The sequence below is a fragment of the Zalophus californianus genome, chromosome 2 (genome assembly GCF_009762305.2).
Source record: "Zalophus californianus isolate mZalCal1 chromosome 2, mZalCal1.pri.v2, whole genome shotgun sequence".
In the NCBI taxonomy this organism is placed as follows: Eukaryota; Metazoa; Chordata; class Mammalia; order Carnivora; family Otariidae; genus Zalophus; species Zalophus californianus.
The window spans coordinates 11654522-11941929 of record NC_045596.1 but is presented as its reverse complement, the minus strand read 5'-3'; the positions used below and the strand labels follow the sequence as shown (position 1 = coordinate 11941929).

Below are 287408 nucleotides of genomic sequence, written 5' to 3'. Positions count from 1 at the left end.
GTCAGATGCTTCTCCCAGAACACTTGGTGAGTTATTTATTTAAGCCATTGTCACTGCTTGGAAGGAAACTCCTGAAATCAGGGAACTAAAGCTGAGGACACTGGGCTGCTTGGCGCCTAGGGGCTCTGGGAGCCCTCCCTGCCCCCACCTTTCCCTGTGGACCACAGCCAGAGGGAGTCAACCAGGGCTGGAGTGCAGCACATGAGCCCAAGTACAGAATGCTTACAGCCATATTCACACTGACTGCTCAGTTTTGAAATAGTCTCTGAACTTCCTCCTGGAATCAAGGATTCAGTTGTGAGGATTCAATGCGCTAATATCTGAAAAGCACTTAGAACTCTGCCTGGCACCTATAAACACGGAGATATAAGCTATGCGTAAATATAAAAACGTCTGAAAAAATATGCACCACATTCAGACCAGTTATTTGTGGGGCATGACATTTGGGAAAGGTAATTTCACATAATACATTTCTTAATTTTTTGAAATTAAAAGAGATGCAATAATTAGACCTTGCTTATAGAAGATGATGGTGATGATGAGGATTCTGGCAAACAGAAACTATGTGGATGGTCCAGCATAGCAGTCAAGGTACAAGTACTAAGGTCATTTCTCCTGGTTTGAGTCCTGGCTTTATAAGGCCCAAGCTATGGTATCTTGAGTTATTTTCCTGCTCTATGACCCTGAGTTTTCTCCCTGGGAGATGGGGATGGGATATTACCTTGCAAATTGCATTGTGAAGCCCAAAAACGTTAATGCGTAGAAAACACTTAGAACTGCTCCAGGAACACAGCAAATACTCTATCCTTACCAGCTAATATGGGCAGGTCATCTGTGATCTTTCAGTTCATTCTCAGTCGTTGAGGAGAATGTGGGCTGGGATTTTTATACCAATATAACTGGGGATCATAGGATCATAGTTAGTATTCAACTGGGGTTTTTTAGTTGCTGTTTTATTTTGCTTTGGTGTTTGTTAGTTTTTTTGTGTGTGGGGGCAAGGGGGAGTTTGTTTGCTTCTTTTTAGCTTTTAGTTAGGTTTTAAAACACACACAGAAGTAGAGAGACCAGCAACAGATTCTCCTGTGCCCTTCATATGGTTTATTTTGTTTTGTTTTTTACAAGATTTTATTTATTTGTCAGAGAGAGAGAGCACAAGCAGGGGGAGAGGGGCAAAGGGAGAGGGAGAAGCAGGCTCCCTATTGAGCAGGGAGCCTGATGCGGGACTCAATCCCAGGAACCTGGGATCATGACCTGAGCCAAAGGCAGACACTAAACCGACTGAGCCACCCAGGCATCCCTTTCATATGGTTTAAACTGTTATCACCATGTCACTAATCCTTAATACTGGACTTGTTCCCTTTAAATTAGGAAACAGACTTGGTGAGATTATATGACTTGCTTTAACTGGTGAATGAAATTTAATTTGTTTTGACAAGTAAATTGGTGAGAGGTGCACAATGTCCAAGTTAATCACTTCCTCTTCAAGAAATCAGAAATAGTTTAACTCCTGAGAGCTAGCATTTGTGGAATTTTGTCTCATGTTGTAGTTCATGGTAGACCACTTGATAATTCTTCTAGATCAGCACATTCCTATAGAAATATCATGTAGGGCGCCTGGGTAGCTCAGTTGGTTAAGCGACCGCCTTCGGCTCAGGTCATGATCCTGGAGTCCCGGGATCGAGTCCCGCATCGGGCTCCCTGCTCAGCAGGGGGTCTGCTTCTCCCTCTGACCCTCCCCCCTCTCATGTGCTCTCTCTCTCTCACTCTCTCTCTCAAATAAATAAATAAAATCTTTAAAAAAAAGCAGAAATATCATGTAAGCCATGGATGTAATTTATATTTTTCTAGTATCCATATTTTTATAAAAAACAAAACAAAAAATGCAATTAATTTTAATGCAACATTTTATGTAACTCAACCTATCCAAAACATTGTCACTTGAACATGTAGTCAATATAAAAATTACGAATGTGATATTTTATGTTCTTCTTTCTTTTGGACTAAGTCTTTGAAATACAGTGTTTATTTTACACTTAAAGCACACTTCATTTGGGGGGCGCCTCGGTGGTTCAGTCGTTAAGCGTCTGCCTTCGTCTCAGGTCAGGATCCCAGTGTCCCGGGATCGAGTGCCATAGCATCGGGTCCCTGCTCAGCGGGAAGCCTGCTTCTCCCTCTCCCACTCCCTGTGCTTGTGTTCCCTCTCTTGCTGTGTCTCTCCCTGTCAAATAAATAAGTAAAATCTTAAAAAAAAAAGCACACTTCACTTGAGCTAGACATATATTGGTTGCTCAGTAGCCACAAATGACTAGTGGTTACCATATTGGACAACACAGCTCTGGGTAGTAGTTCCTTGAGGTTAAGATCTGTATCTTATTTATCCTGTTCTCTTTGACAATTAATTAATGAACATATCTCTAGTACTGAGCAGAGACACATAGTAAAATTCTTCCAGCTGAAGAGGTAGGAATGGATTGTTACATATTCTTTACTGTCATTTGCTAGTGCAGGCCACATCTGCTGCATTTCGGGTTTGTCATAGTGTTAAACAAGGAAGCTCTTTTTTTTCAAAAGATTTTATTTATTTATTTGTCAGAGAGAGCACAAGCAGGGGGAACAGCAAAGGGAGAGGGAGAAGCAGACTCCCTGCTGAGCAAGGAGCCTGACACGGGACTTGATCCCAGGATCCTGGGATCATGACCTGAGCCAAAGGTGGACGCTTAACCAACTGAGACACTCAGGCATCCCAACGAGGAAGTTCTTTAGTTCTAATTAAAGAAAGTATTTCCAAAGGTATTCTTTGCTTTGAAAAAATAAGGAAGTGACCAGGCTAGTGATAGAGTAGGAAGTCTGTCATGAATTTAGGCAGAAGTGTTAACAAGAAGGAATTTTGTGGTAGGGGCAAAATTGAAATGATCCCAGAAAGAAGCCCAGAATAAAGTAAAAGAACTAAATGAAACCCAAACTGTTAACTGGGAAGCATTAAATCAAATGGCAAAAAAATCTGACCATAGCAGAAAATGCTGGTGCCTTGTGTTTATCCTCTTGGCGATAACCATGTCTGGGCATACCTACCCAACTTCCAATGAGAGGCACCTGTAACCCTTCGCCCGAGAGCCTTCTCTGACTTCCAAAACCTGCTCTGCCCCCACACAGGGCAGCCTGAACATGCCCAGGAATTAACACCCTCCCTGGAAGCAGCCCTTAACCGATGACTGACAGGAACAAAGGAGAAAAACCTGAGCCCACATGTACCTCCACTGAGATAACTCAGAAATATTCCACCCTGTCAATCCAAAACTCCCTGTAGGATTGGGTGCTAGTAGCCCTCAGCGACACGTTGCCTAGCAATCCAACAGTCCCCGGCTTCTTTCCTCTCTGGTCTCAATCGCCCCCTCCCCTGGCACACCGTGGCGTTACATCACTAAGACCCTCACTGAGGGGAACTGTGATGTGCTGGGAGAGATGGATGCGTTGACTTACACACCGTCTGAGCAACTGAGAGATGGAAGTAAAAATGGCAACTTTGGGGGATGTGGAGTTCGTTGTTGCTTTCTACTACCATCAACGTACTAAGGGAAGAAAATGACAGAATCAGGTCAGCCAGCTATTGACTCAGGGCATGGTGTGAAGTCAGAAGACCTCTCCAGTGCATTTAAGGAGACCCTTACTTCCTATAGGAGGGCAGTGCAGGACAGACGGTGCTGAACATCATGTGGGTGAGCAGAGCAGAGTGACAAGAAGTCCTAATCTATAGTCTGGTAAATATTCTTCCCTGATAGGGAAGGTGTAGGACCCTGAGACTTGGGATGGGGACATTTGGTACATGGGATTGGAAACCTTGAACCCCCAGATTCCCATGATCAACCCCCCTGATTCCCATGATTTCCCCTTGTTGGAAGATAGCTCCTCCCTTTGCCTAGAGACCAGCATAGGCCCTTACATTGCAAGATGATGCTTGTCCTCTTCAGGACCTACATTCCTTAGTTGCTTCTAGATTGATAACTAGGTTCAAGTATGCACCTGGGGGAAACATTTTCCTTCATTTAGAAAAAAATTATTAACCAGGAAAATTACAGATCTACTTAATATGTATGCCAAAAACTGGGAAAACATGCCTGAGCATGATGCAGGACTGGGGATGGTGGTATGGAACATAGAAGGCTGGATAAGAAAGAATGTATTGTAAGGGGGCACTGTCCCAACACTCAAATTTAATAACCCAGCAAGGACACCTAGATCCAATCTTAATAACACTATTGGAATGGTTCGTTGAAAACTAGGAAAAAATATGCCTTGAAGTAAATAAAATTTATTTACTACTCTACTTTGGCAGAGCAGTAAAAAAAAAAAGTGGGGGTGGGAGATTGGATGGGGTTAAAGGCTCAGAAAGATGGGCATGCTCAAAAGAATATGACTACTATGATTTATTAAAGCAATAAAGAATGTGCTAGTAATGAAGCTACTGGCCTCATGGACAAGCTCAGAAGTGGCTGTATGCTAAAGGCCAGGGATGATGGTGGGGATGTAATTATGAGACAGGGCTTCCTAGTGCCAAGAAGAAGTAGCGGAGCTTGGGAGGCAGCACTTAATTAGCATAGGCAGGGCATACGCGACCGCCATAATGGCAATGAATTCGACGTGGCAGATGGGAGCCTGACAGGCAGGAATCTGAGACAGAGGCTAATAGATCCTCTAGTTCCTTACAGCAAGAGAGACAGGCAGTCAATGAAGATGTGTTTGACTTTTACCATCAAAAACGATCAAGAGCAAATGAGCCAAAGGCTGTCACCTACTGCCGTGGAAGATCACAACCCACCACCCAGTTCCCAGACCTGAACCTGGAATCTCAGACCCACATCCAATCATTTTAGGGGGAGGAAGTGTCTGTGATGCCACAGCAAGCATATAAAACAGTGATTTCCCTGACCATTTCTCAAAGGGACCTGTGGACATTGATCTGAGTTAATGCACATCAGAGAAATGGAAATACTCAAATCTCCTGATGACTGTTGAACACAGAGTCTGAGCTAGCACAACCCCAACACCCAAAACACACTCATGGCTCAACCTCTCTGCAAATGCACTTATGAGGTCATCAAAGTTCATACTTTTAGCAACTTCCTTTTCAGTCCCTGTAATTGAAGCTTGCCAAGTCACTCTTGGCAAATTCAGTATCACAAATAATTTTTGATTTTAAGTTTTGAGAAGGAGCTGTTAGGAGAGTCATGACATGTATTTTATAGGCTTTGACAGCAGCATTGGACTAACTATGATAAATTATTACATAATGTAAATTATAGTACACCTAGAATTGATAACCTGCAGAACAATTTTCTTAAACAATTTAACTCTTTGTACTAGTCAATTCTGTGTAAGTCTGAATTTGGTTTTATTTTTTTTTTAAAGATTTTATTTATTTATTTGAGAGAGAGCACACACAAGCAGGGGGATGGGGCAGAGGGAGAGAGAGAGAAGCAGGCTCCCCACTGAGTAGGGACCCCAACATGGGGTTCAATCCCAGGACCCCGGGTCATTACCTGAGCTGTAGGCAGACGCTTAACTGACTGAGCCAACCAGGCAACCCAGAATTTGGTTTTAAATGTAAAGTTATGCAATGGCCTTTTGATGGTTTGATGATTCCCCTGATCCATCTCTGCTGGGGCAGCCAGTTGCAACAGCAGTGCAGGCCAGATGTCCCTGTGGGAGCAGTTCTCAGCTAATGCCTGATAGGTAGATAAATGTCCCAACCTCCTCCCACCAGGTGCAACAACTCTGAAGTATATTTTATGCTGTCTGCAGCAATAAGCTCCAGTTGCCTTCACTTGGTAACCCTGGATTGGCTTCCTGCCCTTCTGGTCCCACTTCTACTCCCTCACCAGTATTTCCTGGAATCACCTCCCAAAACAACCACCTGGATTTATTCTATCACAGGGTCTACTTTTGAGGAGATTCAACAACTTAAAGTCAGTCAACAGCTTAAATCTGGCTCAAGTCATAAAAGGAATTCCTTGATTTTCAAGTTCTCAATAAAAAACAGCTCAGCAGAAGCCTGGGAGGGGGGAAATCCTCCTCCTCCCTGCTGAGAAGTTGTTTGTCACAGGTGTGACCACAGAGCTGAGGATATTAAAAGAAAATGAAATATTATTTATTTGTATTGTGCGTTGGTGGCGAAAGTAGAGAGTAGAGCCATCATATGCCCCAACAACATTGTCCATGATTCTCCCAGTGCAGCAGCTGGGTTGTGGGCCACTGACCTTCCCAGACTTTCAGACCATTGGTCAGGAAACATTTTCTGGAAAGGGACTAATAATAAATACTCCAAGCTTTGAGGGCCACACAATCTCTGTCGCAACTTCTCCACTCTGACACTGCAGCTTGAAAGCAGCCACAGATAGGAGGGTGGTGAGGTTCCAACAAAGCTTTATTTATGGACATTGAAACTTGAACTTCATGTAATTTCCACATTTTATGAAATAATGTTCTTCTTTTGCTCTTGAGCAACTCTTTAAAAATGCAAAACCCCTTTGTGGCTGTTTTGTACAAAAGAAAGTGATGGGCCAAATTTGGCCCCTGCAATGGGCCACTGACACATACTTTCAGTAATGCCGTTGATTATGACTTCCCTCCAACCCCAACACACACACTACAACGTAAGCCCTTGTGAAACTTGAGAGCTTCCCAGGACCTCTCACTGTCATTTTTCACGAAACCTATCCAGGGTATGGACAGAATTTCCAGCATTTCTCCCTGTTTATCTGCCTAGGCTGTCCTGTTCCCTCCTCCCAACCTCAATCACCCTCTTCCAGGAAGGAAGAACTCCTTTATATGAGTGCTATGAGCAAGGAATTGTTGGGCCACGTTAACTCTTGGGCAAGGTTACCACATCATGAGTGTGCCGTCCTCAGGGACCTGCCCACCTTAGCTTAGACAGGGGTTGCCCCTAGCGGACAGCCTGACAATCTAGTGGTTAATAATGAAAGCTGATTTCCAATCTGTGCTTGTGCTCGACTAAGGCAGACTTGTCAGCAGCTCCTTTGGAGAAGAGGGGACCAGCAGAACCAAACTCCAACCAGTCTTGTGTCCCTGGATATGAGACATCTGTCACTGCCTCTCCCAGACTCCTAATCCAGATAATCAGTAAATACTGGCTGAGTATATAAATTTGTTAAAAAAAAAAAAACCCAAAGTGCAAACATTTAAGACAAACTCGGTAGTTGAGGATATAAATCTTGTACATATTAGTCTCCCTACCTGGAAATATTTCCAACCCTCCTACCTCTTCTCTGGCTAAATAACCCTTATCTTTCCTGTCTCAATTTATAGGTCGCTTCTCTGGGAAGTCTCCCTTCCCTGATGCTAGACCATGCAATCACAAAATACCCTGTGTCTCCATCACACATGTAGAAATAGAGAGAAATTACTAGTTTAATTATCAGTTGGTGAGGGTCAGGAGAGTCTCTCTCTCTTTTCTCATCCCCCAGTCCCCACACTATGCCCCCTAAATTCTTCTAACAGCAGCAGTGGTAAACAAGAACTTCATTCTGATTGTAATTCTGTACAGATCGCTGTGTCACACAGAATCCAAACAAGTTTAATGTGTTCTTTTGAGAACTTTTAACTATGTGCTAGTTATTTCCAAGTAGTACAATTTTACAAGAACCATCTTAGAATTAATTATGTCACATTTCCATAGCAAAATCATGTAGGTGCAGCAAGTACAAGCCGAATGTAAACCCCTTCTACTTCTGCACAAGTTGGAAATACACACTCTTGGATCAGCTTTTCAGCATGTATTTTTCTCAAATAAATAAGTCATTTCAAAGAAGAGTTTTGGTAATCTTGATAGCTACCCTTTAATAGCTACATGACAATATGACTTTCACAGGACAAAAATATCATAGCAATGAATCAACATGCTTTAGAGAACCTGTTGTAATCCATATCTTTTGGGGAAAGAAATAACAATATTCCTAAAATACTAAGTAATTTAACAGATATACATCTCTTATTATTGGAACATATCCTAAGATAGACTCTACCAAGAAAGCACAAAAACATAAGGCTATAAGTAATGAGTAATTGTATTGAAATTAGCAAAGTTCAGATTCTACAACCTGCTTTGTTGGTTATTAACATGAATATTCATGAGCCAGGGCTCAAAAAGGCAGTTTCCCAGTTTCAACAATAGTTGTGCACTGATGGCCAGCACGGGCTTTCAGGTCACCCTTTTCTTTGCTGCCAAATGTCCCTTGTCAAGTGTGAGGCTGGCCTCTGTGTTTCACAAGACTGTCAATTAGGTTCCAGCAACTGCAAAGTTTTTGATGAAGATGCGTTTCCATGAGTTCCCCCGTCTGCACTGGGGAATTACAGAAAGACTAAAGAAATAGAAGAATAAGCACGAGTTGCTGGATCAGCTCTGCTTTGGACTGTCCCATGAGGAGTAAGATCATGAATACTTCTCAAATTGACACTCTATTTGCAAGCAACTACTTGGCACCCTTTGCAAACCTCAATTTTCACTATCTTATGCAAGAAGGAATCAAGGAAGATGGTTTGCACTTTAGCGGGTGTCTGCCTCTACACTTTACTTTTGGCATATTCATTAAGTATTGGTTTGCTGGGGCCACCATAACAAAATGTGAATTTTGGGCAGGAACAAGGCCGTCCATAATAATTGTTCAAGAAGAATTTCAGACATGTAACCTATCAGGCAGCCAAGATGTGATCACTCCTACTTCACATCTTTGAAAACCATCAGAAAAGGGTCATCATACTTTTTTAAAATATATTTTAAATCAACCGATATTCAGGATTTGGGGGGGGAATTTTTTTTTCTCATTATTTTTCTCCTTTTTTATTTATCAGCATCATCACTTGCTTCAAAATCGGATCCTTCAAAATCGGATCCTCCCATCACTTGCTTCAAAATCGGATCCTTCAAAATCGGAACATTCCCACGTTCTCCAGTCTCTGTGAATGTCGCTCCACTACCTTGATGGATGCACCAGGCAGATCAGATATCTTAGCAGGAAAGGCCTCACACACGATTATACTTTTTCTCAAGTGTCTGAAATTCCTTTTCAAATTGGGCTTCTATTTTATCCTGTTACCTCTGAAGCTTTGGGGGACACTGACAGACTGAGTAAGCCATGCGGGCTCCTGACAGAGCCCCTGGGGGTGTTGGCCTCCTCACCGTGGGGGTAAAGTTACTGTGTCTTCAGATTTGCTGAGCTGTCAGTATCTTCACTATCATGGTTTCTACCATTTCCTTTTTGGTTCCAGAAGTCCCCTGTTATCAAGTCTGTTGGTGCAAGAGGAAATGACCAACTTTTAGGATGGCTACCATGGAGACCCAGAACAAAACCAGGAAGGCTAGAACCCAGTTCCCCCACGGGCCTGCCTATGCCTTCTTATGCTCTGGGGGCTTCCATGAGCATTTCCCCTGCGGTCAAATCATTTACCCCTGGCTCAGCAGACATGCGTTAAGGACCCACTGAGTGCTGGCACTGGATGCATCAGTTCATGAGGAGTCAGGGCTGGTGTTGCTGCTTCAGCTCAAGCTGGCTGCCACCCAGACCAGGAGGACCACTCAGAGGCACCGAAGTTGTGGGATCTTGGCCAAGTAAAGAAAGCTCTCTAGGTCCACATTTTCTCCTCCGTGAAACAGGATAACAATTGAACTGATCTCATGGGGTCAGATGAGGATTAATAAAAGCATGTATGAGGGATGCCTGGGTGGCTCAGTAGGTTAAGCATCCAGCTCCTGATTTCAGCTCAGGTCATGATCTTGAGTTGTGAGATCGAGTCCTGCGTCAGCCTCCACGCTGGGTAGAGGAGCCTACTTGGGATTCTCTCTCTCCCTCCCCCTCTGCCCCTCCTATCCACCCTCCCCTTTCCCATCTCTAGCAAAAAAAAAAAAAAAAAAGTATGAAAGTACATACATAGCTCAGTAACTGCTGCAGAGTAATCTCTGGACCTATACTAGAAAGTACTGTCTTCATAGATAGTGTTTATTTAGAGCCTGCCTGGCACCACTCTGCGTTCTTTATGCACAGAAACTCACTTTATTCTGAGCACTTGTAATCCCTATTTACAACAAGATCCCAGAGACAGACATGATCTGGCCAGAGCCATGTGGCTAGCAAGGCTTAAAGACAGGATTTGGGCCAGGCTGTGAGGCCCCAGAATCCAGGCTCTTAGCCACAATGTTGGGCTGTTACCCCACTTGGTTCCCTGCGCTTTTGTGACTTATGGGAAGAAATATTTGGTCTTCCTCCCATTCCTGGCAAAAAGCCCCTAAAACCCTGGGGATTTCCTAAATGCTGAGAAGGGTTAAGGTTGTCTTTTGTTATGTTAATGAGGTGACTTCTGAACATACCTAAGGGTTGGCCAGGGGAGCCAAATAGGTGCTTAGAGGGTTGAAACTTTCAGTCCCATCCCTTGACCCCCAGGGAGGGGAAAGGGGCTAGAGACCGAATCAATCACCAATGGCCAATGATTTAATCAATCATGCCTACCTAATGAAGCCTCCCTAAAAACCCAAAAGGATGAGGTTTGGAGAGCTTCCAGGGTGGTGAACCCATAGCCATATGGAGAAAGCAGCACTTCGGAAGGGCCTGGAAACTCCTCGCCCGTTCCCCATACCTCAACCTATGTGTCTGTTTCATCTGGTTGTTCCTGAGTCATATCCTTTGTCTTCAACCAGTGATCTAGTCACTAAATGGGTTTTCTGAGTTCTGTGTGTAGATGAATTGAACCCAAGGAGAAGATCATGGGAACTTCTGACCTGTAGCTGTTCAGTCAGAGAAGCACAGGTGACAATCTGGACCCATGACTGGGTGTGAAGGGGGTTTGGTGCACAGCCTTGTGGCACTGAGCTCTTGACCTGTGGACTCAGAACATATCTCCAGGTAGATAGCATCAGATTCAGGTGAATTGTAGGTCACCCCACTGGTGTCAGAAAACTGGTCGGTGTGGAAAAAAAAAACCCACATATTTGGTGACCAGAATGTCAGAAGTGAAGGGTTCTGTGTATGCAGGAGAAATGCAGGAGGAGTATGGGATTTTTCTTTCTCTTCCTCAAACCTGATAATCCTGCGCAATTTTAAATGCAGTATTGATTCCTTCACATAGCAACTGCTCACTGGGTCATGGTTGGTCAGGGTGAAGCACTCAGACACAAAGACACAAGGATAAAGACTCTGTCCTCAGGAAAGACATAAAAATAAATGCATTTGAGACTGGAACAAAGTGAGACGTCAAGAAGGAGGTGAGCAAAGCTACCGGATGTGGAGGCTCTGGTCCATGAGAATGGGAAGCTGAGAGAGGGCACCTGGAGAGCACAGGGAGTCTCTGAAGACACAAGGCTAGAAAGGTAGTTTGGGGTCAAATGGAAAGATCTTGAGTATTAGATTTTAAAACATGGGTTTTATTTTGCACTGATGATTTTGAACTAGGGCTGATGCAAATGGGACGGTAGCTTAGGATGATTGCCCTGACATCATTATAGAAAGAAGTTAGGCTGGAGGAGAAAAGCATCAGAAGCAGGGAGACCAGTCAGGAGGCAACTCTATGTTTGGAATCAGCATTTGAATATGTAAAAAGCTTAGAACCTGTGATTTAACGATTTTGCTCTCATTTACATTCCTGATGTCAAAGAAGACCTTGTCGTGTGTTTAAAAATATGAATATGTGTTTGAATATACATAGAGAAAAAGTCTGCTACTTTGCATGTTGAATAGCAGAGGGTATCTATACGCTTTTTCCTAATTTGTAGGTATTGTTCAAAATTTTTCAAGTGAGGGGTGCCTGGGTGTCTCAGTCAGTTAAGTGTCTGGCTTTGTCTCAGGTCAAGTTCCCAGGGCCCTGCAGTGGAGCCCCAGCTCCGGCTCCTTGATCCGCTGGGAGCCTGTTTCTCCTTCTGCCCCTCCCCCCACTTGTGCTCCCTCTCTCTCTCAAATAAATATTTGGAATCTTTAAAGAAAAGAAATAAAAGAAAAAAGAAAAGAAATAAAAAATTTTCGAGTGAGCAGGTATTATCATTTTTATATTCAGAAAAGTTACTTTTTATTTTTATTTTTTTAAGTAAAGCATTTTCTTTTTCCACAGAAACCCATTTACTCACTAGGTTACTGGCAGCATCTAGAGAAGTCACAGGCCAGGGTGCTGTGAGCGGCTGCGCAAGGTGACTGGTAACCATGGCAACCGGAAGGCAGCGAACACTGTGTTCTCAAATCTGGCTCCAGAGATGCCTTGGCTGCAGCTTCCCGGGGATTAGCCTGAGGAGCCACAGGCCCCGAGAAAAACTGTGGACTGGAAGTCAGTCGGGGTCTTTTCTCTTCCTTTTTAGATCTTCCTCCAAGAACTTCCACCACTTGCCACCCTCCCACTTCCGCTCCCCTGACCCAGACTGGTAACATATCATGCATTCCAAGTGTTTTATTGAAGTATAGCATAAATCCAGAAAAGTATGACACACGATTTTTTTTTTACGATGTTTTTAAGCTTGTCTTGTACTATCCCTGACCTCCTCCGACAAAACTTACATTAAAAGAAAATTAAAGGGCGCCTGGTTGGCTCAGTAGGTAGAGTATTCGACTCTTGATCTCAGGGTCTCGAGTTCAAGCCCCACGTTGAGTGTAGAGCTTACTTAAAATAAGAAAGAAAGAAAGAAGAAAGAAAGAAAGAAAGAAAGAAAGAAAGAAAGAAAGAAAGAAAGAAAGAAAGAAAGAAAGAAAGAAAGAAAGAAAGAAAGAAAATTACATCAAAAGAAAATTAAAGAATCACCCACCCTGTGTTTTCCTCACCGAAGCCCAGCTCATCCACCTATCTATTCTCCCATGAAACCCCCATGTGGAATGTTCACTTCATCCAGGCGTGGCTGGGCCAGGTTTGCAAAGATGGGCGGGTCTTCAAAGAAACCACGGTCCCCAAAAATGACAAGACAGTGGAGATGGACCGTGTTAGGGGAATTCGTGGCGGGCTGGGGGTCAAAGAGGCCAAGAGCAATCGAGGCTCCGGGTGGAGAGGGTGCCAGAGGATTCAGCAAGGAGGTGATGCTTCAGGTGGGTCTTAAATATGGTATGCAGGAAGGGCAATCCATGCAGAGACAGCGTGTTCAAGTCCCCTAGGACTGGGAGAGTAGGGCACATCCGGGTTATGACAAGCTATGTGGTTTGATGGTGCCCAGCTGGCTACAACTAAGAAGATGTAAGAGTGGTGTCTTACAAACCATACCAGTGGCCACACTAATGAACATTCCACCACATGCCAGATCTTCTCGGGTTGCGTTCCCCTCCATTCTTTCTCCCACAGTCTGTCTATTCAAACCATTCTGAGCTGGACCTGGTTCCCAACCTGACCCACTCCCTATATAGGCAGGACCCCCAGGGAGCCCCAGAGTGTCCTGGCTTGGAAGAAGGAGTCTACTGTTCCCCCAGGGCCCTCAGTGGCTGCTGGGCATGGAAGCTGGAAGGTGTGAGAAGTAGCTTCAGAAAGCAAAGCTGGCTGGTGTCCATATCCAGGGTAAGGTTGTGCTAGGAAGTCTCAGATGGTCCAACACATTAGATCCAAGAAAGCCTGGGAGCAAAACTGACATTTAAAAAAAAGGGTCGAGACGCCTGTGTGGCTCAGTCGGTTCAGCACCTGCCTTCTGCTCGGGTCATGATTCTGGAGTTGCAGAATGGAGCCCCGCATCAGGCTTCTCCCTCTGCCCCTCACCTCACTCATGCTCTCTCTCTCTCAAAAATAAAAAAATAAATTAAAAATTTTTTAAAAAAGAAAAAAGGATCAACAATAGAGAACAATAACTTACTCACTGGATATTTATTAAGCATCTTTTATGTGCCAAGCGCTGGGCAAGGGGCTGAAGATCCAGCCATGAGCACAGTTAGTCCATCCCTGCTGAGGCTGCTGTTGGTACCCACAACATGGTGGGTCAGTTGTGAAAGCCAGTGGCCTTCCTGCTTAGGCCATGGGGTGTCTGCTCTGGTTGGCCAGTCTGTGCCACAATGGTTATATATTTTTAATGCCACCTTTGGCCCCTGGCCTTGTTTTTAAAAGCGTATAATTACAAAGTGAAAAAAGAAAAACAAAACAAAACAAAAACTCTGAACCTGACCTAAATTGGGAATGTCGGTCTGGGAGAGCTTCACGGAGGGAGAGACCCTTGAGCTGAGATCCAGATGATGGGCCGGAGATACTCGGTGGACACAGAAGGTAGAGCAGAAGGTTAGCGCCTTCTGAGCCTATACTGAGAGCAAGACCATTTTGTCGATAGAGTTTGGTTGAATCGTCTCAGACGAAGTGGTGGAGAATTGAGAGCTGGGAAGGCTTCTAAGCTGATTTGGGCATCAGTGCCTGCTAAAGGTCTCAATGTTTGTGTCGCCCCCAAACTCCCCACGCTGAAATCCTACTGCCTAAAGTAACGACATGGGTAGGTGGGGCCTTTGGGAGGTGCGTAAGCCAGGAGAGCGGAGCCCTAGTGGATGGGATCCGGGCCTCCTGGAAGAGCTCCAGAGAGCTCCTTAGCGCCCCCAGCAGGTGAGGATGCGGAGGAAGGCGTGGGCCTCTGAAACGGGAAAGAGGATCCTCCCCAGACCATGAGGGTGCTGGTGCCTTGGACTTGCCGAGGACTTCCCAGCCTCCAGAACTATGACAAAGAAACTTCTGCTGTTTGTAAGCTCCCCATGTCTGTAGTATTTTGTGGGACTGGTGGGATTCACGTAACAAGAGGGGGCGGCTCAAACCACTAACAGCGAAAGAGCAGTGAGGGATGCTCAGCACTGCTGTGTACACGGAGGTTGGAAAGAATGTGCGCAGCAAGGGGCCTCACAACCAGCAGGACAAGCCCAGACCAAGCAGTCTGGGGGCACACGCGCAAAAACTGTCACCTGCGGCGGCAGCAGCCGTGACACCGCTAGAACCCCACCAGCGCCGCCCTTGCCCCTGGACAGTCTGCGTCCTTCACTGCACCGCCGTTTTACCTCTCCCCTGAAGGGGAGCCTCCTGAACGTGCGCCTGACAGGTGAGCTTTATGTCATGTGTCTGCATACCGGCTTCCAGGGCCACTGGGAAAGCGGGCTGCTGGCTTCTTTCTTGGGGAAGCGAGACTTGGAAGGTGGGAAAGCTCCGAGGCACATGCAATGTGCTCCAGAGGAGCCAGCAGGGCGTTTTCACCCGTTGGGCTGGAGGTCTGTCGTCAAACCTGGAGGCATCCTTTTCTAAGATTGGGCACAGCTAGAGCCTGCGTTGGCCTGTTTATCTATGAAATGCAGCCACTTAAGACAAACTAAAACGCCCTTGTCTCGTAATACTTTCACTCAGCACCAGATATATAATTTGCAGGGCCCAGTGAAAAAAATGCAAATGCTGGGCTCCTTGTTCAAAAATTTAGAGCTTAAAGACAGAGACAGAAGAGCATTAGACCAAGCCGGGCCCTTCTGAGCATGAGTCCCCCTGCACCTGCACAGATCACATGCCTTTGAGGCTGGTTCTGCTTCCTTCTTCCTCTGTAGCCAGTAGGATTGTTTTGTATGAACAATTGTCTAATCTAGTGATGCTAGACACAACAGGAAGAGAAGGGAACTCAAATGATATTCTTTATTCCAGAAAGGTCTGGATCCTTCTAGAAACCTGTTAGAGTTCATTTGGGAGGCATCACACTGGAACCTACACAAGGAAGAAGAAATGATGAAACTCCAAGGCTGAACTGAGAAGAGTTGCTTTGGCAAGCCTGTTCATCCTGCCTGTCCTCATAACAGTGCCCTACTGCTTCTCATGGGATATGGTTTGTCATGGTGGGTGACTGGGGCAGGATTTTAAAACATTACAGAGGTTTCCTTTCTCTTTCTTTCTTTCTTTCTCATATAAACCTTGGTCAAATATATCCTTTGAAGCTAAAGAAAGACATCCATAGGCTGATATTGCATGCCAAAGGCTACAAGTGGTTTAAGATTTATATAAAAAGAGAAAACATCCCAAAATTCATCCATCAATACCAGGCTTCTCCAAAATCCCATAGGACCTTAGCTACTAAAAGAGAAAGCTGGAAATTGGTAATACCCATGCTTATATGCATGGAGGACTCTAGTTGCCATGCAAATGTGTTTTGTTGTTGTTGTTGTTTTGGCTTGGTTTGTGGGGGGAGTAGATTTTATTTATTTATTTATTTGAAAGAGAGAGAGAGCGCACTCGAGAAAGAGTGCGCGAACGGTTGGGAGGGGCAGAGGGAGAGGGAAAAGCAGACTCCCCGCTGAGCAGGAGCCCCAACACATGAGGCTCCATCCCAGGACCCTGAGATCATGACCTAAGCCAAAGGCAGATGCTTAACTGACTGAGCCACCCAGGTGCCCCTAGCTGCCATGTAAATGTAAGTCTAATTTCTGCCTTGCGTGCTCAGGTGGTTTGAGTAGAGGTATGATGATGTCAGCCCTTGGAAGTGAGGTAAAAATTATGTTACCGTGACAGGTGTCCTTAAACAGGCTGAGACAAGGAGGAGAGATGCAATTACAGACAGGAGGGAAGTCCGGTTTGGGGACAAGAAAGACTGTCTTGTGTCAAAGTGCAAGGGAGAAGCAAAAGCAAAGACGGTGTGTGAATAGCAGCGCTGGAAATCTACAAAGATTGGGAACATGGATAGGGGGAGAAAGGAGTCAGTTTAGATGGTTCTGGAACACATGCAGGGCTTCTTAACATTTGTGGGGTCTTCTTTAGTACAGCAGATGGTAAAGCACCCCAACTCTGGTTGTAAAAACTCCCACTTACTAGCTTTGTGACCTTGAGGAAGTGATTTAACCTTGTCAAGCCTCAGTTTCCTTGTCTGCAAAATGAGGATAGTGATAACTCTATGGATATTAAATCATTCACCAGGGGCGCCTGGGTGGCTCAGTCGTTAAGCGTCTGCCTTCAGCTCAGGTCATGATCCCCACGTCGGGCTCCTTGCTCCAGGGGAAGCCTGCTTCTCCCTCTCCCACTCCCCCTGCTTGTGTTCCCTCTCTTGCTGTGTGTCTGTCAAATAAATAAATAAAATCTTTAAAAAATAATAATAATAAATAAATAAATCATTCACCAAACATTTCTAACAGTGCCCACTTGATGATAAGAACTCAGTAAATACTAGCTATGGTCATGATGATGGTGATGATAATGAAGGTAGCAGATGACAGTGGGCAAGGGAGTTAGTTTCTCTCTCCTGCCAGAGCACCAGGTTGGGGCCAGTGGGCCTGTGGATGCCACAAGGGTGGGGTAATGATGAGAGAGGAGGAACCTCTCGTCTCCTGCTCTAAGCAGGCCTGTGCCTTCTAAGAGCAGTGTCTGAGATCCTCTTTAGATATTCATGGGGTTATGTTATGTGTGTATATGTTATACACAGTAATCATCAAGCTGCACAGTTTTCCTACTTTAGGGCAAATATTTGGTCAAGTGCCCACAAAAATTGAGTAGAGGCACTGTCAGGAGGGCCTCACCTAGAGATGAGAGCCATTGGAATAAGGGAGAAAGAGCTCTGGACTCGGCTGCACCTTTGAGGAATGGCTCTTCCACCCTCGGGCAATCTCTTTTCCTCTGTGGAGATTTACAGGCCCTACGGGAAGGGAGACAGCTCCCACTGCCTGTTTCTGGCTGCTGGGGCATCAGAATCAGTGAGTTTTCATGTCTGAACCTCCCTCACTTGCTTTATGTAAGAAAGGGAATAAGGAGAACAGAGAAGTGTCTGTGACAAGCTTTAGGTTTTGTTTTTGTCTTCTGGAAATGTTTTGTGACGGGTCAAATTACCACACATATATGATATGTGCATATGTTTATGTGTGTGCATATTTCTCTTTTTCTGATTCTAAATGTAATGCGTGCTCATTAGAGAACCTCTGGAAAATACAAAAGCCAAAAGTCAAAAACAGGAATCACCGATAAGACCATTACCCAGAGACCATTGCTCTGCCTTTGGGTTTATTACGTTTCCTTTCATTCATTTACAATATGTATGTCATTCAAATACACAAACATAATAGAATTTGTTAAATTTGTATTATATTTTAGAAGTTTTATATCATATTTCTTGTATTTATTGTTGACATTTTCCTATGTGATTAAATGCTCTTTGAAAACATTTTAGTTACATACAGCGGAATTAACTCTTTTTGAGTTCTGAGTGTTGGCAAATGCATACATTGGGTCACCACCACAGTCAGGATACAGAACAGTTTCTCACTCCCCAAAAATTCCCTCACACTGCCCCGTTGTAGTTACCACTCCCCCTAGTCCTAATCCCTGGCAACCACTGATCTGTTCTCCATTCCTACAGTTTTGCCTTTTCCAGAATGTTATAGAAGTTGAATAATACAGTATGTAGCCTATGGGTCTATCTTCTTTTATTAGCAGAGTGCATCTGAGTGTTACTCATGTTGCTGCATATACCAATAGCTGGTTACTTTCTATTGCTAAATATATAGAGAGTGTTGCTGAGTATTGTATAGGTGTACCACAGTTAGTTCATCCATTCACCAGTTGAAGGACATTTGGGTTTAGTAAACATGACTTTTACCTGTTGAATGATATTCTATTCTACAGATATACCAAACCATATGAAGACAGTTCCCTATTATTGGACACGGTGAGTTTCTTCCCCCCTCCCCATTACATATAACCATTAAATGAACAACTTTTTTTTTAAATTAAATTATTTATTTATTTGACAGAGAGAGTGGGGGGAGGGGCAGAGGGAAAGGAAGAGGGAGAAGCAGACTCCCCTCTGAGCAGGTAGCCTGAGGCGGGGCTCAATCCCAGGACCCCAAGATCATGACTGGAGCCAAAGTCAGACATTTAACTGACCGAGCCACCCAGGTGCTCCTAAATGAACATCTTTATATGTAAATCTTTGCATGCCAATATATATGTATACATTTATATAGTGTATATATATCTTAAGCTATCAATAAGCATGCAGTGTGCCCCGCTGAGGATAAAGGAAAATACAGAAAAAATACAGAATTTAGTTCTGTTAGAATTTCCTAAAAATATTTTTTATACATCAATAGTCTGGATCTCAATGCTTTGTACCATTATGAAATAAGAAGCTAATAACTCGCTTTAATTCTAATGCGGCAATTTTAACCTGTTCAACAGGACTAGATGAATTTCTTGTCTCTGAAATCTGGAGCATGTGTATCATTGAAAACTCCTCTCAGGACATTGTTTTCCCAGCAGGAAGCTTCATTAGACAGTGGAATCACCTGGTATGCACAGAACAAGAATGATGAATGTGCAAAGGGCAGGCTGCAGGGCTGGTGGGTGGTTAGGGCTGCACAGAGGAGTTTCCAGTGACATTTGAACAGCTGAAGCCAGAGCCACTGGAATTCCTTCCTAAGAAAGGAATGATATGGCTGGCACCATGTTCTGCCCAGAGAGGTGGGACTTCTCTTTGAGTAGATGCTGCTGCCCTGCAAATCAAAAAGGAAATAAAGAAAATTTCAGTATTGGCGTCTGGCGCCTACTTTCAAAAATATGCATACACGCACACTGCAAAAAAATGAAATAGTACAGAAAGTATAAAGTGAAAAGTAAAAGTGCCTTAGACTCCCCATTCTTTTTTTTCCCTAAGATTTTATTTATTTATAAAGAGAGAGAGCAAGCATGAGTGGGGGGAGGAGGAGAGGGAGAAGCAGACTCCCTGCTGAGCGGGGATCCCAATGTGGGGCTTGATCCCAGGGTCCTGGGATCATGACCCGAGCCAAAGGCAGATGCTTCACCGACTGAGCCACCCAGGCGCTCCATAGACTCCCCATTCTTGCTTTCCACAGAGAATTATTGTTGACGGTTTGAGTTGGCTTTCGAGGAAGGACACCTATGTTTACGTTGTGCACACACCTACACACACCTTCACACACCCTTTTACAAGCACAAATGAAATCTGCAACCTTTTTCAACATCAGATTTTGGACATATATCCTTATTGAACATATTAGTTACTTCATTCTTCCTCATGGATGAATTCTTACTGTATGGATATACCATAAAGCTAGCCAACCTCCGTACTGATGGACATTGTATCACTGGAGTTTAACTAGTAAGGAAAAACCTATCTTGACGTTAAGACACCAAGAGAGGCCTGGCCAAAAAAATGGACTCTGACCATAGCAAATAGAGTCTGACCACTGACTGGACTTTTTAAAATGGAAATTACTGAATTTTCAAAACCAATTAAAAGATACATTTTTTAAAATCATGAAACAATCTAACGTTGGCTTGGAAATTTATCCCATGGTTTTGGACTCCATTTGATTGCTGGTCACCCTTTTTTTGCTAATGATTATTGCAGCATTATTTACAATTGCCAAGTTAGAGAAACAACCTAAATGTCCATTCATAGACAAATGGATAAGGAGGAGGTGGTACACACACACAAACAGACACACACAGGAATATTACACAGCCATAAAAAGGGATGAGATTTTTTTTTTTTTTATCATTTGCAACAACAGAGATGGACCTAGACGGTCTTATCCTAAGTGAAATAAGTCAGACTAAGAAAGACAAATACCATATGATTCACTCATATGTAAAATCTAAAAGAAAAAAACAAATAAAAAGTGGAATCAGACCTGTAAATACAGAGAACAAACTGATGGTTGCCAGATGGGAGGGAGGATGGGCAAAATGGATGCAGGGGGTGGAAGATACAGGCTTCCAGTTAGGGCATGAAAAAGTCACAAGAAAATAAAGGCACAGCATAGGGCATATAGTCAATGATACCATAACAGACTTGGGCGCCTGGGTGGCTCAGTCATTAAGCATCTGCCTTTGGCTCAGGTCATGATCCCAGGGTTCTGGGATCGAGTCCCGCATCAGGCTCCCTGCTCAGCGGGAAGCCTGCTTTTCCCTCTCCCACTCCCCCTGCCTGTGTCCCCTCTCTCACTGTGTCTCTCTCTGTCAAATAAATAAAATCTTAAAAAAAAAAAAAGATACTGTAATAGACTTATTTGTTAACAGATAGTAGCTACACTTGTGAGCACAGCATAATATATAAACCTGTTGAACGACTATGTTGTACACTGGAAACTAATGTAACATTGTGTGTCAACTACACTCAAATAAAAACAAAATAAAGGAGGGGCACCTGGGTGGCTCAGCCCATTAAGAGGCTGCCTTTGGTTCAGGTCATGGTCTCAAGGTCCTGGGATCCAGCCCCATGTTGGGCTCCCTGCTCAGCGGGGAGTCTGCTTCTCCCTCTACTCCTCCCCGCCCCCATGCTCTCTCTCTCTCTCTTTCTCTCTCTCTCTCAAATAAATAAATAAAATCTTAAATAAAATAAGAATCTTAAGCAGCCCACACATTTGTACTAGGGCTCCTCCTGCTGGACATTTTCTACAATTGCACTTCTGATTCAGATAATCTCAAGACTTGGTTTACTCAAAACTGATTTTTTTTTTGCTTTAAGATAATTAACGAATATAAGGTATAGTTATGCTTATTCTTTTTAAAAAAGATTTTTTAAATATTTATTTATTTATTTATTTTAGAGAGAGAGCACGGAGGTGCAGAAGGAGAGGGAGAAGAGAGCACACTCCCTCCTGAGCACGGAGCCCAACACAGGGCTCCATCTTACAACACTGAGATCATGACCTGAGCTGAAATCAAGAGTTGGACACTAACAAACTGAGCCATCCAGGCATACCTATGCTTATTCTTTTCGAAAAATAAAATATTACAGAACAAAATACAGTTATACTGAGTGTCTCCATCCTTTTCCAGTTCTCGCTCCCTTTCCTAAAAGTAATCACTTAGACCAATTTGGAGTTCATGTCCTTAGACCTATTTCATCATTGCTGTCCATTATCATGCACAAATAGAAACATACAGTTTTGTTTTCCTTTGCTTTTCATGACTGGGTTCATGTTCTAGGCCTTTACTTGTCACATTTTAACATAAACTGCTTATATGAGGTTGTGCTTGAGGGCAGCTTTCATGCAAAGAAAAAGACACTATTTGCAATTACTTTGGCTTAAAAAAATTAATTCTAGCTATTAAACTTATAAATTCAAAAACTTTATTTCCCCATACATTTCTCTATTTATGAATCATATTTTTCTATTTAAAAACCTAGGGGGGTGCCTGGCTGGCTCAGTTGGTAGAGCATGGCTAAAAATTTAGTAAAATCTAAGTACTTATGTTATTGAAATATAACTTTCTTTTTTTTTTTTTTTTTAAGATTTTATTTATTTATTTGAAAGAGAGAGAGAATGAGAGATAGAGAGCACGAGAGGGAAGAGGGTCAGAGGGAGAAGCAGACTCCCCGCTGAGCAGGGAGCCCGATGTGGGACTCGATCCCGGGACTCCAGGATCATGACCTGAGCCGAAGGCAGTCGCTTAACCAACTGAGCCACCCAGGCGCCCGAAATATAACTTTCAACAAAAAAATCCCAATCTGATATGTTTGGAATCACAGGGCTATTCCAACAGCTATTTTTATATGTTAAATTCTGTAAAATGTTGCAAATAAATTAAATACCAAAAAATGTAAGTTGTTCCTAAACTTACCACAGAACTATTAATAACATGAGTTGGACTTATATAAACAGCTGTTTGTTCCATTCTAAACCTTTGCAGATTAAAAGTCCTTTACTCCATTATCCCTAAGCAAGTGGAGCTTAGAATTCCCACTTCTGTGTCCTGGGGTGTGTTGGGGGGAGGAGGGACAACTCATTTTGGACAGAGAATTCAGACCAAAATAAGAGATTTGATGTTTCTCCTTGACCCTGACTGACAAAGTGAGTCCTTATTTTAATAACATAAGTACTTCTGTTTTCTCATATCCTCGCCAATCCGGTAGATTATCATGGTACTGAATTTTTGGCCAAAACTAGAGCCTATAAGCCTTTAAGTTTGTTTTCTACATATTTTTCACTTGAATTGTTCATGAGAATTTTTCCATTGCTGTATGATTATTCCTACCCCTGTCCCCCACCCCAATTTTATGGAAATATAATCCATATACAATATCTACATTATATTCCATCCAGTAAATGTAATCCTTCGATGTAACCACTCACTTCTCATTGGATATCTAGGTCCATCTCCCAATGCTTACACTTTGGATTCAGTATTATAAAGAATGCTTTGATAAACATCTTTGAGCATATAGGCTGCACTCGCATTCTGAATCGTTTCTTTAGAAGAGGGTACAAGAAGTACCCTAAGGTCTGACTTAGGCCAAAGATTGTGAATATTTTTGTAATTTCTGATACATATTGTCAAATTGTGCTCCCAAAGCGATTTATAAACTTGCAATAGCATCAAGCATTGAGTAATAATTTTTAAAATATTTTTTCGCTATTTTTGGCTAAGGTATGTCCAAGATGTTGAGGTGAAAATTGCACCTCATTAAATTTGTATCTCATTGTTACTAGAAAGATGAAATCATTCTCCATATTTGCCACTTGGGGATCATCTCCTGCAAATCATCCATCAATATTCTTAGCTAAGTTGTTTAAAAAAGAGATCAGTAAAATTCCTTCCAGGGCAAAGAAAGTGGAAGAAAACCTGGCAAAGAGTGAAAGAGGGTTTTCTTCTTGGGGCACCTGGGTGGCTCAGTCGTTAAGCGTCTGCCTTCGGCTCAGGTCATGATCCCGGGAGTCCTGCGATCGAGCCCCGCATCGGGCTCCCTGCTCAGCGGGAAGCCTGCTTCTCCCTCTCCCACCCCCCCTGCTTGTGTTCTCTCTCTGGCTGTGTCTTTCTCTGTCAAATAAATAAGTAAAATCTTTAAAAAAAAAAAAAAAAAGAAAGAAAGAAAGAGGGTTTTCTTCTTGACATTCAGTGGAATGGGGGAAGAACTGTCATACATAAATCTTTTCAACAATCGCTGGAAGAATGCCCAAAGTAAAGAGCAGATCAGGTACTTTAAATCCCTTCCTTATCCGCTGTGCTGTGAGCCACAGTGACGTTTTGAGGCAGTGTGGTTTGGTGGGGAAAGCAAGGACTTGACACACAAACTTGGGTTCTGTTTCTGGCTCTAGCCAGTCCTGAGTGACTTCAAGAGATCACTTCACCCCTTCGGCATCACTGACGGGGATCGAGTTGCCCACCTTCCTGGCAAGAAACAAGAGGATGACTCCGGGACTGCCGGGCTGGAAGCCTGACACACCGGAAGTCCCCGGAAAGTTTTGGCGACAGGTAGGGAGAGACACCCTCATTCACCTGACACCTCCTGCAGTACAGGAGGTAAACTGAGGCACAGGGGGCCAGGGTGGCACCACCTGCCTGTTTCAGGAATGGCCGTGTAGGGTGCCATGGGTATGATCTCTATCTGTATAAAGTTGACAGATGGCTTAAGGAGACAAGGAGTAAAATCATAAAGACCTAAGTTATGCTGTAACACTATGGATATCTACCTCTCCGGGCTTTTTGAAGTCCTCAGCTCACTGGATTGCCTACCTATTAAATCCTCTCAACAACCTTATTCTGTGCTTTCTCCACCTAAGTGAGCCATTGGTTTCCGTTTCTTGCAATCAAAATCTGGAATATATATATACAATATATATACCACCAGACCCGTCTCCAACTCCTGTAGGACATTTGTCATTCCTTTCGACTGCCTGGCCGAATTGAGACACTCTTTGTCTCAAATCCAAATGCCTCCTCAGAGTAGAAACCAATCATTTGTTCATTCACTCATTCATTTATTCATTCCTTCATTCCTAAGCATCTACCCGGTTGCAGGCTCCATGCTAATCTCCTGGGACACATCCATCACTGAACAAAACAGGTAAAAGTTCTTGTCTTTCTGGGGCTTACGTTCTAACATGTGGGAGACAGGCAGTAAAGAATAAACTTATTGAGCAAAGAAGTTGGAAGACGAGAAACACTATAAAAAGGTAATATAGGACACCATGAGGGGTTTCACAGAGGCATCTACGGTGCAGGCTGTAATTTCAAATACTGAGGTCACCATAACTTCACAGAGGTGAGATAGGAGCTAATACAGTCGGTGGGAGAGTTAGCCACACGAATAGCTAGGGGAAGGACTTCCAGGCAGAATGAACAGTGCAGGCAAAGGCCCAGGGGCAAGAACATGCCTGGCGTGTTCCAGGAGGCCACGGTGGCTGAGGCGCTGAAAGGGGAAAGGAGCAGGAAAGAAGATGGAGAGAAATGGGTCAGGGCAGGCTGTTTGGCTCTGACTCTGAGAGGGAAGCGGGACCGACTGCAGAGTTGTGAGCAGACGAGTCACAGGACTCAGTGGTTTAAGAACTACACTCTATGTGTATGTTTGGAAGTTTCCCTAATAAACAGTTAAAATAAAAGGCTGACTCTAGCATCTGGGTTGCAAAGAAGCCATGAGGGATGGGACAAAGTGGAAGCAAGGAGACTCATTAGGACCCGCTCAGTAATCCAGGGGGGCGATGACCAGGCTGCTTCCAGTAGGTGACTGCATATTCCTTCCTTCTCTCTCTTTCTCTGTCTGTCTGTCTCTAATGGACTAGTTATAAACATGAACAAAATATTCTACGTAATACACACAGCACAGTGTCTGGCATGCAGCCCTGATTAATATTCTTCCCCTTGTAGATGGAAGAATGGATCCTATGGAGCTTAGGGAGCACCCACCATATGCCCACCCACTGCAGCATGACAGGCTCTGCTCTGCCAACTCAGCAGTAGGTCAGCCCACTTGGGCATGTGGTCTCCAAACCTGCACCGACCTAGCAGCTCAGAGAGACTGAGAAGCGCAGAAGCACAAACCTTACTCAGCAGCCAGATTATTTTAGGGCGTGGGTGTTAAATCATACTGCAGTTCATCGGCATTCTGTCAATGGTAAGGCCTTGGTTATCGGGGAGGCAAGGAGGTTGGGTCAGACATTTACTTACGAATTCAAAGCACAGTCAGGATGGGTGCTGTGGTCCACGCACTTGAAGAGCTTCACTGGTCTACGGAATGAAAAGAGAATATTTAAGGGATTATTTAAATGACTCTCACTCATCAAACATTTTATGGTGTGCCTACAAAGTACTGGGGATACAAAGTCTCTGACCTTGAAAAACACACAAACTATTTCTTTTTTTCTTTTAAAGACTTTATTTATTTATTTATTTATTTGAGAGAGCACAAGCAGGGGGAGCGGCAGGCAGAGGGAGAAGCAGGCTTCCCACTGAGCAAGGAGCCCGATGAAGGGCTCGATCCCAGGACCCTGGGATCATGACCCAAGCCGAAGGCAGACATTTAACCAACTGAGCCACCCAGGTGCTCCCACACAAACTATTTCTTTTAAGAAATATTGGCTAGCATTTATTGAGCACTTACTATGTACCAAGAAATCTGATTATGTTTACACAGACCATGTCTTTGAATCTTCTCAACAACCAAATGGAGCGGGTATTACCATCTCCAATTTAGAGCTGAGAAAGCTGATCAGAGTCACTTGTCCAAGTACACACAGTAGCCGTTGTGGAGCTGAACTTGAACCTTGCAGGCTCACACCAGAGCCCAAGCATGGAACCACTTCTGTAAGGATGGACAGGCTTGCTTGGAAAATCCTCCTGATGAGGTCTTTGGCCAGAAAGTTGGACTTGAAGCACATGGGTGATGGCGAGTGCCCAGGCTTCAGCAAAGAAGCTACCCAGTAGAGGGAGGAGATGCAGAGTCCCAGGAGGGCAGGGAAAGCAGAAGAGAGAGAGGAGCCAGGTAGCTGCGGCACACTGAGCACTAAGGAGGAGGCAGGTCAACAGTCGCTTTCTCCTGGCCAGGTGCTGGAAGGGACTTTGGAAAAACAGGAAATGCGTTGTTCGCTTTACTGCTCCCCAGGACTTGCCTACTCTCCGGTAGAGTCTATACTACGCAGATACTCGTTATGAGAATAGTTTGTTGTTGCTGTTTTCTGCCCCCGACCCCCAAAGTCATTGAGTTCATGGAGTCTGGCTCAGTACAGAGCTCACAGAAATCAACCAGGAGGCAAGAAAGGCTCTGAAAAGATAAGAGCTGGCCAAAATGTGCAAGAATCTTGGGGAGAACTGACAGCCACAGGACAGAGGACCATGTCACTTGAATTGTGTGGGGCAAGAGGTTGTTAGGGGAGGAGGTTGGTGTGTTAACCTTGGTCCCTCTCCCATGGTAAACCTTTCCTTATCTCCTCTGCACTCCCAGGAACAATACAAAATCCCAGCTGAACACCGGCGCCCAATGGGCAGTAAAGAAGTGGGAGAAGGAGAGCTGAGCCGGGCTTGCAAGGGAAGAGCCCCGAAGGGCAGTGCAGGTGGGGACAACACTAGAGCAAGTGAAAGCAGGCTGAGTCCCCTAGGACAGCCATGAGTGGGGAAGGACACCTTGAGCTCTGGCTTGGGTCACCACACGTGGCCTGACGACTTACAAAGATAGCCTCCTCAAGGGAGTTCCTGGGCCAAAGTAAAGTGGTCCTAAATGTGGAATTTTTAGGCACAATTTTCTCCATCATTGAGCTGCTTTAGCAAAGACCTGCCTTTTAAGGCAAATTTATGAAAATCTGGTGCTTTCTTGTTGTGATGAGCATCGGGTGTTGTACTGAAATGTGGAATCACTATACTGTTCGCCTCAAACTAATATTGCACTGTATGTTAACTAACTGGAATTTGAATAAAGTCTTAAAAAATAAAATATAACCTGGTGCTTTAAGAAAGGAAGGGTCCTAGAGTAGAAAGAAAAGAGCACCCTTCAAAGTCATACAATGCTGGATTCAAAACTCAGCTCTGTCACTGAGTGGTGACCTTGGAAAACTTATTTAATCTCTCTGACCCTTAATTTACCCATCTACAGAAAAGGGATATTTATATAAAGCTTAATAACAGACACAAGGAATCTAAGACAAGTCTAGAGAGAGGTTAGTGTTGTGGGCAGGCAGGAAGGCTGAAAGGGAGGATGAGGGGAGACTCTGAGCTGCTGGTTATGTTGTTGTGTGTTGAACTTGGGAAAATTCATCCAACTGTGTACTTATGGTTGGTGCATTTTCCTGTACATGGTCTATAGTTTCCAAAAACAGTATTTGGTTTGTCTTTTTTTTTTTTTTTTAAGATTTTTATTTATTTATTTGACAGAGAGAGAGAGAATACAAGCAGGGGGAGTGGGAGAGGGAGAAGCAGGCTTCCTGTGGAGCAGGGAGCCCGATGTGGGACTCGATCCCAGGACCCTGAGATCGTGGCCTGAGCCGAAGGCAGACACTTAACCAACTGAGCCACCCAGGCGCCTGCTTTGTTTTATTTTTAATAGAGGGTGGTAACACCTCACTTTTGAGCTTCCTGGGAGCATTAACAGTAACAGAGCATTACACTGGTACAACATCAAGCTGTGGAAAACAGCTTCGAGGGGCTTTGTCTGGCAAAACGGGGGAGCAACCCATATTTCCAGTGGGCTTTGCTCAGCTGGGAGGATTATCCAGCCCACAGAGCTCATGAGAAGGCATAGTGCGGCAGAGCCAGCTGGATGGTCATGGGGGCTGCACAAGACTGCAGATGGAACTTCCACTCTGCTGTACCCACGAATTTTCACGAAGGTGACCAAGTCCTTGCAATGTTGTACCTCCACCCTGAGGAACCAAGCAGGGCTGCAGACTTAGGCATTGAGGCGGAGAAAAGCAGGAAGCAGCAAGGTAAGGAGTTCCCAGTGCAGGGGAGGGTTTTCAATGGTACTTAGGGATTCAGCCTAACTTATCTAAATTTCCAAGAATCAGGGGCACTGGGGTGGCTGAGGGTGTGACTCTTGGTTTCAGCTCAGGTGGTGATCTCAGGGTCATGAGATGGAGCCCAGCGTGGAGCTCCTCACTCAGCATGGAGTCTGCTTGAGATTCTCCGTCTCCTTCTGCCTCTCGCCCCCACTTGCACACATGCGCGCTCTCTCTCCAAAATAAATAAAATCTTAAATTTCCAAGAATCAGGAAAGCCTGCAGGTAACACCTGATTATAAGTACATAAAGTACTTAGCCCAAAATGTGCTCCATCAATGGTAGCTGGTATTATTTTCCTATTGGTCTACTGTTAAGATGCATTTCTCTGTGAGAATCTCAAACAAACACACCCTAGCACCTATCTTGGGCAAGGATCCGTGGCATCCAAAGATGCAGGGACCACAGTGCCTGTTTCCACGTTACTCATCTGCCAGAAGCAAGGGAGGGGAAGCAGGACATGCACAAATGAAAAAGGGTTTCTATTTGTCTTTGTAGCATCTTTTAAAGAGGACTCTGGACAAAAGTTAGGTGGGACCCAGGCAGAGCCCTGGCCAGAAGGGACTCCCAGCCCTCACACCCAGTGACAGCCCAGAAGGCACAATCCTGTGGCCCTTAGAGCTGATCCTAGCAGAACACATTCAACAGCCCCGTGCCCTCCAAAATCACTGCTCCACCTTTGAAATTGCACACTGATTATGATATACCACCTACAGGTGATCGTTAATATAGCTGTACTGAAAACCCATTTTCTTCAGTCTCTCTTCCAGGATTTTCACAGTGCCTTCTCCACAGGACTCCCTAAAATATAAAAACATAAATATAATTAAAGGAGGAGGAAAAAAGGAAGCTGTTTCGGGGTGAATTAAAATTTCCCACGGCCACGTGCTTCTCGGGTTATTCTCCTCTCTGAGGAAATACCCGAAAGTAACCCCAAAACTGCCGCTTGTGGGGAACCCGCGGTACCCCAGGAGACCGTGCGCTGAGCTCCAAAATTTGCGGGTCCAGCGCACTGGGAGGGCCTGGGCTGGCGCATGCGCAGTGAGCCGCCCCCCGCCCCCCGCAACGCACCTCAGTGATGCGCCCCAGGCCCGCACAGTGCTGCCAACGTGCTCACCCTACAGTGTGTGTCAGGTTAGGCTTTAAATGAAAACAAGAACATACAAGTCAAAAATTAGCAAAAAATGCAAATAAACACAAGGAAAAAGAAATCACCCCAATCGCTTATCACTAGGGCCAAGTGCTGCTAACATTTTGGTGTATATCCTTCTAAACGTTTGAAATACATTCATTCCCACGAGACTTTTAAACTATAATAGGCTTCTGCTGTCCGATGCATTTCGTATTCTGCTTTGGCACAAGTGTACTTCTATATACGTCTCTGCCGTTATTTTTAAATTCCTGCATGGTCTCCCTTACATAATCAGAACATGATTCATAAAACCCGTCCCCTCTTGTTGATGATCAAGTTTGATTCCTATATTTTGATGTCACACTAAAACTAACCTTGTTGGAGCTTCATTTTCAAACACATCCTTTAATTCTTTGTTTCCTTAGCATAAATTCCTGGAAGTAGGTTTTTGGCACTAAGGTTTTGAATGCAATTTAAGGCTCCTTGATAGCGTCAAAGCACAAAAATTCAACTGAGTAAATCTGAAAATCTAACTGGCTTTATTCAACGATTCAGGAATAGACCGGCATCCCTTCTAGTAAACAGGCAAGCGCTCTGAGAAGTCTTTGCAAATGTAAGGCTTTGTATCCTTAGGAGGGTGTGACAAGGAAGTTATTAGCAAAAGAAAAGAAAGGATTATTTCAGGCCAGGTCATCTTCTCTTTGGGGGGAAGGGAGAGGCAAGGATTTAGTGTGCCGATGACCTCACTGTGGCTGATCAGGAAATTTCAGATTGACTGTTGAAAGGTCACATTTCTGGGAGAGGTTGAAACTTGGTTTGCTATTGTGGGGAGAACTGACTCCATTTGGGACCCACTGTTACTTTTTTGTTGTTATGGAAGTAGATTTGATACACAAGGTTACATTATTAACTGGGCCTGTTGTTTCTTTTCCAACAAGAGGCAGTGCCAAATTGCACCCTCGGCTGCCCACCCCATTACCGTGTGAGCGTTCATTTCCCCACACTCTCCTCCACTGGGAGTCCTGCCCTCCTGTGGCCATAATTCAGCAGGGGCAAACAGCACGGATACAATACCGCCAGCTACGGCAAGTAGGCATGGCATTCATATCACCGGCAGCCGTGCCTCGGTTTACCCGGAATGAAAAGAGAAACAGCCTCCCCACTGTAACACTAAGAGAGAGGAAGTACACAGAGTGGAAATGAGTGACTGGAGGAAGTTTCCACAAATGAAATGGAATTCTAGGCATTACAGGACTGATGAGGGCAAGGGGTTAAGTGACATCATGTTTTAGAACCTAGCCAAAATCTGGGATGAAGTCCTTCTCCAGGACAAGCTCACTACTGAGGATTTTTAGAAAGCAGTGATATGGAGGTTTCAGGACATGTGGATATATAGAGGTCAATGGATTATTTTACTATTTTTTTTTTATAATGGCAGCTAAAACAATGCTAACCACAATCAGGTATCAGCCATATTGTTTTTAGCTCTTTGTCTATAAGTTTTTTTTTTTTCCCCCTAAAATCTGAGCAGTTCAAGACCCTCACTTCCTTAGCTCATGATTCGTAACTCCCCTCTGGCACTAACGTACAACCACATGCTCTGGGCCCTTTTATCAACTTGCCTGTAGCAGAAGTGTTGGTCTAAGATAACATTGAATTGCAATTTCCTTATCTCACTAAAGATAGGTTCAAAGGGCAAGCTGCCTCTGGTAGAAACGTTAAAATAACAAGCACGCACAATTTCTAGACAAAGAGCAAATTCCCACAGAAATAAGAAAAATAATATACACTGTTTTTTATGCAACATAAGTATAATTTGTCTTCCGGGAAGAGAAATGCAGATCCTGGTATTACTATGTAGTAAGTCATTTGCAAATTTAATCTCTTGTTTAAGAGACAGGAAAAAATAATCCCTCATTATATGGTGAGTCTTAGAGGACTCTAGGGGCCTGAAATGGGGAAGTTGCAAAGATTCTCCCAGAACACACTCATTGGGGTTGGCAATACTTTTCTTTTTTTTTAATATTTTATTTATTTATTTGACAGAGAGAGAGACAGTGAGAGAGGGAACACAAGCAGGGGGAGTGGGAGAGGGAGAAGCAGGCTTCCCGCCGAGCAGAGAGCCCGATGTGGGGCTCGATCCGAGGAACCTGGGATCATGACCTGAACCGAAGGCAGGCGTTTAATGACTGAGCCACCCAGGTGCCCCTGGCAACACTTTTCAACAATGCTCTGAAGAGCAAGGCCCCAGCTGGCCTCTAAAGCCTGATGTGGCTGTACCTGAACCAGGCTGGGCCTTCTTGGCTTGTCTCTGAATCATCTGGGTTTACGTTTCTTACTTCCGTCTTCAACAGCAATGCTCCACACCGATGAGAAGAATGAAATAAGTCAATCAGAGAAAGACATGTATCATATTACCTCACTGATATGAGGAATTCTTAATCTCAGGAACAAACTGAGTGTTACTGGAGTGGTGGGGGGTGGGAGGGATGGGGTGGCTGGGTGATAGACATTGGGGAGGGTATGTGCTACGGTGAGCGCTGTGAATTGTGCAAGACTGATGAATCACAGATCTGTACTTCTGAAACAAATAACGCAACATATTTTAAGGAAAAAGAAAAAGAAGAAGATAGCAGGAGAGGAAGAATGAAGGGGAGTAAGTCAGAGGGGGAGACGAACCATGAGAGAGGATGGACTCTGAAAAACAAACTGAGGGTTCTAGAGGGGAGGAGGGTAGGGGGATGGGTTAGCCTGGTGATGGGTATTAAAGAGGGCACGTTCTGCGTGGAGCACTGGGTGTTATGCACAAACAATGCATCATGGAACACTACATCAAAAACAAATGATGTAATATATGGTGATTAACATAACAATAAAAAAATTTAAAAAAATTAAAAAAAAAGAATGAGGTCAGACTTGCATTTATACAAACTCAAGTGGTTTTCCAGAAAATATGGATTTTTTTTTTAAAAGATTTTATTTATTTGACAGAGAGACAGCAAGAGAGGGAACACAAGCAGGGGGAGTGGGAGAGGGAGAAGCAGGCCTCCCGTGGAGCAGGGAGCCCGATGCGGGGCTCGATCCCAGGACCCTGGGACCATGACCTGAGCTGAAGGCCAGATGCTTAACGACTGAGCCACCCAGGTGCCCCAGAAAATACGGATCTTAACAGTTTCCTTGGCCCGTTATCTGAGACCCAGTTGTGGAAATGGTTGTTCTCTGAGAATAAAGTCTTCATTACATAGTCCTTGGGTCAATTCTGAGAACTCCTGTTGGGGGCTTTCAAACAACTGGGGGAAAAACTGGCTTTGACCCACACAAATGCAGAAGGAATTCTCCTATTCAGTGCTGCCCAGGTAGCTCAGAAAGGAACACCATTTTCCTTGGCTGAGAATAGTACTGAATAAAGGAGGTCCTCTCTCTGGGCTCAGGACTGCTTAGTGGCATTTCCAAAAAGTCAAGACTTTGTCTTTCTTTACCCATGACATTAGAAACAGAGAACACTGTTGTTTCCCCAAAAATGAAAATGTAAAACGGGCTTGATTATATCATATTCAAGAGAAGTGTGTTTGTACAATTACCATCATCAGTAATACCTTGACTTACACTTCCGGTCTTCTGATTTCATGCATAACCCAGATCTCAATTCGTGTGGTTTTATCCTTCTGGAAATAGGGAATTTCAAAATCTGTAAAAAAACTGAGAAAGAGGAAAGACACTTTTTTAAAAAGATTTTTATTTATTTACTGAGAGAGCACAAGCATGCAAGCAGGGGGAGGGGCAAAAGAAGAGGGAGAGAAAGAATCTCAAGTAGACTCCACGCTGAGTGGGGAGCCAGATGCTGGACTCGATCTCACGACCCTGAGATCATGACCTGAGCCGAAATCAAGAGTTGGACGCTTAGCTGACTGAGCCACCCAGGTGCCCCGACATTTCTTAAAGTCCTAAAGCAATAGGATACTTTTCCCATTTCACTGTTAGTTGATTTACACATTACTTTTGTTGGAAAGCTTTCAGGGTGTTCTGTGGGGGTATTTTTGGCTTTTATTTTTAGGTTATTTATTTCATTCATGCATTCATCAGCTATTATGACAGAGATGTATAGACATGGCTCTGACCTCCAGTCATTCAATTGTCTTTGCTTTACCTGAACTTAAAAAAGGAAGCCTTATGCTGGTGATTAAGACAGTTTTCTTAAGCTTCCATTTGAAAAAACTAAATAAACATCTTGGCGTTCTTTGTTGCATTTGTTTATGCTGGTGTTCTTACCCTTTAACAGGATAGGCTCCTGATGGCTTTGAACTATTCAGCATGACATAGATCACCCCAGAACTGTCCTTTGAATACTGTAAGAAGAAACAAGTATTTTGATTAAGTTAACACATGTCATTTTTCAGCTATGAAATGAGCAATTTTTTTTATAAATTGACATTCCTCAGTGTGAGCAAAGATGTACTAAATTTGATATTTCATACAGCTGGTAGGGATGCAAATGGCATCTCTTGGAAAGCAGATTGCTTTGAAATGTCAAAAACTCATAGACTCTGTGATTCCATAGCTGGGAATCTACTCTAGGAAAACCATGTGAAATGATCAGTTTCCAGCATTGTATCAGCTGGAATACACTAAAGTATGCTGCCAAACAACCTCAAAATCACAGTGGCTTTAAACAACAAAGATTTATTTCATGCTCACTCTACATCTTTATCACAAGTCCACTGGGGTTTTGTCCCCTATGTCCTCGCTCTGGGACATAAGCTGATGAAGAGTCCATATCTGCAAAGTCATTGATTGTCAGGGAAGGGAGAAGGGGACAGTGCAAATCACAGACTAGTTCTGAGACATTTCCACCCAGAAATCATACACACTCCCTCTCACATCTCATTGGCAAGTCACAAGCAAGTAACGTCAACAAGGCAGGGGAATGCAAACCATGTATGCAGAAGATGAACCAGACATTTTGTAAACAGCTCCAAGGACCATCACAAGCATTGTGCACAAAGGTGTGTACTGCAGCATTGTTTGTAAGCCATCTAAAATAGTCAACAACAAAGGAATGGCAAGTAACTGATAGTACGTAAGTGTCTGAAATATTAGCCCGCCATTAATAAAACTGTGCAAAAGATTTGCAAACAGAGAGGAAGTATGTATATGTAAAGCAAAGTGCAATATTAGGAAGATAGAGCAGGTGCTCTACTATGTTAAAAATAATTCCCAGACCTTAGTCACCCCCCAAAATTCCCAAGGAAGAGATAGGTCCAGCGAAGTTCCCAAATCTCCATTTCAGAATACTACTAGAACATACAATTTCCCTGATAAAAGATTTATACTGGAGTGAGGTGGGGGGCTGGGAAGGCAGGTGGCACTGAGAAAGCCATGACTGGACTTAGTGATGCCCAATGCCAGCGGCAGCAAAGCAACAATACACTTGAGACGTGAGTGTCAGGCATGTCTCAGGGTTCCAAATAGTCAGTGCTAACGGTCATGGTCAAATCCACAAATGCCAAGGTCTGGTGACCATAATGCTGAAGGGGTTGCCTTCAGGCAACAGGCATATACATGATTAATTTTCTTATCTGTATTTTCTATTATTTGTCACTTTTTTATCCTGAGCAGCTACCACATTGGTAAGGAAAAAAAAATGAAAAAAAAAATGCAGCAGATACAATGAGGCTATATGATGTAGTGGTTGAAAAATTTGTTGTCTGGCTCCTCCACTTATTTGCTCTGGAATAAGGCTGCTTAATAAGTTGAATAGAAAGAAAATACATAAATAAAAAAAAATAAGTCTGCTTAAGTTTCTTGATCTCTTTATGCCTCATTTTTCCTATCTGTAAAACAGGGGTCATAAGGGTCCCTGACCTCATAGGATTGTTGTAAAGATTAAATCATTTAAAATAATAATTATTGGGGTGCCTGGGTGGCTCAGATGGTTAAGCATCTGCCTTCAGCTCAGGTCATGATCCCAGGGTCCTGGGATCAAGACCTACATCGGGCTCCTGGCTCAGCAGGGAGCCTGTTTCCCCCTCTCCCTCTGCCTCTCCCCCTGCTCATGCTCTCACTCTCTCTCTGTATCTCTGTGTCTCAAATGAATAAATAAAATATTTAAAAAATAAAAAATAAATAAATAAATAAAATAAAATAATAATTATTGGGACACCTGGGTGGCTTAGTCAGTTAAGCATCCGACTCTTGGTTTCAGCTCAGGTCATGATCTCAGGGTCGTGGGATCGAGCCCTGTGCCAGGCTCCCGGTGCTCAGTACAGAGTCTGCTTGAGATTCTCACCCTCTGCCCCTGCCCCCACTTGTGTGCATGCTCTCTCTCTCTCTTTCTCTCTAAAATAAATACATTTTAAAAATCATTAAAAAATAAATAAAAATAAAACAAAATAATAATTATCAACATGTATTGAATATTCTCTGCTACAGTTCCGACCCTCTCCTCACACTCAACTACCTCTCCTTGTGCACAGACTATCCAGCACATTCTAAGGGCTCCTAAAGTGTCCCTGAGTTGCAGCTATGATCCCACATTCAGGTGATGATGCCCCCATAGCCTCCATGAGGGGCTCTGGCAGCCCGGTGCTCACTGAGTGGAATATCCACTGGAAATGGAGCCAACGGGTAGTGAGCGTAAATGCGGTGCTCCCATGGGATCAGCAGGAGAGCTCAGCAATAAACAGTGCCTTCTGCCTGGTGCCGGCCCTCTGTCCTGCTCCAGACTGCAGCGTGGAGGAGGATTTAACCAGTCATCTCACTCTGATCAACAAGGGACCCAGTGGACACCCAGGGATCCAGGATGGGACAAAAAGGGACATGGACAGCCCTGAGAGGGAGCTGCTGGCGGTGGGTGGCAGGACCCTAAAGTCCACTGGCCTCCGAGTCAATACAGCTAACATTTAATAGACTGTCATCATCTCTGGTGGCAGTATTCTCTGAGGAATAGACCTTCGGTAAGGGGCCGTTTCTGTGTCTCCAGTTTATCTTCCCCTCACCTGTCACCATCCACCTCCTATCACCTCCTCTATCATGAATAGCAGGCTTGGGGACATTTCTGACCCCAACAGCTGGATCTCAGGTGTCCCAAGGTCTCACATAAAACAGGTCACCCCATTTTACATAGCAATCAAAATCGCATTGATTCGAAATACTGAGAGCAGCCACAACATGATAGTATAGCGACTATTTAATATCCTCATCTATACCAACATTCACTGAATGTGTTTGCTTGCTGTGCTAAGTATTTAGGCTACCTAAGTCCTCACACCTTTATGGAGCAGACGGAGTGAATCATAATGTGGCAAACGTGGACACAAAGAGAGGCTCAGAGACATTAAGTCATGACCCGATGGCCCCGTCTCTGAACCCCTGCCTTATGTTCATGGGTCCCACATGTGCTAGCCTCCCAGCCGGCCTTCCCAAGCTCACCTGCACAGACGCCCTTTTCCAGAAAGAATCCACGGGTTGTTTTCACAATCTTCTGATGGAGGGCAGGACTGGTAATCAAGTCCTAAGGGGAAAATAGACAGACATTGTTTCATTTCAAACATTTTATCAGAGAAGAATTGATTTAAAACATTTGCTGACTCCACAAAATCTATTTAGCCTGTGTTTACAAGTTTGATGTTCACAGTTCTGCCTACCTGACCCACAAAGAACCCAATCTGTGATAGGAAGACAGGTGTCATTCTGCTTTGCACAAATGTGAGGAAGGCAGAGACCCAAGCAGTTGGCTGCCAACCACCAAGCGTCAGCATGTTAGCTCGGCTTTTTCTTTACTGAGGGTTCAGTGAAGTGATTTAAAAAAAAAAAAGTCGGGCACCTGGGTGGCTCAGTCATTAAGTGTCTGCCTTCGGCTCAGGTCATGATCCCAGGGTCCTGGGATCAAGTCCCGCATCAGGCTACTTGCTCGGCAAGAAGCCTGCTTCTTGAACCTCTCCCACTACCCCTGCTTGTGTTCCTGCTCTCACTGTCTCTCTCTCTGTCAAATAAATAAATAAAATCTTAAAAAAAAAAAGTCTTTGCTCTGTTGAGTGAAGTGCCTTCTCCAGTTAGACCCGGTCTTAGAAGTAAATACAACAAAACACCAAGACAGTGATAGTCTTTAACCAGAAAACAGAAATTTTATGACATTTAAAATATATAAAGTGTTAAAAGGTATTACATTTTATAAAAATTCTAATGACAGGGGTGCCTGGGTGGTTCAGTCGGTTAAGCGTCTGCCTTTGGCTCAGGTCATGATCTCAAGGTCCTAGGATCAAGGCCCACATCAGGCTCGCTGCTCAGTGGGGAGCCTGCTTCTCCCTCTCCCTCTGCTGCTCTCCCTGCTTGTGCTCTCTGTCTCTCTCAAATAAATAAATAAAATCTTTAATAAATAAATAAATATAAAATTAAAATTCTAATGACAGAATTCAGCAGGCATATAATGGGATTGCTCCCCCATTTACTCTATAAAAAAGGAGAAAGTACTCATTGACAAGTCCTTCCAGAGAGAACCAAACAGGGCAAAATGTGTACTTCTGAAGGGAAATATGGGGAGTTTCCATGCCCCCTCAGGGCCCATCATTCTCCCACCTTCCCAGTGTTCACCAACTCAGAGGCCCTCTGAACCCCACCCCGTAGATTTCATTAGGCAGACATGATTGAGTAAATCATGGCCTTGATGATTAACTCAATCTCCAGCCCCTCTTTCCTTCCTGGAGGACAGGGATGGGGCCAAAAGCTCACAGGCTCTAATCCGGTTTTCCTTGGTCTTTCTGGTGACCAGCCCCCATGTGAAGCTATCTAGGAACCTCCAACCACTAGTCATGTCATTATCACACAAAAGACATTCTTATTACTCTTCATATTCCCAGGGTCTTAGGAGCTGTGTGTCAGGACCTGGGGACAACAACCGAATATTTGTGATTATACCATACTCTCCCTTCCTTCACATTCTTTTTCTCACACTCCACACATCCGTGCTGCAGGATAATCAAACAGACTTCCCGGTCACTGTCTATTGGATGAACGGCCACGTCCATTGACCTGGACCCTGAAATTTTCCCATTTCCCTCCCAGTGAAAGCCCCGTGCCGTCTGGCCCTCCTTTATTCCTCTGGCCTCATCGCCTACTACTTTGCTCTTTACTTGCTGCTGTCCTTGCTGTTCCTTAAATATTCCAGACATACTTCCACCTCAGGGCCTTTGCACTGGCTGTTCCCGCTCTCAGGAAATTCTCTTCCTCAACTCCTTCAGATCTTTGCTCAAATAGCCGCTCAGCAAGGCTTTCTCTGGACACTAATGTAAACCTGCAACACTGTCCTCCCTCTTCCTTCCCCTTCCAGCACTTCCTACCCTCTTTCCTGTTTTGTTTCTCTCTGTAGCCCATGTAATCTTAGGGCAGACTGTTTGACTCACCTGTGTCTTGTCTTATCTCCCCATCTATAATGTAAGGATGGGGTATTATTTTCCTGTTTTATTCTCTGCTGTGTTCCCACCGCCTAGAGGCACAGAGTAGGCACTTCTAGTTGGATAAATGAATGAATGGAGGACAATACACAGAAATGACCTTAGGCTAACTTTTAAAGTGATTCCAATACCCAGGCAGGAAGAATCTCCAGTTTTCATGAAGGGAATACCTCCTCCTACCTCCTCTCCTGCTCACCCTTCAAGACTCATTGAAAACCAAGAGCTGCTGGGAAGCTTCCCAGATACCCTGGTCTAGGCTGGTGTCTGTGCTACTGCTTAGGACCTGGGCTTTCCTGCATCAGAGCACAGCATGGAAGGAAATGCCCCTCACAAAGCTATAAGCCCGCTGAGGATGGCAACTGCTCTAGCTCCAGCTCTCAGAAGGATGTGTTTGGATGCATGAGGAGAGTTTTTATTACAACCAGGCCAGCCCTTGTGACTTTCACTGTGATTTTAATCGCAAAATATCTTCTGGTACTTGGAGTGGCATTTAAGAGCACAGGCTTCAGAATTCATCTGAAGAAGATTAACTCCTGGCTCAACTCCGTCAACTGATTTAACCTCCCCAAACTTCAGTTTCCCCTTCTGGAACATGAGAATCGTGAGGCCAGGTCGGGCAGGGCTGGGAGCACGTGCTCTGGAGTCAGACAGTCTGACTCTGCCGCTTCCGAGCTGTTCACTCCTCAGGAAGTTTCTTAACCTTGCTGTGCCTCAGTTTCCTTATTTATCACAACAGAGATTAGGAGAGGACCTATCCCTTGGTGCTGCTGCAGAGATTAAATTAGTTAATATGTATCAATTATGCTTAAAGAGTACCCAGCAAAAGATAAGTGCTTTCTCTCTATTATTGTTATCATTAATTATTATTATTACCACCTACCTCAGAGTCTTTGGGGGGAATCAAATGAGACAAATGCATAGGAAAGCATTTAGCACAAATGGCAAATGCACAGTATTGACTTAACTAGGAGCTCTTACTTTCCTTGTGATTTGTCCGGGAGTCTTACCGGAGGCATTTTCCTGTCGACACCAGCTCAGAAAATCACCAATCGTCCTGTACAGAACATTGCACAGAGGTATCAAGCGATGGGCATTCTCTGAATAGCTAGTGACAAGGAGGTGGTTGTTTTCCCAGAACAGGGACTAAGGAAAAACAAACACAAAATTAACATGAAAATGAAATCAAAGCAGATTTTTTTTTCAGCCAGGCAGTCCATATTTATTCAACTCTGACTTCTCTGACAACAACCGAACTTTCTTTTTCTTTGTCTTTGTTTATCCATTCAGAGAGTGCCATGATCTCTCCTCCCATCGTTCCAAGGGTCATGCACAGGTTAACAAAGTACTTTCTCAGTAGTAAATATATATATTTATCCCAGGATTTAAAAAGAGATCAAAGGACGTGGGTTCGAATCCTCACTCTGTCATACACTAGATGTGTGATCCTGAGCAAGGCATGTCATAGCCCTGTGCCTCAGTTTCCACATCTGGAAAATGGGGAGCTTGAACCCTTTCTCTTCTTCCACAGCTGTGTTCAGGATACATCACCACAAAAAGCACTTTGGAGAGTGTAAAATGCCTCAGAAATATGTTACTTTTGGGGTGCCTGGGTGGCTCAGTCGTTAAGCATCTGCCTTTGGCTCAGGTCATGATCCCAGGGTCCTGGGATCGAGCCCCGCATTGGGCTCCCTGCCCCACGGGAAGCCTGCTTCTCCCTCTCCTACTCCCCCTGCTTGTGTTCCCTCTCTCGCTGTGTCTCTCTCTGTCAAATAAATAAATAAAATCTTTAAAAAAAAATGTTACTTTTATACTGTACTTTACAGTTTCCACTATAATGCTACAGTGTTTTCAGACAACGGTAAATATAAATAACAATATCCCTCCCATGATCTCATCAGACCCTCAGTGGTCCAACTGGGCTATGCCTAGACTGGAAGCTTCTCAAGGGTTGGGGCTGTTTTGTTCCCCATTGCAAGCATCCTCAAGCCTTAGCACAAGGTCCAAAATGTGGAAGTAACTATTTACTGAGTTCATCAACTAGCACCAAAATCTATGAAAGAAGAGAACAACATTTAGGGTTTCTCTTTTTACTGGCAGGAAGCAGCAAGTTGCAAAATGCAACATATCCTTAAAAATCATTATTTTCAATCTATTATATCTCTGAACCTTCCAGCTCCATTTACAAATTTAAAACAACAATGTTAAGATTTTTTCCTTTGTAAACATCAATGTTACCTGAATTCACAATGAAAAATCGGGTTAAGAATTATGTTGTCGAGAAACAAAACAAAGCATCTGACTTTCTTTAAACTCAAGGTATTGTTCTAAGCAAGCATTTTATGTAGATTTTCTCATTTGTTTTCATTTTATTAGAACTCAGAACACAGACATGTAGTTTCCTTAAAGAAACTGGTACTGAATAGACAGAACCTTCAGGTCCCTTAAAAGGAGGGATTGGTCTTCTGGGAGGATACTGAGGTTAAGGGTCTTCTGAGTCACCCAAAAGTTCAGGCCTTTGGGGCCAGTTAGGACACAAATTATTCAGAATTGGCTAGGGGCAGAGGCCCAGGGGAAAGCTGTGGCAAGGTCTTAACATAGTGATTCCCCACACAGACTTGTTGATTTAGGAAAGTTCCTTCTGCCCAGACAGGCAGGAGACCCAGAATTACCACTGAAGACAAAGATGCCTTCCCACCAGAGACCTCAGGTGAGTTTGCTGCTTGATTTTTTGGGGAGACTGCAACAGGTGCCCGCAGGGTCGCAGACACCTGGCCCATGCACCATCTATCTCTATAGAGACGGAGAGGAATGTTTTACCTTGTCTCTGGGAATGGAATGTCTGGAGAGGTTAATGAAAAGGTCGTAGTCGGAGGGAAATACGAACAGGGCTCCTTGTCCAGCACCACTTTAAAGGCTTCCCAGATAGCTGTGCAGTTCTTGTCCCTATGCAGCAGCACACATTAAAAAAAGAAAAACAAACCACATCATGAGATGTTGTGAATTACTGCCATTTCTCTCTAAGTACTCCAACAGCTTTCCACACAATTTTGCCATTTATCAACTCTGCAGAACGAGGCACAAAAAGGACAGCAAATTCTCCTGTCTCGTGCATTAAGCCCCATTTAGAAGAGGAGAAGAAAAAAACCTAGGTGATGGATTTGGAAATCTGACAGTGGAAATGGCTCTCAGATGGTACGACACACATTTTTCAGAGCTAAGGAAGAGAGTCTTGTCCCGGGCTCCCAGAGATGAGCAGGAAAGGCACTTTCCTGGAGGATGACAATTCCAATAAACCAGGCAGGCTCCCGACTCCAGGGGCCTCTCCACTGAGACTTAAGGTCCACTTTCCCTGGGGCCATGTGTGGTCAGGCCAGTGGACGAGACCTTGTAAAACCAGGAATGAGAGCTGGGTGTTGAGAAAAGCTGTTTCGCCTCCTGCGAATGTTAGTTAGGGCTAAGGTTATCAGGGACCACAGTGAGAAGTTAAAAGGTATACACTCTCTTGTTCTCCAGCACGTTCATTTGTCAGCTTCACAGGTTCTGTAGAACTGCCCTGTTCCTGGGAAATGCCCACAGTTACTCAAGAGGGCAGCAGACGTTCTTGGGAAATTATGGAGTTAAGCAAACCCCTTGAATGCCATGCTCAAAAGATTATAAAAGTTCTACTAAGTTCCCGTGGCCAGCTTCTTATTTGTAGGGACCAACTGACCCAAATGTTGCTGGCTGGCAACCTGAAGCCACCTTTTGTGTTAGAGGAGTCAGTGCTTTAAGAACTATCTCCCTGGAGGCGCCTGGGTGGCTCAGTCGGTTAAGCGGCTGCCTTCAGCTAAGGTCATGATCCCAGGGTCCTGGGATCAAGCCCCAATGCTCGGTGGGAGGTCTGCTTCTCCCTCTCCCTCTTTCTCTGCTTCTCCCCCTGCTTGTGAACTTTTTCTCTTTCTCTGTCAAATAAATAAATAAAATCTTAAAAAAAAAAAAGAACTATCTCCCTGTCTCCGTACTTGCTGAAAGTAGTAAAAACCATTTGCTCATGCCAAAAGATTTGGGCTCATCTATTCGCTGACGCAGCTCATGCTGTCACTCTTTGCGTTAGGTGACACTGAGGCAGACAGGATGCCCTCCGGTGACAGCCACAACTCTTCAAGTCCATCCTAGCTTTCCAAAAACATTTCCCAAGGCATTTGTAACTGTTTATTTCTTGTGTGGGGCAGTGGGTAATATGGGTGTTCCTTATATTATTCTCTGCTCTTTTTATTTGTCTGAAATGAATCAGAAAGAAAAAAAACTGGCACAAGAAAAAAACATTATGAAAACAGAAAAAGTAGGTCCAAAGAAGGAACAAAAATTAGTTAAGAAGCACTGTGCTGGTAAGAGAGACTCAAACTCATAAAGTCCTCTAGGTTTCAGAGGATCTGAAATTTGAATTCCGGAAGTCCCTGGATTCACAAATTTCCAGGTCAGCCTTCCCGGGTCTGACCATTCTGGCTAAGCATATACTTGCTGGCTGTCATCCAAACTCACCTCTACGTACTCCTTGCCTCTAGGTTGACGGCCCACAGCCTCCTTCACTTACACACACACACACACACTCACACACACACACACTCTCCTCACCCCTAGACTTCTCACCCTCTGCACTTGGGTCCCGGGACCTTTAGAAGCCCCACCTTCCCCCGCGCACACCTCTCGGGTCGAGATCCTCCACTCCCTCCAACCCCTACCCTTTAGTCTCCATCTGCCCCTCCCGACACCCTCCTCCCTTCTAGACCTCCCCGCTTCCCCCGCCCAGCTCACCGCTGGTCTGGATTCAGGAGGGCGACGTACTCCGCGCATCGGCCCAGGATGATGCTCTGTTGGTGTGGTGTGGTGCCCTCCCCGCGCCACCGGGCGCCCCCAGCGCCGGCAGCGCCCGCGACCAGCTGCAGCAGGAGCAGCGGCGAGGGCGTGAGCCCCTGGGCTGTCATCGCTGGCGACTTTGTCCCTCCAGCTCCGTGCCTTCTGACTCCCTTCTCATCCCGCACTAAGGTGACTCCCTCCAGAGGCGCAGCGCAGTCCTGCACTCCAACAACACCCCCTGGCTTTCTGCCTCTGCGAGCTGCTTCAGTTCCAAGATTGGGACTTCACTGGCGATAAGATTCTGGCTCTTGGCTTTTTGTTGTTGTTGTTAAGATTTTATTTTTAAGTAATCTCTGTAGAGATTACTTGGGTGTACCAAGGTGGGGCTCGAATTTACAACCCGGAGATCAACAGGTCCTGTGAACCAAGGACTGAGACGTTTTTGTTTTTGTTCTGATTGAAGTATAATTAACACACAGTGTTGTACGAGTTTCAGGTGTACAACGTAGTGATTGGACAGTTCTATACGTTACTCAATGCTCACCACACGTCACCATAGGTTATTATATTGACTATGTTCCCTATGCTGTACTTTTCATCTCCGTTGCTTATTTTATAACATTTCTTTTATGTACCTTTTAATCCTCTTCAGTTATCTCACCCATCCCCCACCCACCTACACACGGCAACCACCAGTTTGACAAACTAACAAACAAAAAACCTAGCTCTTGGGCGCCTGGGTGGCTCAGTTGGTTAAGCGACTGCCTTCGGCTCAGGTCATGATCCTGGAGTCCCGGGATCGAGTCCCGCATCGGGCTCCCCGCTCAGCGGGGAGTCTGCTTCTCCCTCTGACCCTCCCCCGTCTCATGCTCTCTCTCTCTATCTCATTCTCTCTCTCAAATAAATAAATAAAATCTTAAAAAAACAAAACTAGCTCTTGGCTAAAATTGGTCAGAGTCCAGGAGGAAGGAGCCCCCACAGAGGTGAAGTTGGGGAATAGGTGAGGAAAGTTTAGTCATCAAAAGAAAGATTTTTCTGGCCCCAAACGGATACCTTTGACAGATGGCCTCTTTTCCACCAAAGATGAGTGGGTTTTGTTTTCAGGAAGTAATAACCACAAAACCTAATATTTATTGAGCTGCTATTATGTGCCGAGCACTCCATAACCAGTAGTCAATTACTTTTCATCACATCCTCCCAGTTGGGTTTATCATCTCCATTTTACGGTGGAGGAATTCAGGGAAGTTAAGTAACTTGTCAGAGGTCATAATCTCCCTTCCAGATAGATGCAAAATCCTAGAGACAGTCAGTTCAGAGAGCCAGGGACGCCAGAATAGCGCTTGGAATTCTGGAGGCCCTAATCCTCAATTCTCACAGTAATGATAGCTGTGAACTCTGAGTGCCGAAGCGCAGGCATTTGGTAAACACAGGAAGCTGGCAAGAGGTGGGGGTTGGTGGGTTCTATAACATTTTATGTGAATCTTTCTCTTTTTATTTTTAAAGTTTATAACCCAGACCCAGTCTCCTGTCCAGCCCTCCCTGACTCAGTCCACTTCCCAGAAGTAAGCATCTTTGTTTCAAAAGTTTTTTGTATTTACTTCCATGTTTGCAAATAACATGCCTATATGCTGTTTTCTTGATGTTTCCTTCTTAGATTCTATTCTTTGACTTCCTAGGATGGAAAAGGAAATTTTATATTTAACCTCACACATCCTCAAAAGGCATCCTTCTGTGCCTTTCATCATCCTGAGTGTTTTGTCTCAAGCTTTAGATCAGTAATCAGTATTTACATTATTATTGATGGGGTTTTGGAATATAGGTGAGGTTCAGTGGGGTGGAGTCCAGAGCCGACGACTAAGAAAGAATTCTTGAGACATCTTTGGTGCAAAATGGTGGTTTATTAAAGCACGGGGTTGGGACCCGTGGGCAGAAAGAGCTGCTGCCCCAGGGTTGTGAGGAGTGGCTGATTATGTACTATGGGGTGGGGGAGGTGAGGAAACAGGGAGGTTTCTGAAAGAACTTTCAGACACTAAAGAAGATTCACAGGAACCAGAGGCCTGGCCATTGTCAAGTTAAGGTTGTTTCTAGTAAGGCATTAACATTAAGATAGTTGGGAACTGGGGCGCCTGGGTGGCTCAGCTATTGGGCTTCTGCCTTCAGCTCCGATCATGATCCCAGGGGCCTGGGATCGAGCCTGGCAACACTGGGCTCCCTCTCAGCGGGAGGCCTGCTTCTCCCTCTCCCACTCCCCCTGCTTGTGTTCCCTCTCTCGCTGTGTCTCTGTCAAATAAATAAATAAAATCTTAAAAAATAAAAAAGAATGAATTTCTTTAAAAAAAAAAAAAAAGATAGGTGGGAACCTCCTGGAGGAACACTACACTCTGCCCGCTTCAAGTATGTCGATGGGCTGCAGGTTATAAAGACATTTAATTTTATTTACATTCCCTTCTGGAAGCTATTGCTAAGGCTTTTCTAAGTAAACTGAGGAAGACTCAGGTCTTGCAGGATTGTGATCTCTGTAAGTGAACTATTTGTTTTTCCTTTAGGGCAGCTGGGAGTGCCTGAGGAATATCACATATATCCCATGGGGGGGTGGGTTGTGGGGTGTCAGCTTCTGCTTTGCCCTCAGCTTGCCTTCTGTTCCCTCATCAGTTATGGCCTGTGACTATTATTCATGACTGAGCTTGTGGTAGTCTATGTTTCCTTTCTTGTAAACTTCTTGCTTACCCTAGAGGTAATAATTAATCTCACTCTCCCACTTCCCCCCTTTCTTTATCACCACCTCCCCAGGCTTATTTGTTTGTGTGCTTGGTATTATAAGTACACTTATGATTATGGTCAAATTCTCTGCAACACACGTGAACTTCCCAAAGCATCAGCCTATATTTTAGGTGGTGTGTTTGATTTCCTACTTTTTTTTCATCTCTTCCTCCCTTTCCTTTCTTCCTTCCTCTCTCCCTCCCTCTTTTTTTCTTTTTTTTTTCTTTCTCTTTCATTTCTTGGAAACACCCTTCCTAGAGCTGTCAGCACAATGAATGGAAACTAATTATTAGAATACCAAGCACACAAATAAGCTTGGGGAGAGAAGGGGGTTGAGGTAGGGGAGACAATTATCACCTCTGGGTAAGCAAGAAGTTTACAGGAAACAATCATGGAATACTGTAAGATCAGCCATGAATAATATTCACAGGTCATAATAATATGAATGCTGATTACTGATTTAAAGCTTGTATCTAAAAAATAGAACTCAACAACTCAAAAATAAGAAGAAAAGCAACACAAATTTTAAAATGGGCAAAATAGTTGAACAGATACCAAAGAAGATATATCCACTACAAGGTATTTACCAGGAAAAAAATGAAAACATGTCTACCGGGGCGCCTGGATGGCTCAGTTGGTTTAGCATCTGGCTTTGGCTCAGGTCATGATCCAGAGTTCCTGGGATGGAGTCCCTGCATACAGCTCTCGGCTCATTAGGGAGCCTGCTTCTCCCTCTGGTCTCTGCCACTTGCCCTGATTGTGTGCTCTCTTTCTCTCTCTCAAATAAATAAATAAAAGCTTAAAAAAAAAAAAAGAAAATGTGTCTACTCGAAGACTTATACATGAAATGTTCATTGAGCTTAATCCATAATAGCCCTAAACAATGTAAATGTCTAACAAGAAAAGAATAAGCAAATTGTGATCTGGTCATACAACGGAAAACCACTCAGCAACACAAAGGCATGAACTAGTGATACACTGAAGCATCTAAAAGTATATATACTGAGTGAAAGAAGCTACGGGTAAAAAAAGACATACTTTATTATTCCCCTTATAGGAAGTTCCAGAAGGCATAGGATGCTGACATATACAGAACTGGGGGAAAGAAATTTCAGATGGTGCCAATTGCTTGAGCAAAGGCAGAATAATGGGAAAGCATGTGGCTTCTCCTGGAAAAGATAAAAAAATTAGTTTGTTTGGTAAACAGAGTGCAGGTTGAGACTTGCCAGGAAAGCTAAGGTCATATCTCAAAAGACCTTGAACTCAGTACTAATCTGGACATTGTTTTCTTGAACATTAAGAGCTTTCAATAATTCTGGACTTCCTTATTAAAAATTTTGTCCTAGGGGCGCCTGGATGGCTCAGTCAGTTAAGTGTCTGCCTTTGGCTCAGGTCAAGATCCCAGGGTCCTAGGATGGAGCCCCACATCGGGCTCCCTGCTCAGTGGGGAACCTGCTTCTTTCTCCTTCTCCCTCCGCTCCTCCCCTGATTGCGCACTCTCTGTCAAATAAATAAATACTTAAAAATTTTTTCTTAAAAAATAATAAAATTAAAAATAAATAAAGTTATCTCTTTTGTTGGTTGGCCTTCTTGGTTGCTAAAGCATGAAGAGAGATGAGGCATTTGAAGGTCTTAGAATAGGGGCACCTGGGTGGCTCAGTGAGTTAAGCGTTCAACTCTTGATCTCAGCTCAGGTCTTGATCTCAGGGTCATGAGTTCAAGATCCACACTGGAGGTAGAGTTTACTTAAAAAAAAAAGTGTGACTCCAAATGTGGAGCCATAGTCCCAGAGAGTAGTCTCAGTCCAGAAGGCAGATGCATGTGCCATATAAATTATCCCAAGGCTTTGAAACCTAGTGGAGTTTACCTAGGTGGACCTCTGAAGGAGACTGGATGGTGACTCATTTTTGTCTCTCCTTTTCTCCCTTTTTGAATGGGAATGGTTGCGACTGTTCCCTAGGTCTGTCTCACCACTGTATTTTTGAAGCACAGAACTGACTTTCTAATTTCACAGGTCCACAGACAGAGGATTTTGCCTCAGGATAGATTATACCCAGATCCTGTACCCACACCTACTTTAGGTGATTTAGATGTCAGATTTGAGCCTTGGGGCTGGTGAGACTAGATGAGATTTTTTTTTTTTAAGATTTTATTTATTTGAGAGAGAGAGGGAAACAGCATGAGAGGGGATAGGGTCAGAGGGAGAAGCAGGCTCCCCGCTGAGCCGGGAGCCCGATGTGGGACTTGATCCCAGGACTCTGGGATCATGACCCAAGCCGAAGGCAGTCGCTTAACCAACTGAGCCACCCAGGCTCCCCTTAGTTGAGATTTTGAACTTGATGTTGTAATGGGCTGAGACTTTTGGTCACTTTGAGGAGAGGTGAGTGTATTTCTCATGCAAGATTGGTATGAGTCTTTGTGAAGAGTGGCCTGTGATAGGTTGAGTCCCCTCTTCACCACCCAGATGTCCAGATCCGAATTCCTGAAACCTTGAATATGTTGCCTTACATAGTAAAAAGGATTTTGCACAAATGACATATACTGACAAAAGACACAAGATCTCTGGGTCAGAAACAATTTATTACTCATAGCAAGAAACCCAGCCAGATCAATACTGTTTGTCAGTTCCCCATACCCCAATTCCCACAGCATGACATGGTAAGGGCCAGGTGTTACCTCTGCATCATGCAGTGGGTTGCACCACAGAAGAGTAGGGTGTTATGGAGTTGCTGGTATTTGAAGAGGGGAAGAAGGCTTTTATCTTTACTTCCCTGGGTGTCTCTAGCTTCATGATCCTAAACTGATTCCCTTTATAAACATCCTTAACTTGGATGCAAATACCTTCATTCATTAGATCCACACTGAGCAGACAAGTTAAATATTCATGGAGAATTGTCTTCCAACACTTTATTTCAAGCACAAAGAAAGCGGGGGGGGGGGGGAGTGATTACCTTTAACAGAATACAAAATATGGAAAATCAAATATCACAATAATGCTAAGTGTGGTGGCTGATAGAAAAGAATTGCTAACCTTTATGATTTTAGAGAAAGCCCTTGACAAAAGAAACATCACTTAAAAAAAAAATCACTCATTGGACTCAGTGAATACATAAAGAAAGGCAGAAGTTGAAATTAGTTTAAGACATATTAAACAATTTAAGTTGTTTAATTATCAGCAACAATGCGAGGAAGCTCTATCAATCAGTGCATGTTTGGATACTTACAGAGGTTATCTAACAAAATCAGACTTTTAAAATGTAAAAAAGGCTTTGCCACACATTTAACAGTTATTCCTGAGAATATGACCTCAAGTTCAGATGTTAAGAGCCCATTATTTGTTAATCAAAATGGACATGAACTCTGCTCCTGTGGAGCACTCATCCTAAGGTGGCAGACTGACAACTAGTATTCAAATAATTAAAATACTACGAATGATATACTACAAAGAAATAAAGGGAATAATGGGGAAAAAAAACCTGCGGTGGTTAGGAAAATCTTCTTTAGGGAAGTAGCATTTACTTCAATTTATTCTCAAAATATTAGTGAGTCTATTTAAGTAATCTTTTCACCCAACGAGGGGTTCAAACTCACGACCCTGAGATCAAGAGTCAGATGCTTCATGGACTGGGCCAGCCAGGCACCCATGGAGTGAGTCTTTTTTTTTTTTTAAGATTTTATTTATTTATTTTGAGAGAGAGAGAGAGTGCACGAGTTGGGGGGGGGAGTGCACACGCAGAGGCAGAGGGAAAGAGACTCTCAAGCAAACTCCATGAGGAGCACAGAGCCCAATGTGGGGTTTGGTCTCACAACTCAAGATTATGACCTGAGCTGAAATCAAGAGTCAAATGCTTAACCGACTGAGCCACCCAGGCACCCCTGGAGTGTCTCTTAAGACCTAATTCAGCTAATGTATTTCCTCTGCATAACCCTTCAATTGCTCTCCATTTCAATGACAAAAACCCAGAGGCCCTATGATGGTCTACTGAGCCCTTCATGATTTGGTCCTCAAATAATTTCCTGACCTTCTTTCTTATTCCTCTTTCTATAGCACTTATCTTTAAAATATTATAAGCCTTATTTATTGTCTATCTCTCCCTGCCAGAACATAAGTTCCACTATAGAATGATCTTTGCTTTCTTCCTTTTTTATCTCAAATGTCTCTAAAACAGTTCCTGGACTCTAAGAGAAGTTCATTGAATTTTTGTTCAATGAATGTAAAGTTACATTATGATTTTATTAATATTTAAATATAACAAAAATAAAAACAAAGTTATCTCATGCAATGCTATATTAACATCTAAATACAACGTAGGAAAATATCACAAAATAAGAAACACAAAAACAAAAATCAGTAAGATTTATTTAATGTGATGGGTGTGCTTGCCTGTTCATAAGTTCATTCCAGTCTGGAACACAGGAGGACAATGCTACCCGCATACCTGCTGCACCATTCAATCCATTTCTTTCCTTTGGTTTTAACTGGGTTAAGACTGAAAACCCTAGCTCACACAAGCTAGTTGTTGTGAATGGTAATAATAGCGGGACACTCTTTCTACTTAGCAGAGGAAAGTCTTCCTTCACCTTAATCCAAAATGCTGATAAACTTAATGTTTCATAATTGCTCTTCAATGTATATGAAGAACTGAGCTGCAATAATTCACTCTCTTCTTCAGGCACCAAGTTTAACTCAATTATTGATTCTGGGTTTCGAAAAGCAAATGGATCTTTTACCCAGCAATTTTCTCTTAATGTTTTAAATTTCTCTTCTGAGAAGAAATGGTTAAAAGTTTGAGACAGAGAAGTGAGATGCAATAATATCTCTAATTTTATTTCTTTCAAAATGTTTTCATTAATAATATTCTCTTCAATATGTTGCAAAAATCTTGGAAACATGTAGTAGCTAGGACGGTTGCTTTTCAGCCTCGCTTGCCATAACAATAATGTCTTTCGGAATCCCTGGATACTTTCAACATGTTGGAATATATCACTATTTTTCCCCCGTAGTTTTAAACTCAGTTCATTAAGAATGCCAAAAATATCAGTTAAATATGCCAATTTCATTACCCAAATATCATCTTCAAAAATACTTGCCAAATGAGATTTTTTTTCAGTAAGAAAAATGTGAATCTCATTCCTGAGTTCATAAACCCTGCTTAGTATTTTCCCGTGAGACAACCAACGGACTTTGGTATGATATAGTAAGTGGGTATGATTAGTTCCAATCTCTGAACAAAATGTTTCAAGAAGCTGGTTATTTAGTGAGCTTCCTTTAATAAAGTTAACGACTTTCACTGCATTTTTCAATACTTCCATGAGATTCTGTGGGATTTCTCTGGATGCTAAAGCTTCACGATGTATAAAACAATGATTCCACACAGTACCATTATTAGTAACTTCTAGCAATTTTTTAATTACTCTGCTATGTTTTCCCGTTATGCTTGCTGCTCCGTCACTTGTAATTCCTTTGCAGTTTTTCCAGTTTAATTTATATTGACCAACAACGCACTTTTCTAATTCTGTAAAAATATCTAATCCACTTAGATGTGAGGTTATATTCAAACAACACAAAAAATCCTCCATAAAATCATCTTGCCACGCATATCTGACATAAACTAAGATTGTTGTGCAGCTCCCCATATCAGTGCTTTCATCAAGCTGGATTGCAAAATCTATACCAGACTGCAACCGAGCAAGAAGCATTGTTTCTAAATGTTCCGCAATAGTACAAATGCGAAGAGATATTGTGTTATCACTAGATATCGTTTTCAATTTATCAGCTGATTTGTCATCAAAAATTGTACGTACCATATCCAAACATGCTGGAAGAATTATTTTTTCAGCAGCTGTGTGAGCCATTTTCTCTTTTGCTACTCGATATGCAACTAAGTATGATGATAATAAGGCTTTCTCACTAATGGCGGTAGAACCACCAAGAAATTGTGTTGACGACTTTACATCTTTTTTCTTTCTTTGAAAATATTCAAGAGGCTTACCAATAAGTTCAGCATGCTGAGTTTCTAAGTGTCTTTTTAATTTTGAAGGTTTTAAGCTTTCATTTGCAAGAATATTATTACAAATAACACACTGAGGTCGGTCATTTTCAAAGGGTTTTTCACATTTGATAAAACCGTATTTTAAATAATCTTCATTATAACGTCTTGCACTTATTTTTTTCTTTTTGAAATGTGGCTCAAACGAAGCTGAAGATTGCAAATCAGAGTCACTATTTTTCTCAGTATTGTCACTATTCACATTTCCAGATACAGGAGATGAACTTGAACATGCTTCTGCATATTTCACTTCATTTTTCCTCTTTCTTTTAAAAAAGATATGATCCATTTTAAAAGTAATTTGGATTAAAATGTTTTAACTGCCATTAACCAAAATATATATATATATGTGTATATATATAAATATAGCCTAGATAACATCTTTCTAAAAATGCAGTTTGCAAATGCATCTCAGTTGAACATCTCAGAATTCACATCTAGTTGCAAGTCATGGTAACATAAAACTAGACTGCTCACCAACTTTATTATGCAAACCGAACAAGACACCAGTGGACAAAGGATTGAAAAACCATTTCTTAGCCAATATACTTTCTATTCATTATATGCCCTCCATTAATTATCTTTTCACATACTGAAATTGACCTTAGTATTCCTTGCAGCAAAATTCTGGCAGAGGAGTCAGGCAAAGCACCTGATACTTTCTATTTTATTTTTTAAAAAATTTTTGTGACTCACAGAACTGATTTCAATACCTGATGGGTCACACACAGAATGTGAAAAATACTGATACAGAGACATTTTCCTCTGTTGTGTTGAGCTTGAGTATGTCTGTTTGATGATCAAAGCAGCAAGCTAATGTGCTAGACTGTTGGCTGGTAGGAACTTTCTTGAAGTGGTAGGTATATACCTTATATGTTCATTCTTGATACTTTTTAATGGGAAGAGTTTTTAAGAATGCCAGTATGGTCTGACCCAGTGAGGATCCAAGGAGGCTTTTCATAGCTAGGTTAACTACCAGGTTGGACCTGATGATATATTTTTAGAACTTTCTTGGACTGCATCCTTGACCTGGGAATAAAAGCAGAGATATGACATTAAAGCTTTACAACACATAGAGTATTATTTCCAGCTATGGCAACCTTCATGACATCCAAGATCATGGCTGCTGAAGCAAAAAGCCTAAAAGCTCTTTTCATCAGTATGCTCTATCAGCTTAGGCCTATTTCTGTAAGGCAAATCAGCTGAACCAAGATTGGCAAATAGAAAAAACGTCAGTAAAGCCTGGAAGTCAGCATCAGGAGTTGCAAAGTACACTTACAAAGCTGAATAAAGCAAGCCATGGAGGAATATAGTTCATTCACCATTATATACTTCCTCTTAGCTCAGTTTGGTTATGTCCATCTTAGAAGTACAGGTATCCCCCCACTTTCTAAAAGTTCGTGTTATACCATTTCACTTTTAGGACAGACCTACATTAATACCTATTTTTGCTAACTGAAAGAAATCCAAAGAGGATTTTCACTTTTACGAAAAAAGCCGTTACCATACTAGTGTAGGTCTTTGGTAAAAGCGAAGTGGCATAACACAAACTTTTCAGAAAGCAGGGGATTTCATAGGAATGCTCTACTTTTTGAAGGGGAAACCTGCACTTAATGCACTGCTCTCTTTGCTCTTGCTATTTGGGTCTTAGCACCGTAACACAGCACTTCCTTACACACCCTTCCATCAGGTTATTTCACCTTTCTGGGGGGGTGGGTAAAGCCTTATATTTACTGTAATGTTTATTAGAAATTCAATGACTTTGGGCACCAGGGTGGCTCAGTTGGTTGGGCATCTCACTCTTGGTTTGGGCCCAGGTCATGATCTCGGGGTCACGAGACTGATCCTTTTTTGGGCTGCCTGCACTCAGTGGTCTGCTTGGAATTCTTTTCCTCTCCCTCTCCCTCAGCCTGCCCCCCCCCCATTCACATGTGCCATGTGCACTCTCTCAAATAAATAAATAATGGGGCACCTGCTTTGCTCAGTTGGTTAATTGGCTGCCTTTGGCTCAGATCATGATCCCAGGGTCCTGGGATTGAGCCCCATGTCTGGCTCCCTGCTCAGTGTGGAGTCTGCTTCTCCCTCTCCCTCTGTTCATGTTCTCTCTTGCTCCCTCATTCAAATAAATAAATGAAATCTTCAAAAACAATCCCATAAATACTTAAATAAAATCTTTTTTTATTTTTTTTAAGTTTTTATTTTTTTTAAGATTTTATTTATTTGAGAGAGAGAATGAGAGCCAGAGAGCACGACAGGGAAGAGGGTCAGAGGGAGAAGCAGACTCCCCGCTGAGCAGGGAGCCCGATGTGGGACTCGATCCTGGGACTCCAGGATCATGACCTGAGCCAAAAGCAGTCGCTCAACCAACTGGGCCACCCAGGCGCCCAATAAAATCTTTTTTTAAAGAAATTCAAAACCTTACAGTGTTAATAACTTTTATCAGAATTGTTTGCATTACCTATATTTTCTTATTATCTATATTCTTGATGCTGTCTGGCATCTGGGTTCTCACCAATCAAGGAACGACTGATCATCCCCCAGAACTATCCTAGGGATGGCTGACAGCAAACAGCTCAACCCAGTTTGCACAACTTTCATATGCAAACTAGCCATACCAGAGCCCACCCTACTTGCACACCTGTACCTCCCCCGCCCAATCGGGCTCTTACACTCTGGCAATATTCCCCTTGGCCCTAATCATCCCAGGGACGATTTTGCTGCAATTAATAAAAGTCCAATTCTAAATCTGATTAGTCTGCTTGCCCTGCATCACTCATGCCTTCCCTGGAAAATGCAGACTTTTTCCACAACGCAGGGTCTTCCAGTTTCCCTTCCACTCCCTCGGCCTCCTGACCAATCCGTTTCCCCATGTGGCCCTCCCCGCGTGGCTTGGCATGCTCTACCTTGTTTCTAGGGACCTGGGAGTATAAAAACTTCCTACTTTGTGACAGCCATTTTTTTTTTTTTTAAGATTTTATTTATTTATTGGGGAGAGAAAAGCAAGAGAGCGCATGAGCAGAAGAGGAGGGGCAGGGCGGGAGCAGGCCCCCCGCGGAGCAGGGATTTTTTTTTTTCCCCATGCGGGGATCCATCCCAGGACCCGGGATCATGACCTGAGCCGGAGGCAGACGCTCAACGACTGAGCTGCCCAGGCGCCCCCCGAACACATTTTACATCATTTTTCTGTTATTGCTCCAGTTACAAAGTTGTACGGTGAGATACTGATCCTACTTTCCCCATAAGGTCTGTTGTGTTTTAGTATAAATTCTATATTCCAAGAGTCCTTCCAGGAAGTCATAGTGTTAAAGCCGAAACACCCATTATCTTAAGATTACTTATTATTGGGGCGCCTGGGTGGCTCAGTTGGTTGGGCAGCTGCCTTCGGCTCAGGTCGTGATCCCAGGGTCCTGGGATCGAGCCCCACATCGGGCTCCCTGCTCGGCGGGGAGCCTGCTTCTCCCTCTCCCACTCCCCCTGCTTGTGTTCCCTCTCTCGCTGTGTCTCTGTCAAATAAATAAATAAAATCTTTAAAAAAAAAAAAAGCTTACTTATTATTACTTGTCTGGTGAATGGATTTTTCCCACTCACTTGAGAGGACCATTGGGATCAGAAACCAAGTTAGAACTGAAGGGTATAGATCTGAAGGTATAGGCAGGAGTACAGGTGGCTGGTGAGATAGGTTACACGACTTAGCGTAATTCAGTGAAAAATCGATGTGGAGAGCTGGTCAAGAGAAATCTCTCCTATTTGGTCAGTTTGGGGTTGGACAAGTGTTAAATCTTGAACTTAAGGGCTGAAACCTTTTGAGATGGAAAGCTTTAATGGGCATTCTGGAACAATGTTGGAACACAGCTGTAGGAAGGTGCTCGACGGTGGCAGCAGAAGCCATCTGAGAAAACAGCTATAGGAGTAAGATTAAAGTGTAATACACAAGAGCGCAAAATGCACACCTCATCTCTGGGCTAGCACTCTCTTGGCATAGTTTTCTGTTTATAGTAATATAAAGGGTTGGTACCATCAGGCCGACCTACAAATAGGGACAGAGGTCAGGGTTCGTTAGAACAGTGGCAATTTTAGGTGTTGGTTGCCTTAGGAGAGACTGGAAGTATCGACTTGGCTAGTTACTATAAATGCTTTAACTACCAGCTAAGTAGCCTAAATAGTTGGAAATCTACTGTTTACAATACCTGCCTACACTTAAAAAGATGTGTATCTGGGAGAGAATTCAGGACTGGTAGATGCGTTGACTTAATCTTGGTTAGATGTTTCCTTGAAAGATGACATGTTCCAAATATTCCACCTTGGTCTGAAAAAGGAAAAGCTTTTCTTTGGAGGTCTTACGTCGTATCTTCCAAGGGAGGTAGTAGGACTAAAGAGTTTATTTCTCTTGGATGTCAGAGCATGGTGCACATCATCAATGTGTTAAACCAGAACTAAATTGTTGGAAAAACAACTCCATCTAGGTTTCTTTTTAATGAATAAAAAGAGCTGGAGGGAAATTCACAGCAGCCCTGAAGCAATCTGACTCAGATATATAGCTGCCCTTAATAGGTAAGAGAAAAATTACTGACTCTCTCCCTCTCATAATTAAAAGTTCCAACAAGGATACTTGTTTTTAATACTTCTTTCCCTCCAAGAAATCTCAAACCACTACAGCTTTTTCTTAAGATTTTATTTTTAAGTAATCTCTATACCCAACACGGGCCTTGAACTTAAAACCACAAGATGAAGAGTCACATGCTCTCAGACTAAGCCAGCCAGATACCCCTGAAACCACTACAATTTTAAGGATAAAATATGCCATGTCTCCCTACTTTTTTTTAAATAGATATTTACCTTATATACCTAAAGAAAAATGGAGCTAAATAAAAGAAAAATGTAGCCAGACATGCTCCGAAGTCTTTTTTTTTTGTCCTCCTTTTTCTTTACTTGTCTCTGAAAGTGCCTTAATGGGAAGTCACAAGACTTTTGGGGAATAGGTTCAAACCTGAGGTTTTTGGTCTAAGTTTTGGAATTTTAATTTGAAGAGACATGTCCTTAATTAGGACTCAATGTAAATCAGAGCATTATACATATCATAAGATGAGCACGTACATCAGTGTAATTCCACAGCCCAGATGGGCTCTGCTGGGGCAAATCCCTTCTGGCCAAAACTTAAAAGATCATAAATGTGTGCAATGATGCTTAAGATATATGCACTGAGGTTGACGGCTCTGGATATATAACCACATTTCTGAGCAATAATGCTCTTTAATCAGCTGTGCATATGGCTTAGCCACCCTTTAGGACAGAATTTCAATTAAGATGACCAACTATTTGGGGCGCCTGGGTGGCTCAGTTGATTGGGCGACTGCCTTCAGCTCAGGTCATGATCCTGGAGTCCCAGATCGGGTCCCGCATCGGGCTCCCTGCTCAGCGGGGAGTCTGCTTCTCCCTCTGACCCTCCCCCCTCTCATGCTCTATCTCATTCACTCTCTCAAATAAATAAAATCTTAAAAAAAAAAAAAAAGATGACCAACTATTTGGGGCGCCTGGGTGGCTCAGTTGGTTAAGCGACTGCCTTCGGTTCAGGTCATGATCCTGGAGTCCCAGGATCGAGTCCCGCATCGGGCTCCCTGCTCAGCAGGGAGTCTGCTTCTCCCTCTGACCCCTTTCCCTCTTGTGCTTTCTATCTCTCATTCTCTCTCTCTCTGAAATAAATAAATAAAAATCTTAAAAAAAAAAAGATGACCAACTATTTGTAGTTGAAGGTTTCATTAATATAGTCATGTGATATGGTTTCAGGTTACTGATTTCACACTAATGAATCTTATCTACTTGTTCCTAGAATGTGTTTGTCATATGGTAGACACTCAATAAATGTATTTGAAAGAATAAGTGAGGGAATGATTGATACTCTTTTTACTATATTTTAGTATTTTTACTATTACTATTATCTTACTTGAAAAACAAGTTACAAACTATACCTGAACAATTTAGTAATATGTAAGACAAAGGCTAGTAAAACATATTCTCTAAAATAGGATAATCAAAGATATCCTATTTCATAATACACCACTTATAATGTTATGTGGTAGAATGGTTCTATAAAAACATAAATGTAAACTGTTTAGACTTAGCTTATAAAGCTTAACACCTAAATCTACCTAAAAATAACCCATAAAAATACTAATCTTATTTATATTATTATTATAGGTATGAATTATTATTCTTTTAGACAAAAGCAACTGTCATTTAATCATTCTGGTCTTTTATATTTTTACTATGCCTACTCAACCCAATGCCTCCTTGGGAGTTTATAATTGGCTATGCTTCAGACTCTTGTATTCAAAAAGTATTCTTAAAGAGCTTACTTCCTCTCCTAAATCAGATAATTCACTTACAGTAATAGGAGAGGTTATGTATTAGGGTATAGATCTGGTAGATGTGGTAATGAAAGCATGGGGAAGTCCTTTTCTTTTTTTTTTTACGTTTATTTATTTATTTATTAAGTAATCTCTACCCCCAACGTGGGGCTCTAACTCATGATCCCAAGATCAAGAGTTGCATGCTCTTCTGACTCAGCCAGCCAGGCACCCTGGGGTTAGTCCTTCTCTAACTGAAAAAGGATGCAAGGTATCAGCTAAATGGATCACGTAAGCAGAAAATGGTGCAAGTTTGATAGAGTATGAAATAGTTGTCTCAGAAAATAGTACCATGAATGGTCTAGGAAATGTTTCAGGATTTTAAGCTGTATGCATGATTATCTTATATGCTTAATGCAATGGTCATTACTGCTATAAGCTTAATAGGTGGTCTTTAGTTCCCTGCCACTAATTCTTACCTCTTAGATGTATCTCCACAGTGTTATGAATATTATCTTCTAAAAATAGTGATTTTATTTATTTATAAATAAATTTATTTATTTATAAGTAAATAAATAAATAAATAAGTAAGTAAGTAAGTAAACTCTACCCCCAATGTGGGGCTAAAACTCACAACCCGGAGATCAAGAGTAGCATGTTCTCAGGGGCGCCTGGGTGGCTCAGTTGTTAAGCGTCTGCCTTTGGCTCAAGTCATGATCTCAGGGTTCGGGGATCGAGCCCCGCATTGGGCTCCCTGCTTGGCAGGAAGCCTGCTTCTCCCTCTCCCACTCCCCCTGCCTGTGTTCCCTCTCTGGCTGTGTCCCTCTCTGTCAAATAAACAAATAAAATTTTTAAAAAATCTTTAAAAAAAAAAAAAAGAGTAGCATGTTCTACCAACTGAGCCAGCCAGGCACTCCTAAATATACAGCTCAGATCAGTTTCCTCATAATTCAAAAACCTCTAATGGTTCTGAGCTAGTGCATTCTCCTCCGGACAATATCCTTTAAATCTAAGCCTCATCTTATCTTTCTAAGTGTCTCCTTCATCTCATACCTTCAAACAATTCTACATTTTAAGCTCTAAGACTATAGTTCTTGAAATACGTCATGCACTTCCACGATTCTGCTTCACACTAGTATTCTGTTCGTATGGAATACTCTTTTTTTTTTTAAAGATTTTTATTTATTTGAGAGAGAGAGAGAATAGTAGAGAGAGCATGAGAGGTTAGAAGGTCAGAGGGAGAAGCAGACTCCCCGCTGAGCAGGGAGCCCGATGCGGGACTTGATCCCAGGACTCCAGGATCATGACCTGAGCCGAAGGCAGTCGCTTAACCAACTGAGCCACCCAGGCGCCCTGTATGGAATACTCTTAAGTCATTTGAAATCCTATTCATTCTTGAAATGATTTAACTCAAATGCTACAGCATTCATCCTTTCAACTAACATTTAAGTACTTCCAATGTACCAGGCACTGGGCATACAAAGCAAAAAAAAAAAAAAAGTGAAAAAATAATGTAAGGGAATACTTGTTCGGCTGTTAACGATGAATGAACCAGAGTTACATCACACTGATAAATCTTAAAAACAACATTAAGTAAACAAGCAAATTGCAAAAGGATATCACATCACTGATTGTTAAAATTATACAAAACAGTACTATATGTGAAATTAAAATGAAAACATAAAGGTGCTTGGGGAAGTGGTTACCTTGGGCAAGAGGGAACAGAATGAGATTGCGGGGAGCAGACAAAGGACTTCAATTTATATTATCAAACAATTTATGTAATTTATTTCTCCAGTTAGACGGCGAGTACACAATGTATGAGTTACACTTTTGTTTCTATCTTTTGTCTAAAATACTCTATTTTAAAGGATCTACAAGGCTTGACTCCCTCCTGCAGGCACTGCAGATCTGTCTCATAACCAGTAACTTAAAATTACCTTCCATCTCTTGTACTCTTTTGTTTCCCTTCATGCACACATTAGTACACTAGACCTTAAGGGTAGGAAGTTCCAGGTATCACCTCTGGGTATATTCGCACGTTAGCCTCTTCAGCAGATTCCTGTTCCCTCCAGTCCTCTCAGGCCCAACTACGCCTTCTAAGAATTTCAGCCTGACCCTTTCAGCCGACCCTAGAATAGCTCCCCTCAAATCCCGGATTGCTGTTCCCCTTCCCCCGGGAGACCTCAATTCGTCCCCTGAGCAAAAACAGAATGTGCCTCCCCCAACGAACCCCTGAGTATCTCCCCTTAGCAGTCTCTGGTCCACTCCTATCACAGACTGCCTTTCTCCTCACCTCCAGCCCAGCGCCACAAGCCTCCCGTTTCGCCCGTTGAGCGGCGATTCGGCGCGTCCCCCCAATTCCCTACGCAACACCACTTCCGGCCTGACCTTAGTACCCACGAACATCTCACTTCCAGCCGGAAAAGGGCTGGCTCGGCCCTCTGCGCACGCGCAAAGCCGGAGGCCGGGTCCGCATCTTCTCGTCCAGGCGCTCGCGCGGCAGTCTCGCGGTATTTCCTCCCCTCGCTGGGGTTATTTGAACGCTCTGGCGGTAATTCGAGCTTGGGTGCTCGGCTACGGGCTGACCGGTTTCTGAGGTGAATTTGTAGACTTCACCTGGGGTCCGTGGGGCCCCTGCAGCCCGGAGCAGACGAGGCTCGTCCCGGCCGGGTGCCGGCGCCATGGGGGCGGAGAAGAAGGTGCTGCCGGTTAAGGAGGCCTTTCAGCTGGCGCAGCAGCCGCACCAGAACCAGGCGAAGCTGGTGGTGGCGCTGAGCCGCACCTACCGCACGGTAAGCGCGGCCCCGGGCCTCGGCCGCCGCCCCTCGCCCTCCCCGGACAAGCGTCCCCCAGGGGCCGCCCGTGGCCTTCCGGACTCCAACCTTCTGAACCTTCCCGACCCAGTTCGGAGAGGTCTGGAGACCTGCCCCAGGTCGCCCGGGCACCCCCCTCCCCAGCGGCCTCCGGCCGCCCTCCCCCGCGGACCCCCCGAGTGACTCGTGAGCGCACGCAGACCCTGACAGTCTTTATAAAAGGATTGTAGGGAATTTTGAATTTTAGTACCATTTTACCTGGTTTACTTATTTAGAGACCCATATTATATTTAATGATCACAGTCTTGTGTCTCTTTAGGTTAACAGTTCACTGATTTTTAACATAAATCTGCATTTCATTAACCAAGTTTAAAAAATCATACATAAATATACATTTATATTTCTACCCTGTAATTTTAACAAAATACATTTCTTTATTATTGACAAAATCAGTCAGTGCTTCTTTGTTACAAACCAGATATTTTTCAGGTTGATATACTTAATTGCCTTTTTTAAAAAAAGATTTTATTTAGTTATTTGACAGAGAGAGGGAACACAAGCAGGGGGAGTGGGAGAGGGAGAAGCAGGCTTCCCGCCGAGCAGGGAACCCGATGCGGGGCTCGATCCCAGGACCCTGGGATCGTGACCTGAGCCGAAGGCAGACGCTTAACGACTGAGCCACCCAGGCGCCCCCATAATTGGCTTTTATTATTATTTTAAGAAATAGAAAGAAATAGAAAAAAATAGAAAAAAGCATTTCTTTTTCTCAAGCTAATTTTTTATCTGGCAGGATTATACAAAGATTAAAAAAACTATTTCACTGGATTTTTAAAACTTTTTTTGATTAGTAAATATTTTACATGCTCGAAGTACATAGAAAGAATTGCACTGAGAAGACTCGCTCCTTTCCTAGTCCCCATCCAGCACTGTCCCTCGTAGTCTTTTACAGATAACCATTTTTAATTAGTTTCTTGTTTATCCTTCAGGTCTTCATGCAAATTCAAGCAAATGTGAATATGCGTTCTTATTTCCCTTCATTCCTCCTTTAATATTTTCTACATTGTTCTGCACTTTGCTTTTTTCATTTAATAGTATATTCTGGATACTCCTTATCACTGTCTAGTTAGATTTCCTCATTTTTCTTTTTTCTTTTTAGCTGTCACATACTCCATTTTGTGGACATACTCTAATTTATAGCCAATGCTTTATAGGTCCACAGTTGTATTGTTTCCATTCTTTGTGTATTAGAAACGATTTTTTTTTTAAATCTCTGTACCCATCGTTGAGGGCTCAAACTCAACCCTGATATCAAAAGTGGCATGCTCAGGGGCGCCTGAGTGGCTCAGTCGTTAAGCATCTGCCTTTGGCTCAGGTCATGACCCCAGGGGCCCGGGATCGAGCCCCGCATCGGGCTCCCTGCTCCGTGGGAAGCCTGCTTCTTCTCTCTCCCACTCCCCTTGTGTTCTGTCTCTCACTGTGTCTCTCTCTGTCAAATAAATAAATAAAATCTTTAAAAGAAAAAAAAGTGGCATGTTCTGACTGAGCCAGCCAGGCGCCCCTAGAAACAATGTTTTAATGAATACATATTTCCTACATATTTGCAGGGGTAACTGTCAGATTGTCTGAAGGGAATTGCTTTGTCAAAGAGGAAATGTATTTGTAAATGTGATACAGTTGCCCTTCGTAGAGTGGTCCATTCTATACTCCCAGGAGCCAAGTATGAGAGGTATTGCCTTTTCTTTTCTTTTGAGGGTGTTTGGGAACCACTGAAATATAATTGGGGGAGTTTTTTTTTTTTTAAGATTTTATTTATTTATTTGACAGCAAAAGCACAGAGAAGCAGGCTCCCCACTGAGCAGAGAGCCCCGACCCTGGGATCATGACCTGAGCCAAAAGCAGACGCCCTACCGCCCTACCGACTGAGCCACCGAGGTGCCCCTAGGGGGATTTTTTTTTTTCCCCTAAAGATTTTATTTATTTATTTGACAGAGAGAGACACAATGAGAGAGGGAACACAAGCCGGGGGAGTGGGAGAGGGAGAAGCAGGCTTCCCCCCGAGCGGGGCTCGATCCCTGGACCCTTGGACCATGACCTGAGCCAAAGGCAGACGCCCAATGACTGAGCCACCCAGGCACCCCTAGGGGGATGTTTTTGATAGATAAGAAAATCTGTAAGTAAAATCCTGAGTAGTGTGGGAATAGTAGTTACAATGATAAATGATTTATCAAAAAGAAATTGCTGTGTTATAGGAAGGCGAAATTATAAAAGGCAGTGTTGAATAGACACCAGTGTTTTTTTTCTTTCTTTCTTTTTTTTTTTTTTTTAACTGCATGGTATTTAGCTTTGGTACATTTTTCTACATAGACTGAAGGGTGTGTAGAAGAATCAGAAGGATCTTTTGTAATCAAAATCTTATGCTGCCTTCCTCCGTAACAGAAGTAACTCAAAAACAGGAGAGACACAAGTGAATGATTACCCAAGTCTATTTGCCTTAATCATTTCTTCTTCTGGATAGGCGATTAAAAGTTATTAAGGAATAAAGATTTTAGTTTGATGACAAATTATTATCTTGGAGTCTTAGGTCAGTGCTAGGGATAAAGATTTATCAATGTAGTTTGTGAAAGATTGGTTTTATATTTCTGGTTATCAGTAAAACATTTTTTCAGGAGGCATTTGTTCATACCTTAAATACATTATGATAGTCTGTAAATATGAAATCTGCAGTGGAGCAAGAAATAGAATTTGCACCAGTTATTACTTCATTTAGCCAAATAGAAGGAAGATGAAGACAGTGACGTTTCAAGTTATTTTAATTATTTTACTTTCTCTTGAAAATACTCTGCAAGTTTTGTCAATTTTTATTAACATTTATAGTGAGTATATGTGTCATCTAAAACTTTACTGCATTGAAAGCCTTAAGAGCTTTTATAATTTAGAGAGAAGACAGGTAGGGGTCTAAATTTATAATGTGATCATAAATAGGGGCACCTGCATGGCTCAGTTGGTTGAGTGTCCGACTCTTGATTTCAGCCCAGGTCATGATCTCAGGGTCATGAGATGGAGGCCCACGTCGGGCTCCTTGCTGCCGAGTCTGCTCATGTCTCTCTCTCTCTCAAATAAATAAAGTCTTTTAAAAAAATAAATAAAATATTATGTGTGATAAGTAAGTTTATGGTATATGTACATATATACACATTTATGTCACATGAAAGTCACTTTATACATTTTTTTCTGCAGGATAAAATATGGTTATAATCAAAAGCTAATTTACTATATAATGCTAGGTTTACTTTATTTTATTTACTTATTATGCTAGCTTTAATTAAAAAAAAATTAAGAACCAGTTTCAGGTAAATATATTTAAATGAGCACTCCACTTAGGAAAGAAGTTAAATTTTGGCCCCAAAATTATTGCATTCTTGTTATTTGGCAAATATTATTTCAGGTAAGGGTTATTTTGAGACTATATTAAATTCATATGTAGTACATCTATGACTATGAATGAAATTAACATAACTTTTTTTCGTTTTTCTATTACTTATTTTTTTTGCATAAATTTTACCTTCCTCATGCGTTATTAAATTCTAGAATTCTGAACTTGGGGAAAATCAGATGGTTGTCATTATAATGCCTCCTGGGAATTATTTGATTTTTTTTTTTTTCTCCCTTTTCAGGACTGAAGCAAATAGCAATGAAGTTCAGTGTTTGTTGTGCCAGATTCTAAATAAGTTCTTGGGAAATATGCTGGAAAAAGGCCAGATTGATAATGTTTTGTGCATAAAATGGATGAAGCTCTTCTTACTAGACTAAAAGATAAAATCCAAATGTGAGATACAGGCAGTCCTGGCTCTTTCCAGACTTAAGACCTATGGGTAATGATTGCCCCATAAAGGTATGTGCTACTTCATAGTTTTTGTTTGATTTAAATGCACAGTATTTAAATTTTTCCTTATTAAATATATAACATATAAGGAGAGAAGAGAGTGTGTGATACATGTACACATCCCATTTAAAGATACGTTGTTTCAATAGCAATCCTTTGATACCAAATGGGTATCCTATAATTTAAGTACCCAGAATTAGAGTAGACCCACAGGTCAAGCAAGGGCTCACTTCCACAAGACTGCCCCCACTTCAGATACCAGCCACAAGTCTCAGGTATCCGCAAACTACTTGCACTTCTTCCTACCTAACTATAAATTTGGGGGATTCCCATGACTTCCACACCCCCTCCTACTGTTTGAAAATTCTCTAGAATGACTGACAGAATCAAGTAAGTGCTGTGCTTACTATTACAGTTTTATTGTAAAGGAAACAACTGAAACAGCCAAATGGAAGAGATATATAGGGCAAAGTATGGGGGACAAGGAGTGCAGAGCTTCCTTGACCTATGAGGGTATCCTACCTTCCCAGCATATTGATGTGTTCACCAACCTGGAAGCTTGAGCCTGGTTGTTCCAGGGTTTTTTATGAGATTTCATTGAGTAGGTATGTTGGATTAAATCATTGACTATTTGAACTCAATCTCTAGTCCCTCTCCCCTCCCTGAAAATAAGGGATGGACAATTTTGTGTTACTCATTACCTTGCTTTTCTTTAGAGTTTACTTTAGTTTTAAGGCTACCTAGATGTATCCCAAAATGTGTACTGTATCTTAGCCTTTTTTCACCTTAATATAAGTGGAGTTATATTACATATACACTTTTGTAACTATTTTTTTCCACTTAGTACTGCCCCAAAGGCAGACGCTTAACCGACTGAGCTATGCATGCACCCCATGAACTAAACTTTTTTTTTTTTTTCAAAGATTTTATTTATTTGACAGAGAGAGCACAAGCAGAGGGAGAGAGAGGGAGAAGCAGGCTCCCTGCTGGCAAGGAGCCCGATGTGGGACTCGATCCCAGGACCCTGGGATCATGATCTGGGCCGAAGGCAGCCGCTTAACCAACTGAGCCACCCAGGCGTCCCGTCATGAACTAAACTTCTATCAGCATTCTTAAACATGTATAAGAATTTCTCTGGCTAATAATGCCTAGAGGCAGTGTTAGGGACTGGATTGTGTGTCCACAAAATTCATATGTTGAAGCCCTAACTCCAAATACCTCAGAATGTGACTTTATGTGAAGATAGGATCTTTAAAGAGGTGATTAAGTTAAAATAAGGCCTTTGAGAAGGGGCCCTCATCCAGTCTGACTGGTGTTTTATAAGAAAAGGAAATTAGAACATGTCCATGTAGAAAGGAAAGGCCATGTGAGGGCACTGCAAGAGGACATCTATGTATAAACCAAGAAAAGAGGCCTCAAGAACCCAAACCTGTCAACACTTTGATCTTTGGACTTCTAGCCTCCAGAACCAAGAAAATAAATTTCTTTTGTTTAAGCCACCTAGTCTGTAGTATTTTTGTTATGGCAACCCTAGTGAACTAATAAAGTTAGAATTGTTAGATGGTAGGATTATGTACATGTTCAGCTTAAGTAATAATACTGATTTTTTTTAAGTAATTGGACTAATTTGCAGTCCTATTAGCAGTGTATGAGAATTCTTGTTTTGCATTCTTGCCCAAAAGTGATATTGTCAGGCTTTACCTTTTCTAGTTTGATAGGGGAGGAATGAAATCTTAACGGTCATTTTAATTACATTTTCCTGACAGCTAAGAGTTGAATATCTTCATATGTTTCTTGTTTCTATATCAATAAAATGCTTTTTATATCTTTGTCTACTTTTTTTTAGTGTGCCATGTTTGTTACTGATAGATAGAAGTTAATTTTAATGAAAGTAAGATCTATCCTTTAATGACCTGTCCTCTTTTTTGTCTTGTTTAGGAAATTCTTCCCACCCCCAGAGTATAAAAAAAGATAATTCTCTCAATTTTTTTCTGAATGTTGTACTTTACATTTGACTCCTTCTACCTGGAATTTCTTTTTTTAATGTTTGGTTTGAGGGAAGTATATAATTTCATTTTTCCCCATATTACAGTTGGCCCAGCCCTATTTATTGAATAGTCTTTTATTTCTCCTCAGCTGATCAACAGTGGCAACTTTGTCATACATCAGAGGTCTGCACTGAATGTGGTCCTCTTTCTGCTCTCTTTCGGTTATAATTTTTATCTACCACTAGACCAGCATCGCATTGCGCCCCCCCCTTTTCTATAAAGAGAAAAAGAGAGTATGCGGGGCTGGGGGGGAGAAAATCTTAAGCAGGCTCCACACTCAGCATTGAGCCCAACATGGGACTTGATCTCCTGATCCTGAGATCATGATCTGAGCCCAAAATCAAGAGTCAGATGCTTAACCGACAGAACCACCCAGGTGCTCCTACATCTTTTTTTTAAGAGTTTGAGAGAGAGAGAGTGAGAGAGAAGGAGATCACGAGTAAGGGGGAAGGGTAGAGGGAGAAGCAGATTCCCCACTGAGCAGAGAGCCTGACTTCGGCTAGATCCAGGACCCTGAAATCATGACACGAGCCGAAGTCAGATGCTTAACCAACTGAGCCTCCCGGGCGCCCCAGTGGTTTATTTTCTAAATAGATACAGAATGCGTCACTTGCTGGATAATTACATTGGGTCCTTACTACTTTGTCTTTTTGTTAAGATTTTGTACTTAGCTCAGAGAATTCCATGTCTTCAACAGGCTAGTGATATCATGTTATGTGTACATAAAGTTAATAGATAAAATCATACTTCTTTTTTACTATTATGAAAAATTTCAAAGCAGAGAATAGTAAAATGAACTATTATCAATATATGGCCAATTTTGTTTCTGTTCCTTGCCCACTGAATACTCCCCTCCCCCATATACACACATATACACACTTCCTGCACCCTACTCTCAGCTAGAATTTTAAATCTTGGCCATGATAGCATTTCATCTAATATCCAGTGTTCAGGATTTTCTAATTTTCTAAAAAGTCTTCACCCTTGTTTCTTTGAATTGGAATTTAAACCATGTCCATACATTTTGTATGGTTAATATTTCTTACCATATCTTTTAATACATAACAGGCTGTCCTCGCCTCCTTGACATTTATTTGTTGTAGAGATTAGGTCATTTGTCTAGTTGAATTTTTCATATCCTGGATTTGACTGATTTCAGCCTCATACTATCACTCAAGCTATTCTATCGTGTATTTCCTATAAACTGATAGTTAAGTTTAATCATGGCTACATTAAAGTTTTGACTTTGGGGAGGTGGAGGGGGTTAAAAATACTTGTGTAGTGGCTTATAAACAAATGGTCTGTTACGTTGATATCAAGAGGTGAAAGACTTTGATAACATTTTTGAAACCGTGTCCTAATATATATGAATAATGAATTACAAAGCAATGATATAATTTCTATAAACCAGGTTCCTCTACATCTTATCTCCTCTAACCTCATTATTTATAGAAAGGCCCAGAGAGCTAAGTATTTGTCAAAGGCCAAACATCTAATTTAATAGTAGAAATAAGGCTCTTGGGGCGCCTGGGTGGCTCAGTTGGTTAAACGTCTGCCTTCGGCTCAGGTCATGAACTCAGGGTCCTGGATCAAGACCTGCATCAGGCTCCATGCTCAGCTGGGAGTCAGCTTGAGATTCTCTCCTCCTGCCCCTCCCCCTGCTAGTGCACTCTTGTGCCCTCTCTGCCCCACCTCAAATAAATAAAATCTTCAAAAGAAAAAAAAAAAGGGTTCTTTTCCACCTTCCATTCCTTTAAAAAATTTTTTTTCTTTTTAAAGATTTTATTTATTTGACAGAGACAACGAGAGAGGGAACACAAGCAGGGGGCGTGGGAGAGGGAGAAGCAGGCTTCCCTCTGAGCAGGAAGCCCGATGTGGGACTTGATCCCAGGAACGACTGAGCCACGCAGGCGCCCTCCTTTTAAAATTTTGCCTCTAAAGGTGTTTGTGTATCAGAAAAGAGGTGGTCAGGTTAGCATTTCTGCTCATCCAGCTAGTTTTTATGACTGAGAAGGTAAGACATAGTACGTTGTAAACTTTCAACTCCCTTGAGTCGTTCTGTTTCTTTGCACTGCCAGTGTAGTAACAAGTAATAGAGAAGGGCCTTAGATACGATCTAGGCCTGAACCCTGGTATATCCAGGATAGGAAGAATGCAATAAAATCTTTTTTTTTTCCCTTGAAGATTTATTTATTTATTAGAGAGAGAGAGCACAAGCCAGGGAGGGGCAGAGGGAGAGAAAGGGGAAAAAACTCACCGAGCACAGAGCCTGTTGTGGGGCTAGATCCTATGACCCTGAGATCATGACCTGAGCTGAAATCAAGAGTCGGATGCTTAACCATGCATCTGCCTTTAGTGCCATCTAGTTGTCTCTGTAATAAAATATAGGCCACAGTAGTGGTAGGTTATTTGGTCCTAAATAATTCCTATTTATGGTACTTGTTCATCTCATTTCTTTTTGTGCTAGTATGCTTTGTTTGCCATTTTGGTTTCTATTTGTCCTATAAATATTACGTGTAAGTTAATACTAATTTGAAGAAAATGAGTTATGTAACAAAATACAGGAAAGCTAGAGGGAAGTTACATTCTTCTACAGCTTATATAACTGAATCGATGCTTTGAAATCAGCGATGTGAAAAAATCTTCTATAAGCCTGGTTACCCTTCACTGGGATTATTTTAGAGTTGCTTCATCTGTTTGATATGTAAAAGTGGCCTGCAGTGCCAGGCTCACTGTTTTCTTTTTTCGTGACTCCCAGCGGACTGATGGGGAATTTGCAAAAACAATGGTTGTAGGTATATGACAAATTAATTCGTCATTAAAAGCCATTACCTTGATTATTTTATTTATTTATTCAGTTATTTATTTATAGATTTTATTTATTTGACAGACACGGCGAGAGAGGGAACACAAGCAGGTGGAGTGGGAGAGGGAGAAGCAGGCTTCCTGCAGAGCAGGGAGCCTGATGCGGGGCTCGATCCCAGGACCCTGGGATCATGACCTGAGCCGAAGGTAGACGCTTAACAACTAAGCCACCCAGGCATCCCTATTTATTTATTTTTTAAAGATTTTATTCATTTGAGAGAGACAGAGCACACAAGCAGGGGGAGAGGCAGAGGGAGAGGGAGAAGCAGACTCCCCACTGAGCCAGCCAGGAGCCCGATGTGGTTCAATCCCAGGACTTGGAAATCATGACCTGAACTGAAGACAGACACTTAACCATCTGAGCCACCCAGGTGCCCCCCCCTTGATTAATTTCTAACACAGTAGAAATATGTTAGCGGATAGGGCTTTGTAAATGTATAATGCAACTCATATATAAATGCAACAGAGAAAGACTCCCAAATAAATACAATGCAAATAAAAATTGGGGAGCATTTTATTTAATGTGATGAGTGTGCTGTCTTTATAAGTTCATTCCAGTCTGGGATACACCAGGGCAATTCTCACATGTCTAATACAGTATTGACACCTGTTTCTTTCTTGTGTTTTTAATTGGATTAAGTATTAAAAGTACTAATAAGTACTACAGTAATTCTGTAATGTAATTTGTAATGTACGGTCTTACTCCTCCAAAAGAATGATAAACTTAATGTCTCATAAGCCTTGTTTAATGTTTATGAAAAATTAATGTTTTATGTTCTTTAATTCTCAAGTATAACTCAGTTTTTGATTCAGGGTTTTAGAAAGCAAGTGACTATCCAGATATTTTTCTTGAATGTATCAAATGTTTTTTTTCTGGGACATAATGGTTAAAAGGTTGAGGCAGGACAGTAATGATAAAAAATAGACAAAATATATGAAATACTGTTTTTCAAGATACTAGGCAATGAAGGACATGAGCCCTCAAGGAGAGGAAACGGAGAGCCTGGTAGAATCTTTGACGAGATAGGTGAGGGTCTGATGAAACCGATGTGGCTAGAGTTTTAAGGCACAGAGGACTAGAGAGAAGAGAACTGCATCTGAAAGAACTCTAAAAACTCGTTGAGTTTTCAGGTGAGTACTAATCAGTGCATGTAGCTGAGGACATTAATTACCTGAGGCCAAGGAAAAGACCACTGGAAGTAATAGAGCATCTCCAAAAGGGCGGGGAATAATGGCTCTCCCCACAAGACAGACTGGAAGACCTCATCATTCTCAGAGCATTGGGTAGAGTACATAGAAGGGTTTCACTTCAGTTGTGGGGAATAATTTGTCCTTGGCTGAGCATTGTTCTGTCTTGGCCTGTGTTTATTTTTTTATTTTTTTTAAGATTTTATTTATTTATTTGACAGAGCACACAAGTAGGGGGAGTGGCAGGCAGAGGCAGAGGGAGATGCAGACTCCCCGCAGAGCAGGGGGAGCCCAATGCAGGACTCGATCCCAGGATCCCAGGATCATGACCTGAGCCGAAGGCGACAGTCGCCCAACCAACTGAGCCACCCAGGCACCCTTGCCCTGTTTTTAAACCAAGACCTGAAAGCATCAAATCGTTTCCAAGTAACTGTACTAGAACAAAGATTTATAGGAATGCAAAAATACCCAGTACCCAGAAAGATAAAATTCCTAATGTCTGGCATCCAATCAAAAACTATCAAAGAGGGGCACCTGGGTGGCTCAGTCGTTAAGCGCCTGCCTTCAGCTCAGGTCATGATCCCAGGGTCCTGGGATTGAGCCCCGCATCAGGCTCCCTGCTCAGCGGGAAGCCTGCTTCTCCCTCTCCCACTCCCCCTGCTTGTGTTCCCTCTCTTGCTGTCTCTCTCTCTGTCAAATAATAAAATCTTAAAACAAACTATCAAAGATGTAAATAGGTAGGAAAATAGGACCCATAATGAGACAGAGCAATTGAAACTGACATAGATGTTAGAATTTGCAGACATTATATTGTAACTATTCCAATTGTTAAAAAGTTAGAGATGTGGAAGATGGAAAGACAAACTTCTAGAGATTAATGTGTGAAATATAAAACACCAGGTGGGAATAATGGCAGACTTGACATTGCAGCAGAAAAGATTCATGAGTTTGAAGACCTATCAATGGAAACTCCAAAATCCCAGAAAACTTTGAAAAGCATCTAATAATACTATAACAGACTAAGGAGTGGAGAAGAATATGAAGAAACTTTTGAAGAAAAGAGATCTAAAAAGTCTAAATATGATGAAAACTCTAAACCCACAGATCCAAGAAGATCAATGAGTCCCAAGTACAAGAAGCATGAAAAAGTACACCAAGGCACATAATTGTTTCATACCAATGAAAGAAAAAGAGACTAGAGGGTAAAGGCACTATCCAAGTAATTTGGAAACAAGGTTAAAATAGAATGACCTCAGATTTCTTTTAGGAAACAAATTGTAGAAGTCGGCATTCATAATGTACTAGAAAGAACCTGTCAACCTAAAGTTCTATGCCCAGAGAAAATACAGTTTAAAAAACAAAGGCAAGGGGTACCTGGGTGTGGCTCAGTAGGTTAAGTGTCTGCCTTCAGCTCAGGTCATGATCTCGGTTTCCTGGGATCGAGCCCCAGGTGGGTTCCCTGCCCAGCGGGGAGTCTGCTTGTCCCTCTCCCTCTGCCCCTGCCCCCTGCTTGTGTGCTCTCTCTCAAATAAAATCTTGAAACAAAAATAAAAACAAAGGCAAAATGCTCTTTCAGACTAAAGGTGAAAGAATTCATCACTAGCAGATCTATTTCACGAGAAATGTTAAAGGAAGTCAAGTCTTTTCAGGCAGATGGAAATACACTAGAGACGGAAAAACTGTGGTCTGCAACCTGTTACTTAACTGCCCTTAAGCTAAGAATGGATAGTATGTTTTTAAAAAAGATTTTATTTGCAGGAGAGAGAGCACCCTCACAAATGGGGGTGAGGGGCAGAGGGAGAGTAAGAGGGAGAAGCAGATTTTTAGTTGAGCAGGGAGCCCTACCCGTGGGCTTGATCCCAGGACCCTGAGATTATGACCTAAGCCGAAGGCAGCTCAACTGACTGAGCCACCCAGGTGCCCTGGATTGTACCTTTTTTAGAGGCCCCAATATTGATGATTTTTGAAGCTGGGTATTAGGTACACGATGGTGTTCATTATACTCTTGTTTTCTATTTTTTTTTCCTATTCTTATATTTGAGATTTTCCATCAAAATATTTTTTTAATTTACCCAACAATATATTATCTACTGTAAATAAATCTAATTCAGTTTCGTTGTGATGCTATATTTAGATGACAGAAATCCTGTACTAACTGATCTTGCAACATATATCCAATAAAGTGTTATGCAGTTCTCATCAAACTGGATTTTGAAATCTCTACAGACTACAGTAATAAGTACTGCTTCTAAATATTCTGTAATATGGGGCGCCTGGATGGCTCAGTTGTTAAGCATCTGCCTTCGGCTCAGGTCATGATCTCAGGGTCCTGGGATCGAGCCCTGCATCGGGCTCTCTGCTCTGCAGGAGGCCTGCTTCTCCCTTTCCCACTCCCCCTGCTTGTGTTCCCTCTCTCTGTGTGTCTCTTTCTGCCAAATAAATAAATAAAATCTTAAAAAAAAAAGTAAAATACATGTTCTGTAATAGTAAAAAAAAAAAAAACTGTGCTGTCATTCTGCATAAGTTTTAATTAATTAGCTGAGACTTAAAAGTATACACACCATATCCAAACATGCTGAAAGAAAATATGTGTGTTGTTTTTCCTTCTGTCTTGCAATCTGCTTTAAAGATGATAATAAGGTTTTATCAGTAACAGTGGTGGACTAAGAAATTAGACTGGGGACTTGAATGCATTTTGCATTTGCTGTTTAAAATAAACATTTTTCTCCATATTGTCATTATTTTACATTCCAGATCCAGCAGTTGAGCTTGAACACTGTTTTCACTTCATACTTTAAAAAATTATTTATTTATTTATTTACTTACTTACTTACTTACTTGAGAGAGAGAGAGAGCACACGTGGGGGAGAGGGAGAAGCAGGCTTCCTGTCGAGCAAGGAGCGCGATACAGGGCTCTATCCCAGGACCCTGGGATCATCATGACCTGAGCCAAAGGCAGCTGCTTAACCGACTGAGCCTCCCAGGTGCCCTCCAAAAAATTTTTTTATAAAAGTAATCTCTGCATCCTACATGGGGCTCAAACTCATGACCTTGAGATCAAGAGTGGCATGCTCTACCAACTGAGCCAGCCAGGTGTTCCTTCACTTCAGACTTTTTAAAGTATGGATTATTTTTTTTTTTAAGATTTTTTATTTATTTATTTGACAGAGAGAGAGACACAGGGAGAGAGGGAACACAAGCAGGGGGAGTGGGAGAGGGAGAAGCAGGCTTCCCGCCGAGCAGGGAGCCCGATGGATGCGGGGCTGGATCCCAGGACCCTGGGATCATGACCAGACACTTAATGACTGAGCCACCCAGGCGCCCCTTATTATTTTTTAAATATGGTTTATGTGCAATTTGTATTAGTTTGATTAAAATGTTACAAGTTACAATTTTGAAAATGTCACACCACACATGGACTGAACATCTGTAGCTGAAGATCTTGATACTTTCTGTCAGCAGCAGATGAAATGCCTTCACGCATTAAGCCACAAGTAATTGGATTATATTAACCAAACATTTAATTGTACAATTATTAGCCTTCCCAATAAAGTGATAGTTAAATTGACCATCTTATACCAGGAAAGCAAATGAGAAGGCAGCAATCAAACTATCCTAGCAATTCATATTTTATTTATTACCTCCTTTCCATTACTTGTTTCTCATAGCAATTGCCAAGGTTGATCCTGGTATTTGTGGCAATAGACATAGTCCTTGCTCAGACTTTAAGCAAGTTGCTCTGGCATTTTCTACAAAATGATTTGCTGGTTTCAATTCGCAATTAGCTTGTGACCCATTGTTTGAGAAAGCACTATACTATGCCATTTAAATTTGCGTTTAGAGACAATATAAGACTTTGCTTAGTCTCATTTGAATGCAATGATGAGTCTTTCCAGATCTACATGTCAAATAGGAGAATACTGCTTAGTATGAAACTCATAAAGACTACAAGTTGTTTGGGACACCTGGGTGGCTCATTCAGTTATGCGTCTGCCTTTGGCTCAGGTCATGCATCGGGCTCCCTGCTCAGCAGGGAGTCTGCTTCTCCCTGTGCCTCCTGCTCTCCCTAATTGTGTTCTCTCTTTCTCTCTGACAAATAAAATCTTTTAAAAAGATGCAAGTTCTTTAACGTGTTAAATAAAACTTTCATTTTAACAAATACTGAATTCCCGTAGAAAATGCCAAGTGTTATTTATGTTAGGCACTTATTTTTTAAATAAAGATCTATTTATTTAGAGAGCTCAAGTTGGGGGGAGGGGCAGAGGGCGAGAGAATCTCTAGCAGACTTCCCGTGGAGTGGAGTGCAGAGCTGGCTGCAGGGCTCAGTCTCATGACCCCGAGATCATGACCTGAGCAGAAATCAAGAGTCAGATGCTTAACCGACTGAGCCACCCAGGCGCCTGCTAGGCACTTTGATGATGTTTTATCATGGATTGCCATAAAGGTTAAAGACCTTGCCCATGACCATGTGGTTGTTTAGTGAAAGAGCCAAAGAACCTAAGTACTGCGACATGTATTCAAGTGTCCTTTACACTTACCATGATTCAATTCATTAAACATAGTATGAATTTTTTTTTTTAAAGATCTTGTTTATTTGACAGAGACACAGCGAGAGAGGGAACACAAGCAGGAGGAGTGGGAGAGGAAGAAGCAGGCTTCCCACTGAGCAGGGAGCCTGAAGCGGGGCACGATCACAGGACCCTGGGATCATGACCTGAGCCAAAGGCAGACGCTTAACGACTGAGCCACCCAGGCGCCCCGGGATGAAATTTCTTGATTAATAGTTTGAATTCATAATAGTACTAATATAATTTATAATTTCCCTTTACACTGAGAAGCATTCTACAACTAGTAATTTCTTTTTAAGTGAGTCTTATTTAATACCAGTGGACTGAAAACAGTGCCAGTGTTTAAAAGCCCGATCTAGTTAGCAATTTGGGTGGGTTTTCTCCATTAATACCACATTGCCTAACAGGCTGCAGTTTCATCAAAATTACAGCAAACAACAAATACCTCCTATATTTAAAATGTGAAAAGTCATGTCTAAAAGATTTGAATTACATGAACGAGATAACAAAATGGTTTTTGTTTGTTTGTTTTATCCAAAATGTGTTTATTGGGATAGTTTCTCATCTTGATTCAGGGGCTTTTAGTGCTGCATCCTTCTGTAAGCCTTGCTTTCCTCTTGTAGGCTTAAAGGACAGTGGAGCAACCGACACACAGAAGTGTTCATGCATGCTTATGGATGGTGGTGATTTTGCAGCATCCTGGGCACTTCCTTCCATGAAATATTAGGTGGGGCTCTGCACTAGGTGCTTCTTCTTGTTCTTCCTCTTCTCTCCTGGGGACTGGTGGAGGAGGTCCTTCTCAAGGGTCATATTCTCAAGAGGAGGTCGTCACCACCACATAAATAGTTTAAAAAGAGTGTGTCAACAGGAGCTTGAGGCAATTCTTTCTGCTGTAGGCCACAAGAAGAGTGAATCAGCTTCCTCTTGCTTCAGCCCAAGGGTTTGGCATGCGGTCATGAACATTTCACTTGTGACCCAGATTCCTTTGGAGGGGTCCTTTGGAGAACATAGATGCACATATACTGTAGTCAGAGTCCTGGCAACACTCAAATGCATCTCAGGTAAGAGCCGTGTTTTTTTTCCCTAAAAGGCCAGAATTTCTGTGTAATTTTGGATCGAGGGCCAGAGAGTCTCATCGTAAATTTCTGTTCCTTTCTTCAGATAAACTTGAGCTCTTCTCAAGTGGCATAAAAATCAGTTTTATTACATTTAAAAATATGATTTTCGAGAGTGTGGCCAGGCGGCTCGGACCGAGCAGGGTTTTCCTTGCCAGTGGATTGTGTAGAGTACACTGCCAGTCTCTTGTCTTCTGTTCACCATGGCTTCTTCTGATATCCAGGTGAAAGAACTGGAGAAACGTGCCTCAGGCCAGGCTTTTGAGCTGATTCTCAGCCCTCGATCAAAAGAATCCGTCCCAGAATTTCCCCTTTCCCCTCCAAAGAAGAAGGATCTTTCCCTGGAGGAAATTCAGAAGAAATTAGAAGCTGCAGAAGAAAGACGCAAGTCCCATGAGGCCGAGGTCTTGAAGCAGCTGGCAGAGAAGCGGGAGCACGAGAAAGAGGTGCTTCAGAAAGCCATAGAGGAGAACAACAACTTCAGTAAGATGGCGGAAGAAAAGCTGACCCACAAAATGGAGGCCAACAAAGAGAACCGAGAGGCCCAGATGGCGGCCAAACTGGAGCGCTTGCGGGAGAAGGACAAGCACATTGAGGAAGTGCGGAAGAACAAAGAATCCAAAGATCCTGCTGATGAAACTGAAGCTGACTAATTTGTTCTGAGCACTGACTTTCTCCCCTTCCCCTGCCCAAATATCCAAAGACTGTACTGGCCAGTGTCATTTTATTTTTGCCCTCCTGACAAATCTTCTAGAAGCTGATGTAGGACTGTATAGGTAGATCCAGATTGTATGATGTTGTTTTCGGGGCTAAAGGGGAGAAACGGAAAGTGTTGTACTCTTTTTCTAAAGTGTTGAAGTCTTTCTAATGTAGCTACTTTTTCTTGTTGCATCTTTTCTACTTCAGTGCACCTGGCGTACTGGGTTAACGGCTAGTACTGTATTGGCTCTGTGAAAACATGTTTGTGAAAAGAGTATGTAGTGGCTTCTTTCAAACTGTTAGATGCTGAATATCTGTTCACTTTTAAATCCCAATTCTGTCCCGATCTTACCAGATGCTACTGTACTTGAATGGTTAATAAAGCTGCACAGTGCTGTTGGTGGCAGTGACTCCTTTCTGTACAGGTAATAAACTGTGAAGTGACAGAGACAAAAAAAAAAAAAAAAATATGATTTTCGTATGAACAAATCTCTGTGCTATTCAGAGGAGTTGGTGAGGGGTAGGAAAGGGGAAGACAGATGTAGCTTACAGCATATACCTTGAGCATTTCCTGTGGGCATTCTGAGACTCAGATAATATTAAATACCCCAGGCAGACTGGTAGGATGGCCCCGTAAAAAGTTTCACCAAATTTGCTGGGTAACTTAAGCAAGGCAGATCATCCTAAGGGAAAAAGAAATGAGTTGGACAAGTACTAAAACCATTGTTGGAGTGAAGGAGGAATTCTGAATATGATGTACCTCAAATTTGTCCTGGCTCAGACCCCTGAGAGTGTGTCTGGTCCCCAGGGAACTAGAGGCAACCCTACTTTCCCTACTTGTATTTCACAAGAAAGAAAGCACCTAAGCTTATGATGACCATTGGAATACAGGGCTCAGAGGAAGAATGGGAGAACCACAGTGGCTCACTTATCATGTAGGGTAGCAGTGTAGCTACAGTGGGAGAGAGTCTGCTACTGAGCATGTGGGAGACATTCCTGGGGAGTCAGGAGTATGTTGCAGTATCGTGGATTTTGCTGAAGCTACAGGTCCTGCACTTGACAGAGGAGCAATGAATCATTAAGATTAATGATATCATGACCTCATCTGTACCTGTGGGCTGTTGGGGCCTGGGAAAATATAGTTATATAAGGATGAACGAAAGTGTCCCTACTTTGGGACGCCTGGGTGGCTCGGTCGGTTAAGCAGCTGCCTTCAGCTCAGGTCATGATCCCAGGGTCCTGGGATCAAGTGCCGCATTGGACTCCTTGCTCAGCAGGAAGCCTGCTTCTCCCTCTGCCTGCAGCTCCCCCTGCTTGTATACTCTCTCTCTCGCCTATGCCCTCTCTCTCTAGCAAATAATAAATAAAATCTTAAAAAAAAAAAAAAAGTGCCCCGAGCGCCTGGGTGGCTCAGTTGGTTAAGCGACTACCTTAGGCTCAGGTCATGGTCCTGGAGTCCTGGGATCGAGTCCCACATCGGGCTCCCAGCTCAGCGGGGAGCCTGCTTCTCCCTCTGACCCTCTCCCCTCTCATGCTCTTTCTCTCTCTCTCTCTCTCTCTCAAATAAATAAATAAATAAAATCTTTAAAAAAAAAAGTGCCCCTACTTTGATAGAGGGCCCACTTTAGTGAGGAAACAGACACATTCATATCAATGAAAATGAAATGCAATGTATTCACCATTTAAATGAGATACTGCACTGGATGCCTTATTGAACAGCACAAAGGAGTATTTGGGTCCTATTCTGTAGAAATTGGGGTGCCATTACACTTTTTAACTAAGGGAGAGTCATTTAGCATATCTATGTTTTAGAAACACTTCTGACTGGTTGGTTTGGTGGAAGGATTGAATGAGAAGAAGCTAAAATCAAGGAGACTGATTGTTCAATCAGAAGGTCAATTGGGCCTAAATTAGGTGTGTATTAGTGTGAATAGAGAAGAGGGGATGGATCAGAGATGTTTAAGAGGACTATGTATCTTATTAGATATTGAAGTGATGGAGAGTGAGAGCTTTTAAAGTAACTCAAAAATCTTTAGAGGCAGTATTTCTTTTTTAAAAAAAGTTTTATCAGTAATTTCTACACCCATTGTGAGGCTTGAACCAACCGCAAGATGAAGAGTCACATGCTCCAGCCACTGAGCCTGTGAGGCACCCCTAGAGGCAGTATTATGTGCACTAAAAGATACAGAGTCTATGGGCGCGTGGGTGGCTCAGTTGTTGGGCGTCTGCCTGTGGCTCAGGTCATGATCCCAGGGTCCTGGGATCGAGTCCCACGTTGGGGGAAGCCTGCTTCTCCCTCTCCCCCTGCTTGTGTTCCTGCCCTTGCTATCTCTCTGTCAAATAAATAAATAAAATCTTTAAAAAAAATAAATAAAAGATACAGAGTCTGGGGCTATACTGCCTAGATTTGAATCTTGACTCTGATGTTCCAGGATTGCCTTGGGCAGATTATGCATCCTGTGCACTTCAGTTCTTTCATCTGTAAATTGGGGATGGTAATAGTACCTACACTTCATACAGTCATTCGGTGTGAATAGATATAATTTAATACCAAAAAAAATTTAATACAAAAAATACACTCTTCCTTAGAAGAGTGCCTGGTACTTAAGTTTGTTTGCAATCATTATTCTAGCTAGGGTAGGTAACTAGATGAGCAGCAATAAAAGTCACTGAAATGAAAATACAGAGGATTGGCAAACTCAGAGGACAGAGAAAATGGTGAGTTCATTCCTGGACATACTGAATCTAGCGTTCCTGACCCATGGTAGTCACATACTGTTTGTTGAATAGTAATAGAAATGAGCAGGTTTTTTCTTTTAAAAGTGATTTGATCAGGGCGCCTGGGTGGCTCAGTTGGTTAAGCGACTGCCTTCAGGTCAGGTCAGGATCCTGGAGTCCCGGGATCGAGTCCCGCATCGGGCTCCCTACTCAGCAGGGAGTCTGCTTCTCCCTCTGACCCTCCCCCCTCTCATGTACTCTCTCTCATTCTCACTCTCTCAAAATAAATAATAAATAAATCTTTAAAAAAAAAGTGCTTTGATCATATGCCAGATACTGTCATATGCTCTATACCTGTATAATCTCAATTCTCACAAGTCCCCGTCAGGTAGTATTATTTCCATTTTTTTAAAAAAAATTTTATTGTTATGTTAATCAGCATACATTACATCATTAGTTTTTGATGTAGTGTTCCATGATTCATTGTTTGTGCATAACACCCAGTGCTCCACGCAGAACGTGCCCTCTTTAATACCCATCACCAGGCTAACCCATCCCTCCACCCCCGGTATTATTTCCATTTTAGTTTATTTAACAGAATAATGAACAGGTTTGTAGCTTAACAATATTAACAAAGGCCTCATTTCCAGAAGGCAAAAGAAGTTCTGATTTACTGTACTGGTGGTGAGAAAGTAGACCAGCTGAGATTTGAACCCAGACACTCTGATTCCAAAGCTGGTATGCTGAACCATTACAATGGCTTGAACCATTTCGAAACCTTTGGCCCCTAATCTCTCTCTCTCTCTTTTTTTTTAAAGATTTTGTTTATTTATGGGGTGCCTGCGTGGCTCAGTTTGTTGAGCATCTGCCCCTTCGGCTCATGATCCCAGGGTCCTGGGATTGAGTCCCACATCGGGCTCCCTGCTCAGGGGAAGTCTGCTTCTCCCTCTCCCTCTGCCATTCCCCCTGCTTGTACTGTCTCTCTCTCTGTCCAATAAATAAAGTCTTTAAAAAAAAAAGATTTTACTTATTTATTTTTTTGAAGTGAGGGGGTAGCAGCAGAGGGAGGAGGGGAGAGGAATCCCAAGCAGACTGCGCTGAGTGTGTAGCCCATCCTGGGACTCGATCTCACGATCCTGAGATCATGACCTGAGCTGAAGTCAGGAGTTGGGCACTCAACTGACAAGCTACCCAGGTGCCCCCCCAAGTATCTCTTTATACTAGAGTCTATTAAGAAATGGCATCCTAGGGCGCCTGGGTGGCTCAGTTGGTTGAGCAACTGCCTTCGGCTCAGGTCATGATCCTGGAGTCCCGGGATCGAGTCCCGCATCGGGGTCCCTGCTCAGCGGGGAGTCTGCTTCTCCCTCGGACCCTCCCCCCTCTCATGGTCTCTCTCTCTCTATCTCATTCTCTCTCTCAAATAAATAAATAAAATCTTTAAAAAAAAAAATGGCATCCTATTTTATACAGTGTTGGATGCTTAATAATAAGAATACCTATAATTTATTCTATGGCTATTATGTGTCAGGCATTACACATATATTGTCTTCAGTCTTCACAATACCCCATCAAAATGTTATAATTGATATTTTAAAGCAGTGGAAACTAAGGCTCAGAGATGTTTAGAAACTTGCCCAGAGTTACATAACTACTAAGCAAGAGAGGAGAGGTCAGGTCTATTTATTCCCAAAGTCTGTACTATTATCTTCCAAATTTAGTTATATTACATTTAATGTATCATGTCATGTTTTGCAAGAGATACCATGAGTTCCATGAATTCTACAGCCACCTCATCAGTTCGAAAAACAGTTTTAATTATGGAAGCATAGTAACTGGAATAGTATTTTCAAAATTTAGTTAAATAAGAATCATATACAGAGCCTGAGACTTTGCCCCATATGTGCTGAATCGAATGTCCAAGGGTGAGTCTTAGCAATCAAATCTTTGGGGCACCTGGGTGGCTCAGTCGTTGGGCATCTGCCTTCAGCTTGGGTCGTGATCCCAGGGTCCTGGGATCGAGCCCCATGTCGGGCTCCCTGCTCGGCCGGGAAGCCTGCTTCTCCTCCTGCTCCCCCTGCTTGTGTTCCCTCTCTAGCTGTATCTCTGTGTGTCAAATAAATGAATAAAATCTTAAAAAAAAAAAAAAAGAAATCAAATCTTTAAAAGGACCTGATATAGTTCTTTTTTTTTTTAAGATTTTATTTATTTATTTGAGAGAGAGAGAGAATGAGAGATAGAAAGCACGAGAGGGAAGAGGGTCAGAGGGAGAAGCAGACTCCCTGCTGAGTTGGGAGCCCCATGTGGGACTCGATCTTGGGATTCCAGGATCCTGACCTGAGCCGAAGGCAGTTGCTCAACCAACTGAGCCACCCAGGCATCCAGAGCCTGACATAGTTCTAATGAAGGTTCTCCAAAGACCATGTTTTGAGGAATGCTACAAGGATGGGGTTGGTTCAGGTGCTCTTGGCATCTGAGCTCCCTGGGTGAAGTCTTTTTTTGAAATTTTTTATAAAAGATTTTATTTATTTGTCAAAGAGAGAAAGAGAGAGAGCACAAGCAGAGGGAGCTGCAGGCAGAGGGAGAAGCAGGCTCCCCGCTGAGGAAGGAGCCCAACGTGTGATTGATCCCAGGACCCTGGGATTGTGACTGGAGCCGAAGACAGACACAACCAGCTGAGCTACCCGGGTGTCCCTGGGTGAAGTCTTAGGGCACTTTTATTGCCAGTACCATAGCTTATTACCTCCTAGTTATTATTTCAGGTCTTCTATTATTAATTTAGCTGATCACAACCACTTAGTAAGAACTTTGAAGCCATGTGCTTCTGCCTCCTGTGTTGTCACTATATTGTTTCCCACTCCTTCCACCCCTTTTCACGGATGAAACTCCCAGCAAAGCTGCATGGAGGCACTTGCACTTCACAGAAAATGAAATATGATAGCTGTGTAAGAGGAAGAGCATTGTGGCGTGGTGAAAACATCAGACCTGGATTCTAGAGTCCTACTTCTGCCTCACTGAGCTTTGGTTCCAGTAAAACTGGTTTGGCAGAACCTACTTCACAATGTCATGAGATAATGTGCCCGGTATTGAATCTTTCAATAATTGGTGGCTATCATCAATGTGTAATACACCCTTGTGTTCAGAGAGGAAGATCACAGAAGTACTATGCTGTATGCAAAAGGAGGGATATCATTTCTCATGAATTGGCTCGCTTAGGGGCTGACAAGATTAAAAGCATGTAAATCTGTAATTGTGAATGGAACTAATCACAGTAAAATGAATCGCACTTAAACTAATTACAGTTAAACTAGTTACACAAAGATTGGGTAAAGGTCAACTGACTCTTGATAGACTTATCTGGGTGGTTGGTAACTGATTTCCCATAATAGGTAAGCAGTTGTCTGGGAGAGTCCTTTTTGCATGTGTTGTAGATTATAAGTATTAATTACTTATCACCTCTTATCACTCTCAAAGGTGTCCCAGAAAGGGCAAGTGATTTGTCCAAGGTCCCATGGGTACGTAGGTAGTGGCAGAGGTAGAATTAGAGCTTTGGTCTATGTTTTATGTATTAACCAGGCTATTAAAAAACAAAAAGCTATTAGTTAATGGGAAGCAGAGGTGTATATGACACTCATGTTTCTTTCTGCCTGCATAGCTGTCAGCATTTAAAAATTTACCAGGAGTTGCCTTATGTAACTCCAGATACTGTGTTTTGGGTTTATGAAGGTTTTTAAAAATGTCAGTGGTAAGGAGGAAGGAAACAGAACCAGTACTTCCCTAAGTACCCGCCCCGCCACCACAGGGATTAAGCAATTGCCTGCCAGAATTCATCAGTACAATAAATGTAAGTCCAACAATTTACAGGAAGCTTATCGGTCCTTTCTGTTCCAGAAACTTGTGATGCTTTTCCTCGCTACATGGCACAAACAGCTGAGTCAAGTTGTCTTTAAGAGTAGCCACCTTTCCCTCAGGCCATATACACTGCACCATCCTGTTCCATGCAAGTTAGCCCATAATAGGGCCTTTGATTCAAAATCAAGGAATTGGTACTGACTTGGCAATATTTACTGAGAACAAGAAAAGTGACACACAGGTATGTTTAAGAAATGAAAGGCTCTTATCTGTTTGGAATTTTTTTTTTTACAGATTTTTTATTTTTTTATTATTTGAGAGAGAGAGAATGAGAGACAGCACAAGAGGAAAGAGCGTCAGAGGGAGAAGCAAACTCCCTGCTGAGCAGGGAGCCCGATATGGGACTCGATCCCAGGACTCCAGGATCATGACCTGAGCCGAAGGCAGTCGCTTAACCAACTGAGCCACCCCGGCATGCCCCTGTTTGGAAGTTTTGCAAAGAAACATTATGAACCATTATACACATTATATGTCCATATTTGTAATGAAGCAAAATCTGGTCTTAGCATTATCTGAACTACTAGCTGCAAAAGGTAACCTAAAGACTGAGACTATTCTGTATTTGGACATACGTAGTTTATGGTGTAGCCCATATTCTTCACAGTTGCCTTTGGCTCCAGGTCAGAGATTAGGAGCACATATTAGTCATTTAGTGGGTTGACATAAACTAATGACAAAATTGTCTTTTGGTGTAAGGTTAAGTGCATGTTCTGGGATGAGTAAGACATAGATTTATATCCCTGATTTTCCACTAACTGGCTCTACGACCTTGGACAAGTCAATAACTGTCTAAACATGATTTCCCTTTTCTGTCAAGCGAGAAAAAAAATAAAACCTTCCACATAGAGTTGTAAGGATTACACATGATAATTCATGTGAAGAATTTATAGTGCCTAGTATATAAAAAGAACTTAATACATTTTAATTACTGCTTTCTTCTCTTTCTACCTATGTATTTTTCTTTCTTTTATTTCTTCCCCCACTCTGTTTTTCCTCATATTTTTATTTCTGTCTAATCTATCCCTTTTTTCTTTTATGCTTCTTCCTCTTCTCAGGTCTTCTGTTATCCTATGCCTTTGTACAAGTCTAAACAATTCTTTTTCTCATATGTGAGACAGTGAGCCACCTCTATGGGAGACAGGGCCACACCTTGAAAAAGGGAACAGTAAGTTGCGTCTGTATTCCAATCTGACACCCTATCCTTTGGTCAAGAATGGGAAGCATGTGTTCCAAAAATGCAAACTCAAAGTTCTGGAAAGGGATACAGAGACTCACTGTGGACACAAAGGGCCACTGAACAGGAAAGTGCCCAATGTGGTAGATATCCCCCAACATCCCCCCCCCCCAGTATTTTTTCTAAGACTTTTAGGAGCTAGCAGCAACCCTGGAACCCTGGCTGGCTTGGGAGGCCTTGCCCAGGTGAAGCAGGTCCTATATGTGTGTCATGCAAGAAGTGCCACAGGGGCTTGATGGTCTAAGGAATAGAACCCAGCTAGAACTCACTGGAATAGCTTCCTAGGGACAAGTGGAGAAGCCCCATGTCAGAAGGATAGGACCATGAGGAGGAGATGTAGGCCAGGTTCTCCAGACACAGTTACAGCAAGCATCCTCGTACCCTATGAGGTGGGATGGATCTCAGACACTGGATTTAGCTCTGGCATTATGGATCTAATGGTGATTAATGTTAATTAAACTGAAATCTTTAAAACAAAACCTAATCTTTTTTTTTTTTTTAAAGATTATTTATTTGACAGAGAGCACAAGCAGGGGGAGCAGCAGAGGGAGAGGGAGAAGCAGGCTCTCTGCTGATCAGGGAGCCCGATGTGGGGCTCGATCCCAGGACCCTGGGATCATGACGAGCCAAAGGCAGACGCTTAACCAACTGAGCCACCCAGGTGCCCCTAATTTTGTTTTTTAAATACAAAGTTAGGGGAAATTTTTTGCTTAAAATTTTACTATTTATTTTTATAATTTATTATTTGAGAGAGAGAGAGCGCATGTCCAGGGGCAAGGGCAGAGGGAGAGGGAGAGAGAGAATCTCCAGCAGACTCCCCACTAAGCAGGGAGCCCAAAGTGGAGTTTGATCCCAGGGTCCTGAGATTATGACCTGAGCTGAAATCAAGAGCCAGCTGCTTAACTGATTGAGCCACCCGGGCACCCCTTTTGTTAAAATTTTAACTCCTCTTTCCCCCAAATCAACTATAGTTCCACCCCCACCAAGATAGCCATTATCAACATTTTGATATATTTCCTTTTAGCCCCCTTATTTTTTAGAGGGGGGAGAGGCAGAGGGAGAGGGAGAGAGAGAATCTTAAGCAGGCTCCACGCCCAGCACGCAGCCCGATCCTCAGTCTCATGATTCTGAGATTGTGACCTCAGTGGAAACCAAGAGTCGGAGGCTTAACCCACTGAGCCACTCAAGTGCCCTCTTTTAGCACCTTTTAAATGTATTTATAAAATACAATTATCATCAGATTGTAATATGCTCATTTCTGTATTTCTGACATTAAAAGTAAAACATGTTCATTTAAAACATTGGAAAGATAGAAAAAATGCAAAAGTGGGAGGGAATCACCTGTAATTCTTATCACTCAGAGGAGACTTATTAAAATTTTGCTTTATTGGGACGCCCAAGTGTATCAGTCATTTAAGCGTCTGCCTTCCACTCAGGTCATGATCCCAGGGTCCTGAGATCGAGCCCCATGTCAGGCTCCCTGCTCAGCGGGGAGCCTGCTTCTCCCTCTCCCTCTGCCTGCCGCTCCCGCTGCTTGTACTCTTTCTTTCTAACAAATAAATAAATAAAATCTTTAAAAAAAAGATTTTGCTTTATTTATTTCCAGTCCTTCATATGCATTCTGTAAACATGGTGTGGACTATACTGTAAGTACAATTTTAATCCTGCTTTTTTCAATTAACATTCTACCAGACCCATTTCTCCAGTGTCATTAAAACACTGTTCCTACCCTCAAAGATGCCTCCAGTCCTATGGGAAAGGTGACTGTGGACCAAAGGGCAGTGTACAGAGAGAAACCAGAGGCAAAGCAGATGTACAAAACCAGGTTAGAATACAATTTTAAGATAAACATAAAATGACTCTATGTGCAATTAGCACTGTTGCTCCTGATTATTTATAATCAAATATTTTTACCTTTAATAGCATTTTTAAAGATTTAAAATTTATTGCCTAAATTCTTTTAAAAAAGCATTCTTATTAACAAATTTTTATAACTGTAAAAGCAATAGGTGAATGTAGTAAAATATTAAAACTGTACCAAAGGGTACATCTTTAAAAGGTATTTAACTGCTTCCCATCCCAGAACCCCTGCTTATAAATTTCTATTTTTATTCTAAAACATACTTTTTCTTTTTTAACACAAAAGAGATCATATTTGACAAAGTATTCTTTACATTGTTTTTTAACTTAGAAAATCTTGGTTTCATTCTATATTAGCAAACATAGATGTATCTTATGCTTTTTTAACAGATGCATATTTGTCATTGAATGAATGTGCTATAATTTATTTATCTGATATCCAGTATCCTACCCAGGGACATCTAGTTGTTTCCAGTTTTGTTTTTTGTGTTTTTTTGTCATGATACAGAAAGTTTTATTATATCTTTGGGACAGACTTTTCTTTCCATATTGTTACAGGCTGCATTGTATTCCCCTAAAATTTTACATGTTGAAGCCCTAACCCTCAGTATCTCAGAATGTGACTATATTTGGAGATCAGGCCTTTACAGAGGTAAATTACAATGAGATGGTTAGGGTGGGCCCTAATCCAATCTGACTGGTGTCCTTATATGAAAAGGAGATTAGGACATAGGCACAGAGGAAAGCCGACCCCCCCCCCACACCCACACACACTGGGAAGGTAGCCAAAAGCAAGCCCACGAGGGAGGCCTCAGAGGAAGTCAAACATATTGACATCCCAATGTTGGACTTTCCGAAGAGTGAGAAAATAAATTTCTTTTGTGTAAACTGCCCAGTCTGTGGTATTTTGTTATGGTGGCCCCAGCAAACTAATACAAACAGTGACTCATCTATAATTATATAGTGAACACCAATGGGGAAATAGCATTCACTATTTAAATTTAAAAAAGAAAGTGAGGGTTTGGGGCAAACTGCAGGCCTATAGCTATTTCATTTTTTTTTTTTTAAAGATTTTATTTATTTATTTGGCAGAGAGAGACAGCGAGAGAGGGAACACAAGCAGGGGGAGTGGGAGAAGGAGAAGCAGGCTTCCTGCCGAGCAGGGAGCCCGATGCGGGGCTCGATCCCAGGACCCTGGGATCATGACCTGAGCCGAAGGCAGACGCTTAACGACTGAGCCACCCAGGCGCCCAGCTATTTCATTTTTTGAAGGCTGTTTGCATATAAAATATCCTATAGGAAAATGAAAAAAAAAAAAAGAAGGAGAAAAAGTAGCATCTGGGATTGCATTTCAAGTCTGGCTATCTTGTCTTTAACAATGCCATCACCCCTACTGAAACCTGTACTCCTAAATCAGCCTAGCCTGCTGCAGCAAAATGTTGATTGGCTATTTTGACTTGACAGCGAGGATGAATTCTGGTACAGAGTTAGGACTGGGAGTCCAACTGTTTTTGCAACAGCAACATTCTTTTCATTGCTTGTTTTCACAACTCACCCCCTATTGGGGAAAGTGCTGTGTCACTCACATAAACAGAGTTAAATGCCTTAGAATTGACTTTCCTTGACCACTAATCCTTTCCAGGGCCCTCAAAACTAAGGTTGGAAAATACTAGCGAGGAGGACTAACGTCATATTTTTAGGTTACCATGGAATGATTTGGCATCTTTTTCCCCCCGCTGTGGCATGCAGTTTTTCAGAGAGAATGAGCAGGAAAGAAGGAACCATCGATACACCAGGCACCAAACAATGTGGATTTTCATTGTCTGTTCACATGCCTATCCAGTCTCCTTGTGGTTGCTGATAGCTAGATGGTCTGTTAGAACTTCTCTGTCATATATGAGAAGAAATCATAGGTGATTAAACCGACAACCTTGGCCTCAGTAACAGTTCCTGATCGACTGTAGTTGCAGCAACCTATAATGACACTCCACTGATCAATGCCTTCTTTCTGGGGCTAAAGTTTAATGTAAATCAATCAATTTCTTCTGGATATAGCAGGTAATTAATTGCTACATTACTCAGCATATGGAGCTAATGTTAACAGCTTCCTTCAAGGGGAAGAATGACCCACAGGACTTATTTTTTATCACTTTATTTCTTTCATTTTGTCATCTTAGACAAATTCCCTGAGGTGGCCAGAGTCCAAAGGGGCTGTTATTACTGTTGAGCTGAGTACAGAGCTTCGAATTCTAGGTTACAGCAAAACTGTGTCTGGATGGATTTTTTTGTTGTTGTGAAACACTTATTTAATGTTCTTGCTTCTGGAGGTACATAGGTGAACAACACAGACACAAATAAGTATTGGGAGATAGAAAATGGTGTATTAAAATTTAGTTAAAATGAGGAAATTACAAAATACCAGGAACTTCCCTCATTCCTTCTTTCTTTGTTTTTTAAAGATTTTTATTTTTAAGTATTCTCTACACCCAAGAGGGGGCTCGAACCTACAACCCCAAGATCAAGAGTTGCATGCTCCACTGACTAAGCCAGCCAGGTACCCCTGTTCCTTTTTTTATTCAATAGATTTTGAGTACTAACTGTATGACAGGCATTGTTCTAAGTGCTGAGCATAAAACAAAGTGCATGTTCTCATGGAACACATTTTTCCATATAACTGGTCCACCTGAGGTCTGATTCTACATTTTGAGACAGCTGAAGTGGAAGATCAGAATGAAGTAAATAAAATGTCTTTTGGGGGATAATAAAAAACACAGAAGCAAAGCCCTAGTGAAAGAGCAGAGTTGAAAGGAGAAAGGGGAAGAGGCTAACAGATATTAAGGACCATATCTGCATTCTATTAAGTGTTATTCCTACTATTTTGTAAAGATTTTATTTATTTATTTGACAGAGAGAGAGAGGGTACAAGTAGGGGGAATGGCAGGCAGAGGGAGAGGGAGAAGCAGGCCTCCCCCACTGAGCAGGGAGCCTGATGCAGGGCTGGACCCCAGGACCCAAGCTGAAGGCAGATGCCCAACCAACTGAGCCACCCAGGCGTCCCTGTTTCTATAGGACAGACTGTGCATAAACCACATCTCTGTATGCCACACAACTAATATAGTGCCTGGGAGGGTGTTACTGGACCTAGATTCATATGGCCAGATTATTTGGTTTCTAATTTGCGGGATGCTAGGCAATTACCAGAATGTCTTCAAGACTTAGTTTCCTATAGGACTACCTCACAAAGTTGTTTTATTTAATAATAACAGCTTACAGGCAGTGCTTACTATGTGCCAGGTGCTAATATAAGCAATTCAAATACATGACCTCTCTTAATTCTCTTAACAGTGCCGTAAGGAGGTATTTATCTTAACTCAGACATATAGCTCAGCTATACTGAGGGTAACACAGACTGGATGAAACAACTGAAATTTATTTCTCATGGTTCTAGAGGTTGGAAGTCCAAGATCAGGGTGCCCGCATGGTGAGTGCCCTCTTCAGTCTTGCAGACTGCCAATTTCCCCTTCTATTACATGGCGAAGGGAAGCATGCTCTAGCGACTCTTAGAAGGGCAGCAATCCATCATGACTTCATCTAATCCTAATTACCTTCCAAAGGCCCACCTCCTTATACCATCACATGGTGAGGCAGGGGGTTCAACAAATGAATTTGAGTACACAAGCATTTAGTCCATAGCGGTTTTGTCCCCATTTTCTATATAAGGAAACTGAGGCACAAAGACCTCATGTAACTTATTCAAAGTCCTACAAACACTATCTGGCAAAACCAGGAGTCTAACTTTATGTCCAGTCTGTGCATTAGAAATAAACAGATGCACTCTACCGCAGGGTTCTTTCTCACCTTCGACTCCATCGATTTCTTGAATATTCATCAAACCCCTATGTTGTCATGGAACTATGATAGATAATAGGGATATAAGGAGTGAACAGAACATATTTGGTTCTTGCCCTCCTGCAGTTTATAGTCACTAAGCAAATAACCAGACACTTTCAGACTCTTAGCCGTTCCTGTTTCCTCCCATTTCTCTATGAGTCCATTAGCCCTCCAGGCAACCGGTCTAGAGTTGGTCATGATTAGTAGAGCCCGTAACAGGGTCTCCCTAGGTCTCTTCGACAGCTGGGGCGGGGGAAGGTGACCTGTGGGAAGAGGCTAACCCTTTTCTTGGCAGTGACCTTGCTTTTCTCCTTTCTCCCTGAGTCTCGGCTTAAAATATTAGTATGTGTACCAAGGTTCTTTCCCGCACTAACCTTCTGCGATAATTCGCCCTTTCCCCCCACCACCTGAGGCCGTTCTGACATCCCTGACCTGGTGTTCCTGTGCTTGAGGTACCTTCCTGCCTCCTGGATCCCCAGGGCACATTTTTCCTTCCTTCCTTGGAGGCTCCAGAATTCCACGCTGCCCTCCCCTCCGGCCCGCTCTGGAGGAGATGATGCCCTGCCCCCAGACCCAGGCTCGGCTCCCACCCAGAACACAAGTGCCGCCAGTGTCCAGTCCGCTCACGCGGCACGGTTTCTCCGTGGGTCCTAAGTTCTTAGAGCCTCAGTCCCGGTCCATCCATTCATTCGCCGGGGCCTTTGACCAGCGGGCAGGGAAGTCGAGCCTGCCACTCGGGAATGGCAGGGGGGCAAAGAGTGGTCTAGGAGAGCCCGGTAGGGCACAGAACAGCCACCTGGCAGATGGGCGTCACAGTCTGCGGCGCCCAGGCGGAGGTCCCGGCCTGAGCGCGGCCATTGTGCTCGGCTGCCTTGCCCTCAAGGCCTGGTGGGCGTAGCGGCAGCGCTGAGAGCGCCCCCAAAGCGACAGCCCATCCCTCCAGATAATGTGTTTGATGTTGTGAAACAAATTGGGTAAAGACTTGGTTTCTTTCCTCGGCAAGCGAAGGGGCCAAGGAACGGAAGGAGCGGAGGAGGTAGGTGAGAGCGCCGCCGCGAGCCCGGTCACGTGGGCCTCGGGGACCGCATGGCGGCGGCCCGCGCGTCCCCGCGTCCGGGCTGGCGGAGTAGGCCGGGCGCGCGCGCCGACGGGGCGGGCGCATGCGCAGGGGGGCGCGCCGCCTCTGCCCCGCGGCGAGGGTGTCTATGGAGAGGCGGCGGCCGCGGCTGCTGAGGCAGAGGCTGAGGCAGTGGCGATGGCGCCCTTCCCCGAAGAAGTGGACGTCTTCACCGCCCCACACTGGCGGATGAAGCAGCTGGTGGGGCTCTACTGCGACAAGGTAACGGTGTGCGGGGCCTCTTGCTTCGGGGAGCGCGGGCCGAAAGGAGGAGCGGGCCGGTCCCCGGGCGGCCTGGCCTGCGCCGCGTCCGCAGCCCCTGGGGCCGCGCCGCGCGGATTGCCGCCTGCGCAGCTGTCAGCGCCGCGCTCGCTCCCCCGCACCTTCTCGGGGGAGCCCGCGCCCCCACCCGGCCGGCGGCCTCGGACGTGCCCTCGGGGCCCGCGGCGCGGCTCCTGCCCGGCTGCGTGCCCCTGGCGGCGGGCCCCGCTCCCTGCCGCCGCGCTGGGCCTCCCGCCCCTGCCCCCGCCCTCTTAGGGAGAGGGGCTCCTTGGCGCCCCACCGACCTTCGGGTACCCCGGGCCGGCTACCTGCGCTGGGCTTCTTATCCGCCTGGGGCGGACCGTTTCTGCAGCTGTCCCCCTCCTCCCCCGGCACCACCGCCCCTCATCCTGCTCCTGGCTGGTTTGGGGGCTTCCGAGTCTCTTTGCAAACACCCATCCATGCCTCCGGACCTCTAGCTTGTTTCCTGGCTCAACGGGCAGCTTCCCCCAACCCAGCTCGTTTTACGCCCCAGCTTTTCACTGGCTTGATTTGGAAGAAAACCCAGGTTTCTTGGTCTAGGGACTGGAGAAGCTTCACTTTCATTTATGGTTATCTTTTTCCTTGCAACTTTGTCTTGGAGCATTTATTTACTCGATGTAAATTTTGTTATAAGACCGCTGTTCTCTGTTGGAATTCTTAACGTGGACTCGAATAAAAGGGACCTCGGAAAAAGTTGGTTTAACTGTGAGAACCTTTTTGGACTGTTAATTGGTGCAGCATTAACTGAAAAAGCACTTTGCTGGAGATGGTGCAGGGCCTTTTTAATGATCGTAAAACAATATTAAGCCGTCCACATTTTTATCAGTTTTACGTTGGGGGAAGTCCACATATATCCTGAAAATTTCAGGCAGTCCTGTTTCGTGTAGAACAGAGCCAAATAAAAAAACATTTAAACAACTGTTGTTCAAGTATAGAAATCAACTTTGATGAATTTTCAGAAATTACATAGCATTAAGCAGAATCACTGTTGAGAGAAAAGAGGGGTTCTTAGAGCCCAGGGAGGTAGTTGGTGGATGCCCAGTGTGTTCAGTGCTAGGCCACATTCAAAACCAACACTTTAAAACGCACTCAGAATCATCCTTTTCCTCCCTCCATTTTGAAAATTAAAAAAGACCTGATTCAGATACAGGTTTAAACAGGACAGTCCAGGACAGTGATTCTCAACCTTGGCTGCTGACTAGAAGCATCCTAAAGGCTGTTAAAAATCCCGATGCCCGAACCACTGAAAATCAGCCTCTCTCAGGGTGGGACCCAGGCATCAAGTACAATTTAAAGTTCCTGAGGTGAGTCCAGTGTGCAGCCAAGGGTGAGAGCCATTAACCCAGGAGAAGTATAAGGAATGGGTAAGCCATACGTTAAGCTGTGTAACCCTGAATTTTTTGAGTTAGATTGCTGTAGTGTTTTTATCTCCTCTGGCTTTTGAACTTAGTTATTCTGACAGCATTTATTAATTGCAGGAAATTAAAAAATGGGAGGGATTTTACTTTCTCAAAATTGAAAAGGGAAAGTTAGTGAGGACTGATGGAATGGGAGGTCGATCCTCTCTGCAGTTTAGCCTGGAGAGCACCTGAAATTGTTATAGAAATTTCTGTGCATGTGTACACTTTCCTAGGGAGTTTGTGACTTTCATCAAATGATTGTGACTCTTCCATAATAGTTAAGTGTCACATTTTATTTAGTTATGTGATAGACTAACCAGCCTCATACAGTGCCATTTTAAAAAACAATACCTGGGGCGTCTGGGTGGCTCAGTCGTTAAGCGTCTGCCTTAGGCTCAGGTCATGATCCCAGCGTCTGGGGATCAAGCCCTCTGTCCGGCTCCCTGCTCCGCGGGAAGCCTGCTTCTCCTTCTCTCACTCCTCCTGCTTGTGTTCCCTCTCTTGCAGTCTCTCTCTGTCAAATAAATAAATAAAAATATTAAAAAAAAATAAAAATACCTGAGTCTTCTTTTTAGTAAATGTTTCCTCTTGCAGTAATTAAGAAACCAATTTCAATTTGACATAGCATAAGTCAAAATTATCACTAATTCTTAATTATATGTAGTTAATAAAGTTGTTGTATATATTCATCAAGGAGATTAAAAGTCCAATTTTCCAAACTCTGGATCAGAGACCAAGGTGATTTAGGGGGAAAAGAAAATGTATAGGAATTTTACATCCAGATTTCTTCTTGATGCTAATAGCTTGTGGAAATCTCTCCCAGGATGTCCTTTGGGAGCTAGGGTGGAGAAATAAGTGTTAAATGCTGGCTGAATAATCTTAAAGGACTATTTTTTTTATTCATTTGTCATCTCAAGTTTTGCCTTCACCATCTTTCGGTTGTAAAGACCATGGATATTCAACCCAAATAGCCTATAGTAGAACTTTATAAAATGAGAGCTAGTTTTTGTATTCAAACTAAAAAGATACAAGCTATGTTTTTTCACTTTATTCTAAGTGTTGACTCTAAATGTCCAGTAATTGTAAAGTGGTCAGTTTTATTTCCAGTATCAAACTTTTCAAGTACAATATATTTTAGAAGCATCCATGTATTTACTAGCATCAGCTCAATCATTTATATGCTTAGATTAGTTTACTTAGAATAATTTATTCTTGTAGGCCATTTTATTTTTTTAATTTAATTTTTTAAAAAGATTTATTTATTTATTTATTTGACAGAGGGAGACACAGTGAGAGAGGGAACACAAACAGGGGGAGTGGGAGAGGGAGAAGCAGGCTTCCTGCTGAGCAGTGAGCCCGATGCGGGGCTCCATCCCAGGACCCTGGGATCATGACCTGAGCCGAAGGCAGATGCTCAATGACTGAGCCACCCAGGCGGCCCTCTTTTAGGCCATTTTAAATATTGCTGTGTAATACCTAATTTAATCCTTTGCTCTCGGATTTCCTCTAATATAAAGTTTTATGGAAAGACTTTTCACTGTTACCCGAACAGTCCTTTGAGGTAGGTAAAGGAAGGGGTATTTCAGTTTATTAGCTGGGGACTTGTAGGCCTAGATTAGCTAGACCCAGTTTACATCAGCAGTTAGTTATAGATCCAGATGGAAACCCAAGTCAGGATCTTGATTTTCTAGTTTAATTTTCTTTGTATGAAACCAGAGTAGTTTCTGAAAAATTTCTTTGGTTAACAGTCTGTTACGAAATCTTTTTCTAATTCACTGACCTTCCAAATTGGGGTGATTTAGTGCACATTTCATTGGATGACATCCTTTTTCCAGTTTACTCCAATTCTTCAGTCTTTCCTCTTGTCCTCAAAATTAATTCTGCCAGTAAGTTTGGAGTCTCTACTGTCCGTTGGCCCTGTGTTGTGTCAGTAGCTTGCATTGGCGATGTGAGAAGTGGAATTTACAATCTTATATTTGTGCTAAGGTGGAAATCCAAATGCAGTATAGTGGGAGTGGAGGGAAGTGTACAGTTAGCTATACATTAAAGTGTCAGGAGTGGTCTTACGGTCTTTTTTTTTTTTTATTTATTAAGAGAGAGAGAGAGAGCACATGAGAGGGGGGAGGGTCAGAGGGAGAAGCAGACTCCCTGCTGCGCAGGGAGCCCAATGCGGGACTCGATCCTGGGACTCCAGGATCATGACCTGAGCCGAAGGAAGTCGCTTAACCAACTGAGCCACCCAGGCGTCCTTGGTCTTACGATCTTGAGCTGAGTTCTGAGAATACAGTAGGTGGTGGTTTTAAGGATGTGTATAATACAGAGATTCCTAGACTTACATATAAGCCAGTTATAAAAGTTTAAAGTGGTGGAGGCTTTTATAGAGTACCCAAGTTTTTCAGGTAAGGATATTAAAAGTGCCATTTGGCTATCATTTTATAAATAAAGGACCTTTTATGACAAGTTTAGGAGAGAAATAAGCTCATAATAATTGGAATAGATTATTTAAAAAAACTGAACGAGTATAGCTTTATGAAGAATTTAGTTTTCCTTTTTTTCCTCTTTCTGCATACTTATAAAAACTCTTGTTCACTGGCATTGGGAAGGTTGGTTTATTAGAGAGAATATTGAATTGAAAACTAGGAGAGGAAGGAAAAGGGAATTTAATGACTTCTTACTACATGCTTACATTATTTCTTTTAATCCTCATAAGAGGCCCATGAGACAAGTATTACCCATCATTTAAAGATGGGGAAACAGACTTACTTGTTAAGTAACTTACCCAACTCAACTAGTAATTAGGAGAGCCTGAATTTTAATTATAGGATTCCCCCCACTTCCGAAGCCCATGTTTTTTTGTATTACCTTACTGGCTCTGCTACTTATTACTTGTTACATGATTTTATTCAGAACATTTCACCTTTGGGCCATAGTTTTTTTCTCTCTGTATAGTTAGTTTGACTAGACGGTTAATTGAGGTTTCTTTATTGAGTATAAACCTTCCTTGATTGAATCAAAGCATTGTTTGGCTGAGTACATAAAAAGTAAAATTTATTTGGGGTAATAGTGTTTCGGTTTTTGTTGTACTATTTTTCATATCTATTTAATCTATTTAGTCTTTAAGTCGCACAATTTTTTGATTCAGTTTGAAGGCAGGCTGTAGGATTTTAGGTTGTAGAGTGTCTGAGACAGAAAGTTAGTTATAAATCTTTTCAAAATACGGGAGATACCGTGTCACTGGTTGTTACTATTTGTTATGTGTGTCCTGCTCTATATAGGTTCATTTTTGAGTTTGCCAGCCATCAGAGTATACAAATTTATAGGTCATTTAGGAACTTTTATATCCTACTGTAGTAGAGTGTTTTTCATAGTGTGTCCTATAATCCTTTAGTGGGTCATGAAATCAATTTTGTGGGTCAGAAACAGGGTTTAAAAAATGAAATGGAAGAGTAAATATTAGAGTACAGCACAGGGTAGAGAGGGAAATATTGTTTCCTGAAATTTGTTTGAAGTAACTGTGATATGTGTGTGTCTGGGTTGCACTGTATTTCAGACTAAAGGTCATGGTTACATGTGTTTGAAAAACACTTCTTTAGAGTAGCATTTCTCAACCACAGCCCTATTGACATTTTGGGCTAGATGATTTTTTTCTGTGGCCGCTGTCCTGTGCAATGTAGGATGTTTAGCTGGATCCCTGGTTTTACCCACTAGATGTCAGTAGCAGTTCTGCAGTGGTAACAATCAAAAATGTCCTTGCCCATTAGTTCCTGGGGGGGAGGCACAGAACTGTCCCTTGGTGAGAACTGTCGCTTGAGAGCAAGCATTCTTTCTGACAGTTTACTCTGTTGAATTGGAAGGATAGCTTTATGATTGGGACTAATATTGTATCTTGTGGAAAGAACATAATAAGTTTTAGAGCCCTGGAGATTTGATCTGTGTTTTGTTGTCTACTGGTTGTATGGTTTTGGGCAAGTTATTTTTTTCTGAGCCTCATTTTTTCATCTATAAGATGGGAATTTTAATACCTACTTAATCTAAAAATACTTAGTATAGTACGTAGTGCATCATAGACTTCAGTATGGTCACAGATATTAGTGTCTAGGTTTTTTTTTTTGTCTCAATCAAGTTTGTATGTTTGAATAACTTCGTAGAAGTAAACAATTTTAAAAATTCATATAAACAAATTTTTAAAAAGTTAAATTGTGCTCTGGTTATCTTTTAGCTGCTAAATTTACTGACTTTTAGTACCAGGTTGAAACAGTTGCTCATTTCAACTGGAGATAAAGTGATTTGGGTTGTATAAGGACTTTTTTTTTTTTTATTTGAGAGAGAGAGAGAGAGCTTGAGGAGGAGGGAAAGGGAGAAGCAGACTCCCCGCTGAGCAGGGAGCATGAGGCAGGACTCTATCCTAGGACCCTGGGATCATGGCCTGAGTTGAAGGCAGATGCGTAATCGACTGAGTCATCCAGGTGTCCCAGTATAAGGACTTTTTTTTTTTTTAAAGATTTTTATTTATTTCTTTGACAGAGAGCATAAGCAGGGGGAGCGGCAGAGGGAGAAGTAGGCTCCCTGCTGAGCAGGGGGCCAGTGCAGGGCTTGATCCCAGGAACCTGGGATCAAGACCTGAGCCGAAGGCAGATGCTTAACCAACTGAGCCACCCAGGCGCCCCAAGGACTTCTAATGATAGTTTTATTTGGGCTAACTATAAAAATAACAGAAAAACCCAAGTAGGGCTTAATGTAGGTTATATTTTGTATTCTTTAGATATATTATTAAATTATTACAAGAACCCTATTAGGTATTTAATATTATTATCCATATATTTTTTTTTTTAAGATTTATTTATTTGAGAGAGAGAGTACATGAGAGGGGGAGGGTCAGAGGGAGAAGCAGGCTCCCTGCTCAGCAAGGAGCCTGGTGTGGGACTCGATCCCAGGACTCCGGGATCATGACCTGAGCCGAAGGCAGTCGCTTAACCAACTGAGCCACCCAGGCGCCCTTATTAGCCATATTTTACAGATGAAGAAACTGAGGTACAGAGCAATTTAGTGACTTGCTGACAGACATGGTTTCATACCTAAGCAATCTGGCTCCAGAGTCAGCACTTTTAGCCACTAAGCTGGATTGACTCTATGAATAATGTAGAGTCCTTTTATACATCTAATTGTGTTCTCAATCTGTAGTATGAGCCTGGTCCTTATCTTAGCTTGTTATTAAATCTGAAGATTTTCTAACAATCCAGTGAGAATGCAGAATTTCCTGCATGTCTTTTTTTTTTTAAGATTTTATTTATTTATTTTGACAGAGAGAGAGAGAGAACACAAGCAGGGGGGAGGGGTAGAGGGAGAAGCAGGCTTCCCACGGAGCAGGGAGCCCGATGTAGGGCTCGATCCCAGGATCCTGGGACCATGACCTGAGCCGAAGGCAGATGCTTAATGACTGAGCCACCGAGGCGCCCCCCTGCATGTCTTTTAAAATGTTATTTTCCTTAAGTCATATGAGGGCGTTATTTATTTTTTTGCCATGCTTTAGTTTTTGTTTTTTAAAAATTGTATAGCTGATATCATGTTTTCTTTAGATTTATCTCTTCTTTCTACTAAGACTTATTTTTAATTAAAAATTTAATTAAATAATAATATAAACAAAATGACCCATAATAATATTTGCTGAGATGAGCCACTAGTAAATTTTATTGTGGTCTTGTGTAGCATTTCTTAGGATAAAATCTACAACATTGGTTTAACCAAATCTGTTCTGCCTGTTGTTTTTGTCTGGCTCAGGAGCTAAGAATGATTTTTACATTTTTAAATAGTTGGAGAAAATCAAAAGAATAATATTTTATGATATGTGAAAATTATATGAAATTCACATTTCTTTGTCCATAAATAAAGTTTTATTGGAACATAGCCATACTCATTCATAGACTGCTTTTATGCTACAGCAGCTAAATTAAATAGTTGCTACGGACAGTATGCCCTGTAGAACTTAAAATACTTGCTGTCAGGCCCTTTACAGAAAAAGTTGCCAACCCCTGTTCTCGACAATTTACTTATTTACTGTGGCTGCTGTTCCTTGTGTTACTTACCCCCTATGTAAGCTCCATAAAGGCATCGACTTTGTTTTGCTCACTGATGTATCTATCCCGAGTACCAGAAGCAGCCCAGCTCATAATAGCTGCTCATTAAATATTTGAATAAACAATGCATGAATTTATAAAAACGAATGATTAATTTTCAAAATGGTGAGAGCTAATATTTATTAAGCACCAGTTCATTTTAATTTCACAGCAACCATGTAAATAAAGCACAGATGTTGTTTTATTCTCATTTAGCACCAAGAAGAAAAACTAAGACATTGAAGGAGAAAAGTAACTTACCCAGGGTTACACAGCTAAGTGAACGATAGAACTGGGATCTGATCCTAGAGACTGTGGTCCGGGTTCCTGTAAATGATTCTTAATACCTAACCTATAGTGCGTTTTCCATAAGATACTTAGTTAATTCTGTTCTGTAGAATGGAATAGTTCTGCTCGAGGAGTCTACCATCTTTTCTGATGCTTTGTCCTAAGCCTGCTCCTCCTGCTGAGAACGGGCGATTGAGACAGCTTAGAATCTACTCCATTTTAAGGAATACTGGATCAGACTTGACAAACCAAGTCTAGAAGTGTGGTGTTAGTAGCTTCTTCCCCTCCATTTATGGTCTGTGTTTTTAATGTCATCAGATTTTCCCTCTTAAAATGAATTTTGAAACTGGAGTTGAGTTGATATAATAGAAAGTAGATTTAATGCGGCAGTGGAGGTAATGGAGGATTTGAATATTATTTTGAGCTTTAATTTGAATCAAGTTTCTTGATAAGATGTATGCATTTAAACATGAGAATTTAATTGCCATTAAATGTAAAAAATTAAAATTACATCTGAATAGTCATTTTCTTTGGTTGAGTAGTAGAATTAAAGAAAGTGACCGTATATATATTTCTTTGTATTCATTGATTTGTAGCTTTCCTTCAAGTCCTTTTACTTTCTCATGTGCTGATGTACTAGGTTTCCATGTTGTAGTACTACAATGCCTCTACCTCAGAAAAGTACATGAGTTCTTAAATGAGCTGCTGTTTATCCCATTTTTCTTAAGGAAAAAACCCCAAAACCAATTCCCCTGAAATCATCTAGTAATATTCTTCTAATAAATATTTTATAATTATTTCTGGAACAGATCAGACTCATCTTGATATTAAAGTTTAAACAAACTATAATATTTTTTAATTTTTACATTGTAAAAGTAGTATAATAGCATAAAGAGCATTTGAACAAAGACAAAAACACTTAAAACGTTATCCTAACACAATTATTTTAAAATTTCATACAACTTTATAGAGTATTTGTATTTTTAGTATGTATATAGAGTAACAGTAGGTTTGGAGGGAGTCGGTCTAATCCCTTTTATTTAAAGAAATTATGTGATGTGTTGATGCATGCATCATTTAACTGTATCAAGCCCTTCAGAATGCAAACCAGTGTCTTCCTGACCTAGTGTACTTTTTATTATACCATTATAATTTGTTAATTTATGAATTTCCCGTATTTGTACTTGAACCAAGTGTAAGGGAGGTATTCTGCTATGTACAACACTAAATAGGAATGCATTTGAATATTTTTTATTGGTGCATATTTACATATATTTATTATGCCTTTCTTTTTAAATTTTTTTCAGCTTTCTAAAACAAACTTTTCCAACAACAATGATTTCCGTGCTCTTCTGCAGTCTCTGTATGCTACTTTTAAGGAGTTCAAAATGCATGAGCAGATCGAAAACGAATACATTATTGGTTTGCTTCAACAACGCAGCCAGACCATTTATAATGTACATTCTGACAATAAACTCTCTGAGATGCTTAGCCTCTTTGAAAAGGGACTGAAGAATGTCAAGGTGAGTTACAAAAATGGGTATTTATCACAATTTGTGTCATTTGCTGGTATGTCAGGACAAAGTGTTAGCATTTTATAGTAAACGATGTTATGTTATAGAAAAAATATTCTGATTCTTGTTAAAGAAGTAAGGAAGACTTTATTCGGGGCATTACTACATTTAGGTTTTGCAGTAGGGATGAGAGATCAGACTCTCAACTCTGAATATATCAAGGATAGCTGAGGATTTATAGCCAAGGAGCAGAGTGGGGGTCAGGAAAATTACTAAGAGGAAACATCAAGGCTAGGGAGAATCTTGCTAGACTGACTCAAGAGGGTTTTTGCTGAAGGCACACCAGGGTGATAAGATATTGAGGGTGGGTAGATACTGAGGATGATCAGATGCCAAGGGTAGAGGGATTTTTGCTAAACTGACTCAGAATGACTTTAGCTAAAACTGGACTAATGGGTCAAGGACAGAGCTCAAGGTTGAGGCCTAGTTGAGAAGAGGGCTCAGAGGAGCCTGTCTCAGGTTGATGAGAATCTTTGTCAGTTACCTCTTCGTTACTGTATATAAAATTTTATAGTGACTACTCCTCCCCAAATCTTAAAGTTGTTTTTGTAAGTTGAAATTTTAATTACCATAAAATTTTTACTTTCTGGTAATATTTATTCAACGCCTGAAAGAAAGCTATAATAAATGCAGTTATTGGTGGCTAAAGTGACTAAAGGTGAGATTGAGTGAATAAATACTTTTATTTTATAAATTTTATTTATTTAAAAATTGAATATTAGCTGTAATGTTTACTGTCTTTCCTTTTTCCATATTTTAGGGTGCAGGGATTGTTAAACAGGACAATTTTTAATTGTATAACATAAAATTAGCCGTCTTTGAGTGTAGTTTAGAATAATGATATAGAAAGATTTTCCTTTTAATTATGTTTACATATTGTTAGAAATTTGAAATTTGATCTTCATTTACAGTCTCCCTTCTGGCTTGGTGAAACATGGACTTAAGTTGCAACTGTGTCAAACCTCCACACACCTTTCACTTACAGATTTGTGTTCTAGAAAGACTGTTCTGCAGCAAGGAGGATGGGTTGAAGGGAAAGAGAAGACTGAAGCCGGAAGACTATTCTCAAAAATATTGAAATAGTGTCTGGAAGATGACACAGTAACTCCTTGGTGGAGAAGTGGGCAATTGGGTGAGGGTAGGGTACTGGGTAGTGATGGAAGGGAGATTTAATTTTTATTGAATACTTCTTTGTACTCTTTCAGTTTTATATCATGTTCATGTATTCCTATTCAATAAAATGATTAAGATCTGAACTAAAGTAGTAGCCAGTGGAGATAGAGGAAAGGGGACAGACTTGAGAATTATATAGGACATAAAATTGATAGCATGTAGGGTGTGCATATAAAGGGAAAAGGAAAGGAGAAAGAGAAAGGAAATAAGAATGAGAATTGAGCCTAAATTTCTAGGGAATATAGAAAAGGCTTGGGGAATAAAAAGATCCATTTTGGACATGTTGGGTTTGAACTGCTTGTGCAGTCCAGGTGGGCATTTATTGTTTATTTGTATATTTTTTTAAAGATTTTATTTATTTTTTAGCAGAGAAAGACAGTGAGAGGGAACACAAGCAGGGAGAGTGGGAGAGGGAGAAGCAGGCTTCCCGCTGAGCAGGGAGCCCGATGTGGGACTTGATCCCAGGACCCTGGGATCATGACCTGAGCCAAAGGCAGACGCTTAACGACTGAGCCACCCAGGCTCCCATAGGTGGGCATTTATTAATTGGAGGAGGTGTAGATGCGTTTCAGGGTCAGAAGAGTAATTGATTTGGAAAAGCAAATTTGATCATTCTTAGCATGTGAAGTGGAAATGGAAGCCACTTGGGATGCTTAGGGAAAATGTGTAAAATCTTCAGAGAATAGGACATTGGATGGAATATTGAGAAGCAGTTGAATAAATTAGTACAAAAAGGAGGAGACTACAGAAGACTCAGCAGGGATAAAATATTCCTATATTTTTAAAGTTTCATTATTTTGTAAAATTCCACGTTTTAAGTTGAGAGGGCTGATGTAGAAGCGATAGCTGTTACAAGGAGGAGATGGGATCTTAGTTCATGTGAGAAAACCTTTTGGCTATTGTCCAGAATTAGACTGATTTACTTCAGGATGTCCGTGAGCCCGTTATCTTTGGAAGTATGTTGATACCTGGCCTTTTGAAGTAGACATGGTCTTCTGTCAGTGTAATGTAACAGATGTTGTGGATTGTGTAGTGGAGGGTACATTGGATGAGTATGAAGGGACTCTGTGGTGATCGAACCCACTAGGCTCTTGCGGACTGCTCAGACATAGATTAAGAAAACTGAAACAGAGATTATATAAATGTATACATGAGAAATCAATAGAAGTTTTGAGCAAATACTTGCTATTTTTAGACTTTTTATGACATTTTGAAGAAGTATGAGATCACATTATTGAAAGAAATCAAGGTTCCTTCGCAAGATATTTTAAGGACATCTTTTATGCTTCAAAAAATACAGAGACCACTTTGCTATTTGTCAGTCTATTTTTTTTCTGAGGTTTTATGTTGTATTTTAAACTTCCTAGGATCAGTATAATATAAATAAGGAAGCAAAACTTATAGGATATAATTTTTTTTACGTTTCTAGAATGAATGTGAACAGTTAAATTATGCAAAACAGCTAAAAGAGAGATTGGAGGCTTTTACAAGAGATTTTCTTCCTCACATGAAAGAGGAAGAGGAGGTAAGCATAATTTTTTCTCCCTTGTGATTTTGATTTATAAAATTTTTAAGATGTTGTTTTGCCTTTCATTCTTCAAAATAACGCATAGGAAGATAAGCCTCTGGTTCATTTTAGGAAAGGAAGAAAACCCCAAGAAAACAAATTTTGTTACCTCAGAGACGTTGTCACTGAATCAGTGATTTAATTCATTTGCTCAACTAATATTTATTTTCTTATTACGTAGATGGCACTGTATTGAATGTTAATAGCTTTTTATGTTACTTTAATGTCGTCTTAGAACCTTTAGAGGATTCTTGAAACTTTATTTATTTTTTAAAATTTTTTATCTTTTTTTTTTTAAGATTTTATTTATTTATTTGAGAGAGAGAAAGCACAAGAGGAGGGAGGGTCAGAAGGAGAAGCAGGGAGCCTGATGTGGGACTCGATCCTAGGACTCCAGGATCATGACCTGAGCCGAAGGCAGTTGCTTAACCATCTGAGCCACCCAGGCACCCCTCTTGAGACTTTTTAACGTTTTGTGTATTTTCATGTTAAGCTTAAAAAATTTTTAGTGTTCTTTTTTTTTTTGTAGGGGATTTTGGTAATCAAATGATAGTGTTAAACTTATCAATTTTATTCCTAGTACACGTATATTAGGATATCACTGAGTGGATGAGCAAAAGATTTTCCCATTCTCTTCTTTCTCTAAAAGTGGGGTGAATATTAGGATTAGGGTAAGGAATAGAAAAATTATTTTATGAGGAACTGGATTCTTGTTTAGTTGTTAATCAGTTACTATGATGATTATCACCTATGGCTTCACCTTATAATCAGATCTCTATTTAAAAAACAAAACCAAACCCCACATTTTCAGCTCTTTCCAGACTGATTAAATCAGATAGAGATACTGCCTAGATATATTTTAAAGGTCCCCAAGTCATTGTAATATGAAACCAGCATTGAAGCCACTGAGTTACTCGAGTAGTGTTTCTTAACCTGTGATACACATCAAAATTATCTGTGGAACCAAAAAAAAAAAAAAAAAAACCAGTGACTTCATTTCCTAAAGATTCTAATTCAATAAATTGGAGATTGGGACTAAGCATCTGTTTCAAAGAAGAAATGTAGATAGTTCAGAGCCTCAGTAGCGATCTGAGTTTTAGGGTTCTTAGTACACTGGGTACCTTTCTGCCTTTCTTACATGATTTAGAGGTCCTACTGTGAGGTGTTCAGTTGCTGGAGTAGCAGAAGGCAGTTAACTGACCTAAATTTCTAATCATATGACACTGCTTAAGAGTGTTTGACAGCTTTGCACAGGAAAATCTTCTGCTTCTGATGCTTTTTAATTACTTGGGATTTATTAGCCAGAGAAGCCATAAAAAGAAGGGTCTTTTTGGTGATATTTTTCTCCGCACTTTTTTGGATAAGCTGACTTGGTGGCAACAACCAAAATTTTTCTCTCTTGGAAATACTGGGTCATAATACTGCAATTGAGCCATTAATTAAAAGGTGTAGAGTAAACAAGACTAGTTAAGCATCTTTCCTTATGGATGTTTCATTTAGGTTTTTCAGCCAATGTTAATGGAATATTTTACCTATGAAGAGCTTAAGGATATTAAGAAGAAAGTGATTGCACAACACTGCTCTCAGAAGGACACCGCAGAACTCCTTAGAGGTCTTAGCCTGTGGAATCAGGCTGAGGAGCGTCAGAAGTTTTTTAAATATTCTGTGGATGAAAAGTCAGAAAAAGGTGAGATTCATATGTTTAGATAGTGAGTAAGTTCTGAGGCCATTTGCATCTTGTTGATAAGAACTTTAGATTTTGTTTGAAGACTAATTTAAGCCATTTATTTTCAAGTGTACATTTAATTGAAGACAGTAATTTTTTTTTTTTTAAAGATTTTATTTATTTGAGAGAGAGAGAGCAAGCGATGGGGAGGGACATGGTTGCGGTGGGGGAGAGAGAGAGAGAAGCAGACTCCCCGCTGAGCAGGAAGCCTGATGTGGGGCTCAATCCCAGGCCCCCGGGATCATGACCTGAGCTGAAGGCTGATGCTTAACCAGCTGAGCCACCCAGGTGCCCCAAAGACAGTAATTTCTAAGAATTTGGTGTAATTTATGATAATTTAACATCCCATATGCAATGTAATGTTGGGCCACGTGCAATATAGTGTTTCTTAAAGGAGCTTATATAGTAATAATTATTATTATTATTTTGGTCAGTCAGAATTATTGAAAGCTGTCATATACAGAGCACTTTTGCAGTATCATCCAGCTTTCCTTTTTTTTCCCCTCCCTATCATCCAGCTTTCTGAGCTCCATTAACCATAGTGACTATTTTATCTTCCTTGTTTTTTCCATCAGTCTTTAAAATCAGTTATGTTTATAGCTTTATTTCCATCTTTTTCCATGTGTCATTCTCTTAGCTTATATCCAGTAATACACGGGAGCAGGTATGAGAGGCATTGTTTTTCTATGCACAGTTACTTTGAGAAAACAAATGAGAAATGCAAATAAAGTATGCTTGTGTTTTTTTTTCATAGACTACTTCCTCATTATTATTGATCTTTGGTAGCTTTGCCTTTTAAAACGTCATTAAAGAAAATTGGCATCCTCAGGCTAGTAAAAATTTCTTTTCTGCTTCTAGATGGGCAATATCAGTGACATTCCTGTTAAAATAGCTTAAAATTCTTTGAAATTGGTCCTTTCCTCTTTATTTAACAAAGTAGGTGAGGTGCATGTTGAAACAAAAGTGTTTTTATAGGTGAACCTATAATTAAACCCATAAAGCTTGTGTGCTCACTCTGAAATGCAGCTTGTGCCTTAGACACCAAGCCAAGACCTGTTGTGTCTAGTTTAATTGTAATTATAACAGGGGATTTAAAAGCATCACACTTACTACATTTAGTTTTCCCACTCCTTCAAAGCAAATTATAGCTGTATTGTGATTAAATATTTGCCATTTGAAAAGGGTTAGGTTAAAGTAATTTGATCATAGCATTTCTGTATTTAAGTTGCTTTGTGAGGGCAAATCAGATATATGGTGTACCTCAAATTCTTTGCAGTCCTTATTGATGAATCTCTTGTAGTTTGTAGTCTGTATTGTAGCATTTCATTTGCATTTTTTTGAAAATTGCTAATGAAGTAATTCATTACAGGAAATGGGACATTCAATGACTGTTTTGTTGTGTTTTTTTTTTTTTAAGATTTTATTTATTTGACAGAGACACAGCGAGAGAGGGAACACGAGCAGGGGGAGTGGGAGAGGGAGAAGCAGGCTTCCTGCGGAGCAAGGAGCCCGATGCGGGGCTCGATCCCAGGACCCTAGGATCATGACCTGAGCCGAAGGCAGATACTTAATGACTGAGCCACCCAGGCGCCCCTCAATGACTGTTTTTTAAAATAGTTGCTGACAAAAGATTGCTGATAAATGTACACCAACATTAGAAATGTTTACAGTGTCTCAACTGGCTCACAAATAGTAGTAGGTTTGGCCACCTGTGGTTACAGAAGTTAGTTTTCACAGACCTCTTATACCAAATGTGAAAATCAAAGAGGGAGCACAAGGAAAATATTGACAGGAGTCCTAATACATGAATGGAACGTGTTGTGAGATTTGTGTGTGTCATTAAAAATGCCTTGGAGATCTCATAATCTGGCCGACTCTACACTTGAAGCTGTATAACCTGCTGGGTTCCTTTTTCAAATGATGCTTCTTATGCTACAAAGTGAGTATTGTTTTTTCTGTGACGCCTTTGTAAGAGGAAGTCAGTTCTGTGTTCATTATTGTAGTTCCCACTGATGAAGTATGATTTGGGCCATGATAGTTTAATCCTACGGGTTCTTAACAAGTTGAACATCCCCATGTTACCACTAATCCATGTTATTTCCTTTTCACATCTTGAAAGCAGGAAGGAGTGGACTTTAGGCACTGGATTTTATTTATAGAAATGCGATTGTAATTTCTTATTGCATTTGTTCTTAACAGCCTTTAATGTTAAAGTTTTTCTTTTTTTTTTATTTCAGAAGCGGAAGTGTCAGAACAATCCACAGGTATAACCCATCTTCCTCCTGAGGTAATGCTGTCAATTTTCAGTTACCTTAATCCTCAAGAATTGTGTCGATGCAGTCAAGTAAGCACTAAATGGTCTCAGCTCGCAAAAACTGGATCACTTTGGAAACATCTTTACCCTGTTCATTGGGCTAGAGGTAGGTAAATGAGACTTTTAGTTTGTTTTAAAAATTACTTCAATCTATTTTTTAAAATGATTACTTGTAGACATTAATAAGCAGGGTCAGGGAGGGAAATTCTGAGAGGTCAACCAAAAAGGAGATTTCACAGTTAGATGATGTGTTTTTTGTAAACACTTTTGAAAAACTAGCAATGCTGAAGTATTCGTGGGTGATTTATGTGATGTGCGCAATTTCTTTTAAGATAATTAAGAAACAAATAGGGGCGCCTGGGTGGCTCAGTTGGTTAAGCGATTGCCTTCGGCTCAGGTCATGATCCTGGAGTCCCGGGATCGAGTCCCACATCGGGCTCCCTGCTCAGCAGGGAGTCTGCTTCTCCCTCTGACTCTCCTCCCTCTCATGTTCTCTGTCTCTCATTCTTTCTCAAATAAATAAATAAAATCTTAAAAAAAAAAAGATAAGAAACAAATAGGGGAGAGAATGCAAAATAATTGGCAAAATGTTGATAATTGTTGAAGATCAATGATGAGGTCGTGGGTATTCATTATGCTAATTTTTATGCTAATTTTTAAATGCTACTTCTACTTTTGCCTGTATTTGGAGTTAAAATGAAATTAACTTGTCAGAAGCTTTAAATAATTAGATTATTTAAAAATATAGAATAAATTCTATAGAATTTAAAGATGGGGCACTTATGGCTGCCTTGGTAGTGGCTTAAAATAACTGAATCTGTTTTGTCTTTAGCATGTTTTTTTGTGATTGGTAATGCCTCATTCTAAATCACAATTTCATATTTATTTCATTGTGGTAAGTTACTTTTACATGTAAACAAAGAAAATTTTCTTTTCATGAGCATATAGTGCAGTCATGGAGTAAAAGCAAGTAATATGGCATACATTTTTCTATATGAAACTGAATTAAAACAGTTTCTTCTAAGTGACTCTTTTAACTTCACATTTAAATTAAATTTTTTTGTTTTCTATAATTTGTCACTTTGACATGGAGATATATATTTCTCACATAATTAAATTATAAATTTAAAAAATTATTTTTTATGTTAATATATAGCACCTTTAAAATAGCTGTTGTTAGATATTTATTTTTTGAGCAAAGCTATTTGAAGTATTGGATAGACTTACTAAATGATTAGAATTATTATTTTGTGTAGAGTAATTTTTCCTATTGGAAAATGAAACATTGAGAAGGCAAATATGGATATATTTAATACTTTTTTGTTTAGCTCTATTTTAAATTATTAGTAACTAAATAGGGATTAATACATAATTAGGTACTATTTGATGTAAAGATCAAATGTAAAAATGCCGTACAAGACTTCTGTGACCTTAACCAGATCTTAACTGTGCTTCTTTTTTTGTTTTTTATATGTTTAAACAAAAAGTTTCAATAAAAATCTTTTTTTTAATTTATTGTGTTTGTTTCTTTTTAAATATATTTTTTATTTTTTTAAATGTTTTATTTATTTATTTATTTATTATTTATTTATTCATGAGAGAGAGAGAGAGAGAGGCAGAGGCAGAGGGAGAAGGAGGCTTCCCGCTGAGCAGGGAGCCCGATGCAGGACTCGATCCCAGCACCCTGGGATCATGACCTGAGCCGAAGGCAGACGCTTAACCGACTGAGCCACCCAGGCACCCCTATGGTGCTTGTTTCTAGTGACTCTCAGTCAGAATTTATTTTACCACCATCCAGGGAACATTTTGAAATGTCTGGAGACGTTTTTGTTTGTCCCATTTTGGGGGATTTTACAAGCCTCCAGTGAGTAGAGGCCAGGGTTGCTGCTAAACACTGTACTGCAGTGCACAGTGCAGCTCCCCACAGCAAAGAACTACCCAGCCCGGAATGTCAGTACTGTTAACGATTGAGAAATTGTAATTTCAATGTAATATTAAGAGTTCAATAAATTCCGCATTGTCTCTCACTTCACAATTGTGTAATTTAATTGCAGTATATTCTCCAGGATCTTTAAATTTATGATTTAGCTTTACCTTAATCTTTTCCCTTTGACTGTGTTCCTGCCTATTGCTGAATTGCCGACTATTCACTACTGAGCAGAAAGTCTTTGCTTACTTTTGTTTATTAGCTATCCTCATTTGGAGGGTATTGCTGGTGCCAGTGTGAAGCCACAGTAGGGGAAAAAGGTTAAGTTCTTTTCAATGATTTCTAAAATTGCATGTAAGACTATTGATAATTACTTTTCATAATTCTTTTTAGTATGTCTGAAATTCCTTTGCATATTAAGTGTAATTTTTAAACCATAATTGAACATTTCTAACAATTGCTGGCCCATTGCTTAGAGCCTATTTTCTGTGTGCAGAGATTTTTATTGTAAAGAGGTAATTTTTTTTTTTTTTGGTAATGGTAGCCAGTCTAATCTTATTTTGTTCCTCTTTATTTATTTGTTGAGTAGGTGACTGGTATAGTGGTCCAGCAACTGAACTTGATACGGAACCTGATGAGGAATGGGTGAGAAACAGAAAAGATGAAAGTCGTGCTTTTCAGGAGTGGGATGAAGATGCTGATATAGATGAATCTGGTAAGCTGTGTTTGGAATTAAAATTAGTACATGGTTCTTTAGTAATTAATATATTTAACAGTTAAGTGCTTATAAATTATTAGGTGTTAAGATTTACAATTCTAAAGAAATTGGAGTTTATAAGCCTGCTACTTTGTAAAACATTTTTTTTTTAAAGATTTATTTGTTTATTTATTTGAGAGAGACACAGCGAGTGAGGGAACACAAGCAGGGGGGAGTGGGAGAGGGAGAAGCAGGCTTCCCGCAGAGCAGGGATCATGACCTAAGCCGAAGGCAGACGCTAATGACTGAGCCACCCAAGTGCCCCAACTTTGTAAAATTTGAAAGAATAATAAACAAATTTAAAATTTATTCTGTTTAAGTGTATATAGGGTTATTTCCCATCTGTTTTTATATTTAAATGCTTAAATAAAAAAATAATGGTGGTTCTCCTTATTGAAGTAATGTGGATTCATTATAGCACTTTGAAGTTTACAGTGTGTTTTTTAGGACCATTTTATTTGATCAGTTCAGCAATATTTATTGAGTCATCGTGGCCCAGAGGAAGGAGCATGAAGCTGTTGAGTCTGTTTATTCATTTGTAAACAGTCATACCACTTGCCTCACAATGTTGTGGAATTAAGAAGTAATGTATATATGAAAATTCTCCATAAATGATGAGGGATTATAACTAGTGTAGCTGTTCTTACAGCACTGTGGGAGAATTGAAGGATGACTAAGACTTTATCCCTACCCTTACAGAACTCATATGGGAGAGAATTTAGAATACGTAATTCTTTTTTTTTTTTTTTAAGATTTTATTTATTTATTTGACAGAGACACAGCGAGAGAGGGAACACAAGCAGGGGGAGTGGGAGAGGGGGAAGCAGGCTTCCCGCTGAGCAGGGAGCCCGATGTGGGGCTCGATCCCAGGACCCTGGGATCCTGACCTGAGCTGAAGGCAGATGCTTAATGACTGAGCCACCCAGGCGCCCCTAGAATAGGTAATTGTTAATTCAAGGTATATAATAAAAAATGCCACAATAGAGGTGCAGAAAGACACTATATGGGAGTGTGGAGGAGGGAGATACAAGTTCTTAGATACTATTCTAGGAAGTAATTACTAAAAGATGGTGAAATCATGAAAAAAAAACCCAACAGATAAGACATTCTAATACCTGGTAAAACTGAAACTGTAGGGAATTTTTATTTATAACTTGCCCACTTAAAAAATATTAAGCTGGGGGCGCCTTGGTGGTGCAGTCAGCTAAGCTTCTGACTCTTGGTTTCTGCTCAGGTGGTGATCTCAGGGTTGTGGGATCCAGCCCCGCATCAGGCTCCATGCTCAGCGGGGAGTCTGCTTGAATTTCTCTCCCTCTCCCCGCACCTCAAAATAAATAAATAAATCTTAAAAAATAGTAAGCTGGCTTGGCAAAAGAACTAAACGTGGAAAAAGAGGAGTATAAATATAAAGATTATTATTTCAGTACAAGTTTACTTATGTGAAATGAAGTCACCACATTGTGTTATAGTTTTGAACATTTAGAGGATGCTACATAAGGAAAAGGTCTGTTCCAGCTAGATTTGGTGATATGCTTACCCTGTGGCAAGAACTTTCTTGGGCATGAGGTTAATAGTGAATGAAATAGGAAAAAAAAAAAATCCTTGGCCTTAAAATTTGGAGAGAGGAGGGGCGCCTGGGTGGCTCATTCAGTTAAGCATCTGCCTTTGGTGCATGATCTCAGGGTCCTGGGATCAAGCCCCACATTGGGCTCCTTGCTCAGCCAGGAATCTGCTTCTTCCTCTCTGTCTCCCTCTGCCCCTCCACCTGCTTTTCAACTCCCTCTCTCTCAAATAAATAAAATCTAAAAAAAAAAAAATTTGGATAGTGGAGATAAACGATAAACCCAGGCAAAATATATATGCTATATTGGATAGTGTCAAGTGCCATGGAGCAAAATGAAGTGCCAGGAAGAGAGGAAAGAAATTAAAATTTTAAGTAGGGTGATTAGTTAAGGTCCTCTGAGAAATTTGAGTAAAACCCATGTGCGTTTTAAAGTCTTTACCAAACTTAGTGTATTTGTCTCAATGCTTGAGGATAGCCAAAGAATGCTTATCAATAAGATTCACATTGAAGGTAAAGGTTAAGGCTGTAATGATTGAGCCTTGTTAAGGTAATATATGTGTTCAGCTGTTTGGTGTATCTAAGACTAAACTTTGGATCTACAAACTGTGTTTTATGTTAGCGCTTTTTTAGTTTAGTTGTATTTACTAGTCTTGCAGGAAGATACTGTTCTTCATAGGATGTTTAATTTCTTTTTTTTTTTTTAAGGATTTCACAGTAAATAATACAGATTTAGATAGAGAGGACCACAGAAACAAAAGAATTATTTGGGAATAAAATTATAGTAGAATAAATAGGGTTTGCTAACAGTCATTTGTATCTCTGCACTTTATACATATGTCTGACTAAACAAGAAATTTATTTATTTATTTTTTTAAAGATTTTATTTATTTATTCATGAGAGACAGAGGGAGAGAGAGAGAGAGAGAGAGAGAGAGAGAAGCAGAGGGAGAAGAAGGCTCTCCACTGAGCAGGGAGCCCGATGCGGGACTCGATCCCAGGACCCCGGGACCATGACCTGAGCCGAAGGCAGACGCCCAACCATCTGAGCCACCCAGGCACCCTGACTAAACAAGAAATTTAAAGATTTTATTTATTCATAAGAGACAGAGAGAGAGAGGCAGAGGGGGAAGCAGGCTCCCTACTGAGCAGGGAGCCCGTTGCGGGACTCGATCCCAGGACCCTGAGATCATGACTCGAGCCGAAGGCAGAAGCTTAACTGTCTGAGCCACCCAGGCACCCTAAACAAGAAATTTAGGTAAATCTGTAAATATGGAACCATTAGTCACAAATTCAGAATTTTTCTTTTCATATTTCATTTGTTAGCCACACTCAGTTTTATTTTAAATGAGACTTTCTTAAAAATGAGACTTTCTTAATTTATTCTGTTAAACTATTTTATGTTTAGAGACATTCAGATTAGGTCTTTAGGTAAGCATAATAATAATAGTGTCCTGAGAAAGGTGATACAATTATTAATTCATTCTTTTTAGTGTAGTTTTTTTCCCTTATATCAAATTGGAGTTTGTAGTGTTTTTGTTGTGTTGGTTGTTAACAGTGTGGCATCTTATTGTAAACATCTAAGCTCTACAGAAGTTATTAAGCAAAAACCAAAAGTCATGCTTCTTAAAAATTCTAAGGTACTTTTGTTTGATTCGTTATGACCAGGGTCACTCAATTGTTTTAAATCCCTTTTAGCTCTGTGTACCTTTTATTTTTCTAAAATAACAAATGATACTTTTTATCATAGTCATTTTTCTTTTAACATCCTGTATTTTCTTGAAGAGCTTCTACTGTTCTTTAAATATTCAGTTTTTTTTCCAAAACTTTTTCAATTTCCTGAAACTGGAGTTATTTTTCTTTCTCTGCTATACTTACCTAATCACCTTCAACCTTGAAGCAAGTGAAAAAAAATCTTCCCTTCATTCTCATTATAAACTTTTTTTTTTCCTTTTGTCTCTTTTTAGTTGATGTCAGACATGTCAAATATTAAGTTCTGGTGAGTGAGACCTTGTCCATTGAAGTTGCTTTGCATACATAAGGGAGTTTAAGAATAGCATAAAGTATTAAAAAAAAAGAGAGAGAGGGAAAAGGGGGCGCCTGACTCTTGATCATAGCTTGGGTCTTGATTTCAGGGTCATGTGTTCAAGCCCTGCGTTGGGCTCCACACTGGACATGGAGCCTACTTTAAAAAAAAAAAGAATAGCAAAAAGTATTTCATATTTAATGACTTGGTGATTCCTTGAGTAGCCTAGTTATAATTAGTGGTGTCAAATTCTTAGATTTTTGAATTCATTTTACAGAAGAGTCTGCAGAGGAATCGATTGCTATCAGCATTGCACAAATGGAAAAACGTTTACTTCATGGCTTAATTCATAACATTCTACCATATGTTGGAACTTCAGTAAAAACTATAGTATTAGCATACAGCTCTGCAGTTTCCAGCAAAATGGTATGTATAAATTAGCACTAGTTTGGGTATTAAGAAAAAGTAGCAGTGATCTAAATTTGGTTTACTTATTCCTGAATTTAATGAAGGAAAAAAAAACAGCTGTTTACCCATGAGAGTGTCTTCCCATGGACAGGCGTGCACTGCTAACTTTTCATGTTATTTAATTTCAGTTTTCATAGTAATTTTGGTATAGAGGTACTGTCTACACGTTATAGAAAAGGAAACAGACTAGGAGATGTTAAACAATTTATTCAGTTTCACAGATACTAAGTTAAGTGATGAAACCCAGTTTTTTATGATTCTTTATATATAAGGCTTGGTAAAACAGGCAAGTGAGATTAAATAACTGTTTTACAAGTCTGTCTTGTATAATGTCCTACATTAGAATCTCCTTGGGTATTCCTTAAAAATGTAAATTTCCTGGGTCTAATCTCATGGTTATTAAAACAGATTCTCCAGAGTTTGAGTCCAGAATATATGTAATGCAGAATTGAAGTGATTTTTACATGCACAAAAGCTTGAGAACCACTGGCTTATGTTATTTACTAAGTTATATCTTTCTTAATCCACCCTCCCTACCTTAGGTTAGGCAGATTTTAGAACTTTGTCCTAACTTGGAGCATCTGGATCTGACCCAGACTGACATTTCAGATTCTGCATTTGACAGGTTAGTTATTTTTGAATATTTCAGTATGATAATTTATTTCTACCTATGAATTAGTAGAATTGTTCTGTAGTTTGTTTCCATAATAACAGTTTAATTGTATTATTATTTTTTACTTTCAGAACTCAGTCATGTGTGACTATAACTTGATAGTACCCTCCAGTTCTTTGCTTCTTTGTCCATAGGCTCCAGCCGATCCAGAAACTCAATTTGCATCATCCTGTCATCTTTATAATCCTGTTACTGTGTCTAGACCTTTGAGCCTTGCTGGGCAGTCAATGTAGATTGGCACTATATGTTTTTAAGAAGTTTCCAATTTCATCTGGGCTCCAAATGCCATTTGGCAAAGCTTTCGCTTACATTCTTCATATTCTGGAACTGTGACATTTTCCTCAAGCTACAATCTTCACAGGTTTTATTTCCTTAGATGCCATCACTTTCCTTCTTCTTCTACTTCACCCTTCTCTTTCACACCCTAGCATTTATATCAGCATCTCTCTACCTGTTTCAGAGGGAGAGGTGTACCTTTCTCTGGCTATGGCTAATTCTCTCCCAGTTCCTAGACTTTGTTTCTTCTGGATCTTCTTCCTTTAATCATTAGTTATTCTTTCTTTGGTGTTGTACAGCCTTTCCTCCTGGTTACTTTTTGGAATGATAAGTGAAGTCTCTCCCTTCCATACCTTTCTCCTCTCCTCCCCTTCTGTTAGGTTAGCAATACTCTTAGACCCTAATTACTCTTACTGTCTTTTCCTATCCCTAGCATCTAAAATGATGCCTCACAGTAGATATTCAGTAAATATTTGATTATATTAGATTTTAAATCTTCTAGTTTCTATCTACTCACATACAGTCAAGTGCTTTTGAAGATTTTAACAATATCCACTGATAGTCTTATTATTTCTTAATTATAGTTGGTCTTGGCTTGGTTGCTGCCAGAGTCTTCGGCATCTTGATCTGTCTGGATGTGAAAAAATTACAGATGCGGCTCTAGAGAAGATTTCTAGAGCCCTTGGAATTCTGACATCTCATCAGAGTGGCCTTTTAAAAACTTCTTCAAGCAAAATTACTTCGACTACATGGAAGAATAAAGACATTACCATGCAGTCCGCCAAGCAGTATGCTTGTTTGCACGATTTAACTAACAAAGGTATTGGAGAAGAAATGGATAATGAACACCCCTGGACTAAGCCCGTTTCTTCTGACAGTTTCACTTCTCCGTATGTGTGGATGTTAGATGCTGAAGATTTGGCTGATATTGAAGATGCTGTAGAATGGAGACATAGAAATGTTGAAAGTCTTTGTGTAATGGAAACAGCATCCAACTTTAGTTGTTCCTCTGCTGGTTGTTACAGTAAAGATATTGTTGGACTAAGGACTAGTGTCTGTTGGCAGCAGCATTGTGCTTCTCCGGCCTTTGCATATTGTGGTCATTCGTTTTGTTGTACAGGAACAGCTCTAAGAACTGTGTCAGCACTCCCAGAGTCTTCTGCATTGTGTAAAAAAGCATCAAGGACTAGATTGCCTAGAGGAAAAGACTTAATTTACTCTGGGAGTGAAAAATCTGATCAAGAGACTGGACGTGTACTTCTCTTTCTCAGTCTGTCTGGATGTTATCAGATCACAGACCATGGTCTCAGGTAAGTAATCAGTTGCAGAATATTAAGAAATGGACATGCTTGGGGCGCCTGGGTGGCTCAGTTGGTTAAGCGACTGCCTTCGGCTCAGGTCATGATCCTGGAGTCCTGAGATCGAGTCCCACATCGGGCTCCCTGCTCAGCAGGGGGTCTGCTTCTCCCTCTGACCCTCTTCCCTCTCGTGCTCTCTGTCTCTCATTCTCTCTCTATATATAAATAAAATCTTTAAAAAAAAAAAAAAGAAATGGACATGCTTACATTCTCAAATGGAATATTAAAATTTCAGTTAAGTCATTCCTTTTAGCTGATTTGTTTAACCGAAAGAGTTAACCAGAATCTGTCCTACTTCAAAGCATTAGAACAATATAACTTGAGCTCGAAGTTTCATTTCAGTCCATTTAAATTCTTTGTGATATATGGAAGAACATTAAGAGTTTATTTTGTTTTTTTTTTCAAAGAATTTTTGTTTATTTTTCAGAGAGAGTGCGTGTACGCGCACAAGATGGGGAAGGGCAGAGGGAGAAGCAGACTCCCCGCTGAGCAGGGAGCTTGATGCGAGAATCCCAGGACCCTGGGATCCTGACCTGAGCCGAAGGCAAACACTTAACCAGTTGAGCCACCCAGGCGCCCAGAACATTGAGTTTAATCAATACTTAGCAAATGCCTCCAAATTTTCTAAGGTGCTTTAGAGGGTGAAAAGATAAATGAGATGATAGTTTTTCCCTCAAGGGCTTGTAACAGAAGAAAATAATGTATACCATATTCTGTTGCTGTGTATTATTTTTGTACACTCTTTAAGGGATGTCGAGTAAAAATTCTGTAGGGATCAAAGGAGAGAGAGAGACAGACCTCTCATTCAATTGTAGTAAATGATCAGGAAATTTAATGAGGAAGGGGGCCTGTCTGGATCAGTCACCAGAGCAGCTGACTCTTGATCTCAGGGTTGTGAGTTCAAGCGCCATGTTGGACATGGAGGGAGCGCCTACTTAAAAAAAAAAGAGGAAAAAAATTAAGAAATGACAACTGAATTGAATCTTGAGGAAAAACGAAGGATTTTGGTAGGTGGCAGTTGGAGCAGACACCATTCTTTCCCAGCAGTGGGGATTACTTGAGCACACAGTACACGCAGTAGTAAAGCGCTGTTGTAGTTGCTTTTGTTATTTTGTTGTTATGGCTGTTCTCAGCATTAATAATGTGCAATAATTATTTCATTTGATAGGAACTTTTGGAAATTGTTTATGTGTTTTCTCTTTTACCCTGTAATAGACTTGAATTTTATTAAGGTTCTTTAATAATGGGGTGCTAGATATGTTAAACAATGAAAATTCATCCAACATAAAGCCTAATACTCTTCTCGGAGGTATGATCTTTAGCAGATTAAGTTGGACTCAACAGGGAATGTCTAGAGACTTGGTATTCCAGTTTGGTTGTAGTGAAGGATATGTACTGGGCGATAGTAGGATACAGATTTATAAAAGTAGGTTGGTGATACATAAGTGGAAGGCAGAAAAGCAGAAAAATAGTATTTTTTTTAGTAGCTTTCTGTATTCTTTCTTTAAGAAGCGAGGTCCTTAAAAATACACGTATTTCAGATGTACCCCACATGGTTTAATAATTTACAAAAATGTTTGCAGTTAAAACTTCTATAAATAAGATCCTGTTTTAAATTTATAGGAAAGTTAGCAGAAAAAGGGATCTTTGTAAAGGTTTTTGGAAAGAAAATAATTCTATACTAATTTATTGGCATTAATACTAGAATTTGGCCTTACTAAAGGGGTGCAGAATTACATATATTTCATCATTTAGGATTTTCTTTAACTTAAATGAGTCATGGTTTTATATTGGGGATTTTTGGAAACTGTAGAATGTCTGTGGAAGTAATTTAGTGCCATTATATAGCCTTAAGTTTTTACAAAAAGCACTGTTGAGTTGTATTGGAATTGAATAGCCAGAGTTTAGAGTTTTTGGTCTTTGAGCATGATCTACTTGTACTGTCTTTTTAAGTTATAAAGAGACTACATGGGAGAAATTCTGTATTTTACTTTCTGGTTTTTTTTGTCATTAAAATCTTTAGTAGATTAAATTGATCTCTTTCTTCCTAGAGCAAGGAAGGGTGGAGGTGAAACATTCATTAGCCCAGAGAGGTAGCTCTTCTCAGCAGCTAGATTCTAGTTCATGTTTTATAGGACCCACTTGGAGCTCTCTTAGGTTATGTGTTCCTATGCACAATGTTGGAGAAAATACCGTGGTTCACTCACTTTCGGGCCAGACAGACTTGGTGTAGGTTGATACTGTTTTCTTTTTCTACATAACTGTCTATCTAAAATACTTAACCTGAGCCTTATATAAAACGAATAGATGACACATAGTAGATTTTCAATAAGTAGTAGCAGCTGTGTAATGATTGTTAGTTACCTTTGACATGAGCCTGTGGAAATTGATTACATATTTATATTGTAAGAAGACAGTATATAATATACATAACATACAAAATATGTGTTAATTGACTGTTTATGTTATGGGTAAGGCTTCCAGTCAGTAGTAGGCTACTAGTAGTTAAGTGTTTGGGAGTCAGAAGTTACACTCAGATTTTCTCTTGCGTGAGGTGGGAATTGTTGATGTGTTTACCTCCGAATTGTTCAAGGGTCAACTGTAGATTTGAGTATTACCAGACTTCTTTAATAATCGGATGTCAGATGTATTATAATGAAGAATTTATCCAGCACAAAACCTAATACTTCCCTGCCATTATAAAAGATATTAATATGAAATTATTACAAAAATCTTTCAGAAGTCGTGTACAAGAATGTTTTCCCCTGAGGTAACTGCTGTTGCTGTGGTTTGGCTGCTGTGCATCATTCCCTTAATTTTCTTTTTGTTCAAACTAAGGTGTATAGATTGTAGTTAAAGCAATAGAAAGTAAAAGACAACCATATTCTCATTCCTTTTTAAACTTTTTAATTATATTTTTATATTATATTCCTGATATGGTTTAAGTTGTTTTTGAATGTAAATTGGTTTTAAAGTAAAAGGAATTTTTGGTTCAGTTTAAAACCTATTCATTTTCCAATACCATTATCTTTTTCATTACCACTATACCTTCTTAAAACTTGTCTGTGGCTCCATTCAGTTGCATTTTTTTTTCTTTTTTTTTTTTTTCAGTTTTATTTTAAGTAATCTCTACACCCAGTGTGAGGTTCAGACTCACAACCCTGAGATCAAGACTTGCATGCTCTTCTGACTGAGTCAGCCAGGCGCCCCTCAGTTGCATTTTCTTTTTTTTTTTAATTTTTTATTTTTTTAAGTTAAAAAATTTTTTTTACTTTTAATGTTGTGGTGGGTTTTTTTTGGGAGGGGGTACAAAAAGGTGATTTTATTAAAGCACGGGGATAGGACCCGTGAGCAGAAAGAGCTGCTGCCACTTTTACTGTTTTTTAAGTAGGCTCCACACCCATCCTGAAGTCCAGCGTGTAGGGCCCAAACTCAGTACCCTGAGATTCAAGACCTGAGCTGAAGTCGAGTCAGGCACTCAACCAACTGAGCCACCCACGTGCCCCCAGTTGCATTTTCAACATGTCCAGTTTTATTGTTCAAAGAATGAAATAACACATACAACCTTTTGTAACATTTCAGAGCTACAGTGATATCTGAGCAACTGGCAGTTTTCCTATGTTTTCTTAGTTTTGTTGGTTTTTTTTTTTAAAGATTTTATTTATTTATTTAACTGACAGAGAGAGACAGCTAGAGAAAGAACACAAGCAGGGGGAGTGGGAGAGGGAGAAGCAGGCTTCCCGCGGAGCAGGGAGCCCGATATGGGGCTCGATCCCAGGACCCTGGGATCATGACCTGAGCTGAAGGCAGCCGCTTAACCAACTGAGCCACCCAGGTGCCCCTTGTTGGGATATTTTTAAATAAGCCAGAATTTATTAAAAATTCTGTATAATTAAAAATCGATTTCAAAGGGAGTCAGAATTTTGATTAATATAATTAAGAGGTATCTTCTATTTGCTTTTAGTGAAAAAGGATTTAGAAACTTCTTAGTAAGGTTTGGAAAATGCTAGGAGGGGGTCATATTTCATCTAAAAGAATTATAGAGGGGACGTGTTGTGGGGTTGGGGAACTGGATGATGGACATTAAGGAGGGCACATGATATAATGAGCACTGGGTATTATATAAGACTGATGAATTACTGAACTCTACATCTGAAACTAATAATACATCATATGTTAATTAATTGAATTTAAATAAAAAATGCAAAAAAAAAGCAGAATTATAGGGCTTTATTTGAATACAAGTTTCCTTCCCCACTTTCCTTTAAGGCAGGAAGTGAATTCCTAAGTGAAATTTGAAAAAAAGCATGAAAGTGATTTTTAGTTGTTATTTCACAGTATGATTTTAGCACTTACTAATTTTGATATTAACCTTAGAAATAAGTAAAAAATTTACTGCTATTGGCAATGGAAATAAGTTACATTTCTGCCTTATGGTTTTGCAACTAGTGGTGAAGAGTTTGTATATGAGATATCCTTGAAATAAACACTTGAGTTTGAATTGTTTTTAAAGATTTATTTATTTTAGAGAGAGAGAGAGCGCGAGCACATGGTGGGGCGGGGCAGAGGGAGAGGGAGAGGGAGAGAGAGTCTTAAGCAGACTGCACTCACTTAGCATGGAGCCCCATGTGGGGCTTGATCTCACGACCTTGAGATCATGACCTGAGCCAAAACCAAGAGTCAAATGCTTAACCACCTGCACCACCTAGGTGCCCCTGACTGAGTTTGAATTTAAGGAAGAATTAATTTTGATGATGGGGAACCACACAGGAACTATCTTATCTGATATCATTTGGACTGCTGGCTGACTGAAAAAGTCTCCAGTCTGAGTGCAAATGACCTTTTTAGTCAGGTTTCCTGAAGGAATCTTTCTAAATCATTTACATACTTATTGAGCACCTACTATATGTTCTAATTGCTAGGGATCTATAAATAAGACAAATTCCCTGTTTTCATAGAGTTTATAATCTAGTGGTAGTAAAAGACAGTAAACATTAATATCAGACTGTTCTGAAAAAAGTAAAGTTAGTTTATGGAGTAGAGAATACATAGAATGCTCCTTCATATTTGATAAGCAGGAAAGGCTTTGAAAAGAAGCATTTTTTGAGTAGAGATTGGAATAAAGTTAGTGCATTTTATGTGCATTTCTTGGGAAAAAGGCTAAGGAAATAAATGCAAATTTAATTTTTTTGGTGCAATTTTTTTTATTAGTCACCATACAGTACATCATTAGTTTTTTTTTTAAGATTTTTTTTATTTATTCATGAGAGACAGAGACAGAGAGGCAGAGGGAAAAGCAGACTCCCTGCTGAGCAGGGAGCCCGTTGCGGGACTTGATCCCAGGACCCTGGGATCATGACCTGAGCCGAAGGCAGACGCTTAACCATCTGAGCCACCCAGGCGCCCCATCATTAGTTTTTGATGTAGTGTTCTACGATTCACTGTTTGCAGATAACACCCAGTGCTCCATGCAGTACGTGCCCTCCTTAATACCCCTTACTGGGCTAACCCATCCCCCCACCCCCCTCCCCTCTAAAACCCTCAGTTTGTTTCTCTGAGTCCATAGTCTCTCATGGTTTGTCTCCCTTTCCGATTTCCGCCCCCCTTCATTTTTCTCTTCCTTCTCCTAATGTCCTCCATGCTATTCTTTATGTTCCACAAATAAGTGAAACCATATGATAATTGACTTCTCTGCTTGACTCACTTCACTTAGAGTAATCTCCTCCAGTCCCATCCATGTTGACATAAAAGTTGGGTATTCACCCTTTCTGATGGCTAAGTAATACTCCATTGTATATATGGACCACATCTTCTTTATCCATTCATTTGTTGAAGGGTATCTCGGCTCTTTCCACAGTTTGGCTATTGTAGACATTGCTGCTATGAACATTGGGGTGCATATGGCCCTTCTTTTCACTACATCTGTGTCTTTGGGGTAAATACCCAGTAGTGCAGTTGCTGGGTCATAGGGTAGCTCTATTTTTAATTTTTTGAGGCATCTCCACACTGTTTTCCAAAGTGGCTGTACCAGCATGCATTCCCACCAACAGTGTAAGAGGGTTCTCCTTTCTCCACAGCCTCTCCAACGTTTGTTATTTCTTGCCTTGTCAGTTTTTGCCATTCTAACTGGTGTAAGGTGGTATCTCAGTGTGGTATCTCAATGTGGTTTTGATTTGAATTTCGATGGCTAAAGATGATGAACATTTTTTCATGTGTCTGTTAGTCATTTGTATGTCTTCTTTTGAGAAGTGTCTGTTCATGTCTTCTGCCCATTTTTTGACTTGATTATTTGCTTTTTGGGTGTTGAGTTTGAGAAGTTCTTTATAGATTTTGGAACCAGCCCTTTATCTGATATGTCATTTGCAAATATCTTCTCCCATTCTGTAGGTTGCCTCTTTGTTTTGTTGACTATTTCCTTTTGCTGTGCAGAAGGTTTTTATCTTGATGAAGTCCCAAAAGTTTATTTTCACTTTTGTTTCCCTTGCCTTTGGAGACGTGTCTTGAAAGAAGTTGTTGTGGCCGATGTCGAAGAGGTTACTGCCTTTTTGTATTTATTATGTTGGTTTAAAAATTATTTCAGTTTTTGGCACCTGCGTGGCTCAGTTGGTTAGGCATCGGACCCTTGATCTCAGCTCAGGTCTAGATTGAGGGTTGTGAGTTCAAGCCCTGCATTGGGCTCCACACTGTGTGTGGAGCCTACTTAAAAAATAATAGTAATAAAAATTATTTCAGTTAATCACAATAGTAACTACAACTGGTGTCATTAGGTGTGAGAACAAATAAAACTCACATATGCGTACAACTTAGTATATGGGAACAGAGGTGCTAATTGGGAGCTTTCAGTCCTGCATTAGTCATTATGTTCTATTTAGGGATGGCGGGGTAGCATGAGTTTTGGCACATTGGTTATATGGGGCTTGTTACAAGAACATTGACTATAAAAACATAGATTGAAAATCAAGATTTTTTTTTTTTTAAGATTTTTATTTGAGAGAGAGAAAGGGTGAGAGAGGGAGCACAAGCAGCGGGGGAGAGGCAGAGGGAGAGGGAGAGATAGACGCTCCACTGAACAGGGAGTGTGATGAGGGACTTGATCCCAGGACCCTGGGATCATGACCTGAACTGAAGGCAAATGCTTAACCCACTGAGCCACGCAGGTGCCCCGAAAATCAATATTTTAAAGTAGATTGAAGCCATAGGGAACAGATAGTGTTATGTGTATAGTCTTAATGCAGCATTTTCAGTTTTTCTAGGAATGAAATAAATCTTGGCTGTTAACTGATTAAAAGTAGCCTCTTAATTAAATTCCCAACCTTCTTTGGCCCCCTCACATTGCCATTATTGTTTTGTTATACACTACTGTTTCTCCTCTTCTTCTTCTTTTTTTTTTTTTTTTAAAGATTTTAATTTATTTATCTGACAGACAAAGACACAGAGAGAGAGGGAACACAAGCAGGGGGAGTGGGGGAGGGAGAAGCAGGCTTACCGCTGAGCAGGGAGCCCGATGTGGGGCTCGATCCCAGGACCCTGGGATCATGACCTGAGCCTAAGGCAGATGCTTAATGACTGAGCCACCCAGGTGCCCCTACTGTTTCTCTTCTTGAGCCCAAGGCAACTGCTCTTTTAATTTTTTGCAGACAACATATATTGTTAGGTCTTACTTTTTAAAATTCAGTCAGATATTTCCTGTCATTTAATTGATCTATTTGGGCTATTTACATTTAACATAATTATTGATACGGTTATTTTTATGCCTATCATCTTGCTGTTTGTTTTCCTTTTGTTTTATCTTTTCTTCATTTTGTCTTTTCCTGCTTGTTTTGGATTTTTTAAGTACTTTTTAGCATCTTGTTTTATTTCTTCTGTTGGCTAGTACCTCATTTTAGTGTTTGCTCCAGGGTTTGTATGCATTTTTTTAAAGTCATTGTTTACTAATCCCATCATTGTCATTTATTGGTCTGTTTCTGTTGATTGATTTTTTCCTGATTCTTTGAATGTCTAGTATTTCATTTGATACCAGATAGTGTGAATTATACATTGTTGAATTCTGGATTTTGTTCTTTTTCTTTAAAGATTACTACTTTTGAATCTGCTCTGTAATATTTCTATAACTTGTATATATTTCTGTAACTTTTTTTTCTTATTGCATGTCAATACTTTGTTTAATGTTTCTTTCCCTAGTTGAGGGCAGAACCTGTATTTTACTAATCTTGCATTTTACTGTTTAGGCTTGTGCCTGACATACTTGGGCATTGGTGATAAAAGGTAGATTAGAGTGATCTTCCTAGAATGCATTTTTTTTACTTGTTATTACTCTTCTATCTAAACCTTTCAGTGAGTTTTGTTGTACTTTGGTTAGGTCCGAATTCTTGGCCCTTGCTTACTTCTGTAGTTTATATATATATATATCTTTATATATCTTGTTATCTTCTTAAATTTCTAAATTTTTACCTGGTCACATTCTCACCCCTGCCAAAAAAAAGGCAATAAACAGATAAATGTCACAAACACACACCCACCCACAGAGCCATCCTTTCTCTAGCCATACTCAACTATTTTCTCTTCCTTCAAGGTGCCATATTTCTCATCTTTAGGCATCTGTATTTGCACTGTCTGTAACATACATTTATTGGCTAACTTCTGTTCGTTTCTGTCACAGTTTAAATGTCCCTTCTTGGGGCCCCTGGGTGTCTCAGTCAGTTAAGCGTCTGCCTTCAGCTCAGGTCATGATCCCAGGGTCCTGGGATTGAGCCCCGCATCGGGCTCCCTGCTCCGTGGGGAGCCTGCTTCTCCCTCTCCCTCTTCCTGTCGCTCCTGCTGCTTGTGCTCTCTCTCGCTCTCTGTGTCAAGTAAGTAAGAAATCTTAAAAAAAAAAAAAAACAACCTCTTCTTAGAGGAAACCTTTTTGGACTCCCCTTCTCTCCCCCATCAATACCCTTCTGTATGTTCCCAGGAGACCATCGTATGGTATTATAATTGCATATTTATTTTTGACTTGTTTGATTTCCCATTAAGCTCATTGAGGTCAGTGACTGCACAAGTGGTTTCTTCAAGTACACTGTGAAAAGAAGTTTTATATTCCATGCAGTCAGTCTGTCCTCAGTGTGCTGAAAATTCTTAAATTTTAGGAAATGGAACAGTCTCTGTATTGAAGTTAGCTTCTGAGATCTTTCAGACCACTTTTTTTTTTTCTTTAAGATTTTATTTATTTAGGGGCGCCGGGTGGCTCAGTCGGTTGAGCGTCCAACTCTTGAATTTTGGCTCAGGTCACAATCTCAGGGTCATGAGATAAGGCTCTGCACTCATCTGGGAGTCTACTTGAGAGTTTCCTTACCTTTGCACCTCCCCCACTCCCACCCTGTTCCCACACTCTCTGTCTCTCAAAGTGAATAGATAAATCTTTAAAAAAAAAGATTTTATTTATTTAGAGAGACAGAGTATGTGCACTTGAGTGGGGAGAGGAGCAGGGAGAGAGAGAGAGAGAGAAGAGAATCTCAAGCAGACACCATACTAAGCATGGAGCCTGGTGCTGGGCTTGATTTCATGATGCTGAGATCATGACCTGAGCTGAAATCAAGAGTCCACTCAACTGACTGAGCCACTCAGGTGCCCAAGACCACTTTTTTTTTTTTTTTTTAAGTAGACTCCATGTCCATGGTGGAGCCCGGTGAGGGTCTTGAACTCATGGCCCTGAGATTAAGACCTGAGCTGAGATCAAGAGTCCGAGGCTTAACCAACTGAGCCACCCAGGTGCCCCAGACCACTTTTTAAAGGCTGTTTTATTTCTTATTATGAGCTATTCAGCTTTATAGGAAAAAAAGAATTAACTTTAAACCTTGTACTGTCTTCTTTAAAGACCACTGTCTCTAACTGCTGGGGCTCAGTCAAGCCACTGGAGGAGGTCCTGAACTGCCACTGTTGTTAATTTGAAATCTGAAGGGATGGACAAGGAAATTTATGATTTAAAAAAAAAAATCAGTTTAAATAATTTTTTTTTCAGCCAAATGTAAGAGAAAGTATGCATTTAAATCTCCCTTGGGACTTGGGGTTTTGATTGTTTTTTTTAAAAATTATTTATTAGAGGGGAGAAAGCAAGCACAAGAAGGGGGGAGGGGCAGAGGGAGAGGGAGAGAGAGAATCCCAAGCAGACTCCCTGCTGAGCCTGGAGCCCAATGTGGGGTATGATCCCACGACCCTGAGATAATGACTTGAGCCAAAATCAGGAGTCAGACATTCAACCGACTGAGCTACCCACATGCCCTGATAAGTTGTTTTTAATAGATCAGTTTCTCTTTTAAACATGTAGTTAGAAAACTTTAAAATGTCCCATCCGAGTCTTTGCTAGTCAGCAGTCCTTTACGGATTATATAAATATTTCCATAGTTTGTATTTATTTATTTATTTATTTATTTACTTACTTACTTTATTTATTTATTTATTTATCTTTAAAGATTTTTTATTTGTTTGACAGAAAGAGACACAGTGAGAGAGGGAACACAGGCAGGGGGAGTGGGAGAGGGAGAAGCAGGCTTCCCACGGAGCAGGGAGCCCGATGCGGGGCTTGATCCCAGGACCCTGGGACCATGACCTGAGCTGAAGGCAGACACTTAACGACTGAGCCACTCAGGTGCCCCATATTTCCATAGTTTTTAGATACCAGTAATTTATATACTTTTACTTAACTTCCTAATTTTCACATACCTGTACAATCATGTTAATTTTTTTAACTAAACTTACTGTATTGTTAGTCTCTTGACGTCCCTTTTAAGATAGACTGTTCCAGTTTTCAGTTTTGCTGTTGTAATACTGCTTTAAATATTGTATAGAAAATTGATGTTCTTAATTTTGTTCTTGATATTTTTCAGCTCTGCCATTGTCATTTTAGCTAACTTCTCATTTTATCTATTTATATTGTTTTTATTCTTCTAGGATATACCATTAGGTTTTCATTTTTTACTTACATGTAATTCACTTACCATTAAGTTCATCCTTTTGAAGTATACAAATCAGTGGTTTCAGTAGATTTACAAGGTTGGCAAGCATCACCACTGATTCAGAAACATTTTCATCATACCATAAGGAAACCCTCCACTCTTTAGCAGTTACTCCTCATTCCTCTTTGCTCCCAGCCCCTGGCAACTACCAGTCTACTTTCTGTCTCTATGCCTATTCTGCCTATTTTGGATATTTCATCTAAATAGAATCATACAATATGTGGCCTTTTGTGTCTGGCTTTTTTCACTTAGCATATGTTTTCAAGGTTAATCCTTGTGGTAGCCTTTGTCAGTACTTTATGGCTGTTTAATGCTTATTTATCCACTCATTTTAATTAATTGAAATTTGGGTTGTTTCCACTTTTGGCTATTATGAATGAAGCTGCAGTGAATATTTGTTTGCAAGTTATCATGTGAACATATGTTTTCTTCTCTTGGGTGTACACCTAGGAGAGGATGTGTTGGATCATATGCTAACTGTAACTCTGAGGAACTGACAAAACTAGTCAGTAGTTTTCTTGATAATTTTCACTTAGACAACCTGTAGGAGAATGATTACAATTCCAAGATTCTAAGGATTGAGTTGCTGTAATTTCTTACAAAGGGAAATTTCATAGACTTGTTTATTGAATGTCCTTAGGAAAATTGTAGAAAGTTTTTCTCAGTTAAATGTATTGCTGCCTAAGGATGAGGTGAGTTATCACGTTTTATAGAAATTCTTGAATTGCCTCATTACCAGATTGAAAAATTTGTTAATAGTGGTCCAGTGGGCCATAGAAATACATAAATTTTCATAGATTAATATATTCTAATTGTTGGATTGCTTCTCTTACAGGGTTTTGACTCTGGGAGGAGGGCTGCCTTATTTGGAGCACCTTAATCTCTCTGGTTGTCTTACTGTAACTGGTGCAGGCCTACAGGATTTGGTTTCAGCATGTCCTTCTCTAAACGATGAATACTTTTACTACTGTGACAACATTAACGGTAATGCCTTTTAATAATGAGATAACTTTGAAGGAATGGATTTAAAATTTTTTTGACAGTCCTCATGATTCTTAGGGTTTCTATTTAATTTTCTAGCTAATTACCAAACTTTTTTACTTTCAGAGGTGATTCTTTACATTTGATAAAATTTAAAAATCATGTATGTTTTCATTAATTAGCTTCTATAAAGGTAAGTTTTTCTTTCAGATAGGTATTTCAAATATATATTCTTCCAGATTTTTGAGATATGTAATAGTTTAATAAATTCTAAAATGACAAGTTTAAAAATACTAAAATTCTTTTTTTTTTTTTTTTAAGATTTTATTTATTTGTTTGAGAGAGAGAGAGAAGGAGCAGCGGGGAGGGTCAGAGGGAGAGAGCAGGGAGCCTGATGTGGGACTTGATCCCAGGACCCTGAGATCATGACCTGAGCCGAAGGCAGCTGCTTAACAACTGAGCCACCCAGGCACCCCTAGAAATACTAAAATTCTTATAAAATTGTGGGAAATTCTTCTAGAGTGATATAGCATTCATTAACAATTTAGCGGTACTGATGTAGATACACCAGTTTCTTAGGGATGATGACTCAGTTTTCTTGTAACACAACTTTAAAAAAAAATGCAGTTGAGAAGGGAGGACTTTGGTAATATGAACTTCTTGGGGATCCTGGGTCTGGTTTCAAATCAGTTTCATGGAAGATTGAGGGGGTTGGGGGTGTTTATTGGGGAAGAGGCTGAGATGCTTTAGACATGACTAAAATTCCTACAGTATTTTGGAGATTGATTCCTGTACTTATAACAATCATTGGATAAATATTTATTGATTGTTTTGTTTCTTAAACCTATCCCTACCCTGCAGTGGGCTTGTTGCATATGTTTTTTTCAAGGTACATTCAGTACCCTTTTGGGCTTTTGATAGTCACTGGTAGAGACTGAAGTTTCTAGAAGCACAAAAAGCTTCTCAGTTATTAGTAAGCAAATCAGTCCCTTGTATTTATAACTGGAGAAACATTTACATGGTTCAGATTCTACTATGCACCTGTCTTTTTATATCATATACTGTTTTCTTTGAGAGCCTAAGTCATCTTAAGATGACAAGAAAATCACCTGAGTTTCTCTCAGGGAGAACAATTGAAAGGAACCAGGAAGACTGGAGGAATGGTCTCTTTAATGACATACCTGTAGGCAGAGAAGTTAGCAAATTGCTATTTCTGGGAGATTAGGTTTTCCTTAAATACATATAAAGAGACAGGAGATCGCAGCTCTTTTATTTCTGGCATCACATTGGTGACGCAGGAGATGACCTCCCTTGTTCTTGAAGTTGCAACACTAAGTAGGAGCATTTCTTTGCTCTCTTGCCTTCAGCGTATAATCCAGGAATGGTGAAATGAGTGTCATTTTAGTTGCAACCTGCTAAGCGTACAAAAACAAAAGTTTGATTGCTTCCATGAACCATTTACTGCTTTTGTAGATGCAGTAAATTTGCGATGGGAGATTTTTTTTTTTTAATGTACAGTTATGTCATTGTAGGTGCAATGTTGTACCTCCTAATTTCTAAGGCTTCTAGGACATATTATGAAAAGTAACTAGTAATCAGTTATTTTTATAAGAAAAACATCTTATTTGTATGTTGCACTTGAATTGTCTACAGTTGATTTCAGCATAGGTTATGCTTGTGGGAATATCACAACTGAATTTGTTAGATTTGTTTTTGGGTATATAGATGTTACAGGGTGGGGGAGATTGGATTTCAGTTCATTTTTATGATCTGCCTACTTGTTTTGCTTGTGTAATTTTGAAAACTTGAAATAATTTAGGTGATGGGATAAAGTTAAATACCTAATCTTTTGCATTTTGTTAGGATTGAAAACTTGAAATAATTTAGGTGATGGGATAAAGTTAAATACCTAATCTTTTGCATTTTGTTAGGATGTAAGAATTCGTTTCATCTTAACTGGTTTTGAATATATAAATATTAAAGTGTTCCAAAGGAGCTGCTACATTCCTTTTGTTGAATGTGATTTTTTTCTTGATAAATGAGTGGTAATTTTCAATGAATGAATTTTAATGAAGATATCTGACTTTGAAAGATTTGAAAGGAAATTGACAGCACTTGTATAATCCATTCTTAAGTCTCCTTTTACAGCTTCTTAAAACATGATTTTGGGGAAATGGAAATCCTTTAAAGTTTATAGGGTGACTTGTCATATTATATTCCAGACTTCCAGCCAATTGCTCTTAAAGCAATGCTCTGATGGCACTTTTTCCTTAAAAGGACATATGGACAACCTAGAAAGTGTTAGAATAAAGTTACATTGTATCCAGTTTTGCAAGATGACGCCACTGATCCAGTATCTTTTACTACAGCTCAATTTGTACAATAAATATTTAATGACTGCTTATGGGGCCCCCTTTTTATTTTTATTTTTTCTGGAAGTAGTTAATATGTTTTATACATGGTCTTAGAATAATAGGGAGCATGGGTGACAAACTATATTTTAAATATTTGGGTAAACTTTAACTAAAAATGTATTTGTCAAAAAAAAGCTTAGTATAGTTAGCTACTAGATTACTAACTAAAAGAAGTAAATACTGATAAACAATATTCATTAACTAAATAATGAATGATAAGTAAAGCATAATGACCTGTTTCCTAAGCACTAGTAGAGAAGATAAGTTTAGTACCAGATATTCAAATAATATCTACTGTGAGCAAGATACTGTACTAAGCACTGATTAAAAAAAATGCCAGTTTTGTTCTTCTGAATGATTCCTCGTCACATTTAAATTTGTGATTTGATTGATAAAGTTAAGATTTAAACATAAAAGAAGGCTTCTTTGCCATGACATTTAAAAAAACTTCTTTGTCATTTAAGAAGTGTTAAATGGAATTGCATAGTTTTGGAGCTCTGAAGAACACTTGAACAATGATAGCAAATAAACTTTTTGTACTGATTTGCATTTCAATGTCTGTATAATTTATGAATTAAGATAGATTAGCTCATAGTTCTGGAGGTGACACAGTCTCAGATGATTTGCTCTCTTATGTTTCTAATTTAAGTTAAAGAGGAATTAAAGGTAAGTGAAGGTAAGTGCAGATATACAGCATAAATAATATACTTAAAATCCAGGAAAAACAAATCAATCAAAAATAGAAATTTGGGAAAATAACTATAGTTAACATTATAGCTCTTTTTATCTAATATTTAAAAAATGCTTTCTTACAAATTTATTTCTTTACCATGCATTTAAAAATTTTATTTAACGATTATGCCCAATTTTGTTTTCCTGTTTTCTTTATTATTCTTTAGCGTAATTTAGCCCTCAGCCCTCATATATTACAACCATTTGAATTTTCTGTTCTGTATTGAGATAGACATTTGCTGGTGATAAGTCAAATATTTAAAGGGAATGGCCTTTTGAGTTGTCCGTGTCTATGGAAGCACAGCTGTCTGCTTCAGATACTTGGCAAAATAACATATGAGATTATCTTAGTCGTGTTTCTGTCTAATGCTGCCTCACTTTTCTGTTGTCCATTTATTCCCTTTTCTGAACAGTCCTTCTTCGATGCTTAAGAGTCTTAACTGTTCACATTGCTTACAATTTTCATGCTTTGGAAATTGTTGTTCTCTCCTGTTTTCTACATTATGAGACTAACCTAAGTTAGAAACAGTGGTTGTCTTCACTTTTGCTCTGCCCCTGGCCTTTAATAGTATAAAATCTGCTTCTTTCATGACTATTAGGTTCAGACACCTGGTCTGTAAATTGACCTTAGGATGGAATTGTAGTTTTAAGATAGTATCATAGTTACTGTTAAAGTCCTCATAGGCTTCTCTAGATAGATCATACTTTCTGATTTGAAATTCCCTCTTTTCACTCTGTGCTTAAAACTCAGACATTCTAGTGCATATTTGAAGGAGGGGGCACATTTTATATCAGTGTGAGTGAGGAATTTGTTTTGTGATGTTAATAAGGAGATGCTGACAGATACGCAGGATTGGGTTACTTTCAACCTAATATGGGACACATAATTTTATTGTTGCATTTTTCTTCCCCTGTAATCCCTATTACCATCCTTTAGACTTTGAGATCAAAGAGTGACCAGAGTGGCCAGGGTGGACCTGAGGTTGCTGAGCCGGTCTTTTGGGGAGGATGGTGACTAGCTGTGTATATTTGGAAAGATAGGAATCTCTAGAGTAGCTTCCTTGATCCTGTTGGCTCCTTTGAGGCTCCCTTATATTTCCTGCCTTAAAACTAGTAGCATACTTCACTTGCATTGCTTTCAGCCATCACTTAGGACTTTTCCCAGGTCATTGTTGACTTCAGTGTAAAGTTTCTTCTTTACCTTTCTGTCCTTTTAAAAAACAGGACTATAGAAATTTTAAAATATTTTAAGGGAGTTTTAGTTGGAAAATTGTCTAAAGTCTCCATGTCTCTTTGCTCTTATTGCTCCCTTTTTAAAAATTGGAGTAGGATTACATGCTGAGAAATAGATTTTTGCAAAATCCACCAGTTCAAGCATTTCATCCCAGGGACTGAGTGTCAACAGGGCAGTGGTGGCGAGGCAGGGGATTGGGTCTTGAAGAGAGGCACTAGGTGATCATCAGGCAGAGCAGGAACCAGCGTTTAAGGGCTGCAGCAAGACAAGTTCAGAAGAGGTGGCATGGAGGGTTAACTAGTGTGTAAGGAAAAAGCTGAAAATATGTTCAGAAGGAAAACCTGGTCAAGGGTTGACAGTGGAAGAGTTTCAAACTACAGGGTTCCTTATCAGGACATTTTTGTTTTGTTTTGTTTTTAAAGATTTTATTTATTTGACAGAGAGAGACACAGCGAGAGAGGGAACACAAGCAGGGGGAGTGGGAGAGGGAGAGGGAGAAGAATAAGAATACTCCCCGCTGCGCAGGGAGCCTGATGCACGGCTCTATCCCAGGACTCTGGGACCATGACCTGAGCCGAAGGCAGATGCGTTATTAACAACTGAGCCACCCAGGTGCCCCTGTCAGGACATTTCTAATAAATATGATATGTAGGACATTTTACTTTGATTTTGGTTAAAATGACTAACCTTGAGTCTTATTTTAAGGGAAATTAATAAGAAATTACTTTGTGAATTTTTAAAATATTTGGCATTCAACTTTTCATTTTTAAAATAGAACAGGTTTTAATTTTGATTAAATAAAAATGGGCTTTTGGTAATCCAATTTTATATTTGAAATATTTTAAACTTTTTGTTATGTAAATTTTAAACATGTAAAGATGGAATAATGTAATGAAGCCTCATGTATTATTTGCTTTGGCAGTTATAAAAGCATGGCCCATCTTCCATGCCTGCTCCCCCTAGCCCAGGCATCATCACATCTATTTTAAAATTAAACATACATTTTTGAAAATAAATGAAGTCCTAACCTATTGCAGTCCCAGATATGCTTGTAAAGTTCATTAGTTTCTTTTCTTACTTAAAGATATATTATCATTTCTTCATTGAAATACATGAACATTATACTTCATTGATTATATATCCTAATCCTGTGATTATATAGGATATATAATCACACACACAAAACACAGTGTTTTGTGTGTGCCATTTCAGGAATACAAGGGAAGATTCTGGGAAATAAGTGTTTTGTGTGTTTTATTGCAAGTAGCCATTTCCTTATGTTGGTATTAGCACAGATGCCTTCTTTTGCAGCTGACTGCTACTTTAAAAAACAAAACAAAGTTTATTTAAAATAGTTTCTGAGTTAAACTAGATATCAGAGTACTATGATTTTTCAGTTATAATCCATTTGACGTAGTCTATAAAATGACACTTCATGTACTTTTTGTATGGGATCCTTACATATCACACATGCAAGGATTTTGGTTCTGTTTGATGAATAGAGAACGAATTAACTGCTCTTTGTTTCTTCATGGTGCAGACACACTGAAAGGCTTTGGTATAGTTAAAACATTCTTTTGCACCTTTGCCTGCCTTTATGAAAACTGTGATTCATTCAGAAAACTTAACGTTTGCTTATGTGCCATGATATCGCTTCTTTGATATTCCTAATTCTCAGTTGTGTTTCCTAATGGATCTTGTATGTAGTGTCTGGGTAGCATAACGTGAATGGGATAAAATGTCAGTTACTCCACAGTGTTGCATTCTTGTTTTGTAAATGAATCATAATTTTTATTATGTCTTAGGTATGTTTATTTAGCTAATCATTCATTATATACTTAATTCTGGAAGATAATTTCACTTAACCCTAGCCGTTTATTTTGGCTGCAGCTGTTAAATAAAGATATGGAAAACATGTTCAGTCTATGTCTATATAGTTTATTTAAGTTTCGACTGTAATGTTTTTGTAATTGCTCAATACTGGGTTCTTTAGGTGATCTACGGAGGGGGCTCTTTTTGTCTTAATTATATTTCTAGGAATGATGTTCTGAGTATAAGAAATCTGTTGTTAAGTTAGCTCGACAGTCTTGCTTCTGTGGGTTATCTTTTTGTCTTAGATTTTTTATTTTGTAAGATTGTTGCCAAAAAATTATTTCTTTCCTTTCTTGTTTCATTTAGCTTTTGGACCAGTTAAAGTAGAGCTGCTGTTGGCTATATTTGTGTCTAATTTTTTATACACTCACTGGGACATTTTACTTTTATGTTATAAATGTATTGCTAGTAAAAAAAAAAAGTCAAATGTCTTAGCTCTTTTCATGTGATCTCTAAGAAATTTCCTCCTTTCACACTTTTCTGTTTTTACACAGGTCCTCATGCTGATACTGCCAGCGGATGCCAGAATTTGCAGTGTGGTTTTCGAGCCTGCTGCCGCTCTGGCGAATGACCCTTGACTCCTGACCTTTGTCTACTTCATTTAGCTGAGCAGGCTTCCTTTCATGCACTTTACTTATAGCACATTTCTTGTGTTAACCATCCCTTTTTGAGTGTGACTTGTTTTGGCCCTATTTCTTACAGCCTCAGAAATCTTAATTTACCAGTCAATTGTACAGTGTTGTTTCTCTTGCAAATCATCTTTTTGTTTTAGAAAGGGATTAGATCTTTTCATAAGGGTGAGAACAGTTTTAGCAGTTTTCTTTTAAATGGAATGCTTTGAAAAGAATGTCACTAATGCCATGCCATTTAAAGTATTTTTTAGATTAATTTGAGTTTTAAAGTCAATGGGGTTATTGGTTCTCTTTATATATAAACACTGTACCAAGCTTTGCAGATCTTTTCAAACATACATTTTTGAAGTTTTATTTTCAAAGATTGCACATTTTGAAAACCAGTCTTTTTTCCATAATGTTTCCTTTGTTTGAACAATTCTCAGAGGGCCAATTCAAACATACCCACATATAAGGTTCTTTAGGATAATAGAATAAATTGGCTTCTTGGTGTTAGCTCAGTGAGCTAGCAAAGTACCAATGTATTTGTATTTGCTTTCTTCAGATATTCCTGGTTCCTACCACTGTCCCTAAATTGTCAAATTTGGGAGGGATTTTTAAAAATTCCACAATCATTTGAACAAATGTATCAATAAAATCTACTTTGAGGACTTTACCAAATAATTTTTTTGGTGTTTTGATTTCATTAGAAATCTCAATTCAGGTTTATGTTAGTGTAAAATAGGACTAAATATTTTCTTTTGAGCTCCCGTGAAATCATGATCCTGGAAATTTAGACAGATATCTAATTTTGTTGAGCTGAATTGTCTGTTTTGAGATTAATTGTGCGGTAGTCAGAATTTGAATGTGTATGCCTATCTTCATTGCTGTGTGAAGAGACAGTGGGAGTGGGGAACCTGTCGTTCAGAAAGGCACATATTGGATCAGTTTTAGGTAATGCTATATATAATTTTATGCCCTGAAGAGAAGAGTTGGCAGCACGCCATCTACTTCTGGAAATGCATGCAAGGCTGTAGAAGAGGAATTAATCTTGCAATCTTGTTACTTGTGGTCCCAGGTATTCTTGTTTGTTTTATTGAGGGATAGGAGGAGTTAGGAAAGGGACAAAGTACAGGTAAGCAGATTTCAGTTCAGGCTAAGAAAACTTTGTTTGAGACAGAGCTGTCTAAAGATGAAGGAAGACTCATTTGATGAGAATATGAACAGGGAGAATCCACCTGTCTTAAGTCTCACTAATATTTGAATTAAACACTGCAGGAGAGACCAAGTCTGGGGTGGGGGCACCTCTCTTAATGGCTCTCTCTGAAGTGTTGCCTCCTGTCAGGGTTCTCTCATCGTGTCATGATTGAACGTGCAAAAATGTTTCTTGCATGTAGGACAAGGCAGGTGTGTGAGCAGAGCATCTTACCTTGGGAACTTGTATCTCTTAGGTGTAAGTAGTTATGGCTTTTGCGGCACTGTGGCTCCGAGCGTCCTTTAAAAGTTTGGCCTAAGCACAAAGTAAGAAATGATTTCTTGATTCCCTTAGAGAACTTGAAATTTAAGCTTAGCACTTAAACGGGGTCTGAAGTTTTATTTTGTAAGGTTGATTTTCTTGTAGTTACTGTGTTTTTATTTCCGTAAGTGTTTAATAAAGTTTATTTGGAAAGTTCACATCAGGGACTATTTTTAAGAAAACATACTAGAAGAATTCTTCCGAAGTGAGTCCATCCAACCCCATACTTTTATCTTATCTGTAGTTATGTGAATCGTAAGTAAAATTACTCCTCTGGACGCCTGGCCCTGATTCATCAAGTTGAGGACTCAAGTTTATCCTCCATGTAGTCACAAAACAGTATAATATTTTTGGGGGAGAAATTTTTGATAATGATTCAATGATGTTTCAGGAATTGACGTAAATGTTTTTCTTTTAGGTTAACTAATTGGAGCAGGGTATCCTCAGGGGTACCAGGTGATTGAGGTGCCTCCCTTTTGCTTTGTCCTGTGCTGCTTGATATTAGCAAACCATTAAATAGGACCTGGCAGTCTTGAACTACATGGACTTGGGTGTGTCAGCACATCGTCCTGTGGAGACTCACTGTTTTTCCACTCTCCAGTTGCATGGGGAGATTGACAACATAATTTACATTTAATTTTTATACATTAACTTTGGGTTATAGTTAGTATTTGATGAAACACTATAAATACTTGGTTTAAATTTATCTTGGGTTTTGTGATTGATTTAATGAATTTTTGGAACTGTTCATTCTTAGAATAAAATACAAGTTTTGTGAACTGCCTTGGGGTGCCTGACATCAGGTGCTCAGCGCTGGGCAGTGTTCTAAGAACCTATACTTACATATACTGACTTGTTTAAACAGTGAGAGGAAGTAAGTAATGTGATCATTCTGATCCTATATATGGGGAAAATAAGTAGCAGGGAGGTTAAGGAACTCGTCCGTGGATACCTTGTAATGACGGGGTATTGCCTGGTAATGACTGTTACATGTCAGTCCTTGAAGTCTCCTTGAAGAAGAGTTCATAGTTGAGGTATCAGAGGCATGCAAACACATAATTGTAATATAATCTGATAGAGGAAGGCATAAGGGAATAAAGTAAAAGGTGAATTTTTTCCTTAATTTGGTCCCTCTGGTTTTACTTTTTTTTTTTTTTTAAGTGAGATCATACTCCAGCTATATCACTGGTTCTCAGCTGGAGTCAATTTATCCCATAGAGGACATTAGACAATGTCTGGAAACATTCTGGTCATCACACTTTGGCAGAGGGAAAGGATGTCACTGACATCTAGTGGGTAGAGGTCAGGGATGCTGCCAAATATCCTCTAATGAACAGGTCAGCCCTCCCCCCCCCAAAAAAAAATTACTTGGCCCAAAAATGTCAGTAGTGCTTCTGTTAAGAAATCCTGCTTCATGTATTTCTGTTTTGTGTACATCTTTCCATGTTAGCGCATGCATTTAATGCCTTTTAAAATGGCTTGTATAGTACTACCAGTGTTTGTCTTAGTCTGTTTAGGCTGCTCTAACAGAATACCATACACTGGGTGACTTAAACAGCAAACATTTATTTCTTCTCTATCTGGAGGCTGGGAAGTCAAGGGATAAGGTGCTGGCAGATGTGGTTTCTGGTGAGGGCTCTCTTTCTGATTGCAGAGGGCCATCTCCTCATCCACACATAGCCTAAAGAAAGGAAGCCAACTCTCTCCTGTCTCTTCTGACAGTGGCATTCATCCCAACACAGGGCCTCCACTCTCACAACCTAATTGCCTCCCGAAGGACCCATCTTCAAATATCATTACAGGGGATTTGGGTCTCAAGATAGGAATTTTGTGGGAGACAGAAACATTTAGTCCATAGCAATGGCTTAATTTTTTAAGCGACTTCCCTTTTGGTGAATGTTTAAACATACTCCCCCTCCCCATACTATATTGTTTCAATAGGAGTATGTGTGTGTATGTATGGGCACATTTGTGTACATGTACGTGTTTGCTCAGTATTTCTATAGGATAAGGTCTTACGAGGTATTTGGTGTTAATCGCAAAGTTGTTCCTGCCCCCAGAGAAGTTGTGTTATTTTGCTGGTTCTTAAAAGTATGATGGGTATTCTGGTGGACAGACAAAGAAGGAGGGCATTCTAAGCAGAAGGTAAGTACAAAGGCATAGAGATAGGGAGCTCTTAGTGTGAAGAGGAACTCTGGGTAGCCTTGACTAAATGTGGGGTCAGAGTGGCAAGAGGTAAGGCAGACTAATAAGTAACACTTATTTTGAAAATAATGATAATTTTATTTCATTATTTACAAATAATTTCTTCTAATATCAATATCACAAAAATATTCTCATACCTTAATTACATTTATTACATGATACAAAAAGTATACAATGAAAAAATTACCTGTTGCGTATAAGGGAGGCAACATAAATCCAAACAGACAAAACATTTTTGGGGTATGGGTGGATATATACAGCTAAAGCGAATTCAACATTGGGAACATCAATATTATGTACTCCGGTGCTATAAACTGCTTCAATTAAAGGTTTCAGTTCAGAATAGGGCATGTGAAGGGGAAATCCAGAGAACTGAAGGGAAAAAAAAACCAAGATTTGTAGTCATTAGTGAAGCTTGAGGATTTCATTGTATTTTTTTCTCCACGTTTAAACATATGCAGTTCTTAATATTCTTGTCTTCTTTCTGCATCTTGAAGTCATTTATTTAGTTCTGCTTTTCTTTTCAGCTGTGTATTAGCAATACAGAAAATGGAGAGGGGCCAAATGTCTTTTCTGTTCAGTTGCTAGCATATTGACTTGGTGTCTAAGACGGCTGTTAGCACCCAGCCGCCCTCCACTATTCCCTTCCCTCTGCCTGATAGTCCCTAGTTTGCATAGTAACCCATGTAATTCTAGGGATCTGGATTAATCCTAATCAATGTATTCTATCCCCATGGCCACAGTGACTGATCTATAGGGATGGGCATGTGATCAAAGTGAATCCCAGGAAACTTGCTAGGAATGACGGCACACAGATATGCTCTCCTGCTTTGGACAGTATGTGTGCAGATGTGAGTCCTTCCTGGAGCTGTTCCAGCCATTTGGTTCCATGAAAAGGTGAGCCTGAGGACAGTGCCATCACACAGTGGGAAGACTACACAGGAGTGGTACAGCTCTGCTAGCTACTCACCTCTGACTTTTCCTCACATAAACCAATAAATTCTTTTTATTGCTCAGGGCTGTTTGAATTAAGTTTTTTGTTACTTGACATCCTAGTTGAAAACCTAGTTTTTTTGTTTTTTTTGTTTTTTAAGATCATTTATTTTAGAGAACAAGTGGGGGAAGCAAAGGGAGAGAATCTTCAGACTCCCTACTGAGCTCGGAGCCCAACGTGGGGGGTCGATCCCAGGATCCTGAGATCAAGACCTGAGCTGAAACTAAGTTAGACTCAACCAACTGAGCCACCCAGGTGCCCTTGAAAACCTAGTTTTAGTCAGTGAATAGTAAATGTCCAACTTGACTTCACCCTGTTTAGCCAACAAGGCTTACTGTCTTAATTTGAGACTGCTTTCTAGGTTTTATTATCCATACAGCACTACTGACAGTGGAGAGGACTTACGAGAATTTTTCTTAGCACTGAAAAACAATTAGTATAAAATCGTCTCCTTAGAACTGATCAGGAGTGGTTGGTTTCACCTTTAGAGTCTAATATGATTTAGCCAGATGTTTTAATTGTATTTAATACTCTTGCAATGCATTTTATTAAAGGTATTTTTCATTGCATAGGCTTATAGCATTTTCAGTTTATAGAGGTATTTTGCTGTTTAATAAGAGCTTAATTACTGAGATTTGAACTTTAATTACATCTTTTACTCTTGCTGCTTCACCTATGTACTGTGGAGAGCAAAGTAGTTACTTTGATTCTTTAAAAATCCAATACCACGGAATTTCCATTTTGAAATGAAATCCACAGACTCAGTGTAGAGCCATTTGTACTTACTCGGTAGTCTCCCAGCTGTTTGAGCAGCTCCGCTCTGTGGTCATCTTCTACGTCTTCTCCTCGATTTCTTTCTAACACAGGCAAGAAGTGCCGTAGAGCGGAGGTACAGTACCTGTTCCATCTCGTCAGATGGCGTGGCCTCCAGTCCATGATTTTTTCTTTTAGTATTTTTTCAATCCTGTTTATAAAAAAGAAGCTCTATTTTTTGCAGGGGTGACTTTTGTAAACAAAGATACAGTTTATATGTAGTGGGGATTCAGGTGGCATAGTTTATGCTTGAAAGCCTTAATATTTGTAGGGCTTTTAATGCTGCATATTGATTCTTTACCCTGTGCTGTGACTGCTGTTAATGAAGATTATTTTTCTGAATTTCCTTAAGACTGTTCTTAGGATATCCATCATCACTAAGCTTTACATTCTGTAGATCCAATACCTATCATATTAACTACAAAGCAGGATATCAAAAATTAAGTTGAAAACACAGAATAAAGGAAAATAGCTAACATGTATTGAGCCTTTATTTACCAGGTACTGTGTAAAATGCTTTCTATTCATTTTTACTTAATCCTAACAGTGACTATGAGGGGGATATTGTCCCAGTTTTACTTATGTGGGGACAGTTTGAGGTAGGATGAGTACTTGACAGTGGCAGGGAAAACGGGGGTTTGCGTTGAAACCCTGTCACTTCTAAAGCCTCTTGGGCATCCCTAACCAAATGCACAGATTTAGGGGACCCGGCCAGCTCCCCACTGCTTAGCTGCAGGATCCCCTTCTTATTTGGCACATTATACATATTTTTGTTTGGGGTTTCAAGATGGTCTGAGCAAGAGTATGGTTGAATTGCCATGCACTTCATCAATATTGGATACATAAATAATGTGGGTCTAATTAATAGTATCCTGAAACTATCAGAAGAAGCAGACTTTTGGGGGAATTAGTTGTTCTAGGTAGGGATCTCCAGTAAGGTTTTATTTAAAATTTGAAATTGAGAATAAATTGGAGTCTTCTAGTAATAATACTAACTTGGAAAGGGTCACATTTATTCTTGAGTATTTGACATACTGCTCTTTACACAGCTTGATACAGTAGAAAGGGCACACAAACTTTGAAATCAGAAAGATCTGACCAGGCTCAGAACCCCCTCTGACACTTAACAAGTATGTTGACCCCTTTGAACCTTGGTTTCCACATTTGCAAAACTGGAAGAGTAAAGTTTTGTTTTACAGGGTTATAATGATTATAGGGACTCTTACCAGGCTTCTCCATGTGTTAGGGTTATAAACTAGCTGAAGCTCAGTAAGCCACTAATGGGACAAAAGAGGCATATTTAATTAAGCTGAGGATTATGATACATCTGAACAAGACCCATAATAACATGATGCTGAGCTCTCATCTGAGGTGACGTTTTGGGAGAACTACCTATCACTGCTGGAGGTCACTTGTGTTTGTTCCATACCATGCTGATGCGAAGGCCTCCCTTTGAGCTATGGGATTTAGAGATCACATCTGTATTTGGTATCTGTCTATAAACATGAATTAAAGTTTAATTGCTCAAATTATTGATCCAGGCTGAGAATTGTTTAGTTTGGTATTACACTCCTAGTGACAGACTGTGTGTGGATTTATGGGTATCATATGACCTGTCTTGTAGCTCAGCTGCGGCCGCTTTGTCTGTCCGCTGGTAAATCAGTTCTTCTGGCTATAAAAGAGAAAATAGTTCAGAAATTCTAGAAATCACTTACACTTAATTTGGATAGCTATCCATTCTCTTCTAAATCTTTTAAAAAAATTATGAAATCTGAGACATTCCTTCAGATACAGAGGATAGTATCATGGATACCAATGTACCCATGACCCACGTTAAGTACAATATCACAAATAAATTATAGCGCTGTGTAGTTCTTAATTTCATCTCCTTTCTGTGTCATCATAGAAGCAGCTATGACCTGAATTTGTTTTTTAGCACTTTGATTCAACATGTATCTACTGTGTGCCAGGCACTTTTATAGGTGATAGGAATATATCCATGAATAAAAATCCCTGCCCTCTTGGTGTTTACACAGGAGGTGGAGATAGACAAGTTAATGAAATGTACTTATGATTTTATTACAGATTTATGTATCCCCAAACAATGTATTGTTTTGGTTTGGGTGTTTTCTAAACTTTTTGTAATAGTTTTTTTTTTTTTTAATTCAAGTATAGTTGACACACAATGTTACATTAATTTCAGGTGTACAAAGTAGTGATTTGACAAGTCTATGTAATAGTTTTTATACAGCTTGCCTTTTCTCCCTTAATACTTATTTAGGGGCGCCTGGGTGGCTCAGTCATTAAGCGTCTGCCTTCGGCTCAGGTCATGATCCCAGGGTCCTGGGATTGAGCCCTGCATTGGGCCCCCTGCTCGGCGGGAAGCCTGCTTCTCCCTCTCCGATTCCCCCTGCTTGTGTTCCCTCTCTCACTGTGTCTCTGTCAAATAAATAAATAAAATCTTTAAAAAAAATTTAGAGAAAATATCCACATTTTTAGAGTGCTAAGATTTATTAATGCTGATTCATTTGTGTAACTACTATAAAATATTCCATTATGTACTCTTCATAATTTGTCCCTTCTGTAATTCCAGTTCTTAGGCTATTATAAACAATGTTTCAATGAAAAGTCTTATATATGTCACCTTGTACACATGGAAGAATTTCTCTAGGGCACTGTTTTTTTAAACTTTTTTTTTTAGAAAGGTCTGGGTCACAGCAAAAAAAAATATATTACACACTCAGTATACACATACACACATACATATATAGCTAACAAATTAAACAGAAGTTTTAGTAAACAATTTTCATGCTTACTACTTATAATCTTGCCACTGGCCAGGACCCTCTAAATTAATTTTATGAGCCCCTACTGGACCATGCCCTGTGATTTGATTTCATGTTTTAATAGCAGTCATGAAATTCACTCATTAATTTAGTGAATTGAGACCAGCATTTAAGAAATTAAATAGAATATATTTTGAGGTACTTTATGTCATGAGGTTCATTATATCAAAACTTCATATATATATATATATATATATATATATATATATATATATATATATATACTGGTTCATGATATGGTGGTAATTTCTTATTGGGAGTTGGGCTCAACTAAGTTTGAAAAACATTATTTTTGACTGAATATCTAGGAGTAGACTTAAAGGTCAAAAAATATCTGGCTACCCAGTATAATGATTTCAGATTCCTTCTTTGTCTACTTTTTTTTTTCTTTCTAAGAGAGGGAGACAGAGTGGGTGGGGAGGGGAGGGCAGAGGGAGAGGGAGAGAGCGAATCTTAAGCAGGCTCCACACCCAGCGTGGTGCCCTACCTGGGGCTCGATCTCACAACCCTGAGATCATGCCCTGAGCTGGAATCAAAAGTCAAGACACTTACTGACTGAGCTACCCAGGCTCCCCCTTTGTCTACATTGTTAATAAAAGAATTATATACCTGAACACTAGAAAGGCCAGGATATGGAAGGCTTCTTGAAAAGAAAGATTTCCATAGCTTGGGCTTGGTGACATCAAAATTTATCCGTAGTGGGGAGTCATATCGTTGAATATTAAACCAAATCTAAAAAAGATAAGACTACATTAGCATATATGGCAGCAGATATATATACATGCGTGTGTGTGCATGTATGTAGAGAGAAAGCAGAGTGACAGCAAGAGGACACACAGGATGCACATTTTTTTTTTGCATATTTTGATTTGTAAAATCAGCATGCCTTTTACAATCAGAGGCATCATAAAATGGTCATTGGTCACTTTTTCATATTTTTTATATCTGAAGTTGAGGTGCACCTTACCACTGATTGTAGGTTGATGAAATAAGATAGTTTCTGATAAGGAAAAACTTTTTAGAAGATAGACAAGGCTATTCCTTTCTCAGTCTGGCTTTTCCTAACTCGGTTCTTTCCTAGCCTCCTAATTGAGTTAGGTGTCTACCTCTTTGCTTCCACAGCACTCTGTAATCTCTGAATGGCACCTGTCTTGTTGAGGCATGCAGCATATTGGTTCTGGAATCAGGCCACTTGTATTTGAATTCTGGCTCCAGCATTTACAATGGTGTGACCTTGGGTGATTTTGTCAGAGAGAGCACAAGCAGGGGGAGCAGCAGAGGGAGAAGCAGGCTCCCTGCTGAGCAAGGAGCCCAGTGTGAGACTAGAACCCAAGACCCTGGGATCATGACCTGAGCTGAAGGCAGATGCTTAACTGACAGCCACCCAAGCATCCCTTGGGTGTAAATCCCTTACATTTAACTTCTTTGTACCTCATTTTCCTGCTCTGTGAAACTGGGATAATAGTACCCACCTCAAGGTTGTTGAGGCAGATTAGTTAATTCACCTCTTAGAACAATGCCTGGCCACATAGTAGGTGCTCAGTAATTGTTAGCTAATTTATTACTATTGGTGTTTATCATTGTTAAATAATTGCCTGTCCATCCACCTGCCTCCTCACTAGATACGGCATTGTCTTGAGGACATTTGCCATGTGCCTTATTCACCACTTATCTTTAGCATGTAGCATAGCTTCTGGCATATAGTAGGCATATTGAACGCCCTTGTGCATCAGTGGTAAATTTGTCCATTCAGCATATTTATCAAGTACTGTGGGCTGAGTTTCAGTCACTAGGGATAAAGTAGTGAATGAAACAGAGTTCCTACCCTTATGCAGTAGCTACTGAGAAGATAGTGTGAACAAATAAGTAAATATATGGGTTTCAGATGATGTTACATGATGGAGTAGATTGTATCACTGACCTCAATTCTTCACCCCTTCCTATATCTGCACTCTGTCATGTTACTTTGCAGTTCCTCTCACTAAAAGGGTTGAAATGTATTTCCCTGCTCCTTGATGTTTGGTCAGTAGAATAGGACGGAAGTGTTAGTGTGTAACTTCTGAGTCTAAGCTTAGGAGGCTTTGTGTGTTCCTGCTTGCCTTTTTTGTGCTTCTGCCATTCACTGAGTCCCAGAATAAACACACATGAAGCAGAGCTGTCCCAGCCGACCCAGAGAGTCATAAGAATAACTATTTGAAGCCATTTAGTTTGGGGATGGGTTTTTACTATCTTTGCTGTGGCAACAGCTAACTGTATGAGGGCTGTGGAGAAAACATGGGATGACATGAAATTTCAGGGTGGGCAGGCAAATTCTTGCTGGAAAGATGACATTTGATCAGAAATGCAAGAAGTGAGGGAGAAATTTATGAAGATATCCAGTAAGGGGAAAGGTCATCTATGCAGAGGAAACAGTAAATGCAAAACCTGTTTGATGTGTTGAGGAACAGTGAGGAAGATGGTAGCTTTAGAGGACTGAGCAAGTTAGAGCAAGTAAGAGATGACATCAGTGGAGGATGGGAAGGGGTGGCAGGATGGCTGTCAGGTCACAAAAAGGCCCTGTGGATTATTTTAAAGAGTTAGACTTTGATTTTAGAGTGAGCTAGGAAGCCATTGGAGTATTTTAAGCAGAGGGGTGACATAGTTTGTCTTCCATTTTCACATGAATATCCTCTGCTGTTTTGAGACTAGACCCAAGAGGGTAAGGGCAAATAGTGAAGTTTCCAGTTAGGAGGCTATTTCAAATAATCCAGGTAAGAGCTCCAGTAGTGTGGGTCAAAATAGTAGCAGTGAAATTGGTGAGCTGTGGTCAGATTCTGGATATACTGTGAAGCCAATAGGATTTGCTGATGAATAGGATGTGGGAGAAAGAGAGAAAGGAATCAAAGGTGACTACAAGGATTTTGGCTAACTGGACTGATGGAATTGCCCTTTATTGAGATCAGAAAGATGGCAAAAGGAAATGAGTTCAAGTTTGGGCATGTTAAGTTTGAGATGTATGTCTGGCATCTATATGAAGATGATGAGTAGGTAGTTGGATATTTGAGTCTGAAGTTCTGGGAACTAGGTGAGCTACAGATATACATTTGGGGATTATCAGTATATGTATGTTCCTAGGGAGGAAGTATAGATAGAAACGATGTTCGATGAACTTGAGGATCTGATTTTCAAATCTGGAGAAATAACGAAAAAGCAGTAAAGGATACAGAGAAGTCAGAGAAGTGGCAGCCAGTGACGTTAGGGAGGCTTTGATACTTGGAATTCAAATCAAAATGTTTTAAGAAGGCAAGGTCTTTAAGAACTACAATTTGGCCATAGGGTAGGGAATGTGCAGAAAAGTAGTGGGAAATACTGCTGGAAAAAGTTGAGGTCAGTTTATATAGGGCTTTGAAATCCAAGGCAAGAAGTTTGTTCTTAAATCTGTATGTAGTGAGGTACCTCTGATACTTTTTGAGCGATAGAATGATGAAGCCGAAGGTTCAGAAACTTAATCAGTCATCAGTGTACCAAATAATTGAGTTGGAAAGATTGTTTAGTTGGTTATTTATAGTAATGCGGGGTGAAACAATAATGGCACGGCCTGGGAAACAACAGGTAGAATCTGTATGATTTGGTATCTGTTAATGGGATTGAAGTAGGAGGAAGTAAGGGAGAGAGGAAATCAAGGACAATTGAGGAGTGAATCTGGGTAACTGACATCTATAGAAACAGGAAGCCAGGAGGAGGAGCTGGTTTTGGAGGCAAGGGGGAAATGATTTGAGTTTTGGATGTGCAAAGTTTGAAATTTATTATATATATATATAGAGAGAGAGAGAGAGAGAGAGCGAGCACTTGTGCATGAGCAGTGGGGGCAGGGAGAGGGAGGGAGAGACTCCTTGAGCAGACTCCCCACTGAGCACGGAGCCAGAGGCAGGGCTCTATCCGAGGACCCTGAGATCATGACCTGAGCTGGAGCTAAGAATTGGCTGCCCAACCAACTGAGCCACCCAGGTGCCCCCAAGTTTGAGATTTTGATAAAGCACTTGGGTGTCTCGCAGACAGTTGAAAATTCAGGATCCAAAGAAAGATTCTGGAGCTAGTGACAGGATTATAACTTCTCTGCCAGCATAGCCTAGATAGAGTTACAGTTAATAATAAAAGGTGTGGTCCTGCAAGAAATCAATATAGAATTGTCAGGAACATTGACTTTTCTTTTTTCATTTAGTTTACTTTTTCTTTTTTTAGTGGTCTCCAAACCTTTTTTTTAAATTAACATATAATGTATTATTTGTTTCAGGGGTACAATTCTGTGATTCATCAGTCTTACACAATTCACAGTGCTAACCACAACACATACCCTCCCCAATGTCCATCCCCCAGCCACCCCATCCCTCCCACCCCCCTCCACTCCAGCAACTCTTGATTTTTAAGGGGTGGGAAGAAGAGCCAGTGAAAGAAACCTAAGAAACTCCTGCAGAGAAAATGAAAAATGAAAACCAAACAGTTCCCTATCTGTAAACCAAGGTGGAGAAAGTGGTTTTTTTTTTTTTTTTATGAGGAGGGTATTAGTCATGTCATGTGACATAGAAGAGGAGAAGAGAATGAAGATGAGAGTAAACCATTGGATTTATTTATCCATTAGCAAGACAATGGTACTTAGAGTTGAATTTCTATAGGATGGTCAGGGAAGAGGAGCTAGATTATTAAAAGGGTTAAAGTCTGAGTTTACTGAGAACACAGAAGCAGGGGATATAATTAGTAGTTGAAGAATTTTGGAAGCAAGGAAAGAGGGGCAATGGTAGTTTAGGGTGTATCTGGGTTGGCAGAAGCATACAAGCACACCTCTGAGTTACTGTGGTTTGGTTCCACACCACTGCAATAAAGTGAGTATTGCAGTAAAGGAAGTCAAGTGAATATTTTGGTTTCCCCAGTGCATATAAAAGTTATGTTTACAATATACTGTAGCCTATTAAGTGCACAATAGCATTATGCCTAAAGAAACAATATACATACCTTAATTAAAAAAATACTGCTAAAAAAATGCTAACCATCATCTGGGCTTTCAGCAAATCATCATCACTGATAACAGATCATCATAACAAATATAATAATAATGAAAAAGTTTGAAATACTGTAAGAATTACCAAAACATGACACAGAGACACGAAGTGAGCAAATGCTGTTGGAAAATGGCGTCAACTGACTCGCCTGGCACAGACTTGCCACAAACGTTCAATTTGTAAAAAACACAGTATCTGTGAATATAACGAAGCATAACAAAATGAGATATGCCTATATTTTGGGACTGTTGGATTTACGAGCATATCATTTGGTAGAAAAATAGAAAAAATATAGGGGCAAGTTGGAATAATGAGTAGAGGTATGTCTTGCAGTAAGAGTGGAAAAAGAAACATAGGTAGAAAGGGGAGACACTTCTTTCCTGGCAAAGGAGTACAGGAGGAGAAAGGCTGACAATCCAGAGAGGTTGTGTGGTGGAGCAGAGGGCAGTGGAGGTTTTAGAGCATAGTATCAGGCCAACTTGGCGAGGGTGAGGTCCTCTACCAAGAGAGGTCAAGGCTTAGAGCAGCTTTGGAACAGCTGCCATGAAGGATGCCCAACATCATGAGCAACTGTTGTGCTTCTTGTTAGTAAGGGGCAGAGGGTCTTTCTTCCTCACAAAACCTGGGCTTTATGTAATTGGCCATATTGTTTTGTGAACAAACAGTAATTGTTTTGAGAACTAATAATAATTTTGACAGAGAATGGAGTTCTTTGAGGGCTTTTTCAATGCCCAGTGACTCTGCTTGATTACAGATGTCTTTGACATGGTTCTTTAAACATAGGAGGAGCTTAGCAGATCATTCATGATTATAATAATGCTTCTAATTAAAAAAGTAATGAACATGAGGGGCGCCTGGGTGGCTCAGTTGGTTAAGCAACTGCCTTCGGCTCAGGTCATGATCCTGGAGTCCCGGGATCGAGTCCCACATTGGGCTCCCTGAGTCTGCTTCTCCCTCTGGCCCTCTTCCCTCTTGTGCTCTCTATCTCTCATTCTCTCTCTCTCAAATAAATAAATAAAATCTTTAAAAAAAAAAAGTAATGAACATGAGAATGGTAGTCCACAGTGCTCTTCACTCTTGCAGTTAATAATAGCTGCCATTTGCTGAAGACCTATGAAAGATACGTACTTTGTTGGGTGCTTGGCATATATTCTCAATTTTAGCAGTAACCCTAAAGGGTAGACTAGTGATTTTATTTATTTATTTATTTATTCATGAGAGTGAGAGCACATGAATGGGGAGGGGCAGAGGGAGGGAGAGAGAGAATCCCAAGAGGGCTCCACACTGGCTGTGGAGCCTGACACGGCACTTGGTCTCACAATTCCTAGATCATGACCTGAGCCGAAATCAAGAGCCTGATGCTAAACAGACTGAGCCACCCAGGTGCCCCTAGACTAGTGATCTTTAAAGTAGGGTGCATACACCAGAGATAGGAGGAGAAAATATTAGATCTTCTAATGCCTTTTTATTTTTAACAGTTTTTTCTGTGTATAATGTAATAATATGTTGATGGGCAAATAAAATACATAATTTATAAATAAAAATGCATATATTGTGGGTGCATGCTCAAGTGATTTTTTTCTGACATCCATGAAGATTGAAAGTGAAGGGATGGAAACATATCATACAAGTGGAAGCAAAAAGAAACTGGGGTAGCAATACTTATATTGGAGAAAATAGACTTTAAAACAAAGACTGTAACAGGAGACAAAGAAGAACACTACATAATGATAGGGGACAATCCAAGAAGAGGATATAACAATTGTAAATATCTATGTACCCAAGATAGGAGTAGCTTAATACATAAAGCAACTACTAACAGACATAAAGGAAAAGAAATTGACAGTAATACAATTATAGTAGGGGACTTTAACACAACACTTACATCAATGGAAAGATCATCCAGACAGAAAATCAATAAGAAAACAGTACTTTGACAGAAAATCAACAAGGAAACAGTGCTTTGAATGATATGTTAGACCAGATGGACCTAACAGATAGATATATACAGAACATTCCATCCAAAAAAAAGCAGGAAGCACATTCCTTTTAGGTGCACGTGGAACTTTCTCCAGGACAGAACATGTATTAGGCCACAAAACAAGTCTTAATAAATTCAAAAAGACTGAGATCATATGATGCATCTTTTCTGACTACAGTGGTTATGAACTAGAAATCAACCACAAGAAAAAATCTGGAAAGAACACAAATAAGTGGAGGCTAAATAACATGTTATTAAATAATGAATGGTTGAACCAAGACATCAAAGAGTAAATTAAAAAAAAAATACACAGAGACAAATGAAAATGAAAAAATCTTTGGGATGCAGTAAGAGCTATTCTAAAGAAGGAAGTTTATAGCAATACAGGCTTACCTCAAGAAACAAGAAAAATCTCAAAACAACATAACCTTACTCCTAAAGGAGCTAGAAAGAGAAGAACAAAAAAAGCCCAAATTCAGTAGAAGGAAGGAAATAAGATTAGAGCAGAAAAAAATGAAATAGAGACCAAAAAAAAAAAAAAAAAAAAAAAAAAACCCCAGAAAAGATCAATGTAACCAGGAACTGGTTCTTTGAAAAGATAAAAAAAAATTATAAACCTTTAGCCAGACCTATAAAGGAAGAAAAAAAAAAAAGAGGACTCAAAATGAGAAATGAAGACAAATAACAACTGACCACAGAAATACACATGATTTTAAGAGATCATGAAAAATTATATATACCAACAAACTGGACAACCTAGAAGAAATGGACAAATTCCTAAAAATATATAACTTAAAAGTGAAATCAGGAAGAAACAGAAAATTTGAACAGACCAATTATTAACAATGAAATTGAATCAGTAATCAAAACCTCCTAACAAACAAAATTTTAGGACCAGATGGCTTCATAGGTGAATTCTACCAAACATTTAAAGAAGAGTTAATACCTATTCTTTTCAAACTATTCCAAATAATAGATTTGGAAGGAAAGCTTCCAAATTCACTCTCTGAGGCCAGCATTATCCTGACACCAAAATCAGACAAAGACACAACAAAAGAAAACTGCAGGCAGGTCAATATCTCAGATGAACATAGATGCAAAAATCCTCCACAAAGTATTAGCAAACCAAATCAACAATATATTTTAAAAAATCATTTATGGTCGAGTGGGATTTACTCCAGGGATGCAAGGGTGGTTCAATATTTGCAAGTTAATCAGTATCATACATCACATTAATAAGAGAAAAGATATAAACCATATGATCATCTCAACAGATGAAGAAAAAGCATTTGGCAAAGTACAACATCCAGTCATAATAAAAACTCTCAACAAAGCAGATTTATAAGGAACATATCTCAACATAATACAAGCCATACATGACAAACCCACAGCTAACATACTCAATGGTGAAAAACAGAGCTTTTCCTCTAAGATCAGTAACAAGACAAGAGGTGTTCACTATCACCACTAGTCACAGCAATGAGACAAGAAGAGAAAAGGCATTCAAATTGGTCAGGAAGAAGTAAAACTTTCACTATTTGCAGATGACATGATACTATATAAAGACAACCCTAAAGACTCCAGCAAAAAACTCCTAGAACTGATAATTGAATTCAAAGAAGTTGTAGAATACAAAATATACAGAAATCTGTTACAGTTCTACACACTAATAATGAAGTAGCAGATAGAGAAATTAAGAAAACAATCTCATTTATAGTTATGCCAAAAATAATAAAATATCTAGGAATAAACTTAACCAAGGAGGTGAAAGACTTGTATTCTGAAAACTATTAAACACTGATGAAAGAAATTGAAGATGACACAAACAAATGGAAAGATATTCCATGCTCAGGGACTGGAAGAACAGATATTGTTAAAATGTCCATACTACCCAAAGCAATCTACAGATTTAATGCAATCCCTATCAAAATACCAATAGCATTTTTTTCCCATAGAACTAGAACAAATAATCCTAAAATTTGTATGGAACCACAAAAGACTCCAAATAGCCAAAACAGTCTTGAAAAAGAAGAACAAAACTGGAAGCATCTCAGTCCCAGATATCAAGATATACTACAAAGCTGCAGTAATCAAAGCAGTATAGTATGGTACTGGCACGAAAATGGACACATAAATCAACAGAACAGAATAGAGAGCCCAGAAATAAACCCATGCTTATATGGTCAATTAATCTTCAAAAAGGAGGCAAGAATATGCAATGGGAAAAAGTCTCCTCAACAAATGGTGTTGGGAAAATATGCAAAAGAATGAAGCTGACCCACTTTCTTACACTGTACACAAAAATAAACTCAAAATGGATTAAAGACCTAAAAATGAGAGCTGAAACCATAAAAATCCTGGATGAGAGCACCGGCAGTAATTACTCTGACATTGGCTGTAGCTACATTCTTCTAGATATGTCTCCTGAGGCAAGGGAAACAAAAGCAAAAATAAACTACTTGGACTACATCAAAATAAGAAGTTTCTGCACAACACAGGACACAACAAAACTAAAGAACAGCCTACGGAATGGGAGGAGATATTTGCAAATGATATACCCGATAAAGGGTTAATATCCCAAATGTATAGAGAACTTACACAACTCAACACCAAAACAACAACAACAAAATCCCCAAGTAATCCGATTTTTAATTTTTAAATTAATTTTTAATTACTTAAATGTTTAATCCATTTTTAAATGGACAGAAGACATGAACAGACATTTCTCCAAAGAAGACATACATATGAAAAGATTTCCAACATCACTAGTCATCAGAGAAGTGCAAATCAAAACTACAATGAGGTATCACCTCACACCTGTCAGAATCGGCTAAAATAAAAAACACAAGAAACAAGTGTTGGTGAAGATGTGGGAAAAAAGGAACCCTTGTGCACTGTTGGTGGGAATGCAAACTGGTGCAACCACTGTGGAAAACAGTTATTTTTTTCTCAAAAAGTTAAAAATAGAATTACCATATGATACAGTGATTCCAACACTGGGTATTTACCCAAAGAAAATGAAAACAATTAATTTGAAGAGATAAATGCACCTCTGTTGTTTACTGCAACACTATTTACAATAGCCAAGATATGGAAAGATCACAGTGTCTACTGATAGATGAATGGATAAAGAAGATATATATAATGGAATATTACTGAGTCATAGAAAAAAATAAGATCTTGCCGTTTGTGACAACATGGATGGACCTATGGGATGTAATGCTAAGTGAAATAAGTCAGAGAAAGACAAATACCACATGACTTCACACATAGGTGGAATTTAAGAAACAAAACAAACAAAAGAGATAAAAAAAACCGACCCTTAAATAGAACACACTGGGGGTTGCTGGAGGGGAGGCGGGTGGGGGGTTAGGTGAATAGATAAAGGGGATCAAGAACACACTTACTGAGATGAGCACTGAGTACAGAATTGTTGAATCATCATATTGTCCACATGAAACTAATATAACACTGTGTGTTAATTGTACTTCGATAAAAAATACACATTGGGGATGCATGCTGAGATGATTTTTCTGACAGATGCATAAAGTTCAGACCACTAAGACAGATGATGATGATAAAAACAATCACAGCAGACAGTATAGAGTTGTCCCTGTGTGTTAGCTGCTTTACACTGGTCATCTCATTCATGGCTCACAACACTCTTCAACCTAATTGCTACCATTACCTCCATTTTACCAGTGAAGAAGCTGAAGCTGTATGACATAAGAAATTTTCCCAAGCTCACACAACTAGTAAATGGTGAAGTTTAAACTCAGGTAGTCTGACCCCGTAACTCACGTTTTTAACCATTGTCTTATATGGTACCCTTCATAATTAAGTTTGCCCCCTATCACCTGGTGGGCACTAGGAGTCTCTCTTTAAAAGGGGAAGGGAAGGGAAAGGAAAAAGGAAGAAAGGAAGGGAGGGAGCAGGGAAGATGGGAGGGAGAAAAGAAGGGGAGGGAGGGAGGGACCCAGTCTTCTCAGGTGATAAATTTGCCTTACTTAGTTCTCAAAACACTATGAGTTAGGTACTTACAAACTCTGTTTTGGAAGAGACAAGTGAGGACAGAACCAGGACGTAAACCCAGGCCTTCTGAATCTGAGTTCTATATTCTTTAACATCATTGTGCTTCTCTGCAGATCAGGTGACTAATTCAACCAAAAGTTACTGTTTAGGACGTCTTGCCACTGTGCTTGACACTACATTTCTTTAACTGTGATGTATTATGTTTATATAAATTTTTTGATACATAAAATTTTATTAAATCAGTAGGTCAATTAAAAAAAAAGAAAGCAACAGTCATTCAAAGGTAATACTTACATTATCGGGACCTATTAAACAGCCCACACTTTTTAAGGGACAGAATGTATCAAATTGTCCATAAAAATGTCCACTGCAGGGATTCCATATTAAATAGTGACTTTGCTCCCGAGTTAGCACATAGGCAGTTGGACCCTGAAGGAAAACAGTCATTAAAACAGTTTCCAATTAATTATGCATTTGAGGTCAAGATTAGTTTGCACACAGAATTAATTATTTTGGTTGGACCCCTAATTTCTAAAATTCATGGCTAATGATGAAAATTAGTTTGAAGTTCTAGGTTGCATTGGATTTAAGAAATAAAATCAAATGTTCATTTTTGCAAAATGCTTGCATCTGCTAGTACAGTAGACCAAATAGGGATAGTTGATTAAGTATTTAGAAGGCTGATTATGTCTGAATACGACTTCTGTTTCTAATACAGTAACTAGTGTTTGAGATACATTTATAATTATGTAAATGCATAGAAGATGTTTTGAAAAGATACGTACCAACCTGTTAGCAGTGAATACACCTGGGGTAGGGAGTTGGTTTGGGGGTTAGAGCCTGACAAAGTACTTTTAACTTTTTACTCAGAATACTTGTCTATTATTGTATTATTATTATTATTATTATTTATTTTTTTTACAGTGAGCATTTATTCATTTACTGCTCGTGTATGGACTTCCTTTGATGTTCACAATAGCCTTCTGGGGAAGGCAGGGCAAGATTTATTATCCTGACTTCCTTATAAAGCTCAGAGTTGTGAATTGACTTGCTTAGAGCCACACAGCTCATGAGGAGTAGGCAGAGCTTTGAACCCAGGCTTCATGACTTCCTAGCCTAGTGTTCTTTTCCTTGTACCAGCCTCCCTGAAAGATAACGATGGAGAGTGAATTAGTTTTTGGATGTGATAATACCTGCCCAGTGGCAACTCGTGCTACCTAATTCCCAAGGATTCCTGGAAACTTGTGGCCTCCTTTGGATACACTCTTTGGATAAGCTGCTTCAATTCATGTGAATTTTCTAAACTCGTACCCCAAATTACCCTAACATTCCCAAAATTTAGGGACATTTGCAGTGGGCTGGGGGAAACATTCTAATAGGTGGTATCTCCAGTCCAATAAAAGTAACAATAATATCAAAATATAGCTGCTAACATTCTTTTCTTTGCTCCTGTGGTTGCTGCATTCCCCTTTGCCTGCTGGTTAGTCGCAGATGCCTGAGGAAGCAGTGGGCGTGACAGAAGAGATCTCTAACCTTGCCACACTTCTTCAGATCCCCTTCACTCCTTAGCATGAGTAGCGTTGGATCACTAAGGGAATCAAAATTCTGAGTACCATGGGCAGCTGGGGGCTCAAACTAAAAGGACAGAGTCAGGTGGGGCCTTTGAGTGATAAAGTGTTCAGATTTGCCAAAAAAAAGCCCCCAATCAGAAGCACTGATCAGAGCACTAGTACCACTAAAAATCATTTCATGTCTTATCACTGGTCCTCTCTCCCCACGGTGCAATCTCTGGGCCACTTTCCTTTCAACTCAAAGGATCGTTACGCAAATTAGTACTGTTCATAATCTGGAACCTAACACAAGTGTCTTAAGACAATTACACTCCTCTGTTGGAGCCAGCCTGCATGGTCTTACCTCAGGAATAGCACTGCCCATCATGAGCCAGGCCTTCTTCCCCAGAAAGAGAAAATAATTACATAGTAATACTGCATGCTCTTCTTCGTCTCCTGCCAGGAGATCCAGAAATTGCTGACGGAGATGGAAAGAAAAGAAAAATGATGTTGTTGACTGACTGCTTCATTCTGTATGGGCCATATAGGATTTTTAAAAAAAGTCACTGTTAAAACTAGTGCCTTAAAGTAGAAGACCTATTTTAAAAATCTTTTTTTCCATATTTTGGTACTATGTTCTAATTCATTGAAACAAACAAACCAATATGGTATTTTCTCTGACATTGATGACATGGATTTCTAGAATCAACACTATGGTGGGGGAGACAAATTTCAGTTTTACTTCTTGTTTTTAATTTATATATGATTTTTTTTTTTTTACTATTTAGACTATTTTTACAGCAGTTTTAGGTTCCCAGTATAATTGGAGGAAGAGATTTCCCATCTACCCTTGCCCCCATATGTTATCAGCATCTACCCACAGAGTAGGATGATTGTTACAACTGATAGACCTACATTGACACATCATAATCTCTCAAAGTCCACAGCTTATGGGAGGGCCCACGCTTGGTGTTGTACATTCTTTGGGTTTTGACAAATGTGTAATGACATGTACGCATCATTAGAATCTCACAGAATATTTTCACGGCCCTAAAAATCATTTGTACTCGTCCTGTTCATAGCTCCCCCTGCCCTGCCCCCAAATTGTTTTAAGCACATTGCATGCATTAACTCATTTCATCCTAGAATAAACTTTTGAGGGAGGTACTTCTCTTCCCATTTTATAGATGAGGACGTGGAAACACAGAGAAGGAATACCTAGGGAGTGGGAAAGCCAATCTGGCTCGAGAGCACATGAATTATTCTGTTCTTTGCATATTTTCTTTAGATGCCTTGAGGTTGTGGAAATGTTACCTCTAATACTGTCAACATTATGTTGCCAAAATATCCTGGGAAACAAAAAATTTAGTGTACTTAAATTTCTTTGGTTTAGAGCTATCTTTCAAAGGGAATTGTAGGATATTGTTTAATATCCTACAATTATCCAAACACAGTACACATGAGATCCAGAAGCAGAATGAATACCTCTGATGATATATGTGTTTGTTTCATAGAAGATCCATTTGGATGTAACATACACAGATTGTAAATTCCATGAGGGCAGACGCCATGTTTATTTCGCTCATAGCCTGAATTTAGTACAATGTCTGAGATGTGGTAGGTGACCAGGAAGTACATACGGAATCAGTAATGACATGGCATGCCTTAGGAAGCCCATAAATTATGGAATATATGAGTTCCATGTGTAATATAGAGTGTAATTTTGATTTTTTTTTAATGAATAAAACTGCGATATTGTTAAGGTAATACTGGGAGGATAAATCAGTATTGACTTCTGAAATGTTTTTTATTCTTTGTGCAAATATTTTTTTCTTAATTTCTGAACTTGGTCAAATGGAACCAGAAAGAAAAAATACTTCAGAATTTAGCTCAGTCTGCTAAACAGATGACCAAGTGGATTTTTATAAGGACCAATGAACGTTGCAATTTAAAATTATACAAGCCTTTGGCCCGTGTTCATCGAAGTCAGCACAAACTAGTAAATCTGTGAGGAAGAACTACTCACATCAGACGTGCTCCACATGTCACAGATGCCAGCAAATGAAACAGTGTCAGGCAAGAAAGGAATCAATGACACATATCGAGCCACCAGTTCCTGTTTGAACAAAAAATAATCGAGCAGTTCCTGTTTAAAAAAATAACTTGCGGTAAAATAGAATGCTGGATACTCTACCTCATTCTTTGCAAGACAGGTTCATGTATCACAAACATTTATGTGTACAAAATGAAGTGAATGCTCACCAAGTGTTTACTGAGTGTTGTATTAACATTATGTCCTTTCAGCCTCTGCACACATCCTACAAAGGAAGTCACTGTTAATATCCAGCTTTCACACATGAAGACACTGGCTGCTAGGTCGCTTTGAAATGTCCTCTTTTTTTTTTTCCTGCACTTCCTTACTTTCTGGTATAAGAGGACTTTCACAGTCATCTTGTATTTCTTCTAGCTCAGTTCAGAAAGCAGCCATTTTTCCAAGGAGCTTTTTAGAGAGCAATAGTATTTAGAAACCAAGATCAGGACATCATTGTAGTTACGACTCATATTCCTGCAGTTTGTAAACATCTTATTTGTGGCTTTTCATTTCCTTTGTGGTGTCTTTGATAAACCCAAGTTCTCACTGTTAATATGGCCAAATGTATCTTTTTTCTTTTCTTACAGCTTGTGTTTTTTTTCTGTTTAAGAAATACTTTGTCTCATGTCATAAAGATGACTTGTAATAAGTCATAAAGATAAAGTTAAAAATCATAAAGATAAAAATGCCTTCATATTTAAGTCCTCAATCTGTCTGCACTTGAGTGATGTGAAGTAGGAATCTATTTTTATTTTTTCCATATGTAAAAATCAGTGATTCCAGTAAAATTTATGTAATAGTCAATCTTTTCCTTACTAATTTCCAATGCTAGCTTTGTAATGTCAGGTTTGAGTGGGTTATATTTGAGTGGACTTTTTATTCTTTTCCATTTTTCTCTCTGTTATCTGTGTGTCGATACCATTTTACTTTAATTACTATGGTCTCATAATAGCCTGGATGTATGGTATGGCAAATATTCCCACTGAGTTCTTCTTATTCCTCAGGATGTCTTGGCTATTTTGGCCCTTTGCACCACCATATAAATATTAGAATCAGCTTGTAAAGGTCCACCATAAACGATTTAAAAATCTAGTTTGACAGTTTGTTTTTTACCTGGAAAGTTTAACCCCTTTGCTTTGATTGCGATTACTAGTAAACATTTAGACTATTTCTACTACCTTATTCTGTGCTTTTTATTTTTCTATGTTTCTTTTTTCTATGTTTCTTTTTTTCTATGTTTCTTTTTTTCTCACCACTCTCTTCTTCATCCCATTTCATTATTTTATCTCCCGCCACTTTGGAAGCTATATGCACTTTCTTTTATTCTTTTAAGTGATTAATTTAGAAATTTCAACATGGGGGCACCTGGGTGGCTCAGTTGGTTGAGCCCCTAACTTTTGATTTCAGCTTGTGTCATGATCTCAGGGTCATGGGATTGAGGCCCCCGTTGGGCTCCGCACTAAGGGCAGAGTCTGCTTGTCCCTTTCTTTCCTACTCTGCCCTCACCCGCTTGTGCCCTCTCTAAAATAAGTAAATAAAATCTTTAAAAAAAAGAAATTTCAACATGAATATTTAACTTAAACTCTAAAAGTTAATAAATATCTTCACTTTCCTCTTGGAAAACACAAGGGAATTAAAATACTCTCATCGATCCTGTCCTGACATATATGCATTTTTTCCAGGATTTTTGTTTTTAATCACTATTTTCCATCCTCATTGCTAGTATTATTGACACGAAGACAATGCCTGTTTAGATTTACTCACAAATTTTCCATTTTCTTTACCATTATGCGTGGTGTCTCGGATTTTCTGAGAGTTTTCTTTCTGTGAAGTATATTTTTTAGAAATTTCTTAAGTGAAAATCTTTTGGTTGTAAATTCTCCAATGTTTGTGTGAAAGATGGTTTCACTGGATATAAATGACTAGTTTGATGGCTATTTTCCTTCAGCCTTTTGAAGATATTAAGCCTTCTCTGACTTTCATTTGTGCAGCTGAAAAGTCCATTGGTTGAATCATTGTTCTTTTATAGAAAATCTGTTTTCTCTCCGGCTGCTTATAAGCTCATCTTTGTAGTCCCCTATGATATGCCTAGATTTTAATTCTATTTTATTTATCTTATGTAGGATATACTGGGCATCCTGCATCAGAGGATTGTTGTCTTTCATCAAGTCTTATAAATTCTCAGCTCTCTTTGAACGTTGCCCTTCTCCTTTCATACAGGGTTTGGCTGTCCTGCCTCTATCATCCATGTCTCTTAACCTTTCCTTTAAATCTTCTAGTTTTTGCTATCTCTGTGCTATATTCCAAGTAATTTCTTTCATGCATATTCCAGTTCATGAAGTCTCTCTGTACTTACCTGTATGTAACTTAACTCTGTATTTAACTGTATTTTATGTCTTGGTTAAGCCAGTTGTTCATTGTCTCATTTTAACTATTCCATTTTGTATTTCTATAAGTACCATGCAATTATTTTTAACACCCGCCTGTCAGTTCTGATAGTCTACTGTTCTTCTGTTACATTTTCAATTCCCTGGATTTCTTAAACTTAGCAAACATATGTATTTTATATTCTGAATCCGATAATTCTAGTATTTGCAGTCTTTGTGGACTACTCTGCAGTGTGTTGTATGTGCTAACTCTTGCCTTCCTCATGGTGACTTATTTCTTTATTGATGATTTTTTTTTTTTAAGATTTTATTTATTTGAGAGAGAGAGAGCACAAGCAGGGGAAAGCATAAGCGGGAGAGAGGGAGAAGCAGACTCCCCATGGAGAAAGGAGCCCAATGTAGGGCTTGATTCCAGGACCCTGGGATCATGACCTGAGCTGAAGGCAGCCGCTTAACTGACTGAGTCACCCAGGTGCCCTATTGATGATCTTTTATGTTTGTGTTGCTTGGAACTTTGGAACTTTTTCTGTTTGTTTGTTTTTAAGGTTGAGTTTAAAGGGTGTTCTTCTAGAAAGATTTCTTTTTCCTTCTGTCAGGGATTTAGGGGCATTAGAACAGGGAACACTTTCAATTAAATTTTCAGCTGAAGTTTTTTTTTGGGTCATCCGGGCAGTGTAAATAACAGTCTCAAGTGTGAATAAATACAACTTAGTGATTAGGAATTCCCTGGAGAAACTTTTCTCGTTTCTCTTCCATCCACAGTCAAGGCTGAGACAGGCAAGATTCCTTCTGCAAAGCTGGGTATTTCCTGGTGTACCCACTGTTGACATTACCTGTCGAGAGTCCTAACTGTGTACCTGAGTCTCTAATTCAGCCCCCCTCCCTGCCCTGGCACCACACATTACCTCCTTCCCCACCAGCTTGTGGGCATGCCTTGTGTAGATGCCCAGCTCTAGGCATCAGGAATTATTGGACGACCTCAGAGCAGACACTATTTCAGACTCTCACCCTGTGGAACCTGCTTCATTGTTTCCTGTCTCTGAGTTTACCCCCTGCCACCTTAGTTCTATGTCAGCCATGATTTTAAAAATGGTTTAAATATTTTATTCATCACTCCTAAGTGCTCTCTCCTGGGAGAAGTTTTCTGCATATTTACTATGCTAGGAAGAACAGAGGGAAGTCCCTATTGTGGTTTTTAATAAAAATTGATTAATAAAAAAAGTATCTGAAATGTGGAGCACAGGTTTTACTTTTTTGCTGTATCTATATCTGCAAATAGATATATCATCACCCTGTTCCTAAATTACTATGTTAATGGCTTATTAACAGCAACTACTCCGTAGACTACCCACTCTCTGAAGATAGTTATGGGTTACAGTAGTCACTTAAAAACAGCCTGTTTAAAATATGGCTTCTGTTCATGTGTGGTTGTGATGGGGAGGGTGCTCTGCAGCCAGAGAATGCGCATGTATATTTAATGGCTCAGTATGGATGCATTCTGTGGTGACGGCTTACATGCTGTACATCCTCAAATCTTGGAAATAATTTTTGCTTCATTTGAAGTCAATGATGCCTATAGTATTAAGTATAATACTGAATAGTTATCTTGCTATAGTAGAAAGTGCATGAGTTCTGAAATCAGAGGCCGTGGTTTGAATCCCAGAAAGTGATGGAGGACGCATAATGAAGGCATGTTTATGTAAGACATTGCCAAAGTGTAAAGCATCTTCCAAATGTTAATTTCCAGAACCCAGTCTAGAGCCAGGGACATGGTAAGTACCCCACAATCGTTAACTGAAAGAATGAACTAAGGATTTCTACCCTCTCTGGTACCTTCAGACTTTTCTAAAGAAAGTGAGCCTCAGAGTAATAAAAAAGTGTTAATCATTTCTTTCACCACTAATGATCTCAATATAGTGACTATATTAAGTCCTAGGAAATATGGTAATTAAGAGGGCGGTATATTAAAACTGTAACACATTTTTAGGAGCAGCCGTGATGGGCTTGTGAAACATACTCACCACTGTTGCCTGGGGGCTGTTGGGGCAGGCATCCAGGAGCTCCTGTGGAGGGTTTAAAGGCTTGAGGTAACGGGTGACAAAAATGGTTTTTCCACTGATGTCAGTCACTGTTGTGAGGCACTGGCGGTGTGGAAACTTTAAGGCACATTCAGTTTGAAACTTCTCTGTTGCTTGAAGCAATTTCTCATCTTCCTGAGAATCAAACTTCAAAAACAAAGACTCCATGGAGTTTACATGTGATTACAGGAGGCACAGGAGAACTCGTTGAGATCCCACAGTCGACACGAACTAAAAATGTGCTTCAGGAACTATGAATAAGTGACCCCTTACGCTATTGCCATGCCCTGGAGTCCTAGGGCTTTATTTAATTATATTTATAATCTAAAGATTAGATGGATACATTAAATACTTAAAATATATTGAACAGGATTGAAAGAAAGTAGTCAACAGGCAAGCAGCCCTATAGAAAACTATAAACACCTATATAGAAAGTAAAGTATAATGTACTAATTCTGATTGATGAGACCAAGCAGTAGTTTTATGTGTATTTTGACATTGGTTTTAGAGGGGGGAGGGTCCCAGAAATCTAACATCTCAAAGGCAAAGCTTGAGCAACTCATGTTAAATGCGTAACAAATTGACAGATATATGTTGATATGTTAAGTTTTAAATCCATGATCAATGTAATACATAATAGTAATGGGTCTCAGGGAAAAAGGAAACAGAACTAGAAAGATCAAATGTATTATATTTATTTTAAGCAGTTCTCTGATCCAAGATGAGCTACCAATTCCCAAACTTCTGATAGTAACTCAAAGCAGATGAAACAGAACAATTTTCATTTGCCTTTAGACACATGTTGTAATTTTTTCCCCTAAAGCTATTGCTAAAAAAATAGTTTGAAAAAAGCAGATATTTAAATGTTTTTATAAGAATTTTATCGCTTAATCAATACCTAGGCATATTAAAATTTCAACTACGTGTAAAAAAAAAAGAATTTTATCGCTTAGTATAAAAATATACATATGGTTGCTTACATTTCAAAGGGTTTCAAGATAAACTCAAATAAAATTTTATTAGAAAAATTAACTGTTAAGTAGAATTTAGATTCTAGGCAGTGCCTGAAAATGTGTCTATTTTGAGAAGGGAAGTGCACCCAACTATCCTTCTTATACTCTGCATTATTTATTTATTTTTTTAGCATTTAAAATCGCTGATAAGTTTACTCTGTCTCCCCCTATAGAGTAAGATTCCTAGAATCAGGGATTTTGTTTTGCTCTTGTTTTTTATCTCCAGTACCAATACCACCTGGCACGTAGTACACATACTAAGTTTTTAACAAATATTGTTGAGTGAATGAACAAGTGCACAGAAAACATCCCCTTACTTTTTTATGACTTCAGATAGAATCTAGACTATCCCAGCTGTTCTTGACTTCTGTTTCATTGGAGCTGGACTGTGGCTCCTGTTTCTAATTTGATTGCTGTACCCTGAGGGATTGGGGTAGCAGTTGTGGGGATTAAGTAGGATGGAGGCACTTCCGGAAGCCTCCCACATACTCTCATGGGATGTCCCTGACATCTGAAACTGAACATCATCATCATCTGCATCATCACTGTAACCACCTACCGCTCGGCATACCGCCGCCCCACGGTAGCTGCCCGACAGATGTTAGGACGGAGATATAAATAAATGGAAACGGTGAGCTCTGAAGACTTTTTTGGTATGGGTGTGTCACAGACTCCTGGGATAGAACTGTCACCCCAGAAATAACTGTAACTTTAGAAAGATGGAGAATCATGCAACAAGAGTGGTTTGAAACAAAGCACCAGTGAATTCATCCCTATGTTCTTTACACTTATTCATTTACTTACTCATCCAGTTATTTGCTGAGAGTCTGAAAGGTTCCAGGCACTGTGGATAAATGAGTATGAAACAGTGTCTGAAGCAACTTCTATTCTAGAGGAGAACACTAACAAGCAGTCAGGCACTTGAACTACTTGACCAGAGATTCTATGGAGATAAACACAGGGTGCTAGGGGAGCACTTAGGAGGTAGCAATGGGCTTTGTCCAGAAAGAGCAACAAAAACCTTGAATCAGTCCTGACTATTGGCCTTCCAGGTTGAAGAAACTGTTTTCTCCCACTTGGACCTGGACGTGCAGTTGTGTATTTTGACTACATACCTAGTACTTTGTGAGAGCAGGGCCCATGCTTGAATCATCTTGTGTTCCTCTCTGCCCCGAGCATACACAAGGTAAGCATTTAAATAAGTATCTATTAATGGTCATTAATACTTGCTTAGGCCACCAGGATGCCATTCCATGGAGCGAAACAGTGATTTATGGAGGAGTATGCCATCTTGGAAATCTAAGAAGTGCCAAGCGAAAGCTAAATACTAGAAGAATTTGGGTTGTTTATTACAAAACAAATTAAGGGCTAACTGACAAATTTGCAGTTTGATTCAACACAAAATGTGGAAGATTCTTAACTGGTTTAATTTTTTTTTTTTTTTTTTAACCTCTAGGTTAGTGTCAGTATTTACAGAAAATCGAATGGGTTTAAAAGCTCTCTTTGGACACGCTGTGACAGCTCTGCTAATCAGAAATCATTGTCACAGCTGCGCTGTGTCTCTAAGAAGCAGCTCATGGATTTTATAGGCTTGGAAACAGTGGAGATGGTGCCCAGCATGCAGGCTACATTCACACCTATGACTTCCTACATTCACAGCTAACTAAGAATCTCTCTGACAAAATGAAATGGGCCGAAAGACAGAGCTGGACATTCTTCATGGAACTTCCAACGTCTGTACCTCATCACCAAGGGATCGCATATACACCAGGACCCATCAGCTTCCATGAAATGGCAGGGGATGGAGAGCAGCTAAGTAAAAGCCTAATAACTACCAATGGATGTAAAACAAAATACCTGGTATACCTTTTTAAGCATGTCACTCATCTATTAGAGGCAAGAAAGAAAAAAGAAATGAGAGGAAGACTTTATTAACAGAAATAATCTATTTTTAAAAACTTAACTTTTCTCAAGACAACGTAAAGCAGTTACAGAAGAGTTTCAGGAGTCACTACTGATTCTTATGAAAATTCCATGAGTAAATCCCTTAAAAAGTCAGGGAATGGTTCCCCATGGGATGATGGTGGAGGGAAAACTCTAATCTGCTAATTCTGGAAGTTGCTGGTAAGTAGAAAACCGATTCCAGGTTGTGGGCTCTGTGCTCTTAGGGTGAGATCTTGTCTCTCCCGAATCATCTGCAGGGGACTCATCCAGCAGTGTTTTCTGCCACTGCGTTTAGGACATCAGGGTGCTTCCTCATCAAATAGCAGCAAAGAACCTGGCCTCCAAAGGGGTTTCTTAAGCCTCCTTTCAAGAGGCCTAAGAGAAATGCTCCGCACAGCCACAGCAGGGCAGTGACCTGCCACTGAAGCAGCAGTGGACAGCCCTGTTACCTGGCTGTAGGCAGGGCAGGTTGTGGGACCTGGGGGCTGGGCTTCAGAGCCCAGGGGGTGAGGGGCAGTGCCAGGTGCTAAGAGGCGGCTCTGGGCTCTGGGTTTCAACCCTTTAGCCGCAGTCGCAGACTGCTTTCACATGCTTTGGAAGCTCACCTCCAGATGGAGTGCTTTTCCTTCGTGAAGAAGACATAAAAATAGTAAAACCATCTTTTGTCTGGGAGCATTTTTCTGTATCAACATGCTTGTTGGCTTTCTCTTGAGTTTATACATGAAGGAAGAACATTCAGAATACATGTTTCACTTCCTAGAAATATTTTGAAGCGCATGTATTCTGCCATGTTTTCTAGAGAACAGATTTGTCACAGCGTTTGTGACAAAGGCTGGCATGTGAGATTACTTTGAATTTCAGTAGATTTATTTTTTCCAATAATCCTTTCAAAGGGGAATAGGGAGTAGGGATTTTTCTCTTGTGAACCAAACTGTAATACTGAAACAGAAACAGAGGAATGTGCTCATTGTTTTTTTCCATCTCCATCTGAGTCGTAATTACAAAGCTAAGATGGATAAACTACAGAGTCAGCAGGAGAATCCACGTCTCGTGTAGTAGGTGACAAGCTGGGTTTACACATGAATGTAAGCTCCGTGGGATTTTTCTCTGCTTTTCTAGGCTGCTGTATCCCCAGTACCTGAGAAATGCCTGTCACATAGAAGATGCTCAGTAAATATTTATTGAATATATAAGGTTTCGAGTCAGACAGACTTGTTAGCTCTGCATTTACTGTCTGGGGGAACTGGAAGGTTGAGCCTCATTTTCCCCCTGTCTCAGTTGCAGACCCACTGTACAATATAGCTGTGAGTATTAAGAGAGAACAGGTGTCAAATGTCTGACGTGGTGCTGAGGACCGAGTAAGAACTCAGTATGTGGTGGTGGCTGTGACTGTATTAGTTTATAGTGTGAAGAGGTCATGATCAATACTTTCCCCCCAAACCAGTGACGGCGGTGCACGTCAAGACTGCATAAGCATGTTACATTAAGGAAGTGTCTCCTGGCTATAGGGGTTGGGAAACAGTTGCTAACAAACCTACGTTCTGGAAACTCTTTGTTGTAGAGCTGTTCAGAATTGGAGCACTTGTGCAGATTCTTGTTTCTGTCTGAAGGCACTGAAATGAGGTGACCCCTGGAGGTCTAGCCTTACGATCCTATAAATTGATTCAATGCACAGTCCAACCAGGGATGTGAGGTCACACGTGGAGATGTGTTTCAGCATGCTTGCCAGTAAACATCAAGATAAAAGCGCAGTCTGCTTTTCTTCTTCCATTAAGAAAATTCTTCTAAACCTGGCGCATGTTTATGTTTGTCTTGCTTGGCCTGAAAGTTTAAGTTTTGGATCAACCTAAGTATCGGCTCAATGGAAGTACCCCAATCGGCAATCTCCCCTTCCTTCTGTCCAGACTCTAAGAGTGCTGAGTGGACAGTGTCAGGAGCCCTCGGCCTGTGCCATGTGGTCTGCGTTTATAAAAGCACAGCCCAGCAAGCATAGTCGTGTCTCATCAGCATCAGACATGCGATGCTCAAGTGGGGGCAGGGTTACCTTTTCTCGAACAGACTCCCCGGGAACCAGCTGAGGCTCGATGGTAATGAACAGGGTGATGTAGGAGCCTTCACTCAAGCTTCGCACCGAGTCAAAACTCCGTTCGATAATCAGGCTTCGCTCCTTACTGTAGCCCAGAAGAACAGGGGGAATGTCTATTTTAAACGTCCCGTCAATCTGTGAACAACATATGACTTGGTGAACATCCTGGTGGTTTTCCAGTGAAAGGTCAAAGGCAAGTGTCAGCCCCTCACTATCTGATGAATCCAATAAAGACTGCTCGGACTGACATTCAAGGCTCCCCCCTCTTTCTGGGCGTGTCTCCCTGAGCTCTCATGGGAAGGGCTCTCTACTTCCCTGCCTCTGTGAAGTTCTGCAGAGCGTCTGCCTGCTCTGCAGGTTGACCGTGACAGCAGGTCACCTGGGTTCAAATCCTGGATTACACTCCAGGTGCCTCAGCTCGTGCATTTATAAAGAGACAATAGTAGGACCTACTTGTAGGGTAGTTCTGGGTGCTGGATGAATAGATGTCAGACACCCAGAAAAATGCCTGGCGTATGCTCAGCACTCAGTATGGATGGGCCAGCAGCCTTTCCCCCTTTTCTGGAATGCTCCAGAGTTTCATCCCCCCTTGCGGAGTATCAATCATTATTTCCAGGTTTGGGTTGGATGTCATCTCTTTCGTGAATTATTTTGTTATCTCCAGCAGCCTCACACAGTGTGTATCTCCTGCTTGTTACCGTGACCCATTCTGCCCCACTTTGCAGTCATGTGCCTGTTTATCACTTTGCTCTGGAGACCTGATTTCTCTCTGTGAATAGATCTATATGTCACCCCCATTTCTACCACCCTTCTCCAATGTAGAGCAGCGTTTTGTTTACACAGCAGGTGCTCAATACCTGCGGGTCTAATGCACTACAAGCCACTTAAATAAAATGACCTGACTTCTGCAGAGGCTCCAAAAGACAGGACTTTCCACTCTTGTGTAGTCAACACAACAATAAGTTTATTAAAGACTGTCTGGTGCCACACAACTTTTCAGGGCCAGAATTTGAAATTCACATGCTTACAGAGAATCTGATTTTCATTTCAGTCTTTAGTGGCATTTATGTCTCAGGAGAAATACAGAAAGAAGTTAAACTTTCAGTGACTGCGCCTTCTAGGGAGGAATTAAGTGAGCTGTTGTTTATTTTCCTCCTTATATCAGTGCTTTGCCCCAGAGCCTGCACTGGGGGGCAGGTAAGGGGTACAGGGAAAAGGATACAGAAACAGGGCGCCTGGGTGGCTCAGTCATTAAGCGTCTGCCTTCAGCTCAGGTCATGATCCCAGGGTCCTGGGATCGAGTCCCGCATCCGGCTCCCTGCTCAGTGGGGAGTCTGCTTCTCCCTCTACCCCTCCCCTCTGCTTGTGCTCTTTCTCTCTCTCACAAATAAATAAATAAAATCTTAAAAAAAAAAAAGTATCCAGAAACAACGCCGTGAAACGTGCAGCTGAAACAACCAGGTGCATCTGATGGGGCAACTAGGCCGATGACCCAGAAAGGAGTGGGTATTCTCTCCAGATAGCTGGAGCATCAGGATTTAAGACAGGGTTTCTCAGCCTGGGCACAGCTGATCTTTGGGGCCTAAGGATTGTGTGTGGTGGGGGCTGTCCTGTGCACCGTGGGGTGTCTGCAGCATCCCTGGCCTCCACCCACAAGATACCACTAGTTCCCGCTCTAGTTGTGACAACCAGCAGCGTCTCCAGATCCTGCCCAATGTCCGCTGCGGGTGCATGGAAGAGCACGAGTTTTGGAGTCAGACAAAACTTTTAAATGACAAATGTAATAAAATCATTCTCAAAAGTAATATTGAAATGTATAAAACCCAACGTTGAATAGTTCTCTCCGTTTACCAATCTCACTCCCCAGGAATACGCAATGTGAGCATTGTGGGAAGTGGGTAAAAGCTGAATCCCGCTCTGCTGTAAGCTTTGGGATTTGAGTAGTGACTTCACATCTCTAGGCTTCTGTTTCTTCGTCTGTAAAATGGGGACAATAAAGCCGACTGGGTTGTTGTGAGGTTTAACTGAGGTGGTGTACAAACTAGCTAGTAATGGCATGTAATATAGTTACTCCTACTGTTATTTGTGGGTCAGGATTCGACTTGTTATGTGTAGCTTCAAACCAGGACCTACAAATAAGGAAGCACACAGATTATGGTACGGTTCAAGGAAGAAATTTATAATACAGCTATGGCAAAGAGATTACATTCCCTGTTTCTAGAGGCACTCAAGCAGAGTATGGACATTACCACAATAAAGGAGATTAATTTATCAAGAAGGGATTGGGAGTAATTACCTCTGAGTACCCTTCCAAATGTGAAATTCAGCAATGCCAAACAACATGGCAGTTGCGTTTACAAACTCGTGTGCTCTTAAACAAAAAAATTTTTTCATTTAAGATCGATTCAAAGAGGGAAATGTAAATTTTTGGCCAGCACATCACGGAAGCTTCACCTGTAGACTGTCCCTTTGTCTAGGGAGAGAATTGCATCTTGGCTCTGCAATTCCAATTATCCTTGAGCTTCCAATCCATCCAAGCCTGGGTCTTGCTGTAGACTGTGGCCCGGGAGACACCTGGTCTGGGTGGTCATCACGTGTGGGATTAAACTGCTCTCTCTGTGGCTGTGGGAGATTAGCTACAGGTTTGTGGCTCAAAGCCTCCCATTGCCATGGATTTAATACCAGGATATTAAAGCCATTGCAGAATCTTTCACTGTCCCAGATTAGAGCTACTAAGTCATTCAAGAGTTGTTAACCTAAATGGGTCTCCTTAAGCAAAACCACTATACTCTGAAGAAGGGTGTCTTAGTCGAACGGGTCTCTGCTAACCGTTTTCTGTGTCTGAAATGGGGAGCACTCTAGAAGCACTAATAGAATGCACGTGATTACATGGGCCATCACTGTGCTGACTATTCCCTTCAAGTTACTTTCAGGCATCCATCCACTCCACTTTGGTCGTTTTGACACGTTTCTGCTCCATCCCACCATCTGCTTCACTTCTACTTAAATGTTAGAAAAATTCTCAGACTGGAACCGTCCTCCATTAACTCCTGACTCTAAGGCAGATGGATGTTTTACAAGCCACGCAAATATGACCCAAGATCAACGGCTTTTTATCTTGCCGACGGCGGCTCCCGCATAGGTTCTCTCAGTGGGGAGGGTACAGGAGCAGTGGATGCAGCTGTTCCCGAGCCCCATGGAATTTGGATGTCGGATGCTTACCTTGGCTTGGAAGTAAATGGTGCTAAATGGGATTTTCACGCTTCCCAACCAGTGTCTCTCAATATGGGTGTGGATTCCCCTTCCTCTTTGACGGTCATCCTGCAGCGGGTGGGAAGCGGTAACTGTTGAGCAACGCAACGTCGGCCACTCATGTAATTAACCGGCCCCAGGAAAATGGCTGGGCTATAGCCGGAAGCCCGTGGGGTAGGTTAGACAGACCTATGGCCCATTCTGGCTCAGACACTTCATCGTTTTGTGGCCCTAGGAAGGTCACTCAATCCCTCTGCACCTCAGTTTCCCCTTCACTAAACTGGAGATTTTACAGTCTCCTTCACAGGGTTGTTCTAGAATTAAGACCACGTAGGTAACCCACCCAGTGCAGTTACTGAAAATCAAAAAGCAAGTTCTGTTCCTCCCTTCTCCCTTTCCTGCTCACACATGTCAGGTCTGAAACATGTCAACCAGCACAAAGACAGAATGTGTTAGGGACTTACAGTAGGTAGAGGACGTGAACATGGGTACAGATGCCTTTCTCCAAACTGTGAGCTTACCTCTAGGACGTCGTTCAGCACTTCATCAAAAATGTTAATGAACACATCATCTCTCACTGACTGCAAACCGGTGGTGCTGTAATCCCCATTGGGGGCCCTGCACATGGGCACATGTGACCAGGGACCATGACAATGGGCAAGATAGAAACAATGAGCACTCAAATACCCAAATCTGAAAAGTACTCAAATAGGAGCATAGACATGAGGATTAAAAGCAGTGCTTTCATTTCAAATATTTACCTTTGTACTGAGACGCTTTAACATAATACCTATACTCAGGTGGAAGGGGCCCTAGACTGGAGGCTCCGTACAGAGAGAAGCCCCCTGTCTGCTGGCTTGTCCTGCCGAGTCTCCTGTCAACCCCTCAACCTGCGTGGTGAGCTTTGCGAGAAGCCAGCTGGCCACGGCTGAGCTGGCTCGTGGACAGGCTACACTCAAGGGCTCTGGCTGACACTGGTGCGGTCAGTATGCAGGTTTTCTAAGCAACTGGGCTCTAGAAGATGCGCCTCCAGCAGACCACGCCCCAGTCTTAAACCTCCTGGTGTTATAAGGCTGCTGGAATGGTCCCTGCTTCCCACTCACTTTCCCATAGCTAACTAAGCAGCGCAGGGATGAGGTTCATCTCCTGTAATATCACCTGTTCCGAGTCCAGCCCATACTGGGCTGTTGCATGTATTTTGTTGAGCATCTGCCTTTATGTTTTCTCATTCTTTATGCTCATTGTGTGCATAATAGTGGTATGTGTCCCTCTCTACTGACTGAACCAGCTCTAATCCTTGCTCCATCTCTACGATACTATGTGGCCTTATGCCAGTCACCTTCCATCTTTGGGTTTTCATTTCTTTTCTATAAAAGTAGAGTGGCACACTAGGTAATTTCTAAGGTTGCTTCAAGATCTGAAATAAGGACTCTTTTAAATACCTAAAATCACTTAAAGTTTTAAATGCCTATGTAGTATTTCTGGTGAGGAAGAAAGCGTAATTATGGAAAGCAGGGAGTTACAGACTGGGGAGTTTACTTGAAGCTTCCAGAGTCAGGGAGATGAGGAACGATGGAAAGCTGTGTAGGGACTGTGGGGTCCAGGGAATGGGAATCTTGGGGCTGCAGGATGCCAGAGCCTGGAGAGGCATGGAGGTGTCTCAGCAGTGAACCCGAGTTTCAAAAGTTGGACATTTTCCCATTTTACTCTCGACTGGAGTTAGTTGTGAGACCAGAGGAGCAGTGTGGGGCTTGGGGTCAGACTCCTGGATCTTGTCCTGGCTCACAAGCTACAGAAACTTTCACCCCCGAGTCTCCCTTTTATTCACATTTCTTCAAAATATCCTACTTCCCTAAAGAGGAAAATACGCTCACCTAAAAGGAAGTTCCAGTTCTTCATTCCAGCTGGGGTTCGGTCCTTCAGCTGTAGTTGTGTGGCAAATCGTTCGTTGAAAAGAAACTTCTACAAAAGGACGTACTAAAACCTTAAAGAGGAGAGCAAGGTGTTAAAGTCCGTAACGGCTCGTTGAGTTATTTTGTTCTTGGCAGAGGTAGAATACGTTGACCAAGTAGTGTGTTTCCAAAGAAAATAAAGCATTAAAGAGACGATATAGTTTCTGGGCAGTTCTGAAGGGGCAAGGATCTAAGCTGACACGCAGCATCCAGGTACTTCACCTGGCCGAGGGGGTAGTCCGCGCTGTGGGTGGGGCTGTGTGTGGTCGGGGAGGCAGCATGCTTCTCACTGAAAGTCCGTGACGGTCTTGATGGCTGCTGGAATTTGCTAGGAGGGAGAAATGCAGGACAGAAATTAGATACTCAGCAAGATGACTTCTCCAAAGAGGTATGGCTCTGGTGACAGTCTGTTGACACTTCAGAAAGCTTTTAGTATGCTCGAGTCATCTCCATGACCTAGTGAGTAATAGAGCCACCCCAGCTCCCACCCCTCGCCCTGCATGTCTGGCTGGAACAGACAAAAGGGTCTTCTCCCCCACTCCTCCTCTCCATGGGGTACCTGAGTGAGGAATCTGTCTTTCCCCCGACAAATGAGAGCCTCAGTCCCTCTCAGGTGGCAGAATCCTGAGCTCCCTGGCCAGCCTGCCCTGTCTCCACCCAGGTCCCCTCCCACTGCATTCATTCTCTGTGACCTTGCATTCTACAACAACTGTGAGCTACATATCCCATGTAAGACCCCTCTCTCCAGGCCCTGGGAAAGAGACCCTCACAGATTCCTAGCTTGAGTTAGGATCTATGGCTCTTGCCTTCTTTCCCTTTTGGGATTCTTCTTCCTTTTTTTTAAGAAAGAGAGCATGCACGTGAACCAGGGTTGGGGGGAGCCAGTGGGTAAGGGTGGAGGTAGAGGAGAGGGGGGCAAAGGGAGAGGGAGAGGGAAAATCTTAAGCAGGCTCCACGTCCAGCATGGAGCCAGACGCTGGGCTCGATCTCACGACCCTGAGATCATGACCCAAGCCGAAATCAAGAGTTGGATGCTTAGCTGACTAAGGCACCCAGGTGCCCCATCCCTTTTAGGATTCTTAAAAAAAGAAATGAAGATCATCTCCAGAGAGTCTCTCCCAGATACCTCTCCCCTCCTCCTAACGACACTCCTGCATATGTGCACTGAACTTTACAATTTACCAAGTATTTCTTATTCATTACCGGCCAAAGTATAAATTGTCTCTTTCTACCAGACTGTCTTTCCTTTTCACAGATAAGGGTATCAGACAAACCATGAGACAATAGAATTGGAATACTTAAGACAACAGCTGCCAGAGAAACCCTCTTTCTCTCTGGAACACCACTGATTACAGTATTACAAAAACATCTGTGAAGCACCTACTATATTTGCGGCCTGTGTTAGACTCTGGGGCTGCAGAGATGCATCAAATGCACTGAAAGGGCCAGCAGACATGTAAACAAATAATCACAATCCAGTGGGAGGCACGTTAGACTACAGGCATGGGCATGGGCCAGAAGAGTCCAGAGAGGGAGATGAAAAACCCAATCTAGTGGATGCAAGGGTAGAGGGTGAAGATTTGGGCAGGCTTAATGCAAGCGTTGATATCTGAGCTGTCTTAATGAGACTACACGGAAATGTATAACACAGAGGATCAACCAAGCTTCCTTGTAATTTGAACATAATGGTTCAACACTTAAAAAAAAATAATGTAGAGACCAAAATAAGAGAAACACCTATATGTTATTTTAAAAAAGAGCTTTTCTCCCCACAGTTGAGCTTTGATGCAATCAAGGTGAAGGGGTTGGGCTATGGCTCGAGGAAGCAATGTTATGCACAGATTCAAGAGCTTAAATGGACATTTACTAGTAACCAAATGCTGGAAATGGTGATGATCAGATGTTCTGGAGTGGGTGGAAGAGTTAGGCAGTAAAAAAAAGAAAGAAAGAAAAAAAAAAGGGTAAAATAATGGATGGGGGATAAATTTAAAAGGAAGATCCTAGATGCCAAAGGCCAGAACGGTGCTCTTCAGTGAATCAGATGACGCTGGGTGACCCTGGACAAGCCACCGACACATTTTCCCTTTTGTAAAATGGAGATATTAACAGTAGTGAGAAGTAAGTGAAATAATTTGTATGAAAGAGCCTTAGCATAGTTCGGGGAAGCTGGTGAATGGACAGGAAAGATCAGCCTTCCTCATTACATGGGCAAGGGTACCAGCGGGTAGAAGTTTTAATTTTTGCTCTCTCTTTCTTTAATTCGTGCTCTAAAGGGGGTAAGAGACTCAGGCTCACCTTACCCTGGTTGGGGGTTCCCCACTGCCCCAGTGTAGTGAAACGTAGTAGGCATCACTCATGTCTCGGAGCAGATAAAAGGGAAGTCACATTTTTATGCTCAAAGCATGTGTGTTTAGAACCTAGGACATACACCTCTCGGGTATCTGCCTAGCTCACACCCACTTCTCTGAGAACCATTCCCCACCTTCAGGCCAGGGCCTGGGGACCCTGCCTCTCTGGCTATAAGTGATTAGACCATGGATCAACACCTGACCCAAGTTAGGACCTTCAGCTTGTCTCCTGAGAAGCTGATGCTTGGTGGATGGTACCGTGGCTGAAAGGACCACTTCCTTCACGTGGAGATGAAGCAGACCCACAGAGGGAAGCAAGCCAAGAGAGCAATGGGCCTCCGAAGAACCATCTCACTCTTTTACCATCCACCGTCCACCATGTAGTTCAGCTGTACCTCTTAACCTTGAGTTCTCTGAGATATTCCCAATGAACCCCCTCTTTAGCCTAAATAGACTGAGTTGGTTCTATTACTTGCAACCAATAGGGTTTTGGCTTCAGTAAGACCGCCCCTCACCCCTAGCCCCCATGATCAACTACTATGTTCAACGTGGGGGTGGACATGCTACAAAGAAGTGAACCACTTGGCTGGGACCCTGTACTCTCCATCCCAGGGCCATCTGGAGGGCTCTCACCTTGCTGTGGGCTTCCTCACGGGAATGTCATAAGCCCGGATGATGTTCACCAGCACCTTTATGTCTCCATCGGACAGGTTTTGGGCTGTCACCTTCTTCCGACCTTTTCTCCTTGGCCTCAGTGGTCGCTTTTGTTCTGCCAGCTTGAAAAGGCTTAGCCCCAGAAAGCTAATGATTACAGAACAGGATTAGGACTCTGAGGAAAGGATAGGTCTGGAGCTGTGAGACAATTTCCCAAACTCTTCCCCAAGGGGCCCTCAAAGGCCCCTGAAAAATTCTTGTCTTTTTAAGGAGGGTGGAAATCGTCAAAGAAATTCTCCCGTGATTGGGGAGATCCTCTGGTGTGGGTCCTTAACACTGATTTTAACTGCTACTGATCAGAGGAAGAAAAGTGTGCTTGGGCCCCTCTTGCTTCCCACCGCCTTGTGCTCTGCCTGCTCATCCCTCAAATGTGCATGTGCTCTGCCTGCTCTCGACCTTTGCTCGGCCAGGCCAGTCCTGTGCATGGGTGCCCTCCCCACTTCCTCCTCGTCTGCCCCTTCAGGGCTGGTGTCTCCCTTCCCCAGGGCTCCAGCCACAGCAGCTGGAAGGGGCGCGCCCTCTCCTGAACCCTGGAGCACGCATTAACCTGCTCCATTCACATGGTGATGTTCACAGCCTTGGGCACTTCCGGGGGTACCTCTGCCTCTGGAGTTAGACAAAGCTGTGGGACTCCTGGCTCCGCTCACTGACCTTGGGCACATTATCTCACCTCTTTGTCTCTGTTTCATCATCTGTAAAATGGGGATGATCATACCTACCTCTTGGGGTAATGAAGAGGATAAAGGGAAAGCACCCCGGCACTGGTCTAGCACTGGGTGGATGCCCTAAAATGGCAGCTGTTGGAAAGACAGGGTGGCATGATGGCAGTGATTCTGCGGGAGGAAGGGGTGGGCCAGGAGGATCCCTCTCCTGTCTCCCTTTCCCTGAGGCGAAATCCTGTAAACACTTCCAGGAGGATGGGAGCACGGGCAGTGAGTCATGGCGAGAGAAAGGGCCGCGAAGCAGATCATTAAAGTCCAGCCCAGAGACTGAACAGAGGCACAGACGTGTCTGGATCTGCAGGTTGACGCTATGGGGCCAGACGGCGCGGGACAGGGCCGAGCAGCCTCCTTCCGAGGGCCAGATGCTGGCTGGGGAGGCCACGGCCCCCGACGGGCTCCCACTTGCTCCCCTGCGGGTCTTCTATGGATCAAGCAGAGTGCTGGGTGCCTTACAGAGACTATTTTTAATCCTGACAAGAGGCACATTTACCCCATTTTTCACATAAAGAAACTGGGAGGCGACAGGATTTGCTGAAGGCTCCTCAGTAAGAGGGAGCTGGGGCTGCAACTCGGCTCACTCTGACTAAACAGCCACCTTCTTCTTCTTTTGAAAATACTGACATATATTTATTTTTAACTCCCTTAAAACAAGAGCAGACCCATTACATATTAATATAATGGAAAGTTATGAAAAATAACTATCTCCCCCCCAAAAAAAAGACTGTGAGGAGAGTGACATTGCAAATCTTTTTTCTGTGTGTGACTCATTATCTGCATTTTACTATTTTTAATTTATTTTTATTGAGATGTAATTGTCATATAACTGTAAATTTAAGACGTACAGTGTGTTGGTCTGATACATTTACATATTGGAATATGGCTGCCAGTGTGTAGGCCAACACCTCTATAACTTCACAGAATTATCTTTTTTTGGGGGGGGAACAATTAAGATCAAGGCGCTTGGTAACTTTGAAGTTTATGATCAGTATTGACTGTATTCACTCTGCTATGCCTGAGATCTCCAGAACTTATTTAATCACTAGTTGCAAGTTTATATCCTTAAACAACATCTCCCTGATTTTCCCACCCCCTGGCCACTGGTAACCACCCTTCTACTCTGTTTTTATGAGTTTGGCTTTTTTAGATTCCACATATGAGTGAGATCATACAGTATTTGTCTTTCTCTGTCTGATTTATCTCACTTAGCATAATGCCCTCAAGGTTCATGTTGTTGTAAATTAAGCCCATCTTATTAATCACTCTGCCAGGATACCCACCTAACCCAGACTTGGGGACCTCTGAGAGACACCTTTGCCAGAGGGTCCTAACATGGCATATCCCTTCTCTTTGTCAAAATTCCTCCCCTCCCCCAGAGGTGGCTCTTCTCAGGAGACTTTGCCACCCTGCTAGCAGTCAGCATGGAAACATCTTGGTGGTTGGGACCATCAGATATAGAAACATCTTAGTTTAATGCTAAGAACAAACCAAAATTAAAAGAAGAAAGAACATACCCTGAGCCTTCAGAACTTAATGCAGAAAGTAAAGCAGAAAAAGAAAAAGAAAGAAAAGAAATGGAAAAACAGCATGAAAAATCACCATCTATTCTAAAGTATAATTTTCATGACTGAAAAAATACATTCAGTGACTGGACTCTGGGCCTGGAATAAAGAGGGAGGGTTTGCATGAGTGTCTGTGGGTATAGCCTCCCTCCTGGATATGGATGGAGGCCAAGCCAAAGAAAGGGGTTGCCATGGATAGACATTTTTTTGTCTCCTTCCCAACTTGATGGTGGAGAGAAAGTACATGCATAGGAAATAAACTTTTTAGGAGACCAAGAGATTTAATCACAGAACAGGTTGGGAAGTCAATGCACTGTATGGGGCCACCAATATGAAAGTTATTTTTCATCTTTTATGCCTCCACTTTGAGTTGAGATAATTACTCGATTATTCTAAATAACAGGGAGACAATCAAGCAAATGCAATTAAATCCCATCTTCTATGTAAATATCCATTTTCCCTGCTGCCCCTGCCCCCTCACCAAACACACAGCAGCTCTCAGCCTCCCCCCACCCCCTGGAACCCCAATGCTTATTCTGAGCCACCCCCTCTGCCCCGCATGTGTGGGGGAGTGAGGGACAGACTGGAAGGGGGAGGTAGAAAGCAGGGGGGAAGTGCTGTCAGACTTAATCTGATTGCAGCGGGGAACCGGCAAAGGCCTGCGGAGCTGACTTGCGCACAGTGAGAGATGAGATGGTGTGTACTGGGCGTGATAGAGAGCATCTCGTGAGACTTGTTCAACAAAACCCCCAACTAATGTAACCATGAGGTGTTAATCAGGTTTTACCAGTTCCCAGCATTACTGGGGGCCCAAATGTGGACCATACAAGGATAAACATCTTTTGTGTACATGAAAATTTTAATATAATACAATAGAAAGAATATTTATAAGAAACAAAAGATTTGTTTGCTTTTACCTGATATTGGGAACTTCTTCTTCTATGATCAAGTCCGAAAGAAGAAAATGGTGTTTTGCAATCAGGAAACGATTTATCACTGATTCTCTAACCTGAGGACAGACAATTGTTTTATTTAAAATCTCCCTGGTACATAGACTTCACAGCTCACTCCCTTGACTCCTTCGAGTTTTCACCTCGCTAGGTGACACCTCAGTGCATCCCCCTAGTGCACCTGCACTTTTCTCCCTGGTGCTGACCTCTTCCTATAGAAATCATCCTACTTTGCTCACTAACGTAAGCTTCCTAAGGCAGAGGGGGTTCTGTTTCATTCACTGGTATATTTGTGGGACCTGGGAAGGTTCCTAGTGGATGATAGTGAAATTTTGCTGAATGAATGAACAATTGGAAAAAATAGGACCAATCTTGAAGCGCACAGATTTCAGATTCTTAACTTCTTCCTCTATTCAGACTGATTTATTTTCTAATTATTCCTTAAATAGAGGACCTCTTAAATGTCATAAATTGTTTTTTCTTTTTTATAAGGAGCCCCCAGGGTAGATCATTTGCGTGGGAAAAATGTACTCTAGTGACTATAGCATTTCCTACAAGTTAAATTTATTAAAAGAAGGAAGGGCAAAAGGATATTTCAAGTTTTTCGTGCATCAGGGCAGTTAGTATGTAGTTTATAAAATATTTTCATTACAAAGGTGATATGATGCAAACATTCAAATATGAGAAAAATCATGACTTAGAAATTGTGTCCCTTGTAATCATGCCCCACTCAAGATAACCACTGATAATATACTGAGATACATCCCAGTGTTCCATATGTTCAAAAGATGAAGATGGCTGTTAATTTCGTATCTGTAATTATGAGCAAGTAAGTCTGGAGAGGTTAAGTGACGTTTAAGTATCCCATAGAGAACTTCGAAGAATAGACACCACCCTCCCCCCAGTGTGAGGGTGCTGGTTATTTTCCCCCTCTGAGGACTCTGTAAAATGATTTTCCTTACCTGTTGGAGGTACTTGGCGACTATGGCCCTATGGGTATCTATGTGGTCCTTGGTTTCAATTACATTTCTGTCTCGTAAACGTTTCTCATAGTCCTAAAATTAAAAAGGAATAATTTTATGACTGTAAATTACTAGTACTCCCCCATGCAAGACTAGAGAATTTATCTTGAGATTAGAGAATTTGTGACTTGTGGTTTAAGTAATAAATTATGGTTCTAAATGTTTCTTCCACCTTCCTCTTCATTTTTGGTTCAAGATTGATCTTTGATGCAGTATACAGGTTTTTGAACCAGTTGGCTGAACTGGCTTATAAGTAGAAGATAATTCTGTAGAACAATTACAACTTAAGCTCTTTATGTAGGAAGAAAGAGGCTACAGAGATAACAGAGAGATTCAATATAGTTCAAGATGCTAAGCTCACCCAAGCAACTCAGCCAAAGCCTCTGCTCACATTTCTGTCTTTTCTATTTTAAGTGGAGCAATTACAAAAATAGTAAATAGCACCTGGCCCCAGCTGATGCGGGTCACCTACTTGGAGGAGAGTAGAGGGTGCGTGAGCTTTGTCTTCTTAGGCTGCTGAATATGCTCTCTCTTTCTATCAGTAAAATCCCCCGTGGGCCCAGGAAGCTGCCATGTTCTGCTTCAGTCCTTTGCTGGTCACAGCTGAATACGCCAGGTGGCTCCTAACCCAGCCTGGGAAACTCAAGCAATCTGTTCCCAAGATTTCTTTCTTTCTTTCTCTCTCTCTTCCTTTTTTTTGTTTTGTTTTTTTTTAGATTTATTTATTTTAGAACGAGAGTATACCCGAGAGTGTGGTGGGGGGTAAGGGGAAGAAGGAGAAGGAGAGAATTCTCAAGCAGACTCCCTGCTCAGCACAACCCAACTCTAGCCGGACCCCAGGACCCTGAGATCATGACCTGAGCCGAAATCAAGACCCAGACGCTCAACCGACTGTGCCACCCAGGTGCCCCTGTAGCTGTTCCCAAGATTTTTAAACTTGGGACAAGATGGAGAAAAGTCCTGGCCATGTTTAGGTTCTGGATCCAGGGGTCACTGAGGCATAGATGAACCCCCGCCATTCATGCCTCTTTAGATATTTAAGTCTATTTTGGCATTTCATCATCCAATAAACGCCCCTTAGTGCCTGAAGTAGCTTAAATTGGCTTTTTATCACTCACCATCACAGATCCAAACTAATACAAAGAAGAACCAAGTAACCAAAAATATTCTCCAATAGTTTCCACACTTTCTGCATAAAAAAATCATACTGGTATCAATTTCTAATGGCTCTTCATTTACCTCATCAAACACTAACTTGCCTGTCTGGCTTTCACTGGCCTGCTGTCCCTGCCTGCCTCCCCCACCCCGCCCCAAACACACCCTTATTGCCTGTAGCTCCTCAAAGGCTCCCCACCTGCAGGCCCCCTCCTCCTGTGTGCCCTGCCCACCCAGGGCGGCTGAGACCCCAGCAGCTCCCCCCAGCGCTTAACCAAGCGTTGTGCTTGGTAAATACTTAATGGGTTAAACTGGCACTGAATTCCCGACAGGAACAGCGTGGCAGGATAATTTCCCATAGTAACACTTAAGATACTTTTCAACCCTAATTTTTCTTAGTTCATATGTCATTATATTGGGCAAAGAGATTATTTAAACATTAAGTTTAAGAAAAATAATGGAAACGTTAAGTGCTATAAACGAGAAACGAGTATGGCTACTGAGAACATGACAGCAAGAAAACACACACATAATAGTATACCAAATGGTACGGCGGTATTTTATTATGGCATTAACTCCTCCATGGCAATTTCTTACCTGGAATACTTTTTCCATAATTTCTCGGTCATATGCTGGAATTTGCTTATAATTTCGGAATTCTGGCACCTCTTGGCTTCTAAGACAAAGAAGCCTGAATCGTTTGGATCTATTCAATTCCTCATCTGAAACAAAGTTAAATTCTTGCTGCAGCTGTTCCAGGCGAAAGAAATCAGGGACATAGGATTCACCGCTGGTAGCAACCTACAGAAAACAAGAGACACAACTTTAGATGGCAGGCGGATTGCATCTGAAGAAACCCAGCATGGAGCTTTTGGGAATGGGAGCTGAATAGTTGTGGACTGAGATGTGAAACGTCCCGCATTTCATTTAAGGACAAAATGCACTACAATATAACAGTAATAAGGCAGATGCTATTCTATTCCTGTGCTAGCTATAAAAAGTACTGCAAATCATTTTCATTTTTTGGCATGCATGCTTCCCTCATAGGTGTTACGCAAATCTACAGCCTGAAAAGTGAGAAATTTGTATCAGTGTATTAGTAGGTGCCTATTGGAAATAGGATTCTTATATACACAGTGTATGTGAAATCTAATATATGTATTTAAAATATATTTAAAATATATTGCATATTAAAAGACTTAAAAATAACTTACTATAACTTGAAAAATATATTTAACAAAATATTTTGAATATTAAAAAAATATATTTATGCACACATGTAGATCAGGTCCCAGAATCAGCTGATCAGCTTCCCTGGCTCCAGGGCCATGCTCTTCTATCTCTGAACAGCACCTCATGGCCTTGGTCAGTAAGCAGAGAGAGCCAGAGATGGTTCTGGGCGCCAACCTCCCTACACTGGCACCAAAAGGATGGTTTCAGGGTACCACTGAGAGGCTGAGCAGGTGGGCTGCACTCTGCCCAGGTGTCTGCTTGCCCCTCTGCTGGGGGCTTTGCCAGTGGCACCCTCCTCCTCGCAGAAGGAAAGCCAGGGAGCAGAGATTTGCTGGGGCTTTGCACTGGGAAAGGTGATCCTGCTGTGAAAATCCGTTAAAAAGAGACTAGTCAGGAAGGCATCCCTGTGTTCTGTCCTTCTATGGGAAGACAAATAGTTTAAAAGAAAAACATGGAGTTGACACTTGTATTATATTACCGCTGACTTAAAGATAGTAATCGAGGGCACCTGGGTGGCTCAGTCAGTCAAGCGTTTGCCTTCAGCTCAGGTCATGATCCCGGGGTCCTGGGACAGAGCCCCACATCAGGCTCCCTGCTCAGCTTCCTGCTTCTCCCTGTGTCTCTCCTCCCCACTCATGCTCGCTCGCTCTCTCTTGCAAAAATAAATGAAATATTAAAAAAAAAAAAGATAGTAATCCAAACGTGATTTGAAAACTCTACACGGAATAGACTATGCTCTAGGTAATATGGCCTATTCTTTCCAATATTTCTTTTAGTCACACTAAGAAGTATCATGTTGGAAGGAGAGCTTATAAAGATAAAAATCAAAATAAACCAAAGCTTGCTTTGAGACTTATCTTAGAAATTTAAGGACAGAGGGCGCCTGGGTGGCTCAGTGGGTAAGCGTCTGCCTTCGGCTCAGGTCATGATCCCAGGGTCCTGGGATCGAGCCCCACATCGGGCTCCCTGCTTAGTGGGAAGCCTGCTTCTCCCTCTCCCGCTCCCCCTGCTTGTGTTCCCTCTCTTGCTGTGTCTGTCAAATAAATAAATAAAAAATCTTAAAAAAAAATGACAATCCATAAATAAGTCCTGGAGATGTAATGTACAGCATGATGATTATAGTTAATAATATGGCATTGTATGTTTGGAAGGTGCTAAGAGTAGATCTTAAAAATTGTCCTTACAAGAAATTTAAGGACAGAAATGAACATGTTATCCTGGTTACAGTTCCCCTGCTGATGAACTCACACAAATGAATTTGATCACAGAATGTGTTGCTGTGGTCACTTTCTGGATCATCTACTTGTTTATTATGTTTTTATGGGAATTATGAACTTGGGCGTAAAAACAATTGTATTTGCCACCAAGAAAAATCATTTACTGACTAATGTTCCATTTTATTTATAAATTCACTGAAGAAAGAATTTTGAATGTTATGATAGACACAAGCAATTTATCTCAGACATACTTAAATGAAACCTAAATGATAATCTAATTAACCATCAAACAGGAAAACATAACCACCATTTCTGAAAACACTCCTATCAGCTGTTCCAGGTATGATGGACTGACCACATGCTCTGAAATCAGATCGACTTGGACCCGAGTCCTCACCAGTCGTGTGAGCTCGAGCAATGACTCTGAGCGGCTGCACTCAGGTTCCTCTCCATAGGAGGGGCCAAAAGACCTAAAGACCTCTCTTTAGGGTTTTGCAGAAGTTAGAGATGAGAGTAACAACAACACCACAGTAACAACTATTATTGATTGCACACCAATTGTGTGCCCAGCTAAGTGTGGAAATGCAGCAGTGCATGTCCTCATGGCCACACTGTGACGGCATCAGAGCGCCTAGAAAGCACGAGCCAGACGGGGCAGAGCCTGACCTTAAACCGGTCATTCAACCCAGCCCTCATGTTCTTAAATGCTATGAAAGAACACCATGTGAAAGAAAATGCGTGTGAAGGGCTGAGCTATTTCTTTTTTTTTTTTTTTTAAGATTTTATTTATTTATTTGACTGAGAGAGACAGCGAGAGCAGGAACAAGCAGGGGGAGTGGGAGAGGGAGAAGCAGGCTTCCCGCTGAGCAGGGAGCCCGATGTGAGACTCGATCCCAGGACCCTGGGATCATGACCTGAGCCGAAGGCAGACGCTTAATGACTGAGCCACCCACATGCCCACAGGCTGAGCCATTTCTATTATGATCACCCCAGCTCGAGAAATGGGGGTGTGCACACAGTTCTCCCACCACATTACCGAGATTAGCTGCATCAAAGGGGCATTGTTGGGGTCGTTCGGGTCGAGCTTGGACTCTGCCGCCCACTTGGCCAACTTTTTCAAGTCTGTCAGTCCAGATGTGCCAATAGATGAGATGGCATCTGCCCTCTTCAAAGCACTGGAAAAAAAGTGAATGCCATGAGATGGATATGTTCCCAGGGCAGTTTGCCTTAGGCCCACAAAATCCCAGGAACAGCCCTGTTTAGAGAGGCTCTTACTGTTTATGTGAGGAAAATCTGATAAGAAAGGAGTTGTGCCATTTTTCTTTACTTGATGACTGCTATTAAGTATGTTATAGGGATAATAGAGAAGGGCGACTGGGGAGAGAAAATAATTGCAAACAAGTCTGATAAGGAGTTAAGGTTTAAAATATACAGGGAATCATAGCTCAATAGTAATAACACAAAATCTAATTAAAAAATGGGCAGAGGACCACAAGAGACATTTTTCCAAAGAAGACATACGGATGGCCAGTGGGGACATGAAAAGGTGCTAAACATCACCCCTCCCAGGGAAACACAAATCAAAACGACAGTGAGATATCACCTCACACCTGTTAGAATGGCCATCATCAAAAAGACACGAGATACCAAGTGTTGGTGAAGATGTGGAGAAAAGGGAACTTTGTGCACTGTCGGTGGGAATGTAAATTGGTGCAAACACTGGAGGTTCCTCAAGAAATTAAAAGTAGAACTGCTGTATGATTCAGTAATTCCACTTCTGGGTATATATCTGAAGGACACAAAATCACTATCCTGAAGAGGTACCTGCACCCCCACGTTTATTACAGCATTATTTATAATAGCCAAGACACATAAACAACTTAACTGTCCATCTGTGGAAGAAGGGATAAAGAAAATGTGGTATGGATACATAATAGAATATTACCCAGCCGTAAAAAAGAAGGCATCCTGCCATTTGCAACAACATGGATGGAGCGTGAGGGCATTATGCTAAGTGAAATCAGTCACACTGAGCAAGGCAGATATTGTAGAATTTCACTTATATATGGAATTCTAAAAAAACAGAACTTGTAGAAACAGAGAACAGACTGGTGGTTGCCAGAGGTGGGGTTAGAGAGGGGGATGGGTGAAGGGGGTCAAAAGGTCAAAAGTTCCAGTCATACGATAAATAAGTTTGGGAGGTCTAATGTACAGCATGGCGATCATAGTTAACAATACTGTATTTTACATTTTAAAGGTCCTGAGAGAATAGATCTGAAAAGTTCTCACGGCAAGGAAAACAAAATTTGTCACTATGCATGGTGATGGATACAAACTAGACTTATTTGGGTGATTATTCCACAATATACACATTAATCAAATCATTATGGTGTACACCTTAAACTTATATGATGTTCTGTGTCAGTTCCATCTCAATAAAACAAACAAACAAAATGAAGTATGATGTGGCCCCCCATCCCTGGAGTCCCGGGATTCAGGCTAGATCTGCCTCGTGCCTCGCTCTCCACATAACTGGGGACTTAAACGCACAACTGATTGAAGCACCAACTTTGGACATGCCGGAGTTGCCACGAGGCCCGGGGTTGTTGCCAACAGTGAGTTGGGGCTTCGTTAGCAGCACTGCATTTCTTGTTACTCACGCTGGGCTTGACCCCCTCTCCTGAGGAGTTGGAGCTTTCATCCCTGGCATGGAACTCAGTGGAATGGATACATCTGTCATGGTTATACCCCAAGGCCTCCACGGGACGTGGCTGCCGGTCTCCTGACTGCAAAAGCACAGAGCAGCATTCCCTGTGCTTGTCCCAGGGACACAGGCATCAGAATCGGGGCGGAGAGGACATAAAGGGAACAAAATGAGCCCCACTCTGTTTTCACTCATGTCATAAATGACATCCTGTGAATTGGAGTGTCTTCTCGATGATCAGGGTAAGTCCTTTGGTTTTAGAGTGGAGGCACCTGAGGCCTAGAAGGGTAAAAGATCAATTCAAGGCACATCTGTTGGGGCAGGATGGAAGCAAGAATCGAGCCCAGGCCACCTGGCTCCCATAGGCCAGGCTGCCTGGGCAGGCACTAGCCACAAGGAGGTGGGACCAGCCTAGGGGAGAAATGGGGGAGGCTCAGAGTGCCTTTTCTTCTGTTCTGGTAGGAACCTAAGGAGTTAGCAATTAAGGAAGAGATCTGACCATAGAGACTTTTATAATAACCAGAAGGTTCTGCAACCATCCTCATTCACACTGAGGACCACGTATACACATGCTATGCACTTCCCCCATCTATAAAAAGGGGACAGGAATCCTTCATAGAGTTACTGGAGAGATTAAATAAGGTGAAGTGCTTTTTGCTGTTTCTGACACTGCTGAACATCTAATATTTATTAGGCTATTAATATTTTAATTCTTACCTCAAGAACAATAAAAAGACCCTGAAAATACTGGCACATGAGAATAAAAGGAAAGAATGTGACATTGCAAGCTTCTCCCTCCCATGTCATGAATGCAAATGCTGACATTACTATGCATTTATTCTAGACACACAATACCTTCTAAATCCGATGTTCTGCTGTGACAGTGGGGGAATTAAAGGGATCCCATTTTCTCCAATGGCCCAGGCCACACCGTTGGACACCTTCCCCGAGGTCATTAGAATCAGTTGATTACTACCGTCCGCTTCAAATGAGAAGGGCACTCCTAGGGAAACACCAGATTACACAGACGTTGTTGAGGAAAAGGGAGCGAGCCCAGCCCTGGTAGGAAAGCAGACAGTCAAGTGGGATGGAGGGGCTATAGGGCTGGCAGGATGGAACATAATTCCGATCAGCATCCCTGAACTTCAGGCAATGACGCTCAGCATTGGCTGCTTGGTTCTAGCTCTGACAGCAGTATGTAGACCTTACAGAATGAATGAGGCACTGCAGAGTGGGACATCTGTGTGCCTGTTCTGGTTCTGCCACTTAACAGCTGTGTGACCACAAACAGATTGCTTAACTTCTCCGAGCCTTCGTTTCTTTATGTATAAAATAGGGATAAAAATAGTACCTCCTAAAAAAGATGACAATGAAGACCTCCATTCATTCACTCAGTCAACAGATATGCATTTGAGCCCCTCCTTCATGCCAGGCACTATTCTAGGGACTGCAGATTGCAGTAAAGAAGCAAAACTGATGAGAATCTCTGTTCTCAAGGAGTTTATATTCCAGCAAGGGAGGCAGGCAATAAATAAGAGAAATAAGAGGAACGTGTGAGTTTTACTATTAGATGTGGGCGTGCCTCCTGGATTTTGATGCCTGTTTCCTTCCCCAGATTAGGGAGGTTCTCTGCTACAATTTGCTCCAGTATACCTTCTGCCCCTCTCTCTCTTTCTTCTTCTTCTGGGATCCCAATTATTCTAATGTTGTTTCGCTTTATGGTATCACTTATCTCTCAAATCTCCCCCTGTGATCCAGTAGTTGTTTATCTCTTTTTCTCAGCTGCTTTATTCTCCATCATTTGGTCTTCTATATCACTAATTCTCTCTTCTGTCTCATTTATCCTAGCAGTTGGAGCCTCCATTTTTTATTGCACCTCATTAATAGCCCTTTTGATTTCTACTTGGTTAGATTTTAGTTCTTTTATTTCTTCAGAAAGGGATTCTCTAGTATCTTCTATGCTTTTTGCAAGCTCAGCTAGTCTCTTTGTCATTGTTATTTTGAATTCTAGTTCCAACATCTTACTAATGTCTGTATTGATTAGGTCCCTGGCAGTCAGTACTGCCTCTTGTTCTTTTTGAGGTGAGTTTTTCCATCTTGTCATTTTGTTCAGAGGAGAATAGATGAATGAGAGAACAAAATGCTAAGAAAATGCTAAAACGGTAACAACGACCCTAGAAAAATATACACTAAACAAATCAGAAGAGATCTGAAACTGGGGGGAAAAGAAAGGAAAAAAAAATATGATTGGTGAACAGAACAGAGTCACACAATAGATTTTGGGTGTATTTTGGTCTGTTAGAAGAAATTGCCTCCCAAAATTTTAAAGAAAGAAAAAAAAAATATATATATATATACACAAAAATAAGGGTAAATACAATGAAGGGATGAAATATGTCTGTGAAGATGAAAATTTAAAAAGATTTTAAAAAAGGAATTGATAAGAAGTTGGTAGGAATGTAAGCTGGTGCAGCCACTCTGGAAAACAGTATGGAGGTTCCTCAAAAAGTTGAAAATAGAGCTACCCTACGACCTAGCAATTGCACTACTGGGTATTTACCCCAAAGATACAAATGTAGTGATCTGAAGGGGCACATGCACCCCAATGTTTATAACAGCAATGTCCACAATAGCTGAACTATGGAAAGAGCCTAGATGTCCATCAACAGATGAATGGATAAAGAAGAAGTGGTATATATACACAATGGAATATTATGCAGCCATCAAAAAATGAAATCTTGCCTTTGCAATGACGTGGATGGAACTAGAGGGTATTATGCTAAGCGAAATAAATCAATCAGAGAAAGACAAGTATCATATGATCTCACTGATATGAGGAATTTGAGAAACAAGACTGAGGATCACAGGCGGAGAGAGGGAAAAATGAAACAAGACGAAACTGGACAGGGAGATAAACCATTGGAGACTCTTAATCTCAGGAAACAAACTGAGGGTTGCTGGAGTGGAGGGGGGTGGGAGGGATGGGGTGGCTGGGTGATGGACATTGGGGAGAGTATGTGCTATGGTGAGTGCTGTGAACTGTGTAAGACTGGTGAATCACAGACCTGTACCCCTGAAACAAATAATACATTATATGTTAATAAAAAAAATAAAATAAAAAAAGAGGAAAATGTGGTACATTAGAGAGGCATAAATGTGGAGGAGAAACCATAAATTAGGGAACATATATAGAAAATGTGCATTTGGGGGGGCGGGGAAAGGCTGAACTTCTAGATGGGGTGGCAGCAGAGGCTCCATGAGAGGGGACTTTTGGATAAAGGCCTGAAGAAAAGGAGGAAATGAGACATGGAGATATGTTGGGAAAGAGCATTTTTGGCAGAAAGAGTAAGTTCAAGTGCCTGAGGGTGGGGATACGCCCTAGTGAGGAGCCACACGTCAGAGCACTTAGTGCCTGGAAGACCGTGGCCACTCAACATACCTCAGCTACTCTTAAATTACTGGGCAACCATAAGCCTCACTTACTTATCTGGCCTCTACCGATTGGAAATAAATGATAAAAAGTCTCGGAGCAGTTTGTTTAATCTCAAGGAAGGAAAGATTTTCAAGCACTAAATATAGCGACTGCAGGCCCTGGAGTTCCAGTTAATATTAGCAGCACAAAACAGAACCACTATTACGCTGTAAGAGCATCTTTGTATTTTTCAAAGATCTTTCCTTCAAACTGAACGTCCACTTTAGTCTTCAAAATAACCCTAAAAGACATTAAAGGAGGTATCTTTAGATTCATTTTATGTATGAAGACAATGATATTCAAAGAGATTACATGATTACTAGGGTGCCACACCTTATCAGTATGAGAGCTGGAACTAAAGCCTAGATCTCCAGACTTGCAGGTTGGCGATTGGATTTGAGCCTCAAAGAATTCTTGCAGATACATATCCAGATACGAGCTCACAATAGAAAATCACTAGACACATAAGGAAACAAGCCACCATAAATAAGGGGCAACAGAATCAAAACAATAAGCAGGTAGGTATTGAAATGATCAGATACAGAATGTTAAAAAGTATGTGTAATATGTTTTTAAAAATAAAGGAAGTAATGACTGAATAAAAGAAATGAAATGATTGAGAGTCGGAGGAAAGGACAAACGTTATCAGAACTGACCAGACAGATTGGAAAAGAACTAAATAGAATTTCTAGAGGTGAAAAATGCAATAATTAAAATGAAAAACTGAGTGATGAGCTTCAGTGATTAGACACAGCCAAAGAGTGAATTCATGACTTGGAAGACAGATTTAAAGAAGTTTTACAGAATACAGTAGTGAAAGAAAAAGATAGCAAGGTATATTATGGAGGTTAAGAAACATGGTGAACAGAGAAGGTATGTCATCTATCTAATCACAGTTATAGGAGATAAAGAGATAATATTAATTAATAATATACCTATTACAATTAAGTTTTTTCAATTTTTTCAGCCTTATGAATAATACCATGATGTACATTTTTTTATGCACAAAGCTTTGTCCTCGTTTCAAATTATTTCCTTACAAAACATTTCTAGAAGAAAAATTAAGGTCTTATAGGCATTTTAAAGGTCTTTATCCACATTGTCAAACTACTTTATATTGCCTAGATATATGAATTTACTGGCCACCAACAGTATACAAAAAAAGACTGCAAAAAATTGCATATCATCATTTTAATTTGAATTTCTGAAAGCAATTTTATAATTAGCTGGTTGTTTGAAAATGAAAAAAAAAAGCTATGTTCAAAACTGACAGTAAAATCGTGAGCCACTAATAATAATTAGCTTTCCATACCACTTCCAACTCCCTCGTGGTCCAGTGTCACATGCTGGTTACTGCTAAACTCCACTTCTTCAATGGGAGCCCTTCCAGTGACAACGGTAGTTTCAGGAATAGGCAGAAACACTTCTGCTAGCAAAGTGGTACCACTGTGTCCAATTGTTTCATATACCTGAAATTGAGGAAGAAAAACAGTCAAAGAAAAATAGCAGGAGTGTGCTCACTCCCAGATATTTAATCCACTTATCTATGTGGACCACTGTTCTCGCCCAGAGCATCCATTTCAGAGTGGAAAAGTTGAGTTGTATTATTATGGTTCCCATGGACAATAAGTTACACCCTATTTGTGGCCAAGTTGTTGACATCCTATCCTCTTGTCTGGTCTACTATCCTGGGGTAGAGAGGTTAATCAAATTAGCAGGCTACCAAAACTGTTTCATTTCAAGCCAATACACAGGTTATCTGGAGAATGGGATTCCTCTTTTTCCTGGTTTATGTTATCTTGGAAAGAAATGCCATCAGGTGGAATGGGTCAGATAAAATGGGCATGCCACTAGGTGATTTATTATTTACACCAACCTCAAAGTCAATAGGAGAAGTATCATACCTAGAAGTACTCTAGAGCATCAGGTTCAAATCTACTATTTAGTAAATCTTTCAAATTCTTTCCTTCAAGAGCTCATTTAATTTGTTGGCTGCTGAAACCCTACCAGCTCCTTCTCAGACTTTCTCCCAAGAGGGAGCCAACTAGACCCACTGCAGTCTAATTACTGTGGCGTGTCTCATTATACTGCCATCTCCATGAGATTAAGGGTCCATTGCCAAGGCAACCATAGATTATGAATATACAAGGCAGCTTCAGTAGGAACTTTGCTCCATTGGATCAAATTTCTCTTGTGTCCTTGGATCATTTTACTTTTGAGGTAAGAAGATGTCAAAATATTCCACAGTTCTGCTGGCTTCTTTCCTGTGTATTATTCTTTCCCTGCAAGAGGACTCTGGCTGGTACACATTTCTCCAAAGTGCTGATTTCACTTCTTTTATTTTTACTAATTAAATCTTAATATTTTTCTTCTTGTGCAATAGAGTCCCCCTCTGATCAATACTTTCCACTTACCACTGGCACGCACAAAGATGACACTACAGGTCTTCTCCCCCGACTCTCCCCTACAGGGCATATGATATGAATTCTTTTTCAAGGATGAAGATGAGGCTGAATTTGTGCTAGGCTGCCATCCTGGCCCCGTCTCCCTGGTATCCACCAGCTCATATTTGCCAGATGGCTGACTGAGCTTGGAGGGGCTACTGGGGCAAAGACAAAGACATAACCACCGAACTCAGGACCCTAGACTTAATATCACTGTGAGCTATTCTAACAGGCTGTGTGCACTAAGAGACCTGTGATTGTCAGGGCCCACCTGTGCCAAGTGGCCAAGTCCAACTAATTCAGGGCTCAGCAGGAAGCCCATGAGTAATGCCACATTCTCCAAATTCATCTTTATCAGTAAAAAAGGTGATATTTTGTTCTCTATTAAAAAACATCTTTTATGGAAAACATCAAACATATAATCCTAGAAGAACAATATAGCATGAACCCATCCCCTGGCTTCAAATACCATTAGCTTATGGCCAACCTGGTTTCATCTCTACTCTCATGCATTCCCCTCACCACCAGTATTTGGAACCCAGACATCATTTCATCTGTAAATATTTCAATATGTGTCTCCCAATGACAAGGATATAAAAAAAGCATAGTTTTAATATTATTATCACGGTAATTCCTTCATAATGTCAAATATCAGTAAGTTTTACATTTCCTTCAGAGTCTCAAGAAATTACTCTAAACTTTGTATGAATCAGGATCAAAATATATTCTGTACAGTGTGACTGGTTGATAAGTCCCTCAAGCCTCTATTAATTTGTAGGTGACACTCCTCCCTTTTCATAATTTTTAAATTTCTCTGTAATATTATTGGTTTAGAGCTCTAATGGAAAAAAGAGTGCCATTTATTGCTTGCCCCAAACTCCCATAGGAGTTGTAATCTTACAGAACTTAAAGAACATAAAGCAGATGATTTTTTCTTGCACAGAAGACCTTGGTTGACCTGTTAAATTATGGACTCACTAGCATGAAGTTTCAGCCTGAGAAAATGGTATGTTTTCTTTCCTTTTTAAAACTTTTTTTTTTTTTTGCCAACATTTTAATTGAGACATCCATTTGTACGCAGCCCAGTATGGGCTTTTGGTCTGGCATTTTGTTCAATCTTTCACACATTCCTATGAAGGATGGTTTGTGGTGAAGATTAAGCCAGATAATACACCCAACAATTCTGGATGATGGATTTGAGGGTCCAAGAGGAGAAACTCCTCCAGCCACTCATTTGGTAATTCAAAAAGCTGGGATTTGAATCCACAACTGTTTCACTTCAAAACTCATACACTTTTTTGCTATGTCTTCCTTATGGGCCAAGGACAATCTGAAAGGTGATCAAACAATTAAGAATTCTTTTAAAGTCATAGCCATGATCCAGAAAACACAATTAGTTTAGACAAACTGGTGAGAAATAATGATTGAAAGAGTATTTAAAATCTGAATAAAAAAAACAACAAAAAATGAAAGTACTATAAAAACAATGTCTCGGGGTGCCTGGGTGGCTCAGTCGGTTAAGCATCTGACTCTTGATCTCAGCTCAGGTCTTGATCTCAGGGTTGTGGGTTCAAACTCCGTGTTGAGTTCCATGATAGGCATGAAGCCTACTTTAAAAACAAACAAGCAAAAAAAAAAAAAAAAAGCAATGTATATAATGAAAACTTAAAGGATCACCTCAGCATATGTGATCATGATCAAAAGACTACTGAGCTACTCCTGTCTCAGACTCCTTGGTTGCTCAGAACTCTCAAGAGAGTTGCTGCCTCAGCAAGGCAGGTGTGTCCCGTTCACTCCAGAGCAGGTGCTTTAACTCACTGTAAGGTGCCCACATGTACTAGGCACCAAGTGAGACATGCGGTGAGTTGCCACCTGCCCACCCATACCCACTTACGAGCCACCACCATACCCTGTGTTTTCCCTAGAGAAACACTTATCCACTCTATCGAAATTTCTTGTTTATGCATCGTCTGTCTCACTGGACATGGAGATTCTTGAGGATAGAGGTCTTGCTTGATTTCCCTTTGAATGCCCAGTACCTGCCATCTGAGAATTAATGTATTTAGAAGGGAGCATGCTAACTCTTAAGAGAAGTAAGGCATTATTATTATTATTATCATCATTATTATTAAGTAAACTCTACCCTTAATGTGGGGCTCAAACTTTTGACCCTGAGCTCAAGAGTTACATGCTCCACTGACTGAACCAGTCAGGCGCCCCTAGAAATAAGGCATTAAATGATAAATCCTTGGAATGGAATGGTTTTCTTCTCTGAACAGCTGGTAGACCTGGGTGTAGTAAGGCTCTCAGATTTTCTCGCTTATTTTACTCCCTACTTGTCGCTCCTCTCACAGCCTGTAGAGGGCAGTGTGGTAGATAGGACAGGGCAGCCTTGTGTTGCAACGGATCTGAATCCTGACATTGACACTCAGTAGCTATGTGACCTTGGGCCTGACATTCCCTGCTTTTTGTTTTTATTGTAAAATGAAGACGTTATTTAAAGCTCTGCAGGAAGGCAGTGGTGAAGCATTAGGACATGGTATGAAAAGTCTCTTTCCTTCCTTATGAGCTCAATAAATGTTTATTCTTCTTCCTCTGGGCATACAATTGACAATAAGCTCCTGCATTTTTATAGTACTTTGTGGTTTACAAAGCTCTTTCATAAACATAATTACCTTTCCAAATATCTTGTTAAATCTTGCTGGTCAACTGGTTTTAGTAAACTCTATGAAATAAGAATTTCTTTTATTTAAATTAAACTTGTAAGATCTGTCTTTTCAAGACACTAATTTTTTTCAAGGAAGACATTAAGTTGCTGAGCGTTTGTAGGAATTTTATGGCATATTCCATATTTGTAATGAAATCATCCATATTTCTGGGTCCCCAAAGGCAGGCAAGGAGGTGAAAAATGAACTACATTAAGGCTTAAATGCTTTTAAAAAAATCAGGAGCTAATGAAGTCCTGATATCACTTCAAGTTAAGGGAAGAGAAAGCATACCAATAATTAGAAAATACCATTTATGATGGCAAAACAAGTTTCAGAAAGTGACATGAATGCAGTATTTAATATTTCATTAAACCTTGTGTCTCTGACCTTGTGACTCTCTCACCTTCTACTACTTCAGAATTCCAAAATGTTCCAACACTCAATGCAGTTAAATAAGTGTGTGAAGCATATTTAAAAATAAGAACAAATCCAAATATTTTTCATATACCTTGCATCTCTTTCTATAACATAAGAACCCAATGTTTGCTTTTTTAACTGTATAAGATAAAGTTTCTGTATTACATGGCACCAACAGCTTTACAAAAAACATCTCTGTTGGATTTTAATAATTCATCAAATACTTTAGTGTGGAAGGACCACAAGAGTTGCTTCCCAGCTTTTCTGTTTTGGTTTTTATTCCTTCTGGGTGTGCCCTGTGCTGGTCATCGTGCTAAAGTAATGACTCATAAAACATGCAGTTATTGTAGAAAGGGCATTTCTGGTGGACGTCAGAGGAAAGGTCCTTGTTCCCAGTCTTTGGAAACACATTCCTATTCAATGTCAGGAGAAGAACTAAATGGAGACTCTTGGTGCTTCGTCTTTAGGACAGAGGCATTATGAACTCTAGGGGAGTGGAAGGTTTGCTAATTGAGACTACGGTCTTGGAAGATCATTATCAACCTTTTAAATTATTTTATTTTTTTAAAAGATTATTTATTTGAGACAGAGAGAGAGAGGTAGAGAGAGAGAGCATGTATGCAGGGGGAGGGGCAGACGTAGGGGGACAAGCAGGCTCCCTGCTGAGCAGGGAGCACGACGCGGGGCTCGATCCCAGGACCCTGAGATCATTACCTGAGCCGAAGGCAGACGCTTAACCAACTGAGCCACCCAGGTGCCCATCAACTTTTTTTAATAAGGAAAAAGGGATTCCATCTGACAAAGCCAAAAAAACATCCAAAATTTTCCCACACTTTTCACTCCGCTCTTTCAAGGTGGCAGGAGTTCTATTTAATGCTAGGGTGCAATGCTGTTTTCAAAAAATCAGAAAATGGGCACCTTGGGCTTGGTGTTTGTAAACAGCTTTCTGTATAATTAGGGTTAACTTTTGTTTTTTTCCTAAGTCTGGGGTTGTCAACCTCAGCACTATTAACATTTTGGGTCGGACGATTCTTCATTGTGGTGAGCTGTCCTGTACAGTGTAGGCTGTTTAGCAACATCCCTGGCCTCAACCCATTAGAGGTGCCCACTAGCTCCCCACTTGTTACTATTAAAATGTCTCCAGACACTGCCGCATGTCCCCTGGGGTGCAAAGCTACCTCTGCTTGAGAAGCACTGCTCTGAGCAAAACGAGGTCTTGTGTGTGTGTTTGAAGGCAGAATGCTAAGGGAGAAACATGACAGGAAATACCACTGATTCACATTCAACAGAGATGCTCAAATCAACACCCTAAAGTAAGCCATGATCCCTGTCAAACCCTGATCCCCTTCCCTCCTTTCCTTCTCTGCCGAGCCTCTGGGAGAGGAGCCTTCTCTTGGCATCTTCCCTTTTTCTCCCCCTGCCCTGCTGGACCTCAGTCACAGGTCCCCCTGTCATTTCCCCACTGCAGTCTATTGCTGTGCCGGAGACCACATCAGGTTCGTCTTCCTGTCTCCTCTCCCCCCCGCCCTCCATGCCTTGCACAGTCTCTATGCAATAAGACACCCGTTGGAGCCAAGGTACAAACTACCGGTGGGTGCAGCATGATGAGGTGGATATGGAAGCAGGTTCTGGGGGCTGGGGGCTCGGGGCTGGCCCTGCCACCTTCTGCCTGTCTGACGTTAGGGCAGGTACTGAAGTTCTCAGCATTTCAGTATAATGGGGACCATAATACAGCTCCCACGGGACTGTGGTGAAGATGGAATGAGTTTATACACAGAGCATGGCGCCTGCAATATTGCAGTTGCTCAGGAACTGTTATACCAGATACTAAATAAATAGCTACGCCACTCAGTGGGCTGTGATGGCCGACACTGTTTTCTAAGACTTCTCCCACCACGATTAGCTCTCAAAGGGCAGAGATATGTCAAATATTAGACTTTGCTCTTCTTTACCGGTATACCCAATGAACAGGGTGAAATGAGTGTAAAATTTAGAGTCGGACGGGCCTGGGTTTGAATTCTCCTCTGCCTCTTGACCTGCTCGGTGTTATAAAGTTTCTCAGTAACTCTGAAGCTCAGCGGGAGAATAACAGCACCTGTGGTTTTCTTTAGGATAACATCAGACAGTGTCTGTGAAAAACCTGGTATTGCGGTTAGATAAGCAGTAAGTGTTATTTCCTACAGATCTTCGCCATTTCACGGGCCTCTGTCCAGTCCAAGTCTGCATCTTCTCACCTGCAGATGATCTCACCTGGACCCCTGCCCTGTCCTCCCAGTGCAGCCACTGTCCTTTCTCCCTGCTCTCGGCCGCCTGGCTCCTCTGTTCTGCACACCACAGGGCCTCCTGGTATCTGCTCCCCTTGGCTCCTAGCGTCAGCTTTCAACAGTCTGACTCAGCATCATGCAACTGAGTAGATAGAGATGTGTGTGCGAAAACTATGTTTTGGACTAACATCCACAAAGGACCAGTAGCAACCATGAAAGTGAGCCAGCCAAGGGCTGACAAAGACACTTCTCCGAACAGGGCCGTTTCCCCCACTCCAAGAGTGCAGTTCTGCGGACGAGCAGGAGAGATCAGGAGAGGACGCGGGAAGGAACTCGACTGATCACCAACTAGGTTCAAAGGAAAAATCCCCTATCTCAGTCCACGTGCCAGGGATATGAAAGCTCAGCAGGATTGATTCATAAGGAAAAACAATGCTACAAAATGTAAGCACCACCCAGCAGTACAACGTGATTGTTGTCAGTTTGGGGGGGGCAGGAAGACGAAAGACTGATACAGATGTGAATGATGAAGAAATAAAGGTAATCATCACAAAATTATTTTCTTTCCCGCCCTCCCTCCCTCCCTCCCTTCCTTTTTTTAGGGTGAGGGGGAGAGAATCCTAAGCAGACCCCACACTCAACGCGGAGCCTGACAAGGGGCTCGATCCCATGACCCTGAGATCATGACCCGAGCCGAAATCAAGAGTCGGATGCTTCACTGATTGAGCCACCCAGGTGCCCCAAAACTTATTTTATTTCTAAATCAACCTTGTGAAAGGCCAAGCATTTGTTTTGGAAAGACCTCAGAAGCGGAGATTTTTAGGACCTTTCTGGAGGGACTCTGGGCCTGCTCCTACTTCCCGAGAAGTCCTGCCTCACCCTCCCCTTGGGGCCAGCCGCGGTTCAACTCCTTTGTACTGTCGCAGGTCCGGCTGTCACGAAGTGCTGTGCATCCCTCCTTTCAAGGTCCCAGTGTTGTTCTAATGAATGCCTTCCACCAGCTTCCAGTTCTCTACCTCACACCTGGCTCAGGATTAGACATTCAGTTGGCTCTTAAGCAGCAAACATGCACGGCGTGGTTGTTGGGTCGCCAACTGATGCATTGTAGTTTTGAGAATCTCAGAACTTTTTCTGAAATACTCTGGGCTCTAAAGTTAGGGATTTGATAATGCTGGAGTAAACAGATACATTTAAGGCAATCTTCCTCACCCTCTTAAAGCTGCCAGTAATTCTTGAACCTTCCCTAATTCCACACTTGCAATTATGTGGAAAATTCCCAAATAGCATAGCTCAATTCCTAGAGAGTTGAAATACAATAGCCCTTAAATTAATTTCATCTGTAACTACTCCTCAATCATAAAAATTATGCCATTGAGCCATTATGATATGTGATTTGATTCATTATCAAATCTCTATAGATAGCTTAAGAACTTAGCCAAGGCTCTTTTAATTTGTAATATTTAAAAGATTACATGATTCAGCTCTTAGGGCCAGGCTAATTGCCTATGAATATATTCTTGGTATTCCAGGATAAAATTTTGCTTGTTTAGTTAAAAGATTTATTTCATCATATTTTAGAGAATTACTTTTTTCATATTACTTAAAAAAATTGTTTTGATTGCAACATCCAAGCAAGCTAATATCCAAGGTAGCAAACAGGAGAGAGGTTAGGAGGCTCCCCTTCTATTTCAGATAAATGTGAAGTAAAATATTGGTGATGATGGAAGAGGGAGGACATCTTTCCTTCTACGGAAATTCAGAAGATGTAGGATTGCCCAGCAGAGAGGCTGTTACAGGCTGCCAGGGGGTCTGAGTACTCAGGGGCACCTGCCGGGGAGGGGGGCTCCTCTCCTGTCCTTTGTGCTCTTCTCGGTGGCGTGTCCCCTACCAGGGCTCCCTCTCCTTCCTACTGGCTGTGTTATCCCACATTATCGTCCCTCGCTTCACTGCCCCTCTACATGCTTTTTCCCCTTAATCTTGGTCTCCTCAGGTCAGCATTCCCTCTGCAGGGAGGAATGGGGGAGATGAGTCAAGGACAGAATTCAAAGGAGGGGGCAAACTCTGAATAACTGAACGCTTTCCCATTCTGTGGACCTAGTGTGCAGGGACTCACAGGGGGGCCTCCAGCGACCCCTCGTTATCCAGGGCAGGTGACAGTGCAGCATCAAGTTGGCTTCTGGGGTTTGTGTTCAGGTACTTTCTCCATCAAGTTTTCTTCTTCTTCCTTTTTTTTTTTTTTTTTTTTAAAGATTTTTACTTATTTGAGCACACGAGCGAGGAGGAGAGGGAAAAGCAGACTCCCCACTGAGCAGGGAGCCTGACCTGGGGCTCGATCCAAGGACTCCAGGATCATGACCTGAGTGGAAGGCAGACGCTTAATGGACTGAGCCACCCAGGTGCCCCCCCATCAAGCTTTCTTCTTAATTTAGACAGTTTTTTGTGTGCAGTAAATCTTTCTTTAAACTGTTGCTAAAGCCACATGGGTTCAGGGCCACGGCAGGAGTGTTCATATGGGAAGTGGCGAAGATGTGGGGCTTTGGAACCAGTGGGGTGCAACACTTACCCCAAAGGCATTCAGATTTTAAACCATCCAAAGGCCTTGGCCATGCAAACAGAAGGGCACTGCCCCCCAGCTCCTTACTCACGGAATCCCTGGACAGAAAGCCCTCTCTTAAGCAGGTCTTAGTGGTACAGAGAGTGCTAGATTTTTAAATCTCAGCATATCTGAAATGGGATTGTCTTCTGATCCACGGTGCATGGTAGTTGAGTGATGCAAATAATGGTGTGTCTCACAGGGAGTGGTGGTGGGGTGCAACCCAGTTCCTAGGGTCCCAGAGCCCCTCGAGGGGCTTTGCTAACAGGACAAAGGAAGAGGAACCCTCGGTGTGATGCAGGCAGTCAGCAGGGGCCCCAGAGGAGAGGGGTGGGAGGGTGGGCCATGACTCTGACACCCGAGAGCGTGGGCAGCTCCAGCTCACCTCCCAGCGCAGAGTGGGAGGTGACTCTGGGTGACTCTGCAGGCTCGCCTTCAGGCAGCATCACCCCAATTTCACCCTCTGTATCCACACAGCGTTGTAAACCAAGGCAGAAGCAAGGAGCAACTTACAGAGATAATCTTTCCACGGATGATCCCAGAAAGGGAATTTTCAGTCTTTAGGAAAGCTCAGTTTTTCACCAAACCTCCAAATCCAATCCCCTTTCAAATACCATTTTTTATGTTAACAAAATGTCCTTGCTTTCTCCTCCCGCCCAAAGTTAACTTTCAGGGGAGCAGCAAAATAAGTTCTATTTTTTTTTTTCAAGTTCCAGAATACATAGACACTTCCTTAAAAATTAGACAGGGTTTTAAAGATTAAAGGACTGACTGGGCCAAGTCAGCTCTAAAATTGAAAACAAACAAACCAACAAACCAAACCTTATTCAATTGTGTAGATGTCTGTGGTGTTATCAATATGGCAGAGAATCTGGCTTGAGTCTTGACGTGTGGTGCCGTGTAAGTGAGGACCGTCCTCTGCCCTCGCCACCCCCAGATCACAGATGAAACGGTACAGGATGAAATTGCTGCAGTCTCTGGGACGATCCCCATCTGAGGTGGTTGACCTTGGGTGCTCAGGGCTGACCCTTTTAGGGCCCCCATCCCATTGCTTGGCAGCCCTAATCTCATCCTGAGCATTGCTACTATGCTTCCTTCCCATTTCAAAAGGGCTCCATATCTTAGCTGTCTCAAACTTCCTCTACCAGTTTTTTTAAGTCCTCTTTATTTTTTTATATTTATTTATTTTAGAGAGAGTGCGTGCATGCACAAGTTGGGGAGGGGAGGGACAGAGGGAGAGGGAGAGAATCTTAAGCAGACTGCTCTGAGCGCTGAGCTTGACACAGGGGGTGGGGGGGGGCTCCATCTCATGACCCTGAGATCATGACCTGAGCCAAATCAGGAGTCGGATGCTTAACTGACTGAGCCACCCAGGCACCCTCCTCTACCAGTTTTAATAGGCTTTTTTTTAAATGTATTTTTTTTTATTATGCTATGTTAGTCACCATACATTACATCATTAGTTTTTGATGTAGTGTTCCACGATTCATTGTTTGTGTATAGCACCCAGTGCTCCATGCAGTACGTGCCCTCCTCAATACCCATCACCAGGCTAACCCATCCCCCCACCCCCTCCCCTCTAGAACGCTCAGTTTGTTTCTCAGAGTTCATAGACTCTCATGGTTCATCTCCCCCTCCGACTACTGAGATCTAGGTAATGGTTGATGTCCAAAATATCAAAGAATATTCATGGCCAAGCGCTAACCAATCAGAAGAGATGTTAGCCACACATGGGAACAAGGTGCTGGAGGCATTAGCCTTGTTCACACACTCTTTAATTGGCTCATTGTGGGAAGGTCCAGGGGATTTTGGAAGTGGTGTCTACGTGGCCAGGGTGGCATTTGGGGAATGCAGTACAGAAGTATTTAAGTATTTTATTTTATTAAAGATTTTATTTATTTATTTGAGAGAGAAAGAGCACAAGCAGGTGGAGAGGCAGAGAGAGAGGGACAAGCAGACTCCCTGCCTAGCAGGGAGCATGGTGCGGGGCTCGATCCCAGGACCCTGGGATCATGACCTGAGCCAAAGGCAGATACTCAACCGACTGAGCCACCCATGCACCCCTAAATATTTTAATAATGATACAGCTGTAATGGTACCTGCAGCTAATGTCAAATACAACCAATAGGTAGTGGCTGCCTCAAGTACAGTGTTGAGAAGGATTCTGAAGTCCTATCCAGCCTCAGTGTGGGGGGAAAAAGACACTATCAAGTAGTCATTTCTTGCAAGGGTGGTGGATGGGAACCAGACATTTGTGCATACATGGTGGATGCAGACTATGTGGGTAGTGGATGGCAAGCAAAGGCATGTGTGCCAGATATTTGCAACCCTAGTTAACAGGCTATCATAAAAGAGAATTCTGTTAGCATCATAGAAGAGGATTCACCATTAGAACAGCAAGCTTGGACACCGTAGTGGATTAAATAGTGTCCTCTAAAAATTACTCTCTACCTGGAACCACAGAATGTGACCTTATCTGGAAATAGGGTCTTTATAGATGTAATTAGTTAAACATCGAGATGAGCTCACATGGGATTGCGGTTGGCCTAAGTCCAGTTGAGAATGTCCTTGTAAGAAACAAAAAAGGATACATAGAGACAGGGAGGTGGCCACGTGAAGATGGCAGCAGATTGGAGTGACACTATAAGCCAAGGGATGCCAAGGACCACCAGAATCGGCAGAGGCATGGAAGGATTCTCCTCTAGAGCTTTGCGGGGAGCATGGCCCTACTGGCCCCTAGATTTCAGACCTCAGGCCCTCCAGAGCTGTGAAAGAATAAGTATCTGTTGTTTTAAGCCACTAAGTTTGAGCACCTTAATTGGGGCAGCCCTAGGAAGCTAAATAGGCACAAATAAATATATAGCTAATGGTGGGATTTAGATTAGTGGTGATATTTATTTTGGGGGAATCCTATAACCTGCAGCCACCCCATCGTAGCCACCTGTGATGATGGCAGTATTGATTTCTGAGGTATTTCATGCTAGGATCCAGGCAGACAGCAATACTGAAGTACGCCTCCAAAGAAAAAACCAGGGCCCCCCTACCTCTCATCCCCCTTCCCCATCTCGAGGCACACACTGGAGCACCGTGGCCAGGATTTTCAGGAGGTGAGGAGGAAACAGATCTCCTTCTGCCAAGACCATAAGGACAGACGTGCCCAAGAGGAGGCCGACCTTCTGTTCACCTTGAAAATCTATCAGGACACCGTGTTGCCAATGGATGACTTAAAACCATCTTGTGCCTGGAGCATCTGGATGGCTCAGTCGGTTGAGCATCCGGCTCTTGGTGTTGGTTCAGGTCATAATCTCAGGGTTGTGAGATCGAGCCCCACGTTGGGTTTCCCACTCACTGGGGACTCTGCTTCCCCTCTCCCCTCCCTCTGCCCCTCCCCCTGCTTGTGCACTCTCTTGCTCTTTCTCTTTCTGTCTAAAATAAATAAATAAATCTTCAAACCACTCATACCTGTGATCACCAAAAAAATGCTTGGGACAATGACTATAATTAAAATGCATACCTGCAATGTTAAACTCTCTGGCCAGTTGAATATCTGCAAATTGAAAATCTGTCCAAAATGAACTCGGAAGTCTGCCCCGAGTGGACGACTGTCGGTCCTGGACACTTCCTTTTGGTTGAAGATCACCTTTAGATATATGGAGCGCCTCTTGACATCCTCCCTTCGCAAGACCTCCGCCCTGCAAAGTGAGACCGATCACAGATGGGGTTAGTAGTTTACTAGGGAAAAGTGGAGCATCTGACGAATGGACACTGAACAGAACAAGATACACTGGGGCGACTCTGCCAATCACTGGAGCTCTTGTCACACCAAAACAGCCACGGGTCTCGAGGAGCTTCATATAATAAACTGTGATACGGACTAACAAAGAGGCACTCAAAAGCCCATCAGGGACTGAAGAATTGCAGTCCAAGCATCATTCACTATATTACGGCATCCTTAAATGTTTTCAAAGAAGCTTTACGTTTGCACCCCAAAGTTTTAAGTAAACGGAAACATAGTCCTTGTAAGTACAGTGAATCCAATCCATAAGGGACAGTAGTGATGGATATTTGGGTGGGATGTTTTATCCTAAAAATGTAATAGCATATCGGGCGCCTGGGTGCCTCAGTTGTTAAGCGTCTGCCTTTGGCTCAGGTCATGATCCCAGGGTCCTGGGATTGAGTCCCACGTCGGGCTCCCTGCTCGGGGGGAAGCCTGCTTCTCCCTCTCCCACTCCCCCGCTTGTGTTCCTGCTCTCGCTGTCTCTCTCTCTGTCAAATAAATAAATAAAATCTTTAAAAAAAAATGTAACAGCGTATTGTAACAGGTCAAATCCACTTCTCCAAGATTCGAGTTTTTTTTTTTTTTTTTAACACTTTCCAACGGTGAGTACTCACCGGATGCAGGGGATTAAGAGAGGTTTCTTTTTTTAAAAGGCCACTTGGATTCCAAAAAAGATATCCTGGCAAGCGTATCATTCTTAGAGCAAGGAAGTTAAAAAAAAAAAGTGAAACCCCCAAGAGTAGTCTTTAATTTTATTGTGTATATTTTCCGAAATACTCACCCAGAGTGCCAGTTGTTGGTTAAGTCAATAGCAACTCAAGTTCGGTAAGAACAGGGAACGTTTAGAAAAATGAAATAAAATCCAAAGCACACTCAGGGTTTTTTTGGGTGGTGAAGTCTTTTTTTTTTAAATGGCAGTGAGACAGGGGCGCCTGGGTGGCCCAGTGGGTTGTGTCTGACTTCAGCTCAGGTCATGATCCCAGCGTCCTGGGATCAAGCCCCACATCGGGCTCCCAGCTCAGCAGGGAATCTGCTTGTCCCTCTGACCCTCCCCCTGCTCGTGCTCTCTCTCTCTCAAATAAATAAATAAATGAATAAATAATCTTTAAAAAATTAAAAAAATAAATTTCAGTGAGACATACACATAATACCATTTTAACTATTTTTAAGTGGACAGTTCAGTGGCATTAAATACATTCACAATGTTGTGCATCTATTCCACTATCCTCCAGAACGTTTTCATAATCCCAAATAGAAATTTTGTACCCATTAAATTGGGTGGTAGTTTTAACTCTTTACATCTCTGTAATTTAAGCGCATCCCAGATATAGAATTGCTCCAATGACTTCAACTTTTTTTTTTCTATAAAGGAGTTTAACACCAAATTTCAAGAAGTATTCAAGACACCTAAAGACTTGACTCAGAGTTGTTTTATGGTTCCTCCCCAGTAACATCCTGCTACAGACAGACCTAAGACTCCCCCTTCTTTTGCATGGTTCCCCTTATATGATGGTCTGATGAGAAGGGTTGATCATGATCACTGATTTGGGGTAACCTAGGTTATAGTCCCAATCTCAGTGAAAACCAAGAAATTTAAGACTGAGGCATATATTCTCAGTCAAAACAAGACTCATGACAAAAGACTGCCAAATCCAGCTCAAATTTTCCCTTTAAAAAAACATGTAATCCAAAAAAAAAGTGTAATCACATATTTTGGATTTTTTTTTTTTATGGCAAGCTATCTGTGCCTTGAAAATAGCTTATTCAGTGCTGGGGAATAGTTTATTTATGTGTAGTATCTGAATGCTGTGAGGTTGGGAGAACACAAGAAAAAAGCCAGAGTTAAAAAATACATTATTGGTACATTAACGGAAGTTTGAAACTGAGGTCTTATATGGACATTCTAATGAATCCCCACATCCTAGTTATTTCTGAGGGTGACTGAATTTATTATATGTATAGATGTATGTATATAAGGTGAAGCTTCTGACGGTTTCTCAAGCATCACATGAATGACTAGAAATGTATTTCTTTTTTTTTGAGAGAGAGAAAAAGAGAGAGAGAGAGCACACGTGGGGTGGGAGGGGCAGAGGGAGAGGGAGATAGAGAATCTTATGTAGGCTCCACGCCCAGAGCAGAACCTAACATGGGGCTCAATCTCCTAACACTGAGATCATGACCTGAGCCTAAATCAAGAGTCAGACACTTAACCAACTGAGCCACCCAGGAGCCCCTAGAAGTGTATTTCTATCAAATCTGGAGAATATGCATCAGATGGCTACAGGGGGGTATCCACAGTTCCTCTGGGAGGCTCTCTGGGGGCCTTCAAAGAGAGAAGCTAGCCCCCCTGGGGCAGCTGAACACAAGGGCCAAGGACAGACCTGCATGTCCGTGCTGGGGAGCAGAGAATGTGCTACCAATGGAGAGAAGATACCCTGATGTGGGCGCCTGGGTGGCTCGGTTGGTTGGGCGACTGCCTTCGGCTCGGGTCATGGTCCTGGAGTCCCGGGATCGGGTCCCGCATCGGGCTCCCTGCTCAGCGGGGAGTCTGCTTCTCCCTCTGACCCTCTTCCCTCTCATGCTCTCTCTCTCTCATTCTCTCTCTCTCTCTAATAAATAAATAAATTCTTTAAAAAAAAAAAAAAGAAGATACCCTGATGTTACAGACAAAGGCTCTAAATCAAAAGCCATGCAGGTACCACCTGCTACAGGCAGCTTCCCTCAGCGTGCTCCGGAGTGGCCCCTGGGGATGCCCGAGGTAGGGGAACCATTTGAAATCACCAAAATACGGACAAATATCTACGAGTTCATGTAGTTCCATCTGAGACAGATCTACAGAGCTCATGATTCTCCTGATCACACTGTGCCAGGCAGGGGGCGTCTGCTCACCTGGGACACTGCTCGTTGGGAGTGACGCTCCCTGCCAGGCTCAGCTCCGGCACCAGCGTGGGCTCCCCAGGACTTCTCCTGCTCCGGGCTGCCCTCTCCCTCACTTGTTGCTCTACCAGCACCCGATCGGTGGGCTCTGGGGGGACTGGTTTCACAGGCTCTTCCTTGGGATACGGCTCCTCCATCTCCTCATTGGGATGTTCTTCGACAGCTTGCTTCTTTTTCTTCTTCTTGGCCCTCTGTTGGGTAAAAAGCAATCTTATGTCAAACAGAAATTTTGCAATTTCGCTTACAACCACAGTCTTCAGAACCAGATGGACCCGGATGCCGACCCAGCTCGGCCTTAAGCAGCTGTGTGCGCTCGGGCAGCTGCTTGATCTCTCTGCGCCTGTTTTCTCATCTGCAAAATGGGGACAATCACAGGAAGCTCTTCCCAGAGTTGTTGGCCTGAGGTAATGCCTGGCCTAGAAAGAGCTTAAAAATGTTAGCCATTCCGGTGATCATTAATATTGGCTCTAAAGGCCAAGGACACATCTTGAAAGTCAAGTAAGGCTCGTGGGCACAGCTATTGCAGGTTACCTGATCTGTTACTTATTGTGCTTGGATTCAATATTGCAAGGTTATGGGTAAAAAGTTATATCATTTTCCCAGGGAACCCCAGAAGCATCAATGCCCTACCTTTAGTGGGAGACAGAGTGGAGCCAGCAGGGGCCCCAGTCGGTCTGTCCAGTTTCCCTCCTCCGGTCTCAAGGGGCAGCCTTCCAGACCCCTCCTGTCCCCAAGGTCAGCCCTGCTCAAGGCCGAGGGACTTGACAAACCTGGGCTTTCTTCCAGGCTTTCCATTGCTGGTATGCGGCTCTATACCCTTCCATCTTCTGTTCATACTCTTCCATGTGCTCTTCCAACAATTCACTTATCTCAGCTTGAATTTCTGCCTCATATGCTTCTTCGTCTGTTTTCTGGTCAACTTTTTCCCTTTAAAATAATTTACAGTACCTTGGTTATCTCTTGAAATTAAGTAACAGAGTAATAATAACAGCAAACACCTGTATGGGGCTTGCTATGTGACAGGGCCTCATCTGAAAGCTTTGTAACTGTTAGCTCTCAACCCTGGGAGGCCGATACTATGAGCATCTGCATTTCACAGGCAAGGATACTGGGGCACAGAGAGATGAAGTGACTTGCCCAAGAATACACAGTTGGTGAGTAGAGGGAGCTGGAATATGAGCTATAGATTGCTACTTACGGTTAAGCAACGACGTCCCCCTGAGCTAAGTGATCCAGAGCATACAGACCCAGCACCTGTAGATGCTCAACCAGCAGGGGTAGAGTGTCATTGTAGTTATTAGTGCTGCAGGTCTCTGAGGAACCACTTCATTATGTTGCTTCTGAGCCCCTGAAACTACTAGTCTGACTTTGGATTGGCAATATGAGTTTTTCTTGGATGATTCTGCCGATACTTTATCAGGAGCTCTGCCCAGCCCAAAGCCGTGTTTCCCACAGTGTGCTCAGTAGGACCTTTGTGCTGGGAGATCTCCTGCCCCAAAAGGTGCTGCGGCCCAATCCACCCGAGATCAGACAAATGTGGTATGTGAATCAGCGTGTGATTCTTCTGGAAGGGGGTGGCAGGCACGCCACACCCAACTCCTCCTCCCTAGCACTTTGGGATTGTTGCAGCTCATTGCCCAGGCTTACGTGATCAATGCCGTCTGGCCTGCAGGTTCTACTCCTAAAGTTCTTGTTCCTTTTAAGGTTGGCACAGATTTGCTTACATTCACGTGGGCCCTGGTGGTTTAGCAATTAGCGGTTCCCTAAGGCACAGACTCAGCGCTCCAGGATACTATGAAGACATCACTTTGGAAACGCAGTGGCACTGGAAATTTATAAGCATCAGAGAAAACTGGTTCATAAATTACGCTCCATCTCTGACATATAGAGACCCATTCGCTTTGCTCCCTGATATTCAGAGGCATCCATAAACTAGTGGAAATTTGATGACTTTTGCAGGGAAAAATTTATGCTGTATCATAAGGTGCCTAGGTGTATCAAAAGTGTGAAGGGCACTCCAAAAGAATTTAGGAGGCAGCTACTTACGGGAGGAAGGGGTGTTAAGTATCACGAAAAGTGTCACCTAGAGGTGATCTTAAGGGCAAATTTCCTATAAAGTTTAGTTTATCCTAAACCGAAGGAAGGAAAGAGGAAACAGGTAAATATTTATGTTCTGCTTCTGGTGGGAGGGGTAGCCTGAGAGATGGAATTTGGAAGCTGAAACCCTGGAATTTCTGGGAGACACCCACGGTTTCTGTGGGACAGACAGAATTTGTTTTTCATTAACTAAGCAGATCCTGAGTGGCAGGTGCTCTGTTTGGGACCAGAGATCCAATGGTGACCAGGTGCCTGCCCTCATAAAGCATGATCTGTGTTTGTCCTGGGAACGGTAGGATGTTTTCAGAGTGTTATGAAAATTACAGCCCTAAAAGAAAATCACAATCCGTAGCTATCTTTGGCTGAAACATGGCTGTCTTCAGAGCAAAGTATCAGATAATTGCCCACATTTATTACTTTTCATGTTGATGTACAGCACAACACTTACTCTGAAGAAACAGTCAGGAAGGGATGAAAACCAGCAGCACAGATGCTCTTTAATTAATATACAGAATATACTTTTGTTGTGATAACTGTCCTCTTAGTCATGTATCAAAGTCTAGTGGATTAGGTAGCGAGCATACTTTCTCTACACCATACAAAGAGAGATTCCAAATGGACTGAAGATGAATGTGGAAGATAAAACAATAAGGATTATAGAGACAATAGAGTAGAATATCTACTTGACTCGGGAAGGATTTTTAAAGCAGCATACGGAAAGCACAGATCGTAAAAGAAAAGATGAACATATTTTATTTGTTTAAAATTAAGAATTTCTGTCATCAAAAAGCAGCAAAAGGGAGTAAAGAGGCAACTAGAGAGTGCATCAACAAAGGCCCCCTGTCCAGGATATACGCCAAACTCCTACCAATTATGAAAAAGAAACAAAGACAAACAGTCCAGTTCAAACATCAACACAAGCCTTGAACAGACAGAGGAAAACAAAACGGCCAATTCATGAATGGGAAATAGAAGGCCAAGGAAAGTGTAACATCTGACAATAGCAGGTGACATGGATGGTGTGGGTGATTGGGATCTACGGGAACACTGGTTAAAGTATAAATCGGCACAACCACTCCGGAAAAGTGTGGATTCGGCATGTGGGTATCAAAGAAGCCCATCCCCTAAGACTCAACAATTTCACGTCCAGGTATATTTTGGGAAAGCTTAGGCGCATGTAGCTTAAAAGACATGTATAAGGATCCCTATAGAAGTGCTGTCTGTAAGCTGAAAAACAGAATCAACTCAGATGTCTGTCAACAGTGAAATGGGCAAATTTGTTATATTCATATAATGAAGTGTTATAAACAAAGAAAGTAAATAAACTTCAGCTAGCCATGTGATATTAAGTAAATGAATCTCACATGGTAGTGAAGAATACACTAAAAAGTACAGACAACCTACTTTCATTTGTGGATACACCAAATACAGGTAATATTAAACCACATTTTCTTAGGAGTTACACATAGATGGCAAACCTATAAGGAGAAACAAGGAAATGCTGATCATAAAAATCTGGAAAATGGTTACTTCTGGGATGGAGGAGGCAGTAGTTGGGGTTAGGAACATGGGGGCTGCCCTATTTCTTAACCTGGGGAGTGGTTACATCATCATTTATTCATTTTCTTAGTTATTATTACTTGTTAATTATTTATTCATAATTATTTTTTAAGCCATATCTATGTTTTATGCATTTTTCTTTTTGCATGATATAGCCCAATAAAACAACTATTGAAAAAAGCTTACTTTCTCAAAACAAGTTTCAGGGGTGTATTTGTAAACCTCTGAAATTCTCGAAGGGATTTCATCTCCTTCCAAACTTTTATGATCGTTTTAAGCAATGTTCGATCTTTTTCTTGTTCAGCATCGCGCAGTTTTCTTGTTTGCCTAGAAGGTAGAATATGTTATTATTATTATTATTATTATATATTAAAAAGTTATTTAGATGGGTTTGCAATTAAAAAAGAAACTAATAATGCTATAGTGATTGTATATTTAATTTGATACCTACGATACTTCTTTTTTTTTTTTTAAGATTTTATTTATTTATTTGACAGAGGCAGAGATAGCGAGAGAGGGAACACAAGCAGGGGGAGTGGGAGAGGGAGAAGCAGGCTTCCCTGGGAGCAGGGAGCCCGATGTGGGACTTGATCCCAGGACCCCAGCATCATGACCTGAGCCAAAGGCAGATGCTTAATGACTGAGCCACTCAGGCGCCCCACCTACGATACTTCTTAAGTACTGGAAATCCAAAGATATGAATGGAAACTTGAAGGCAATAGGATGCCAAAGTGTTTCAAGAGGTTATTTGATTTTGTTTTCCCTAGGTGAATCTGACTTCAATTAAACTAAATTACCTTCTAAGCTTCTTATTAATACTATGTACCCTTAGGCAAATAGCTAGCTTTGAAGTTATAAAAATAAGAGGCCCAGTAAACTCAATTCTCGTGGACTAAATTATTGTACACATAGGAAAGCACGTTGTTGTCCTAGTTAACAACAAACATATTAAAGTCCGTCTCTGTTAACACAAATCACAGATTCTATATTTAGGAGATGAAGTAATGTCACTGTCTGCCTGGGAGAGTTTTCTAACTGTATTAACAGTATTTCAGGTTGATTTGAAGAGGCACCAGTTGGAAATGCTTTCACGGTAATTTTCCATTATTTGAAGTGTGTGGGAATTATTTAACGCCTTACTTCAAGCCCTCTTAGGAATGACAGTCAAATCTAGAACCTAAATGTACTCCATTATGCTATTAATTAATTAATTAGACAATTTTTCTTTTCTTGAGCAAGTACCAGGTGTCACTCCAGGTGATTCAGAAATGTCTAGGAGATTGGAGGTGTCTCTGAGCTCAAGGAATTTACCATGTAGCTCAGGAGTCAGACACATAGATAAATGACGATGACATACAATGTGAGATTTGCCTCAGAGAATTCCCTTGGAAATCATGGAGGCAGGGTCTCATGAATTAGCACCTCCTGACCTCCAGAAGGAAGGCCCAAGTCTGGAGGCTGTACTTGTGCTGACTCAGCCTGTGGAAGTGGTACAGAGAAGCACAGAGGCCTAGGTTTCTAATCACTCAACTGCTGGCTCTGGAAAAGGAAGATGGCGGAAGATGACAGCCAATTAGCGGTTGGATGGCCAAGATTCGGGACTCTCTGAAGACGTCACAGAAACAAGAAAGCAACGAACTAAGAAACCTTCTTCTTCTCCTTCTTTCTTCTTTTTTGAAAATTTTATTTATTTGAGAGAGAATGAGCACACACAAGCAGGGGGGAGGGCCAGAGGGAGAAGCAGACTCCCCACTGAGTAGGGAGCCCAATGAGGGGCTCCATCCCAGGACCCTGAGATCATGACCTGAGCCGAAGTCAGACGCTTAACCGACTGAGCCACCCAGGCGCCCCAAGAAACATCCTTCTTGCAAAGCAGTAACGCATGTGATGGGCACAGATGTTGCAGTCAGACTCTACAATCCTGGTTCTATCAGTTGCTAGCTGGCCTGGGGCCAACAATTTAAGTTCTCCATGCCTCATCTGTAAACTTAATACTAGAATGGTGCCTGACATCTGGTAAGTGGTCCACCAACGTTAGCTGTCAGTATCAAGTGGTCTGTTCTTCTCTTATGCCTTTAGCTGCCTCCCCTGCCTCCTTTTGAAAAACTGCAACGTAAAATTATTTTACTGAGTTGTGTGACACCTTAAGGCTTTCTGATATATTTTTTTCTATTTCCTTTTTTAGTACCTGACAAAATAGTTTCTCCGAAATGCTAAAAAAGAACTCTTAGCAAGAAAAATTTGACATCTGAGCTAAAGAAGAAAAGGAAAAGGCAGTTTTGCTCAGGGAGTCAGGTAACCTGGTGCAGATGGGGGTCCAGAGAGTGGAAGGGGGCTTCACCCCAGAGGGGAAACCCTGGGAGCCACTGGCCTCCGGATGATCCTTCCAACCACAGGACTGGACTCCGATCTCAGGAGAAAAGGCAAGTTAATGAAGAAAACAAAAAGAAAAAGCCTGTGAGAAGCTTTGCATCTTGGGAATCTGGGCAGAGGAGAATAAGTAGACAAAGGACAGTGGGAAGGACAGGGGCCAGGAGAGGGAAGAAATAGGTCACACCAGGCCGCTCCGGTGACAGTGCCCCTCGCCGTCAAGAGGCCAGGTAGCAAGAGGGGCTTAGCAAGGCGGAGGTGCCCTGGCCTGTGGCAAGATCAGCCTCCAAGGAAAGGTGGGTGGGCGACGAGTGAGGTTCCCATGAACGGGAGGGAGGCAAGGGAGTAGAGCAGCAAGAATGCTAGTGTTTTCCACAAGTTTGGCTGTGAAGGAAAATACAGAGAGAAAGTGGTAGCCAGATGGGGATCTAGAGTCACAGTCTTAGTTGTTCAAGTTTGAGCAGGGCTGAGGGTAAAGACCCAGTAGGGAGAGTTAAATACAGTGTTCCCCCATCTTGCATGGAGACCCATGCTTCCTTCCTTATATAGCTGGTTCCAGTTCAGGGGACAAGCGATGCAGTCAGGATGCCATTTACAGGAAACGAGGTGGAGAATGACTGGCGTGCTGGGGGCTGAGGTGAGCGGCACCTGCCACGGACTCCGCGGATGCCCAGCGGGGGCTCCCAGGGACTCTGGTCAGCAGCAGGCCGGGGCCCACGCGAGAGGACAGCCGGGAGCAGGCCATCTGCTTAGATTTGTTTTAACAATAGTGAAATATCAGGAAAAGGCTAAAACCCACTCTCTTACTGGGCCAGAAATGCTGGATCACACAGAGGCGTTCATTTCCAGGGGCAGCAGAAAGACCGCCCTGGGTCTGCCGTCTGCGGGGCACCGCCCCCGCCCCGGCATGGTCTGTCCATCTCTCATACGTTTCTGCTAGTTTTCAAATACTGCTGATAAATACGAGTCCCTATAAAACCACTACTGTATTCAGGACAGCTTTTTGTCACTTTTCTTACCCAATGTATGCTTAAGCAAAAATTATTTGCACAAGGAGGCTGCACTGTGGGCTTTTTTTTTTTTTAAAGCATAAATAAGAATTTTCCTTTTAGAACATACTCTTCATACTTTTACAGTGACAGTATCTCAACATCACTAATTTCCACTTTGCTGGAGGAATTTCCAACTCAAGGCTAGATTGTATAAAGAAAAGTATACATTTAAAGTCCTTGATTTATAAATTCCTGTTCTAAGAATTCATTCTGTGGAAATACTCATGCACACAGGAATGTCAATTAGAGTGCAGTTTCTATAATACAAAATAGGAATAATACAAATGTCTATCAACAGGGAACATAACATCTCTATAATATCAGCCTTTAAATAATGATACAGGGGCGCCTGGGTGGTGCAGTTGGCTAAGCATCCGACTCTTAGTGTTGGCTCAGGTCGTGATCTCAGGGTCTTGGGATCGAGCCCCACGTTTGGCTTTGCGCTCAGAGGGGAGTCTGCTTGTGGTTCTCTCTCCCTTTGCCCCTCCCCCTGTGCTCATGGGCGCACGCCTGTGCACACGTTCTCTCTCTAAAATAAATCAATCTTTAAAAATAAGTACTGATGCAGACCTAGATGTCGTATAAAAAGAAAAGGTCTAAGATGTATTGTACATAGAAAAGCCAGTTGTGAGATAGTAAATGCAACATGATTCCTTAAAAAAATAAAATATATACACACGAACGCATCTGTGTATGGATGTGTAAGTATATACACACACAGGGGAATATACACGGGGAAGAACTAGCAAAAATCTGTTACTGTGATTTCTCCAGAGGGATGGGACTCCAGAAGAAACCTTCTATGTTAGGTATTTCCTAATTGTTTAGCAACAATCAGGGTTTTAATTTTTGAATTTTAATTATGAAAAATTCCAAGAAAGAGAAAAGCCCATGTCATAAGTCATTAGGACACTTGTTCACATTTTGTCACATTTACTCAGGGCTTTTGGTTTTGTCTCCAATGTTATAGTTACATTTGAAGACCTCTTGGACTGCATTCTCTTCTCTCCCTCCCTGGGACTGGCATGTGTGTCTTTTCTGTATGTACCTACAACAGACAAGCGTTGTGTTGGGTATTCTTTAGGGTTCATGGGCCGTCTCACACAGCAAGTATCCTCTTACACCTGGGTATTTTCATTCAACATTCTTTTCTCTATATTGGTACATGCAGATCTAATTCAGTCAATTTAACCATGCTACAGATGTTCAGCGTTAAGACTATACCAGATGTGGGGGCGCCTGGGTGCCTCAGTCGTTAAGCATCTGCCTTCAGCTCAGGTCATGATCCCAGGGTCCTGGGATCAAGCCCCGAATCGGGCTCCCTGCTCGGTGGTGAACCTGCTTCTCCCTCCCTGCCCCGCCCCACCCCCCCGCTTCTGTTCTCTCTCACTCTTCTCTCTCTGTCAAATAAATAAATAAAATCTTAAAAAAAATAAAGTCGTGGCTTGTAGCGACGTTTACACCAGCAGAGTAAGTTACAATATCCTATATCCTCATTCTTTTCTTGGACTTCAAATTTGATGTTAATAAGATGGATATATCTCATTACTTCATTTGGCTTAATTTCTCATATATTCAGTGCATTTGGAAAAACTGAAAAAAGCTTTCAACAAGTACACATCTAACAAGAACAAAAAAAAGTAGAAGTTACAATTACAGACTTTACTCACCGAATTTCAGATTTATACTCATTGATGCCTTTTTGGGTTGTATCAAGAGATTTATGAGGTTTTGCTGGATTAAGTCCTGTCTGAACTGCATTTCTTAGAGCTTGGAGCTTAAAAAAATATGGATACAAGTTTTGAGTTAGAGACTCTACCGCCTACTGCAAATTATGTGCCTTGAACCACCCCCTTCACCAGGGCAAAATGATGCCAACAAAGCCGTGAACGGGTGCTCAAACATCCCGCTGTTCCCACACTTTCACCACAACGAACTCTGACAGAGAACTCTCTTCTATTTTTAAAAAAGAAAAGGAATAATAAAGGACAAGGTAGGTTCATCCCTGTTCTGTAGCCCAGATCATTAAGAGGATCATGACAAGTGTTGCTTTTATGTGTGTGTCTCAGAAATGAGGTCTCTTTCAAGGCTAACAGTGGATCTTTCTGGGTCCCGGATATACAGGGATATTTTTGTGAACAGATCATAAACCTATAGGCTCAAAAGGAGGTAATGTGGAGTGATCTCTTATTTGGGCAGTAGGTTTTAAAGTCAGGGTGTGGGGCTAAAATTGCCCGTAGTCAAAATTACTCAAGAAAATCCCATGGGATGGCATCACATTGGAAGTAAGTGTCACACAGAGAGCCATTTCTTTGAGCATCATCGGAAACAACTGACTTGTGTTTGCGTACCACGTTACGGCAAATTACATGTAAAGATGAGAATGTCTCTAAGGACAGAGAGATTCTCAGGCCGTGAATGGTCTCAGCATCTGAGGTCATGCAAGCAAGACACAGTTACATATCTTCCATTAAATGCCCGCTCCCTGGGAAGTGAGGTGACTTGCACCATTAGCACAAACCTTTCTCTTCAAGCCAAGCGTGTGCCACTGAATTTGCACACATGAAATGTGCATTGCCATAGCCTTCTGTTTGCTTGCAAGGAGAACAATCTATCATACATCGTAGGCTGAGGGGGCATGTGTAAGAGGTGCACGAACATTTGCTGCAGGCTGGTGTTTTTGTTGCTTGGGCTCATCAGAAGAACCAACCCCGTCAACAGTAAGAATGGAAGAGTGTACCTTATCAGTAAGGAATTTTGCCTTGTTTCTCTGGTGTCTTGCAAGGTACTGGTCATATAATTGGGCCAGCTTGGCTGCCAAAACATGCTCTCGGCTAAAACAGGGATGATGAGTGAAGATTAACCCTGAAATATCAATGTCCAGTTGGAAATTTCCAGAGGGGTCTCCAGATCCAATCATGTGCTGACTTCTGTGGACATATTTTACTGCCTGTTAAAGAGAGCAGAGTATGGGGGGACCCCAGTTAAAGCACTCACTGGATAATGATCTAGGGTGGAATGAGACAACAGCCAGATGCACCAGGACCCACAAGTAGGAATATATGAGTTTATTTCTTTTTAGCCATTCCATTTCATATTTCCCACTCCCCCCCCCCCCCCGATCAGTAGAGTATTAATGTATATTTAGGACTTATGATTTCCTGTAGGACTTCAACACAGTGTATCTTTATTTATTTTAATAAAATAACATGTTTTCTCCTATAAAATAACATTCAGTCTGTCTTTGATGAGAAGACCAATAGATTTTTTGCTTAAAAAAAATATCCTTATAAAACCGGGATGTGTTTACAAATGGTAGGCTTGAATAGGAATGGATTGACTCTATCTCAGTACCTTCCAGAATATGCTGAGTTGAGTCTCCATTTGCATTTAAAAGGAGGGAAGACCACCCCTGCTGGGATCATAGTCCACTGCTATTTAATGTCTAATAAAAGCCCTAGTTCTGATCATTAATATCCTTACACTTTAGAGTGCCACAATGGAGGGCATAATTTCTTTTCTCTTTCATTCAGATAAAAGGATTCAATTATAACCCACATATTTGTTAGAAGTTGTTGTTTTCCTTTTTCTTTTTTTTTTTAAGAGAGGGTGAGCTGGGGTTGGGGATGGGCAGAGGGAGAAGGACAGAATCCCAAGCAGGCTCTACGCCCAGCTTCCCCACCTGGCACAGGGCTCAGTCCCACGACCTTGACATCATGACCTGAGCGAAAATCAAGAGTTGGATGCATAACAGACTGAGCCACCCAGGCGCCCCTGCGTTAGAACTTTTTCATCTGCAGGTGACCACTTTGTGTCTTATGATCACCCCGACTGCTGAGATTAATTAAAAAATTTCCACCTCACAAAGACATGTACAACTAAACATCATTCTACAAACTTAATCGAAAATTCCTCTCTAATTGCTTTGCTCCTGCTGGTTCTTGCTTTGCCTTTCCTCTTGCCATGGGGTTTCAGAGTTATGAGGTCACTCAGGGTGTGACTCTCAGGTTCCGTCTTGTACTCTTCTTGGTATGAGTAAGTAATGTGGGTAGCATGGTCCAATTCACCTGAAATGTTACCCAGGACACCTGTACTTCATTTCTCCTTCCCCAAATCTGCATTAGCGCATGGTCAAATGATTGCTGGTGGTCTCTGCCTTAGGCTCAGGTCAACCACGTAAAAAAAGTTTCCAGGACCCTTGTAGTCACTGGGCTAGACTGCTCAAAAGAGCCCAGCTCTCTTCCTATTAAGGAGAAAGACTCCCAGTTCCTTGTCTTTCTTTTTGTTATATTTATTTTCTTTAACTATATACTGAGAACGATCATGAAAATAGCGGAAATAATTTCTTCTAAGAATAAATGATATTTATAGAACATATTATTTTAATCTTGAAATTGATTTTTCATTTTTCAATTGAAAACCAAAACCCAAGACTATCAGAGGTGATGCAAATGGATTATCTGCTGATGTTCTCGGTGTGTGTGGAGATGCATGACAACGGAGGAAGAAACTTAAAAGCTGTAGAAGGGAGCCTGGGTGGCTCAGTCGGTTGAGCGACTGACACTTGGTTTTGGCTCAGGTCATGATCTTGGGATCCTGGGACTGAGCCCCCTGTTGGGCTCGGCGCTTAGCAGGGAGTCTGCTCTTCTCTCTCCTTCTCCTTCTGCCCCTCCTCCTGCTCACATGCTCTCTCTCTAAAATAAATAAATAAATCTTTAAAAAAATAAAATAAAAAATAAAAGGTGTATAGAAAAAGAATAATCATTGGTGGGATTAAAATACAAGTCTCTATATTTGCTGTGGGAAAATAACAGGAACAGAGTCTGAATCCAGTCGAGAGCCTGCCGTAGATTCTGTGGCTGTTCTGGTCCTCTCTGGAAGCTTTCTCATTCTTGGAAGCTTTCTCATCCCCATCTTCCGGGCATGAGGTGGCGGTCACATGTTCTACTTACAACTGACCAGTTTGTCCTTGCTATTGATAAATGTGAATCTTGGAAGAAAAGATAGAATCCTTTCCTCTGGAGTTGTTAAGCTTAGATTATCAAGGGTCATATCTCTTAACACATGGAGAATTCTGGTCTGTCTGCAATCGGAGGGAATGAAGCTAGTCAACATTCAAGGAGAACCAGAGAAAAGAGAGGTAGAGAGAGAGAGACAGCCCCCGAGATCCTGGTTCCCAAAGTCCCTCCTTCATTTTTATGATTTATCTCCAGATCCTTCCCAGTTTTATGGGCCACCAAATTCTCTCTTTACTGAAGCTGGTTTGCTTTAGTTTTTATCATTTGCAACCCAGAGTGTTGGCGAATGCAGTGCTTAGAACATAGTAGGTGACCATGCTCTGGGAAACATTGGTGAGAATGGCGGAGAGGGAAGTGGTAATCTTACCAAGTGGTAATTAACAAGGAAGTTGGAATCATGGTAAATTCCTCAAAATGGTAAGCAGTTTTGCCTCTACACTTATGCCCTCCAGGAATGTCTTGCTGACTTCTAATCACAAAATCTTTCATTTTTTTTTAAAAATGTAAACTCTGTGCCCAATGCGGGGCTCAGTCTCATGACCCAGAGATCAAGAGTCACATGCTCTACTGACTGAGCCAGCCAGGCTCCCCCTGACGGAATCAGTAACACTTGACATTTCTGTCTAGCCATACTAGGGACAGTCTAAGGCCATGTTTGAATATTCCTACCTCTATATTCTCTGAGTTTAGGACAACTGAGAATATAGTGGACTTCCAGTTAAGGATGGGAAGAATAAAAATAAAAGGAGGGAAGGAGGGAAGGAAGGTAAGATGGAAGGAAGGAAGGAACGGAGGAAGGCAGGGAGGGAGGAAAGGAGGAAGGGAGGGAGGAGGGAGGCTGTTGGGGTTGCTTTCAACAACCCTAACCTTACTTTGTTATCAGGATTAAGCGAACTGCATTTTATATTGTTTATGACTGATGTGCAATGTCCCCTTGGCATTTTTATTTTTTTAAGTTTTGGAATAGTTCCTTCTTAAGAGGTATTCAATTGCATTCTTTCTCATTTGACGTTTAACTTTGCTCTTTGCGCAATATTGACGCTCTTTTTATATTTCTCTATTTTTAATTGTCTCTCACAAAGGTCTTAGTTTGGGAAGAGTAGAATGTTCCATTTTTGAAAACTACTAATGGGGGATGGGGGATGGGTTTGGTCAGTCCTGCTGGGTTAGTTCGAGCCTGAGAGCTCTGAGGCATAAATTCACCATTAATGGCCCAGGGAATTGCCAAATCCCGATCCAGCACACGGACTTGGTTTTCTGTCACTGGGATTCCAGGGTTAAGCCAGAGCCCAGGAAAGCCGCTGTTCTGCAGGAGAGACAGCTGAGGAGAGGAAGAAGGAGGGAGTCTCTTCTAGAGACATTCAGCTCAGCTGAATCATTTAAATAACATTCAATTTATATTTTGAGGTGTCCCTATGTGCCAGCCTCCTGCCCAGTGCTAGGGTTAAAAGAAGAAGAAAACCCCATCTTTGCCTTGAGTCACTTTCAGGCCAGGGGGGGAGGGAGAGAGGAGATGCATTAATAAGCTATCAGTGAAGCCCTCTTGCCCATTCATCTCCTTCTGTGCTCCTGCATCACGTCAAAACTCCCAGATGGAAGGTATGTTTGGACATAAGACTAAAAATATAGGCCATATGCATTTAATATTTTTTTCTTAAAGGCAAGCCTGTTACATGGAACAGTGGAAAAAACATGGGTTTTGCATTGGACAGATCTGAATAAATGTAGGAAAAGGTAAAAGTTGGTAAAAAAAATAAAATTGTGAAAATATCAATCTAGAAAGAGATGTATTATGTTTTGAATCACTGGAAGGTTCCACAACCACATTCCCCCCAAAAGACTGAGGTATACAAGTCCACAGTGAATGTAACAGGTGATATGTAATGGGGCAACACACAGGGGGAATAATATTCCCTCCCTCTAATCTGAACCCTTCTGCATTCTTCGCACGCACTCGAACATATCCTTTGCTCTTTGCTATGTCCAAAGCCTGACCCTCTAAGAAATGACCTCGGGAGTCTCCAGTCCCTTTGGTTTTTTCCCTTCTCTAACTTCTTTTGCTCTGTGATGCTGGACGACCAGCCCCTCCAAGGGGGACATTCTCCTTATCTCCTTCCCCACTTCTGCACACAAGATGGGAAGATCTCCCCTCTCACACAGGTATTGGGAGGAAACCACCCTGCTTCCCTTCCCATGCCCCATCCTCATGGCTCCTTCCCCAGAGAGATGGAAGAACATGACTAGAGAGCCAGCTGGAGCCCGAGAGCCATTGGTCTGGGTTCTCCACTGCCCCTTCTTAGCTCTCTCCCGAGAGCCTGCTTACTGGCCCCGTGTGTTCTCCTCGACAGTCCCCATGGTGAACTCACCAGGGCTGTGTCTAGACGGGAGTGGAATTCATGGGAGATGGAGCAGCAAGCCCATCTGGTCTTGGGTTCCAGTGGCCTTCTGCTGTCCAGTTCTACCCTTTGTGCGACTGATTTCTGCATCCCTCTCTGACCCCTGTGCATTTCCCAACTAGCCGCACAAACTCCGAAGCAGACAGATAAGATTAATTGGCTCCCTTAATACCCAACTCAACATAGTACTTACTCTTCTGTTTTCTCACTGTAACCCATAATTAGTGCCTCATTATGTCAGTGTTTCCTGCTGAAACGGAGGGAAGGTGAAGGGAGACTGATGTATTACCGGGTATGTGCACAAGGGGATGACTGTCTCGATCACTAATTATATCACGTATCTGTCATGTAAACAAATAGATGACAAATGCCTCATGGACTGTGACTTGGGTTGATGCTTGTTTTGTGATCATCTACTCCCATGATCACATTTCTGCACAAAGTAGCCACTCATTAATACTTGTCTATAGTAACAACAAAATTTCATAGACATTCACAATTTTAAAAAAGGGCATACAGTTACATCATCTGAATACACTGATCCTCTGAGGTAGAGAAGATTATTATTGTTCCTATTTTTCAACTAAGAAAATGGGCACAGAGGTAAAGGGACCCACCCAAAATCACAAAGTAGTTGTTAATAGGACAGCTCAGATGCTCCGACTTGCACCTGTGTCTTCTCTGTCAGGCAATCTGCTTTCCAGAATGATCATTTCAATTCCCTCATTCTGTTTCACTTTATCCATGCTGAAATATTATAATATAAAATTTCCTGGGTTTCGGAAGGAGGGGATCTTTGCTCAGCAGCTCAGGAAAGGAAGAGAATTTAATTAAACACTAAGGCAGACAACTCTGTCTTGTTGAATGCTAGCCAGCACGTGCGGAGCTCTGTTCTAAGCACTGGAATGTACTATCTCCACCCATCTGCATGATTATCCCAGGAGGTAGGTGCTATTATTATGTCCATTTCACAGATGAAGAAATTGCAGCACAGAGAGATTAAGGGCCGAGTTTGCCTAATGAGTGTTAGTGCCTGGACTCATATCAGGCAGTTTGGTACCAGACCTTAGGAAAACACAGTAAAAACGATTTGCAAGGATAGAACACGTCCAGTTGGGGGAACCTGGGTGGCTCTGTCGGTTAGGCAGCCGACTCTTGATTTTGGCTCAGGGTCATGATCTCAGGGCTGTAGGATCGAGCCCCCTCAGGCTCCACATTCAGTGGAGAGTCTGGTTGAGCTTCTCTCTCTCTCCCTTTCTCTCTGCCCCTCCCCCTGCTGGTACTCTCTCTCAAAATAAATAAATAAATCTTTAAGAAAAAAGAGAAAAATCTCCAGTTATATAATAAAGAGACGAGTGGGAAATAATCTTGCAGCATCTGTGAGACGGCAGCAAAAAAAGAAGAAAAATAAGGCCAGCTAACTTGGATATGCAAATAAAGTCACCGACTTAGCCATTCCTACCTGGGAACGAGGCCTTCTTTAAGAAAAGATTAGGTGAGCATAGCCGACTCGCTCTTATATAATACACCTGCTGTTTGTTCTTTATGTGTAAGGTAGTGAACTTAAAAAAACCTACAACAACCAAAGTAGAATGTTATGAATTTAGTACCCCAAGCTATTCAAAGAGCAAAGCACTATCACGCACCTTCACGCATTAAAAATGGGGAGGTGGGCTTACCTTTTTATACAATGTTTCAAGTTCTGCCTTAATGTCTTGCTCCTGTGTCAGCATTGGCGGTCTTGAAGGAAACCCCTTGGTGGGGTTTGGCAGTGCTAGGATTTTCCCGTCATCTCCAAACCACTTTCTTCCCTGCAGATCAAGCAGAGGGAAGAACACCATTTTCTTGTAACTGGACAGAAAATGGTTTACAAAATAAACAACATCTGCAAGAAAACTCTGGGTCGACACACACATCTCATGCACCTTCCCTTGTCCTGACAGATCTTTAAAAGCCTCATTTCCATTAGCAACTGAGTCTTCACTAACATCCCCACAATGAATTTAAGCTATAGTCCTCACTCCCCTCCAAAAAAAAGCATAACAAAAAGCTTACAGAGTGCTTAAAAAGTGTATTTTCTATTCATTAAAAATTAGAGAAAAAAACGATAGGAGAAATACAGCTGAGAACATTCTATCTGTGGACAGTTAAGCAGTTCCGTGAATTGTGAAAAAGTCGCCAACCTCTTGACTCAGCAGGAGAACCCCAAGCCCGGCCAGCAGAAGATGGGCTTTGAGCAGGGGAGAGGGTATGTGGTTTCAGGATCACCAAACATACTGAGAGACAAATTAGAAAAAAAAAAAAAAAATTGAACTACTGTCTGTAGACAGGAGGATATGAGCCTGAGGGTGTGCTGACTGCCCGGGACAGGAAGAAGCAGCTCTGATCCAGAGATGCCAGGGGCTACAGGTGGGACGGGGCTGCGTGCTTACGGGCTCCTGCATCAGCAGCCTGTTCTCCATGATGTTCTGACAGGCGCGAGGCACCTCTGGTCTTGCTCCAGTATAAAGGCCTTCGTCTTCCAGAAATCGGGGCTGCACATTCTCAGGAAGCTTTTTATACGTAGGCACTAGGTAGTACATAAATAAATACAAGCAACATTAGTGCCAACCTACACATTTCAAACTGCAATGTGCTGAACCAAAACAACCACTGGAAATTTCATTTGTATTCCTGGAAGCTGCAAACGCCCCCATCTTAATTTCCAGAAGCAGAACCAAGGACAAGAGGAAAGTATTCACCTGCAGTATCACATTGTAGAACTGTGACAGGACTCCACACCTCGCTCACCAGTGTGACCTACTGTGGGGAGGGCGGTATTCGCATCAGACGGCCTGCTGGGCGGCTCGCTCGCTGGCCGAACGAACCTGGGCCTGGCACTGCTTGGAACGCTTTCCTTCTGTACAAAAGGGATGATGATATCTACTCACTGGGCTCTTGGGAGAATTAAATGAGGAAAAGTATGAGAAAATGCTTTGTAAGTTAAAAAGTTAAAAAGAGGATAAAAGAGATAGAGCAGGGAGGGAGGCTTTTCTCAGGAGGCCTTGCATTTACACCAACTCGTGAAGGTCGAGAGGGAAGGAGCCCGGGATGGGGGACCCCTGAGGGCATGGCGTGGCCCAGGGAGTGGGGTAACACTGGGCACTGCGGGCTGGTGAGCAGGGGCAGGGTGGAGGGAGGGCTCTGCAGGTCAGCAGCAGCTTGGGTTTTGGTCAGGGGGATGGGACCCTGAAGGCTCTACCTGGGGAGTGACCGAGCAGATTTTCAGTTCTGGAAAGATCCCTGGGCCTGCGTGGGCAAAGTCGTCCAGAGGAGAAAATAAGAGAAGAAGCCAGGGGAACTGTGAGTGTCCGGAGGTGATCTGGGAGTTAATGAGGAAGGGTAGAGAGTCTCTTTTGTTTATAATGATCTCACTCTAAACCTTGCCAAATCCCTGAATCTGCTAATTTTCCTGTTTGTGACCATTTGGACACTCCGCTTCCCAAACTCACCCACACAAAACAACTGATACCAGAGTTCTTGGAAAAATGGACCTCGGAGTCCTGAGACAACATGGGGCCAACCTGAGCAAACATGGGGGTCTGCTCCCCACTGCTCCACTCACATGGCTAGGTAACAGGCCGGCACTAATCCAGCCATCTTCGAAGGTTTTCATGGAAACGTTTTTGAGCACTCACTCACTCTACGTGTTTCCTGGTTGTGGACACACTATTGTACATGCACAGTTAAATCAGGAAAGGACGAGATTAAAAATACGCGCCAATAGAAGCTTTTGAGTTTGCTTCCTGCATCCCCGGGGCGAACACACTCTGCTTTGGCAACCACTCTCCAAACAGCAACAAGAACGGCACCGGTAACAGAAACGTTATTACTCTTGATCCCCTGCTGTGTGCTGGTCACCACACAGGCACTTCGCTCAGGCTATTTGCTCAGTGCTCAAAGGAAGAAGAAACGCCCAGAGTCATGATGACGTAGGATCACTTCATTTCCTCCTGTTTTCAGGCGAGGCACCGAGAATGGAGGAGCTCACTCAAGGTCATACCTCGGGGAGGACGAGCTGGGGCAGTGTGGCTCCCCAGCTCCTGTTTGCTAGGCCAGGGGTTGCCTCCCCTCTGGATCAGAGCGAGGTGGGGAGATGGACCGGTGCTTGGATTCCTCACTCAGAGCAGGTGCCGGGTGCAGCAGGGGTTCCTGAAGCCTCTTCCACGCACCCCCCTCCCACCCCACCCCCCCAGTCTGAGCCAGCCCCTGGGGTCTAACCTCCACTCCCAGCCCAGGGGGCTCCAGGGACAGGCCTGACAGTGAGACCTCTGAGCACAAACACAAGGTGACAGGGCTCCTCCTTGGCGGAGGCTGCGGCTGATGCATTTCTCAAAACCCCCAAGGAGCATCAGGACGCATTGAGCCAGGGGTGTGGCCTCTGCAGCTGGCCTCCCAGGACAGAAAGCTGCCTCCTTCCTGTCACTAGCTTTGTGGTCTTGGACTAGTTCCCTAACTTCTCTGGACTTCTGCTTTGTCATCTGTAAAATGGGCATGAGAAAGAACACTTGTCCAGCCCTGGTGTGGGGCTAGGTGAGTTGACACACATCAAGTGCTTAGAAAGGAACCTGGCAGAGGAAGGGCACGGAATGCGTTCCCTGTCATTGTTATGGCGAAGCTGTAACCTTTGGGCACATTTCCCAGCTGCCTACTTTAAAAGGAAACCTGAGATGTCCAACAAATCCCAATACTTTGAACCATATACGATTCAAAATGATCTATCAAAATGGAACAATAATTTATCCTTGGCTTGGCATTTAATTGGAACTCAGAACATGACAAATGGAAAGAAATCCAACTCCCACGTAAGGTGAGTGCAGCCCCCCTTCCCAGCCTGAGGGGCTCTCCTGGGGACTCCCATTTTAAGCGTGAACTACCAGCTAACTAACTGGGGAGGTCCTTCAGGCACTCTCCGGAGAAAAGAAAATTCCAGGGGAAAAAAGAGCAAAAGGAAACCCAGGGCAGAAACGAAGCAAGGGGCAGTCACTAGGAGTTAATCTGCTTTAATACCCTGGCCATTGCCCCCTGAGGAACCTCAGCCAACCTGCTTTGTTTCTCCCTCAGAATCTCTGAAGTGATCATGTTGTTTTGCACGCTACTGAGATGCCTGGTGGCTGGGGGCTCCTGGATAGTCTCAGGATGGTGCTGGCAGACAGGGGAACCAGCCCTGTGAGTAGATGGTTGGGGCTTTCAGCCACTGCTGTCCTCCAGCCCCACCTCCAGGAGAAGAGAGGGACTAGATTTCATTAATCACCAATGGCAATGACTTGGTCGCTCATGTTGACATAAGAAGCCTCCATAAAAATCCTAGCTGAAGGGGTTTGGAGAGCTTCCTGGTCAATGAACACATAGAGTACTGGGAGGGTGGGGGCCCTGGAGAGGGGATGGAAGCTCCGTGCCCCTTCTCACATGCCTTGCCCTACGAGTCTCTTCATCTGTGTGCTCTCTCATATCCTTCTTTTTTTTTTTTAAGATTTTATTTATTTATTTGAGAGCAAGAGAGAGTGAGAGAGCACAAGCAGGGGGAATGGCAGGCAGAGGGAGAGGGAGAAGCAGACTCTCCTCTGAGCAACGTGGGGCTCAATCCCAGGACCCTGGGATCATGACCTGAGCTGAAGGCAGATGCTCAACCCCAGGTGCCCCCATATCCTTTATTATATGATAAACTGGTTAAATATAAGTGTTTCTCTGATTACTATGTGCTGTTAGAACAAATTATCGAACCTGAGGAGGGTGGTCATGGAACCCCCAATTTGTGGCAAAATTGAATAGAAGTATGGGTAACCTGGGGACCCACTACTTGTGATTGCTGTCTAAATAGAGGGTAGTCTTGTGGGACGGAGCCCTTAACTTGTGGGGTCTGTGCTGACTCCAGGTATAAGTGTCAGAACTGAACTGTAGGATATCCAGCTTGTGCTGGAGAATTAGTTGGTGTGGGGAAACCCCGCCCCCCACATCTGGTCACAGAAGTGTTCTAGGAGGGTTGACAGTGAGTAGAGGATAAAACATGAGAGATTTTCCTTCTCACAGCCTGAATCTGAGTCTCTCAGGTTCTCTGCCCCCAGAACTGGTCGCCAATTTGATGAGGGGACCCCCCAGAACATCCAGGTGTTTCTTTTGCTATTCTATTAGTGAGTGTTTTTCAATGGGCATTTTCTCATGTTCTTTGTTGTTTTTTAATCTGAAGGTATTTCTTGATGACTAACTCAGATTAGAAATTGGGATCTGTCATGGAAATTGGACATCCTCAGACACCAGCTGTATTTCTCATGAAGGAAAATGAAGATGCCCAAGCTGAGCCAGAAGGCAAAAAGAGCAAGTACCTGTCAGCCTACTGGGTACGAACAGGAGTTCTCTTTCCATCTGCAGTCGAACATGGACGCTTTCATAATCTGCAGGTCTGACTGCCACAAAATCCTCAGCTGCGTGGTCTAAGCCCAATAGAAAATCGTCGTCATCCTTAGCACTAAGCAGCTCTTCCTCATCCTGCATTACATTAAACAGTAGGAAAAATCACGCCATGATTACGAGTCTGCTTAGAAAAACAATGACATGAAACTCATCAGACAACTTACAAGACGGTCTCTTTTCATCTTTTTTTTAAACGAAAGCATAAAACTCGATAGCCTTTCATGTTCCCCAAGCAGGTTTTCTTTGTTTTTCACTCTTCCACGTGCTCGGAAAATCTCAAAATCAGAATGGGCTGAAGTCAGAAGAGATGTGCTGGGCAAAGCAATTGAAATCTCAACAACTCTGGCCTCCTTTGAGGGTGTGTATTCTTCCACATTTACTTCACGTCCTCGGGCTCAGAAGTTACACGGTATGTTAACCTTCCCCCGGGCACCGACCCCAGGGCAAGATGCTGCAAGCAGCATCCGCGCTCTGCTCAGGGTCCACACATGCAGCCCAGCTCCACCCGCATTGCTGGCGGGACTTTGGGGAACCTACCTGCCGTTCTTATCCTTGGTTTTCTCCACCAAGATGGGGATATTAACAGAGCTTACTTACCTCTTAGGCTTTTGTGAGGATAGAATTAACGGAGGCACGTAAAAATCCCAAGCACTGGGTCTGTCATCACAAATGCTGGCTGCAGCATGTTAATTTTGCTTGAATATTTTCTGACCTTTTCCTCCTTTTCTTTCTTCTTCTTCTCCTCCATTTCCTCCTTAGTTTTCTCCTTCTTCTCTTCCTCCTCCTCCGCCTTTTTTTTTTTTTTTAATTAAATCCTGGTGCCCATTTATGAGCAACAACCTTTAACATCCGTGGAGATTTGCACAGGTGGTAAGCCTTGCTACCTGCCTCTTCGTATTTCCTCCCAAATAAATCAAATAATGAGAAGGGGAAGTAAATCTACATGGTAACCAAGCTCCTAGCACAACTTGAGGACACAGAATGCCAAAAACTCCAAAAAAGTAAAAAAGAGAAAAGTGCCCTAATTTCAGTGTGTGATTTTTTTCCCGCTTGTGCCCCCTTTTGGCTTCGTGGTGAGCAGAGACAGACAGAGAACAACTGCAGAGAAGAGAGACTAGGAGGGCTACACAGGATCTAAAACCTCTGCCAGAAAGACTAAATCCACTTTGAGTAGAGGGAAGGGAAAAATGAAGGGGGGGGGAATCGGAGGGGGGAAGAACCATGAGAGACGATGGACTCTGAGAAACAAACTGAGGGTTCTAGAGAGGAGGGGGTGGGGGGTGGGTTAGCCCGGTGATGGGTATTAGAGAGGGCACGTACTGCATGGAGCACTGGGTGTTATATGCAAACAGTGAATCATGGAACACTAATGATGTAATGTATGGTGATTAACATAATAAAATAAAATTTAAAAAATAAAAATAAAAATACTGGAAAAGGGTCTGAGCAGACAGGGGCATGGAGTACAGGGAAGGGGCTTCACGGTAGGGCATGATTTATTTCAAAGGGCGGTTTTAGGAACACAGAGCTTCCGGGGAGAAACATGAAAAAAGGAGGAGAGGTGGCTTGTGGAGACATGTCACGTCTCATGTCATGATTTCAGAAGTTACAGATTTGTCAATAGCCCTGCCTTCCAAAAGCGGGTCCTGGTTCTCCCCCCTTCCTGTGGGGGCCGGACCTAGTTACTCGCTCCTAATGAGCAGGATATGAGCGCAGGTATGTAGCTTCTGACTCGAGGTCAGGAAGGGCACCGTGGCTTCCTCTTTGCTTTCTCTTGGATCTTTTGCTTTAGGGGAAATCAGCTGTCACGGCACGAGGACCCTCAAGCAGCTTGGAGGTCTCCCGACAACACCCAGCACCTGCCGGGCAGGAGAGTAAGCCACCTTGGCAGCAAACCCTCCCGACCCAGTCAAGCTTTCAACTGATTGCATTCTTGGCCTCCTTGTCTGTAACCTCACGAGACCTCCAGAGTGAGAACAAGCTGAATATTGATTTGTAAAACAGTTACTATGGAATACGCTGAAGTACTCCCAAGCTTCCATAAACCTAGGTAAAAAATTACATTTTGATTTTGTTGCTTGTGCTTAGGTGTCATATCCAAGAACTCATCACCAGGACCCATGTCAAGAAGCTTTTTTTCCTATGTTCCCTGCCCCCCCTCCCCCACCACGAGTTTCATGGTTTCAGGTCTTACATTTAAGTCTTTAATCCATTTTGATTTAGTTTTTTGTGAGTGGTGTAAGATAGGGGTCCACTTTCATTCTTTTCCATGTGAATATCCAGTTATCCCAGCACCATTTATTGAAGAGACTGTCTTTTCTCCATTGAGTATTCTTGGCTTCCTTGTCAAATATTAGTTGACCATATGTGCTTGGGTTTATTTCTGGGCTCTTGATTCTGTTCCACTGGCCTGTTTGTCTGTTTTTATGCTGTTTTGATGACTGCACCTTTACAGGATAGCTTGAAATCAAAGTGTGATGCCTCCTGCTTTGTTCTTCTCAGGATTACTTTGGCTTTTGGGGTCTCTTGTGGTTCCACATAAATTTTAGGAGTGTTTTTTTTTTTTTTTCTACTTCTGTAAAGAGCATCATTGAAATCTTTGCATGGAATCTACAGATGACTTTTGGCAGTATTGACATTTTAATAATATTAATTCTTCAATCCATGAACATGGATAACTTTACATGTATTTGTGTCTTTGACTTCTTTCATCAGTGTCTTAGCGCTTTTCAGAGTACAGGTCTTTCACCTCCTTAGTTAAATTTATTCCTAAGTATTTTACTGTTTTTGATACTATTGTAAACGGGATCAATTTCTTTATTTCATTCTCAGAAAATTTGTTGTAATTGTAAAGAAACACTACTGATTTTTGTTTTTGTTTTGTTTTTAAAGATTTTACTTATTTATTTGAAAGAGAGAGAGCATGGGGTGGGGAGAGCAAAAAGGAGAAGTGGACTCCCTGCTGAGCAGGGAGCCCGATGTGGGGCTTGATCCCAGGACCCCGGGATCATGACCTGAGCCTAAGGCAGACACTTAACCAACTAAACCATCTAGGCCACACCTAGGTACTCCACACTACTGACTTTTGTATGTTAATTTTGTATGCTGCAACTTTACTGAATGCATTGATTAGATCTAACAATTTTTTGGTTGAGTCTCTAGGATTATTTCTACATAAAATCAAAGCATCTGTAAATAAAGACAATTTTATTTTTTCCAATTCAGATACTTTTAATTTCTTTTTCTTGCCTGATTGCTCTGGCTAAGTCTACTAGTATTATGTTGAAATAGGAGTGGTGAGAGTGAGCATCATTGTCTTGCTCCTGATTTTAGAGGAAAAGCTTTCAGCCTTTCATCATTGAGTATGACATTAGCTGTGGTTTTGTCATAGATGGTCTTTATTATGTTGAGGTACATTCCTTCTATGCCTAATTTAAGAGTTTTTATCATGAATAGATATTGAATTTGGTCAGATGTGTTTTCTGTATCTATTAGAATTTCTTTCCTTTTTAAAAATTAAAAAAATTATTATTTATTTAAAATTTTTTCATTTTTATTGAGATATAATTGGCATATCCAAATCTTTTTTTTTTTTTAAAGTAAACTCTGCACCCAACGTGGGGTTCAAGCTCACAACTCTGAGATCAAGAGTTGCATGTTCTACTAACTGAGAAGCCAGGCTCCCTGAATTTCTTTCCTTTTTAATGCTGCGTAATTTTCCATTGTAGGTATACACCATATTTTGTTTATCCATTCATCTGCTGATGGACACTTGCGTTGCTTTTCCCTTTTGGCTATTGAGAACACTTCTCTCAGCGTTAAGTGTACAAGTCTCTGTTTGAGTGCACAAGTCTCTGTTTGAGTACCTGCTTTTTATTCTTTTGTGTATATACCCAGAAATGGAGTTGCTGGGACACAGTAATTCCATGTTTGAGTTTTTGACCAGACTGTTTTCATAGCAGCTGCACCATTTTATGTTGCCATCAGCAATGCACAAGGGTCTAATTTCTCTACATCCTTGCCAGCCCTTGTTTCTTTCTTTTCTTTCTTCCTTCCTTCCTTTCTTTCTTTCTTTTTCTTTCTTTCTCCTTTCTTTCTTTCTTCTTTCTGTTCTTTCTTTCTTTCTTTTCTTTCTTTCTTTCCTTCCTTCCTTCCTTCCTTTCTCTCTCTCTCTCTTTCTAACAATAGCCATTCTAATTTGTGTAAAATGGTATCTCATTGTGGTTTTGATTTGCAGTTCCCTCGTGATTAGTGATATGAAGCGTATCTCATGTACTTATTGGCCATTTGTATATCTTCTTTGGAGAGATGTCTATTCAAGTCCTTTGTCCATTTTTTTAATGGGATGTTTTCTTTTGTCTCACATGTGCCATGCACAGTTACAGAGTCTGAGTCATAGCTTGGGTGTGGAATAGGGCACAAAAAGCTAATCACCTGTGAGGTTGTGGGAAGAAGGAGAGCAAGGATTCATTTGCCTTGGAAAGGCCAACATTTTGCATATGAAATGAATACTAATCATTGTGTGGAGTCTAGCAAGAAAAATCTGTAAGCTGCCTTGTTCTGCTTTTTTTCTTTTTCCACCAGAAATAGATTTAATCAAGGTCCTTATTATATCAAAGGCTACAGAAAGTAACGTGAACGTAGTATTCCTATTGCTTTCAACTAAGGGATGGATGAGCTGTTGTGTGTGATGGTGCAGGTTTGTCCTCAGCCACTTTCCTTCTGGTGAAGATGTCATCATCATCATCATCATCATCACCATCACCATCGTGGTCATTGACATCATCATCATCCCTCACCTCATTACCATCATGATATTAAATACCATTTTGTGTTCTCGCACAGGAGGCTCTTCTTCCTCTCCTTCCTCCTCCTCTTGGTTCGTTCCATCTCTGTTTTTGGCTTTTGGTTTTTCTTCTGATTCCTCTGGTTCAGGATCAAAGTTGAAAGTGAAGAAGTTATAGGCTTCTTCGGCGGAAGGGAAGCCAGGTGGAACCTAAGGAGAAGCAGCGAGCAATAGAATTTCAAATTTTATTGAGAATTGAGAAGCTGAGATAAGTGTCACACAGCTCACTGAGAGCAGCTTGATGTTAGCGGCATCAAGCACATTCTAGGCATCCTAAGCGTATTACCTTTGTCAAAGGTACGAGATTACCTGTCACAAATTTAACACGTGCGACAGGCAGTTGGTGGCTTCCTCGAATAAGTAATTTTAGTAGTCACTTTTTTATAAACTAGCAAACATTCTCATAGGCACATAAATATATTATTTACAGCAGTAACAGCTTTTGAAAAAAATGATTAAAATACCAAAAAGTAGATTCATTACTTTATAGGCCAATGTTGAGATAGTTTTGTTTAATTATGAGCAATCCAGGGGTCTGCTAACTTTTTTTAAAAAATGGTTTTTTTGGTTTTGATTCTTCTTGAGTTGGTACCCCCCCCATTTTTCCCAGAATGAAAGCTGGTACAACTTCAGAGCTGAAAAAATCGTCTTTTTGCTAACATTTCCTACCCTTCCATGCATCCCCCTTCACCCAGTCAGACAGTATTCTAATCTCTCCTGCTGGGGTCTAGCATTTTAAAAGTAGGAATCAGTTCTCATGCTTTTTTCTTGCATATTCCATGGTAATAAGAGTCAGGGTATGTATATAAGCATCTGTCATTGGATATTTTTGAAAAACACAAACAAATAAACAAAAAACATGATTTAAAGCATGCATGATTTAAAAAGACAGGATCTCTCACCGGGGGTTTAGGCTTGATTTTTTGTACAGAATCACAGAATTTTACTCTTGAGTAACTCTGGGAATCATCTTCTTGTTGAGTCCTTTGTACCTCCTCATCTGCCTATATGAGCAGAAAAAAGGATAGAACATTTATTTATTATTTTAAAAGGGTTTTATTTATTTGAGAGAGAGAGCTCGCACGAGCGAGGGGAGGAGCAGAGGGAGGGGGACAAGCGACTCCACGCTGAGCATGGAGCCTGATGCGGGGCTTGATCTCATGACCCTGAGATCATGACCTGAGCCTAAATCAAGAGTTGGACGCTCAACCGACCGAAACACCCAGGTGTCCCGGGATAGACAGAACATTTAAATCAAGAAACTAAAGATGTTCTATAACAAGCCCATTAACTCTCAAGGGGAAACCCTCTGACCATTGGTGTAAACCATCATTCCCAAGGAACGAAACGCTTACAAATGTCAAATATATTTGAAGGTTAAGGTTGCTGAATATTTTCTTAGCTCTGCCTCTCTCAAGACTAAACAAATACAAAATTTTATACTCAAAGGACCCTAAAATGACAAATGCTTTTCTTCTACAGATCAATAGATTATCTAGTTCACAGAGGACCATTTCTAAACAATTTATGAGGAAAAGCATCAATAATGCCTGGGTGTGAATAAATCTGACATACACTCTCCAGGGCGCAAGGCCTGTCCTTATGAACCCCTGCATCTGCTCTCCCCACTGGAAACCAAATTCTATCTATGATAGCCCCAGGAGCTAATTCTCACTGTGGAGGTTCCCTTCGTCCTGTAATGACCAATCCACCAAGGGTTGTTCCCACTTTTTCCTCATCTCTGCTTTTAATCCACCCTTTCAGAACCTGGCTACTTCTCCTCTTCCACCCAGCACAGTTCAAATGCCAAGCTTTGCTTTTGAGTAACTCTAAGCCATTCCAGTAGCATATCTAGATCTTCATTGTGAGAAGGGACAAACTAATTCTACCTGTGATGGAAACCTTGTTATTATTATCTGGACCAAGACTTGTGTCACAGCATGGAATAATTTTCATCAGGGAAAATGGAATGTAGTGTACTTGCACTGAGCCCCTCCCACACAGCCTTCCCAAGTCCTAGTTTTTCCAGACCATGCGAAGCTACTTCCTTTCTCAGACTCCTCCATCCTAAAATGAAATCTCTTTTCTAGAATCTTATTGTCTGAGGCATATCAGGTGCTATTCTGTCTAGCTTAGTAATCAACCCATGGGCTCTGGAGGCTGACTGCCTGGCTGTGAATCCCAACTCCATCACTTACAGCTTAGACACTTGTTCTGAGCATCAAGTAAAGCAATGCACCCAAAATATGCCCACAGTTATGGCTCAATCATGGTGGGTCTTATTACCACATTCTTAATTTTCTTTTTACATGTCTTTGATCTCCCTGGTTTGTATTTACATCACATGACCATAAATGTTGTATTTTAGTCTGCCAGAAACTAGAGCCTGAGGCATAGAATTTTACATAAATGGGAATGGCATATATATATATATATATATATTTGATATTATGATAGATTACATCTGAGTGATACTCTGGTTTTTCTTCTGGCCATGCTGGACATCTGGTTGCATACAGGTGAAATTTCATGGCACCTGGTTTTAGCTGTTCCAAGGATCTCAAGCTCTCACCACTGGCCGGTGGGACCCACTCAGACATTCTGAGACTTAGACAGAACGAGGAGGGCCAGGAGCCTTGGGCAAATCTTGCTGGGAACAGAAGCCATGAGACAAACACCCTCTCTTCCAGGTCCTAGGCAGGCAATTCTGAGAAACATCCTCCTCAGCAGGGCCCCGGCAGGATGGAGCCCTGGTCACCACAGCATTAGCCAGCTCAGTAACATTCACCAGAACGGGCTTTCCCTCCTGTTTCTTTCTCCCCAGTTCCCAGCTCCTGTTCATTGATACCACTTCTCAGAATAAGCCACACAAATAAGTCATGAAAAATCCTTGCCTAAGGCTCTAGTTTCTGGTGGGAAGTGGGGTCCAGAGAGGAGATAAATTATACCTCCAAGATCACACAGCTGGTGAGTGAGGTTGCCAGCATTTAACGCTGGGCAGTTGGGGTCCAGCATCTGGGCTCTTCCTGTCTTCCAGTCTTTGCTCAATAGGATGTAAATGGACCACTTTTTCAATATTCCTTCTGGGTTGAGGTCTACACATCAACAAATCTGCTTTGTGAGATATTCTGTTAAAAGCCTGAGGTCAGGTCTAAAAAAGGGCAGCGAGTCAATTGTTCATGTAACTTGGCTATTTTGAACCCTTGTCCACTGTATCACTGAAACCCAACACTGGAAGAGAAAGAAACCATGGAACACAGCCTGTCTGTCACAGCTTCATGGCAAAAGGAGTCACTCATTCCTGCCAGGTCAGCCTGTCCTGTCAGGGAGGGACACCATGTATGCAGGTCGTTGAGACATGAGCTGAGCTCTGCACCCCCCCAGCTCCTGCCCACTCGGTTTTACTCTTCCCTTTGGTAAGTTATACAGCCTCTGCTGGCTGAATCAGACCTTAAAAAGGTACTATCATGATTAATCCGAATCTAAAGAAATATAAAATACAATGAAATTGAATATTGAAGCTGTTTCATTCCCTAGGCCAAAATGTATAAGCCTGCTGCCTCTTCTTCTTCCCTGCAATTGGCTAAGGTAGACACACATATTTATCTCGTTTAGTGTGCCTCAGAACTGATTTTTCTTTACTAGAACTTTTCTTTCTCTTTCTTTCTTTCTTTCTTTCTTTCTTTTTCTTCTCTTTTTCTTTCTTTCTTCCTTTCTTTCCTTCTTCTTTTTTTGTGGAGAGCTAAGATCATTCAGTATTGTTATGGTTCCAGGGCTGTGCTGAAAGCAATTTTCTATATCTTTCCATATCGTTCACCAAAATTCACTTTCACAACCACTTGGGATCATCAAGGAGGAAAAAAAAAACCAAAGGGAGGTATTTTTAAAAAGCCCGTGGACTGGAAGGTGAGTTATAGCCCAGATCTGAGAGCTCCTGGCTTAGCTAAGTGAAGACTGAGAGCATTAGCCGTGTGCCACCTCTGGAAGAGAGCGCCAGGCTCTCGATGCCAGGTTTCATCTGAAGTTACAGCATTTTATCCCTTCTCTGCTCTATTTCTCCTTTCCTATCATTTCCATGTTCCGTATAGTCCTTCCTTTTAGTTCTTAAAATATTTTTAAAAAACAACTTTTCTATGATAGATGAAACTTTAATTGATCCCCAAACTGATATGAGGTAACCACTAACCAATTTCCTTTCGTTTAAGAAAATTCTAATACTGCAACCAGTCCTTACCTCTGCACTACATAAGCTGATTTATAACAATACACCTCTGAGCCTCCTTCCATGTTCTGGTTTGAGAGCCCCTGGCTTGCAAACTGTCTTTTTGGTATAAGCACAATAAACTTTTACTAATAGTACTTCAGGGACCAAAAAAAAAAAAACCCCACAAAAAACCAAAACTTTTCTGGGGAAAAAAAAAAGAGAGATAAGGCAGTTGATGTTTGTCTCATGTTGTTTTGCAAACTGGCCATGAATGCACGCAGAGGGCAAGGAGAGACTGAAGAGAAGCAGACCATTCTAGATTCAGAGGTGGCAGTTTTAATCAGCAAGGGAACTTACGAGGCATGTCTTGGGTGGCTGCAGGATGAGATCCCCGTACCTGCTTGCCAAATCTTAGAAGTCTATACAGAGGTCCTAACTGGGTTCAGGCAAGTATACCAGGCAGATGGTCAACACCACATTCCTATCTCAAGGCTGTATCCCCGGGGCAGCTTCTGGGAGTGGGGAAAGCAAGTGGGACACACATTCCCAAGACAAGGGAGGGGTTGAGGAACCTCCAATTGCTTCGGTCCAGCTCGCAGGTCAACCAGTGGTCACGCCTTTTTGATGACCTCTTCTAACACCTCAAATCCATAGAATGGCTCTTAGGGGATATGGAATATAATAGATATAAGTCAAGGTCCTGCTCACAAAAAGCAATACTCTGTAAGCCAAGGGAGTATATTTTTACTTCTACAACTTAAAGCTTTATTGGGGTATCATATTCATGGCCCATGGACAAGTGAGAGCTGCCATGACTTTGTGAATGGTTATCAATCAGAAAGTATAGACAGGCTCAGGGGCGCCTGGGTGGCTCAGTCAGTTAAGCATCTGCTTTCAGCTCAGGTCATGATCCCAGGGTCCTGGGATGGAGTCCCTCATTGGGCTCCCTGCTCCGCGGGGAGCCGGCTTCTCCCTCTGCCTGCCCCCCACTCATGGTCTCTCTCTCAAATAAATAAACTCTTAAAAAAAAAAGTGTAGACAGGCTCAGATATAAGAGACCAGATCATCTGATCACTTAACCCATCTGACCAGATGCCAGGATTCACACACCTAACAACATAACGGAAGTGTTTGTGTCAAGCTGATGAGATTTTACGTAGTTTTCCTTTATTTTCCAATATTTTAAAATTATGGCTCTTACAATGAAGAACATAATTTAGAATCAAAGAAAAATAAATGTCTCCACAGCAGAATGGAGCAACAAACTGTCATAAAGCCATTTCATCAGACCACAGAACGTTTCTACTAAAGAATCTTGGGCCATGACACATGAACACGGATATAACTTTCCTTGTAATCGTGCAATCTTTGGCTTGTTTGGGATGAATATAGGCAAAATGTTATAACATCTCATCACAGAAAAAGAAAAAAATGTTAAAACATCTCATCCTCTAAGCAATCAGTGGTTTTTCTACAAAAACTCCTTCACACCTACGCTTCTTTGTCTCAAGAGTGAAACCAACCCAAACCATCACCATCCACAACAAACAAGTGGCTTAGACTTGTAGACGCTTCACTGAGCCATTTGCTCTGTTCTTTCCTTCCTTCTTCCACCCTCTTACAGGCTTGTCCTTCATCTACACCCCTGACAAGATTTTTTTCTGTCTTTTACTGGCTTCCTGTCCTCCTCATGGGCCTTAACGGTCAGTTTTTCTCCAAGTGTCAAGACTGTCCTCATTCAGTCTTCTTTCTGTCAGGAGACAAAGGCTGCTCAAAACTCCAAAACTCACCACAGTAGAAATGCTTCCAAAACCTGTTTCTCCAGGCCTGGTCCCTTCCTTTGTATGTGTTTCTAGAGGCGCACACATTGACATGTCCCCCTAGCACCTCAGATTCAAACAAAATTCACTCCAGTGCATTCAAACCACCTCCCCAGTCTGTGGTCAACCGCTTTCCATGGCCTGTAGGAAACCACCGAGGCCCTTTGTGTGATATTCAGGGCCCCCACCATCCCACCTTACTTTCCTACTGCACTCCTGTCTCTCTCTGCTTCCCAGCAAGATCCACAGGCCAGCAACGCTGAGCCAGGAAGACAGACTGGGAATGACAAAGACCTGAATTCGATCCTGACTCTTGCATGCATGCCCTGTGATTTGGGAATGGGCTCGCGGCTGCTTTGAACCTTAGTTTCCTCATTGGTCAAATGTGAACAAACACTATAGAACCCACACCATCAGAGTGTTGGGGTAATGAAATATGAGAACATAGGGAAAACACCTGGCCTGAGCAAGACTCTATAAATAGTAGCTACGATGATTATTGATAAGCATTGAGTGCCTCCTTTGTGCACAGCTCTGTTCTAGAAACTTGCGCGGGAGATGTTATATTCTGCTTCATTGTTTTTGATTGCAAAGTAGAGAAGGTCCTTTTCTCACCTCCGTGCCAAATTCAGTTTCCAATTCTTTCTCTCTGGGACTTTGTAAGTGCCTGGGCCGAGGGATGGGAATTTCCTGCAGCAACGTGCTTTCTGCTTTGGACTGCAAAGTCAAACAGAGAACTGCTGGGTAGCAACAGGAATGCTGTGAAAACCTCAGTCACCATCTTGGTAGGAAACAATCTGTAAAGACTACATGCCGCACCTCTTCAAGAGAGAAGAGCAAATGAAATGGTTAAGGAAAATGACACCGACTACTTAGGCATAATTTTCCACCTCTGCCAATGTTAAATACCACATTAATATTTAAAACAAGAAAAACAAATCTAACGGCATTCAAACCGTGCAGTTTTGAACAGACAGAGCATTCCAGATGAGACCTGAGGAACGGCAATCAGCCACCGAGCAAAATATTCATGTGGTTTTTCTCACCCTTGCAGCTTGTAATTTCTCCCTCATGCGTTCCCTCATGGAAAATTCTGCAAAGCTTGTCCTGGAAGCTGAAGGAATTGGAGGTAAGCCTAAAAAAACACAGGAAAATCACTTTAAAACAAAGTTTTTTTTTTTCTTCTCCCAAAGGGAAGATGAGATTAAAAAATAACATGAGAATGTAATTTTATTTTGCAAAGTTAGAACTTTACATAAGCAAACGTGAGCTCATGCTGACAGACGTCCATGTGACGTACTGAATGCATGTCTTGGCTTCTTTGTGACTGACAGGGCGAACCTCGGTCCTGCCAGGAGCGCCACATCGACTTAACCAAGAGTAAAACGAATGACATTCGACGGTTCAAGGCACAGACACACCAATTCAATTACCAGTGGGAACAGACCTTCCAATTTGTTGAACTGAGAAACAGGCTTGTAGGTGAACATACAGCTAATGAGTTCGGGTTCAGCTTTCAACAGCGTGGATCACTTCAATCAGAGAAACCTTTCTACAGTCCCAAGCCATTGCCCTAGGCTACATCGTAGACACGACATGTATTTTGAACCTCTTATTAAATATATATGTAAATCTCATGGGCCGTTGTGTAACTTTGAGGTTCGGGGAGGGCACAGGTGTTACTACCACCAGGGGTCTTGGGGACCTAGACTCTGAGGCCCCCGGAGTAAGTGACGGGCTCTCTGACTGCATACCTGGGATGTGCGATGTTTGGGACTGTTCCTGGTTCTCTTGTTCCCAGTGCGCTAAACTAAAGTGTTTGGGGAACAGAATGTTAACCCCATTTGGAGCAGAAGGGCCGAACCAGGGCAGAGTAGGATGTAAGACGGCAGAAGGAGTTTGGGATCGAATTATGGGGAGCCTCTGATGTCACACGAAGGAGCCTAGAACTTATTCTCCAAGCGGTGGGGGAGTCCTTGGGTTGCAGGTATGGGGTGGGTGGGTGGAGCTAGGAAGGCACCAGGGACCCCAGGTTGGAAGTCCCCGTGAGTCAGTGGGAGCAACCACACAGAGGCCACGAGGAAAGGACAACAGGACCCAGTGACCAGAGGAGGTCATGCGGTTCTCGCAGTAGCGCATCTTCCCGGCACTTGTCAGGTGTGCAAATCCTCAGGCCAGGCCCAGACCTACTGACCCAGAAGCTGGAGCCCAGCAATCTAGGGGATTTAAGCACACACTCAAGGTAGAGGACCCCTGGTTTAGAGAAAGAAGGAGGAGGTAATGATGTCTGAGTTTTGACTGAGTTGACACTGATGGGCCTTATTTGGCCACAGGACACATGTCAGGTGCTGGCGGGATGTGAAAACGTGTGCTTGTCCAGCACCTGGGGCTCTGGGCAAGGCCCGGGCCTGGAGGAAATACTGAGGAAGCATGTCTACCCTGGCGGATGCTGGTGTCTGGAGAAAGCCTTTCCCGAGGCAGAGCATGCAGGAAGAGGGGTTTCTGACACCTGTGGCCATCAGCACTATTGAGAGGAGGAGGGCTGGCAAGTGCAAGAAAAAGCGAGAGAAGATACTCTATTAGAAGGGAGAAGGAGTAGCAGCGGGGAGAAGGAGTAGCAGCAGGGAGAAGGAATAGCAGCGGGGAGGAGTAGCAGCAGGGAGAAGGAGTAGCAGCGGGGAGAAGGAGTAGCAGCGGGGAGAAGGAGTAGCAGCGGGGAGAAGGAGTAGCAGCGGGGAGGAGTAGTAGCAGCGGGGAGGAGGAGTAGCAGCCGGGAGAAGGAGTAGCAGCGGGGAGGAGTAGTAGCAGCGGGGAGGAGGAGTAGCAGCGGGGAGAAGGAGTAGCAGCGGGGAGGAGTAGTAGCAGCGGGGAGGAGGAGTAGCAGCGGGGAGAAGGAGTAGCAGCGGGGAGAAGGAGTAGCAGCGGGGAGGAGGAGGAGGAGGGGTGGGCTGCAAAGGTCTCTGCTAGCAACAGATTTGCAGCTCCTTCTGCGCTGGCTTCGTGCACAGGGGAAGAGGGTCCCGGGCTTCCAAGCTCATTTCTGCAGCCTGGCACACAGTTTGTTAGGTTGGGTGATAGAAAGGCAGAAAATCCTTCTTCTATCAGGCTCCAGCCATGGCACTCACTCCGTGCCTGGAAAGAGGCAGGAAACAGTGACCGTAAAGATGGTGGTCTTGGGTGTGTGGGTTGAGATTCAAGTGCTTTAAGAGAATCTCCGTCAACCCAACGAAATGCCCTTTGACATTCTTTTTTAACTCGTTTGGAAAAATGATCGAGCCATTACTTTCCATTTTAAAGATCACGTCAACATGGCAGATCCTATCCGCTGTTCTGTACACTTAGGGTCCCAAGACTTTTCCTGTACAGCATTGGCCACGTTTTGAACTTACATATTTGTGTGATTATTTGGTTGATACCAGTTCCCTCCCCCAAGTTCCACGGTCCCCAGCCACAAAGGGCAGGCACATGGCAAGTGTCGTTAAGTGAGTGTGGTCCCCTGAGCGGGTAATGAAAGGGCTTCTGGACTCATGGTCGCCAGGCTTGGGCTCCAGCTGGCCACCCACCTTGCTTCTGCCCCCAAAAGAAGGATGTTTATAGTCAACAATAAGTGTCTTTAAACATGAAAATGCACCTTGCTTATTTACTTCCCCTCCTTTTTTTAAAAAAAGAGAATCAGTTTTTCAACTTTACTTAAAATAGCTACCATTTATATGTAGTTCACTAGAATAATTTTATATATTTGTCTTTAAAAGGGAGACAAGATGTTTTATTGAACACTATCTCTTCTGAATAAAAAAAAACAAAGTGGCTTCTCTAGGACTGCTTTGGAAAAGCTTTGAAAGATTTTGAAATGGTAAAAAGTAGTTCTTGCTTGACATTTTAGGGTCCATGCTAGCAGAAGACTTTTCAAGGGTGTGGACATTCCCAAGTCTGATCTGCACAACTAGCTGGGGAGGTGTCATTTTCCCAGCGAGAACGTGACCCACTCGAGGGCACAGACTTTGTTGGTGATCTAGGTACCTGGCACTGAGTAGCACTAAATCAGTGAAGGAAAACATATAAAGGAGGGTGTGAGGGAAGCTGTACAAACAAAATAAATGTAATTCTCATTTGGGTGAAACCAGATGGCGATGACACAGTTTTTTCAAGATAACATGATGAACCATGTGTACTCTCATTCACTTCGTTTAACATAATAACTGATAGAGATTAGGTGCTTTCATTTTTATCTGGGTAGAATAATATAGCAGTGCTTCTTTAAACAACTAGAACTAAAATAACCCTTCTAAGACATTGTTTCCCCTAATTTAGTGTCAGTTCCTTCACTACATTACTACTCTGCTATGGGATCCCAAACCGTGTCTATTTTTCCTGCCCTGGGGACCAGAGACTTGCCAAGCCCGAGGAGAGCTGTGACTTCACAGTTACACACAGGGGCTCTTTGACACAGCTGAGCAGACCTGGCATGAATAAAGTTTCCGCAGAGTCCAATGTGAAGGGTGTTATGAAAATAATTTTTAAAAATTAGGAAGGACTTGATTTGGAGGCCTACAAGAACTTGCAGATAATGAGAGAATTGTGAGACATTCCGTTAAACATATATATATATATATGACATCAATCGGTATGATATACAGATTTCCTTGGCAAGGTGGTGTTTCTCACAGAGGCAGCAGGATGATGTCCTCACAACGCTGCTCCGGCTTCCCAGGAAACCCACCCATCCCAAGGCTGCATCAGCCTCGTGTTTGCAAATGCTTCCGGATCTTCTCTGCTCTGTGTCCTTTACCCTCCCTGTCACCATGCTCACCGTACCCCATCTCTCTCTCCTTACAGGCTTCACGAAACGGTGGACACTTTCCATTTTTCTCTTAATCACTTCCTTTAAACCTGACCCTCAGGAAACACAGCCACTTTCTAGGAAGACAGGCACTGCATTTTGAAATAACGTAATCTCATCTGTCCCCAAGTCGATGTGATCTTGTTTTTACGGAGAAGTTCCTACGGTTCCTTCTCCACCATCTGCAAGTCCTCCCCTCCTCCCCTTACTGGTGCCAAGAGACTCCCATCCTTCTTGCAAGGTGTTGTTCTGCGACTCTCACTGCTGAGGCCTGAGCTCTCTGTCTACCGCGGTGTATACCAGGACTTTCCAGGGACTTGACATAAAATCAGAAATGGGGTATTTGGGTTTGGATTTGTGTTGGTATTATCTGGATTCACATAGAACAGGTGAGCATGATAATGATTGTATGGCAACCTCCCTCTTCCGCTCGCCCTTTCTAGTGGAAGAATACACTTCTAAGTGTTTTTATTTATTTTACTTGTCATGATGAATAAATATTTACCAAACCCTATAGTACCTTTATGTTTTCATCAGTTGGGCACTATTGATAATTGTGATAATAGCGCGATCAAAAATTCAGTTTGTTCATACGGTGAGTAATGAAAGACTTTTCAGCATAGAAACAGGTTACTTAAAATTCTTGCAGGGAGGAGTGGAATGAAGAAGTTCAAGAAGAAAAGGGAATGGTGTCCAATTTCCAACTGTGCAGGGAGAGCTTGTTTTTGATTTTTGAAGGAATTGCCAGGGGTCATCAAAACACTGTGACATTTATATTCTTTTGGATAAATTCAAGAGTGATATAACATTTTTATTTTAAAACATTAATATTTCTATTAATATACTTCTATTTTGTTAATATTTATATACTTATGTCACCAATAAAATATTTAAAATTTTTTATGGCAACTTACATATAGCAGAATTCTTTTTTTTTTTTTTAAAGATTTCATTTATTTATTTGACAGAGAGAGACACAGCGAGAGAGGGAACACAAGCAGGGGGAGTGGGAGAGGGAGAAGCAGGCTTCCCGTGGAGCAGGGAGCCCGATGCGGGGCTCGATCCCAGGACCCCGGAGATCATGACCCGAGCTGAAGGCAGACGCTTAACGACTGAGCCACCCAGGCGCCCCCATATAGCATAATTTTCATAGGGACAATGGACAAAAGGGTGGGGGAAACACTGGCCTGACCTGTCTTTTAATTCCTGCCTCTTCTCTCTCCCGTATAAATAATTTCCCCTTACTCCCCGTTACAAAATTCCTGGATAGAATACAAATATGGAGTTGGGGTGTAGGGAGAGTGTGGGACAGAAGGCAGCTCGACCTCAGTAGGGGAAACTGGAGAACAGAAGCAATATCCTACAGGCTTGAGAGGGAAAATGTGATGAGTTGGACAATCCGTCCGACTGTCCCCAACATCTAACCGTCTTCATATGGATGTAAGAAAATGGAGTGTCCTTTCAGCCGCTGCCAGCCCTCTGGGAACGTAGGACGTCCTTGGCTGTCAGGCAGGAAAACCCCAGCACAACGAAAGGGCCTCAGGTTAATGGTGCTTGTCACTAGGATGTAAGAATGTGGGTGACAATTTTCTTCTATTTCCTTCTCCTGATTTTCTAATTTTTATCCAGCAGAGTAGCATCACTTGTGAAAATTTTACTACATAAAATGAAAGTCAAAATAGGCTGAAAACAGCCGGCTCTGCCCTGGGTTTTGAGACTCAGCGCGGCTGATGGTTCACATCTGCTGAGGGGTCTGGAGGGATTTCTGTGGTCACATTCTTCTTTTCTGCTTCTTTATTTCATAGTCCCATTAACACTGCATTTTATGTTAACTGAAAACACGGGGCCCTTATTTCGGCGCATGTCTCCTTCTCACTCAGGGGTGATTGGACCCCAAGATCTGGCTCTGCCCATTACCCCTTCCTGCATCTCTGTGTGTTAGCACAGCCCCCAGGCTTGGGGACTGTTTAGGGCTGACTGCTTGGGTCGCCCCCCGCAGCATTCATATGTTGAAGATCTCAACTCCATCCATGTGATGGTATCTGGAGGTGAAGACTATCTATGGGAGGTAATCAGGTTTCGGTGAGGTCATGAGGGTGGGGCTCCCATGATGGGATTAGGGCCGTCCTAGGAAAAGAAAGCCCTGAACCATGGCTCTCTGTCTTCCCATCATGTGAGAAGGTGGCCATCTGCTAGCCAGGAACCGAATGATTCTGAGCTTTGGTCTCGGACTCCGCGGCCTCCAGAACTGTGAGAAATAAATGTCTGTTGTTTGAGCCACCAATCTATGGTATTTCATTATAGCACCTGGAGCTGACGGGGACAGGGATCATCAGCTTGTGCAAGACTGGGCCTGGCCAGCCCTGCCTTCTGTCCCTATCCTCCAGGTGGTGGGATAGGGCAAGGGGCCTTTAGACAGGGCTGAGATTCTGCAAGGTGGCTTCCTAGATATATTTTGCCATGACAATTCTGCCTGCGGTTGGGCCTTCCACATTGCCTTGGGCAGAGCGGAAAAAACCGTAAACCTCCTTCGGGAGGGCCAGTGACTGCCTGAGTGATGCTAAGGTAACTGAGTGCTCTCAGAACAAGCTTTGTGAACTTCCAAGAGGGGAAATGACACGTAAAGGGTCTGAACTTGGCATATTTTTGCAGGTATGACTCTCTGTCAGGTTGCTAACATTCTACAAAATCCAATTTTGGACATGCTATATTATCGTCTCCAGTTTTCAAGCATTCAACTGACAAATACGTATTGAGCACCTATTGTGTGTACAAACGTGTACAAATATGTATTGAGCACCTACTGTATGTACAAGGCACGAAGGATGGAACAGTGAAGAAAAGAAACAAATCATCATCTTCCTAGAGTGTGTTTTCTGGCAGGGAAGAGAGACCACAAGCAGGCAGTATATTTAGTAAGTCAGATGGCAATAGGTGGTATGAAGACAAATAAAACTGGATCAGGGATGAGGAGGGCCAGGAGGGAGGGGTGTATTGCAGTTTTAAGTAGAGTGGCCAAGCAAGGGCTTCAAGGTGACATTGGAACAGGCGAAGGAAATGAGCGATCAAACCATGCAGATGGCTGGGGGATGAACATTTAGTTAGAGTAATATCTGGTGCAAAGACTCTGAGACAGGGCCATAACTAAGGTAGGTCCAGAGCAGAAAGGGGAAATATGAGGGGTGGGAGATGGAATGCCAGGGTAGCCGGTCATAGAGATAAGCGGGAACCAAACTGTGCAGGTCATCCTACACAATTCGGCTTAAACTCTGAGTCAGGTGATAACCACTGGAGGGTTGGAACAGAGGAGTGACATGACGTTGTTTTCCCAGGACCATTCTGGCTGCTGGGGTGAGAACAGAAGCCAGGGCATCAGCTGGGACACTGTGTGATACTCCAGATGGAAGTTGAAGGTGGCCTGGATTGGGATAGGAGTGGGTAGAAGTAGTGGTAAATAGGTGGATTTATGTCTAGCTTGGAGGTAGAGCAAACAGGACTTGTGGGGACTTATGGATGGGGGCAGATAAAGACAGGAGTTAAGGATGACCCAAGCAATAGAAGAAATGAAAAGCGTGTTTCGTGAGATGGGAAGATTATAGGACAAACGAGTTAGGAGGAGGAGAGCAGGAGCTCAGCTTCAGGAGAGTGAAATTTGCGTTGTCTCAGGACAGATCACAGACCTAACTAAATGTGAGACCCAGAAGCATAAAACTTATAGAAGAAAATATAGGAGAAAAACTTCATGAACTTGAGTTAGGCAAAGAATTTTTCAATATAATCCTCAAAGCACAATCCGTAATAGAAAAAAAGTGATGCACTTGACTTCATCGAAACACAGGCTTTTTGTACTTCAAGAGACATGATTAAGAAAATGAAAAGATGAGACATTTACTCAGAGAAAATATCTGTGAGTTACTGATCTGATAAAGTACTTGTATCCAGAATATATAGGACAACCCTTACAACTCCAACCTAGGAGATAGAATCCAGTTAATAACGAGGAAATATTTAAATAGACATTTTACTAAGATGATACACAAATGGCTAATAAGCATATGACAAAAATACTCACTATCATTAATCATTAGGGAGATACAAGTGAAGAGCACACCAAGGTACCATTATACACCTTATAAAGACTATAATTAAACACTGATCATACCAAGTGTGGACAGTTCTTATAAACCGTTGGTGGGAGAGTAAATTGACATAGCCATTTTGTAAAATAGGCTGGTAGTTTCTTATAAAGTTAAATATAAAATTTATCATGTGACCTAGAAATTCTACTACTTCTCAGAAGCAATGAAAACAGATATTCATGCACAGACACACTGTAAAGGTGTTTAGCAGCATTATTCATAATAGCCCCAAGCTGGAAATAATCCAAATGTCCATCAACAGGTGAATGAATAAGTAAAACGTGGTACATCCATATGATGGAATACAATTCAGCAATAAAAAGGAACAAAATGTGGATAGATGCTACAACATTTATGAAACCCAGAAAACATTATGCTAAGTGAAAGAAGCCAGACACAAAATACCAAATAGTGTATGATCCTATTTGCAGGAAATGTCTAGAAAAGGCGTATTTGAAAGGATCTGAAACAGACCAGTGTTTGTCTAGGGCTGGGGTGGGAGTCGGGATTAACCGTAAAATAGGCACAAAGGAACTTTCTGGGGTGATGACATGTTCTGAAACTGGACTGTGGTGATGGTGGCACAAAATCTACATTCATCGAAAACCATTGAGTTGTCTACTTATAGCGGGCGAATTTTATGTTATGCAAATTATATTTCAATAAGGCTCTTAAAAGTATGAGTTGCCTCATTAGACGGGCAAAAGAAGATATTGGGTAGAAGGCTGCCGTCCATGTAGTCCGACGGAGCCCTGGGCTGGAGACAACCATCTGGGACTGGTCAGTTACACACACGATATGTATACATTAGGATTTCAAGTCTTGAGATGACCAAGAGAATGAGGATGGAGGAAGAGAAGAGGGCCAGGCCCGGAGCCTGGGTGCTCCTAGAGGTTGGGGATGTAAGAACCAGCAAGGACACTGAGAGGGACAGCCCACGACAGAGAGGGAGGAGAGGACCACGGGGGGCAAAGGGCAGAGGGAGGAGGTGGTGGTGAGCCACGCCAAATGTGCTGGGAGTCAGTAAGGGAAAGACTGGCAACTGACCAGCGAATTAGGCAAACGGGCAAGTCCCTGGCCCCCTGCACAACAGCAGCGCCGACGTGAGTTAGACTGGAGTAGGGTCAAGACTGGAGATGAACATGGGGGTAGATGACTCTGGAGCAATTTTGCTTAAAGGACTCTTTTGGAAAATGCCTTTCCTGACAACTAATCATCATGCTGGGTGTGTTCCATACTTGTACTCTTATGATATGGTCGGTGGGGGGGGGGGCCACAAGAGACAGAGGAGAGGCTCAGGCAACAGTTCCTCATACTCCCGAGTTCTAGAACCAAGAGGCATGGCACGCCACGCAGGGCCACACAGAAAGGCACCAAAAGGCGGTCAGGAGGCAGAAGCCGGGAGCGAGGTGAGTCCTTAGGCCATGGCCTTTGTTGGGATTTCTCAGGGAAAGGCAAGGCAGGGCAGGGTAAACAGTTTAGACCTGGCTAGTTTGAATTATTCTGGGGGGCTCTAAGCTATAGTGGTGTCTCCAGTTGCCTGGTACTTGACCCTGGGATGATGCAAGCAGAGGAATACTGCTTCCTGGGGTGGCACCCGCCCGAAAGAGGTGGACTCTGGATTGGTCTCAGTGCACATCTCAAAGGCACACTCGTCTCTGAGTCCTTTGCCATCTCTAAGAATTGGCTCGAATTTCCTCAACCCAGAAAGATTGTTCTTTTTTCAAGATGTCAAACATCATAATATCCAGAAAAAAAGTTATAGAATACAATGTACTATTTATTCATCCTTGTTTTCGTGCTTTAATTTAGTCCCCTCAGTACCGTGTGAGGTAGCAGATGCCAGTGCTGGTGAACTTTTTGACCTTTCCTACATTTTCCAGCAAGCGTGCTCTGACTAGAATGTTCTTTCCCTTCTCCCACTGCCAGCCAGGTAACTCCCAAGACCCAGCTTTTTCAGGCAGGTCTCCTCTGGGTCCCATACTGTCCTTTGTGACTTTTCTTTCCTGGGTCAGTCTTTCCAGGGCTTGATGCCTTTTTAAAAGTAAACCTAAAACGAATGATCTACTTCCTTACATTTGCATCAGATTTCACCAGATTCCCTACTTTCTTTTCCACCAATACTGAGAAATTGGCTCTGAAATGATGCTTTAATCAGAGAAACTAACACGAATGAATGGGAAACAGATGTCAGTAATGAGGAAATTTATGTTCATAAGAAACTACTTAACATTTGATAGTTACTCCCTTAAGAGATGGTGCAAGTTGGAATCATGGGGGAAATGTGTATACTTTTTCTCTAGATGTTTATTTGATTTGGAACTAGTGCCTGTTCAGTGAAATGCCTTCTTTATTTGGAATGTCATGACTGTATGCATGTTTGAATAGCTGATTAGGAGCCAGAGCTTTTACTGCATGATTTATGCTGCTGTTAATTAGGGAGGTGGCCCTTCTGAGCATGTGCCTGGTGTGGTGGGGAGGCCGCAGAATCTGTGTGCTGGCATCTGAGTGTCTGAATACAGCCTGACCTTCACACCCCTTGGAGGCCTGTAGGAATGTTATAGTGTAGAAGGGCTTGTAGGTTCAAGGTGAGGAGCAGGGGTGCTGGCACCAAAGGGGAGGCCAGAGCCATGAGAGGTTTGGGAAGTAAATGTAAGAAGGAGTCAAAGATCTGGGTCCAGGAGAGCAGGCCTGGTTGGAAGGATGCGGTGGGCGTGGTACGTGAGCATACCTAAGCCAGAGCACGGCCTTGCATAAAAAGGAGTGAGGCCAGCTTGAGACATCTGTTCACTTGGTAAGCATCGTTGAGTGCCATTGGGGTATGAGCCCTGTGCTTAGCAGACCTGAAAGTCAGTCTCTACCCTCAAGAATTTCTAGTCCAGGGGAGAGGGGAGGCTGTGCACCAAAAAAAGATGACTTCAGATACTTGCATGGGTACAGGAGCCAGGAAGCACAGAGGGGGACTACTCAGCCCACCCTGGGGCATAGGGGACACTTTCCAAAGGAGGTGGTATATATATATATTGATTTTTTAAAAAGATTTTATTTATTCATTCATAAGAGAGAGAGAGAGGCAGAGGGAGAAGCAGGCTCCCCGCTGAGCAGGGAGCCCGATGCGGGACTCGATCCCAGGACCCTAGGATCATGACCTGAGCCGAAGGCAGACGCTTAACCATCTGAGCCACCCAGGCGCCCTATATATTGATTTTTGAAGGGTAAGTAGCGAGGCTAAGATAAACCAATAAGCAAAACCCCCAAACAGAGAAAAGTTAGTTTAGGCAGGGACAGTAAGGTAGGTGATTCCCCCAAGTGACACTCTTTTGCAGAAAAAAATGAGGCACAGCCAGAGTGACACTCTTGTCAAGGCTCTAAGCTGGCTCTATGCCCCATAGGAAGAGTGTGTGGGGGGCCTGGGAACCCCTGTGGACAGTGCTGGTCACAGCATGGCTATTGCACCTTCCGTGGGCAACTGCAAACCCGTAGCTTTAAGGACCAGTCAGCGTTGCACTTTGTGTCAAATGACGCCATTTTTTTGCGGCAATTAAGAGCACAGAGGTCTACAGGTAGAGTTTTGAGTCCTGACTCCACACCTCCGGCGGGTAGTTCTATCGGAACATAGTTTCCTAGCCAATGAAACAATGCCCCATGATGGTGCTATTCTGAGAATTACATGATGTAATGCATGCAGTGACCTTAGCGCTCAAGAAAGGTAATTATTTTTGTTAGTTATTTGGCAACAAGTTCTTCTTTTGGCTGGAGGAGACTCCTATGTATGTACCAGCCCCTCCCCAGGTGCTTTCTGTGTATCATCTGATTTCACTGTTGTAACGGCTGTATTACCTGGAGGTTTTTATGATCCCCATTTTATAAATGAGGCTCCCGTGGCTTGGGAAGATTAGGTTATTGCTCAAGGTCCCATGACTGAAAGTACAAACAGTAGTAGTGAGTCTGACTGCAGTTTCTCTAGGCCTCAAGGAATGTTTGCTAGCTTGACATGTTTATTTCTCTTAATATCTTGGCAATGTAATGGGACGTGGGCAAGGAAAGAGAATGAGGAATCTTGATAGAAATCCTATCACAAAGCTTGCTACCTGGCTCAGAATGTGCTCTGAAGCTCTCAGAGTTCAAGATTGCCAAATTTTATCATCTGTCTGTCTACCCTGTCTATCTATCTATCTATCTATCTATCTATCTATCTATCTATCTATCTATCATCTATCTATCTATTTATCTATCTTGGCCGGGTGATGTGGAGGATGCCTCAAGTAAACCACTAATTGGTTAGGAGAAGAAAATAAAATGGAATTATGTGAGCTTAAAAAGTCCCATAGCATTGTTAACATAAATTGTCTTGTTGGGGCTAGGGAAACCACTGAATCTGAGGTTTCGCCCAGGGAAATGTAAACAGTATTCATAAATCGGTCATGAGACAGAGCTTCATGATCCACTTACACAAAGTATTAGCCCAGCCCAGGTTGGGGGGTTGGCAGGATGGTTCAACATATGAAAATCAATCAATGTGATACCCCTTGGTAACAGAACTCAGGACAAAAACCACATGATCCTCTTAACTGATGCAGAAAAAAGCATTTGACAAGATCCAACATCCTTTTATGATAAAAAAAAAATGCATTCAATAAAATTGGGCTAGAAGGCAACTACTTCAACATAGTAGAGGCCATATATGAAAGCCCACAACTAACATCATGCTCAGTGGTGAACAACTGAAAGTGTCTCCTCTAAGATCAGGAGCAAGGCAAAGATGCCTCCCCTCACCACTTTTATTCAATATGGCATTGGAATCCTAGCCAGAGCTGTTAGGTAAGTGCTATAGACTGAATGTATCCTCTCCAAATTCTTAGATTATAACTTAATCCCCAGGGTGATAGTATTTGGAACTGAGGCCTCTCGGAGGTAGTTAGGTCATGAGGGTTCCCGCTTAAAAGGCACTAGCTCCCTTGTACCTTCCCCCGTGTGAGGATATGGCAAGAGGACAGCCATCCGTGAACCAGGAAGTGGGCCCTCCTTATGAGACACCAAATCTGCCAGTGCCTTGATTTTGAACTTTTCAGCCTCCAGAACTATGAGAAATAAATTTCTGTTCTTTATAAGTTATCCAGTCAATGGTATTCTGTTATAGCAGCTCAGACATACTAAGACAGCAAGAAAAAAAGCTATCAAAGGCATCCTGTTTGGAAAGGAAGATGCAAAACTATCTCTGTTTGCAGAAGACATGGTTTTACATATAGAAAACCCTGAAGATTCTACACAAAAACACTGTTCAGCCAAGTTGCAGGATATAAAGTTGACACGAAAAATCAGTTGTGTTTCTATAAACTAACAACAAAAAAATCTAAAAAGGAAATTAAGAAAACAATTTCATTTAGAATAGCATGAAAAAGAATAAAATATTTAAGAATAAGTTTCACCAAGGAGGCAAAAGACTTGTACACTGAGAACTGCAAAACATTGCTGAAAGAAATTAAAGACACAAATAAATGGAAAGATAGCTCATGTTCATGGATTGGAAAACTTAATATTGTTAAAATGTCAGTACTGCCCAAGGTGATATACAGATTTAATGTAATCCCTATCGAAATCTTACTGGCATTTTTCACAGAAATAGAGAAATTCATCCTTAATTCATATGAAATATTAAGGGACCCTGAAATAGCCAAAACAATTTTGAAAAAGAAGACTAGAACTGGAGGTCTCACACTTCTGATTTCAAAACATATTAGAAAGCTACAGTAATCAAAATAGCGTGGTGCTGGCATAAAGACAGACATGTAGATCAATGGAACAGATAGAGAACCCAGAAATAAACACTTGCAAATATGGTCAAAATCAACAAGGGTGCCAAGACACTCAATGGGAAAAGGACTATCTCCTCAACAAATGGTATTGGGACACTGGCAATTCATATGCAAAAGAGTGAACTTGGACCCTTACCTTACACCCTATTTAAAAAAAAAAACTCAAAATGGATTAAAGACCTAAATGTAAGACCTAAAATTATAAAACTCCTAGAAGAAAACATAGAGGAAATAATTCATGACACTGAATTTGGCAATGATTTATGAGCTAAGTCACCAAAAGCACAGGCAATAAAAGCAAAAACAGACAAATGGGATTACCTCAAACTCAAGAGCTTTTGTGCATCAAAGGACACAATCAATGGAATGAAAATGCAAACTGTGGAGTGGGAGAAAAAATTTGCAAATCACGTATCTGATAAGGGTTATTATACAGAATACATAACGTATGCCTGTAACTCAACAACAACAATCAAAACAAATAACTTGATCAGAAAATGGAAAAGTATAGACATTTCTCCCAACCGTGATACACAAATGGTCAACAAACACACGAAAAGATGCTCATCACTAACCATTAGAGAAACGCAAATCAAAACTACAATGAGAGATCAGTTCACATCCACTAAGATGACTAGTGTAGAAACAAAACAAACAGAAAATAACAAATGTTGGTAAGGATGTGGAGAAACTGGAACTTTGTGCAGTGTTAGTGGAAATAGAAAAGATGCACCCACTATGCAAAAGTATGCTGGTTCCTCAAAATGTTAAGCATAGAACTACCGTATGAACCAGTAGTCTCACTTCTTGCTCTATATAACCAAAAGAATTGAAAGCAGGAGCTTGAAGACATATTTGCACATTCATGTTGATAACAGTGTTATTTGCAATGGCCAAGAGGTAGAGGCAACTCAAATGTCTACCAAGGATGAATGTATCAGCAGGATGTGACATATACATACAATGAACTATGATTCAGCTTTAAAAAGTAACGGATTCCTGTCACATGCTACAATGTGGATGAACCTTAAAGACATACTGCTAAGTGAAATGAGCCAGTCACAAAGACAAATACTGTCTGATTTTACTATATGGGGTACCCAAAATGGTCAAATTCATTGCAACCGAAAGGAGAACAGAGGTTGTCAAGGGCTAAAGGGAGGAGAAATGGGGAGTTAGGGTTTAATAGATATAGAGTTTCAGTTTTGCAAGAAGAAAGAGTTCCAGAGGTCTCTTGCACAACTATGTGAACAGAGTTACTTCTACTGAAGTGTATATTTAAAAATGATTAAGATGGATTGGGGTGTCTGGGTGGGTTAGTCAGTTAAGGGTCCGACTCTTGATTTTGGCTCAGGTCATGATCTGAGGGTCACGAGATCGAGTCCCACATCTGGCTTTGCACTGGGCATGGAGCCTGCTTAAGATTCTCTCTCTTCCTCCCTTTCTGTCCCTCCCCTGATTTGTGTGCGTGCACGTGTGCACACACACACACACACACACACACGTGCTGTTGTTGGGTGTGCTCTCTCACCCCCAAGGGGGTAAAAAAAAGATTAAGAGGCAAATTTTATGTGTTTTTTTTTTTTCACCGCAATTCAAAACAAAAAGTGTATATATACTGGCAAAGACAAAAAAACAAAAACAAAAAACAAAAAGAGAAAAAAGATACTTAAAACAAACATGGCAAAATCTTGTTAATCCTTGAATCTGGTGCTGGACATATGAAGTTCACTGGACTTTTTTTTTTTTTAAGTATGCTCTACACCCAATGTGGAGCTTGAACTCACAACCCTGAGATAAAGAGTCGCATGTGCTACTGACTGAGCCAACCAGGCTCCCTGGTTCCCTGGATTTTATTTAATTCTGTGCATGCTTGAATTTTCATAATGAAAAACAGAAGCCCCCAAGGGTGTTACATTTAGGCTCTTAAGGCCTTGGCACTTACCTTGGTGACATTGGAGAGTATCAAAAGCTATTTTGATAACCAGACAAGTAAAGCCTTAATAGATGGGCTAAAGAGTCATGAGCAGAGGAAATAAATTTGTATTTCTTGTTTGGCTTGGAAAACATAATAAAAGGAGTCAAGGAGAAAATGTGCCTGAGGGTTGAAAACTCCTCTCTCCCATAAGCAGCCCACCTACTTGAACTCACGGTAGAGCCCTGTGCCCCCAGCCCCTGTTCCTCCAGCCCTAGCAGAGCAAGGACGTGGGGGATGTAAAGGAAGATACTCTCTTACCACTGTCACCTCCTCAATCCGCCGACTCTCCCATAAGACTACAAAATCTGAGAGGACAGGGCTCTGTCTGAGGCTTTGGCTGTTATGCCCGGGGCAGACTGTCCAACAAATGTCACTGAGCCCCTTTCCTGGTCAAAGTATTGTTCTGGGCACTGGGGTTAGGGTCCACTGGGAATGGAGAAGACTCAGTCCTGCTCTCAGGGACAGTCAGCAAACAGTTGCCTGGAGCATGCCGGGGGTGATGAATGCTCTGCAAGAAAACAGAGCCGGGGGTAGGACCGAGAATAGGGGAGGAGGTGGGAAAGTGCTCTTTTAGACAGACGGTCAGCAAAGGCCTCCCCCGACCTCCAGACCCCAATCTCCATCTCCACTTCGATGTCCAGCAGGCATCTCAAACTTTGCAAGTCCTTTGCTGATTTTACCCCAAACCCATTCTTTCCGCCGTCTCCCCTTCTCTGTCAATGGCAACTCTGTCTTCCCAGTTGCTCGAGTTACAAAGCTGACATCACCTGTCATGCGTTCAAAACTCCTGTTCAGTTCAGCCCGAAACCCTGCTGCTTCTATCTTCCAGATGCCCCGAGTCCCACCCCTTCTTTCTACCTCTTCCGCTGCTACCTTGGTCCCCGTCGCCACCACCACCCGCTTGGGCTTCGCCCCGGCTCTTCGCCTGTCTCTGTGTTCTGTCCTTGCACCTTCCAGAGCTTTCAGCCTTAAGTCGGAGCAGACCCTCCCTCGGTCCTCATCTCACTTGGACTGAAAGCATAGGGGCCCGCAGCCTCATCCCTTCTGGACTCAATTCCTATTTTTCCTCCTTGCTCACTCTGTCAACCACGCCGGCCTCCTTGCTGTACCTTAACCCTACTGAGCACACTCCTGCATGAAGAGCTCTAGGGGCGCCTGGGTGGCTCAGTCGGTTAAGCATCTGCCTCGGGCTCAGGTCATGATCCCGGTGTCCTGGGATCGAGGCCCGCATCAGGCTCCCTGCTCAGCGGGGAGCCTGCTTCTCCCTCTCCCTCTGCTCCTCCACCACTCGTGCTCTCTCTCTCAAATAAATAAATAAATAAATAAATAAAATTAAAAAAAAAAAAAAAGCACTTTTCTCAGGGATCTCCCATATTCCTCCAAGCCTCTGCTCAAACATGGTCTGGCTGGAGAGGCCTTCCCCTGACGACCCTTCATAAATAAGAAAGGGACAGGTAGGGATTGGTACCCACACTCGTCTGACCCCAAAGACCACGGTCTTCACTGCTACAACTCCCTGGTCTTTCTGCCACAAGGTTATGGAAGACATGGATGGAGAGCTTTCCTTGAGTGGGCACCAAAGCCTGGGATGCTCAAACGGTCACGAGGTATTCTGAGGTCGGCAATCAGTGAAGTAGGCGGCAACAGATGGGAGAGGAGTGGAAACACCACTAGAAGGGGCCAGAGTACATAGGGTCTTGGGACCCAGAACAAAGAAGGACTGTGGATTTTATGCGATGCTCATCACAGATTTCTGAGTAGGAAAGCAATATACAGAGTTTTAAAGAAAGATGAATGTGGCGGCTTAAAAATATGTCCATAAATTTCTCCAACAGACACACCTCTCTTTAAAGGGGGAAGCCTGATGTCTCTCTCCTTGACGGTGGGCTGGACTCAGTGCCATACTTGTAACAAATGGCAGAGGTGTGTGATTTCCCAGGCTTGGTTGCCTCTACCTTGCTCAGGGTGCACGGTTTTCTGCCCATATGTGTGTGTTTCCAAGCTGTTTGTATGGATTCCTCTTCTCCCAAAGCTCACTCGAGACTCCTGCACACCCTCCAGCCTGCACTCCTCTGTCCTCTGCTGTGCCCCTGGCCCTGCCTCAGCCAAGAGCCCTTGCTGTGCTTCTCATGGCTCTTGTCAACCCTTGTCCCTCATGTGTCTCGTGCTCTACCGTGCGTTGGCATTGTGAATGAAATCCGTCCTGCGATCTTGACCCCATGGCTGGCTTTCTGCTGGTCTTGACCTCTCATTTCTGACGCATGCCTGGCCCCCCAGGCTTCTTACCCACCAGGTGCCCCCAGCTCACTCCTCGGGCTGTTTTCTTTACCTCTTGGCCCACCAGTGCTGCTAAACTAGCAACAGCATTAACTCTACCCAGGGATGTCCAGACACCCACTCATCGCGACCTTGTTCAGGCAGGCAAATCTTAGCTTTGTGTTGTTCTCCTCTTCGGCAAATCAGAAAGGGTGTCTTTAAAAATTTTTCACTTTTGGACTAATGCGAAGTCCAAAAGTCTCTTAGCTTGAGAACAGCCGAGTCACTGTGCAGTTATCTACGTAATACACTAGTGTGTACTATTTGAGTATTTGTTACAATGCATACTATTTAAAGTACTTACATGCCTTTTTTGATTTCATCCTCACAACCACTCCCATGGTGATAGTAAATAGTAATTTTCCCATTTTAGGACTAAGGAATGAATCAACTTTTTATTAAGAGCCTGGGTGGCTCAGTCGGTTAAGTGTCTGCCTTCAGCTCAGGTCATGATCTCGGGGTCCTGGGATCAAGTACTGTGTTGGGCTCCATGTTAAGTGGGGAGTCTGCTTCTCCCTCTCTCCACTCATGCTCTCTCTCTCTGTCTCTCTCGAATAAATACATAAATAAATAAATAAATAAAATCTTTAAAAAGAGTCTTATTATTGGCCAACCCCTCTGACATTTTTTCCCTTGATTTAAAAGTAACTACTAAATGGAGCACCTGGGTAGCTCATTGGGTTGAGCATCCGACTCTTGACTCTGGCTCAGGTCAGGATCTCAGGGTTGTGGGATCGAGCCCCACGTTGAGCTCGCACTGGGCATGGAGTCGGCTGGAGATTCTCTCCCTCTGCCCCACATCCCCTCATGCAAATGTGTGCGTTCTCTCTCTCAATTCATAAATAAATAAATAAAATCTTAAAAAAATAAAAAATATAAAAATAACTACTTCAATATTCAATAGTTGTGCTATGGACTGAATTGTGTCTCCAAAGAATTCATATGTTGAAGCCCTAGCCCCTAATGTGACCATATTTGGAGAGAGGGCCTCTGAGGAGGTAATGGAGGTTAAATGGAGTTATACAGTGGGACCCTGATAAATAGGATTTGTGTCCTTATTGGACACCCGAGTGAACACACAGGGAAATGGCAGCCACCTATAAGGCAGGAAGAGAGTCCTTCCTGGAAACCCACCACCCGGGCACCCTGAGCTTGGACTTCCAGCTTCCAGAATTATGAGGATGTAGATGTCTGCCGTTGGAGCTACCCAGGCTATGGTATTTTGTTGTGGCAGCCTGAACTATGACAAGTTGTAATCTTCAATAATGAGTAATTTTGAGCATTTCGAAAGAAAAATGACTCTATGGGATAAAGTTTGGTTCTGTTTTCCTAATTTGTAACAGTCCTGTGATATCATCGCTCTTAGACAGGAACCACATTTTTCTTAGGGTTGGACTTTGGATGAGTTTGCTTCCAAAGCACTCTGGTTTCCAATAGTTACTTTATTCCCCAGCCCTGCTACAGGGAAACAGGGTAACCAATTGTGTAATGATTACTTAACAACGGAAAAGTGTCCCACACCTTCTCCTCTTGTCTAATCCACTTTTCACAAAAAGCAACAAGTAAGGGATAATCCTTTTCCCTACAATTGAGCAGCTAATTAATGGTGTCCTTGGTAGTGGAGGTTCTTGGAAGGGGGAAGAATGTGCATGTGTGTGTGTGGGTGTGTGTGTGGTAAGTGCAGGGGTCTTCAAGGGCCAAGACACTGAGACCCTCACAAGTTCTGTCAGGTCTTGCAACGTCTCATTCAAGCCCCACTTCTTGAGCTTGGGTGGCTTCCCAACCATTCACCCTCCCTTGAATTTCTACAAATTTGATCACCTGTACTATTTCTATTTCAAGTAACACTTCCAAACTTACGTGGCTATGTAAACGTGTCCTGAAGCTCTGTGTCTTGTCTCCTAGACAGGTGCTAACCAACAAAATTATCCATAGAGTTGGTGTGAAGTGGGAGGAGGGGTGGCGGCCACGGATGAGAAATAATACCCATTAAAAATCCCCATATGGCTCTGTGCTGATCACAGTAGGCAATTAATTAATAATTAATGGGGGGACACTTACTCCGTGGGCCTCGACGGCTGGTCATGCTCAGGGGGCGAGTGTCAGAATCTTCCTGCACAAGCTCCTGCTGGTTGAAGTGGGGATTTTCAGACACCATTTCCTCAGGGCCAGTGGTGGGCAGCTGTGGGCAGAGGGTCAGAGGTTGTTACTCGCAGGGCTTTGGTTGACTCGGATTCTATCTGGGGATGAGGTGGGTCACTCAGCGAGGGGACAGACCTTAATACTATTCAGGTCTAGATATCCGTGACCTGTCACCTGTGTCAGAAAAGGGGTGCCAACCCTGAGTTTGTCTGAGAGGGTTCTTGCGAAATTACCAAGGCATCCCCGAATAAAATAAATATTTCCACTATTTTTACATATAAGGTGCACAGCTCTGCAGAAATTGGGTGGAAAAGGGAAGCAGGAAAGTCATGGCCAAACTATGTGATCCTGACTCCAAATCATCTGGAAACAGCTGCCAAAGTGTCCCTGGATAATTCAGGGCAAAGAATAGCCTCTGGTTTCCTCCCCTGCTCCCTGGGGAGGGGAGGCTGGTGAGCAGAGGTGGCAGTGGAGGCCAAGGCTGAGAGACGGCCTTTGGTGCCAAACAAAGGCTTGCCTCTGAACTCAGATGAACTGTGGGACTTCGGGCAGCAAGTTACTTAACTGCCTAGCTTCCTCCCTTCTCCATCTGTAAAGGAAGGGCGGTGAAAACAGCCCATTCAACATTCATGGAGAGGCTTGCTGCTTCGTATCAGGCCAGGGGCAAAGCGTGGACATTGTGATTTAAATGAACAGCCTGGGCTGGATCTGAGGCACCGACTTAAAAACAAAAACAAACAAACAAAAACCACTCCCCCAAATTCCATTCTGAAGTGCCGCTGGGGTTAAGAAACGGTCCTCAGGATTTCTTGCAACGCCCCCCAAACTGCTCCCGCTCTGTGGTCTGCAGTCTGGGCTCCCGCATGGGTTTGATGCCGGAGACGGTACCTGGTATTAAGCTCTCCTCCCCATCCCCACCTCTTTCTCCTGTCCTGTCCGGGTGCACCCAGCCTGTCACCTCTCCTCGCTGTGCCTGTGGCCCTTGAGCTAAGGACTTGCACTCTTTCTGTCGGTGCTGGATTCCCTGCCCCGGCTGCAGAGCCTGGTCGGGGGGGGGGTTCCCCTAGGAAGGGGTTAAAGCTCCGTGCATGGCCACGTGACCAGCAGCGCCTCCCACGCCCTGGCCCTCCCCTGGGCTGCTCCATCCCAGCTGCGGGAGACGCAAAGGCCGCCCCTCGGCCGGCTTGTCCCAGCCGGAGTGTGCTGGGTAGGGGTGGAGGGTGGGGATGGAGGGAAGGGTCTCCTCCCTGACTTCGGCTCCCCTGGTGCCTTCCCCACCTCCCCACCTCCCGGCCACCCTCTGCAGGCATCCCCATCACGTGGCTCCTGGCTCAAAATGGCGCTGTCTCCCTTCCCTGCCTTGCTGGCATCTCCATTATTCCAAGCAAATTGCCTCTCGGCAAGATCTTCCCTGCCTCCCCTTCTCCGACGACTGGGGCTCCTGAACATAGGAATTTATTTACCTTGAGGAGGCTGGTCTTGCAGGGGGATGGATGCTCCCAGCCAAGGAGGGTCACTCCAGTGGAGGAGAGCTGGGGAGTGGTGGTGGGGGGGGCTCTGGTTTTAGACCGAAGCTGAATTTGGGTTTGAAATTGGAGAAAGGGGGAGTTCCCCATGATTAGTAGTCCTGCACTGCCATCTATCGCCAGCCTCAGTTCATGGCCTTCGAGGACAACACTCAAGAGACTCCGTCTTCCCTCTTGTCTGGACTTCTCTCTCAGGAGATGGGAGGAACCTCAGAACAAAAACGCCCAGGGTATCGACCACAGCCTCCTTGTGGGGGTCACCTGTGAGGCCCCACACATGTCCTACACCCCGCACCTTCCACCCGCATCCCTGCCTTTTCCAGGGGGCACCCCCAGGAGGAGGTGTGGTCCCCGGCAGGTGGGAGCACCGTAGATCGGCCGATGCACAGACACATGGTCCCTAGCCCCACCTACCCGTTTCTTCCTTTTTTGTCTTGCAACCTTTGGGGTCTTCTTCTGTCTTCCCACACCTGCATCCTCATCATTTTCAATGAACTCCTTTGAAAAAATGCAAAGGGATGAGTCATCACTTGGTCTGTGTGTCAGTTGGGAAACAAAACCCAGTAAGAGAGGAAGAGGGGTGCACTTTAGGTATTAACATTAAATTGGCCATCTTGCCCCCTCCCCGAAAGTTGAGTGCGAGAGAAGGGGTAGTAGCCACGGACTGAGCAGCCACCAGCATCTACCTACTCCTCAAAATAGGCATGGTCTTGAAAATTTCTATCCAAATGGAAACGTCATAAATGAGGTGATGTTGGAGTCTCCACTGCCCCAGATCCTTGTTTGTGCATAAGACATCCACTGTGCTTCCGGAGAGACTCCCTAGCCTCAAAACGCATGATCTAATAACGGTCAAGAACAAGTGAATCTGCCAGGACAGCCGGTATGTCCAGACGGAGGACCCCAGCACAGGATGACATCAGAATCAGATGGGGTTTCAAGGGCCAGGCTCCTCTGCACCTCCAGCCTCAGTCTGAAGTCCAGAATAATGAAGATACATGTTCAATCGCCATAAGGTTTCAATTTAAAGAAAATGTTTGCAGGTCTTTTTGAAAACAGAGAAATTCTTTCACAGTGCAAACTTTGTTTTCTTTTTCCGTATTACACTTTCTAAAGTTTTAGTCATAAAATGTTAGAGCTGAATGCTCTGGAGTGTTCAAGCTTTAAACTTCTCCAATTCTAGAGTTTTACAAACTGGGACTCAAGCACCTCTGGGTGTAAATGAGGTTGCAAGGTAAACCCGGACCCTCTCCCTGTTATACCGAATTCATTAGAAAGGTGTTCAAAATGAAACTGGGATTTTTTTTTTTTTAGAAAAGATTTTATTTATTTATTTGATAGAAGGAGAGAGCACAAGCAGGGGGAGCAGTAGAGGAAGAGGGAGAAGCAGGTTCACCACTGAGCAGGGACCCTGATGCGGGGCTCTATCCCCGGACCCTGGGATCATGACCTGAGCCAAAGCAGACACTTAACCAGCTGAGCCACCCAGGCGCCCCTTTTTATTTTGATACTGAAGTAAACTTGGAACACAAAGAATGGATTTTAATGCTATGATTTAAGAGTTCAAAGAAACATCATGCACGTTGCTGAGCCAGCCTCCCACTGCACATCCCTGCCCTTGGTCGTACAGCTTAGAGATGGCAAGAGCTTTGGTTAGCGGAGGGAACTGGTCCCAACCAGGGAATGTGCAGAGCTTGGGCTTGTCTTTTGTCCAAGGGACCTGATCTCCCCAACTTGCCCTCTGGGTGCAAGCCCCATTCTCACCGGGGCCTCACGATTCAGGGCCACCAGGTAGAGGGTGTTCTTATCTTAGGAGCTGGCCAACTTAGATTATAGGATGTTGATAAGACTGAGGTGTGCAATGTGGACCTTAATTCATGTTTAAGTTCTCACTGGCTTAGAATAGATTTGTGAGAAATCTGGGTTTTGTTTTGTTTTTGTTTTGTTTTTGCTTTCCAATAATGTTTTGATTCTCTATCAGTGGAAAACTGTCTAGTAGGACCGCAAATTAGGTAGGATGTAAACTCCATGAAGGCACAGGGTTTTGTTTGCTGCTGTATCCCCAGGGACCAGAGGCACAATAAATGTTTGTTGCATAAATGCATAAGCAGATGTAGATTTATGTGGTTTGTCAGTATTGGGTATCTTGTTTCAAGTGGGTTAGCTGCGTAATGTGTTCCTTCTGGCTTCAGAAGTCCTCAATAGAAAACAGCCTATCTTCTCCATTTCTGCCTCTGTGGTCTCAAGTCAGTGGGCCCTGGAGCCAGGAGAGAAGCTAGGCTTGAGAGCAGTAGCTTCTCTTGCATTCAGAGGTCTACGGTCTCCCAACAGGAGATGGTCTTCCTTCTCTGTTCTAGATCATGTTTAGTGATGTTTTGTACACGATGGGTTGGAAATTGCAGGACTCCTTGAGACAGAGGATTTTATTAGTGCTTATAATCTACGCTTATTACCTTCACTCTGACTTTCTCTACAAATCAATGTGCTTCAGCAGGTGGTAACTCAAGACCGCTGTGTGTTGGAATTCGTGAAATGGTGACCAAGGAGCTTCAGAGCATTCACAGAGAGGTGTGCCCCTGGAGAGCCTGCAAGGACGCTTTTCCTACACATCAGCCCCCGTCCCCACTGCGTGCCTGACACAGCACCCTCTGGTTGCACCAGGTGTGCAATAAATGCTTGTTGCTGACCGAACGTCTTCACTCAGAAACACGTGCGACATGAGTCTGTGCACACACAAACACACCTTTAGGGGAACATCTAAGCAACCTCTTACCTCTGTAATTATTTTTACTTTTTCTTCCTTGGGATTCATTTTAGCTGTGACGGCTGCTCCTGGACAGGGGGAAAAACACAAAAAATCAAGAAGTCAGACCTTTGAAAATCAGTGAAACATCTTTCTTACTATCCATGAATATGAAGCTGACCTCGATGGTTAGTGAAGTGTTGGAGCTGAGTAGATGTTTCCTTCCCAAGGAATATGTGCTTGCAGACCCAGATTGGTGGAAATGAGCCCCAGAGGAAAAGGAAGGATGCCAGACCCTTCTGACCCCATGAACCCAGCAGTAAGCCCAGCCATGAACCTGGCGCCACCGTGCAGCAGGTGGGAGTGAGAAAGAGTTCTGCCCTTGAAGTCAGAGGACCCTGGTGGGCATCCAGTTCATAGCTTCTCCTCTCCCCTCAAACCTCCACCTTCCCACCCCTTCCTCGCTCTCTCCCCTTGGCCTTGGTTCTCATTTCATTGAACAGAGAGAGGACACTAGAGGGGGCTCCCCCCACCACCTGCCCCTCTCCCACTCTCCTTTGCTTCCACTCACTACTGTGCCCATCCCTGCTCCCATCTAGGCTGGGACCTCAGCCTGTGTACCGGGCCCCTTCACATATCCTCCTGGGACCTTGAGCTGACAATTTCCCCCTTTCCTCTGGATAATCACTTCTTCCTGCTGTATTGGTTCATTTCCCTCTCTGAACAAAGTACTTCAATTGGCCTCCTCTTTTTTATTTATTTTTTAAAAGATTTTATTTATTTATTTGAGAGAGAGAGTGCGTGAGCACGAGTTGCGGGAGGGGCAGAGGCAGAGGGAGAAGCAGACTCCCCACTGAGCAGGGAGCCCGATGCGGGGCCTGATCCCAGGACCCTGAGATCATGACCTGAGCTGAAGGCAGACACTTAACCGACTGAGCCACCCAGGCGCCCCTGGCCCCTTCTTTAAAGGGCTTTCTCTGGACCTCTCTTCTAGCTAGTGCTCAATTTTTCAACCTTCTACAGGAAAGCTTCTCAAACCCTCTTTCTGAATCGGTTTGCTGGGCTGAGCACTCTGTGAAACTGCTCTTGTCGGGGTCTCCAGTGACCCTGCTTCATCACATCTAACGATAGATCCTCAGTGCTCATCTTATTTCGCCCTCAGAAGTATTTAGTAACGAAAGTGACCCATCATCTGCTTTTTCCTTGAAAGAGCTTCTTCACTTGGATCTGGGAGCTGCTCTTTCTTGGCATTCCTCCTACCCCCTCTCAGGCTCCTAGGCTGCTCTGTATCTGCCTGCACCGCCCGATTACCACATGGGGGCTTCTGCTGTGCCCATGCTCATCTCACGTAGTGGTCTTACCCTGACTCTTGGCTTTCAAAGCCGCCCGTCCACTGCTGCTCCCCACACTTACACCCCGGTCCCACGCACCTCCCTAGAGCTCCACACTCAAAGATCTGGATGCCTGATGGATACCTTCACTTGGCCTAACATGCCCCAGATGAAGCTCCATGTCATCACCCCCGAATCTGCTTGTGCTGCAACCTTCCTTGTTGCCATAGACAGAACTCATTTGTCTTAGGCCAGAAACCTTGGAGTCCTTGACTTCTCTGTGACGCTCATATGGCACACTACATGCCATCCACAGAAATCTTGTCAGCTTTGCTTTCCATTTATATTGAGAATCCAACCTCCTCCAAGCACCTCAGTGCACCTCCAAGCCCTCCACTGTCATCACCCTGGTCAGGCACACTTGTCTCCCACATGACCTCTTGTAAAACCCTCCTAACTTGTCTGTTTCCCACTTGGCTCACCTATAGTTTGTTCTTTGAAGAGTGTGAATTGTTTAAAATCCCAGTGCAGTCACGTCCTTCCTCCACTCAAAATCCAGCGACTTCCTTGTTTTCAACAGAGTAAAATCCCAAACGCTTTCAATTGCCTACAAGGCTCTACATGATCTGCACTTGAATCCTCTGGCCTCAGGGCCTTTGCATTTGCTGTTCCCTCTGTCTAGAACTCTCTTGCCCAAGATAACTGCACAGATCTCTGTCTCTTTTAATTCCTTCAGGACCCTACAGAGACCCTTCAGAGAAGTCTTCCCAGAACACTCATAATACAATGATAACCTGCCTCCCTCACCCTCTTGGAACTCCCTGACTGCCTTATAAGGATTTCTTTCTCCATAGTATTTATCACCTCTCTACATATTTATCTGTTATTGTCTGCACATTCCCATTAGAATATAAGCTACAAGAGGGCAGGGACATTTGTTCATTGTTTACCCCCAGAGCCTGAGTAGGGCATACAACAGACATTCAATAAATGAGTTTCAAATGAATGACTGCATCACTATTTATTGGCTGTGTCTCCTGTGGCCACCTTCTGGAGCCCCTTTAAATCTTCATTGTCCTCTTGGGGCTGCCGTGAAGATCAAACGGGAGGGCACGGGGAGAACAGCTGTGGCTGATGAATCATAAGCCCTTCCTAATATCCTGGGATCCAAATCTCAGCTGGACCCTGTCATTTAAGGAGCTCATCTGAGGTGTTCAAGGTTGCCCTGACCCTAATGGGGAATTAGCATATTCCAGGGACACAAAGCATCTGAAAATCTGTGGCGTCCCCTCCAGACCTCCTCACAGCCTCCCAGAAACGGCAGAAGGAGACTGATCACAGCAGCTCAGAAAATAAAAGGACAGAGGAGGTGATCCGGACGGAACGAAGGGCAGAGAATAAGAACAAAATGCCAACGGACGTGAAAGCTCTTTAGTGAACAACTCCGGCAATTAGGAGCTGGAAAAAAAAAGAACTGTGACGTATTTTAGGAAAGAAAGATTCTTTCTCAATAAATACAAAAAATAAAGTTAGATATGAAACAGACAGATGTAAAAATGAAAAATATAACGGAGTTTGATTTTTTTTCTCCTCATTCTTTCCTGATCATTACCTTTGAATGAGTTTCTCAGGAAATCAAATGACATCAAATTTTATTTTTTCGTGAGCACGGTTCCTAAGAAAAGATAAATCAATACTGCCCGACTTTAACATGCAGCTTGTCATCACCAAATGCATTGAGCCCTTGTTAATGCACTCCTATTGGCATCATCAAAATAAGAGCCACGATTTACTGCAGACTCACTTTGTGCTATCTCTAGATGTATTATAGCCCCAGACCTTACGACAGCTCTGTTGTACATGCCTCAGTTCCCATGGGAGGGACCAAGGCTTCCTCTGAGGTTAGCCTCTGGCAGGTTACACGATCTGTCCGAGGTTATAGTGATTAAATGTCACATTTGGAATGTGACCCCAAGACTCGCTGACCCCACAGTCCTCTCCATGCCACTCTGCCTCTCTGTCCTACTGTTTATTCCTGCTTTTGTAACGATGTTAGTGACTAGTCTATGTTAGTCCACTATCCTGGAAATACGTACAGTGGAAAATTGCAGAGTATTGCCCCAGTGAGAAAGGGCTTTGTCTACTTTAGGTCAATGATTTATTTAACTTAGTGCAGAAACCCAAAGACATTTTTTCTAGGGAAGTACTGATACCTTCATCCAAACAAATGGACTGTCTCTGAGGGTCATGAGTGGATTAAAGTCATAACTGGAGGACCCTGTGACAAATTCTACAAGATGGAGGGAAAAGAATGAAGGTATATGATATGGGATGCAGTGCAACTCACCTCGGGCTGCTTAAAGACTAACACAGTATGAGCGTCCTATTCCAAAACAGGATATTTTTGATAGTATAGAAATACTGAGACCTTTGTAAAACTATAGTATAGAAATACTGAGACCTTTGTAAAACATTATCTGAACGTGGGTTCCCATTCCAGCTCTATTTATCAGCTGTGTGATCTCGGGGCAATGTGTTCACGTCTTTGAGATACACTTCTTCGCCTGTACACTTGCGATGATAATTCTTACCTCCAAGAGTGATGATTCTAGAAGGGCTAGATGATAGAGTGTGTGGGTAAAACGCCTAGCATGAACCAGGCTCTCGAGGTGGGTAAGTGTTATCGTTAAGAAAAGGTGATGTTATAGAGGGAAAGTAGAAGAAAGGAGTGGGGATGGAAAAAGAGCTTAGAGGACAGAAGGGGAATCACAAGAAAGACCAGAGGTGACATTCAAGCCCTCCATTACCATCTTTGGCTCCCACTCCTGGCTCTAAAACACGAGGTCTTCACTTTCCCTCCCCCCAGCTGGGCCCAGAGCAGTTTTCCTTCTCTCTGGTGCTTCTGGCTGCGACATCTGTCACCCCACTGATCGCCAGGGTTGATTCGGCTGATCTGGCTGACTAGATGGATGTCCTTTTCCTCCCTTGCCGCTCCACGTGCGTCCCTCCTGAAGCTGTGCGCTCGGTCGAAGAGGACGAAATTCCCCAATAGGGGAGGACTGTTCTTCGGTCAAGGGTATATGAGTAGCTGTGCTCCCCAGGTAGAACCTCCAAACAAGCTCTCTGGTGCTTCTGAAACACCCCCCGTCCCAGCCCCACATGCCCATGGGCATTTCCTCTCTGTGTACTGTGCTTAGCTTGTTCTGTCCTAGACTGTGAGGGTTGGAGCCCGGAACCCTGGCAGGTGCCACACACACCCCTTCTAAGTTCATTATCTAATTCTACAAGGTAGTCCAGCCACAGCTTCCCTTTGTATAAGGTTAGTGACATAGAGCTTTATAGAATCATCTAGTCAGACATAACACACATTGCCCTGGAAGAGTACGTATAAAAGCCATACTTGAGCTGTGCTCTGTGGTCTATGCCCCGTGCATTTACATGATGAACTAAGGGCTCTCAGGCCCTCCCCAGGAGTAGTTCACTGTGCTTCGAGCATGTTCGACTCTTTTATAAATATGTGATGGCGCTTAGCTCCTTGTACTGTTAGCGTCTGTTTATAGATCTGTCTTCCAAGTAAACTCAGAGCTTCTGACCTGGTCTAATGCATTTCTGTACACTCTGAACTTTAGCACTTCGGTGCATTGTTCGTGCTCGATAAATGTTGGAGTGAACAACTCTTTAAATGTGCTCTAGGAGATAGACATAGAGAGATATTTCATTCTGGAGCTGAATTTGTTTGCAGAGAGGTTATATGAAAATCGAATAACAAACATGTCTTTCCCATGAGACTTTACTAGCTTTCCATAGCACCTCTCTTCAACGAAGGCAAACTAACAGCCAGAAGATTTTCTTGTGATTTTTTGAAGTGGTGATCTTCTTCCCTTTGTAATGGCTCTCTGCCTAATGCCAAACAGAATGAAGTTTGCGATCACTAGCACTTCACCCCTTGAACCAATTCGAACTGAAAGGCTCAGAAATGCAACATGCAGCAAATGTTTCTGGGACACCGGAATGCAACAGGATGGCACGAAAGTCCCAGAAAGGAAGCAGAGCAACCATCTGGGAGGAATTCCACCCAGGGGCATTGATGAGCCAGACTTCCATTTCCTGCAAACCAGACACCAGACAGCCGCTCAAATCAAAGCAGCCCGAGTAATGCTCAATGATTCAATTCCAGAAAGTAAAACGAAAATCACAGTGATGAGAACCCCTACACTTACAATTCATTAAATCCGCTCAGGGTGACAGAGGGGAGAGGCTGAACTCCAAGCCCGGGTCACTGGAGGCAGGACACCCTTGCTGCAGCCCTCTCCCGGTAAGAACGGATTACCTTACAGAACTTTACAAAGCACTTTGCAGATTCCGCTTTCTGGCATGAAAGGAAAAGTGGAGAGAGACGAGTCCTACTGTTGAATCTTCTAAAAGAATCCAAAGGGAAATGCTGAACGTTGGGGCGGCCCCGGGCTGCTCCCTGGGAGGCTGTAGCCATCTGGGAGCAAAAACACCCGCTTAGCAACACGTTCCTAAGGGAGGTCACTCGTGGCTTCATTTTTTTTTTTTCTTTTAAAGTGACAGGTTACTTCCAGTAGTGGAGTATAAACGTACTGGGTGAGTAGAGGAGCACAGCCGGCTGGAGAAGGACAAAGAGGAATCAGCCTGGGGCAGCTGATCAGAAATTAGGTGAAGCTTTAAGAGCCATGCCCTCCCTCCTGTCATCAGGGTCGCTGGGCATTTCTGGTAAAAGAAGGCGATGTTCAGAGGCGTGTGCTTTAGAATCATGCAAGGTCACCATTACAGGGCTGGGTGTCTGGCTTATCTGCAGAAAGATTCTGTGGCGATGCTAACGGGCACCAGTGAGTGTGGCACGGGAGTGTTTTCCAGTTAAATGTGGAGCTGAATGTAAAGGGTTAATCTTTGCTTATTCTCTGAATCCCACTGGAATCGCTGAAAGAGAATATAAATGGTATGGCTCAAAAAAAGCAAAGGTAATGGGAGAAGAGGCAAAGCAGATGGAAGAGTAATGGAATGAATAGACCAAGGAAACCCACACTCCAAGCTCTCTGGTGTGTGTGTGTGTGTGTGTGTGTGTGTGTGTGTGTGTGTGTATGTAAATGTATCCATGTGTGCATCTGTGTGTGTGTATGTGTGAGTGTGTGAGTGTGTCCTTGCCTGTGTGTGTGTGTGTGTGTGGGTGGGAGGAGGCAGGAAGTCATAAGAATGTGGAAATGAGCCCATCCATTTGGCAGGATTCCAGAGAGGATTTGGCTCAGTACTGTGTGGGGCTGAATTGTGTCCCTCCAAAAAAAGGTATGTTGGAGTCCTAACCCACAGGACCTCAGGATGTGACCTTATTTGGAGAGGATCTTGATAGAGGCAATCAACTTAAAAAGACGTCAGTAGGGTGGACCCTAATCCATTCTGTGTCCTTACGAAAAGGGAAAATTTGGGTGCAGAGAAAGACACGCACATGGGGAAGATGATGTGAAGATCCAGGGAGAACAGCATTTACAAGCCAAGGAAGGCCTGAAGCCACCAGAAGCTGGGAGAGAGGCCTGGAACAGATTCTCCCTCACAGCTCTCAGAGGAAACAAATCCTGCCAAAACCCGATTTCTTTTCTAATATTTATATTATATTACATTATATTATTATATTGTTATATTATTTTACTTTATTTCTTAACACCTGATTTCTTACCTCTTGTCTTCACAATTGTGAGACAATACATTTCTCACCATGTGGTACTTTGTTATGGCCTCCCCAGGAAACAAATATAGTCAGATATCAAGGCAAGTGGGGGCTGAAAATGCAAGAAGATGTGAAAGGCTCTATATAGAGGGGCTAGATCCTCAGGACCCTCCTTTACCCCTGGCAGCCTGAGAAATATGCCCATCTTCCTTACTCCCCTTTTCTGTACTTCCCCCCACCCCAGAGGAGATTGGAGGCTTGGAGACTACTTCTCTAGGGAAATTGAGCCAGAGACACTCTGCTCTCAAGTTCCCAGGTACAGCTGAGGGTGGCTGTGCCTCAGGGCTGAAAACTGGGTAGGAAATGGAGAGGAGCACAGGACTCTTCCCTTCTCACAGAACTGAAGGAACCAGACGTATACCTTTGCCTCTCCCTGTCCCGCCTACACCAGCACCAAGCTGGAAAACACGGAAAATTATTTTCTGGAGAAACAGAATGGTCACAAAGAACAGAATCCAGATGTTGACATTTTTGGATCTTCCAGTGAAAAACTAGCATATTGCCCTTACAAAAAAGCATTACAGAGAAAATGAGGGGATCTCAGGTTAAAAAATTCCACATTTTAAAAAAGGATTTATTTATTTATTTATTTAAAGTATTTTTATTTATTTTTGCACATGCGCGAGAGAACGAGTATGGGGAGTAGCAGAGGGAGAGAGAGAAGCAGGTTCCCCGATGAGCAGGGAGCCAGATATGGGACTTGATCCCAGGACCCTGGGATCATGACCTGAGCCGAAGGCAGATGCTTAACTGACTGAGCCACCCAGGTGCCCAAGATTTATTTATTTTAGAGAGAGAAAGAGTGTGTGGAGGGGCTGGAGAAGAGGCAGAGGGAGAGGGAGAGGGGACGCATATTCCCTGCTGAGCAAGGAGCCCAAGCATGATGTGGGGCTCTGTCTCACGACCCTGAGATCACGACCTGAGCTGAAACCAAGAGTCGGACGCCCCCAACAAACTGAGCCAAGAAATTCCACATTTGTAGTTATAGAAAGAGAGAACTGAGAAAATGAAAAGGTAGAGTTTATCAAAGAAATAATATAATAAAAACTTTCAGAGGTGAAAGAATACCTCTTTAAATTAAAATAGACTATTGGGGCACCTGGGTGGCTCACTTGGTGGAGCATCCGACTCTTGATCTCAGGGTCATGAGTTCAAGCCCTGCCATTGGGCATGGAGCCTACTTGAAAGAAATAAAAATAAAAAAAACTATTTATTAATAGTCTGGTACAAGGAGACAATACCAAAATAAGTCTCAGTTTGTGCTTTGCTTGTGGTGAGGAAAATATTCTCCAGAGAATTCATAACCATTGGCTTACACTATGCTGTTTGCCTTATTTATATTTCTTATACTGTTTAGGAAACCCCTAAGTGACAAATTTTAAAAGGTGGTCTCAGGCTACTACAGCCGGGGTGCAGGCAAGAGCACATACAAAACTTTTCTGGAGGATTACACCTTCAAGTAGTTAGTTCAGGACAGCTGTGGATAAACCTTGCTGAGGATGAGCTCACAATCCAAAATTAGCCAACACAGCAGGAAATATTCAAGAGTCCAAAGACAACCAGAGGACACAATTAAATATGCAAGAACTTCTGATAATACAATAATTGGATGGAGAATATTAAAAAACAATGATCATAAAAGAACTTAAAGGAAGGCTTTGAAAATATGAAAGAAGAGTGAGATACTATCAAGCAGATGAGGCAAATGAGAAAAAGAATCAGCTAGAGCTTTTAGAAATGATTAATAAAGTCATGATTTTAAAAAAATATTTTATTTATTTATTTGAGTGAGAGACAGAGAGTGAGAGAGCAGGAGGAGGAGCAGAGGGGGAGGGAGGGGAAATAATCTCAAGCAGATTCCGCACTGAATGTGGAGCCCAACTTGGGACTCGATCTCACGACCCTGAGATCATGACTTGAGCCAAAACTAAGAGTCAGATGCTTAACTGACTGAGCCACCCAGTCACCCCCATCATGATTTTTTTTTTTTTTTTTAGCGAAGGATGGGTCAAACTCCCTGAGACAGACCTGGAACGAGAATTAATGATGTAAAAGAGAGATTTAGAAAGTTAAAGTGTGGTGTGAGAGAGGGAAAACAGAGTGGTTGGGGGACAAGGAGGAGCGCTGAGGAGGTGGGCCCCAGGAGGAGAGCAGGGGAGGTGGAGGTGAGTGCCAGAGCCGAGGTGAGGGGTCTTGGTCAACTTCCTTAGCTTTTCCAGGTTTCAGTTTCCTCATCCGTAAAATGAAGTTAATAGTAGTAACTGTTCCAGTGGGTTGTTATGAGAATTACTAAGTTAATAATTGCCAAGTCCTGGCATATGGTAAATGCTGTAGGTCTTATTAAATGCAAAAAAAAAAAAAAAAAAAGAAATGTGGATGTCGTCTTAGTTAGCTCTATGTTTTAACATAATACTGTAGGCTGGGTGGCTGAAACAATAGAGATTTATTTTCTCACAATCCGTAGGCTGGGAAGTCCAAGATCAAGGTGCCAGTGCATTAATTTCTGTTGAGAGCTCTCTTCCCGGCTTGTAGATGGGCACCTTCTTGCTATGTCTTCACACAGCCTTTCCTTGGTGGCCTCAGATGGAGCGAGAGAACTCTCTTCCTTTTTCTTATAAGGCCACCGATCCTATTGGATTAGGACTTCACTCATCTCACCCCATTTAACCTTAATGACCTCCTCAAATCCCTATCTCCAAATACAGTCACACTGAGGGTTAGGGCATCTACATGTGAGCTTTGGTGGTGGTGGGGGATACAGTTTAATCTATAACAGATGCTTATTGTACAAGATCATCTATTTGAAGTGATCAACTGTACAAGAGATAGGATCTGTTCACCACCCTTGTGCTAATTAACATTCTGATTATGACTTCTCTGATATTTTAATATTTAGCTAAACGAAACCAGTTCCTAAGAATTATATATGTCAGAATGTTCTGAAATTATTAAAAAGCATAATTCAAAAACATCACTTTTTTGACAAAATTTCTTATGCAAGCAAAATAAATGAATCTAGCAGATTTATTTTAAATCAAAATGCAAAAATCTCATTCTTTCGGGTTAAGTGTTCCTAGCTGGCTAGAGTTTTTAATCAAGAACAAGTGTTGAATCACATCACAAGCTTTTATTGCTGCATCTTTTGAGATAATCAAATATGATTTTTCTTCTTTCATCTTTTAATGTGGTGAATCACATTAACAGGTTTTTTAATGTCAAACTTTTCTTGCATTTCTGGGATATACTAAACTTGGTCAAGATAATTAAAAAATTAATTCTTGGATTTAGTTACCGATATTTGGATTTTAAAAAATATTTTATTTATTTATTTGACAGAGAGAGACACAGTGAGAGCAGGAACACAAGCAGAGGGAGCGGGAGAGGGAGAAGCAGGCTTCCCGGGGAGCGGGGAGCCCGATGCGGGGCTCGATCCCAGGACCCTGGGATCATGACCTGAGCCGAAGGCAGACGCTCAACCGACTGAGCCACCCAGGCGCCCCAATTTGGATTATTTTTTTTTTGCCTTCGTGTTCGTCAGTGAAATTGTACAATTGTTTTTCCTTTCTTGTATTGTTTTTGTTTTATTTTAGTATAAAGGATATTTGAATCTCAAGCAAAGCCGACTCATCTCTCCCTGCGTCCCTCTTTCTTTCTCTCCCTCTGCCTCTCTTTGTCTTTGTATCTGTTTCTGTCACACGCACACACACACACGCACACACACACACACACACGATCTGTTCTGTAAACTTGTCTATAGAACAGTTTGGATCTGGAGAGATTATTGTATTAAAATACATATAACATAAAATTTGTTGTTTTAGTCATTTTGCCCAGTTATATTCAGATATACTTAACATATAAAATTGCATTAGTTTTAGGCGTGCAACATAGTGATTTGATATTTGTATATATTGCAAAATGATTGCCACAATAAGTCCAGTTAACATCCACCATCTCACACAGTTACAATTTTTTTCTTGCAATGGGAATTTTTAAGATCTGCTCTCTTAGTAGTTTTCAAATATATATTTTAGCCATTTTAAGTGTACAATTCAAGGGCATTAGTTATATTCACAACATTGTACAACCATCACTCTTATCTCTTTCCAAAACTTTTTCATGACCCCAAAATAGAAACTCTGTGCCCATTAACTCTATATTTCTCCCTCTGGTAACCTAATCCAGCCCCTGGCAACCTCTAATCCCCACTCTCTGTCTTTATAAATTTGCCTATTCTAGTTATTTCATATAAATGGAATCATACAACAACTGTCCTTTTGTGTTTGGCTTAATTCACTTAGCATAATGTTTTCAAGGTTAATCTATGTTGTAGCAGATGTCAGTACATCACATCTTTTTAAAGCTGAATAATAATCCATTGTATAGATACACCGCATTTAACTTATGCATTTATCTGCTGATGAGCACTTGGGTTGTTTCCACCATCCAGTTAGTGTGCATAATGTTGCAATGAACAGTCACATACAAGTGTCTGAGTCTGTTTTCAATTCATTTAGGTAGATACCAAAGAGTGGAATTGTTGGGTCATGTGGTAATTCTTTATTTATCTTTTTAAGGAACGGCCACTGTTTCCCACAGTGGCTGAGTCATTTTTTTTTAAAGATTTTATTTATTTATTTGAGAGAGAGAGAATGAGAGATAGAGAGCACGAGAGGGAAGAGGGTCAGAGGGAGAGGCAGACTGCCCGCTGAGCAGGGAGCCCGATGTGGGACTCGATCCCCAGACTCCAGGATCATGACCTGAGCCGAAGGCAGTCGCTTAACCAACTGAGCCACCCAGGCGCCCCGTGGCTGAGTCATTTTATGGTCCATCGGTCATGCTCAAATTTTTGCACATCTTTGCCAACACCTGTTATTTTCCACTTTTTTGATGATGGTCATTTCAGTAGGTGTGAAGTGGTATCATACTGTGGTTTTAATTCACATTTCCTTACGAGTAGTGATGTTGAGCTCTGTAATTCATTGAGTTTATTGGCTAACTGTATACCTTCTTTGGAGAATAATGTATTTGTGGAGGGTAGCGGGTGGTTGTAGCTCAATTTGTGACTCATGATCCTATTTCTTTGATGCTTATAAGCCCATTCAAGCTTTAAATTTCTTCTTTCAGTTTTAGTATTGTATGTTTTTAGGAAATTTTTCTTTTCTTTGTTTTAAAATTAATTAGCATAAGGATTTTCAAAATATTCCTTATTATTTTCAAGCTCTGCTATACATGTAGTTACATCTTTTTTTTTATTATTTCAAATAATAAACATCCTGTGCTCTATGTTGGCATGCCTTTGTGGTTGTTTTAAAACAAAACCTCCAAGTTCTTTGACATTCCTCCCATTGAGAATTGGAGTTTATTTTCCTTCTCCTTATATTCAGTGGACTTATCACGTCATTGACAATCAGGTCTTGTGCAAGTGATACTGACTTGCTGGCTGATTTCTGAGGCTGAGTCACAAAAGATGATGTGGTTTCTATGTTGTTTGCTAGAACTTTTACACTTAGCATCTTGAGCTGCCATATAAGTCTGACTACTCTGAGGCCACCACACTGTGAAGGAGCCAGGCAACATGGAGAGGCCAGGGGCACACACTCTGGTCATTGAGTCATCCTGGCCAAGGCCCCTGAGATGTATGTTAGAAGCCTTTAGATGTTTCCAGCCCCTAGATGTTGAGTCGCCTTTAGGGTTTGACTCTTCTCAACTGAGGGATCAGATATTGTGGGGTAGAGATTAGTGAATCAGCTGTGCTCTGTTCAAATTGCTGACTTTCAGAATCCATGTGCATAATAAAATGATTGTTTTAAACCACTGCATTTGGGGCCCTTTGTTACACAGCAATAGTAATGGTAGCAGTCACATCTTTAAATGGATGAAGAAATGAATGAATGAAAAAATGAAATATCATCATTATTTTTTTTACACAGGACTCTGAAGCATATAATTTTTACCTGTATACTGAAGAAAAAATAGGCAAATGTATTCAATGCCTTAAAGGGCATGCCACTAAAGCCTGGTGACTGGAACCCTCTTTGGGAGATTTGGACATTGGAATAAAATGGAAAAATCATAGAACCTGAGATGAGACTATCATGCTATATTCTCTTTGGAGGAAAGCTGCCATGGCCCATTATTTAGGTCAATAAATAGTTAAAATATGCTTTTCAAACTGAAGAGGTGGAACACAAGTTCGGCTTTAGATGAATATGTCATTAGCACTCAGTTCTTGGAATTTTATAATTTAAAAAAATTTTTTTATTGTTATGTTAATCACCATACACTACATCATTAGTTTTGGATGTAGTGTTCCAGGATTCATTGTTTGTGCATAACACCCAGTGCTCCATGCAGAACGTGCCCTCTTTAATACCCATCACCAGGCTAACCCATCCCCCCACCCCCCTCCCCTCTAGAACCCTCAGTTTGTTTTTCAGAGTCCATCGTCTCTCATGGTTGGTCTCCCCCTCCGATTTCCCCCTCTTCATTCTTCCCCTCCTGCTATATTCTTCTTTTTTTTTCTTAACATATATTGCATTATTCGTTTCAGAGGTACAGATGTGTGATTCAACAGTCTTGCACAATTCACAGTGCTCACCATAGCACATACCCTTCCCAATGCCTATCACCCAGCCACCCCATCCCTCCCACCCCACCCCCACTCCAGTAACCCTCAGTTTGTTTCCTGAGATTAAGAATTCCTCATATCGGGGCGCCTGGGTGGCTCAGTTGGTTAAGCGACTGCCTTTGGCTCAGGTCATGATCCTGGAGTCCCGGGATCGAGTCCCGCATCGGGCTCCCTGCTCAGCGGGGAGTCTGCTTCTCCCTCTGACCCTCTTCCCTCTTGTGCTCTCTATCTCTCATTCTCTCTCTCTCTCTAATAAATAAATAAGTTCTTTAAAAAAAAAAAGAATTCCTCATATCAGTGAGGTCATATGATACATGTCTTTCTCTGATTGACTTATTTCGCTCAGCATAACACCCTCCAGTTCCATCCACGTCGTTGCAAATGGCAAGATCTCATTCCTTTTGATGGCTGCATAATATTCCATTGTATATATATACCACATCTTCTTTATCCATTCATCTGTCGATGGACATCTTGGCTTTTTCCACAGTTTGGCTATTGTGGACATTGTTGCTATAAACATCGGGGTGCATGTACCCCTTCAGATTCCTACATGGAATTTTATAATATTTTTGATGGTAGCTGGTACTTTCTCCATGAAAGAAAAATATGTCACAAGGGAAAACACATCAGTAAAATAAAGCTCAACTTGGAAGCTAAAGAATCACCTTTGAATCATAAATGATATAAAACCGTGCTCTTCGACATATGATTCATATTTTCCAATTTACTGAATTATTTACATCTCCCCTGAAATATAACTTGAACTCCAGCAAATTTGAACCTCTTGTTTCTAGTTAGTGGAGAGAAACACTTATTGATTCAGATATATTGGTTGTGTAGCCTATTTTTATTTTATAGATATTAAAGCATTTTATTTTCTTCCTCCAGGGCTATGATTTTCAACTTGTTTTGACTTGCAATGACTTTCTTCTCATTTGCTTCTTTTCAAAACATTCTCCCTTCCTAAGAGAGCTGTCTGAGTTATTGAGAATAAAATGCTATAAGATTCATTTTTTTTGTAAGACTCATTTTATTTAGAGTTTCATGTCATAACTTGAAATAATTGGATATGCTCTTACATATCAGAGAAAACTGCTGCTCTTAGTATGAATTGTGAATTCTTATATTTTTCTTGTCGAAAAGGTTATTTTCCTCCAATTTTTATATTCTCTCTCTCTCTCCAGCTACTTCCCTTGAAAGCATCTCTCTGCTATGACCTGCTTCACCAACTTAGGGTATAAATATCATCACAATGCTTTCATTTTCTAATTAGTTGATCAAAAATATGCTTGCCTATATTAGCAGGACATCCAGTGTTTCCCCCTTAAAGTCTCAATTTCACTTAGTATTGTTCATAAATCTTGAGGGGCTTACTTCATTCAAGGGGCAGTTCTGCATCCAAATGCCAATGGAGGGAGAACAGAGGGGTCTGGTTCATTACTGCAGTAAATGGCCCCCAAAAGGCGGAACAGTTTTGCTTTTGGATGCACTGATGTGCCTGATAATCCAAATATTCATACCAGACTCCTCACATTTAAGATTTCATGGTTGTACTTTTTAGTTTATACCACTGCTTTTCAACCAAACAATTTTGTTCTTCCAGGAGATATTTGGCAAAATTTGAGGACATTTTTGGTTGTCACAATTTAGGGAATCTCATAGGGGCATCTAGTGGGTAGGGGCCAGGGATGCTGCTAAACATCTTTCAATGCACAGGACGGCCCTCCACCCCCCCCCACAAAAAACTGGCCCCAAATGTCAATAGCACCCACATTGAGAAACCCTGATTTCTCCAATATGGTTTATGTAATCTGCCACTGTTCCCCACATCTGGAGAGGTTTAAGACTTCAGTCACAAGCTATGCCTAAAGCAACAACTATACTTCTTCCTCCCCTCCCCCCAGTCACCTGAGTTCTGATTTGAACCACGGTCTCCAGTCCACAGTCCCCGAACCCCTTCTCCTCATGTTGAATTGCCCTCCAGGGTACCAAATATCCCTTCTGACTGATTAATTCAATTAGGACCATCCAAGTTTATCAGAGAGGTTTTAATGCTGCTGAAATTCAGCAGGAAAGAGTCCAGTGCCTAAATCCCTTTTGTCCCCAGGAAGTTCCTTGGCCATTTTGTAAATTTGTTCAGTGATGTCGGGGACATAAGGGGCATTTAGAAAGGACAGCATCCATCATGTCATAGAAAATCCTGTTGTATCCCCATTTCCCAAGGCAGTAGGTGTCCTTTGTCTTACGTTTGCATAATCAAGAATAGTTGCTCAGATGACCCTTCATCAAAACAAGATCTTATCCAAGGAGACCTTCTGGGCTCACTAGACAGAGGAGCTGCTGACAATATCTCTATAAAAAATATGCTCTACTTCACTGGGCACCAATCCATCTATTTTTCTCATGTCCTGTGAGGCCACAAATTGTAATGTATTTCCTTCAAATGCACCAAATGCTAATTATACTTGGGAAACATAGACTGTTTGCTAGACCCAATTTAGGAATAACCTTTCTACTGACTCTAGGTCAAGAGTTTTCATTTTTTTGCTGTCTGTAGCCATAGTTCCCTCTACAGACAACTGTGCTTTATTCCTTGATGCCGAATTCTTGAGGACCTGGTGGGGGGAGGATTTGGTGTCTTATATTGGTACAGATGATACACTGATATAACGAGTACCCAGGAACATCTATACTCACTTCCTCATTTCTGTCAAATTGAGAAGTTATGTTTCTAACATTCTCAAATGGACCAGGGTATAAATAGAATTTTCCTGGACTTGCCTCTGATTTCAATCACCGTTGATGCCTTGGGAAATGCATGGCAGATTCCAAATAACTGTCTAGCAAATAGATTTCTGGAGTAAGAGCCATCTGTAAATTGGTAGCTGCCTGTATTCTCACTATTTGAGAGATGGAATTTGGAGAACAGGGCAAAGAAACATTTGTCACTAAGCACCCTTCTGCTCTCTTGGGCTTGGACTCTGAGGTGCTTTGATGTACTTGAGGAATTTCCCAGGGCCGTAGGGAGAGATGGACACTGCCATATGATGCCTAACAGGGCAAGACAGGGAAGCAATCCAGCAGGAGCCCAGCCAACCTCATGAGGGCCCTCATATCTGGTTGCAAGCTTTTAGTAACTCTGCTATAATTCCTCTCTCTTTTGGGGAAGACTTTATTAAAATCTTTTACTTGTTCCAACATAGTCTTGTAGTGCTGTGAGGAATTATAGAAAGGTTTTATATCCATGCTTAGAACAGAAGGATAGGGAGAAGAATTTTAGGAGTCAGAATGTTGGTATCAGCAGAGATTGCTAAAATCCTCAAAAGGTAAGTAAATTTTGGGAACAATAATTTGGAGAGAGAGACACGAATTTTGTCACTTACTATATGGAGATTCTGCCCCTTCTCTACCTACTGGGTTACTTTACCATAGGATTCCGAGGTTTACTCACATGTTCTCTGAGGTACCATTATATGCTAAAATCCTTCGGGACTGTCTCCTAACTCATATCTCTACTAACAGTGGAAAAGGATTTACCATCACTAACAAGTCTTCCATCTTTCTTTATCTTCCCAGAGCTTACGCTAGCATAGTGGTTGACACATTGTTTTGTCTTTCCCACTGGGTTCTCATTACTCAGGGCAATTCCTGGAACATGGTAGACACTCAGTAAATATATGTTGAATGATTTAAGGAACAAGCCAACACATGAAGGAAAGTTTTCATTGGGTCATTATTGGAGGACAACAACTCAGTATGACTGAGAGTCTGAAAAACACAATTTTCTCTTGAAAGTGAGTCCATGTGGACTCAAGAGACAGTAAGTGTGCTTCTGTGAACTTCCGGAAGACCATCATTAGTAATAAGGGTCCTTGGGGTTAAGTGGTTGGGATGGTAGCTTTTAGTGTAAGACTGTACTGCCTGCCTCAAATTTTGGATCTGCCATTTGCCAATAGGATAAAAAGGCAAGTAGCTTCTGGTTTTAGTTGATTTCCAATTTCAAGTGAAAATGTGTCTGTCCATCTGTCCATCCATCCATCTGACCTTCATTACCTACTTGCCACGTGGCAGGCCTAGTGAAAAAGACTAGATATTCAAAGACGATTAGGAAAAAGTCCTTACCTTCTCTCTGTTTGCCATCTCATAGAAGGGGTTGTCTGGAACTGAAGTGTTGTCACTATCACTCTATTTGTCAAGGGCAGCACCTGTGGGAGAGTAGCTTTGAAAGGTGTGTCAGGCAGTGGGAAGAGAAGAAACACAGTGAAAGACAGACCTTGGCTCCAGTCCCGTCTTCGCGACCGCTGACACGTTCCTCATCTTTTATGGATCTCTAATTCCTCTTCTATAACATGAGGAGGGCAGAGAAAGATGATCTTCAAAGCCCCTCCACGCTCACGCCTGGGTTTTTTAAAATCTTAGAACATTTTTTCTCTAGCAGAGCCGTTATCATTGCTGACCACTAGAGGTCAGTACCTTAAAAAGCAAACTGGCCACATTCCATTTTGTCATCAAAGTAAACCTTGAAGTAGAAGCAATATTACTATTTTCTCACCTTGTTTTGGGAAGGAAGAAATATTCCCAAAGAAACGGTTTTCCTTTTGACATATCGGAGCCTCAGGATTGACATCCCTAAACTCCTTTTGCTAAATTCTCACTGCAGAGTTTACTAGCGATCTCAGCGTGAGAGATGGGATGAACAGAAGATAAAGCCCCAGTTATTGAAGCATTTAAGGTTTCTGTACAGACCTAAATGCATTGATATCTGTACGATAGGATGAAAGAGTAATTGAAAATGATTCTTCTGTAGAGCAGGCCCCTCAGCTTGTCCAATGTCCAAAGGGGAAATAGGTTTTCAGATCAGCTCTTCTTTTAGATGCGGGATGGTAAAGCATCATAGTTTTCCTCTCCCAGAGTTTCTGCCACCCCGAAAAATAGGAACTTCTACTCACTTATTGGCTTGGAATTGCCAATGACTTACCTGTATCTTTCAATGACTCCTTCCCATGGAGGGAGGGAGGAGGGGTAGTTTCTCTGCCTGGAGATGGCAAGAATCTAGAATCTACTGGCCTTTACATCACTTCTGGTATTAGGCTGTGTGCAAAAAGCCACTTGCATGTGTGGCCTATCTGGGATTCTATGAACTTGACTTGAGGTGAGGCAGACTTTGGTCCTTGCTGAGGCTGAATGGAAAAGTTTCTGATCTGCAGGACAAATAGTCCCCGAGGTCTAGACCTAGAGACAACCATTAGAAAGTTTGTTTCAGCCTTGCATCTGAATTGTAGTCTCTGATTTCATACTATCAGTAGGAAAACCAGTATTTTGGTTCGTTTGCCACTTCTGAGAGTATCTCTCAGTTGGTTCAGAGGCGTGGAATTGAGCAGAAGGTTGTCTAAAGTCCTATCAATGGAGGTAGACTCGTACTGTGTCTTCACAACACATAGTACTGTTGTCTTGTTGGTGACATGGGATTTATTGTGGATTATTGTGGGATTTAGCAAGAGTAGGATTCAGGGCTGTCCTTGAGGAACTAGGGCTAGGGAAAGAAGACAAATATATTCATCGTCACTTTATACAGCTGAAAACTAACATAAGGACAAATAATAGAAGTAATTAAAGTACAATTGAGGAGTATGTAGGAGAAAGATGATTCTTCTGCTTTGCCCAAGTCATAGTAGTGGTGCAAAAAGAGTTGGTGCAAGCTGGTGGTCCTTTGTCCCACTAACTGCTCCCCCTTGTCCTTTTCCCATCATATTACCGCCTCACTGGCATAAAGAGAAAAACAGATATGAAAGATCCAGGACGTTACCCCAGTAATAATAATAATTACGTTTATTTATATAGAACTTTCTGTCATTCATTTATTCATCCATTTACTCATTTATCTCACAAGTATTTACTGGGCATCTCTTATGTGCCAGGCACTGCTTCCCTGTCCTCAGTTGGCATTTATTTGAGATCTGACAAAGTGCTAAAGCAGGGGATGTCAGTACCTCTCCCATATTCCTCCCATATTCCTTGGGCCTTAACCGATTCAGGGTGCTCTGGTGGATCTCTGAGCGTCTCACCTGCATCTCTGTGCCTGAGGCCCTTTTCCAGGACCTTGGAAAGCCACTCTGCGGGAACAACAGTGCATGCCCAAAGTGCTAGGGAGTAGCCCTCAACCAACAACTCTTGGGAGTTGGTCTTTAAATGCTCCAGCTCCCGCGCTTTGGGGGTGAGCTCATTCCGGGGTGTGTGTTTCATCCCATTTCTCCTAGCTCCCCTTGGGCATAAGCCTCAGGCAGCTACTGTAGCCGTTTCCACACACACATTACTTGCCTCTGTTTCCTCATCTCCCTACTGGTGTTTCCCGCACCTCGCAAGTGAGCTACTTACACTCAGATTTTTGCCTCAGGTTCTGCTTTTGGGGAAACCAGCTAAAACAGTCACTTTTCACATACATGATCATATTTGGTCCTTGAAAAGACCCTGTGAAGTTATTAACTGGACATAATGGTACCCACCACATCCTTTTGAAAAGAAAAAACCCAGAAAAACCCCCTAGCCCCCAACACCCCCTGCTGATGAGCTTCGCCCAGGTAACCATGTTTTATACCGGGTATTTACAGTCCTAGCTGACAGCACCAACGGATTCTGACGGAACTAACAGCCAATCCCTAGACTGGCCCTTGGCAAACAGGGACCAGCTAAGCCTTGAGTCCCTCAGTCTGGGGCAAGCAAGAGAGAATCAGCTATTGGAGCTGAAACAACAACAAAAAAAGTCACGAGCTAGCACGGTACTATGAGAGGCTAGGAGAGGTTGGGATTGTGAGAAAGCAGAATTCATGAGGTAGAGAATATATATAGATAGAGATAGAGAGAAAGAGAGAGAGA

General features: G+C 41.9%; 5 protein-coding genes and 2 long non-coding RNA genes across 8 annotated transcripts; 4 read left to right on the top strand and 3 right to left on the bottom strand.

Annotated features, from left to right (window-relative positions):
* Positions 1-18730: 18730 nt before the first annotated feature.
* BST1 (bone marrow stromal cell antigen 1) lies at positions 18731-44266 on the bottom strand. The gene is given in 12 exon segments (XM_027599287.2): positions 18731-19356; positions 19358-19433; positions 25855-25914; positions 29388-29474; positions 33412-33504; positions 34075-34151; positions 37234-37265; positions 37268-37315; positions 40262-40397; positions 42072-42136; positions 42139-42197; positions 44049-44266. Coding segments are annotated over 12 exon segments (1050 nt in total). The 5' UTR covers positions 44219-44266; the 3' UTR covers positions 18731-19209.
* A 6384-nt stretch (positions 44267-50650) lies between these two features.
* On the bottom strand, positions 50651-61662 carry FAM200B (family with sequence similarity 200 member B). Its single transcript, XM_027597420.2, has 2 exons — positions 61541-61662; positions 50651-53929 (listed from the first exon to the last, which is right to left on the bottom strand). The coding sequence occupies exon 2, from the start codon at positions 53187-53189 to the stop codon at positions 51213-51215; it is 1977 nt and encodes a 658-aa protein (XP_027453221.1). The 5' UTR covers positions 53190-53929; positions 61541-61662; the 3' UTR covers positions 50651-51212.
* A 75-nt stretch (positions 61663-61737) lies between these two features.
* On the top strand, positions 61738-67770 carry LOC113924402. The gene is made up of 3 exons (XR_003520661.2): positions 61738-62039; positions 65735-65952; positions 66867-67770. It is a non-coding gene; the product is annotated as an uncharacterized LOC113924402 (long non-coding RNA).
* Positions 67771-77844: 10074 nt separating this feature from the next.
* Positions 77845-78872, top strand: LOC113924404 (stathmin). Its single transcript, XM_027598192.2, has one exon. The coding sequence runs from the start codon at positions 77931-77933 to the stop codon at positions 78378-78380; it is 450 nt and encodes a 149-aa protein (XP_027453993.1). The 5' UTR covers positions 77845-77930; the 3' UTR covers positions 78381-78872.
* A 14331-nt stretch (positions 78873-93203) lies between these two features.
* On the top strand, positions 93204-138178 carry FBXL5 (F-box and leucine rich repeat protein 5). Its single transcript, XM_027598191.2, has 11 exons — positions 93204-93377; positions 102567-102782; positions 105436-105531; positions 107074-107260; positions 109537-109719; positions 112130-112255; positions 116162-116310; positions 116895-116977; positions 117886-118611; positions 130489-130637; positions 137381-138178. Exons 1-11 carry the CDS (start codon positions 93294-93296, stop codon positions 137455-137457), a joined length of 2076 nt encoding a protein of 691 aa, XP_027453992.1. The 5' UTR covers positions 93204-93293; the 3' UTR covers positions 137458-138178.
* Positions 138179-141043: 2865 nt separating this feature from the next.
* Positions 141044-272613, bottom strand: CC2D2A (coiled-coil and C2 domain containing 2A). 2 transcript variants are annotated; one of them, XM_035726273.1, is made up of 38 exons: positions 272486-272613; positions 266855-266913; positions 264496-264579; positions 262475-262595; positions 242371-242459; positions 241940-242041; positions 236203-236304; positions 235280-235450; positions 230619-230729; positions 230367-230529; positions 226437-226573; positions 225684-225815; positions 219331-219540; positions 218261-218367; positions 213355-213495; positions 210282-210438; positions 209464-209702; positions 206311-206488; positions 193683-193839; positions 189754-189901; positions 187231-187369; positions 184342-184545; positions 182530-182622; positions 181535-181626; positions 178256-178423; positions 175497-175602; positions 175197-175306; positions 173844-173940; positions 173293-173391; positions 170029-170205; positions 164971-165174; positions 160497-160586; positions 158835-158948; positions 157215-157349; positions 146481-146603; positions 144639-144697; positions 142999-143176; positions 141044-141590 (listed from the first exon to the last, which is right to left on the bottom strand). In XM_035726273.1, exons 2-38 carry the CDS (start codon positions 266891-266893, stop codon positions 141402-141404), a joined length of 4965 nt encoding a protein of 1654 aa, XP_035582166.1. In that variant the 5' UTR covers positions 266894-266913; positions 272486-272613; the 3' UTR covers positions 141044-141401. The 2 variants fall into 2 exon arrangements, with proteins under 2 accessions (XP_035582166.1, XP_035582167.1); XM_035726274.1 differs by lacking the exon at positions 230619-230729 and having other exon boundaries at positions 141402-141590.
* LOC118356732 lies at positions 231778-242931 on the top strand. The gene is made up of 3 exons (XR_004819923.1): positions 231778-232504; positions 242379-242453; positions 242659-242931. It is a non-coding gene; the product is annotated as an uncharacterized LOC118356732 (long non-coding RNA).
* Positions 272614-287408: the final 14795 nt, after the last annotated feature.

Coding starts and splice junctions, on each gene's coding strand:
- FAM200B (XM_027597420.2), bottom strand. CDS start 53,189: ATGGATCATATCTTTTTTAAAAGAAAGAGGAAAAATGAAGTGAAATAT.
- LOC113924404 (XM_027598192.2), top strand. CDS start 77,931: ATGGCTTCTTCTGATATCCAGGTGAAAGAACTGGAGAAACGTGCCTCA.
- FBXL5 (XM_027598191.2), top strand. CDS start 93,294: ATGGCGCCCTTCCCCGAAGAAGTGGACGTCTTCACCGCCCCACACTGG. Junction 105,532..107,073: donor ACATGAAAGAGGAAGAGGAG/GTAAGCATAATT, acceptor TGTTTCATTTAG/GTTTTTCAGCCAATGTTAAT. Junction 112,256..116,161: donor TGCTGATATAGATGAATCTG/GTAAGCTGTGTT, acceptor TTCATTTTACAG/AAGAGTCTGCAGAGGAATCG.
- CC2D2A (XM_035726273.1), bottom strand. CDS start 266,893: ATGAATCCCAAGGAAGAAAAAGTAAAAATAATTACAGAG. Junction 213,496..218,260: donor GAGTATAAATCTGAAATTCG/GTGAGTAAAGTC, acceptor TCTACCTTCTAG/GCAAACAAGAAAACTGCGCG. Junction 157,350..158,834: donor TGGGCAGTGCTATTCCTGAG/GTAAGACCATGC, acceptor GTTTTCCTTCAG/GGTCCAACTGCCTATGTGCT.